We start from the raw sequence: 255,865 nt of genomic DNA, 5'->3' as shown, positions 1-255,865 counted from the left end.
TGCGCACTGGCGGCAGATCGCGCCGGGACACAGGCACTAGGTCCCGGCGAGCCGCGGCTGACAGGACGCTGCGCATGCGCAGTAGGAGCCGCGGGCGCGCCTCAGGCGTCCAATGACAGCCGGGGGCGCGTCCTAGCCGGCCAATTACAGTGCAGGGCGCACTATTTAAAGATGCCCTGCACTGTCACAGATTGCCGCAAGGTCTTTCTGTGATTCTGAGTTCCTGCACCCGTCTAGTGACCCTGATTACGCTGCCTGCCCCTGTGATTGACCCGGATTGCCCTGACTACGCTGCCTGCTCCTGTGATTGACCCGGATTGTCCTGACTACTCTGCCTGCTCCTGTGATTGACCCGGATTGCCCTGACCATTCTACGAACTGACTTACCCTGCTGATCCTGCGTGTGACCCGACTACTCTTTGCCCACCGATTCTGTACCCCGCTTACCCTCACGGGCCCACGATCCGTTACTACCCTGCTGAGGCTGCCATCCTCTTCACATCTGGCTCTCCCGGTACCTGTCCCCGGAGGTCTCCTCAGCCACTGGTGGGCCTGCTCGGAGGTCGTGACCTGGCCCGGGACTGTTTCAAGTCCATCCCCACCATCAGGGGCCCTGGTGAAAGCACAGCCCGGGCTTAGACCCCACGCTCTGAGTAGGTCTGTCAGTTGGCAGCCTGAGGCACCACCTGGCGGATCATAACACTCTCCCTCCCGTAGCTTTCAGCTGCTTCACTGAAATCCATTCATGGAGATCTGTGCTGTCACTCTCCCTCCCCTGCACCGATCACCTCTGACTTTGTTCCTGATACATATCATCCATGGGGGAAGGGTGTGTGCAGGGTGTGTGCGGCGGTGAACACCCCGCACCATGGATGATATGCCTCACACCTTCCCACTGCCCACCGGCTCCATCACCAGCACAGTGTCCGAACCCGGCACCCGACTCAGTCCACCACGTGAAGTGACAGGTGAGCTACTTCTGGGTCGGGATCTGAGACTGCCTCCTCCTCTGCTCCCCACACTTTCACTGGACAGTGATCCTCTCCCGGGTCCCCTACTGACCCCGGGCCCTCAGGCAATGCCCGAATGGTCAGTCTGCCCCTGCCCGAGTAGGAATCTGATGAGAACTTTTCTTTTGAATAAAGGTGGGCAGGAAAAGCTCTGAAATGTACTTCTGGCATGGAGTAAACTCGCAGTTTTGCACTACCAATGAGCTACAAAACTTGTCATAATTGGTGGAAGTCTGATGTAGGCAAAAGATGGCAGCGTTTCAGATCCTTGCATGCCAAAAAACGTTGAGTTACCAGAGATTGTTTGCTCTGCAGTGTGCTGTGGCTGGTGTGCCCCCAATTAAATCTGCATGGAAACATGTATTGTCTTGCAACCCTTAATGAGACAGTAAGAAAATTTTTCCTAAGGAGCAATCTGTGCTGCTGACTTCATACAGCCTATGTTACCTATCAATCATATTGAGGAACTTTTGGCTGAGTTTAAGAATGTTGCTTCATTTAAAGCATGACCCAGAGGCTGCTTGGTTGAATAATTACAGCCTTTCCTGCTAGTAAAGTTCCAAGAAGTATACTGTTTGATGTGCTGAGACCAAGATGACTATGACAAGTACAAAGCAGCAATCCGGTCTAGAGAGAGCTGGGAAAGTTCTGCTGACTCTGTGCGGTCTCCCACTGCAACAATAGAGGAGGTGTCAACTGGGTGGTGGAGCTGCAGTGAAGAGGTGGCTCTTTTTCTACATAAAGAAGGCTGGGATGTCCAAGACCCTGTGACACCTAGAAGGGTGTCTGTGGTTTCACCATGTGGCTGCGTGGGGAAATGCGCCAGGAGAAATGCCAAGTGGAGTGGTAAGACTGCTATGATAAATATGAGAGAGACTGATTGTGAGTCTAATACCAGTGAAGTGGCGGTAAGTTTGGTGAGGAGATCAGCTACCAGTAGAGCCTTGCTGCACTGTATAATATCCTGGGTAGAGGGGAAACACAGGTTAATGCTAAAACCACAGAGAGACTGATGATTGATTTTTTATGCCGTGTACTGTGTATCAGAAAGGCAAGTGGTAAAACTGAATATAATGTTTTGCTTACTAATGAGATTAAAAATGCTGAGGTAAATAATGGGTTAATGTAGCCTGCTAAGGCTTAAACAGAAGGGTCTTACAAGGTTAATGAAGCGCCAGTGCATGGTGATGAAAATGTGGTATTTCAACCAGCTATGTCACTGGTGACCACTGAGAAATGGGTGTCATTTCCCCAAGCAACCAAAAGAGGTGCAACAGAGGTGTCCCTGGAGATCTCCCAAGAGCTCACGGTGTTTGAGCTTGAGGTTTTCAAGGACAACTGTGTAGCCACCCTCATGGGTGAGTGTATTTCACATGAAGTGAAGAGTGATGTACTAAATAGCATACAGTCTCAAACTGCTAATGTGCAAAGACAGCTTATACAAAGCTGGAATGTTGATGATGATGATTTTGAGAAATGTATTACTGACAATGTTGATGAAGGTTTGATATTCCCTATGGCAACTGCAGGTAGTGCTGCAGAGTTGACTCACACAAAGACTCCCAGGGTTGGAGCCAGAGGTTGTCCAGGATAGCTCTGATACTGCTCTTGTGGACCAGAAGGGGAAGTTAGTTCAAATGGTACAACGTGTTATCACAGACTAATGATGTTACAACTGACAAGTGTAATGTGTCTGATACTGTTGAGCCCCTGGGTAGGTCTGTGACTCCTTGGGCGGATGCACTGCTCTGGAGAGCCGGCGAGTGGGGCCCAGACTGGGATAAGTGGCGCAAAGAAGTACTTATGTTGTTGGAAAGAGTGTCCATGGGTAATGTTGCGGTGGATACGATCGCTCCTGTGCCAGGAGGAGGGTCTGCAGAGCAGTCAGGGCGCGTTGGCTAATGGAGAAGTTAAAAAAAGAGCAAACAGGAGGTGCAAACCCCTAGTGCATTATCCAAGGTTTATTAACTACTTGCCAGCCGCAGATAGCCGAATGACGGCTACACTGCGGCCAACCAGTTCTGGGAGGGCATCATATGATGTCCTCCCAGAACGCGCTCTCCTGCGTGCCTCCGGGGGCGCGCTCCCGGCGATCTCTGTGATCTCTGTGTCCCACGGACACAGCTGATCACGTGATGTGGTAAAAGGCCAATCACAGCGGCCTTTTACCACGTGATCAGCCGTGTCCAATGACACGCTGATCACCGGAAAATGCAATTGCCGGTTCTCGGCTGCACTTTCCTCACGCTGTCGGAGCATGAGGAAAGTATTGCCAAGAACCGGCAGTTGTCAAAGCAGGAATCAGCACCAATCATCAGGGCACTGATGATCAATGCCCTGATGATCGGTGCCCAGCAGTGCCACCCATCAGTTCTGCCCACCTGTGCCCAGCAGTGCACCCTCCTGTGTTCAGCAGGGCACCCACCTGTGCCACCCAGCAGTGCCACCTACCTGTGCCCAGCAGTGCCACCCACCTGTGCCCACCAGTGCCACCCACCTGTGACCACTAGTGCTACCCACCTGTGCCCATCAGTGCAGCCCAGCAGTGCTGCCAGTCAGTGCCCAGCGGTTGTGCCAGTCAGTGCCCAGCAGTTGCGCCAGTCAATGCCTAGCAGTGCCGCCAGTCAATGCCCAGCAGAGATGCCAGTCAGTGCCACCTATCAGTGCTGCCTATTCGTGACACCTCATTAGTGCCGCCTATCCGTGCCACCTCATTAGTGCTACCTATCAGTGCCGCCTATCAGTGCCAATCAGTGCTGCCTATCAGTGCCGCCTATTAGTGCCCATCAGTGCTGCCTCATCAATGCACATCAGTGAAGGAAAAAATTTATTTTTTTGCACTTTTTTTTGTAAAGTAAAGTGCCCAGCGGCGATTAAATAACACCAAAAGAAAGCTCTATGTGTGAGAAAAAAATGATAAAAATTTCATATGGGTACAATCTTGCATGACCACGCAATTGTCAATCAAAGTGCAAAAATACTCACAAACATAGCATAAATGTAAGGCTTAGTAGAACGGTAGAGATGGCCATAACAATGGTGGGGTGTCCGACTGTCAGTGTAGCCGGCAAGTTGACGCGTTTCAGGGACGAGTCCCTTTCCTCAGAGCTCTTGATTACGCTAACTTCTGGTTATCTGACCCCAGTTCATCTTATTACACGCTCTGGCATCCAAACCCTGGCTTCGGTTTTTGACTACGTTCCTGAACTGTGGTATTTTTGCTATTTCATTAAAGGTGTGATCTTTAACTGTACTTTCTGTCTCCGTCTGGTTTATGCAAGGGCCATGAATTCAGAAGATGCAGGCACTCCACCTAGTCGTAATATTTTTTCCAGATTGGACAAGTAGGACACCGCTTGGATCAGTTTGCCATAGCATTACAAGCACTCCTGATCCAATCTGCTCATCTGGATCCTCCTACCCCAGCTGCTCCAGTACATCCAGTGTTGCAAGCCATCCCTGCTGTTGCTCCTATCTCAGTTCAGGCAGTCACCTCTAATACTACCACTCTAAGAGGTATGAATGGTTCTGCTCTGCTTCCCCAGAGGTTTGGGGGTGATCCAGCTCACTGCAGAGGGTTTCTCAACCAGGTTGGAATATATTTTGAGATGCTGTCTCAGGCGTTTCCTATGGCCAGAAGCAAAATAGGCTTCATTATTTCTTTGCTTTCTGTCAAAGCCTTGGCTTGGGCAAACCCTCGTATTGTCCAGAATTACACTGAGTTTGTGGCCTCCTTTAAAAGGATATTTGATATTCCCACTCACTCCACCTATGCTGCCAAGAATCTCATGTCCATTATGAGAACTGTTGCTGACTATGCTATTGAATTCTGTACTCTGGCAGCTCATGGGATCTCATGGCTCCTTTTTCCCATGGCCTCTCTGATAACATTAAAGATCAGATTGCAGCTCGAGATATACCTAAGAATCTTGAGGAGTTGATCTTGTTTGCCATTCTTGTTGATACCAGACTCTGAGAGAGACCTTCCTTTAAGTAGTGCTTGAGGAAGCCTCCTGTACATTTGACTCCGAGCTTTGCATTTCCAACCATGCCTCCAACCAGGGCCTTTAGAAGGGAGAGATTGTACCTTTATTGTGGCGAAGTAGGCCACTTATTGAAGTCTTGTCTAACCTGTCCAGGAAATGCCCGCACCTGAGATCCTGTAGGGAACAGACCTTAGGTGGCGTCTTTGCGTCCTCAGCTTTTCCTTAAAGATAAGCCTCTAGTTCCAGTTACCCTTTCCTGGTCTGAGTTTTCCATTGACACCCAGGCACTACAATGCCTTGAAAAAGTATTAATACCCCTTAAAATTTTCCACATTTTGTCATGTTACAACCAAAAATATAAATGTATTTTATTGGGTTTTTATGTGACAGACCAACACAAAGTGGCACATAATTGTAAAGTGGAAGGAAAATGATAAATCATTTTCAAAATGTTTTACAAATAAATATGTGAAAAGTGTGGTGTGCATTTATATTCAGCCCCCCGAGTCAATACTGTTGAACCACCTTTCGCTGCAATTACAGCTGCAAGTCCTTTTGGGGATGTCTCTACCAGCTTTGTACATATAGAGAGTGAAAGTTTTCCGCCCATTCTTCTTTGCAAAATAGCTCAAGCTCTGTCAGGATGGGTAGCGTCTGTGAACAGCAATTTTCAAGTATTGCCACATATTCTCAATTGGATTTAGGTGTGGACTTTGACTGGGCCATTCTAACACATGAATATGCTTTGATCTAAAGCTTTGGCTGTATGCTTAGTGTTGTTGTACTGCTAATTGGTGAACCTTCACCCCAGTTTCAAGTCTTTTGCAGACTCTTAACAAATTTTATTCTAAGATCGCCCTGTATTTGGTTCCATCCACTTGCTCATCAACTCTGACCAGCTTCCCTGTCCCTGCTGAAGAAAAGTATCCCCAAAAACATGATGTTGCCACCACCATGTTTCACGATGGGGATGGTGTGTTCAGGGTGATGTGCAATGTTAATTTTCTGCCACACATAGTGTTTTGCTTTTAGGCCAAAAAGTTAAATTTTGGTCTCTTCTGACCAGAGCACCTTCTTCCACATGTTTGCTGTGTCCCCCACATGGCTTCTTGCAAACTGCAAACAGGACTTCTTATGGCTTTCTTTCAACAATGGCTTTCTTCTTGCCACTCTTGCATAAAGGCCAGATTTGTGGAGTGCACAACTAGTAGTTGTCCTGTGGACAGATTATCCCACCTGAGCTGTGGATCTCTGCAGCACCTTCAGACTTACCATGGGCCTTTTGGCTCCTTCTCTGATTAATGCTCTCCTTGCCTGGCCTATCAGTTTAGGTGGACAGCCATGTCTTGGTATGTTTGCAGTTGTGCCATACTCTTTTTATTTTCGTATGATGGATTGAACAGTGCTCCGTGAGACATTCAAAGTTTAGGATTTTTTTTATAACTTAATCCTGCTTTAAACTTCTTTACAACTTTATCCCTGACCTGCCTGGTGTGTTCCATGGTCTTCATGATGCTGTTTGTTCACTAATGTACGCTAACAAACCTCTGAGGGCTTCACAAAACAGCTGTATTTTTACTGAGATTACGTTACACACAGGTGGACTCTATTTACTAATAAGGTGACTTCTGAAGGCTATTGGTTCCACTAGATTTTAGTTAGGGTTATCAGAGTAAAGGGGGCTGAATAAAAATGCACGCCACACTTTTCAGATATTTGTAAAAAAAAATTTAAAACCAGTTATTTTCCTTCCGCTTCACAATTATGTGCCACTTTGTGTTGGTCTATCACATAAAATTCCAATAATACGTTTTTGGTTATCACATGACAAAAATGTGGAAAATTTCATGGGGTATGAATACTTTTTCAAGGCACTGTAATCGATAAGGGGCTGCAGGCTTGTTCATAGATAGCACGTTCGTATTGAAGCACTCAATACCACTGCAGCCTCATGCATCCCTACTTGCCATTGAGGCTACTGATGGGAGAACTTTACTGGCTGCCCATGTGACCCATGAAACCTCTCCATTTACCATGGCTGTAGGGGTTCTTCACCATGAGATAATCTAATTCCAAGTCATTTCCTCACCTCATTACCCAGTTGTCATTGGTTATTCTTGATTGCAGGAGCACAATCCTTCATTTGATTGGCGTAGAGCCGAGGTTCTGTCATGGTCACAATGCACTAATACTTGTTTCCAGAAAGTGAATAGGGTCATGTGCACGTCTTCAGTCTCTTCTGTACAAGAAGAGTACCGAGAATTCTGTGATGTCTTTGACAAAGGCAGCCACATCTGCGTTATGACTGCAAAATTGATCAACCAAGTGCCATTCCACCTTGTGGCTGGGTTTACCCTCTGTCCGTCTAGGGCAGGGGTCCTCAGACTTTTTAAACAGGGGGCCAGTTCCCTGTCCCTCAGACCGTTGGAGGGCCGGACTATAGTTTAAAAAAAAAAAACTATGAACAAATGCGGACACAGTACAGGAGATGGCCAGATACTGCGGACATACAACGGCGGCGGGAATACTGGGCCGGCCGCTCCATAAGATGCACAGGCATTTCCCCCCAAGTGTGTCTTATGGAGCGAAATAGTGCCCCATCATTGGTGTCAGTGGGAGGAATAGTGCCCCATCATTGGTATCAGTGGGAGGAATAGTGCTCCATCGTTGGTGTCAGTGGGAGGAATAGTGCTCCATCGTTGGTTTCAGTGGGGGGAGGAATAGTGCCCCATCGTTGGTGTCAGTGGGGGGAGGAATAGTGCACCCATCGTTGGTGTCAGTGGGGGGAGGAATAGTGCCCCATCGTTGGTGTCAGTGGGGGGGAGGAATAGTGCCCCATCGTTGGTGTCAGTGGGGGGAAGAATAGTGCCCCGTCATTGGTGTCAGTGGGAGGAATAGGGCCCCATCATTGGTGTCAGTGGGAGGAATAGTGCCCCATCATTGGTGTCAGTGAGAGGAATAGTGCCTGTCAGGGATCCCCTCGATCCCCGCCGCGATGGTCCCGGCGCAGGCGCAGTGTGCCGCCCTGTGCAGGGACTCGAGCACTGGGTCCGGGCCGGCCGCGGCGTTCGAGTTCGCGCATGCGCAGTAGAAGCCGCGGCCGCCCGCTGGGCACCAATGGCAGCGCAGGGCGGGATATTTAAACGACCCTGAGCTGTCATTGAGTGCCTTCTGGTCTTACCTGTATCCTGTATCCGTGAACCTGTGTATTGTAAGTTGCTGACCCGGATTGTACCTGACCTTGCTGTATTTCTCCTGCCCAGACCCTTGCTTTGCCTGACCTCTCTCCTGAATGCCCCCTATTGGATTTGACCTGCTGTTGCTGACCTGGCGTGTGACCCGACTATTCTATGCCCGCTGCCTTGTACCTTGCCGTCCTCTCTGTTACCGACCCGGCCCATCTGACCTTGCTCATCCATCCATCCATCCCGTGCAGTGGGGTCTGCTGACCTCCTCATATCAGACTCTTCCCCGTGGGAGCCCTTGGCGCATACCACTACCACTGACGGACGCACCCAGTAGCCACGACCTGGTCTCAGGGGGCTCCAAGTCCATCCCCACCATCAGGGGCCCTGGTGAACAAGCACCCTGGGACTTAGACTCCGTGCGCTGGGGACGCCTATTCAGTGGAGTGCTAGTGGTACCGCCAGGCGGTCCCTTACAGTACCAGAAGGCCATGACTGAGTCTAGAGGAGGGCCCTCGCCGCTTGAGGAGATCTGCAGGCACCTGTCTAACTTGACGCAGGCCGTATCGGCCCTGCAGGACAGATGTCAGCAGATTGAGAATCACTTCCAGACCTGCACTATATCCGTTTCTGCCCCACAGGCCGCGGTCCCCGCACCTCCGGCCGTAGCAGCCCCTGTACCGGTTTCTGGGGCATCCGCCCCACTCCCGGCGGCCGAACCCCGAGTACCCCTACCGGAACGGTTTCATGGGGACCGCACACGCTTCAGGTCATTCCGTGAGTCCTGTCTCCTCTATTTTGAGTTGCAACCACGAACCTTTGTGACTGAATCCGTGAAGGTGGGGTTCGTCATCTCCCTCCTGCAGGGTGAACCCCAAGACTGGGCCCACCGACTGCGGGGAAAAAATGACCCTCACCTTAGCTCGGTTGACTTTTTTTTTTGACGCAATGGCCATCCTATACGATGACCCACAGCGGGCAGCTTCTGCTGAAGCTACTTTGTACACGCTCTGGCAAGGCCGCCGAGCGGCGGAGGAGTACGCGTCTGAATTTAGGCGCTGGATGGGGGACACACGTTGGAACGAGTTTGCTCTCCTGCATCAGTTCCGTATAGGCCTATCAGAAGGCCTGAAAGATGAGCTCGCCCGGGTGGAGGTGCCTGAGACTTTAGAGGACTTAATTGCACTGACTATTAAGATTGACCGTAGACTGCGGGAACGCAGGTTTGAGAGGTCCGGCCAGGGTCATGGAAATCCCTGGGGGCCATTTCAAGGGCCCAGTCAAGCACCTAGGCCAAACATCCAGAACCGGCCACCTGGAGATATCCCTAAACCTATGCAACTCGGCCTGGTGCGGCCTAAACTATCTCCAGAGGAACATCAGCGCAGACGATCCCAGAACCTGTGCCTCTACTGTGGCGAAGCTGGTCATATGGTACGATCCTGCCCGCAGAAACTGAGTAAGTGCACCTCTTCTTCCTTGTCCATTGGCAATGTTAGTCCATCCCAATACTTAGTGGTGCCCCTTTCCTTTCAGCTTCCGGAAAGGACCGTGGAAGTATCGGCCATAGTTGATTCGGGGGCATGCAGCTGCTTCCTGGACATTAATTTTGCTCACCAGCAGGGTATTCCTCTCCAATTGAAACAGAAGGGGTTCAATATTTATTTGGCTGACGGTTCCCGGATAAAATCAGGGGTGGTGAACCAGGAAACCCCCTCCATCGCCACTGTCATTGCCGGCCAGCACCAGGAACTGCTCCGCCTGGATGCTATAGCTTCACCCCTCTTCCCAGTCATTTTGGGGCTCCCATGGTTACGGGCCCATAACCCCCAAATTGACTGGGAGACCGGAGTAATTTCGTTCCCTTCTCCATACTGTCGGGTATACTGCCGCACTTCGGGCCCGGGGGTCCCCCAAATCCTCCTGTGCTCTGAGGGGGAAGCTGAATTAAAACAGGTAATCCCGGCAGCCTACCATGAGTTTCTAGATGTGTTCAGCAAGCGGGGAGCTGATACTCTACCCCCCCACCGCCCTTATGACTGTCCCGTTGACCTGTTACCCGGTTCAGAAATTCCTTTTGGGCGAATCTTCCCCCTTTCGGAGCTCGAATTGGGAGCCCTGAAGGAATATATCGAGGACAGCCTCCAGAAGGGGTTCATCCGCCCCTCCACTTCACCGGCGGGGGCGGGAATTTTCTTTGTTGAAAAAAAGGACAAAACCTTGAGGCCGTGTATCGATTACAGGGAGTTGAACAGGGTCACGATAAAGAACCGTTACCCACTGCCGTTAGTACCAGAATTATTCCAAAGTTTAAAAACAGCAGTGGTTTTTACAAAGCTGGATTTGAGGGGAGCATACAACTTGGTTCGCATAAGGGAGGGGGACGAGTGGAAGACGGCCTTCCGCACCCGCTTCGGCCATTTTGAATACTTGGTCATGCCGTTCGGGTTGTGTAATGCCCCGGCCACGTTTCAACACTTTGTGAATGATATTTTTAGGGACTTCCTGGACGTCTTTGTTATCGTCTATCTAGACGACATTTTGATTTTCTCCCCTTCCTTGGGGGAACACAGAATACATGTAGCAAGGGTATTGGGGCGATTACGGCAGCATGGGTTGTACGCCAAGGCAGAGAAATGTTGTTTCGAACAATCCAGCATTACTTTCTTGGGCCTGATCATCTCCACCGCGGGGGTCGCGATGGATCCCCAGAAAGTCGCTGCAATACTGGATTGGCCTGAACCCACGGACAGGAAAGGCGTCCAACGATTTATTGGCTTTGCAAATTTTTACCGAAAGTTCATCAAGAACTTCTCGGGTCTGGTCTCCCCCATTACTCAGCTAACCAAGCTGGGAACCCGGTTCAGATGGACACCTGAAGCTCAGGAAGCTTTTGAAGCCTTGAAGAAGTTGTTCACCTCGGCACCCATTTTGGGTCACCCAGACGCCGCCCTGCCCTACATCCTGGAAGTGGATGCATCGGAGAATGCGGTAGGTTCCATTCTCTCCCAGCGGAAGGGCACCAAGGAATTGCTCCATCCTGTAGCTTTCTTCTCACGGAAGCTTACCCCAGCAGAGAAGAATTATGATATCGGTGATCAAGAGCTACTGGCGATCAAAACGGCATTAGAGGAATGGAGGTACCTGCTGGAAGGTGCTGTGCACCCCATCTTAATTTTTACTGATCACAAAAACCTAGAATATCTGAGAACCGCCAAGCGTCTACGCCCGCGACAGGCAAGATGGGCACTATTCTTTTCTAGATTCAACTTCCACATTACGTACCGGCCTGGATCAAAGAACACTAAGCCAGATGCGTTATCACGTATGTACGAGGACGCCAAGGAGACCCCAGTACCCGACACCATCTTGTCCTCGGGAAACTTCTTGGCCCTTCAGTCGGACCTTCGTTCCAAGACAATGGAGGCATCCACAACCGTCTCTACCACAGCCGGAGGGCTCCTCCAGAACAAGGGGGGACTCCTATGGAGGGAAGATCGGATTGTGGTGCCGGAGGAAGCCCGAACCCTGGTCTTGGGCCATTGCCATGACCACCCGATAGCGGGGCACTTTGGCCCAGAAAAGACCCTGGAACTTCTCCGACGCTCCTTCTGGTGGCCGGACATGGCTAAAGATTGTAAGGGCTATGTAAGGTCCTGTATCACCTGCCAAAAGAATAAGCCTTCCAGAAACAAAGTTTGGGGTCTGCTGCGACCCTTACCGATTCCTGAACGGCCTTGGCAAAAGATATCGTTAGACTTTATAGTCGAGCTTCCGCCATCACTAGACCACACGGCAATCCTGGTGGTCGTAGACCGCTTGTCCAAGATGGCCCACTTCATCCCGTTGAAGAAAACCCCCTCGGCAGCCGAGACTGCGCGAGTTTTCATTCGTGAGGTAGTAAGGCTGCATGGGGTCCCCGAAGACATTGTCTCAGACCGAGGGGTCCAGTTCACGTCGAGATTTTGGAGGGCACTGTGCAAGGCCCTGGACATCAAATTGTCCCTTTCCTCTGCGTTCCACCCTCAAACTAACGGTCAAACCGAAAGGACCAATCAGACCCTGGAGCAATACTTGAGATGCTACACTTCATTTACTCAAGATGACTGGATGCCACTTCTCCCCCTAGCGGAATTCGCATACAACAATGCCCGTCACTCAGCGACGGGCCAGTCCCCGTTCTTTGCCAACTATGGTTTTCACCCTGTCTTCCTCCCGGATTTGGCCCCGGAATGCCCAGTACCAGCATCGCAAGACGTAGTAACGTTTTTCTCCACGAACAATAAGAAGCTTCAAGAGGCCATCAGTCGGGCCCAGGAAGACTACAGGAAGGCATTCAACAGGAAACGGAGGGGAGATCTTGTGTTGCGGCCTGGGGAGAAGGTTTGGCTAGCGACGTCCAATTTAAAGATGCTTTGTCCGTCGAAGAAATTGGGACCCAAGTTTATAGGCCCCTTCTGCATTAAACGGATGGTCAACGAAGCGGCCTACGAACTCGTCCTTCCTGACACACTCAAAATCCACCCAGTCTTCCATGTGTCCCTGCTGAAGCCAGTAATCCCAGATGCCTTCCCTGACCGAGAATCTAGACCCCCGGAAGCCATAACGGTCGAGGGTGAAGAGGAATTTGAGGTGGAATCAATCCTGAAGTGCCGAAGGAGGGGGGGCCAGGCCCAATTCCTAATCAAATGGAAGGGCTATGGCCCTGAGGACAATTCCTGGGAACCAGCCCAGAATGTCCATGCACCTAGACTTGTCCGGAGGTTCTTTCGCGATCACCCGTGGTGGAGAGATCGGGTGGGCATCCGGAGGTTGCCCGTAGGGGGGGGGCAATGTCAGGGATCCCCTCGATCCCCACCGCGATGGTCCCGGCGCAGGCGCAGTGTGCCGCCCTGTGCAGGGACTCGAGCACTGGGTCCGGGCCGGCCGCGGCGTTCGAGTTCGCGCATGCGCAGTAGAAGCCGCGGCCGCCCGCTGGGCACCAATGGCAGCGCAGGGCGGGATATTTAAACGACCCTGAGCTGTCATTGAGTGCCTTCTGGTCTTACCTGTATCCTGTATCCGTAAACCTGTGTATTGTAAGTTGCTGACCCGGATTGTACCTGACCTTGCTGTATTTCTCCTGCCCAGACCCTTGCTTTGCCTGACCTCTCTCCTGAATGCCCCCTATTGGATTTGACCTGCTGTTGCTGACCTGGCGTGTGACCCGACTATTCTATGCCCGCTGCCTTGTACCTTGCCGTCCTCTCTGTTACCGACCCGGCCCGTCTGACCTTGCTCATCCATCCATCCATCCCGTGCAGTGGGGTCTGCTGACCTCCTCATATCAGACTCTTCCCCGTGGGAGCCCTTGGCGCATACCACTACCACTGACGGACGCACCCAGTAGCCACGACCTGGTCTCAGGGGGCTCCAAGTCCATCCCCACCATCAGGGGCCCTGGTGAACAAGCACCCTGGGACTTAGACTCCGTGCGCTGGGGACGCCTTTTCAGTGGAGTGCTAGTGGTACCGCCAGGCGGTCCCTTACAGTGCCTCATCATTGGTGTCAGTGGGAGGAATAGTGTCCCATCATTGATGTCAGTGGGAGGAATAATGCCCCATCATTAGTATCAGTGACACCAATGATGGGGCACTATTCCTCCCACTGACACCAATGACACTTAACTTGCTGACCCCTGTTCCAGCATGGTGCTGCTGTAGCCAGCATACCTGGTTGCAGCAGCACCATCAGCACGGCACACTTACCTATCAGCTGTCCTTCTTCACTCCGGCCTCTCCCTCACTCGATGTTTGCAGGGGCGCTCGGCTCCGCCTCCTCGCAGGTGATTGGCCGCCTGTGTGCCTTTCCTGAGCTACAGTTCTGGCGCCCAATCACTGGTGAGGAGGCGGAGCCGAACGGCAGGAGTGAGGGAGTGGCCGGAGTGAATGAAGGCGCAGCGCTTCCTGGACTGGATCGTCGTGGGACTGGGACCGGAGCCAGGTAAGGTACAGCAGCCCCCTGCCCGCCCCTGTGCTTAGTGTCCCTTCCTCGCGGAAAATACGCCCCTGCCGGCTGACCGGATAAATGGCCTCGGCGGGCTGCCTGTGGTCTGCAGGCCGTAGTTTGAGGACCCCTGGTCTAGGGGTATAAGGCTATGGAGGAATATATTGCAGATTCATTATCTCAGGGGTTCATCCACAAAATCCTCTTCTCCTGACGGTGCTGGGTTTTTTTTTTAGAAAAAGAAGAGTGGTGAACTGAGATGCTGTATCGATTATAGGCATCACAATCGCATTACTGTTAAAAATGCTTATCCGATCCCATTGATAACAGATTTATTTGGCCGCCTCAAGGGAGCAAAGTTATTCACTAAACTCGATTTGAGAGGGACATACAATCTTCTGAGGATTAAAGAGGGTCATAAATGGAAAACTGCATTTAATACTAGGAGCTGACACTACAAATAACTTGTAATGCCCTTTGGTCTCTGCAACACTCCTGCAGTTTTCTAGGAATTGATTAACAATGTCCTCAAGATATGCTGCAGCAATGTGTGGTGGTTTACCTCGATGATATTCTCATATATTCTAAACTCCTAGAAAACCACCACACAGACGTCTCCCGTGTGCTACAGAGGTTGAGAGAGAACAACCTGTATTGCAAGTTGGAAGAGTGTGAGTTTCATCGTAAACAGGTTAAATTTTTGTGTTATGTCATATCTGCTGCTGGGTTTTCGATAGACCCTGAGAAATTATCTGTACTCTTACAGGTCTTCGTCCTCTACAATGCTTTCTTGGCTTTGCCAATTCTGATCGGAAATGTATTTGTAATTTTTGCTGCAGCCCCAATGCTGACACATCCTGATCCTATGTTACCCTTCCCTTTTGAGGTTGATACGTCTGAGACTGGAGTAGGTGCTCTCCTGTCTCATTGTCCTACCTCTGTGGGCCCTATGCATCCTTGTGGCTATTTTTCTAAAAAATTGTCTCCAGCAGAATGCAATCATTAAATTGAGGATAGAGAATTATTAGCCATCATTTTAGCTCTTAAAGAATGAAGGCATCTCCTTGAGGGTACTACTGTGCTAATCCTCATTTTGACTGATCATAAGAATCTAACATTTTTGTCTAAGGCTAAACACTCATCTCCTAGAATGGCTCGATGGGCCCTTTTTCTGTCAAGCTTCAATTACATAGTCTCATTCTTATCTGGTACGAAGAATATAAGGGCAGATGCATTATCGTGGCAGTTTTCATCCAAAATGGGGTCTGTTCCTACTCCTGTGATAGCTCCAGACAACATTTTGGCCACTATTCACACTAGTCTCGCTTCACCTTTGATTGAGAGAATTCTGGCTTCTCAGATCCATTCTCCTCCTGGAAAACCTCATGACCGCTGCTTTGTCCCTCTAGAGCAGCGGTTCTCAACCTGGGGGTCGCGACCCCTGTGGGGGTCGAACGACCATTTCACAGGGGTCGCCTAAGACCATCGGAAAACACATATTTCCGATGGTCTTAGGAACCGAGACACCGCTCCTCTGTCTCAGGCGATCTGTGGGCGGGATGATATGCTGCCCCTGTCACCTGGCCACACCTCCGGGAGCTTGGAGAGGAGGAGCCGAGCGGCAGCACGCGTAGATCAAAGAAGATCGAGGGAGCTGCAGGAGCGAGTGAAGAGAGAGGCCAGAGAAGGAAGACAGCTGACAGGTAAGTGCAAATTTTGCTGCTGCAGGCTGTAGATGGGAGAGGGAGAGCGAGCCCAGGCTGGAGCAGGGGTCAGCAAGGTAAGTATCATTGGTGTCAGTGGGAGGAATAGTGCCCCATCATTGCTGTCACTAATACCAACGATGGGGCACTATTCCTCCCCCCACTGACACCAACGATGGGGCACTATTCCTCCCCCCACTGACACCAACGATGGGGCACTATTCCTCCCCCCACTGACACCAACGATAGGGCACTATTCCTCCCCCCACTGACACCAACGATGGGGCACTATTCCTCCCCCCACTGACACCAACGATGGGGCACTATTCCTCCCCCCACTGACACCAACGATGGGGCACTATTCCTCCCCCCACTGACACCAACGATGGGGCACTATTCCTCCCCCCACTGACACCAACGATGGGGCACTATTCCTCCCCCCACTGACACCAACGATGTGGCACTATTCCTCCCCCCACTGACACCAACGATGGGGCACTATTCCTCCCCCCACTGACACCAACGATGGGGCACTATTCCTCCCCCCACTGACACCAACGATGGGGCACTATTCCTCCCCCCACTGACACCAACGATGGGGCACTATTCCTCCCCCCACTGACACCAACGATGGGGCACTATTCCTCCCCCCACTGACACCAACGATGGGGCACTATTCCTCCCCCCACTGACACCAACGATGGGGCACTATTCCTCCCCCCACTGACACCAAGGATGGGGCACTATTCCTCCCCCCACTGACACCAACGATGGGTCACTATTCCCCCCCCCCGACCCCAATGATGGGGCACTATTCCCCCCTCCACCACACTGACATCAATGATGGGGCACTATTCCTCCCACTGACACCAATGATGGGGCACTATTCCTCCCACTGACACCCACGATGGGGCACTATTCCTCCCACTGACACCCACGATGGGGCACTATTCCTCCCACTGACACCCACGATGGGGCACTATTCCTCCCACTGACACCCACGATGGGGCACTATTCCTCCCACTGACACCCACGATGGGGCACTATTCCTCCCACTGACACCCACGATGGGGCACTATTCCTCCCACTGACACCCACGATGGGGCACTATTCCTCCCACTGACACACACGATGGGGCACTATTCCCCCCACTGACACCCACGATGGGGCACTATTCCCCCCACTGACACCCACGATGGGGCACTATTCCCCCCACTGACACCCACGATGGGGCACTATTCCCCCCACTGACACCCACGATGGGGCACTATTCCCCCCACTGACACCCACGATGGGGCACTATTCCCCCCACTGACACCCACGATGGGGCACTATTCCCCCCACTGACACCCACGATGGGGCACTATTCCCCCCACTGACACCCACGATGGGGCACTATTCTCCCCACTGACACCAATGATGGGGCACTATTCCTCCCACTGACACCAATGATGGGGCACTATTCCTCCCACTGACACCAATGATGGGGCACTATTCCCCGCACTGACACCAATGATGGAGCACTATTCCTCCCACTGACACCAATGATATGAGACATGTCTCTGGTAGTGCTCTGTGGGAGCACTAGGCTGTGGTGACAGAAGGAGGTTTCCTTGAATATCTCTGCCTCTCAAGCTTCAGTGAATGAGCCCCTCCACATCGTTGCTGAGGGAAGAGTCCCTAAACTATTTTCTTTAGATGTGGGGTGTATAGAGATAACTGAGACATTACGGTCAGTGCTGGAATTGGTGAAGACACATTCGTTTTGCATCTGGGTGTCTCCACCACGGTCGGATGACCTGGTGCTGTACAGTGCCAGTCGGTGGAGACAGGTGGTTCAGGTGGTGTCAAGCAATGTTGGTCACAATTGGAATTGATTATTTCAGTGTTGGTTAATTGTATGGAAAGTGGTCTCTCTGTGAGAGTGTTTCCAGTCTTGTGCTGAAGGCGCTCAGGAAAACTCCTTGGTTGCTAGAGGTTACTGCACGTCATTACCACTGACTGGTCACTAAAAGTTACTGCACATCATTACTAGTAACTGGTTTCTAGAGGTTACATCAGATTACTACTGTTCACTGATTGGTTGCTAGCAGTTAACATGGCAATCTCTCTATGGAGGGGTCCCTTGACTGAACATGGCAGTCTCCCTATGAAGGGGCCCTGCATTGGAGGTGGCAATCTTTTTATGAAGGGACCTCTGAACTGGAGGTGGCAATCTTTTTATGAAGGGGCCCCTGAACTGGCGGTAACAGTTTCTAGATGGAGGCCCTACATAGAAAAACTACTATCTCCAGTCCAGGTGCCCTTCCATAGAAAGACAACTACCTCCAGTCCAGGGGCCCCTCCTATTGTAGGTTGACAATAGAATGGAAAGCCCTTGGGATAGTAAATCAGTGCAGTGCAGGAACACTGTGCTCCCCCTGGCAGTGTAGGGGTTCAGGTGCCCACCTGGTGTGTGCCCTGTATGTGGTTCCACCTGAGTTGAGTTGAGCCTGGTCCGGCTCTCTCCTCCTTCCTCCACAGTGGGCAGGTTTCCTGTCAGGTCTGTCATTGCAAGCACAGGACGGTATGGGGCACTTGCTGTGTGGTGATGGGATCAGTTGGAGAGGGGGCAAGGAGGCATATGGCCCCAGACTCCCTGCATGCACTGGCACCGCAGCAGCTCCCCCAGTGGAATTGAAGCCATGCGGGGAGAGTAACAGGACAGATTACTCCATCCTGACAGGGCTTCAGCCAGGACTAGAGGAGGTAAATGTGGCTGACTGCTCCATCTGTGGCCGGTGCTGGCAAGCCTGGACAGCACAGGCTCAAGAGGCAGCTGCTTTGGGCCCCACAGCAATAACTGGGCCCAGGCCAGCTGCCCATTTTGCCCTGCCTTAAAGATGGCCTTGCCTCCAACATGACTGACCACTGGACATGATCATAATACAATTCTTTTACACTCCATACATAAAACACTATACCTCCAACACTGATGGTTGGACACTATAATACTACAATTCTATTACACTCTAAAAAGAGAGCACCCCCAGTATGACAGACAACTGGATTATATAAGTATGAAACTTTGCTTGTGTAAAGTGTGCATATACATTTTATTGTTTGAAAAAAAAAACCTTTTTGCACAATCATTAGTAGATTTGTAACGTACCTGGTGGTGGAGCCTGATGTGGAGAGAGGGCGTCCTCTTATCACTCCTGTTCGGGACCCCTGATAGGGTAGACAGGAAGTAACAAGCTGGGAGGGGCACCAGTGCCTGACGGGTTGGCGGTGACAGCTGGCAGGTGAAGACCTGGAATACCAGGATGCAGGTAGCAGGATGCAGGTGAGCAGGTGCAGCAGAGAGGTGTAGCTGAGATGTGGATGACAGTGTCAGCTGGTAGCCAAGGATAGTCACAGGCAGTGTAGAATAGTCAGACAGGCCGGGTCAGGATCGATCGGACGGATCAGGTACAGAGGAGCAGGAAAGCGGATAGTCAAACGGAGAGCCGGGTCAGTGCAGGTGGAGTTCAATTGGTCAGTCAAGCAAGTGGATCACAGGAGTCAGGATACAGGAAACAGGAAGTAGTAGACCAGAAGGCACCGTTCTGTTTGTAGCAGGGGTTTAAATAGCCCGCCTGTGCACGTCAGCACGTGCGCGCAGCTGCGACATTCTTCTTCCCTGACAAGATTATTTCTGAGAAAATAATTATGACGCACGTAGTGATAATGCTCCCTGCCAAAAAAAAATTATGAAAACAGTTTTGAAAAGAAACTGAAAAATGTACAGCCAAACAATTTTTTCTCAAGAGGTCTTGTTAAGAGTCAGACCAAGTGAGGTATGTATGGATTGCTTTAGGATCCACAATTCAAGACAGATAATATTATCAAATGTACTAAAATGTAAGTATACCATATATTCTAGTGAGGTTTATATCCTAGTGAAGTGTAATAACATGCAGAAATCACTTTTGGAATTCTGGGAGAGACATCGTTAGGTATATCGGAAAACAGTGCAGACATATCATCAATCTCCAGGCAGATAAAAAAAGACACAAATCAATGTAGCTCGGTTATTTTGAATACAACCCCAATTCCAAAAAAGTTGGGATGCTGTGTAAAATCTACATAAAAACAGAATGCAATGATTTGCAAATCTCATAAACCCATATTTTATTCCCATGTTTAATAAAAAACATATCAAATGTTTAAACTGAGAAAATGCACAATTTTAAGAAAAAAAATAAGGTAAAATTGAAATTGGTGGCCGCACCACATCTCAAAAAAGTTGGGACAGGGCCATGTTTACCACAGTGTAGCATCTCCTCTTCTTTTAACAACACTCTGTAAATGTTTGGGAACTGAGGAGACCAGTTGCTGGAGTTTTGGAAGAGGAATGTTGTCCCATTCTTGCCTTGTACTGTATAGAATTCTAACTGCTCAGCAGTCCTGGGTCTTTGTCATATTTTTCATTTTAGATGTGCCAAAGATTTTCAATTGGTGACAGATCTGGACTTCAAGCAAACCAGTTAAATTCAGACATTAAATATGAACAAAGCATGTCCCTCTATAGTGTGTAGTTGTCTCAATTAAGAGCACTAACTGTTATTTCTGTCTGTTGTTTCATTCCTCTGCTATCTGCATGGATCACTTCTGCCAACTTTTCCTGGCACCGAGAAATAGTAACGGGATTTCCAGCAGAGTGACAGTCTCTTCCCTCCAATCAGCACTCAGAACTCTCTTCACTAAGGTCTGAAGAGTGTAATTTCAGCTCTCCACACCCATTTTTTTTTCTGAAGTGTCAGTGCTGTTAATTCAGGAATTTGAATGGATGTAGAGAAGATAACATTTCAGATAGACAGGTACAACTAATGTAGGAGGATTTGTTTTAATCTCTGTGTATCACCTGAGTCCAGTCACTTCACTGGGTATGTGTAAGGGTTTACAATCACTTTAAGCACCCAGACTGTTTTACTACGAATCCATGCAGTTGTCATAAGTGTCATATGGTTCAGCATTGCCCTGTTGATATATGCAAGGCCTTCCCTAAAAAAAGACATTGTCTGGATGGGAACATATGCTGCTCTAAAACCTGGATATATCTTTCAGCATTGATGGTGCCTTTCCACATGTGCAAGCTGCCCATTCCATACGCACTAGTGCACCCACATGCCATCACAGATACAGGCTTTTGAACTGAGCACTGATAACAAGCCAGAAGGTTCCTCTACCTTTTAGTCTGAAGGAATCGGCACCCATTGTTGCCAAAAAGAATGTTAAATTTCAACTGACCACAGAACAGTTTTAAATGAGCTTTGGCCTTGAGAAGACGGCAGCATTGTTGGATCATGTTCAGATGTTACTTTGTCTTTGCATGATAAAGCTTTACCTTGCATTTTTGAATGGCACAGCAAACTGTGTTCACAGACAGTGATTTTTGGAATTATGCAGGGATGTCCATCACAAAATCATGCCTGTTTTTAAAGTAGTGTCATCTGAGCATCTAATATTACATTTCAGCTTTGTCCCTTGTGCATATGTGAGATGGGGAAACCGCTCTCATTGTTTGAATACTGATTGTGTGGAGTAAATTAAATGTTTTGACTGACATTCTGCAGTTTAGCCACAAGATGTCACTGTTTTTCTAACACAGCCTCCTCACTGGCTAGGGATGGACATGGTCAGCAGCAATACTCAGGTAGGCCGTGGTGTTTAAAAGATGCTCAATTGGGACCAAGGGGCCCAAAGTGTGCCAAGAAAATATCCCCCACACCATTACATCATCACCACCAGCCTGAAATGTTGATACAAGGCAGGCGGGAACCATGCTTTCGTGGTGTTTATGCCAAATTCTGACCCTACCATCTGAATGTTGCAGCTGAAACTCAGCTGACCAGGCAATGTTTTGCTATAGCCCATCTGCTTTAAAGTTCGACATGTTGTGTGTTCAGAGATGGTATTCTGCATACCTTGGCTGTTACAATGGCCTGTTTCATTTGCATGGACAGCTCCTTTGAACGCGTGATGTGGGTTCACAGCAATAGATTCCAAATGCAAAGACCATGCTTAGAATCAACTCCAGACCTTTTACCTGCTCCATTGATGAAGAAATGACGAAGGAGTAGGCCGCACCTGGCCATAAAACAGCTTTTGATTCAATTGTCCAACTACTTTTGGTCCCTTGAAAAAGGGGGGGTGGCTACTCTTAAGAGCTGTAATTCCTAAAACCTTCCTCCAATTTGGTTGTACATACCCTCAAATTAAACCTGAGAGTGTGCACTTTCAGCCCATATCCATTATATAACTATAGCTTGAATATGTTTTGGTAAATACCTGAAAAAAACCAAAATTGTGCCTGTGTCCAAATATACAGTTGCAAGAAAAAGTATGTGAACCCCTTGGGATTACGTTAAGTTTTGCATGAATTGGGCATAAAATGTGCTCTGAACGTCATCTAAGTCACAACAATAGAAGAACACAGTCTGCTGAACATAATACTACACAAACATTAGATGTTGCCATGGTTTAATTGCATATAACATGTAAACATTCACAGTGCAGGGAGGAAAAAGTATGTGAACCTTTGGACTTAATAACTGGTTGACCCTCTTTTGGCAGCAATAACCAATATGGACCTAACTGTATACACACACATACTGTGCACAATTATTAGGCAAGTGAGTATTTTGAACAAATCGCCATTTTTATGCATATTGTTCAACTCCAAGCTGTATAAACTTGAATGCGTATTTGATTTATGCATATCACGTGATGTGTATTTGTGTAGTGAGGGAGGGTATGACCTAAGGATATCAACACCCTATATAAAGGTGTGCATAAATATTAGGCAGCTTCATTTCCTCAGGCAAAATGGGCCAAAGAGAGATTTAACTGACTCTGAAAAGTCACAAATTGTAAAAAGTCTTTCACAGGGATGCAGCACTTTTGAAATTGAGATAATGAGGTGTGATCACAGAACCATCAAAGGTTTTGTTGCAAACAGTCAACAGGGTCGAGAAAAAAAGATGCAAATTAGCTGCCAAAGATTTGAGAAGAATCAAACGTGAAGCTACCAGGTACCCATTATCCTCCAGTGCTGTCATATTCCAGAACTGCAACCTACATGAAGTGCCCAGAAGTAGAAGGTGTTCATTGTTCAGAGACATAGCCAGGGTAATGAAGGCTGAAACCTGACCATCACTGAAACAAAACACATAAGTTGAAATGTCAAGTCTGGGACAAGAAATATCTGAAGATTTTTCAAAGGTTTTATTGGCTGATGAGATGAGAGTGACTTTTGACAGACCAGATGAATGGGCTAGTGGCTGGATCAGTAAATGACACAGAGCTCCACTTCGGTTCTGGTATGGGCTGGTATTATTACTGTGTGTATATATATATATATATATATATATATATATATATATATATACAGTTATGTTCAAAATAATAGCAGTCAGACATCACTAACCTGATCAATTACTGTTTTTGATAGAAATTATATTTCTACATGGCAAATAATTTACTAGCACGTGTAGCAGAGCAATAGAAATCCAACAGACCCAACAATCATGACATGCATGCTGCTGTGTAATTGAATCACTAATTGAAAGGGGCATGTTCAAAATAATAGCAGTGTGGAGTTCTATTAGTGAGGTCATTCATTCTTTGAAAAACAGGTGGCAATTATTGCCCTTATTTAATGAAGGAAGGTAGCAAATGTTGTACATGCTGGTTACAGTGCATTTCTCTCTGAAATTCTGAGGAAAATGGGTCGTTCCACACATTGTTCAGAAGAACAGCGTACCTTGAATAAAAAAGTTGATTGGAGAGGGGAAAACATATAAAGAAGTGCAGAAAATGATAGGCTGCTCAGCTAAAATGATCGCAAATGCTTTAAAATGGCAACCAAAACCTGAAAGACGTGGAAGAAAGCGAAAAACTACCATTCGAATGGGTAGAAGAATAGCCAAAATGGCAAGGACTCAGCCAACAATCAGCTCCAGGAAGATCAAAGAAGATGTAAAGTTCCCTGTGAGTACTGTTACAATTAGAAGACGCCTATGTGAAGCCAAGCTATCTGCAAGAAGCCCCCGCAAAGTCCCACTGTTGAAAAAAAGACATGTGCTGAAGAGGTTACAACTTGCCAAAGAGCACATTCACTGGCCTAAAGAGAAATGGTGCAACATTTTGTGGACTGATGAAAGTAAGATTGTTCTTTCTGGGTCTAGTGGCCGGAGACAGTTTGTCAGACGACCCCCAAACATTGAATTCAAGCCACAGTACACTGTGAAGACAGTGAAGCATGGTGGTGCAAGCATCATGATATGGGGATGTTTCTCATACTACGGTGTTGGGCCTATTTGTCGCATACCAGGGATCATGGATCAGTTTGAATACATCAGAATACTTGAAGAGGTCATGCTGCCTTATGCTGAAGAGGAAATGCCCTTGAAATGGGTGTTCCAACAAGAAAACGACCCCAAACACACCAGTAAACGTGCAACATCTTGGTTCCAGATCAACAAGATTGACGTTATGGAGTGGCCAGCCCAATCCCCGGATCTTAATCCAATAGAAAACTTGTGGGGTGACATCAAAAATGCAGTTTCTGAGGCAAAACCAAGAAATCGAGAAGAACTGTGGAATGTAGTCCAATCATCCTTGGCTAGAATACCTGTTGACAGGTGCCAGAAGTTGGGTGACTCCATGCAACACAGATGTACGGCAGTTCTCAGAAACAGTGCTTATACAACGAAATATTCATTAAGTGATTCAAAGGAAAGCAAAATCTTCAAACATTTTTCAGTTTATATAGTGAATGTTTGAGTTTGAAGAAGAATACAAACACTGCTATTTTTTTGAACAGTCTAATATTCACTTTTCTTCAATTTATTTAGAGCAGGGGTGGGCAAACTTTTTGACTTGAGGGCCGCAATGGGTTCATATATTGGACCCGGGGGCTGGACCAAGAGTAGATGAATGATGTGTATGTGTCATCCATAGTAAGCATAGTAATTAATCCCCCATATAGTAATTCATCCCCCATAGTAATTTATCCCCCATAGTAATTCATCCCCCACAGTAATTCATCCCCCATAGTAATTAATCCCCCATAGTAATTCATCCCCCATATAGTAATTCATCCCCCATAGTAATTCATCCCCCCTATAGTAATTCATCCCCCATAGTAATTCATCCCCCATAGTAATTAATCCCCCATATAGTAATTCATCCCCCTATAGTAATTCATCCCCCATAGTAATTCCTCCCCCATATAGTAATTCATTCCCCATATTAATTCATCCCCCATATTAAGTCCCCAAGTCCCCCCTGTGTCAATTCACTTACCTTTGCTCCGCGCGTTCCTCTCGCCGTGTTCCCGCGCCGTTCCGGTGTAGCATGAAAATCTGTCTCCTATGAGGATGTGTCCCCCTCGATGTATCTGCGCATGTGCCAGTTTCAGGCATTAGCAGCCGATCGGCGATCTCCGGCACATGCGCAGATACATCGAGGGGGACAGATCCTCATAGGAGACAGATTTTCATGCTATACCGGTCTTCAGGGCGGACTGTGAGAGGAGCCTAGCGGGAGCCTAGCTCCGCGGGCCGAATTAAAAGGTCCGCCAGGCCGTATACGGCCCGCGGGCCGTAGTTTGCCCATTGCCGATTTAGAGGAACAACACAAATTTGATCTATTTTTCTTCATGTTTTGATGTGGAATAGAATGTGTAGTGTTCCCAATGCATTTGTGTGTATGGAAATAAAAGCTATTAGAAGGATTTTGAGCTTTATTCACTCTTTCAACACACTGCTATTATTTTGAACACAACTGTATGAACATATATATATATATATATATATATATATATATATATATACACACATATATACAGTGGGGCAAAAAAGTATTTAGTCAGCCACCAATTGTGCAAGTTCTTCCACTTAAAAAGATGAGAAAGGCTTGTAATTGGCATCATAGGTAGACCTCAACTATGAGAGACAAAATGAGAAAAAAAATCCAGACAATCACATTGGCTGATTTGGAAAAAATGTATTTGCAAATTATGGTGGAAAATAAGTATTTGGTCACCTACAAACAAGCAAGATTTCTGGCTCTCACAGACCTGTACCTTTTCTTTAAGAGGCTCCTCTGTCCTGCACTCATTACCTGTATTAATGACACCTGTTTGAACTTGTTATCAGTATAAAAGACACCTGTCCACAACCTCAAACAGTCACACTCCAAACTGCACAATGGTGAAGACCAAAGAGCTGTCGAAGGACACCAGAAATAAAATTGTAGACCTGCACCAGGCTGGGAAGACTGAATCTGCAATAAGCAAGCAGCTTGGTGTGAACAAATCAACTGTGGGAGCAATAATTGGAAAATGGAAGACATACAAGACCACTGATAATCTCCCTCGATCTGGGGCTCCACGCAAGATCTCACCCCGTGGGGTCAAAATAATCACAAGAATGGTGAGCAAAAATCCCAGGACCACACGGGGGGACCTAGTGAATGACCTGCAGAGAGCTGGGACCAACGTAACAAAGGCTACCATCAGTAACACACTACACCACCCGGGACTCAGATCCTGCAATGCCAGACGTGTCCCGCTGCTTAAGCCAGTACATGTCCGGGCCCGTCTGAAGTTTGCTAGAGAGCATTTGGATGATCCAGAAGAGGATTGGGAGAATGTCATATGGTCAGATGAAACCAAAATAGAACTGTTTGGTAGAAACACAACTCGTCGTTTTTGGAGGAGAGACAATGCTGAGTTGCATCCAAAGAACACCATACCTACTGTGAAGCACGGGGGTGGCAACATCATGCTTTGGGGCTGTTTCTCTGCAAAGGGACCAGGACGACTGATCCATGTACAGGACAGAATGAATGGGGCCATGTATCATGAGATTTTGAGTGCAAACTTCCATCAGCAAGGGCATTGAAGATGAAACGTGGCTGGGTCTTCCAATATGACAATGATCCCAAACATACCACCCAGGCAACGAAGGAGTGGCTTCGTAAGAAGCATTTCAAGGTCCTGGAGTGGCCTAGCCAGTCTCCAGATCTCAACCCCATAGAAAACCTTTGGAGGGAGTTGAAAGTCCGTGTTGCCCAGCGACAGCCCCAAAACATCACTGCTGTAGAGGAGATCTGCATGGAGGAATGGGCCAACATACCAGAAACAGTGTGTGCCAACCTTGTGAAGACTTACAGGAAACGTCTGACCTCTGTCATTGCCAACAAAAGGATATATAACAAAGATGTACTTTGTTCTTTGAGATGAACTTTTGATATTGAGCAAATACTTATTTTCCACCATAATTTGCAAATAAATTCTTTCCAAATCAGCCAATGTGATTGTCTGGATTTTTTTTCTCATTCTGTCTCTCATAGTTGAGGTCTACCTATGATGCCAATTACAGGCCTCTCATTTTTTTAAGTGGGAGAACTTGCACAATTGGTGGCTGACTAAATACTTTTTTGCCCCACTGTACATACAGTATGAAAGTGGTGTTCATGTCAAACCACGACTTTTAATTTTACAGGTATAAAAAAGGGATGCTAGCCTGTAGCCTGGCGGTACTATTAGACTGCACACATGTCACAGGACAGTCTAGAGACTGTTAATCAAGATGGAAGACAAAAGTGCTAGTGCATGCATAGAACAGCGTGTGAATGGTGGAAACATTTTAAAGATGGTTGTACATCCATCAGTGACAATCTCAGCTGTGGTGGTTCTCAGCTGTGGTGGTTCCCAGCCATGGTGCCCTGTGAACATTCAGTGTGTGGAAGGCCTGATCCTGGATAATCAATGCATAACCCATTGTGAAATTGCACAAGAGATGAATCTTTCTGAGGGAAAGGTGATGGCAAAGTGAAGCAGGCTGTCCTAGGATGGTTCAGGCGTACAGACAAATCTTGCTAAGCTTTTCAAGTGTTAGTTAAATGCTGGGATAAATGTATAAATATGGCAGGGGAGTATGTTGAAACATAAATGCAGTAACCAATCCTTGAAATGTGTTCTTTTATTATATAAACTCAAAAGTCCCGGTTTGATTTGAACACCCCTCATATATATACAGCGGGTAATATACTGTAGGCATTGAACACGTCACCATGTTTCTCAGTAAATATATTTCTAAAGGTGCTATTGACATGAAATTTTCACCATGTCACTAACAACCCATGCAATCCATACATACAAAGAAACCAAAACAAATAAGTTCAGAAATTGAGTTATGTGTAATAAGATGAAATGACACATGAAAAAAGGGAGGTGCATAAAGGCATGGAAAGTCAAGACACCAGCTGAAATCTATAAGTAATTAGCAATCCTGCCCCTTGTCAATGCAAACTAATATCAGCTGGTTCAGTCTCAACTGATGGCCTATAAAAAGTGTCTCATTACCAAGGTGTCACACAAGAAACATCTCATGATGGGTAAAAGCAAAGAGCTCTTGCAAGACCTTCGCAACCTTATTGTTGCAAAACATACTGATGGCATTGGTTACAGAACGATTTCTAAACCTCTGAATGTTCCAGTGAGCACTGTTGGGGCCATAATACAGAAGTGGAAAGAACAACATTTCACCATAAACCGGCCATAGCCAACAGAACTGTCAACAGGATAAAAGAAAAACAAGTAATAAACAACCAAAACAAAACATTCAAATAATAGCTTGAATCACCTTTCAGCTAACTTCGCATCAGCCAAGGCCTGCAGATCAACCAGGTAGAACTTGGAAAACATGTGAACAGAGAAAGAAGTGGTGACCTGGCGAATCTAGGAGGCAGATGCTTGATGCTGAAAAGCTCAAGAGACACCAACAACCTTGTGTAATGGGCTTTGATAGGGAAAGGAGGAACTCTCTCCTTAGGGGCAAAGGCCCTGGAGATATGTTGCTTGATCCACTTTACAATGGTGGAGCAGGAAGCAGGATGCCCTTTATGAGGGTCAAAAATCAGAACAAACAGAGACTCAGTCTTGTGAACAAAAGCTATGTCTGCCAGTTAGACCCTGACAGCCCTAACCACATCCAAGCAATGTAGGGAAATGTCCTTGTCATGTTTTGGGGCAGGACAATGAGAAGAAGAAAGACCAATGTTCTTGAGGTAGAAAAAAGAGAACACCTTAGGTAAGAAAAAGGTTTTGGTTTCTAAATCACCTTATCCTTGTGCAAAACAAGAAAGGGTTCTTTACGTGGAGGAGCTGCCAATTCGGAAACACATGTTGTTATGGCCATGAGGAAGGCAACATTACAAGTGAGGTTTCCCAATGTAGTGTCTCTAATCAGTTCAAAGGGGGATTTCTGAAGAGCAGGGAGTACCAAGTTAAAATCCCAAGGTAACACAGGAGGTCAAATTGGAGAAATGTATGAACAAGTCAGTGAAGAAAAGAGTAGACTAGCGATTGCGCAGCAAGCGGTATCTGGAATGCAATGGAACAGAATAGCCATTAAAGTCAGTGACTGAGAAGCAGGATGGAGCAAGGGGCATTGGGCCAGTAAGTCTGGTCTGTTTGAAAGAGACCAAGGCTCATACGCCTTTGTACTACGTTCTTCTGGGCCAATTTGGTGTGTGATGGTCTATCTTCTATAGTTGGTCTTCATTTAAGGGAAGGCATGAACCAGTTTGAATTGAATCCAATGAATCACCAGAACATCTACTGCGAAGGCTAGAGGATCCCTGGTCTTGGCCATAAATTTGTTATGCTTGTTGTTAACCCGGAGGCCAGGATGTTCACATCTGATTTTTTTGACCCTTGACAAAAATTTGGATAGATTTATGGGTGCAGAGATGGCTCAATTGATGGCTTAGGAGGTCGGCCTGCAAATTGTCCACTCCAGAGATCTGGATTGCCAAGAGAGGGAAATTGCATAGGAAATTAACTAATTTGTTATTCTTAGGGCAGCTTGAGTTTTGGTGCCCCCTTGATGGTTTATGCAGACCATTGCTGTACCATTGTTCGACTGTACCTTGAATTTAATCTTTCTGCACATGTGAAGGAAAGTGTTCTAAATTGCAATGGGCAGGGCCAGTCAGACAGAACGTTGGCTGGACAGAAGCATTGCGCTATCCAAGGATTAGATTTGTTCATTTCATATTCCATGGGTGTATTGGATTGAAGAAGTATACCATCCCTTCAGAGCACATGTGCTGTTGACGTCACTGGTGAAATGTTGTGTGAATATCTCCTAAACAGTGCAAGTTTAGGAGATATTCACTGTACCTACAGATAAGCCTTATTATAGGCTTACCTGTAGGTACAAGTTAAAAAGTGGACTTTACTTCCACTTTAACCACAAACTCCTGCACATATACAACAGAGATAAGGGACATTCTAGAGACAAGTTACATCCTCTACAGTGTCAACACAAAAGAAGAATGCTGAGGGCATCATGTGCAATTGTTCTGTAAGTGCAAAGTCCTCAAAGACAAGTTCCTGGTCTCTGTTGATTCATCCTGTCCAGTTAGTAATAGTCTGGCAAATAGACATGGCAGCAATAGCTGGCTGTAAGAGAGGTCCTGCAAGGGAAAACAAAGGCATTTAGGAGGGTTTCCAGATGACAATCAACAGATACTTAAAAGAGGGAACATTCTCAATATGAAATTTAAAATGTAACATACTGAGAACTGAAATGGCAGGATCCACTACTGGAACAGCCCATTTCTTCTTAAATTCCTTTTCCATAGGATACACTTCAGCAAAAAGCTTAGGAGGAGTGAACGCTCTTTTATGATTGCACCACTCCTTGTAAAGTACAGATGAAGGAACATCTTCTATGGTATTTGATACAAATCAGGGCCCTTGGAACTTTCCTTTATAATATCCTCAAGTAAACGAGGTGCCACCACTGAATCCTGACAGGATCAGATGGAATAGAGGACATGTAGCATTTCTGGCCTGTGGAAATTTAAGGTTCTATTTAGGTCAGACTGCATGGTACATGCCTGAGAGGGTGCTAGAGTCAGATAAGAGGAGTAGTGTCATAATAGGACATTGCTCTGGGACAAAGGAACAACTATCACCTTGAGTGGTGGTTTGGGTTTCCTGTAGGATGTCTGCAGAAATCACGCTATTTGACTTTTATTCCACCTCCCTTGTACCTGTGATCTGACATTGCTTGGTGAGGGAATCCCCGGTGGGTTACTCACAGCATGGCATGCAGAATGGATGGGGTTTTGGTAATGGCAGCCAAAAGGGGCAAAGTAAATTTATTTCACTGTTCCTTATCAATAGGTCCCTAGGGGTACTGTTTAAATGTTTACTCAGGTGCTGTAAACGTACATATACACTGCTCAAGAGAATTAAAGGAACACTTTGAAAGCACATCAGATCTGAATGGGGAAAAATATCATGCTGGATATCTATACTGATATGGACTGGGTAATGTGTTAGGAACGTAAGGATGCCCCAACGTTTGATGGAAATGAAAATTATCAAACTACTGAGGACTGTATTCAAAGATACCCTGACAATCAAAGTGAAAAAAAGATGTAGCAGGTTAGTCCATTTTATTGAAATTTAATTGCAGCAATGCAAACTGCTACTCAGTAGTTTGTATGGCCCCCACGTGCTTGTATGCATGCCTGACAATGTTAGTGCATGCTTCTAATGAGACGACAGATGTGTACTGGGGTGTTTCCTCCCATATCTGGACCAGGGCATCACTGAGCTCTTGGACAGTCTAAGGTGCAACCTGGCGTCGTCAGATGGACCGAAACACGATATCCTAGAGGTGTTTTATTGGATTTAGGTCAGGCGAGCGTGGGGGCCTTTCAATGGTACCAATTCCTTCATCCTTCAGGAACTGCCTGCATATTCTCGCAACATGAGGCCGAGCATTGTTGTGCACCAGGAGGAACCCTGGACCCACTGCACCAGCGTAGGGTCTGACAATGGGTCCAAGGATTTCATCCCGATACCTAATGACAGTCAGGGTGCTATTGTCCAGCCTTTAGATGTCTGTGTGTCCCTCCATGGATATGCCTCCCCAGACCACCACTGACCCACCACCAAAACGGTCATGCTGAACGATGTTACAGGCAGCATTGCATTCTCCGTGGCTTTTTCATACCCTTTCACGTCTGTCACATGTGTTCAGGATGAACCTGCTCTCATCTGTGAAAAGCACAGGGTGCCAGTGGCGGACCTGCCAATTCTGGTGTTCAATGGCAGATGCCAATCGAGCTCTATGGTGCTGAGCAGTGAGCGCAGGGTCCACTAGAGAACGTCGAGCCTTCAGGCCACCCTCATGAAGTCTGTTTCTGATTGTTTAGTCAGAGACATTCACACCATTGGCCTGCTGGAGGTCATTTTGTAGAGCTCTGGCAGTGCTCATCCTGTTCCTCCTTGCACAAAGGAGCAGATACCGATTCTGCTGATGGGTTAAGGACTTTCTACAGTCCTGTCCAGCTCTCTTAGAGTAACTGCCTGTCTTCTGGAATCTCCTCCATGCTCTTGAGACTGTGCTGGGAGACACAGCAAACCTTCTGACAATGGCACGTATTGATGTGGCATCCTGGAGGAGTTGGACTGCCTGTGCAACCTCTGTAGTGTCCAGGTATCACCTCATGCTACCAGTAGTGACACTGACCCTAGCCAAATGCAAAACTAGTGAAAGACAGTCAGAAAAGACGAGTAGGGAAAAAAATGTCAGTGGCCTCCACCTGTAAAACCATTCCTGTTTTGGGGGTCATCTCATTATTTCCCATCTAGTGCACCTATTGTTAATTTCATTAATACCAAAGCAGCTGAAACCAATTAACAATCCCCTCTGCTACGTAACTGACCATACCAATATCCCAGGAGTTTAATTGACTTGATGCTATACTTTGATTAAAAAGCGTTCCTTTTAATTTTTTTGAGCAGTGTATTTTACACACAGGATAGCAAAGTAAAGTCTTTTTAGGAGGTATTCACATGTCTCATTTCATGACATACCCAGAAAGTTCATTACATGGGGCAGTGCCATTCAAATCATTCTTTTACACCCCATCAATCAAGTACACATCCAGAATCACTAGTGTATAGTTCAAATATAACCTAGAATTATAGAGCCATTTGTCCAAAACTGCATACAGCTGTTTCAGCTCATCATCTGTACATTATATAGAAGCCATTGCTTCTTTGGAATAGGGCTTGGGACTTAACATGCCAATCTAACCATAGAGGTTATGGTAAGAAGGGACTAAAGGAATCAAAAAGCCCTCCAGCTAAACCAGTGCCTTAGAACAGAACGTATTGACATGTCTCATTCCTTCACATATCCCAAAAATAAGGGATGTATTCCTTTGTGGCCCATCAGCTAGATGCACATCCAGAACTGATGGTGTATAACGCAATTATTGCCTAAGATTATAGAGCCATTTATTCCAAATTGCATTCAGCTGTTTCAGTTTTTTGGCCATATCAAGATGATGTCAACAGTTTGCTTGGAAATACAGTATATTTACAAATGTTGGATACAGCAATCAGCCCATAAGAACAGATCTCCCCCACTGAATACTGAACATTCTATTTATTCACAAATTCTATTTTAATTTGTCACATGTTGCTTATTACAGTAAATGACTGCTACAAGTAGTCTAGGCTGACATGTCAGAATAGAACTAGAGTAGGAGACGCTGTGTGAAATTGTTGTGAGTATGCCAAGTGTTAAATAAAAGGGTGCGCTTTGCATAGCACATTCCCTGGACTAGGGCACTTTGCATACAGCTCAGCAGAACTGATCAAGTTCACCTTCATATCTCTTTATACAGGTAGAGCTCAGAGGACATGTGTACACTGCTGTACATACCCTAGTGTGCCAAGCCTAATAATACCAGCACACTGAGCCGGACTATATGAGGAAGTGAAAGTCTTCTGATAAGCCCCTGCGACTGACATGTTGTTATTACACCTCCATGTTAATCTCAAGTGCCTGGTCTATAAGTGTTCTGTAATAATGTCAAATATCAGCATTCCCTGGGCCAAGGTTGCAACCAATCCAGAAATTTACTGACAGGCCATTACAAAAATCTGACTGCGCTTAACTGTAAAAATATTTAAAGTATATGCCTGGTAAATGCATGCACATCTTCCCAAGTTTTGTGTCTTTGAAAAATGTTGCATGTACAGAAAAATTCCTTGTAGTTCTGCCGGAAATCCAGTGAGCTCTAACTTTCAGTAGTGAGCTGACAATGCTTCCCACCCTTTTCACTAAGATCAAGTGTAGTATCTCTTATTGCCAGTGTCCAGTAGGAGTGCTCCACAGACATTCTAACCTTATGGATGAGATGGTTGTTTGTATAGTGCTCCTTATGGTATGATGGAGGTCCTGAGGGATCTTCCTGATGGACAAGGAACATGAATATGGCGTGCACCACATAATATGTGGGTTGGTAGTAATTCCCTGGCCTGCAGGGTTCCAAGGGGCTCAGTGCCTCCTGATTTGACCAGTGCTACCTTGTCTGGCCAGGGGCTGAGAAGGCAGAGAATCTGCGTTGTCAATTGCCCTCCAGGAGTGTGCTCTGGATTTGGGACCCAACTGTGGGAACTAGCACTAGGCCATGACACCTTGTTTTTTTGTATGTTTGTGTTTCCTTTTCACTCTGGATGTAGGGTGTGGGTTCTTGGGCCTATCCTGAAATCTAGGGGGAGGATGTGTGGCTATTAGGTTCCTTCCTCCCCCACTCTCTTAGGAGAGCCCCTTACCTAGCACTGGTTGGTCAGCTTTGGCTGACTATGGGGAGAGGGGTCTGCCAGGCCTTTTGGCGAGGTGGACCTGAGTGTGCCACACCCTAACACTTATTGGTGTTTAGATTTTGTGCACCCAGTGTGGGTTTGAAAAAGAAAAAAACTGTTCTGTAAGAATGTCAAATATCAGCATTTCCTGGGCCAAGATTGCAACCAACCCAGAATTTTACAGACAGGCAATTACAAAATTCTGAACTTGACTATTACATTTTTCAATTGTATGTCTGATAAGTACATGGACATCTTTCCAAGTTTTGTCTTTTTTGTCTTGTCTTTTGCTGCACGTACAGAAAAAATCCTTGTAGTTTTGGCAGAAATCTAGTGAGCTGTAACTTTCTGTAGTGAGCTGACAATGCTACCTTTGCTGCGCTTAAATCCTATATAGCGTTGTACACCCTGCCAAGTCCTCTCCTGGACTCCAGAAGACCATCTCGTTTCCATAGCCCCTTTTGCTCTCCTCATCTACATAACATAAGGGTGAAGGGTTATGACAATAAGGTGAGGGGTTATGGGGATGAGCTAGAGAAAGTAGTGATGAATAGGAAGCAATCCAGGAAAATATAAAGACACCTTTTGGTCTAGATATTGGTCATGAGAATAATGTTTTTAATGACATGGTGATCTCTAACTTCATATTAGCACCCATAAGCATACAAGAAACCAGTCATTAGATTGAGTGGGATGATTCATGGGGTCATTCTGGCATGTATCATACTTTGGGGGCATAAGGGCTTAAGGGGTTTTTGGGGGGCATAAGGAGAACACTGGGGCTGGAGATGGTGGACCTGACACTCAAAGGTTTGCAGATGCAACTACAAACAGCAAACAGACAGTAATAAAAACTATGGAGTAGCCCTGAATTTTTCCTATTATTATCCAATAGTAAGGAGGTGGTGTTTGTAGAGGACATCTGTACACTGGGCTGGCAGCTTCTACAAAGCAAACAATTCTCACCTTGGTTGGACAGGAATGTGTGAATCTGAAATTGAAGCACACACCATCATATTATAATCCAGATACAAGTCATGAGCTCCACCTCAGTCAATAAGAGGAATCCTTGTTTTCATTGATATAAATGCAAGGCTTCCTGTGACTGGCTCAGCCCTACTCGAGTTTGTTCACAGATTGGAAGCCCCTGTACTATTGTCGGAACACAGCATTACATACAGTTTATGCAGCACTGACAGCAGCTGTATCAATTAGTAAAGGAAACAGTTTGTTTGGGCCAGCTTGCCCCAGATGGACTGTTTAAAGTCAAAGTAAAAGTGGAGTTAGATGTTAAAGTGTATGCACAGCAAATTATTTTTTGGATAGAGTAGATAAGGCTAATATGCCTGGCAGTATATTTTTTGCTGTCTGTGTCCCAGTGGGGAGATTTACTTTAGCTTTCTGTCCTGTAGGTGTGGTGCAACAGAACATGAGAGAAATCTCCCCAAAGTGAGCGTATTCTCCTCTTAGACAGTTATCACTGGAACAGGCATTTGCATAGAAGATTTTTCACTCTGTTCATCAACTGTAAAATTTGGGATTTACCATTACTTTCTGTTTAAGAGACAATGGTTACCAGAACAGATAGAAAAAGCGAATTTCCCCAGTGGGGATGCAGAGAGGAATAAACGCTGGACAGGGTTTCTAAACCTTCCCATACACTTTAACACATCTCAAAGGTTTCACTCTAGTATACTGAAAATACACTCATTTTACATAACAAACCTGTGCTAAATATATAGAAAAGAGGCAGTCAGGAACCACAGCATTGTGTTTTGTGTAAGTGATGCAGAAATAAACAGGACAATCGGTCAGTGGCCACTCACACAAGATAGATTTACTAACACAATGCATAGAAGACCTTTCCAGCATATTTGGATTGTGCAATACTCCTTAGCGGCCCACAAACATGCACATAGCTGTGTTCCTCCACAGTTGACTTTTAAACATATAAATAATTACACGGAGGGGAGCTTAGAACAAGAGATGAGCTCATAAGGGATGAAGTCCAGCATTAGTGAAGAAGCCCTGGCTCTGCCAACTGTCCCAAAGCAGTGAGAATGCTGTAAGACAAAGTGGGTGCTATTTGTACATAGAGCCGGATCTCATCCTCTAAGCTCATGTGAGGCTAGTGCTGGAATGACACTTGGCTAAAATAGGATGGATTCTGTCCTGGTGTGACTGCCTGTTAAATACCAACAGCCTGCTTCTCACAACTGACCCAGTGCAACTTGGCACCCAAACAAATGTTAAGGAGATGACTTCATTCCAGAATTTCTCTATCGGCCAGAGGATTAAACTGTTAACTGTTCTCTTGCTGTAGACCTGTATTGCTTTGTTTGATTGGCTTTTACCAAGCTATGACAGCTGCCTGATGTGGCTAATACGATGTTGAGGAATGACACATTTTATGGAGTTTTTACTGCAATAGAGAATTATTTACATTTTTTTTGCCTTTACATTTTACCTTACTTCATAGGTCCAAAAAATGTGTATGTGGAGGACCCCAGTGTTGCAAACCACTACTGACTAAACCATGGGGCTTCCTGTCTAATTTTGGATCTTTCCTCAATTTGAGCCCCTGTAACATTGGTCACCAGGATGAACAGAGCGGTACATTTCACAATAGTGATACAGGCAGCAATAAAAATGGACAGGGGGTTCTAATTCTCTTCTATTTCATGCAAAGCTAACATGAAAAAAGTTTTTTGGCTTTACAAACACATTCATTCTTAATTGGAATTTAAAGATATTAAATAGAAGTATCTACATTGTTTCAATTAAGGCTGGTTCACACTATATGCAGTGATCTGTGTTTTTCTTCATAAGAACAATGCAGATCACTGCTATCCAACCCAGTGCAGAAAAATGCAGACATGCTGCATTTTTCCACACAGCATGTCAGCGCTTGTCAATGCATCACAGCTCAGCTTTTGTGACACTTCATGAAGTTAAAAGAAACATTTAAACAATGCAATGAGCTGAAAACGCACATAACACCACCACTCACAATTGATACACAAAGCACACCTGTACACACAGTAAAATGCTGTGGTCTAGTATGAATGAGCACTTACACTGTGCAACTTCCAGATAGATCAAAGTTGTCATATATTAAGATGTCTGTTTAAGTAAAGGTACACACAAGCATACATGCTTTGAGCGAGTCTGGGCTGCTGATGTGTTGCTGTACCTTTAGGAAGGACCACACTTTTCTGAAGTGCCTTGACAAGTCAGTGCAGCTTTACATGTATTTGTTATTGTATGCAACAAAAACATCTGTTCTGGCAAATTTTGATTACAAGTTTAAATCAGTATTTTTTGCCAGAAAATTGCATTCGTTGCAATTTTTCTTATGTGACACAGTATTTGCACAGTAGTTTTTCAAAAGCATTGTTTTAAAAAAAAAATACACTTTAATGAATTAAAAAAAAACAAAAAAAACCCAATAATATATACCCCATTTACAGAGGAGGTCTTGTGCTAGAATTATTGCTCTTGCTCTAACATTCACGGTGAAATCTCACGTTTGCTGCAAACACTGTTTACATATGCGTGCGCGACTTACATATGCATTCACTTCTGTGCATCAGCACGGAGGGATAGGGGCGCTTTACTTTTTTTTCTGATTTATTTTATTTATTTTTGTGTAAGCCCGAGAAACACCGGTGAGCGGCAGGAGGCGACATCCCCTGACGCTAATACTAAAAGTGATCCAGTGGCTAATGAGCCGCCCGGACCACTTTCATTAGAAAGCCGGCTGCTGGCAGAAAAAAAAAAAAGATACCAGGGTTATGGCTGATATCTTCAGCCATAACCTCGGTAAACCACTTGAAAACCGCAACGTTTATATACATAATGCGGTCATCAAGTGGTTAACATAAAATGTGCAACTGTTAAATTAGGCATTTTGTGTTGAATAGCTGGACAGAATTCAGAAGACTTTTTGTATAACTACTAGGGGCGGACTGACCATTTGGAAACTCGGGCACTGCCCAAGGGCCCGGGGTCAGTAAGGGGCCCCATGAGATGTCCCTGGTACCTTTTTCATAGGCTTTTTTGAGTTTGGGCAAGGACACAGGAGCCCTATGAGTTGTCAGTCCGCCCCTGATAACTACTCAACTGTTGTACCCCTGACCCCCGGAGACAGGTGGAGCACTCCCAGAGATGGAGAGAGCTGACATTTCACACCCTTGGGTGTAGTCTTCAGGCAATAGTTGAAATGTGTACAGATGGGCATCAGTCAGTCTCAGATGCAAAACAGCAGGAGAAGATTAACTTTCACTAAATCTCCATTACAGAGTGGAGTAGGGATTTCAATACACCCATTACCAACCTGCAGACTTGGACTTCAACAAACGATTTCAGTACAGGAAAAAGCGCCTTTTAGCTGGAACCTGCTGCCTGTACTCTTTTAGAAGTATCTGCAGTCTCTAATAGCAACAGTATTTTCTCTAGCAACAGTCTTAGTGATCCGCCCCATGCTTTCCCAAGCAAGTTCCTCCTCCTTAGGACCTCAAGTCAACTTTGGTTCTCTATCCCAAGCATTACTTCTCCTTCCCTGTCTTGTGTGAGGCTCCCTGAGCCCATTGCCTCAAACAACAGGAACACACTTGACAGGCAAGCTCATTGGTGGGGCCAGTAGGTTGGTACCCAAGTTAACATAGTTACATAGTTAGTCTGGCTGAAAAAAAACAAACGTCCATCCAGTTCAACCATTAAAAAAAAAAAAGTTATAATCCTATACCCACAGTTGATCCAGAGAAAGGCAAACCCCCCCCCCCAGCAAAGCATGATCCAAGTTGCTCCTGCAGGGAAAAAAAATGTCCTTCCTGATCCCCCGAGAGGCAATTGGATATTATTATTATTAATATTATACAGGATTTATATAGCACCACCAGTTTGCTCAGCGTTTTACAATATAACGGGAGACAATACAGCAACAATACAGTTCAATACAAGAGGGATAGGAGGGCCCTGCTCCTTGGAGCTTACAATTTAGGACTTTGGATCAACAGAGACAGTTGGAGTCCAGGACACTGTTAAACAGTTTTGTTTTGTTGAGTTGCAAGTAAAGCAGATAACAGGGTACATGATATATGCAATCATGTAACCACAGTGGCACACTTGAAGTAATCGTTCCAAACACACAGGTACCAGCAAACCGACAAACACTTACAGTTTTGGTGCAACTGCATTTGTAGCTAAAGTCACAATGATGCCGATACTACAACAGTACATCTTCAGCACCCAAATATCACACAGGCTTGACCTACATTACCGGGGTGGCATCTGCAAAGGGTTGGTGGGTTGGTAGAGTGGCAGCACAAGTGGCTCTTGAGGAAGCTGTATTGGACCTAAGCAGTGATTCCAGAGATTGATGTGTAGCAGAGCATACAGCGGTGTCCCTAATCTCTCTCTGCTCGAGCAGAAACCACTCCCTACCGCTATGTCACTGTTCCTAACAATCGGGTTCCTATCCCTACTCTAGCCACTTGCAAAATGCGCACCAAACCCAGCAGTGCACTGCTATTTATTAGCACTGCCCATACTAATGATGGCTGCCAAAAGTGACTCAGAGTTGTAGTATCCAATTGGATCACATCTCCCTTAGAGACACCTACGGAGTCTTCAGAGGAACAAAGGAGGATAAATGACACCTGCTTATAAGCACCTTCTGCTCTCCGGCCCGTTCCAAGCACATGCAAAGACCTCCTAGACTCTGGTCTAGTCACTTAGCTGCTTCTCAGACACCTTCCTCAGGCTGCAGAAGAGAGAGATCATCTGGCCCTCCCCTAATATTTATTCCCCCCCCATCATACACCAGTGGCCATAAACTCTCTGACTGACTACTTGTGCTGTTTCTTCCTCCTACACACCAGCCCTGTTGTACAGGGACTGAAAGTGGCTGATACCAGGTCATATTCAGGTACAAACACTGCTTGAATTTAAAAAAAGTCATTTAATGGTGTATAAATTACTATAGAGGTGCATTATTTGTGTCTTTTATATCTGCCTAGGGTTTAGCTTTGGAGGATACACTTCAGTGGTAGGTAAGCTTTGAGAGGTGGAAATCTACCTGAACAACATGAAAGAGATCAAAGATCACCGGGGTTCAGCACCTTTTTTTTTAAAAGAAATTAACTGGCAAGGCCTAACTAAATATTATGGAAAACTTTTAAAAATATAAGACAACAAATGCTACTGTAAAAATATAAACTTAGTCTACCTACAGCGTCAGTAAGTAGAGCAGTAGACAATATCAGTAGAGCAGTGGACCATGTCAGTAGGGCAGTGGACAGTGCCATTAGAGCAGTGGATGATGTCATTAGGACAGTTGACTGTGTCAGTAAAGCAGCGGATGTGTCAGTAGAGCAGAGGTTGGTGTCAGAAGCGCAGTGAACGACGTCAGTCTATAGAGCAGTGGATGGTGTCAGTCCATAGAGCAGTGGACTTTGTCAGTAGGGCAGAGGACAGGGTCAGTAGAGCAGTGGATGGTGTGTCAGTAAGGGCAGTGGACGGTGTCAGTTGTTTATTTTTTTTTTTATTATTATTTACATTTTTTTTTTAAACAATTTTATTTTATTTTTTTTACACTTTTTTAGCAGCTCTGTTGGGGGATTTGGTGAAATATCAGGGCTCTAAACCAGTGATTTCCAAACTGCAGATCTAGGGTCAGATGTGGCCCTTTGCTCACCTCTATCCAGCCCTTGGGGCACTATTCCATGCACAACTGACACCAATGATGGGGCACCATTCATCCCACTGACACCAGTGGTGGGGCACTATTCTTCCCACAGATTCCAATGATGGAGCACTATTCATCCCACTGATATCAACAATGGGACACTATTATTCCCACTGATACCAATAATAGGGCACCATTCTTCCCACTGATATCATCAAGAGGGCACTATTGCTTCCACTAATACCAATAATGGGGCACTATTCCTCCCACTGATATCAACAATAGGGCACTATTACTCCCACTAAAACCAATGATGGGGCATTTTCTGCTCCCACTGGCCAGTCTGGCCCTCCTAAGGTCTGAAGGACATTAAATTGGCCTTTTGTTTAAAAAGTTTAGAGACCCCTGCTGTAAACATACCCCTGATATCTCTCTTTTGAGACAGAGAAAGGAGATTGTGAACACAATTTCTCAATGAATGAACAGAAAAATCTCTGCACTATCTCCCTGTTCATTGACAAACCCAAGCATAGTAAACACAGTTTACTTTGTTTAGGTTATGAATGACTATACTAATCACTCGCTGTGTGCACTTAGAAAAGGAAGGGCTAGTAAATGACACAGCAGCTGGTGGGAGATGAGCGAAAGGGAAGCCAGCAGCATTGTGAGGAAAGTGGGACCAGGGGAGCATACAGGGAGCCCGGGAAGCAGAAGGAATAGGAACCTGGACAGGAGGGGTGGAATTTACTGGAACCGATCACCTGTATTTTCCTCCTGCAGCCGCTGAATGCAGGCGGGAGGCAAAAGGAGGAGAAGCAGGTTTTTAGCTGCTGTAGCAGGAAAATACAAGGTTCAGATCCAGTAAATGCTGCTGCCACTCCTGTCCAGGATCTGCGGTTCGGCAAGGAAGGGACGCGATCTACCCGTCACCTACCTGCAATCGATGGGTAGATTGCGATTGACGGGATGCCGACCCCAATATTTGTGAAAGAATCTTTCAGCAGCTACTTTGCCTTCATGACCAATGCAATGTCATACTGCAAGAGAGCTTAGATTCAATAAGATATACTACTGTACTGTATATAAAAACATTTTAATGTCAGCATTGTAGATGTAAAAGCCTTAGCCTATCTCTGTGAGTAGTTTTAGCTCTTATTAGGGATGAACATGCTTTATGGCTTCAACAGATACCAGAAACAGCGCTCAAATCTTCATGCTGCACAGAAAACACGGAATCTAGCACTCGCTGAGGTGCTGCCCTTGATAGATCAGGGAATCTTGATACTAGCAAAAAAGAACAAAACAGGGCGCACTCTCCTCGTGCATTACCGTAATAATAGGAAATGTATTCTAAAATTACAAATGCATACTCACAAACAAAAAGGTCAGAGACAGGGAACTAAAGATGTCAATCGCGGACAGTGGAGGTCCTCAGGTGAAAGTTCGAATGCGTTTCGGGAGTCGAACTCCATTCCTCGGAGCAATAGATTGTTTTCACCAGAGGACCTCTGCTGTCTGCGATTGACATCTTTGGCTCCTTGTCTCTTGTCTCTGTTTTTATGACTTTTTTGTTTGTGAGTATGCATTAGTAATTTTATAATAAATTTCCAATTATTACGGTAATGCACAAGGAGAGTGTGCCCTGTTTTGTTGTCTTATGCTTTATGGCTTATAGCAGCAACAACACATTTAGATTTAACCAGTCGCATACTCTGGGCTTTCTACACATGCCCAAAAAGTGTCATCATTGTACACAGGACGTGTATAGAACATACAGTCCTTCTGTCCTGCTGCCGGGAACTCCCCTGTCCCTGTAACAATTCAGCTCTGATTAATGGCAGCTGCATTGCCCAGTACACAGAGAAGGTCTGGCAACTGGAGCTGTCAAAAAAGCAGTTTGACAAGGTTTATCAACAACTTTGCTCAGCTAATACAGATAAAAAGAAACATTGTTTCATTTTGCATCTTTCTGTTTATTCATCTACAGATCAAAGGGATGAACTTCCATCTGTAGATGAAGTCAGTCAGAGCAATCTGACAAGTAAAAAAGGTGTTGTTTTTAATTACATGTTCTTCTGTTTAACCCCTTATTAACCCTTAGTTTATTCTAATCAGCCCTAAATAACTAATTCTCCTTCTCCATTCAATTATAATTTCTCTGCTGATTTTTTTTTTTTTGCTTGTTTCTGTTTTATTAACTAATTTTTTTTTTTTTTTGCATGTATCACATTGAACAAAAAGTGCAAAATTGATAAAAAAAAACACTTCATTTGTAAATAACTTTGCACTGCTTTGTACCAGAATCATAATTTTAGTGTCATTTTAAGCAGTACAAACTACAGAAAAAAATGCAGTAACACTATTTGTTTTTAAACTAACACTGCTAAAAAAAAAAGAAAATGAGTTTTGTTTAGTTTTGTTATGTTTAATTGTTTAAAGATTGCAAAAAAAAAAATAATTGCTGCAAGACAATATTCATAAAAAGAGAGCTTTGTTTGTACTTACTTCAGTAAATACAGAAAATATCTGTTGATCCTCCTGGAAAGGCAGCAACCATGTTAACTCCTGTAAATTAAACTGGAATCTCAAATTAAAAATTTTTCCATTACATTTGCATTCCTTCAAATCCTGATTAGAAATGAAAGTGCCTGTGTAATGCCTCTTGTTACCATAAAAGTACAATTGTAATATTAATGTGATACCTATGTAATCATGTGTATAAAAAAAACTTCAAATGTGCTAAATAAACAGAACAGTTATTTGGAAAGATGCTGAGTGTATCTTTTTGTGTCTGTTCCCTACTGCAGTAGTTATTAATTTGAAACCACTAATCATTATGAGGATAGGAGTTGCCTATCTATAACATTTCAGTATTAATGTCCAGAACAAATGGCGAGCCAACCAGAGGATTTACAGGTGACCCTGAGAATCCGAAACGAGGAGCCTGAGACGATCTGGGAATTTCTGATAATCAGCTGGCAGAGGTAATCCCTTTGCTTATATTTTGAGATATCAGAATTCCTTGATCAGTAAGGCGTTTTGGAGACAAAGGGTAGCTATTTTACTTCCCTTAATCGAACTGTATTGATTGGTGGTTATATGTTATGTTGTCACTGTCTACTGTACATTGGACTGTTATAGATAAGAAAAGGAAGACTAGTGCTGGTTAACAGGTTATATGAAGCACACATATGCTGTAATAGATCTAGAGGCAAGAGGGCATAGGCACATGTAGAGAAGAAAGAAGGCTGGCCAGTCATTATGGGCATTACATTAGGTTTTAAGGGAATGAAAGGTAAGGGGGTACCTTAGAAAATGCCCAGTGCAAGGGGAGCGCTAGAGGACCGAAGGTGTGGTTCCGTCTATACTGAGCCCCTACATAAATGGTTAAAGTGGACAGGGAACCACAATGGGTAACATGGTTACCAAGTCCACAGGGACTAAGAATCATGCAGACTAAACAGCTAGAGGAACAGCTATCAATTTGAGCAGGATGGATGAAGGGTAACAAAGGGAACAAAATAAGGAAAACAAATTTAGGCAGGAAAATTTTGAAGAGAGTAAAAAGAAAGTGAGATAATAATATGCGTGCGTTGTGTAAAATGTAAGCGATTTTAGAGAGATGATCGTGTATGTGTGTGAATGGGTCTGCTGGGGTTTTTAGTCCTGTAGGTCTTTGTAGATTTCCCCCCTCCCTCCTTTCCTCTTTCCCATGAGAAGAATGTGCTGGGATGTTACATCAGTGATAACTGGCAAGGGCCACATATAATATGACTACAAGTTTTCATAACATTATGTGCCAGTTTAATTAATCTGATAAACATTGTGATCACAGTAATCATGGTAAAATGAAGGTACAATGAAGGTTATATTTAAAAGTGCATATAGTATGTATAAAATAACACCAATTAAATATCCTTTTATAGTGGAAATGGTGCATTTATAAAAGGGAAATGAGGTAAAGCGTCCTCCTTAAAGGAGATGTATCTGTGTAATTGAATTTAGGGTGTAATATTGAGATTATCACTCGAGTGTTCATTTCTGATATGATGCTAACAATTTTAATAATGATTTGGATATATTTTTATTGGTTTAGGCAACCGTCAGTTGGAAATGGAATATAGGTTATTAGGAAAATCGTTAATTATTATTATAATTATTATTATACAGGATTTATATAGCGCCAACAATTTGCACAGCGCTTTACAATATAAACGGGGATGGCACCCCCTTTTTACAAAAAAAAACCAAGAGTATTAAGAGGGCCCTCCTCATTGGAGCTTAAAATCTAATAGGGTGGATATGGAGGTTACTTTATATTAACATGAGGTGGTTATATTGCAGCTGCCTTAATACTTAATAGAGCCTAGTTGGACAGGATACATGAGAACTTTTTCTATAAAATTATATATATAGGTGTGATAGTAACTTGATGTGTGGTGCATGATGTGAGACTAATAAATAAAAATTATAACCAAGCCCATGCACACTGTTAGGATAGATGCCACCTGCAGCCGACTGTTTTATAGTGTTTTTGATCTGGCTGATGATTTTCTGTTCTTTCATATACAGATTGTTTCTACTTTTTATTTGTATTCATTTTTAAACCCAAAGCAGAATGTGTGAACTGTGAAATGATGTATCTCTTTTCCTTGTAAGTGCGGTGGTAAGCTCAAGAAAACTTTGGATTTATGGACATCTCTGCATGACCGAACGGTATTGTTACAATATATTATGTTGTGACTTTGAAAAAATATGTAAGATGGAAACTAAGGACTTGTATTATTTAAATAAACCAACAGAGCAAGCAAAGAGAACTTATAATATTGCCAGGAAAAGGTTGTCTTTTTAGAACATAAAACTTACACAAAGAGCATGATAGGAAAAAAACAAGCCACCGAGATATATTTTATGCAAGCTTGACCCAGTAATGACAAGTTCACCCGGCTATATCAGAGCAATAGCTGTATGCAAGGTGCTGCTAGACAAAGGTACAGACATTATTTTGGCCAATTATTCAACTTTAATGGTCCCATACTTTGTACAGCAGTTATTTGTAAACAGCCCAACTAAAAATTAGTTTTTTTACTTTGGCAGGTAAACCAATCAAGAATGCTAAGTTAATTGATTGGCTGTCTTTGGCCTTCTAGCTTCTTGGTGAGGTAACCATACTAACATTAAAACACAAACATGGGAAGCCGACCAGGCGACTAAGAATGCTGCATTACAGCCCCAGACACTTGCTGGGTCTGTGCAACTCACAGATTCCACCCTAGTTCTGACCCAGTAGAGCTGGGATTAATAATTTAACTTTGAGGACCCCAGAACAAGAACAAGTGGTCCACAGTAGGGGCAACTTCTTATGAAACAGAACTTTGGAAAAAAGGTGGTCTGCCAGCCACTCTTTTCCCTTCAGTTGACACATGGACCATGTCATCAGTCAGAAGTAGTTATGGCTGCCTTAGTAAATGAGCCAGGGATAGCGCCAGGGTTCACCACAGTTGCTTTTGAATACACTGCTTCTTGTTTTACCTGTTACCAAAGGTGTTACCAAAAACTGAACATCCCTTCCAGAGATTATAAAAGGATATATCCAGATGCCTAAGTCAGGATCTTACGAGTATGGACATGTTTTCTGAATGGCCAGAAGTTTGGCTAGTGGCAAATGCTACGGCAAAGGACACAGTGAAGAGTGTTATCAGAAGTGGTTTGTAAGTACAGAGTCCCAGAAGCTACAGAGAGTAACAGAGGAACTTGTTTTATAGGAGGGTTCTTACAAGATCTTTGGTTTTTATTTTACACCAAACACCGTCCACAATGTAGTGGAGAAATTAGTGTAACTATTAAGAAATGTCAGAAACTAGAAACTATGGCCTGAATGTCTCCATATTTTTTAATCCCCTAAGGGGATATGTAGACTCTCTACCTATGAGATTTTGTTTGAAAGTGTGTTGCTCACTTGTTTATATCTTTCTCAACAGCTGAAGTCCTCCACTGGGATCTCAGAGAATGTTGCTGATCTCTTAAGGTTTTTGAAAAACTAATTCATGTGCTTTCTCCCCAAATTCCAGATCCTAGCAGTTTGGAAGGATCTCATAAACTAAAGCCAGGTGACTTGTGGACATTTACACTATATATATATAGAAAATGGTTGCACACACAATACAGCTTATATTTCATGTACAGTTTACAAAACTTGAAGGAACAGGATCCACTCCAGACACTGCAAAAATGACTAAATGATAGTATCTTTGTGTTTAATTTGGTTTCCTCTTGGAATCACAGTCTGGGGTACTATTTATTCAAATGCTTTAATAAATATATTAGTAAGGGATATATGTATATTTAATGTGATTTGAAAAGTAGTTCAGCGATGTTGAAGTAATATTGTCTTTTACATGTCTTCCATTTTTTGTAGAATTGTCTATGTTTAACTATGCTGGTAAATTAGCATGTCCACAATTAAGCTACAAGGCCATTCTGGCTACAGGATCTGAGTGTACAGCCAAGTACTCTGTAAATATTTCTTATCAATCATTTGTCTTTTATGTAAATTTTAGTCACAATAAAAGGTCCTTTTGTAATGATATAGCTGCTCTCAGCTATTAGATTCTCCCCAGTGTAATTTGCCACCTAGACCAGGATTAGTTCCCCCTAAATGTAAGGAGGTTCCATGTTAAAGTTGATAGTAGGTGTGATCTGTAATCAAAATGTAAAATATTGATCAAAAGAGGGGAGATTGTAAAGGAAATTTGTAAATTCTGCATAAAATTGTATTCTATTTTGTATGCTTTGCATATGTATTGTACACTGCACTCATTGTGCACAAGGCACTAATAATGTTTCCATTACATTCTCATTCCTTCAAATCCTGATTAGAAATTAGCCTGCCTATGTAACTCCCCTTGTTACCATAAAAGTATAATTGTAATATTAATGTGATACCTACATAATCATAGGTACAAAAACACTTCAAATGTGTCGAATAAACAGAACAGTGATTTGGAAAGATTCTGAGTGTATCTTTTTGTGTCTGTTCCCTACTGCAGTATTTATTAATTTGGAACAACTAATCAATATGAGGATAGGAGTTGCCTATCTATAACATTTCAGTATTAATGTCCAGAACACTTCTAAGTTATCTTTTTTTTTTAAACAACCAATTCCTCCCCCCCAACCATGTAATGGAGATGAAGACAGGAGGACGTGTTTGTGGTCCAAATCAGAAAAGCAGCCTTGGGTGACAATCCTACTACAGTGTAATTAGTGAAAATTACCACCAAGGACAGGAAATATGTATTATCAGGTAAATATAAAGGAAAATGGCATGGAAAAAAACAAGAAAACTAATGCAACCACCTAGGGGCTTATCTGCCATGAGGGAATCAAGACATTTGCCTTGGGCAGAATTTGTCAGGGGGGGGTGTCACAAGCAGAAAGGACCAGTGGCATCTCGGTAGTGCTCGGGCAAGAGCGCAGTCTCAGCAGTGCTCGGGCGGTCTTGGCAGTGCTTCGGTGGGTAGGCGGTCTTGGCAGTGCTCAGGCGGGGGGGTGGTCTCGGCAGTGCTTGGGCAGGGGGGCCAGCTTGGCAAGACTTGGATGGGAGTGGTGGGCTTGGCAGTGCTCGGGCGGTGGGGCAGTATCAGCAGTGTTTGCGTGCAGCGGGCTTGGCAGGGCTCAGCTGACCGTCTCCCGTATCCTGATTTTCTTCTGTATCCTGTCCAGAGTCTCTGACCATATTATCCTGCCCACAGTCTCTGACCATATTATCCTGTCTGCAGTCTCTGACCATATTTTATCTGCAGTCTCCTGTATGCTGCCTGCAGTCTCTGACCGTATCCTGTCCGCAGTCTTTGACTGTCTCCTGTATCCTCTCCGCAGTCTCTGACTGTCTCCTGTATCCTGTCCGCAGTCTCTGACCATCTCCTGTCCGCAGTCTCTGATCGTCTTCTGTCTGCAGTCTCTGAATGTATCCTGTCCGCAGTCTCTGACCATCTCCTGTATCCTCTCTGTAGTTGCTAACCGTCTACTGCATCCTGTCCGCAGTCTCTGACCATATCCTGTCTGCAGTCTCTGACTGTCTCCTGTATCCTGTCTGGAGTCTCCTGTTCGCAGTCTCTGACAGTGTCCTGTCCACAATCTCTGACCATATCCTGCCAGCAGTCTTCTGTATCCTGTCCGCAGTCTCTGACCGTATCCTGTCTACAGTCTCCGACTGTATAATGTATCCTGTCCGCAGTTTCTGACCATATCCTGTAACCTGTCTGCAGTTTCAGACCGTCTCCTGTATTCTGTCCGCAGTCTCTGACCATATCCTATATCCTGTCCACAGTCTCCTGTATCCTGTCCACAGTCTCTGACCATATCTTGCCTGCAGTCTCTGACTATATCTTGTATCCTCTCTGCAGTCTCTGACCGTATCCTGCCCGCAGTCTCTGACCATCTCCTGTCCGCAGTCTCTGACCATCTCCTGTAGTATGTCTGCAGTCTCTGACATTCTACTGTGCTATTTCTGCAGTCTCTGACCTACTCCTGAGGTAAAGCTCTAATAGGAAGAGGTGCAGCCTAAAGAGGAAGGGTAGAGTTTACAGATGAAGAGGTGGATCTTAAACACGAAGGGGTGGGACAAATTTAGATGGGAGAGCGCCTAATTTTAGTCATGCCTAGGGCAGCACAAAACTCAAGATCTGAGTCTGTGTTCTACTCATCATTCAAGCAGCTTCTGTCTTTGGTAACTGTGTCCTTTAGCGACATAGTGTTTGGTGGGAGGGATCATCACAGCAGGAGACCAGGAAATGAAGACTTTCAGAAATGGCAGTTTATAGAGATTTCAATCTGCAATTTTTTTTCGGCCTTAGAGCAGTGGGAGAGGTAAGTATTTTCTTCCTTGCAGGGAGACATTTTAATAGAAAATTTCCCATCAAAGTAATTTTCCTTTCCTGATGGACTCCATGGCAGCATACGTATGGGTTTAGCCCCGCCTTCTCCAATCCTATAGGATCCCACTCCCATAAACTTTTTATCTGAGTCAGAGGCTGCATTATATACAAACTGCTGTAATATCCACATATATAATTATAGTAAATGGTGTGTCTTTGCCAGACAAGGCCGCTGGCTGACTTGTGAAGATGAAATTATTTCTCCATTAGTCATTTCTTGCCATAAATCAGGCTCTTTTTACCCAAAACAGGCTGACACACAAATTCAAGAACTATGAATCAACCGATAAACATAAGTGTACAGCAAAACATAATCACTGCAGTTGGCCATGGAATTTTTTCCATAATAAGTAGTGTGATGTAGACATAGATGTGTACAGTGTGATCAAAATATTTCATTTGTTGAGCCATTCTGTCTAATGAAATCAACAGAGCATCTGTGTAGTTTGTTTATAGCCACAAACTAGGAAAATAAATGATGTATAGTCAGGGACAAAGCCATGCACTGACTGCTGGATTGAGCTCCTCCCGGGGATGGTCATGTAAAAGGCCACCAAGACTGTGGATTACGGGTGATGTCACCCTACATTTCTACTATATGCACATAAAGCTGTTGCAGTGTGTGTCTATATATATGTATATATATATATATACACATACACATACTCTGTATCTATAAAACCCTACACTTTGAATGACAATTACGTGCTCATGCAACACTGTACCCAAACAATTTTTTAGGTATTTTTTGAGACAAATAGAGCTTTCTTTTGGAGGTATTTAAACACCACTGGGTTTTTGGTATTTTTTGCTTTTTTTAATGTTTAAGAACCATTGGGTTTTTATTTTTATCTAAACAAATGAAAAAAGACTGAAAACTTTGAAGCAAGAAAGATTATCCTTAGTCTGTTATACAATTTTGTAAATAAGTGATTTTTCTCGTTCACTGATGGTCATTGATATGCTGCACTGATAGACACTGATAGATGGCACTGATAGGCATCACTTATGAGCACTTACAACCAGCACTGATGGGCACTGATAGCCAGCGCTGATGGGCACTGAAAGGTGGCACTTATGGGGCTACACTGATAAACAGGGCACTGATTATCAGTGTAGATGTCCCGTGTGTAGATTGCCGCTTACCGGCTCTCCTCTCCTCACGTGCTATCAGCGCGAGGAAAGGACTGCCGATAACTGGCATTTCCTGTTTATGCTGTGATCAGCTGTGATTGGATACAGCTGGTCACATGGTAAAGTACTGCTCAGATTGGCCCTTTACCGTAATCTGTGATCAGCTGTGGCCAAAGGACACAGCGATCCCAGATCATGCCCGGATGCATGCCCCAGGGGGCACGCAGGGGGCGTGGTTCTGGGAGGACATCCATGGATGTGCTCCCAGAACTGGCCGACCACACTGTATCTGTCCTTTGGCTATAGCGTGGTTGGCAAGTGGTAATGCATTTTCATTAATACTTTTTGCCAGAAGTTCTCTTTTTCTGCCACAACATGGAGCTTTGTGGACTCTGATTCATCTTTAGTAAAAAGCATTGCACTTTGGGAATTGTGGTCCCAGCTAGAAGGAACTCCATTACTAACCAGACACAGGAAACTTCAAATTCAAGCATGCCTGTGTGCAGGTTCTGTCTGAGAGAGAGACAGGGAGGAAGGAACACTGATAGATGGTGCATTAGGTAAGAGACAGTGCCTGTCAGGCCCATGGAACCGAGAAAGCTGCAGTAATCTGCCAAGTCCAGTATATGTCCATGCTGCTGTCTGCTGGAGCCGGGGATCATCCTGAGGCCTAGTACTGGGGCCACCAGAGACCCAGATCTGCCGATTTCTGATGTGACACCGCCAAGCCTTACTGAAGGGTTGCAGCTGGAATCTTTCTCATCTTAAAGTGGGCCCCAGTTCATCTCTAAATGAGACCATCTACTACAAATATCCTGGAGTTAGTTGGTGGATATTAACCCTTTATAACATACTAATTGACCCTGCAGTGAAATCCATTGGAAAGTCAAATTTCACTATTCCTCTTAAAGGCAACCCCTATCATCCAGTAACTTTCTGCAACTGTCCTGCTGCTTAGTACTGTATCCCTGAACATCTGTGGGATATCTACTATTAAACCTCAACAATTAACCACTTACTGGATAAGTCTCCTCTCAGTGCCCCTAAAAAATTAATGTTCGACAACCAATTTCCTTGTTGCAGAAGCGATTTTCTCTAGCATGCCAATGTCTTCAAGAGCTCCAACATGGCTAGCCGAAGACTTACTTTAAGGACTGTGTTAGAGTTCCTGTTATCCTGCATAGTCAAAAGTTTATTGTTACTTTGCAGTTTTTGCATTATAACCTAGACCTAGCCGTCTCACCATACTGAAAGTGACTCTAGGCGACTTAGCTATTCCTGTCTTGATACCAAGTTCACCATCGCCTTATGTTGCTTATTTTCAGTGGGGAAAGCTACAGTTTAAGCTGACCTTACCAGAACCTAAGGTGGCATTCCTACTACATTGATATTTAAAACTGTATATGTAAAAAAAAGGTGTTCCTCCTTGTAATCTTATGTCATTTTTGAGTACTCATATTCTCAATATATTTTGTCATCATACTCCAAACTCTCAAGTCTCATTTCAAGGTGAACATGAGGCACTAGCCAAAAGTTATCAGTTTGTGTCTGTTGATGTGTATATATCTGAGGGGTCAGAGTTGCAGAGGTCTTTGTATTCGGTCCTCTGTTTTTACCTTAACCTCTACAACCCGCCGCTCCTGAGCTGTGGTGCAACATGTGGGGGCTGGTCTGGGATTCCTTTGTTCTGAGTTTTGAATATCTAGTCAGTGAGCCAAAAAAAGGATCATGGAAACCGCTGCTGCCGCTGATTGGAGAAAGAGGAGCTGTGCGTAGTGTCCATTGTCCCTGGGGAAGATGTGAAGACAAATCCTATCTTCACTCACTCTTATGTCATGACTGAATAGAAGAAAGGAGTGCCTGACGTTTTATAAGGAGACAGCTTCCAACTAACCCCAGAACAGAAAAAACTCTAACCCATAGAGCTCAGGGTGTACCACCCCAGACCCAGAGGCCACTGCGTTAATATCAAATACTTCCCCTGAAAGCTTTTCTTCCTACCTAGTGGCTTAGTTCGGGAAGCTAGTAGAAGGTCAGAAATCCAGTAATGCCAACCAATTATGATTATCACAAGCTATGCTTCTTTTCTGGGAAAGTTCCCACACCCTCAGGGGAAGATGATTTTGAGTCCTGGATCAATCAAGCAATCTAAGCGGTTGAAAAGTGGGAAGTGGCTGATACAACAAAAAGACAGAGGGCGACTAAAAGTCTGTGGGCACCAGCCTCTTACGTAATTCAGAGTCTGAAATGTGATAAGCCCAGCTGCACTGATTCTAAGTGCTTAAAAACACTTTGAGAGATCTATGGAAGAGCTGAAAACTGCACAGAGCTAATCTATCTCTTCCAACAAACTTATCAAAAGGAGAATGAGAAGTTATCAGTTATGTCAAGCGGCTAGATTAAATTCTTCATCAAGTTACAATTAAGAGTGGCATGGAGGCCAAAACTGCGAGTAGAGCTCTACTATCTCAGATACAAAGGGGGGCACAGCCACTGGATCCTATTATGCTGCAGCCTCGAGCCAGGGATTCAAGTGTCCCCCTTACTTACTCCAAGCTAATGAAGACTATTAGGGAGGAGGAGTCCAAAACCTCGAGTCTGTTAAGGCCCCCTAACCTGGTGCTGCAGCCAACTTCATGCAGTCTGGACCTGAACCAGAGGCTAACCCTGGGGAAAAGCCTTTTACCACAGTAGACACTTGGCACAAGCTATAGCCCAGTTGGCATAAACGCAAACTATCTTGCAGCAAAGTTTTTGTGAGGTACCAAAAAGAGAAGTCAAGTGATGGAAGCTCAGGCTAATATGCAAAAATCCCTTTCAGAAGTGAAACAGACTTTATCCACCTTCACAACTTAGAAAAGAGATGCCGTCCCTCCTGCAGCTAAGAGGTTTTATTGCTGTGGAGAAGTAGCATATTTTATAGTAAAATGCCCAGATCTCACAGCAGAGGTTATGAAGGAATAAAGGACGCTTTTCCTTGAGAAACTGGAGGGAAACTTCAAGGGGCCTCAATGAAGGAGCTGAGGACCCACAACCTGAAAGCTCCAAGACTAAAGAAACTCAGATATCAGAGGTAGAGAGAGAGAAGCTAGTCCTCGACTACCCAGTTGAAAGTTCCAGGACTTCAACTCTAATGCAGACATTAGAGTTGAAGATTGAGAAGTCAATCCCCGACTGCCTATCTAAAAAGCAGCCAAATTTGTGCAAACTACCCACTAGCGAACAGGCACAGGAGATCGATATGCACCATTCTGCTGGGCTCTAGAGAAAGCCTCAGCAGAGACAAATACAAGGCCAAAAAAATGTGCAGGTGCAAGCTACAGAGCCATCTCCAACAACCTGTCCAAACGATTAGTGGGCCCTTCACCAGTAATCACTATTCATGTTGAAGAAATATATAAAAAAGCTTTGTTAGACATGGGAGCCAAGTGACACTGCTATATAGAGACTTTTATGATAAACACCTGAAGCACATGACACTCCAGAAGCTAGAAGAACTAGAGATTTGGGGAATTGGGACACAAAAGTTCCCTTATGATGGCCACATCTCAGTGAAGCTAACATTCAGCTCTCCAGTGGTTGAAAAGTCTGGGACCTTCGACACTCTATCAATTGTGTGCCCTCACCCCCCACCCCCGGGTCTCAATGGAGTTCCCTACTGATAGGGACAAATACTGATCTGGTATAGAGACTATTTACTCTTATAGCCAAGAAGAATGATGTGCCAGTCGAAAGTATTCAACCTCAGTTGTGACAAGCCTATCAGTGTGTCCTGCAAGAACAGGAGATTCATGACGGGGAAGATAGGAAATTGTGGAAACTCGACTCCGAAGAGAAAGTATTGAAACCTGGTGAAATCACCTGTTTGAGAGCCAATGTCAAGCTAACCTGGGATCAGCCTGGACTCTTGTCGTTGTCTTTGAAGCCGAATCTCGGGGAGGGGATGCTGGGGTTGAGGTGATCCCAGAAATAATCTTGATCAAGGCTCTGAACCGAAGTCGTGGGAGAGTACCTATCAGTGTGAGAAACATCACTGAATCTCCGATCAGACTGAAACCCCGGATGGTACTCAGGCAGGTGAATGCAGCAACCCCAGTAGGGGCAGCCCTGAAAGTAAGGGTGAAGACAAATTTTACCCTCACGACTCTGCTGTCCACAGAATAGAAGGAGAGGGTCAAGGAGAGACTCTTGCAAAGAAAAGAGATGTTTTCAAAGAACGACTATGATGGGGGCTGTGCTAAGAGCGCAACACATAGAATTTGGCTCAGCAAAGACAAACCCTTCAGACAGAGAGCCCCAGGAATTCCTTTGGGTGACCTGGAGGATCTCCGAGAGCAACTGGTGCAGCTGAACCGAACAGGCAATTAGAGGCAAGTGCCTCGAAACATGTTAGACTTTCAGACTTGTATTGGTCCTCTGTGTAATGTGATGTGTTGTAAAGAGATACAGCAACTTTGGCTGTCTGTACTTGGATTTGTACTGATGAGCTTGTACATATGTTGGTTTGTGAGTATATAATGCATTTTTTTATTTTATCAATAAAGGATATTTAAGGATAATGTGCTAGGCTGGTGTGCCCTCTGTTTGTTTTATGGTTGCAGCTTGTCTAAACTATCAGTCTTAAGAGGGCAGCAAAGCATGGCATTTCTGCGTCTGCCAAGATTGGAACAAGGAATTAAGAGCCTGTATGATCTGAGTACCACTTTCAAGCAAGGAGGTTTTTTTTGTCTGCTTCAAACGATTCCCTTGTGAGGGAGAAAAATGGTACCCTCCGTATATGCATTGACTACTGAACCTTTAATCGGAGGACAATCCCAGACCAATGCACCACTCCCAGAATTGAAGATGCCCTTCAGTGTCTGTCAGAAGCCAAATGGAACAGTGTGCTGGACCTGAAAAGTGGGTATTATCAAATCCCCATGCATCCCGGAGATAGGGAGAAGACCGCATAAATTTGCCCTTTGGGATTTTCGAGTTCAATAGGATGCCACAGGGTCTGTCAGGAGCCCCAGCCATCTTTCAGCATTTGATGGAGCATATGGTGGGAGACATGAATTTGATTGAAGTCTTAGTGTACTTAGGTGATATCATCATGTTCAAACAGAGACTTGAGAATGTATTGCGAAGGTTACATGAGGAAGGGTTGAAATTGTCCCTTGAAAAATGCCAGTTCTACCAAACCTCTGTCACAAATCTGTGACATGTCTCTGCTGAAGGGGTTACCATCGACCCTAAGAAGATTTTAGGCTGTTGCCACTTGGTCCAGACCCAGGAATGTTACCAAACTGAGATCCTTCTTTGGGTTTTGTTCCTACTATTGAAGATTTTCAAACAACGAGGGAGACACAGAAATGCCCAATTCAATTAAATCCAACAAGGGTCCACAGAGGCCTCAGGAAATACCACCAAAATAAAGTTTTATCTGTCTCAAAAAAATGGTAAAAAATTCATATGGGTACAGTGTTGCATGACCACGCAATTGTCAAAGTGTGATAGCGCTAAAAGCTGAAAATTGCCCTGGTCAGGAAGGGGGTAAAAGTGTCCGGACTGGAAGTGGTTAATCAGCTGAAAGAGTGTCTAACTAACGCACCAGTGCTAGCATATGCTGACCCCTCAAAGCTCTATGAAGTACATATGGATGCCAGCAGAGGCAGGCTAGGAGGAGTATTATATCAAGATCTCGGAGGACACTTACGACCTATTGCTACATGAGTAGAAGTCTAACACCATTTGAAAGGAACTATACTACCCACAAATTAGGCTGGATTCACATTTGAGCGTAGAATTTTTGAGCGTTTTTCACACGTTTTTGAGCCCAACTTTTGAGCGTTTTTTGTGCATTTATTTGTGCACTTTTTCATACAGCGTTTTCCAGGCGCTTTTGAGTTTTGGTGGTTTTTTTTATTAGTCAATATATCATTTCTTGCTGTGTTTTTCGGGTTTTTTTTGCTTTTTGCATCAGCTTTTATTTCTATTTTTATAATTATTCATTTATTATATTTTTTTTAGGGTTGGGTAGAGTGGGGTTAATATTTTATGCATTGTCTTCTTGTTATTTCTGCTACTAATAAATGAATAAATAAATGTAAAATAAATACACAAATAAATAAATAAAAATAATAATAAATACTAAATACAATAAATGAATGTAATAATAAATAAACAATAATTAACCCCTATCCTTAACCCCCATCCCTTAAAGATAAATAAATTCTTATTATTAATAATGATAATATACTAATAAACACCCTAACAAGAACACAAACTAAATAAATAAATACATTCATTAATCAATAATAATACTTTTTTTTTTGTTCAGGTTTGGGTGTTTATTAAGATTTTATTATTATAAATAATAATAATTATAATTTAGGGTCATGGGGTTAAGTTTAGGTTATTTATGATGATTTAAATGTATTTGTTTATTTATTTATCTTACATTTATTTATGCATATATTACTATTTTTTAAAAACATTTTTTCAACTGAGTAGAAAATTGTGCACAGACACATGCAAAAATGTACACAAATGCGCAAATCACGCGTTTCCAGTCATTTCTATGGAATTAAAATTGTTCAAAACGTGAAAATCTGCTTGATTAGAGTAACAAAAAAAGCTCCAGAACTTGTTTAAGCTTCAGATGCTTGGCTTCAGCCGACTTGGAGTGGAAATGTGAACCCTTTCCATTGAGAATAATTGATTTTTCTTTTCTCCCCAAGTGTTTGTGTGAATGTAGCCTTAGAGTTGACGTGGGCCATGGTATATAAACTGAAAGACTATCTATACGGAGCAGAATTCGTGGAAGACTGACAACAACCTATTAACCTATGTCCTCACCACTACCAAGTTAGATGCTACTGGACATCACATCAGTGCCTGGCTGAGCTGTCTGGATTTCCATTCAGCTTAAAGTACCATCTAGTGGCTGGCAATAGAGATGCAGATGCTCTCTCCAAGAGACCTTATCATAATGAAGAGGCTGAGCAAGAGTGGACCCATCTCTCTCATGAAGGGGTGTAGGCATTGAGTCAGGACATAGAACAAGCCAAGGGTGCAGTGGGCCAGAAAGTGGTGGGAGTTGCGGTAGCTGGCATTCCTCAGCATTAATTCTACCTGTTCCAGATTGTCAGTGAAGGTCTACCAGAAAATTATCAAAAACTAGTACTGAGATCACTGCATGGTGAGCATGGCCACCTGGGCCCAGAATGAACTCTCAGACTGGTCAGATTTTATTGGCCTACCATGCAAACTGAAGTAGAGTGTTTTTGCCGTTCTTGTCTGGGATGCATCCAATGAAAGTGCTTGCCATAACAAGCTGCCCCATGGGCCATCTGGGCGAGAGTGTTATCTATTCAAGTCAAGGAACTCTTGATAAGCCAGTCCCTGTCACTGCTAATTGTGTGAGGGGCAAAATGACCTCACTCCCAGACACCTCTGGGTTGGTCACCTCTGAATCAACAACCTCTAGCAGGATAACCTCATCCCCTTCAACAATTGGTGGGAGGTTCCTCTTGTAGAGTTTCTGTACCATAATATGAGCGGTTTACTTTTATGCTCTTGTTAAAGAAATGATTCTTGTTCTATAGATGTTAATACTTGCAATTATAATCAGCTTTGCAAACACTGACGGTCTGAAAATATTATAGCTCTTTGGGTACCAAAGAGATTAAGTGGGGGGAGTATGTAACAATGCTTGTAACTGAAATGTATAGGTGTACCAATGCATTTTCATAGCTAATACTTTTTGCAAGACCTTCCCTTTTTCTGCCACAAGATGGGGCTTTGTGCACTCTGATTCATCTTCAGTTAAGAGCATTGCACTTTGGGAATTGTGGTCCCAGCCAGAAGAAACTCCATTACTAAACAGAAACAGGAAACTTCAAAATCCAGCATGCCTGTGTACAGGAGGGGTCATATACCTGTAAATTAGAAAGCCCAGGAAACCAAAGTTCAGTTGAGAGAGGGATGCTGCTCTGGTCCTGTCAGAGAGACACACTGAAAGACTGTTCAATAAGTGAGAGACAGCGACTGTCAGTTCCATGGAACTGAGAAAGCTGCAGCAATCTGCCAAGTCCAATATATGTTCAAGCCGCTGTCTGCTGGAGCTGGGGATCATCTTGAGGACTACTACCAAGGCCGCCAGAGACCCAGACCTGCTGATTTCTGCCAGACGCCGCTAAGTCTAGGTTAAGGATTGCAGCTGCATCGCAGAGTTACCATTGTCTGATCGCTGCAGAAGCTCATCTGGAATTGTTCTCCAGGTGCCCCTGTTCATCACTAAAGGAGACAATCTACTACGAATATCCTAGAGTCGGTGAGTGGATATTAACCCTTTGTGACATATTGACTGACCCTGTAGTGAAATCCATTGGAAAGTCACATTGCACTAAGCCTCTTAAAGTCATCCCCTATCATCCATTAACTTTCTGCAACTGTCCAGCTGCTTAGTACAGTATCCCTGAACATCTGCAGAATATTACTATATCTTCTATTATACCTCTAACAATTAACCCCTTACTGGATAAGTCTCCACACATTAGTGTTCGACAACCAATTTCCTTGTTGCAGAAACTATTTCCTCTAGCGTGCCAACATCTTCAAGAGCTCCAACATGGTGGCCAAAGACTTACTTTAACCACTTGGCAACCGCGTTATAGCTGAAGGACAGCTACAGCGCAGTTGTACAGACCGCCTCCCCCGCCCGCTCCCAGCAGCGTGCACCCAGCGATCTCCGTGATCACAGCAGCCTTTTACCACATGATCAGCTGTGTCCAATGACACAGCAGATCACTGGGTAAATACAATTGCCGGTTATCAGCTGCACTGTCCTCACGCTGTCACAGCTTGAGTAAAGTACTGCCGATAACCGGCAATTTTCAGAGAACAAATCGGCACTGATGACCAGTGCCCAGCAGTGCCACCCACCAGTACCACCCACCTGTACCCTCCATCAGTGATGCCCAGCATTGCCACCCAGGAGTGCTCAACAGTGCCGCCCATTGGTGCCCAGCAGTGCCGTCAATACATGTCGCCCATCAGTGCTGCCCATCAGTGCCGTCTTATCAGGGCCGCCTAATCATTGCACATCAGTGAAGGAGAAAAATTACCTGTTTGCAAAATTTTATAATAGAAGCAAATAAAACCTTTTTTTTTTTTGCTCTTTTTTTGTTTATAGTGCAAAAAATAAAGCACCCAGCGGCAATTAAATACCACCAAAAGAAAGCTCTATTTGTGAGAAAAAAATTATAAACATTTCATATGGGTACAGTGTTGCATGACCGCACAATTGTCATTCAAAGTGCGACAGCGCTGAAAGCTGAAAATTGGCCTGAGCACAAAGGGGGTATAAGTGCCGGTAGACATTTACTGTGAGTACCTGTTATCCTGCAGTCAAGTGTTTATAATTACCTTGCAGTTATTGCATTATAGCCTAGGCCTAGCTCTATAACTTTGAGCATCTATAACTTTGAGTTATAGGAAGCATCTTTTTAATCGAATCATGTATTTATGTCTTGAATAATGTATTTTAACATAAACTATACTATGAAATTACCATAAATCAGCTTGACAGCAATACATCTATTTTGTATGCCATTATTATAATGTTTATCTATCAATACATTTGTATACCTTTTATTTCTAAGCCTTGTGTGCTGCAACTTGTTCAAAGTCCCATGGGCAAACCAATATGTTCGTAGAAATGTTTATTAGGGATGGAGGTGCATCACATATATATTTTCACAGTTTATAGCCTAGGCTTAGCCTCCTCTGTATAAGTGACTATAGGCAACTTAGCTATTCTTCTATTGATACCAAGTTCACAGTCATCTTACGTTGCTCATTTTCAGTGGGGAAAGCTACAGTTTATGCTGACCTTAGCAGAACCTAAGGTGACCCTCCTACTACATTGTTGGATATTTTAACCTGTATGTGTCAAACAATTTGTTACGCATTGTAATCCTCTGTCATTTTTGTGTACTCGTATTCTCAATATATTTTCTCATTATGGTGTAATTTTATGAAACTGAGATCAGTGGCGATCCTAAGGATCGTTGCGGATCTCAGACCATTACTGGTTTAGGAAAGAGAGATGATCAGCAGAGAACATGTTCTCCACTGATCATCTCAACACACAGAATGCCAGTGTATGAAGGAGCGATGTCAGCTCTTCACTGGTGATCTGTGTTCTTCATCCAGATTCTCCTGCCCAGAGCTGGAGAATCGGGGGAACCGCAAACGAAGCAGCAGTAATTTACTGCTGCTTAGTAAACAGTGTTTGACTGATCTCTTACTGTAATCTCGCAAGATTGCAGTAAAAGCAGCCGTTTTCTAGTGTTCAAAGCAGTTGTAGATCGCCTCTCTCTTCGTTCGGAGAAGCGATCTACACTGCTTCATAAAAAGGCATTCAGAGGAGAACTCTTTCCTCTGAGAATGCCAGAGAATTGAGCAGTGGTTATTTACTACTGCATGATAAAAGGACACCTATACTCCAAAGTCATGAGTCTCATTTCAGAGTGACCATGAGGCACTAGCCAAAAGATATCAGTCTGTGTCCATTGACGTGTATACCCGAGATGTCAGAGGTGCAGAGGTCTTTGTAGAGGTCAAGGTAAGAACAGAGGACCCAATACAACCAGAGGCTCCTGCTAGCACTACATATAACTCCACAATGCAATACATGCAAAAACCCATTATTTACAAAATTATCCTTTTAGTAATAAACATGTAGGTAGGTTCATACTAGGGAAGCTTGCTGCTAGTGAGTGAGACTGAGCTGCCCAAGTGATGAAAGGGGACTGTTTTCCCAGGCTTTTTCTGGGCCTACTCTCCTCCCTGTGTGACACCAAAATAGGGGAAGGCTGAGTCCCAAGAGAACCTCAAGTTCCAGAGAGGACCACATAGGAACAAACTAGTGGTCCACGCCAGAAAAATATAACCTTTGCCAACCAGCAAGCACATGCCTGAGGAACCACCAGCATTGGATTCTGCCAAATATGGACTTACATCTATACAAATATGCCTGGGCAGCCACAGCTTAGTGAGGAGATCTGAATCAGCATTTTGATCTATAATGTTTTAGAAGCATACAGTAAAGTGTCCTGAACTGTTCAAAAGAATGATCTGAAGTTACTTAAAGGGGTGCATGAAGGTACATGGCGTATCTAGAAGAACAAGGCCTGTAAAGCACACAAGGGGTAGAAGAGGAAAGCAACCACAAAAGATTAACACTGCAGGAGAGTAGGAGGAGAGAGTAATTGCCACGGGTAATCATGAACTGATGCGAGGGTGTTAGCAGCTGCTCAACAGTAATATCTGGTGCAGGTGACAGGTCCTCTGGTAGTGAGGGGGTCAGGTACCTTGCCGCATGGTACAGAAGAGAGAAGCAGTTCACGGATGAGATACGTGCTAGTGTACAATGGGGCCCCATTTTGTCACTGGGAGTGAGTTAGCAGAGGTATGCTGGAATGGTCGAAAGGGCATAGGTTCAGTGGTGTCCCTCCACATCACGGAGTAAAGGTGTGTAGTAACACGGGACAACACGTTTTACAGAGAAATTTTGTAAGTCATACAGCTGCACACAGTGTACGGCTCATCTCCAAGCCAGGATTCAAAATGTTGCCTGTCTCATGAACGTGGCCCCGCCTGATCCTGGGTATTGATAAGCATGTTCACAAGCAACAGTGCCCCGCCCACAACTATAGCCAAAACCACAGATCAGTTTCCAACTTACCGTATATAAATCACAACAGTCTTCTAAGGCTAGGTTCACACTTGTACTGGTAATGTGGTTCACTTACACAGGTTCATTTGAATAAGTTGCAGGAAATGCAGGAAAAAAGTCCCCGACCCTTTTTAAAAAAAAAACAGCTACACGGTTTCACGCACACAAAGATGCGTGGGGGTGCCATTAAGAATTATTAGCACCCTCATTGGTCTGCTACAGAGCAGAGCATATTGCCTGCGGGTGGGGAACACGTACGTGTTCCCGACCCACCTACAGTTGCAAGAAAAAGTATGTGAACCCCTTGGGATTATGTGGAGTTTTGCATGAATTGGGCATAAAATGTGCTCTGAACATCATCTAAGTCACAACAATAGAAGAACACAGTCTACTGAACATAATACTACACAAACATTAGATGTTGCCATGGTTTAATTGCACATAACATGTAAACATTCACAGTGCAGGGAGGAAAAAGTATGTGAACCTTTGGACTTAATACCTGGTTGACCCCCCTTTGGCAGCAATAACCTCAACCAAACGTTTCCTGTAGTTGCAGATCAGACCTGCACAACGATCTGGAGTAATTTTGGACCACTCCTCTTCACAAAACTGTTTCAGTGTAGCAATATTCTTGGGATGTCTGGTGTGAATCGCTCTCTTAAGGTCATGCCACAGCATTTCAATCGGGTTGAGGTCAGGACTCTGACTGGGACTACTCCAGAAGGCGTATTCTGTGCTGTTGCAGCCATTGTTTTGTTGAATTACTTGTATGCTTTGGGTCATTGTCCTGTTGCATCACCCATCCTCTGCGAAGCTTCAGTTGGCGGACAGATGGTCGTATGTTTTCCTGCAAAATGTCTTGATACACTCTGGAATTCATTTTCCCATCAATGACAACAATCCGTCCAGGCCCTGAGGCAGCAAATCAGCCCCAAACCATGATGCTCCCTCCGCCATGTTTTACAGTGGGGATGAGGTTTTGATGTTGGTGTGCTGTGCCTTTTTTTCTCCACACATAGTGTTGTGTGTTCTTCCCAAACAACTCAATCTTGGCTTCATCTGTCCACAGTATATTTTGCCAGTAGTGCTGTGGAACATCCAGGTGCTCTTTTGCAAACTTCAAACGTGCTGCAATATTCTTTTTGGACAGCAATGGCTTCCTCCGTGGTGTCCTCCCATGTACTCCATTCTTGTTTAATGTTTTCCTTATTGTAGATGTGTCAACAAAAATGTTAGCATGTGCCAGAGATTTCTGTAGGTCTTTAGCTGACACTCTGGGATTCTTCTTTACCTCATGCAGCATTCTGCGCTGTGCTCTTTCAGTCATTTTTACAGGATGACCACGCCTAGGGAGAGTAGCAACAGTGCTAAACTTTCTCCATTTGTAGACAGTCTGTCTTACCGTGGACACATGAACATCAAGGCTTTTGGAGATACTTTTGTAACCTTTTCCAGCTTCATGCAAGTCAACAATTCTTGATCGTAGGTCTTCTGAGAGCTCTTTTCTGCGAGGCATGGTTCACATCAGACAGTGCTTTTTGAAACCAGTAAACCCAAAACAGGTGTGTGTTTTTTAAGGGCAGGACAGCTGTCAGCAACACATCCAATATCATCACACTGATTGGAGTCAAGGTTGGCTCACTCCTGGCTCCAATTAGCTCTGGGAGAAGTCATTAAGCTAGGGCCTCACATACTTTTTCCTCCCTGCACTGTGAATGGTTCATGTTATGTGCAATTAAACCATGGCAACATCTAATGTTTGTGTAGTATTATGTTCAGCAGACTGTGTTCTTCTATTGTTGTGACTTAGATGACGTTCAGAGCACATTTTATGCCCAATTCATGCAAAACTCCACGTAATCCCAAGGGGTTCACATATTTTTTCTTGCAACTGTAAGTGTGAACCTAGCCGTAGAGATTATCCTTCTACACCATCGTGTCCAACCTACTTTAATCAATTTGGGAACCCACAACCTGTGCACACACAGAACTCACCAAAAAGGTATAAACTTTCTGATATTAAAAGGCCTAGAGAGTTTTCTTAAGCTGGTCATATTCGGCTTGAAATTCAGCTGATGAATTGGTTGAATTTTAGGCTGTGGAATGCCCTGTTTTAACCACCTATCTCACCAAACTTCAGTTGAAAAAACATAGAAGTAGGGTGGAAAACGATCATAAAAACAATGACTGCATCTTATTAGATGCAGCCACTCTTTGGGTTTTTAGGCAGCTGGGGGTGCTACAGCTACTTAGATACAATAGCCAGCAGTGTAAATTCCTCCATCTAGCATAATTCTGATATCTTTTGTTAGACTTGTGGAATGAATGAGAAATGTGTGCATTTATAGCTAGTTCTTTTAAAGGATAAGTTCACCTTTTAACAAAAAATAATAAATGCACATTTTTTTGCAGGTATTAAAATGTGCATTTATTTTTTTTTTGTTTTAGTAACCTGGAAAGCATTCCACCAACTATCTGGTCTCCTGCAGACTGTCAGTTGACTCTGTCTGCTTGTACCTCCTACAAGCAGACAGTTTTACAATGACAAAAAGCATCAATTAACTACCACGGCGCTAAACAGCGCCGTGGTAGTTAATTTAAAGCTACAAGCCAGCAGTTGCAAGGGCTCTTGGGACTTGTAGTGTTCCCATTCACAGAACACTGTGCATGGATGATGTGGCTGTGCAGCTGCATTTTGCGTGTTTTAAAAATTATGACAGCTAGTGGGGGAGAAGATCTTCTGCTAGCTGTCACAATGGGGGATTGGGGGGGGCATGCAGGGACCAGTAAGTGCAATTGTAACATGTTACACTCCGAACAGGGATGTAACATTTTACAAAAGGCGAACTTATGCTTTAACTCTCCAGTTTACGAGATCCTCTTACATTCCATATAATGTTTCACTCCTAGCAATGCAACAAATATGAAGGCTCCAATAGTGTCTTAGCTCTGTGGACCAGTGTGTTGTTAAAACATTTAAGAAGACTTTGTCAACAAAGGAAGCCAGAGTGTGCAAGTCTATATGCTCTATCAGTGAGGTCATCAAGAGACTTTTGATTAATCCCTTCATGGCTATACTACCTTTTAAAAGCAGTATATCAAATACAGCATGTTGCCAATCATTGATTATGTATAGTGACCAAATTAAATATTATTAAAAAGTATGTTTCCTATGAAAAATGAGCAAGAGAATTACACAATAAGGGTAAAATTATGTGGGGCAGCACAGTGGCTAAATGATTAGTACTTCCACCTGGCAACTGTCAGTTCAAATCCCAGCCACAGCACCCCCTGCCTAGGGTTTGCATTTTCTCCCTGTGCTTGCGTGGGCCTCCTCTGGGTACTCCAGTTTCCTCCCACACTCCAAAGATATGCTGATAGGTTAATTGGATACTGACTCAATTGGCTCTAGTATGTGCATGTATGAATGTAAGCTAGATTGTACACCCCATGAGGGTTAGTGACTGATGTGAATGTACAGTATATATATATATATATATATATATATACATACACATATATACAGTGGGGCAAAAACGTATTTAGTCAGCCACCAATTGTGCAAGTTCTCCCACTTAAAAAAGATGAGAGAGGCCTGTAATTGGCATCATAGGTAGACCTCAACTATGAGAGACAAAATGAGAAAAAAAATCCACACAATCACATTGGCTGATTTGGAAAGAATTTATTTGCAAATTATGGTGGAAAATAAGTATTTGGTCAATATCAAAAGTTCATCTCAATACTTTGTTATATATCCTTTGTTGGCAATGACAGAGGTCAAACGTTTCCTGTAAGTCTTCACAAGGTTGGCAAACACTGTTGCTGGTATGTTGTCCTATTCCTCCATGCAGATCTCCTCTAGAGCAGTGATGTTTTGGGGTTGTCACTGGGCAACACGGACTTTCAACTCCCTCCAAAGGTTTTCTATGGGGTTGAGATCTGGAGACTGGCTAGGCCACTCCAGGACCTTGAAATGCTTCTTACGACGCCACTCCTTCGTTGCCCGGGCGGTATGTTTGGGATCATTGTCATGTTGGAAGACCCAGCCATGTTTCATCTTCAATGCCCTTGCTGATGGAAGGAGATTTGCACTCAAAATCTCACGATACATGGCCCCATTCATTCTGTCCTGTACATGGATCAGTCGTCCTGGTCCCTTTGCAGAGAAACAGCCCCAAAGCATGATGTTGCCACCCCCATGCTTCACAGTAGGTATGGTGTTCTTTGAATGCAACTCAGCATTCTCTCTCTTCCAAACATGACAAGTTGTGTTTCTACCAAACAGTTCTACTTTGGTTTCATCTGACCATATGACATTCTCCCAATCCTCTTCTGGATCATCCAAATGCTGCTCTCTAGCAAATTTCAGACGGGCCCGGACATGTACTGGCTTAAGCAGGGGGACACGTCTGGCACTGCAGGATCTGAGTTCCTGGCGGCGTAGTGTGTTACTGATGGTAGCCTTTGTTACGTTGGTCCCAGCTCTCTGCAGGTCACTCACTAGGGCCCCCCCCCGTGTTGTCCTGGGATTTTTGCTCACCGTTCTTGTGATCATTTTGACCCCACGGGGTGAGATCTTGCGTGGAGCCCAAGATCAAGGGAGATTATCAGTGGTCTTGTATGTCTTCCATTTTCTAATTATTGCTCCCACAGTTGATTTGTTCACACCAAGCTGCTTGCCTATTGCAGATTCAGTCTTCACAGCCTGGTGCAGGTCTACAATTTTGTTTCTGGTGTCCTTTGACAGCTCTTTTGTCGTCACCATAGTGGAGTTTGGAGTGTGACTGTGTGAGGTTGGGGACAGGTGTCTTTTATACTGATAACAAGTTCAAACAGGTGCCATTGATACAGGTAATAGGTGCAGGACAGAGGAGCCTCTTAAAGAAGAAGGTACAGGTCTGTGAGAGCCAGAAATCTTGCTTGTTTGTAGGTGACCAAATACTTATTTTCCACCATAATTTGGGTGGAATTTGGGCAAAAAAATACTTTTTTGCCCAACTGTCTATATATGTGTAAAGCACTGTGTAAATTGACAGCACTATATAAGTACCTGAAATAAATAATGTGGACCCCACTCCCCTGAAATGATTGATTTCAGGTGTTTTCAGTGAAGGTACTGTTAGTGCTACAGCATTAAAACAAGGCACATGAGCTGTGGTTTTACTGCTTCCCGATACAGCCACTCACAGCTGTACACATGCTGTGGCCACAATGCTGTGCTTCGTGGCTATGGCAAAACTTAAACAGCATAATATTCTTGGCGGGTGGTGCCACAGCTGAATGAGACAAATGCAGTTTTATGGGGCTGCGTCAGAATCGAACCACAACTGTGTGCAATGCATGCGATTGCGGTGTGGTAATACAGAAATTATACAGTTACAGTTTCTGAAAAGTGATCCAAGCTTTAACCACTTGCACTCCTGAGGATTTACCCACCCCCCTTCCTGTCCAGGCCATTTTTTGTGTTACGGCGCTGCATTACTTTAACTGACAATTGCGCGATCATGCAACACTGCACCCATATGAAATTTAAGTCCTTTTTTCCCACGAATTGAGCTTTCTTTCGGTGGTATTTGATCGCCTGTTTGTTTATTTTTTGTGCTATGAAAAAAAAAAATTCAGATTTTGAGAAAAAAACGCAATATTTTTTACATTTGCTATTAAACATGTCCAGTAAAAAAAATTAAAAAATCAAACTTGGTCATGAATTTAGGCCAATATGTATTCTGCTACATGTCTTTGCAAAAAAAAAACCCCAATACGTGTAAATTAAATGGTTTACATGAAAGATTTAGCGTTTACAAATGGAAGTATAGATACTTGAATTGTTTTAATTTTTTACTAGTAATGGCAGCGATCAGCGACTTATAGCGGGACTTCGGTGGACATTCCGACACTGGGGGGAAATGACTTGGTGTAACTGACATCCCCAGTGACACCAATACGGTGATCAGTGCTATAAAAAAAAAAAAAAAGCACTGACACTGTACTAATGGCACTGGGCAGGAAGGGGTTAACATGTGGGGTGATCAAAGGGTTAACTATGTGCTGTTTTACTTGTGTCTGTGTTTCACTGTAATCATATTGCTTTGCATGGCTGTGCTGTGCACAAACTGACAGGGAGGAGAACTGTATTGTTTACATACAGTTCTCCTCCCCGTCGGAGATGCTCGGCAATCACCGGCAATGCCGGCAACTGACATCCGTGGCCACAAATGCCGTGGAAATGCAAAATCACGTATATATATACACATGATTTTGCATACCCGTGCCTCCCTGTAGCAGTATATCTGCTATAGGACAGTCGGGAAGCGGTTAATCACTTTTCAGAGCAGCGGCAGTGGCCAGCACACTTGTGAACAAGACCTTAGATAATTGTGTACTTCCAGTTTTATGGCAACAGTTTGGATAAGGACCTTTTCTGTTCCAGCATGATTTTGTCCCTGTGTACAAAGCAAGCTCCTCAAAGACATGGTTTGACCAGTTTGGTAAGTAGGAACATTCTCACATGACCTTACAAACGGGGACATATTCCCAGAAAAATGCTCCAAAATCTTGTGGAAAGCCTTCCCAGAAGACTGGAAGCTTTTATAGCCACAACGGGTGGTGGAGGACGCCATACTAATGTCCATGGTTTTGGAATGTGATCTATAACAACCTCTTGTAGGCATTGTGGTCAGGAGTCCAAAGACTTGCATGTATACACCCTGGGGCAAAATAACATATTATATTTTGTACTTTGGCAATAGTTCTATTTTATAAAACCACATTCATTCTCTCTCTGAAGCCATTTTCCCCCCTGCTGCACAGTCACACAAAGCAAGAACTTGGCAGGAACTTTGTACTTGTGGTGTAGGATGACAGGCAGAGAAGTCACAGGTATCTAGTATATGCTGCTTAATATAATGTTGATGAAAAATTGATAGTCGAGTCACCTACAGTATTCTGGTACCAAAATGGTACCTAACCTGGTGCAATACCTTTACAGTGATAGTGATATTCTGATAGTATTCCCTTTAATATTTCACATTCCTTTATTTATATTTTTCTCCTCATTAAATTTAAAGCCAAGCCTGGCAAAAATGATCGTTTGGACGAACTGCATAACACTTCTAGCTTTGTTGGCTAATATTTATATGTTTTAAACAATTTTTTCCAAAAGAAAAAAAAACTGTTGCTGTAACTAATCCCTGAATTGGGCTTTAAAGTGTATTTAAACCCAAAACCCAAACCAAAAATGTAATATACTGCAGCTTCCCAGTCCTTAGATGTAGTGGCTACATTATCTTTTTTAGGCTCTATTCCCTTATTTTCACTTGGTGATCCTGCCAGTAAAACACTTTCTGTCATAGAGTATCTACATATAGTCATTCCTCTACAGTATCTATGGAGAAGCAATGTAGCCAAGAGGAATGCTACATACAGTATATATGACATTTAAAACATTGGCAACAAAAGTGGTAGTTTTATTTCTTTTTGTTGCAAAGTTAAAATGAAATAATTTTGGACAGCAGCATTGTCAACAAAGACTGCTATAATAAAAGCAGAACTAAAGTCAGAAGTACATACCTCTACTCCAGCGCCTAAGAGGTCTCCCACTAGCATCTTCTCCCCAGCTTCTTCTGAGTACTAGTCTTCTGCCGCCTTGACTGACTGGTGCAAGATGACATGGGTAAATTAAGTTGGCCAAAGACTGTCACCTGGAAGAAGCCGGGGAGAAGATGCTGTCGACAACAAGAGACATCGTGGACATCAGACCTTTGAAGCTGAGATGCATATTGTGAATTTTAATTCTGCTTTAATGCTGCTGACAAAATGTATCATACAGTATATGCTATTTGTTTGCCTATAGTTACATGTAGTTACATAGTTAGTCTGACTGAAAAAAGACAAATTTCCATTAAGTTCAACCATAAAACAAAAAAAAAAAAATGTATAATCCTACACCCACAGTTGATCCAGAGGAAGGCAAAAAAAACCAGCAAAGCATAATCCAATTTGCTCCTGCAGGGGGAAAAAATCCTCCCCGATCCCCCGAGAGGCAATCGAACATTCCCTGGATCAACTTTACCGCTAAATGTTAGTAACCAGTTATATTCTGTGTATCCAAGAAAGAATTCGGGTCTTTTTTAAAGCAGTCCACTGAGCTGGCCAGAAGTAACTCTTGAGGAAGTCTATTCCACATTTTCACAGCTCTCACTGTGAAGAAACCTTTCCATATTTGGAGATTACATTTCGAGATTACATTTCTTTTCCTCCAGACGCAGAGTGCCCCCTTGTCCTCTGTGATTACCTCAGGGTGAATAACTCTACACCGAGTTCACTATATGAACCACTGATGTATTTATACATGTTGATCATATCCCCCCTTAATTTCCTCTTCTCAAGAGAGAATAAATTCAGTTCCTCTAGTCTTTCCTCATAGCTGTTCTCCTCCATTCCTCTTAATAGTTTGGTTGCCCTTTTCTGTACTTTCTCTAGTTCCCCAATGTTCTTTTAGTGAATTGGTGCCCAAAATTGAACTGCATATTCCAGATGAGGTGTTACTAATGATTTATACAGGGGTAGAATGATATCTCTCTCTGGAGTCTATAACTCTTTTAATACAAAGAGATTTTTCTTGCTTTAGAAACTGCAGTTTAGCATTGCATGCCATTATTAAGCTTGTGATGTACCAGAACTCCCAGGTCCTTCTCCACCATTGATGGTTACACTTTAAAAATACTAAATTTTATATTTGCCATGAAAGTAAGTAAAACTTCTACTTTTGCAGTCAATGTTTTAAATGTCAAATATATGTAGCACTCCTCCTCTTGGGGTGATATGGACCCAAAGAAATATGGCAGGCTGCCATTTCCATCTGAGGGTTTGGTATTTGTCATATGGCAAGGGGGAAAATAATATGGGCACATGTCACTTTAGCCTTTTTACCCTTTATTATTGTTCATTATTATTATTATTTTAAATTCTTTATTTATTTATGGATACCCCTTTACAAAGGCTAATGTAAATATCAGTGTATAATACAGAGGTATAGAGTCTTTTGTTAAACGTGAGTTAACATGAAGGCCGCATCACATTGAGTCATAAAACCGATGTACTTCAATTAGATGTTCCAAGTTGTATGATAAGATAAAACATTCTAACATACTGTTCTACTTATGGCTTAGTCATATAAAGCTGCCTGAATTTGTTGGCAATACAGACACTGCTTAGAGTCATAACACTGGATACCTATTATCACAAGACAGCAAGAATGAAAAAAATAGGAAAATAAGGGTAGCAGGGAGTATGAAAGAAGAAAAGCAGGAGTAGAATGAAAGAAGTGAAAGAAGAAGGGAAGGAAGAGGAGAAAAAAAAGGGGGGGAGGCAAGCCATTCTCCGGGGGATGTCTTTGGATCCCTGTCTCCAAAGGCAAAAGCTCAGGCCCCCACGGGGCATTTTAGGGTAGGTCAGGGTCAGCTTGTAACATGACCTGCAAATAGTTATCGGTACAAGTAAAATGTCTCCAGGGTCTCCACCTTTCTCTGAAGGCTTCCTCAGAGTTATGAAGGGTAGCTGTCAGGTCTTCCATTTGAAGAATATCATTGACTTTGGAATATCACAGTGACCTAGTTGGGGATTATGTCTGCTTCCACATAACGGGAATGCAAGCCTTGGCTGCATTCACCAAATGAATCATGAGGGAAGCCTTATACTTTCAGATAGGCCTCTCCGTCAGGTGGAGGAGGCAGGCTGCCGGGTTTCCACTTAGATCTACAAATGTCAACTGCTTAACTGTAGCCGTCACATCCTTCCAGAAGGGATGTATTCCGGGGCAAAACCAGAAGATGTGAGCTAATGTACCGATGTCTTGGGCACAACACCAGCATGTGTCTGGAACGTTACGGTCAATATAGTGGAGTATATATGGGACTCAGTACCATCTGGCTAGTAGCTTATATCCTGTTTCCTGGTATTTGTTTGCTTTAGAAGATTTATGAGTCAGCAAAAGAATCTTGTCTACCTGTTCGGGTGTGAATGTCATTCCGAGATCTGTTTCCCAATGGGGAACAAATTGTCAGAGCCTGGAATCAAACCTGGGCCTTCTGTGGTGAGAGACAGTGTTTCTTCTCACTGAGCCACCTGGAATGCTGGACAGCTCCCTTGACAATTCTTTGGATGATCCTGCCTTTTCCCTGTTTTGTCTTGAACCTTGAACTCCTTGCTCCTCCCATGAACTTCCTATAAAAGCCTTGTCTCTGCACTTCCTGGTTGCCAGATTATTGTGCCTTACCAGCCAATATCCCGCTTACTGTTCCTGCTGCTGTCTTCATCTACGTTACCGACCTTTGGCTTGCTACTGACTACGATTCTGCCTCATCCTATCTACTACCATTGGTGACCGACCCTTGGCTTGTGACTGACTCCGCTTCTGTTTGATCCCTGAACTGTTTGATCCGCTTTTGGTTTCCAGCCTACTCATTCCCTGGTGGGGTGATCCTGAGATCTGCGACCTGGCATTCACATGCAGCCAAATCCATCTCCACCATTAGGAGCTCTGGGGAAGACCGGTGGATGCTTAGACCCCGCACCTCAGGTGAGCCTGCGTCATTCCCAGGGTGGGCCGCTGGTGTACCAATCCTGCTGGTTTCAGGTAAGCCTTACAACTGCTGTAGCAACTGGTCTCTGAACCTGACCTTATATCGTGACAGAATAATCTGGCCCAAACATGGAGGCCGCTATAGCAAGTGTTGTGAATCCTCTTAGGCAGCAAATTGCTGAGCTGCAGGAATTTGGGGTTACCCATCAGGAAAAAGTTGCCAAACTAGAAAGCATTGTGGATAGGCAACAGGGAGAGATTCAGGCTCTGCAGAGGCAACTGCTGAACCGTGATGATCCTAGCTCACATATGCCCCAGCCCCAACCATCTAAGTTTAATGGAGACCGCCACCAATACAGGGGTTTCCTTAATCAATGTCGCATATATTTTCAAATGTACCCTGCTGCGTTTCCTTCAGAGAAAAAGAAGGTAATGTTTATTATTGGGCTTCTTACTGGGGAAGCTTTAGCTTGGGCCTCCCCTTATATAGAGCAAAACCATGGCATTCTAAATAATTTTGATACCTTTTTGACCGCGATGAATCAGGTTTTTGATGATCCCAACCGTTTGTGCTTCTGCCGAAGCAAAATTACATAGTCTAAGGCAGGGTAGACGCTTGGTCGCTGAATACACAGCCGAGTTCAGAAGTTGGGTTGCAGATACCACTTGGAACCCTGCAGCACAAAAGATCCAGTTCCGCCAAGGGCTTTCTGAACAGGTAAAGGATGAGCTTGCCAGAGGTGATACTCCTAATGATCTTAAGGAATTCATCCAATTGTGTATCCGAATCGATCAAAGACTTACAGAAAGGAGAAGCTGGGAATACTTGGAAGTAATAGGGGCATGCATCTCTCTGCTAGTCCGTTTGTTCAGCAGGATTCAAGAGTCTCTCTGGGTTCTAAAACTCCTGAGCCTATGCAGGTTGATGCAATCAAGAGATCCATCTCCATTCAGGAGAAAGAGAGAAGACGTTCAGAGAATTTATGTCTTTATTGTGGGGATTCTGGTCATTATGCAATTAATTGTCCTAACAAGGTTAAAAGAACTATTGCTGTGACTGATGTGATTGAGCCTGAACACATAAACTCTATAAGCCAGTCTGTCTCCCCACTGATTTCTGAAGAGAATAAAGTGAACTCCCTACTTTCTCACTTTGTTATCCCTATTAAACTTGTATTTGAGGGCCATGAAATCTCCTGCTCAGCTATGCTGGACTCCGGGGCGGGGGGGGGGGACTTTATGGATATAGAGTTTGCCAACAGCAATAATATTGAAGCAAGAGACACATTTACCCCTATTGATATGGAGACAGTTGATGGGTCACCCTTATCTTCAGAACCTGTTACCCATAAAACGGTCCCCCTGAAACTGTTGTTTGAGGCTGACCATTGTGAGACCATCAGCTTTCAGCTCATTACATCACCCAAGTTTCCCATCATCCTGGGCATTCCTTGGTTCTCCACTCACAATCCTTCCATCAACTGGGGAGCACGAACTATAGATTTTACATCCTCCCACTGTGAAAAACATTGCAAAAAACCTTGCCGACCAAGTTCATCACCGACCAAGGAAGCGCAAGGTGATATAGTGGCTACCCAGTCATATGACAACTTGCCCACACATTACCATGAGTTCCGGGACGTCTGTGACAAGAAGAATGCAGATCTATTACCCCCTCATCGCCCATATGATTGCCCCATTGAGCTGCTCCCAGGGGCAGAAATACCTTTTGGCCGCCTCTTCAATCTGTCGGAACCTGAATTAAAAGTACTCAGGGTGTGGATCGATGAGAATTTGGAGAAGGGCTTTATTAGACACTCAACTTCTCCAGCGGGGGCAGCCCTGTTCTTCGTTGAAAAGAAAGACTCCACCTTGCGTCCATGCATTGACTACAGAGACATGAATAAAATTACTATTAAAAACTGCTATCCATTGATCTCTGAAATGTTGGAAAGACTTCGCTCTGCCAAGATCTTTACTAAGCTTGATCTATGAGGGGCATATAACCTTGTCCGCATTCATCAAGGAGACGAATGGAAGACTGCCTTCAGAACTAGGTATGGGCATTTCGAGTCCTTGGTGATGCCGTTTGGACTTTGCAATGCCCCTGCAACATTTCAACATTTTGTCAACGATGTTTTTCGTGATCTGCTGGACCAATTTGTGATTGCCTATCTAGATGATATCCTTATCTTTTCCAGTAATTGGGAGGAGCACACATGTTTGCACAGTCTTTGAAAGATTAAGGAAGAATAGACTCTACATTAAATTGGAAAAATGTGAGTTTGAACAAACCCAGATCCAGTTTTTAGGCTATATCATTTCTCCAGAGGGCGTGAGCATGGATCCTGAGAAAATCAAAGCAGTGGTAGATTGGTCAGCACCTGGAAATGTTAAGGAAATTCAACGTTTCGTTGGGTTTGCCAACTTTTACAGAAAATTTATAAGAAACTTTTCTAAAGTGATAGCTCCAATCACACAGGTTACAAAGAAAGGGGTACCCTTTGTGTGGACCTCTGAGGCACAAGCTGCCTTTGAAAAACTAAAAACTCTTTTCACTTCTGCAGCAATTTTGGTACATCCGGATCCTGAACTACCCTTTACAGTGGAAGTGGATGCCTCCAATTCTGCCGTGGGAGCGATCCTGTCTCAGCGAAGTGGTGAAAAGATGCAGCTTCATCCTTGTGCCTTCTTCTCCCATTTGATGTCCTCAGCCGAAAGAAATTACGACATTGGGAATAAAGAGCTACTGGCAATTAAGGAAGCCTTTTCTGAATGGAGGCATCTGCTAGAAGGAGCTAATCATCCTGTAACTGTTCTCACAGACCATAAAAATCTGGAATTTATTCGTTCGGCCAAGAGATAGTCTTCTAGACAAGCTCGCTGGTCTCTATTCTTTTCCAGATTTAATTTTGTTATATCATATCGACCGGGATCGAGGAATGGGAAGGCCGATGCCTTATCAAGGATGCTGTCCGAGCCTCTCCTGGAGGGCAACTCCGAATATTCCATCCTAACACAAAAGAACTTCCTAGGGGCCACAAGTGCAAAGACATTCTTGAGTCTTCTCAAAGAGGGGTATGAGAATGACCCACTTCTCAATGATCCTCCTAGGGACATGAACCTGGTGTACAAGAATGGCTTTTGGATTCAAGGACATCATCTTTATGTACCTGAATCTGTTCGGGTGGAAGCTCTCAAGTTGGTTCATGATTCCAAACTTGCTGGGCATTTTGGAGTTACTAAGACCGAAGAACTGTTGTCACGTTCCTTTTGGTGGCCGGGGTACAAGAAGGATGTCAAACGCTATGTGGCCTCATACTTGACCTGTGCACGCAATAAAACTCCCCGAGCCTCTCCTTTGGGGTTGCTTCAGCCACTCCCTGTTCCATCGAGACCATGGGGGTCTATTTCTATGGATTTTGTGGTAGATTTACCTCCCTCAAAAGAAATGACCACCATTTTGGTGGTGGTTGACCGTCTCACAAAGATGGCCCATTTTGTTCCAGTGAAGGGGGTGCCCACTGCTGAACAGACTGCAGAACTAATGGTTCGAGAAATATTTAAACTGCATGGACTCCCTGATGATGTGGTGTCTGACAGAGGTGTGCAGTTTACTTCGAAATTTTGGAAAAGCTTTTGCTCAGCCTTGGGTGTTACAATCAGTCTGTCCTCTGCCTTTCATCCCCAGTCTAATGGTCAGACTGAGAGAACTAATCAAACAATGGAGCAGTATCTTCAATGTTTTGTCACTTATCTTCAGGATGACTGGGTGGACTGTCTTCCCACTGCAGAGTTTGCATACAACAATTCTAAACATAGTTCCACCTCTCAAAGTCCCTTTTACTTAAACGGTTATCATCCAGTTTTTATTCCTGATCTCCCTATCACAACTCCAATTCCTGCTGTTACCAACAGACTAACTACATTTTAGGAGATTCAGGAGAAATTGATTGAGACTTTGAGGGAAGCTCAGGAATATTACAAAAAGGCTGCTGACAGACACCGGAGAGCACTTCCTACGTTTCATGTGGGTGACAAAGTTTGGTTATCAACGAAGAATCTGAAGGTGCATGTGCCATCTGCTAAGTTGGGTCAAAAGTTTGTTGGTCCTTTTCAGATTTCTGCTCAGATCAACCCAGTTACCTTTCGCTTAAAACTTCCTGACAGTATGAAGATTCACCCGGTTTTTCATGTATCGCTTTTCAAATCATTTCATGAAAATCCTTTCTCTGGAAGAATCTTCCACCTCTTCCACCTCCTCCAACTGTTGAGGTACAGGGCGAAGAAGAATATGTGGTGGAAAAGATTCTTGATTCTAGGATGTTTAGAGGAAAGTTGCAATATCTGGTCCAATGGGAAGGATATGGGCTAGAGGAAAATTCTTGGGAGCCTGAGGAAAATGTTCATGCTCCTAGACTAACAAGAGAATTCCACCAGAGGTTTCCCCACAAGCCTGGTCCTAAGACGTCTAGGGGATGTCCTGTGAGGAGGGGAGTACTGTCAGAACCTGGAATCGAACCTGGGCCTTCTGCGGTGAGAGACAGTGTTTCTTCTCACTGAGCCACCTGGAATGCTGGACAGCTCCCTTGGCAATTCTTTGGATGATCCTGCCTTTGCCCTGTTTTGTCTTGAACCTTGAACTCCTTGCTCCTCCCATGAACTTCCTATAAAAGCCATGTCTCTGCACTTCCTGGTTGCAGATTATTGTGCCTTACCAGCCAATATCCCGCTTACTGTTCCTGCTGCTGTCTTCATCTACGTTACCGACCTTTGGCTTGCTACTGACTACGATTCTGCCTCATCCTATCTACTACCATTGGTGACCGACCCTTGGCTTGTGACTGACTCCGCTTCTGTTTGATCCCTGAACTGTTTGATCTGCTTTTGGTTTCCAGCCTACTCATTCCCTGGTGGGGTGATCCTGAGATCTGCGACCTGGCATTCACACGCAGCCAAATCCATCTCCACTATTAGGAGCTCTGGGGAAGACCGGTGGATGCTTAGACCCCGCACCTCAGGTGAGCCTGCGTCATTCCCAGGGTGGGCCGCTGGTGTACCAATCCTGCTGATTTCAGGTAAGCCTTACAACTGCTGTAGCAACTGGTCTCTGAACCTGACCTTATATCGTGACACAAATGCTGTTGGGGCGTGCGGTGACGTACTTCCGGTCGGACGCCATCTTTGTGCACCCATTCAGCTACACCCATTGTGAAGGGAAATAACTGTTTCTGCTGTTCACAAGGAGGATTATGTGAGTGCATATCTTACTGTTACCTACATTTATTAGTAAAAGCAGTATTACACTATTTGGAGCTTCTGAATATATTCTATGAGAGTTACTGGCCATACTTACTACACTACAGGAAAGAGGTCTGCCATTACATATACCAGTCTGAAAGAGGGATGTCATCCAGGAGAAAGTGATGCGGTTATGGAGGAGCTTTACACATGAAGGATCCAGTGATAGAGATCCTAATAGCGTTGTGACCCTTTAGGGGTCGACGCGGGGAGGTGAGCGCACATTTTTTCCATTAGTGGATGCCCTCTTGTCACCATCTGCACAGATCCCTCAAGTTCACAAGATTTTATGTGTATTGCACCCATCTTGGACATTTTTTGTTATATTAGGGTGTGCTATATATATATATATATATATACTGTATATGTTCTGCACGGCATGAGATATATTTTTTGCACTGTATGCATCTAGATATATTGACTTGTGTTTTTCATCATTTTATTTTGAGTATTTGCACGAAATGCGATGTGTTTTTTCACATGCATTTAGTGGGTTGGTATATTTTGTATATATGTTACATGTACATGCGTTTTGATACTTTATGTGGGGTATATTTTTTTGAGAAATTTGGAGCACCTATAGTAGTCCTATCATTGGATTACTCGCGATCACGTGAAAATTGGACATTCAGTCCAGATTGGTGTGAGTGTTGTGTGGTTTGTTTTCTATGCACATACACTGCGTTTAGGCATCATTATCAGCTTATGCATGTTCCTTTTTTCACTTATATAGTTGGCATTTATCACATGCACTATAATATCACTTAATTTGTGTATTCATTTTATTTTTTTTATTGTGGATATTTACATGCGTTTATGAGTTTAATTTTTTTACAGGTTTAGGGTTTTTACATAGGTAGCAGCGCCACATCATTTCCTTTTTCCATTATTTGATTTATCATCTGGTATATGATTGGATGTTGGCAGCTTCATTTGATCCTCTTAGTATAGGCTTAGTAGCGCAGGAGGTTTACACTTTTTTTTTTTTTTTTTTTTTTTTTTTTTTTTTTTTTTAAATGCTGTTGGGGCTTCGTCAGAAGATGCGTTCAGGAGACAGTACAGGAGTGAAAGTGTGTGTCTAGATGGTGCTTCCTTTTGGCATGGCATTTCGAATGGCGTGAATGTACGTGGGGAGAAACCTAATTTCACAAATGTCAGAAGATAATGCCCAAACTGTATGACACTCCAACTGTCCAGAGGCAGATCTGAGCAGAGAGATAATTCAGAATGGGTGGGAAAATGTCCATGTGACCAATAGACAACCAGGAGAAGTTTCCTGGTTTGACATAGGTTTCTGAGATTTCTGTGTGAAATAAAGAAAAGTGAGCGCACTCCAATAAGCGGCAAATGCACAAAAAGGAACTACAAGCCCTTCCAACCGAAATAAAACCATATAAGTGCAGCACTACAAACAATGTCCAAGTGACAATTAAAATATATGCGATCGTCAATTATAAGAATGTTAAAGATAATGGACAGTTCAGTGATGAGGAACTCGCAGGGAGTATAGGTGTAATCCAATCCCAGGAATAGATAAATTGCCTGCTTACCAGAAGCGCAATTTCAATGCGCATGTACAGGTTTCATGTAGCCGGGGTCCCATGTAGGCGCTGCTTGATAGTACCCAGATGGTCCGTGCTGGTCGGATCACACTGCTCCTTGGATCCACACAGAGAACCTAAAAATGCTGGGGCTGAGGTATGGGAACTCAGTTCCAGGTGTAAGGAGTAAAAATACTCATAGTGTAGTATGTTTAAAATATTTATTAAATCCAATACGTAAAACCATAAAAGTTACAAAAAACACATGCCTGCAGCCTGTAGCCAGTATAAGCAGTTTGAAAAAAATGTTCTATACACTGACCAGTGAAAACCATGGGTGGGCCGCCGGACCTCCTGACCCGGCGGCGTAACGTCAAGGCATGCAAAGACTCCTCCTAGACGCGTTTCGTGTCAATACACGTCTACTGTAGGGGTGATGCCATGCATGCCTGACGTCTGTTTGCCTCTTTATATGTTTCAAAATTCACGCCAAACCGCGCTAGCGCTGCCTTGCTGATAATCGGCGCTACTGCGCATGCGCGGGCGCCATTTTCCCGGAGTTTGGGAACCATAAAGATGGCCGCCGCGTGTCCCACTGCGCATGCGCGAATAGTCCGGTCGCCATTTTCTCGGTTGGATATGAACATCCAGCCGATCACCAGTGCGCATGCGCGAACCGGGACGGCCACCATTTTCTTGTGGATTGTCAAATGTGGAAGAGGGGACTGGAGCCGAATGGCTAAACAACCACATACAGGGAAACAGTCAGACGACAGTCCCATAGGTGTTCCTCGGCTATATACCCCACAGGAGGAACTTCAATTATACTCTATCGATTCTCAATCAACTATAAAGCATGATGGGATCTGGTCTTCTAATACCTATGTCCCATGATGATACAACGCATGTGCATGAGACACGGGCGCCCATCTGTCAAAAATCCACTATACGTATATATGTATCCCTATCTCAAATATAATAAATTAAATTATATAAAATGTGCAATGCAAAAATAATGAAATAATCAATGTTCCTTAAGGTAAATCATACACATATGACATTCATATACGAAAAATGCATATATCGTAAAGGTAGTAATAGAATGCGTCCTACTGAGAAGACGCGCCAGAATTACCACCCATGGACCCACTAGAATAAATGCGGATCCATAAGGATATAAAGTATCAAAAACTTCAATTACACGGGAAAAAAGACATAAAAAAGGGGGAACTACAAGATGTTGGGATTGATTCAACAGCCCACATAAACGCACGTGAAAACGAGCGAATATTTAGAAGACTCCTTTGTGAAGTAACCTAAAAGAGCGAGGACATGTGCTACAACTGCCCAGGTACAATAAAACGACTAAAGTAGCGCTAAAACCCTCATTACATAAACACATATGATGAACCGTTGTGCAAATACCAGGGACCATGGAAAAAATAGAATAGAAACGACCAACCCATAAACTGTCATATGTGAGGTCAGTCCAAATATAAGCTTCAACTGTTGTCGATGAAGCAGTTTAGGTCCAGTTCTACGTTGTGACCTAACGGTGTCATAGACTTCATCTCAAAGATCCATTTAGTCTCAAGACGTGAGACTTCCCTACTTCTATTAGAACCCCTCCAGTGATGTTGTGCAACGTCAATGCCTGTAAACCTGAGGGTAGAGGGATCTCTATGGTGATGGTCTCTGTAATGCTTAGATAGAGAATGTTCGCGAAAACCCCTTTTGATATTATAGACATGATCGCGAAGGCGATCACGAAGTCTCCTCGTGGTCCTTCCAATGTATTGCTTCTGGCACGGGCACGCCAGAAGATACACTACATAACGTGAGTTACAAGAAATGAACGTAGTTATTTCATAATCTTTCCCAGTTGTGGTGGAAGCAAAAGATTCGACTTTCCTCTTAGGCCTATTACCATACTTGCATATTTGACATTTCTTACAGGGAAAAAAAACCTTCAGATTACCAAAGAGCTTAGGATGTATGGGTGGATCCAGTATATTCGGGGCGATGGTATTACGAAGCGGTGGGGCCCTTTTGAAAATAATTTACGGGTTTGTAGGCAAGCATTTTGAAAGAATAGGATCTGCTCTAAGTACTTCCCAGTTTCTTTTCACAATGTGGCGTATTGTCTTATGCTGAATAGAGTAAGGGGTAATGAATGGACAGAACAGATCTTTCCTTGGATTAGGTGGTCCTGAAAGCATATCATGCCTGTCCAATTTAGCTACCCTATCAATTTCCTGGTCTAAGGTTTCCGCCGTATAGCCTTTATCCAAAAATCTTTGTCTTAGAACTTTTACTTTTTCCTGATAGGCCCCAATTTCCGTACAGTTGCGCCTTATCCTCATGAATTGACTCTTAGGGATGCTGTTTAACCACTGCGGATGGTGGCAACTGTCAATCGGGATGTAACTGTTCCTATCTGATGATTTAAAGTAAGCTTCGGTACTACAATATCCTCCTTTATTGAAGATGGTGATGTCCAGAAAATTCACACAATTAATACTATACTCATATGAGAACCTGATGTTAAGGTTATTGTTGTTAAGTGTGCCGAAGAAGCTAATGAGAGAAGTCTCTTCCCCCTGCCACAGCAGGAGGACATCATCTATGTATCTTTTATAGAATAGCAGTTCTGGCCAATCTCTAGAATAGATGATGTCCTCCTCCCACCTTGCCATAAACAGGTTGGCCAGGCTCGGGGCGAATTTAGCGCCCATTGCTACACCCCTGGTCTGTAGATAGAAATTATTACCAAACCAGAAGTAGTTGCTTCTCATTGCAAAATTCAAAAGGCTCAGAATGAAGTTTTTATGTGTGGCAGAAACATTATTGGCCAGATTGAGATAATAATCTGCAGCTGACATGCCATCATCATGGTTGATGTTACTATACAGCGATGCGACATCAGCTGTTACCAGGAAGGTTGTCAACTCAGGATTCCAATTTAAAGTACTAACTTCATTTAGCACTTGTTTAGTGTCTTTAATATAGGCTGGAGTAGCTAGAACCAGAGGCTGCAAAAAATTTTCAATGTACTGTCCGACTTTAGAACAGAGGGACCCGATGCCACTAATAATAGGTCTACCCAGGGGGTGTGTGGCATTTTTATGTACCTTAGGCAGATAATAGAAAACAGGAAGTTTAGGTGACTTAGGACACAGAAAATCTTTCTCATTATTAATTACAAGGAGTTCATGTCCCTGTTTAATAAGATTCTTTAGGGTGTGCTTGAAAGCGATAACAGGGTCTTTAGGAAGTATGGTATAAGTATTCCTGTCACCCAGGATATTTAGGGCCTCAGCTACATAGTCTTTTTTATTTAGGACGACTATTCCACCTCCCTTATCCGCAGGCCTGATAACAAGATCTTTGTTATTCAGGAGTGATTTAAGACCTATATCAAGATCCTTAGGTTTACAAGGGTGCTTAACCCTGATGTTCTCTAGGTCCTTTATCATTTAATTCCTTAAAGACATTGATATAAGACTGTTTATGTGGTGGGGGGTTAAAAAGAGAAGCGTTACGGAGGTTGGAATAATGAGAGTTGATAGTTAAGTTATTAGAAGCTGTAACTTTACTCAAAAAATGCCTTTAATTGACAGAGTGCCCGTGCCAGAAGCAATACATTGGAAGGACCACGAGGAGACTTCGTGATCGCCTTCGCGATCACGTCTATAATATCAAAAGGGGTTTTCGCGAACATTCTCTATCTAAGCATTACAGAGACCATCACCATAGAGATCCCTCTACCCTCAGGTTTACAGGCATTGACGTTGCACAACATCACTGGAGGGGTTCTAATAGAAGTAGGGAAGTCTCGCGTCTTGAGACTAAATGGATCTTTGAGATGAAGTCTATGACACCATTAGGTCACAACGTAGAACTGGACCTAAACTGCTTCATCGACAACAGTTGAAGCTTATATTTGGACTGACCTCACATATGACAGTTTATGGGTTGGTCGTTTCTATTCTATTTTTTTCCATGGTCCCTGGTATTTGCACAACGGTTCATCATATGTGTTTATGTAATGAGGGTTTTAGCGCTACTTTAGTTGTTTTATTGTACCTGGGCAGTTGTAGCACATGTCCTGGCTCTTTTAGGTTACTTCACAAAGGAGTCTTCTAAATATTCGCTCGTTTTCACGTGCGTTTATGTGGGCTGTTGAATCAATCCCAACATCTTGTAGTTCCCCCTTTTTTATGTCTTTTTTCCCGTGTAATTGAAGTTTTTGATACTTTATATCCTTATGGATCCGCATTTATTCTAGTGGGTCCATGGGTGGTAATTCTGGCGCGTCTTCTCAGTAGGACGCATTACTATTACTTCCTTTACGATATATGCATTTTTCGTATATGAATGTCATATGTGTATGATTTACCTTAAGGAACATTGATTATTTCATTATTTTTGCATTGCACATTTTATATAATTTAATTTATTATATTTGAGATAGGGATACATATATACGTATAGTGGATTTTTGACAGATGGGCGCCCGTGTCTCATGCACATGCGTTGTATCATCATGGGACATAGGTATTAGAAGACCAGATCCCATCATGCTTTATAGTTGATTGAGAATCGATAGAGTATAATTGAAGTTCCTCCTGTGGGGTATATAGCCGAGGACACCTATGGGACTGTGGCCTGACTGTTTCCCTGTATGTGGTTGTTTAGTCATTCGGCTCCAGTCCCCTCTTCCACATTTGACAATCCACAAGAAAATGGCGGCCGTCCCGGTCCGCGCATGCGCACTGGGGATCGGCTGGATGTTCATATCCAACCGAGAAAATGGCGACCGGACTATTCGCGCATGCGCAGTGGGACACGCGGCGGCCATCTTTTGGTTCCCAAACTCCGGGAAAATGGCGCCCGCGCATGAGCAGTAGCGCCGATTATCAGCAAGGCGGCGCTAGCGCGGTTTGGGGTGAATTTTGAAACATATAAAGAGGCAAACAGACGTCAGGCATGCATGGCATCACCCCTACAGTAGACGTGTATTGACACGAAACGCGTCTAGGAGGAGCCTTTGCACGCCTTGACGTTACGCCGCCGGGTCAGGAGGTCCGGTGGCCCACCCATGGTTTTCACTGGTCAGTGTATAGAACATTTTTTTTCAAACTGCTTATACTGGCTACAGGCTGCAGGCATGTTTTTTGTAAATTTTATGGTTTTACGTATTGGATTTAATAAATATTTTAAACATACTACACTATGAGTATTTTTACTCCTTACACCTGGCACTGAGTTCCCATACCTCAGCCCCAGCATTTTTAGGTTCTCTGTGTGGATCCAAGGAGCAGTGTGATCCGACCAGCACGGACCATCTGGGTACTATCAAGCAGCGCCTACATGGGACCCCGGCTACATGAAACCTGTACATGCACATTGAAATTGCGCTTCTGGTAAGCAGGCAATTTATCTATTCCTGGGATTGGATTACACCTATACTCCCTGCGAGTTCCTCATCACTGAACTGTCCAATATCTTTAACATTCTGAGATTTCTATTAATAAAGCCTGGGGGGAAGTCAGGATTTCCTATAACAGGTGTCATAGGAGAGATCAAAGGTGACAGGTCTGTAGAATGGAGGACTGACTGGGCTACTCGGATTGAAGTTCCGATTATTGGGTGGGTCTGTGTCTCTACTGGAATCCGGGAAGTCAACCATGGCTTGCCCTGGAGAGGGATGGCAGTGTCCTCGCTCTCCATGCCCACCCATTGTTTCATATCTCCATTACAGTGCCAGTCTACTATCCTTGTGAGGTGGGCATTCTGGTAATAATGCCTTATATCTGGGAGGCCCAAACCCCATCTAACCTCCGGGCGAGTGAGTAGTTGGAATTTAAGCCGTGACGGCTTGTGGGACCATAGGAATTCCCAAAACAAAGAGCAGATGTGTTTAAAGAAGAGCATGGGAATGGTCACAGGTAAGGCCTAAAGCAGATAGAGAATCCGGGGAAGTATCATCATTTGCGCTGCAGCACCTGAACCATGTCACCGTTTTAGGTTTCAAGTAATGGTTTGAAGTAAGGGAATAAAATTTGCCTGGTATACATCCGCCAGATCATAGGTGATCTTGGTACCCAAGTATGTGATTCCCGGGGTGGAATTGTGACATTGAGAGCAGCTGATTTTGTCAAGTTTATTTTGAAACTCGAAAGCTCTCCATTAATAATCAATTCTCGCAGAATTGAAGGTAACAAAAAAATCAGGTCGTCTGCGAAAGCAGCAAGTTTGTGATGTACCGAGGGGTTGTTGTATCCAGCAATACTGGGGTTTCTTCTGACTGAGCAGAGAAAGGGCTCCAAGGTAAAAATAAAAATTATGGAAGATAGAGGACAGCCCTGTCTCGTATCATTCATAATCTTGAAGTACTCCAACCGAGTCTCATATACCTTTTACTGATGCCTACGGGTGTGAGTACAGAGATAGGATCAACCTCAACATATGGGGTCCCAGGCCTATGTGTTGCAAGGTGGCCTGCATGGAATGCCAGGCCACCTTGTCAAAGGCCTTCTCTGCACCCATGGAGAGTAATAAAAGGGGTTGCTTAGAGGACTGTGTCTCATGAATTAGGTTTAGAACCCTGGTTGTGTTGTCTTTAGCTTCACGAGATGGTACGAAGCCTGCTTGGTTTAAATGAATCAAATTCGAGATGTACGGAATCAATTGGTTTGCTAGAATTTTCAAAGAGTTTCAGGTCCACGTTAAGTAGGGCGATGGATCTGTAGTTCCCACACTGAGAAGGATCCTGGCCCTCTTTAGAAAAAAGTGAAATGTAGGCTCGTAGCGAGTTGACGGACATGGAACCCTCTTTAAGCAGGGAATTGTAAGCTGTCAGAAAATATGGTGTCAGTCTTGCCGAGAAGGTTTGTAAATATGTCAAAGAAAAGCCATCTGGGGTTTACTCTAAGCCATAGCCACACAGTTATTGGGGTCTCCAAGTCTGCTCTAGCTGTATCAGACAGGGTAGGCATGCCTGACGCTTGAATGTATTCAAAAGACACCGTCAACAGATCGTTGAAGGATCAATGCAAAAGGGACTGCTGCAAGTTGTACAGATCATGATAAAAGTCAATAAATTCCACCGTCATCTCCGCAGATGTGGAAACTTTAACCCCGTTTGATCACTATCTGAGGGATGAAGGTAGTTTTCCGAGAACCCTGCAGGGCTTTAGTGAACATGGATGAACATAATTTTATGAGCGAGGGTTTAGGTGTGCACAATACCCAAAGAGAGAATAAAATTAAGACCGGTAATTGGGTAGTAGTAAGACATTTAATAGCAGCCTCTTGGCAATAGTTGACCCTGTGAAAGCAGCCAGTCAGATCTATAAGCTTGTAACAGCAGCCAAAGTCCACCTTAAGTGGGTCTCTCTCTAATCAATCTGGTCTTTGACCCTTTGATAGCTGTCAAAGAAACCTTTTATTCATGTGCGATGAACCCTTCTTGCAATGTCCAGCAGTAGATACTACCCAGCTCTTCTGTGACACTTTTCAGCAAAGAAGATTGCTTACAGATGCTCCTTTCAGTCAGCCATCTTCTTATCTAGCTCCCTCTGGATAACACACTGTAGCAAAGCAATTATAGTCCTTGGCCTTCAGCAAATGCTCCTAAAGAAATCAAGGCCCAAAAGAGAACACTCTATATCAACCATTCTTAACTAGGGTTCCTCCAGATGTTGCTAGTTCCTTGAGCTGTGGTTGATTGACCTCTCACATGATGGTGGTTGCTTAGCTCCAGGTCCAATGCCACCTAGCAGAGCAAGTAACACAACATGATCCAATAAAAAAAATGAAGCAGCACCAAACCCAACCAAATAGTGAACTACAAACATTTAGGAAATATATAAAATTGTTAATTGAATGTATAATTTTGAATAGGTAGCTGCCCCTCTAAGTGAAACAACATTTATCATAAATGTTCAATATATAAACATAGGCATTCACCAAAAATGTGCAATTGTGATAATCATAAACAATATTTATAAATCAACATAACATAATACTGTGTCAAAAACGTGAAGTCCAAAATCACAAAAAACATTCACGTGACACTCCAACTGGTGACTACTTCTTGCAGCTCCAAAATCGTGTTCCACCACTGTGTGTAGCTCAAATGGAACTCACCAAATTTACTCAGCCAACAAAGTAGCCAGCAAGCTTGTAAACACAGATCCTCTATGCCTTAGGTGTGACGTACAACCCTGCAGAATTCTTCAACCTCCTCTACTCAGATTATACTACACCACCTTCTCCATTCTCAGTATCTCAGAAAAATTGCAAGAAAATAATAAATAGTGCAGCAAATTATATTTAAAAATATGTAGATGTAATAAAATCCACTCACATCATAGGTACCACAGGGAGAACCAACCCAAACAGCTCACTAGGGGGATCTCTCCCTCCACACCGCCGCTCATCCTGCAGTCGGCGTGTGCTCCAATGCACAGAAGTGACATCAGAGGAACCAGAAGTGACGTGTGCGGCTTGAGTCTCGATGCATTTTGTGCATAGTGCGTCTTCAGGAAGCAGTAACACGTGTCTAATGATGTAGCTGTCTGTAGGTGGGGTGCATTCCTCCAACTGACCATCAATGTAAATTATACAGTGGATATAAAAAGTCTATACACGCCTGTTAAAATGTCAGGTTTCTGTGATGTAAACAAATGTGACACAGATAAATCATTTCAGAACTTTTTTCACCTTTAATGTGTCCTATAAACTGTACAACTCAATTGAAAAACAATCTGAAATCTTTTTTTTTTTTTTTTTGGGGGGGGGGGGGGGGGGGTAAACATAAAAAGCTAAAACAATGTCGTGCATAAGTGTGCACACCCTTCAACTAATAGTTTGTTGAAGTACCTTTTGATTTTATTACAGCACTCTTTTTGGGTTTGAATCTATCAGCATGGTACATCTTGACTTGGCAATATTTGCCCACTCTTCCTTGCAAAAACACTCCAAATCTGTCAGATTGCGAGGGCATCTCCTGTGCACAGCCCTCTTCACATCACTCTACAAATTTTTGATCGGATTCAGGTCTGGACTCTGGCTGGGCCATTCCAAAACTTTAATCTTCTTCTGGTGAAGCCATTCCTTTGTTGATTTGGATGTATGGTTTGGGTCGTTGTCATGCTAAAAGATCCAGTTCCTCTTCATGTTCAGTTTTCTAGCAAAAGCCTGAAGGTTTTGTGCCAATATTGACTGGTATTAGGAACTGTTCATAATTTCCTATACCTTGAGTAAGGCCCAGTTCCAGCTGAAGAAAAACATCCCGAAAGCTAACAATGATGCTGCCACCACCATGCTTCACTGTGGGTATGGTGTTGTGCAGTGTTTTCGTGCCAAACATATCTTTTGGAATTATGGCCAAAAAGTTCAAACTTGGTTTCATCAGGCCATAACACATTTTCCCACATGCTTTTGGGAGACTTCAGATGTGTTTTTGAAAAATTTAGCCGGGCTTGGATGTTTTTCTTCGTAAGAAAAGGCTTCCGTCTTGCCACTCTACCCCACAGCACAAACATATGAAGAATACGGGAGATTGTTGTCACATGTACCACGCAGCCAGTACTTGCCAAATATTCCTGCAGCTCCTTTAATGTTGCTGTAGGTCGCTTGGCAGCCTCCCAGACCAGTTTTCTTCTTGTCTTTTTATCAAATCTGGAGGGACGCCCAGTTCTTTCTAATGTCACTGTTGCGCCTTATTTTCTCCACTTGATTATAACCTTCTTCACTGTGTTCTATGGTGTATCTAATGCCTTGGAAATTCTTTTGGACCATTCTCCTGACTGATACCTTTTAACAATGAGATCCCTCTGCTGCTTTGGAAGCTCTCTGCGGCCATGGCTTTTGCTGTAGGATGTGACTAAGAAAATGTCAGGAAAGACCTACTAGCTGAACTTTATTTGGGGTTAATCAGAGGCACTTTAAATGATGGCAGGTGTGCACTGACTCCTATTTAACATGATTTTGAATGTGATTGCTTGATTCTGAACACAGCTACATCCCCAGTTATAATGGGCTGTGCACACTTATGAAACCACATTATTTTAGTTTTTTTATGTTTACTCCCCCCCCCCTAAAAGACTTCAGTTTGTTTTTCAATTGAGTTGTACAGTTTATAGGTCACATTAAAGGTGGAAAAAGTTGTGAAATGATTTACCTTTGTCTAATTTTTTTACTTCACAGAAACCTGACATTTTAATAAGGGTGTGTAGACTTTTTATATCCACTGTATTCTTTCCACTGGCTCCAATTAATTAATTGTATCTGGAGTTCTTCAAGACCAGAAAATTATTTCAAGGGTTTCTCTGGGTTAACAAGGTTGAGAGACTTCTCGATACTGACATTCTCTCCAGGCAGAAGTCCAGAAAAAGAACACTTTGAAAAGGCGCTCTAAATATTTATTTTCTCCACAAACTGCAGCACTGAGAAGACCCCAGCGATTGGTTTGGCCAGACAAATATTCATAACTGGGTGATTGTCCTTCTCACACAGACTACTGGAACCTCCTCAGCAGAAGCAGGCAGACGCAATCAACAAAATGAAACTTAGGAGCCAGAGTCCAGAAAATGTAAATAGAGCTCAGGCTGGTTAGGGCCTAAACTTGAAAACACACCCAGAATTCATAAAGAGGGTCTAAGACACCCTTTAGATTTCTGATATGCCTCCACGTGACAAAAGTTGATGCAGGCAACAGATTCATGTACCTGTTGTAGACAGGTACATGAATTTGGGACACACATTGAGTGTGAAGTGTCCATATGGACACTCTGCCCTCATTGCAACTGCCAGACAGCAAAGTGGCGAGGAGTTTTGTACTTGGACGGCAGAGCCAGATGGGGATACACAGACACTAGTTTCCTGTCAGGTCTGCTCCACTTGACTTACAGCAGGCATTGGGTGGATCCTTAGCCAACAGACCGCTTACTATTATTGGTTAAAATCCACCCACTGCCTGCTGTCTTTTACAAGGTGTGAATGGACTTGATGGGGAATTCCTTTCTCAGTTTTTCCATCTCGGTCTGCCACTGCAGTGTCACAGGTTGCCAGGGGGTATTGTCAACAGCAGTGAAAGAGAGGGAGTAGTGGCGGCAAATATGCTACACTGCTATACTGTGTACAGGGACAGGCATTCTGCCTGTCTGTGTACGCCAAGTTAGAGTAGGTCTTAGTTACCTCCAGTTTCATTATCTACAAACTAGAGGTAATTATTTTTTAATTTGGTTATAGGGCCATTTTGTAAAAGTGATAGTATTAAGAACTACCTGAATCTGCCACGTGTGTTACCAAAATTTGTGGTAGGGATTTTTGCATATGGTCATTTTAAAGAGCCAAAGCACCAGACAACTGTCAGTAGTGCTTTAGTGAATTCCCCCCACTAAGTTCAATTAGTGACGCTTCTGTTTAGGGCGGAATCCCTACATATAAAACTCCAATTATCAATCATTTAATCAAACACTGCTTTCCGATGAGAATACTGTAGAAGCATCTCAAACTGATTTCAAAAGCACACTGCCAAAATTGGTTACTAAGGCTTTGCAAATAACAGAAAATTAGCAGCACCATTTAGATTTCCAGCAGGACTGGCAGGTAATGACGAGTACTACAAGAAGAAAGCATTTTGAAGTACAAGAGCCTCCCAGCTCTATAGGACAAATAGCTGTGTACATTACTCTTGTCAGTGAGTCCAAGGCACAATGCTCAAACAGTGACAAGATTTTTACATATTTAAATAACAGAGAATATTTCACACTCCATTTGTTAGATTCGTCTCTGCATTCTCTGCTCTTACTTCCAAGAACAATTTCAACAAGTCCTGACCCCTTGTTTTGTAAAGATAGAGCTCTGGCTTGTCATAATCCACTCTAAATATTTACCAGCTGCTTTTCTAAAAGGTAACAAATGAAGAACCGCTGATAGCTGTTAAAGAACAGAGTCTAGAAAATATATCTTAGGGCTCATTTAAATTGATGTTAGTCATATAAAGAGTGATCCGTTGTTGATCGCTCTTCAGAGGGTTTTTGATAGGCGGTGAAGAGGCATTATGTTGCCTCCTCACCACCAGTTTTAACCTCTAGAAACCCACACCAATGCTCTGAAACTGCATGCACTGTATGCGGTTGCAGGGCAGTCGAAGTGCAGCCATATTCAGTTGAATGGGTCATGTTCAGCTAGTGAATGCAGCAAAGGAATAATTTTTGCCCCACCATGATGTGTTGAACCTCCATCTGCTGCCTTTGGAGCCTCTGGTTCTCACTAGAGCATTTTTTTCATTTTATGCACACATGTTAAAATCTAGATTTCTGGCTATAAAGTTAAAGTGGTTCTAAAGGCAGAAGGTTTTTTACCTTACTGCATTCTATGCAGCGATGTGCATGAGAGCCACGGCTCACCTGGGTCTCTCTCTCCTTATTGGCTCACACAGCAGTGGGAGCCATTGGCTCCTGCTGCTGTCAATTACAGCCAGTGAACCAATGAGGAGAGAATAGGGGGCACGGCTGAGGCACACTCTGTGTGTCAAAGGACAATGTCCATTCACAGGAGCGTGGCGCAGGAGTGAGCCTGCTCGAGTGCTGGGGGGCAAGAGGGGAGGAACCAGGTCTGCCGGTGGGGGGACTCAAAAAGAAGAGGATTGGGGCTGTTCTGTGCAAAACCGTTGCACAGAGCAGGTAAGTATAACATGTTTGTTATTTTTTTTTTTTAATTGCAACCTTTGGGATCACTTTAAAACTCCCAGAACATTTCATATTTGTTGAAAGCAGAGAATCTGGAAAAAAATATATATTAGTTGCAATTTTTATGTTGCATGAAATTTCAGCAACTGTTTATCGAATCTATATTTTCAGAAAAAAAAACACTAAAATTTTTATTGCAAACACACAATTTAATCCCCAATATATATATTTTCTTTTTACAAAATAAAAGATTAGGCAATGTATAATAACATAAATATATACTAAAATGTGTCAAGCCTGTGCTTGAAAAATACATGTGCTCAACAAATGTTGAAAAGTTAAAGGATAAGTTCACCTTTTGGCCAAAAATAATAAATGCACATTTTTTTGCAGGTAAAAAAAATGTGTAGTTATTATTTTTGTCCAAAGAAGCCTGGAAGGCATTGCACCAGCGATCAGTAGATCACTGATGCCATGCAGGTCTCCTGCAGACCTGTAAGAATATCTGTTTACTGTATGGGATGTACGAGCAACCAGGTATACTGTCAGGAAGCTTCAATGAACTACCACAGAGCTCCATAGTGCTATGGCAGTTCATTGAAAACTACAAGCCCACAGCCGCTAAGGTTGTCGGGACTTGTAGGCACATTCACAGAACACCGTGAATGAGTGATGCGGCCGTGTTGTTTTTAAATCTGACAGATAGTACAGGGAGAAGTTTCCCCGTACTATCTGTCAGAGGGAAGGGGGGCAGTAGGCGCGGCTAAGGCTATGGGAACATGTTCCACCCTAAAAATGGATGGAACATGTAACATGTTCCAAAGGTGAACTTATCCTTTAAGGCACCCATAATTATCAATAAGTTACATAGTTTCAGGGCTGGATCTAGCCTGTCTAATGTGGGGGTGCAGTAAAAGGGGTCAGCAGGGCAGGGGATAGGATCAACAGTAAGTTGGATAGTGTACAGAGGCTATTAGTTTTAGGGCAGAGGACAGGGGGTCAGCAGGGCAGAGGACAGGGGGTCAGCAGGGCAGAGGACAGGGGGTCAGCAGGGCAGAGGACAGGGGGTCAGCAGGGCAGAGGACAGGGGGTCAGCAGGGCAGAGGACAGGGGGTCAGCAGGGCAGAGGACAGGGGGTCAGCAGGACAAAGGAAGGAACTTCAGCAAGGAATGAGCTGAGGACAGGTGTAAGCAGAGTGAAGGACAGGGGTCAGTGCTGGCAGGGCAGAGGACAGGGATCACCGCTGACAGGTAAGAGGACAGGGATTACCACTGGAAAGGCAAAGGACAGGGATGACCACTAGAGAGGGAGAGGACAGGGATGACCACTAGAGAGGGAGAGGACAGGGATGACCACTAGAGAGGGAGAGGACAGGGATGACCACTAGAGAGGGAGAGGACAGGGATCACCACTAGAGAGGGAGAGGACAGGGATCACCACTAGAGAGGGAGAGGACAGGGATCACCACTAGAGAGGGAGAGGACAGGGATCACCACTAGACAGGGAGAGGACAGGGATGACCGCTAGAGAAGCAGAGGACAGGGATGACCGCTGGAGAGGAAGAGGACATTGATGACCGCTGGAGAGATAGACACAGGGATCAATGCTGCAGGAGAGGACAAGGATCACCGCTGGAGAGGACAGCCCTTGCATAGTTGGAAAGGTTGAATAAAGACACCAGTCCGTGTGTGTGTGTGTGTGTGTGTGTGTGTGTGTGTGTGTGTGTGTGTTACACTGCCTTTTGCTACCAGAATCAAATTCAGCCCACCAAGTAAAAGGGATCCAAGGATGTGCTACTCCAGTTCATACTCACATAGTCGTAGACTCTCAGAGGAAACATAACATGCTCCACATAGTGTAAATCTTTAAGGCCAACGTTAATAAACTTGTATTGCACTAATATATAGAGGTGTACAACTGCTCATTGTATAAAATAATCCAGCCTGCATACAGGGCTAAAAGTGTACCACAATAATGGTTACGCGATGATGTCAGGGCGAGGCTCCACTGACGCATTTCATCATAACTTACTTCTACCAGGGGCATCCTATATCACCACTCTTATAATTCCCTTCACTGGACCAAGCCTTGCTTTAAGTAGGTTGCTTATTAACTAAGTCTCAATCTGAGCCGCTCCACAGTAACTGCCACAACATTACAAGTCAACTCATGCTCCCCAAGTCTCAACCCAAGTTGTAACAATTCCATTGGCTATATTATATGGGCTCATAAATGCGTGTAACCCCAAGTGGCCACTGAGCTCCATATAGAGGCTTAAAAGGGGAATTGACCTTATAAACGGTCACACATGGAGCAGTCCAGAACAGAAGGCCAAGTACAAAAAACATTATAAAAGTACAACGATAATATAAAAAGTAACAAAAACATAAAGGATACAATAAAAACATTGTATTAAATGTATGGCATTGTAATACATAAATAAAACAATATAAGTGCAGCGCTACAAACAATATTCAAATGACAAAAAATGTAAACGATTGTCAGATATGGGAATGTTGAAGATGATAAACAGTTCAGTGAAGGGGGAATCACAGGGCATATAGGTGTAATCCAATCCCAGGAATAGATAAATTGCCTGCTTACCAGAAGCACAATTTAAATGCGCATGTACAGATTACATGTAGCCGGAATCCCATGTAGGCGCTGCTTTCTAGTACCCAGATGGTCCGTCGGTGGTGGGACGATGCTGGCCTGGTCGGAACACACTGCACCTTGGATCCACACAGAGAGCCTAAAAATTGCTGGGGCTGAGGTATGGGAACTCAGTACCAGGTGCAAGGAGTAAAAATACTCATAGTGTAGTATGTTTTAAAATTATTTATTCAAAACGTAAAGCCATATAAATTTACAAAAACGCATGCCTGTAGCCAGTAAATGCAGCTTCAAAAAAGATGATCCTATACACTGACCAGTAAAAACCATGGGTGGGCCGCCGGACCTCCTGACCCGGCGGCGTAACGTCAAGGCGTGCAAAGGCTCCTCCTAGACGCGTTTCGTGTCAATACACGTCCACTGTAGGGGTGATGCCATGCATGCCTGACGTCTATTTGCCTCTTTATATGTTTAAAAATCGCGCCAAACCGCAATAGCGCCGCCTCGCTGACAATCGGCGCTACTGCGCATGCGCGGGCGCCATTTTCCTGAAGTTTGGGAACCTTAAAGATGTCCGCCGCGTGTCCCACTGCGCATGCGCGAACGGTCCGGTCGCCATTTTCTCGGTTGGATATAAACATCCAGCCGATCACCAGTGCGCCTGCGCGAACCGGGACGGCCGCCATTTTCCTGTGGATATTCAAATGCTAAGGAGGGGACTGGAGCCAGAATGACTGATTCACCGCTGCAAGGAAAACAGTCAGGCGACAGTCCCATAGATATTTAAAAGCTGTATACCTCACAGGAGGGACTGCATAAATATACTCTTGGTTATTGGGGCATAAAAGATGATAAATATATGCCTCACAGGAGGGACTGTATATATATATTCTCCGTTTATTGGGACATAAAAAAAGGGGGAGGGGTCAGGTTTTATAATTCCTTGTAACCCATGGTGATATGACACATGTGCATGAAACACGGGCGCCCATCTAGCAGAGATCCACTATACGTACATATATGTATCCCTAAAACCAATAAGAATAAAGTAAATCATATAAGGTGTAAACCCAAAAAAATGTATATATAAAAATCGAAATAATAAAATATCAAAATAATAAAATATTCCATGGTCCTTAAATTAAAAAAACATATATAACATTCATATAAAATGTATACATCGTAAAGATGATAATTATGATGCGTCTACTGACATGACGCACCAGAATTACCCCCCTGGGCCCACTGGAATAAATGCGGATCCATAAGTACATAAAAATATCAAAACATCAGAAACCTCAATTACAAAGGAAGAAGATATAAAAAGGAGCATCTACAAGATGTTATAATTGATACATCAACACATATAAACGCATGTAGAGGAAGCGAATATTTAGAAAAACTTCCTTAGGAAGTGACCTAAAACAGGATATATGTTACAACTGCCCAGATACAGTAGAGTGACCAGAATTACACTAAAAACACTCATAAAAAACCACATATCGAGAACCGTTGTGTAAATATAGGGGGCTATATGAACTGCCAACCACTAAATTGTCATATGTGAGGTCAGTCCATATACGGGCTTCAGCTGTTATCAATGAAGCAATTTAGGTCCAGTTCTACGTTGTGACCTAACGGTGTCATAGATTTCATCTCAAAGATCCACTTAGTCTCGAGACGCGAGACTTCCCTACTTCTATTTGAACCCCTCCAGTGGTGTTGTACAACATCAATACCTGTAAACCTAAGGGTAGAGGGATCCCTGTGATGATGGTCCCTGTAATGCTTAGATAGGGAGTGCTCACGAAAACCCCTTTTGATATTATAGACGTGATCGCGAAGGCGGTCACGAAGTCGCCTCGTAGTCCTTCCAATGTATTGCTTTTGGCACGGGCACTCCAGAAGATACACTACATAACGTGAATTACAAGAAATGAACGTGTTTATTTCATAATCTTTCCCAGTTGTAGTGGAAGCAAAAGATTCAACTTTCCTCTTAGATCTATTACCATACTTGCATATTTGGCAATTATGGTAATAGTCAGCGAGGCGGCGCTATTGCGGTTTGGCGCGATTTTTAAACATATAAAGAGGCAAATAGACGTCAGGCATGCATGGCATCACCCCTACAGTGGACGTGTATTGACACGAAACGCGTCTAGGAGGAGCCTTTGCACGCCTTGACGTTACGCCGCCGGGTCAGGAGGTCCGGCGGCCCACCCATGGTTTTTACTGGTCAGTGTATAGGATCATCTTTTTTGAAGCTGCATTTACTGGCTGCAGGCATGCATTTTTGTAAATTTATATGGCTTTACGTTTTGAATAAATAATTTTAAAACATACTACACTATGAGTATTTTTACTCCTTGCACCTGGTACTGAGTTCCCATACCTCAGCCCCAGCAATTTTTAGGCTCTGTGTGGATCCAAGGTGCAGTGTGTTCCGACCAGGCCAGCATCGTCCCACCACCGACGGACCATCTGGGTACTAGAAAGCAGCGCCTACATGGGATTCCGGCTACATGTAATCTGTACATGCGCATTTAAATTGTGCTTCTGGTAAGCAGGCAATTTATCTATTCCTGGGATTGGATTACACCTATATGCCCTGTGATTCCCCCTTCACTGAACTGTTTATCATCTTCAACATTCCCATATCTGACAATCGTTTACATTTTTTGTCATTTGAATATTGTTTGTAGCGCTGCACTTATATTGTTTTATTTTGGTTGGAAGGGCTTGTAGTTCCTTTTTGTGCACTTGTCGCTCACTGGAGTGCGCTCACTTTTTTTCCATATTTTATATTGTAATACATAGACGACACCCATGGTAGTACATGTAATGAATGGTTTAATAAAGACATTTTTTAAGGTTGCAGTGGACACTAAAGAATCTACCTATCTTGTTCTACATATGTTAAAAGCACATGCAGAACATCTTACATTATTGATAGTCTGTTAAGTTATGAAAAAAGCTTGACCTACTGGGGGGGGGGGGTCAAAAATATTTGGGGCAATGGCCATATTTATGTGCATTTATAGTTAGGTCTATGTATATTTGGACATAGGCACAATTTTAGTTTGTTTCAGGTATTTACCAAAACATGTTCAAGCTATAGTTATATAATGGATATGGGCTGAAAGTGCACACTCTCAGGTTTAATTTGAGGGTATGTACATCCAAATTGGAGGAAGGGTTTAGGAATTACAGCTCTTAAGAGTAGCCATCCCCCCTTTTTCTAGGGACCAGAAGTAATTGGACAATTGAATCAAAAGCTGTTTCATGGCCAGATGTGGGCTGCTCCTTCGTTATTTCTTCATCAATTAAGCAGGTAAAAGGTCTGGAGTTGATTCTAAGTGTGGTATTTGCATTTGGAATCTATTGCTGTGAACCCACATCATGTGTTCAAAGGAGCTGTCCATGCAAGTGAAACAGGCCATTGTAAGACTTCAAAAATGAAATAAATCCATCAGAGAGATGGCAGCAACACTAGTAGTGGCCAAATCAATAGTTTGGTACATTCTGAGGAAAGAAGAACGCACTGGTGAGCTGAGCAACAAAAAGGCATGGACGTCCACGGAAGACAACAGTGGTGAATGATTGCAGGATCCTCTCTATGGTAACCCATTCACAACATTCAGACAAGTGAAGGACACTCTCTAGGAGGTGGGTGTATACAGAGAGTTCAGCACACGGTTCAAACCATTCATAAGCCTAAAGAATAGAAAATCCAGATTAGACTTTGCCGAAAAACTTCTAAAAAAAACAGACCAGTTCTGGAAAAGCATTCTTTGGACACATGAAACTAAGATTAATCTGTACCAGAATGACGGGAAGAAAAAAGTGTGGAGAAGGCTTGGAACAGCTCATGATCCAAAGCACACAATGTCATCTGCAAAATATGGTGGAGGCAGTGTGATGGCATGGGCATGCATGGCATCCAGTGACACTGGGTCATTGGTGTTTATTGATGATGTGACAGACAGAAGCAGCCGGATGAATTCTGCAGTGCTTAGAGATATACTGTTTGCCCAGATTCAGCCAAATGCAGGAAAGTTGATTGGATGATATTTCACAGTACAAATGGACAATGATCCAAAACACACTGCAAAGGCAACCCAGGAGATTTTGCAGGAAAAGAAGTGGAATATTCTGCAATGGCCGAGTCAATCACCTGATCTCAACCTAATTGAGCATGCATTTCACTTGCTGAAGGCAAAACTAAAGGCAGAAAGACCCACAAACAAAGAACTGAAGACAGCTGCAGTTAGAGCCTGGCAAAGCATCAGAAAGGAGGAAACCCAGTCTTTGGTTATGTCCATGGGTTCCAGACTTCAGGCAGTCATTGCCAGTAAAGGATTCTCAACAAAATATTAAAAATGAACATTTTATTTATGATTATATTCATTTGTCCAATTACATTTGGTTGCAGTGCCTAAAATGTTTAATTGATATGTATGTTCAACCCCTTGAATTAAAGCTGAGAGTCTGCACTTCAAATTCATTTGGATTGTTTTGTTTTAATTAATTCTGGTTGCATACAGAGCCAAAAGTATGAAAAATGTACCTGTGTCCAAATATATATGGACCTAACTGTATGTGTATCAGCTCAAAATACTGAACAGGAATACAGATTTTTCTTTTTTGTTACTCAAGAATACGTAGTGCTTGTTTACGTGTCTGTGTCTACAGACACATTGTAAACAATTGGCTGCATCATCGAACAGTGAAAAAAACAGCTGTACTAGGCTTTTTCAAGCTGCAGTGTGCAAGAGGCCTTGAGTGAATGTGGCGACTCTGTTGAGTTCAGTAGACCAGAGCAAGAAGCACAGAGCAGGCTCATGGCAAGCAATAATAATACATGCTGTGCAGGTTCAAAAATTGCATTTTGACCAGTTTCTGCACTTTGTAGAACCAAGAGATCAGAGCCTGTAGGTGGCTAATCCCAGTGACATTACAGTCACTGTGGGTGTTGTACCTATCCTAGCATTTAGATTAACAAATTTAGATTTTAGGACCACAAATCATAGTTTTTCTATGAACACAAGGCCCCTTCAAACAATGCATCAGCTAAGAAAGAATTAAAGCAGACCTTGCAGTAGATTGCAAGTTTGGCTTATTAGGTTAGGTCCTGGCTCCCTCTCCCAATAAAATCTTACAAGAACACACTCAAGTCCAGTGTAAGAGTGCCTTCTTAGGAGATTTGGGCTGCTCAATATTCCTCCGGATCTAGCCTGAAGCTGTGTTATATTACCACTGCATAGGCACTGTGAGTCAAAAACAATGGTTAGGCAAGTATATAATCCCTTTTCATTGCAGAGACATTTTTTAGTACTATCATGCAGCCAATGTTCCAGTGCAGACCCCTGGATCTAATAAGCAGACCCAAAAATGTGTATATTCCATGTACTATCTCTTTAAAAAACTAACAGTACATCATTGATCTGCCAGAAATCAATAAAATTTCTAACTTCATGTGCATTCTGCATTTCCAGTGAAATCTCAAGCAGTTATGTCAGCCCTGAACAGTTCTCGTCTGCTAGGCTACAGAACATCTTCCGCTTCTGTTATGGAGATGGATAGTAAGGTGTTGTGCTGTAGGCCAAGCACACTACCTGTCCTAGGGTGACAAATCTGGTCCTTCTTAAATAAAGTACAGGAAACTATGGAACTTAAAACAATGTATATAGGGTTTGTGTATGCAGTTGCACCTCCCATGGAAACTAGTTTCACAGTTTCCTGATGAAGCAGGTGAGAACTCATGAAAGACATTGAAGATTTACACACTTTTACACTGAGGATTGAACAGCTAACCATATGATGTAAAGGATTTATCTTCAGATCAATACAGTCATGGCCGAAATTGTTGGCACCCTTGATATTTCTCCAGGAAATCATGTATTTCTCACGAAACGTATTGCATTAACACATGTTTTGCTATACACATGTTTATTCCCTTTGTGTGTATTGGGACAAAACAAAAAAAGGGAGGAAAGAAAGCAAATTCGACATAATGTCACACAAACCTCCAAAAATGGGCTGGACAAAAGTATTGGCACCCTTTCACAACTGCGGATAAATAAGAATGTTACAAGCATGTGATGCTCCTGTAAACTCACCTGGGGCAAGTAACAGGTGTGGGCAATATAGAAATCACACCTGAAAGCAGATAAAAAGGAGAGACGTTCACTTAACCTTTGCATTGTGTGTCTGTCTGTGCCACACTAAGCATGGACAACAGAAAGAGGAGACGAGAACTGTCTGAGGACCTGAGAACCAAAATTGTGGCAAAATATCAACAATCTCAAGGTTACAAGTCCATCTCCAGAGAACTAGATTTGCCTTTGTCCACAGTGCGCAACATTATCAAGAAGTTTGCAACCCATGGCACTGTAGCTAATCTCCCTGGTCGTGGACGGATGAGGAAAATTGATGAAAGATTGCAACGCAGAATAGTCCGGATGGTGGATAAGCAGCCCCAAACATGTTCCAAAGACATTCAAGCTGTCCTGCAGGCTCAGGGAGCATCAGTGTCAGCGCGAACTATCCGTCGACATTTAAATGAAATGAAACGCTATGGCAGGAGACCCAGGAGGACCCCACTGCTGACACAGAGACATAAAAAAGCAAGACTACAGTTTGCCAAAATGTACTTGAGTAAGCCAAAAGCCTTCTGGGAAAACGTCTTGTGGACAGATGAGACCAAGATAGAGCTTTTCGGTAAAGCACATCATTCTACTGTTTACCGAAAACGGAATGAGGCCTACAAAGAACAAAACACAGTACCTACGGTAAAATATGGTGGAGGTTCAATGATGTTTTGGGGTTGTTTTGCTGCCTCTGGCACTGGGTGCCTTGACTGTGTGCAAGGCATCATGAAATCTGAGGATTACCAAAGGATTTTGGGTCGCACTGTAGGGCCCAGTGTCAGAAAGCTGGGTTTGCGTCCAAGATCCTGGGTCTTCCAGCAGGACAATGACCCCAAACATACGTCAAAAAGCACTCAGAAATGGATGGCAAAGAAGCGCTGGAGAGTTCTGAAGTGGCCAGCAATGAGCCCAGATCTAAATCCCATTGAACACCTGTGGAGAGATCTTAAAATTGCTGTTGGGAAAAGGTGTCCTTCCAATAAGAGAGACCTGGAGCTGTTTGCAAAGGAAGAGTGGTCCAAAATTCCGGGTGAGAGGTGTCAGAAGCTTATTGATGGTTATAGGAAGCGACTGATTTCAGTTATGTTTTCCAAAGGGTGTGCAACCAAATATTAAGTTAAGGGTGCCAATACTTTTGTCCAGCCCATTTTTGGGGTTTTGTGTGACATTATGTCATATTTGCTTTTCTGCCTCTGTTTTATATTTGTTCCAATACATACAAAGGGAATAAACATGTGTATAGCAAAACATGTGTTAATGCAATACCTTTTTTGTGTGAAATACTTGATTTTCAGGAAAAATATCAAGGGTGCCAACAATTTCGGCCATGACTGTATATGTTTATTTATTTGAGTTCTGTAAAGTAAAAGTGGACGAGTCGGTTGTATATCATGCAAACATTACAGTTGTGCTCAAACATTTGCATACCCTGGCAGATATAGTGAAATTTTCGTTTTGATATTGAAAATATGACTGATCATGCCAAAACCTGTCTTTTATTTAAGGATAGTGATCATATGGTGCCATTTATTATCATATATTGCAGTTGTTTGGCTCCCAAATGGCCCGGATCAAAAGTTTACATCCTCGGGAATGTTTGGCCTTGGTACAGACACACAAGGTGACACACACAGGTAAAATAGCAATTAGATGTTAATTTCACACATCTGTGGCTTTTTAAATTGCAATTAGTGTCTATGTATAAATAGTCAATGAGTTTGTTAGCTCTCAAGTGCATGCACTGAACAGGCTAGATACTGAGCCATGGGGAGCAGAAAAGAACTGTCAAAAGACCTGCGTAACAAGGCTATAGAACTTTAAAAAGATGGAAAAGGATATAAAAAGATATTCAAAGCCCTGACTATGCCAGTCAGTACTGTTCAATCACTTATTAAGAAGTGGAAAATGTGGGGGACTCTTGATACCAAGGCCAAGGTCAGGTAGAACAAAGACTGCAGCCACAACTCCCAGAAGAATTATTCGAGATGCAAAGAAAAACCCTACAGGTAACCCCAGGAGAAATACAGGCTCTGGAAAAAGACGGTGTGGTTGTTTCAAGTAGCACAATACGACAGTACAAAAATGAGCTAAATGGTAGTGTTGCCACAAAGATGCCTTTACTGTGCTAATGCCACTAAAAGCCTGGTTACAATATGCCCGACAGCACCTTGACATGCCTCACAGCTTCTGGCACACTGTTATTTGGAGTGACAAGACCAAAATAGAGCTTTATGGTCACAACCATAAGTGTTATGTTTGGAGAAGGGCCAACAAGGCCTATAAGGACAAAAATGCCTTAGGCCTAGTTCACACTGGCTTTAAAAGCAGGTGTTTGAGAGGTGTTTTTAACGCTCCTCAAACGCCTATGCAAATGATACTATAGGCAGCACACAGTGCTGTTCACATTATCAAAACATGAAGTGTCATCGTTGCTTTGCTTGAAAAATTGAAGCCTCCTGTCGAGTCAGGAGGAGTTTAAAACCTTTCAATGTCTCCCATTCAAGTCCATGTTGATGCTCCTCAAACGCACTGGCAGACGTTTGCGGAGCATTTGCAGTGAGGTTGCGGAGAGTTAATAACATTACAGTTTATTTAATTTGTGGTATGGTTTTAACACTTGTCAAATGCTTATAAAACACTTCAAAACTGCACATAGGGCATTTGGGGAGCGTTTTTAACACTTGTAAAAAGCCAGTCTAAAGCTCATTAACGCCAATATTAAAGCTCATAATGCCTGTCTAACGCCTATACTAAAGCTATAGGAGTGGTTGGTAAGAGTAAGAAATTTAGTCATTGTGAACAAGTCCTAAATATCATTGAGCCACTCTGGGGAGATCTCAAATGTTCTGTTCATGCAAGACGACCAAAGACTTTGCATGACCTGGAGGCATTTTGCCAAGATGAATGGGCAGCTATACCACCTGCAAGAATTCAGGGCCTCTTAGACAACTATTACAAAAGACTGCACACTGTCACTGATACTAAAGGGGGCAATACACAGTATAAAGAACTAACGGTATGCAGACTTTTGAACAGGGGGTCACTTCATTTGTTTACGTGTCATGTTTTGTGTTATGATTTTGCCATTCTATTATGACCTACAGCTGAATATGACCACCATAAGAAATGAAAGAAATGTGTTTTTCCTGCTAACTTGTGTTTTTCTTTAAAAATAGTGCATACAGTATACAGTTCTCCAAGGCTATGCAAACGTTGAGCATAACTGCATGTTGTTATTCCAGCAGTTGATACTAGTTGTTATTAGCTTGTAAAATTCTTCTTAAGCAGGCTTTTATTATGTATGAAACTTTTTTGGTACAATAAAAATTTAAAATTTATACACATTGTTTTGAGTATATGTACAAGCGGTACCTGAAAGTACCTTTTCTGTTATTTTTTTTTTTTTTGGACATTGGTATTGGGCATATTTTATGGGGATGTGGTATAGGTAAATCTGGTATTGTTTAATAGTAGATTTATGTTGCTATAATGCATCTTGCTGAGAAATATCTAATGTGGCACAAGTCATTTTTAACCACTTGTTGCCCGCTAATAGTACATTTACTGCTAGTAGGTGGCACAGCCAGGCACAGGCACAGCAATGTACATATACGTCACAATCCACTTTCTTGTTTTCGGGGCACACATGTGCGCAACCCCCTGCTGATCTGTGCTGTGATTAGACACAGCACAAGTTTGTCAGCAGGTTACAGCTAATGATTTTGGCTGTATACCTGTTGATCAGCTGTGGCCAATCACAGCACAAGGTTCTGTGTTTACAAACACACTGAACAGTGATCTCACGGTTTCTTCTCCCTGAAATCAATTCTGAGTTCAGGGAGAAAGCACAGCCAGATCCTTTGAGTAAAAGCAGCACACATACACTTGTTAAGCACACAGTTAGCCACTTGATTGCCCTTCTGATCACCCGTCATCCATTAGCACAGTGTACAGTATTAACACTGATCACTGTATTAGTGTCACTAGCGACATCAGTGTCAGTTAGTCTCCCTCCCAGCCAATGTCAGTTAGCGCCAGACTTCCCTCCACACTATCAGTCACACTATAAGCCCTGATTCACACTAGAGTGATTTTCCAGCAACTTATAACATTTTGGCGACATGTAAAATCACAGGTCAAATGAAAACACAGATTTTAATCGGTGCCATCTTAATTGCAACAACTTGAGTCGCTGCGACAAAAATATACATTGTGCACTATTTTGGGCGATTCTTGTGCAGCGCGATTCCCATAGACTTCAATGTAAAATCGCCAGCAATTCATACATTTGTCTTAATTGCAGTGACCTTCCTGGGACTTCTGAGGTAGTGGTGTTTTTTTTTTTTTTTTTTTTTTTTTTTTTTTTTACCTTCGCTTCTTGTCCCTGGTCATCCTTGCTGCCTAAAAACTCCCTAGCACATCCCATTTACACCTGAGCGTAGCAGAAATGCACGGTCCCACTCACATTTTTTTTTGCGTGATTCTGCAAGAAAATGCACACTTTGCCATGTATTTAGAAAACGTGCAGCAATGCACATTGTGCTTTTGTTACCATTCGGTTGCATCTTTGTGTTTCCAAATGCATGGCAACCCACAAGAAAATGCACACTTTGCCATGCATTTTGAAAATGCATGGGAATGTGTGTCACACTTGTGTTACCATGTTAGCTACGTTCTCATCTGCATGTTTCCAAATGAGTGGCAAAACACGTGGCAACGTGTGTTGAACTTGCGTTACCATTCATTCACATCTGCGTGCTTCCAATCGCATGGAAATCCACAAGAAAACACACACTGTGCCACACATTTTGAAAACGTGTGGCAACACGTGCCGTGCTTGTGTTACCATTCGTTCACATCTGTGTATTTCCGAACGCACGGAAACCCACAAAAATACGCAAACTTTGCTGTGCGTTTCACAAGTGCATCACACTTGCATTAGCATTTGTTCACATCTATGTGTTTCCGAGAGCATGTCAACCTACAAGAAGCTGCACACTTTGCCATGAATTACAAAAATGGGCGACAATGTACATCACGCTGCATTTCCATAAGGCTGCATTTGCATCTACCTATTTCTGAATGCACGGCAACCCTCACAGAAAATGTCCGTTTCGCCGCATGTTTCAGGATAGTGTATTGCTCTTGCCTTGCCATTAGGTGACACAAGGGTGATGCGCATTTGCAGCTTATTTCTGAAATGCGCAGCAAAGCATGTGCTATCTCTGTGGGATGCCATGCATTCCAAAACATGCATATATAAATGCAGCCTAATTATTAATGACACCCAAATCACAGTTAACAGGTGCGTGTTTTTGCAGAGCAACAAAACGTGCTACAAACGCGCACTTAAAAAATGTGACACAAGAGGTGAGGGTTAAAAAAAAAAAAAACCACTGATCCATCAAAGTCACACAGGAATGCTTTTTATCAGCAAAGTCACTTTGAAATCACAGCATATTGCTGGGAAGTTGGACAGAAAAATCGCGTGGAAGTCACAGCGACTTTTATGTCGTATTAGTGTGAACCAGGACTAAGTTGCTAATCACTGTCATTATTTGTATAGCGTCTATAGCTGCCTAAATTCCAGTATATATACACCATAGGTTGTAGACGTTATAACTTTCCAACAAACCAATTAATATACACTTATTGGGATTTTTTTATAATCCAAATACATTATATAATAAAAATAAAAACCCAATGGTGATCAAATACCACCAAAAGAAAGCTCTATTTGTGTGAAAAAAAAGATACAAATTTCATTTGCGTACAGTGTTCCACGACCAAGCAATTGCCAGTTAAAGTAGTGAAGTGCTGAATAGCAAAAATGCCCTGGTCAGATAGGGGGTAAAACTTTCTGTGATGTCAACTGGTTAATGAGACTGTAGGGAGGACAAATGTGGAAGCACTGATTTTTAAGAGATTGCAACAGTGATCTCTAGCAGTCTCACGAAACATGTCTCCAGTCTATGACTGTCTCCTCAAACAGTCTCCAATAACTTCTCTAGCATGTTTGCAGTCTCTGAACTTCTTCGGTTGCATATCTATAGTTTTTGACCATCTCTTATAGCATGCCCATAGTCTCTGTTCATCTCTTTTAGCATGTCTGACGTCTTTGACAGCTTTCTGTGGTATTAACATTTACTGAGTATTGTGTTGCGCCCCTTTGGAGGTGTCAGGGGCCGCACTTTGAGACCTATTATATCAAGTAAGTTGACTACCACTGGCCTAGGCTGTTAAGAAACGGTCCCTGTTAATGTGTTATCACAGTACCCTGGACTCAGAATGGGGCTTGTACATCATTGCATTAGTCATTTAGTACAGGAGCAAGGAAGGAAGGATAATAGGAAAAGGACCCTGTACATCACAACTACAAAGACCCCTTGAAACAGGTACATATACTAAAATGTATTTAATAAAAAATTGCTGGTGGAGAGGGGATCCACAATTGTTGCACTCTGTGCCCAGTCTTACATCGGGCTTTGCATGCATATAAAATGAGGATCATTTTCCACTTGTTGGTATGTGTCTGCCTTTTCGACAATTTTTTTTTGTGACTATATATACCAACTAAACGTCTTTCATCAGTGTTCAGTAGGTCTGGGTGCCTTCTTGAGACATGCTGTGATCTTGATTAACCTTCAATCGGTCTACATGCAAACCTCATATTCTCTGCTCTAATTACTAAGGTCAGCAAACCCTTCAAGCCAGCACTACCCTTTTAACACCCACAGTGAAAAACAACTAGACAATACCACTGGATAGTGTTCTACTATGTTGGCTCCATGTATTCCCTTAGTAATAGCACTTTATCAGTTTTGCAACCAAATAATTCAAACTTATGCAATAGCAAAATTCAGTGATAGGAAGTTTACAGTGCAGAGTAAGCACACCACATCCAAAGAATGCGTTTGCAATAGGTTTGTATCAATATTTTGTTAGTAGCAATACAGACAGTATAGAAGCACTACAGTACATCAGGTACAAATTTACTAGCATGACATGTTATATCAGGGGTAGAGAATTTCTGCACATTCACACCTCAGATCACCCAATTCCTGTACCTCCAGACCTCAGATCACCCCAATTCCTGTACCTTCACACCTCAGATCACCTAATTAATGCACTTTCATACCCCAGATCAGCCCTAATTTCTGCTCCTTCCGGCCTCAACCCCAACTACTGTACCTTCTGGCATAAATGGACTAAGCTGTTTCCACATAGATGCTCCAGAAATGGAAACCAGCCAGTTATCCAGTCAAGACAGCACTGCCTGTACCATGCAGTAGAAATGGAGAACAATAGAGTCCCAATTCCTGCAGTTCCCAAATTCCTTTTTCTAAGGTGGTGGTTACCAATATCTGTTCTGAAGTTGTAGTTCCCAATTGAAGTTCTAAAGTAGTAGTTACCAAACCTTGTTTTAAAGTATTAGTTCCTTCTATTTTGACATCACACTGAATGGCAGAGTCTGCTGATTGGGTTTAGGTTTTTTTTATTATATAATGTCTTTGATTAAAAAAAAATCCAAATAAATGTACATTAATTGGTTTATGTGAATGTTATAGCATCTACAAACTATAGTATATATACTGGAATTTAGGCCATTTTGTGTTATACAGCGCTGCGTCTATTTTCCACAAACTACTGGTAAAAAATAAATTCTTCTATTGACTCAACATGCCTCTCCAAAAAGGGGTCATTTGGGGGGGGGGGGTGTTGTTATCTTGGCATTACAGTAGAAGCCTATGCCACACATCACTCACTCTTCTAACCACTTGAACACCAAGCCTTTTCTGACACTTCTTGTTCACATGAAAAAAATCTGTATTTTTTGCTAGAAAATTACTTTGAACCCCCAAACATTTTGTCGCATAGTACTTGCGCAGTGATTTCTCAAATGCGCATTTTGTTTTAAAAATACACTTTTTCAATTTTAATGCACAAAAACACAATATATTGGTCAATTATTTGGTAAAATATAAAAGATGATGGTATGCCGAGTAAATAGATACAAAACATGACATGCTTTAAAACTGCGCAAGCCCCGTGCAATGGAGACGAACTACATACATTTTTAATATCCATAGGCGACGCTTTAAAAGCCTTTACAGGCTACCATTTTAGATTTACAGAGGAGGTCTAGTGCTAGAATTACTGCCCTCGATCTGATATTTGCAGCGATACCTCACATGCATGGTGCAACTGCTGTTTACATACCAACACAAGGCCGACGCTTGCATACGCTGTTGCGTGCACGGGGAGGGGGATGAGGGTGCTTTAATTTTTTTTTTTAGATTTACTTTGATTTTTTTTTTTCAATTTTTATTGTTATCACATGGAATGTAAATATCCCCTGTGATAGCAATAGGCAGTGACAGGTATTCTTTTCTGAGAAATCTGGGGTCTGTTAAGACTCTAGATATCTCCTCTGCCCTTAAATCATCTGATCTCACCAAGATCGGTGTGATTAGATGCTTTCCCAATTTAAAAATGGCGCTGTTTATATCCTGCGAAACTGAAGTGATGCAATGCTTATAGCTTCCAGTTTTTAGATGATAGAGATGATTGGCGCCATTCCGATCTCCAATCAGCTCTATGATCAGCTGACAAACGCTGGCTGCATTCTCAGGTTCCCTGATGGCAAGGGACTGCCCGAGAAAGTTGTGGAAGGCAGGGCGAGGGGGGAGGGGTCATCCCCTCCCGCTGCTTGATTTCTTTTACATGAAAGCCGATCGCCGGATGAAAGAAATGATACCAGGATGAGGCCTGCAGCTGTAGTGATGTCTGCAGTAGTGATTTATTAATTGGGAATTAATAAATGGGTTAGCAGCAGCAGATAATCCATGGTGAGAGCTTTTCACTGACTGTGGGATCAGTTTTCAACTCTTTCACCACCCCCTTATCCCCGTCTATACATCTGATATGCAACCTGCTTCTGTAGGTGACCTGTATAATAATGCCTTCACCCCCTCATCCTCCCACTGGGGTAACCAGTACATTAACCCTTTTTTACCTCCTCTCTCTGTGAATGACTGGCATGTTTCTTCATATGCAGAAATTGTGAGATCAGCTTGGGTTATCTACTCTCCAAAAAGGGGTCATTTGGGGGGGGGGGGTGGGTTGGTTCATATTGTCTTTGCATTTTTATTTTGATGTTTTATGACAAAGGGTTAGGGAAACTTTTTTTTTTTTTTCAATTTTTTTGACTTATTTCCCTTGCTATAGTTAATTTTTTTTTTCAAAATCCAGCATTAAATACCGCTAAAAGTAAACTCTGTCTAAAAAAAATTATTTAAAATTCACTTTTGTACACAGTTGCATGACCCAATAACTGTTAGTCAAACTATCACATGATTGAAAACTGAAAAAATGGACTGATAATGAAGGGACATTAGTGTAGAGTGGTACCCAAGTGGATAAGCAGATTATTTTTTGTGAATATGTAGTAACGTTTCTTACCTGGAGATTCTGCCAGTAACAGCACTTCCTGTTTCAGGCTGACAGCGCTAAACTGCTGCCTCAAATATAGCAGCAAAGTTGTCAGTTTGCCATGTGCACTCCTTCAGTTGTTTGCTGGACTGCAGACCTGATAGGTAAATGACAAGATTGTGAATTATTTAAAATCTCCCTCTCCTCCTCCCTTGTCATCTAAATTACCCTAAAATGAATCCAACCATTTTTTGCCATTCGTGAATTTGTCCTTGACTGAAGTTCCTGACCGGTATCTGCATAATTCTATACATTGAGCTGGTCTCACAATTGGTTGATAGGATAATTGAATCAATAAGCAGGTGTTGGGCAGTGTATAATGTACATACAGAAGGATATACAATGTGAGGTAATGTACATACAGAAGGATATATAATGTGAGGTGGTAATGTACATATAGAGCATATATAATGTGAGGTAATATACAGTCAGGTCCATAAATATTGGGACATCGACACAATTCTAACATTTTTGGCTCTATACACCACCACAATGAATTTGAAATGAAACAAACAAGATGTGCTTTAACTGCAGACTGTCAGCTTTAATTTGAGTATTTACATCCAAATCAGGTGAACGGTGTAGGAATTACAACAGTTTGCATATGTGCCTCCCACTTGTTAAGGGACCAAAAGTAATGGGACAGAATAATAATCATAAATCAAACTTTCACTTTTTAATACTTGGTTGCAAATCCTTTGCAGTCAATTACAGCCTGAAGTCTGGAACGCATAGACATCACCAGACGCTGCGTTTCATCCCTGGTGATGCTCTGCCAGGCCTCTACTGCAACTAACTTTAGTCTTCAGTTCCTGCTTGTTCTTGGGGCATTTTCCCTTCAGTTTTGTCTTCAGCAAGTGAAATGCATGCTCAATCGGATTCAGGTCAGGTGATTGACTTGGCCATTGCATAACATTCCACTTCTTTCCCTTAAAAAATCTTTGGTTGTTTTTGCAGTATGCTATGGGTCATTGTCCATCTGCACTGTGAAGCGGCGTCCAATGAGTTCTGAAGCATTTGGCTGAATATGAGCAGATAATATTGCCCGAAACACTTCTGAATTCATCCTGCTGCTTTTGTCAGCAGTCACATCATCAATAAATACAAGAGAACCAGTTCCATTGGCAGCCATACATGCCCACGCCATGACACTTCCACCACCATGCTTCACTGATGAGGTGGTATGCTTAGGATCATGAGCAGTTCCTTTCCTTCTCCATACTCTTCTCTTCCCATCACTCTGGTAAATTGATCTTGGTCTTATCTGTCCATAGGATGTTGTTCCAGAACTGTGAAGGCTTTTTAGATGACGTTTGGCAAACTCTAATCTGGCCTTCCTGTTTTTGAGGCTCACCAATGGTTTACATCTTGTGGTGAACCAGCTGTATTCACTCTGGTGAAGTCTTCTCTTGATTGTTGACTTTGACACACATACACCTACCTCCTGGAGAGTGTTCTTGATCTGGCCAACTGTTGTGAAGGGTGTTTTCTTCACCAGGGAAAGAATTTTTCGGTTATCCATCACAGTTTTTTTCCATGGTCTTCCGGGTCTTTTGGTGTTGCTGAGCTCACCGGTGCGTTTCTTCTTTTTAAGAATGTTCCAAACAGTTGTTTTGGCCTTGCCTAATGTTTTTGCTATCTCTCTGATGGGTTTGTTTTTTTCAGCCTAATGATGGCTTGCTTCACTGATAGTGACAGCTCTTTGGATCTCATCTTGAGAGTTGACAGCAACAGATTCCAAATGCAAATAGCACACTTGAAATGAACTCTGGACCTTTTATCTGCTCATTGTAATTGGGATAATGAGGGAATAACACACACCTGGCCATGGAGCAGCTGAGAAGCCAATTGTCCCATTACTTTTGGTCCCTTAACAAGTGGGAGGCACATATGCAAACTTTTGTAATTCCTACACCGATCACCTGATTTGGATGTAAATACCCTCAAATTAAAGCTGACAGTCTGCAGTTAAAGCACATCTTGTTTGTTTCATTTCAAATCCATTGTGGTGGTGTATAGAGCCAAAAATGTTAGAATTGTGTCGATGTCCCAATATTTATGGACCTGACTGTACATATAGAGGATATAAAATGTGAGGTAATGTACATATGGATCATATATAATGTGAGGTAATTAACATACAGAGGGATATATAATGGGTAATGTACATATGTAAGGTAATGTGCATATAGAAGATATATAATGTGAGGTATATGAGAGGCATTCCAAGTAAACTGGGACTTTTGAGTTTATATAATAAAACAAATTTCAGGAAGTGGAAACTGCATTTATTTTTCAACATACTCCCCTGCTAATTTATACACTTATCCCAGCGTTTAACTAATGCCTAGAGAGCTTTGGCATAGAAAGATTTGTCAGTACGCCTGAACTATCCTAGGACAGCCTGCTTCACTTCCTCAGCAGTGCTGAAATTCTGACCTCCGAAGAACTCTTTTAGGGGTCCATGTAGTGCGGTGAGCAGTATGAGCTCATGTGTTGTCCTGGAGAAACAGGAAGCCCTTAGTGATCAAACCAGACCATTTTTTCCACAGACACATATGTACAGTACATCACTCAGCACATGATGGTAATATTTACTGTTGATAGTGGCACTACTGGTAGAAAATACACATGAATAACACCACATTTGTCCTGGAAAATACTTCCCATCACTTCACCTGCAGATGCAATTGTTGAATTTTTTTTGGTGGTGATGACTGCTTTGGTGTTCTTCAACTCTTCTGTGCCGGTCAAAAGCGGAAAGCTGTCTTGGTACCTAGCGTGTGCTAACTTTTAAAAAATGCAAATGGTCGTGAATGATTTTGTTCACCATTCACACAGAAAGATTTGCCCCTTGTGCAATTTCAGGTTATGCGTCGATTATCCAGGATCAGGCGTTCCACGCACTGAATGTTCACAGGAATGACTGCTGTGGGCATGGAAGCAGCATGGACAGAATTGTCACTGATGGACATACGGCTGTCTTTGAAATGTTTACACCATTCACATGTCTTACTGCGGCTGAGCGTCTCATCACTATATTGTGCTTGAAGACTTCTGTAGGTATCTGTGGGTTTTCACAAGAAACCTCTTCACCACATGCTGTTCCATGCACGCGCTAACACTGTTGTCTGCCATCTTGAATAACAGTCTGTGGACTGGCCGGCGACATGTGGGCCAGCTATCAGTAATTGAACAAACAAGTTATACTTGTGCTCAAATCTCAATAGCTAGTACATGCATTTATCCATCAGGTGCTAAAGGGGTGTAACCACATGTTAACACTAGAAATTCTGAAGGGCCCTCTGCACACTGGTATATACAATTTCAAGCAGACTCTGCAATAAATATGGATATTTGGTTCACACATATTGCAATACATGTTTAAGCTGGCCAACTACGTCAAAGTAATCCCTCTATGGCCCGTCCTACTCTGCTCTGCCTACACAAATGCTACTGTGGACACAATGCCAATACAGGGGAAAAGACAAAGTGGGGCAGAGTTACCAGGTTTAGGTCTGGCTACTGACCCACAATACAACAAACAAGATATACTGTACCTGTGCTCCAATCCCAATAGCTAGTACATGCATTTATCCACAGTAGCATTTGCGTAGATGATATATAATGTGGTGTAATGTACATATAGAGGATATACTGTACAATGTGAGGTAATGTACATACAGAGGAATATATAATGTGAGGTAATGTACATATAGAGGATATATTGTATAATGTGAGTAATGTACATACAGAGGAACATATAATGTGGGGTAATGTCCTTATAGATAATATACTGTATAATGTAAAGTAATATACACACAGGGGGATATATAATGTGAGGTAATGTACTTAACAGAAGGGTTCCTATGACTTCCTTCAGAGAACAGAAAACTGCACACAGTCACTTAGGTCATTTACTCACAATGCCGCCACAGGATCATCAGCTGCCTCCTTCCGGTATCCATCAGGCACTCTCCAGTGAGGGAGACATAGACCTATGCAAGCCACACATGGGTCGAATTTGAAATCATTTGTCAATCGAAAATTTTGTGTGTTTTGTAATACTATGGTGCCACCATTGATTTTGAAATTCAACCAACCAAGCCTTCAATCTCACTTCATGTTTTTACAGAAAAGAAATTCATGGTCCAGGTCACAGCTCATGCGTATTTCTTTTTCGATTATATTTCTCACACAATTCTCCCATCATTGATTAGAAATTAGTTTGTTTTTCAAAACATTTCCAACATGCCCAATTACTGAAATTACATGGCCACACGAAAATTGACCATTGGTGCGTCCCCACTAATGGTCAAAATTTGAATGATAATTCAAAATGACGATTTTTGAAAGCAAAATCGTTTGGAATTTGACCCATGTATGGCTGTCCTTACACTTCCACAGGAAAGCTGGACACTATTCCCCCAATCTCCACTGGGTACCTTTTCAATGAGCTCTGCAAACAACAGAAAACTCCCAGACCAGACTTTGTGAATAGGCCCCCCAGTATAAGCTCCAGCTGGTACCTTGATGACTCCTTAAAGTGGAATTAAACTGTATCTGAACACCACCAGCCAAAAACGCTATTTAATTTTTTATTATTCTGACCAAACTCACCCATCCATCTATGTCTCCATGCTTTATTTTGCTGAGAAATTACTTTGAAAAACACCTCCTAGCATTTCCGGTCATGGCCATCTTGAATAAGGGTAGATGATTCATGTAGCATTTACTCCCTGGAATCCATCTGCCTTTTGCTCAGGCATGGCGACAGGAGGGTGTGCTTAGTGTTGACAGCCCTTTGTCCTCTCCTGAAGACTCCTGGGATGTATGACATCATTTGCCTAGGCATGGAAACTGCACGGGAACCCTGCAGCATGGGGCAGGGTCACCATTACGACCCCTGACACTACACCAGTGGTTGGGAGTGTGGTATAAACATGTTTTGACTATGGGGTTTTACTGCCCCCAAACTATAAATGCAAATGAGCTCTTACCCCCAAGTCCTGAGCCCCTATAAGGCTGTTTTACACTGATGTGCAGCGCAGTGCACCTACGGCTTTCCTGCAGGTTAGCTGCATTTGCCATAGACTTCTTTTACACTGCTCAAAAACATTAAAGGAACACTTTGAAAACACATCTCAATGGGGAAAAATATCATGCTGGATATCTATACTGACATGAACTGGGTAATGTGTTAGGAACGTAAGGATGCCCCATCGTTTGATGGAAATTAAAATGATCAACCTACAGAGGACTGAATTCAAAGACACCCCGAAAATTTTATTGCAGCAACTCAAAAGTGGTACTCAGTAGTTTGTATGGCCCCCACGTGCTTGTATACATGCCTGACAATGTCCGGCATGCTCCTAATGAGACAACGGATGGTGTCCTGGGGTATTTCCTCCCAGATCTGGACCAGGGCATCACTGAGCTCCTGGTCAGTCTGAGGTGCAACCTGGCAACGTCTGATGGACTGAAACATGATATCCCAGAGGTGTTCCATTGGATTTAGGTCAGGCGAGTGTGGGGCCATTCAATGGTATCAATTCCTTCATCCTCCAGGAACTGCCTGCATAATCTCACCACATGAGGCCGGGCATTGTCATGCACCAGGAGGAACCCAGGACCACTGCACCAGCGTAGGGTCTGACGATGGGTCTAAGGATTTCATCCAGATACCTAATGGCAGTCAGGATGCCATTGTCTACCCTGTAGAGATCTGTGCATCCCTCCATGGATATACCTCCCCAGACCATCACTGACCCACCACCAAAACGGTCATGTTGAACGATGTTACAGGCAGCATAACATTCTCCACAGCTTCTCCAGACCCTTTCACGTCTGTCACATGTGCTCAGGGTGAACCTGCTCTCATCTGTGAAAAGCACTGGGCCCTGGCAGTGCTCATCGTGTTCCTCCTTGCACAAAGGAGCAAATTTCTGGCAATGGCACGTATTGATGTGCCATCTTGGAGGAGTTGGACTGCCTGTGCAACCTCTGTAGGGTCCAGGTATTGCCTCATGCTACCAGTAGTGACACTGACCCTAGTCAAATGCAAAACTAGTGAAAAACAGTCAGAAAAAATGAGTAAAAAGATGAGAAAAAAATGTCAGTGGCCTCCACCTGTAAAACCAATCCTGTTTTGGGGATTGTCTCACTGTTGCCCATCTAGTGCAACTGTTTTTAATTTCATTAACACCAAAACAGCTGAAACTTATTAACAACCCCCTCTGCTACTTAACTGACCAGATCAATATCCCAGGAGTTTAATTGACTTGATGCTATACTCTGATTAAAAAGCATTCCTTTAATTTTTCTGAGCAGTGTATATCTTGCAGATTTAGTGCTCTTTTTGAAAGCACACCAAACTCGCAGGATATAATAGAAGTCTATGGCTCAGTGCAGTTAACCTGCAGGAAAGCCACAGGTGCACTTAGGTGAAATCAGCCTAATAGATGTTAACCCTTTTATAGGTGCTAATATGCCCATTGTAAAAGCACGGTATGTGATGTTTAACACATTGACCTTCTTGTCCTTTTCCAGCTTCTGTTGGCATTGCTCTCCAGGCTGCTAGAAAGATCCTAGGTAAAATGCACTTGGTGTTACTCCGCCTGGTAATAATCATAAAAAAATTACCATACACTGTATATAATGACATAACATAGATTCTCATATAACAAAGAAATAGTAAAATGAAAACAGTCCCCAACACCACTGATTGGTTGCTAGAGGTTAATGAACACCCTTACAGCTCACTGATTGGTTGCTAGTTGTTACTGCACATCCTTTCCACTCACTAATTGGCTGCTAGAGGTTAGTGCACATCCTTGCCGCTCACTGATTTGTTACTAGAGGTTAATGCACATTAATACTGCTCACGGATTGGTTGCTAGAGTGAGTGAGCAGGCACAGGACAGGAGATGTCAGGGAGTTTGCAGTTTGTCTACGTAGTGATCAGTAAACATTTGCCAGTGTCAGGTGTGTGTGCTCCCAGCAGTCTATTCGGAGAAGGACTTACCTGGCCATCTGGGCTCACCATCCGCTCTCAGAGGTCCAGGGCTCTCAACGCTCCAACTCTGAAATCAGCTCCTACTGCAGCCGCTCCCTCCTGAGCATACAGGCTGCATGGGACTGGGTCAGAGCATCAGTGGAGCTCCCGATCCCACCCTGCCCCTCCCTGCTGATTGGGGAATAGGGCCCCAATTTGCAGCAGCACGGGCTCAAGGGGCAGATGCTTTAGGCCCCACAACAATGGCTGCCCCTTTTTCCTTGTATTAAAGATGGCCCTGTATATAGTGTGAAGTAATATGAATATAGAGGATATATAACATAAGGTAATGTGCATCTATGGATTTATAAATATAAATGTGAGGTAGTGTGCATACACACAGATAATTGTACCAATAAGCAGCAGTGTTCCTAAAAAGTGCTCAGGGGATGTAAACTGTACATAAAGAGATATATACTGTAAATTGTGAGGTAATGCACAAGAATGCAGGGGTTCCTGCACTTTATCCTGGGCTGCAAATTGCCAGAGAACACACAAAAAGTACTTTTGAAAAACATGCTGCATCAAAACACGATACTGCGGTACAATGCGATCTGGTGCCTGCAAATGCACTGTGTTTGTGATTTGAGTTTGGGGTACCGACAACAATGTATTGGCACCTGAAACAGATCACAAAGGCAGTGCATTTTGAACAACGTACAGGAAAAGCACGCAGAACGCACCTGTCCAGCACTGCATTCTGGTGTGAACCATTCAGACTGGAGAGTGGGAAAAGGTTAACCCTGACTTACAATATGTAGATTTGTAGCCTGGAAAGGAGTGAACCCCTCAAGGCTGGGCTAATTAAAGACTTTGAAAGGGACAACAGAAGAGGGGACTAACAATGGATAGGAAGTAGAGAGATGGCTGGAATTTCAAATGCAATAGACTGCAGCTTACCAATCATTAGATGTGGTGGCTGCATCACTGTTCTTTTCATTGGATTTTTTTCCCCTCTGGTTTCAACTGGTGATCCTACCAGTAACACACTTCCTGTATTAGTGGGATACCACTCTGGATGAATGAGCAGAGGATGCACAGCAGACAGCAGTATTGTCAGTCTTGGTGGGGGGGGGGGGTTATGTTAAATGTATTAGCAGATTTAAATACACTAACAAATTGAAGCCCAATTCCAGCTCACACTTTATCAGCAGTAACAGCAGTTTTTTTCCTTTCGGGATAAAGGTTTTACATGAATAAACAAAAACTGATCATTTGCCAGGGTTAAATGGTTTGTATGATCTGTGTAAACTGATACATTCTGCTGGAAAGATTTTACTTTTGAAAAACAACAGACTTGCCTGCTGGATCACCAGATGAAAACAAGAAAGAAAGCCTAAAAAGAGAAAATGAATGCAGTCATCACATCTAAAAATTGGTAAGCTGCAATACAATAAATGTTTACTTTGAGGTTTAATACTGCTTTAAGATGACTGGCACTGAATTGCACTGTTCTGAAGGCCTGAAATGTGACCTGAAAGAAGTGGCTGTACAGAATTGTAAACTCATTATCTCACAGTAAGGTCCCATTCATACTTGTGCGGAAAATGCACTTTTCCAGCATCATATGGGAATGTGCTGCCATCTGCAGACGCGCATGGTGCCATTTATAGTTAATGAAACCCACACGCATCTAGCAGATGTGCACATTTTGTGGCCACTAAAACACAGGTACTGCAGTGCCATGTGGTTTGGTGCAGCATGGTTTAAAAAAAGTCATGCCTGCTGTGCTTTTTGCTTCTTCCCACGCATTTGGCAGCCCACTGAAATGACTAGGCTAGTGGGAATGTGCAAAAACATATACTTTTTGGTGTGAATTGCCCCTCAAAGTGCTGAAAGGCTATTTGTGTGCACATTCCTTATTATAGAAGGTTGGTCTCAGGCCATTTAAATGCGAGTATTTCAATGAAGGTGGGCTTCAGGCCATTTAAATGTGAGTACTACAATGAAAATAGGCATTCGTTCTTCTATTTTGACCCAGTGATCCAGCCAGTAAGGGCTCCTTTACACTAGTTTCAAAACATGGCTTCGGACACTCCATTTAAAGCACTCTGAACACTGATAAAAGCACTTGGCACTAAATAAAATGGTTACCTTACAGTCCTGTTTATACATTGCGTTTGCTTTGCTTCAAAACCTATACCCCATGTCGCTTTAGTGGTGCTCCAATACATCTTCAAAGCCTCCATAGAAGTCTATGACAAAGCACCTGGACCTTTTGAGAGGCTTCGATTCTTCTTTAGCTTCACTGTATTTTGGAGGCATTGCAGATATGAGATACACACATACACACAGTGCATCTGCCAAGCTTAATTAACCTGCTTTCCGTCCGCCCTATAGCAGAAATACTGCTACAGGGCGACACGGGTGTGCAAAATTATGTATACAGTGGGGCAAAAAAGTATTTAGTCAGCCACCAATTGTGCAAGTTCTCCCACTTAAAAAGATGAGAGCGGCCTGTAATTGGCATCATAGGTAGACCTCAACTATGAGAGACAAAATGAGAAAAAAAATCCAGACAATCACATTGACTGATTTGGAAAGAATTTATTTGCAAATTATGGTGGAAAATAAGTATTTGGTCAATATCAAAAGTTCATCTCAATACTTTGTTATATATCCTTTGTTGCCAATGACAGAGGTCAAACATTTCCTGTAAGTCTTCACAAGGTTGGCACACACTGTTGCTGGTATGTTGGCCCATTCCTCCATGCAGATCTCCTCTAAAGCAGTAATGTTTTGGGGCTGTCGCTGGGCAACACGGACTTTCAACTCCCTCCAAAGGTTTTCTATGGGGTTGAGATCTGGAGACTGGCTAGGCCACTCCAGGACCTTGAAATGCTTCTTACGAAGCCACTCCTTTGTTGCCCGGGCGGTATGTTTGGGATCATTGTCATGTTGGAAGACCCAGCCACGTTTCATCTTCAATGCCCTTGCTGATGGAAGGAGGTTTGCACTCAAAATCTCACGATACATGGCCCCATTCATTCTGTCCTGTACATGGATCAGTCATCCTGGTCCCTTTGTGGAGAAACAGCCCCAAAGCATGATGTTGCCACCCCCATGCTTCACAGTAGGTATGGTGTTCTTTGGATGCAACTCAGCATTCTCTCTCCTCCAAACACGACGAGTTGTGTTTCTACCAAACAGTTCTATTTTGGTTTCATCTGACCATATGACATTCTCCCAATCCTCTTCTGGATCATCCAAATGCTCTCTAGCAAACTTCAGACGGGCCCAGACATGTACTGGCTTAAGCAGGGGGACACGTCTGGCACTGCAGGATCTGAGTCCCTGATGGTGTAGTGTGTTACGTTGGTCCCAACTCTCTGCAGGTCATTCACTAGGTCCTGGGATTTTTGCTCACCTTTCTTGACCCCACGGGGTGAGATCTTGCGTGGTGCCCCAGATCGAGGGAGATTATCAGTGGTCTTGTATGTCTTCCATTTTCTAATTATTGCTCCCACAGTTGATTTGTTCACACCAAGCTGCTTGCCTATTGCAGATTCAGTCTTCCCAGCCTGGTGCAGGTCTACAATTTTGTTTCTGGTGTCCTTCGACAGCTCTTTGGTCTTCACCATAGTGGAGTTTGGAGTGTGACTGTTTGAGGTCGTGGACAGGTGTCTTTTATACTGATAACAAGTTCAAACAGGTTCCATTGATACAGGTAATGAGTGCAGGACAGAGGAGCCTCTTAAAGAAGAAGGTACAGGTCTGTGAGAGCCAGAAATTTTGCTTGTTTGTAGGTGACCAAATACTTATTTTCCACCATAATTTGCAAATAAATTCTTTCCAAATCAGCCAATGTGATTGTCTGGATTTTGTTTCTCATTTTGTCTCTCATAGTTGAGGTCTACCTATGATGCCAATTACAGGCCTCTCTCATCTTTTTAAGTGGGAGAACTTGCACAATTGGTGGCTGACTAAATACTTTTTTGCCCCACTGTATATACACATGTGATTTTGCATTCCCAGGTAGGGGGCGCACACGTCCTGCCTGTGCCACCGTTCATGGCCGTCATTCACCAGGTCCCGCCCGGTGATTTTTGACAAGGAGGAGAACTGTTTCATTTACTAACAGTTCTCCTCCATGTTAGCTCGGGCACACAGTTAATCCTTTGATCACCCCTTATGTTATCCCCTTCCTGCCCAGTCAGTGCCATTAGTACAGTGTCAGTGCTTTTTTTTTTAGTACTGATCGCTGCATTTGTGTGACTGGGGATGTCAGTGACACCAAGTCAGTTCCCCCAGTGTCAGAATTCCCTTAGCAGTCCTGCTATAAGTCGCTGATCGGCGCCATTACTAGTAAAAAATTTTTAAAATTCCAGCATATATACTGCCATTTGTAAATGCTAAAACTTGCACATAAACCAATTAATTTACACGTATTGGGATTTTTATTAGTAAAGACATGTAGCAGAATACATTTTTAATAGCATGTCCAATAGCAAAAAGTCAAAAATATTGTTTTATTCTCAAAATTGTCAGTAATTTTTTTATAGCACAAAAAATTAAAAAAACACACAGGTATCAAATACCACCAAAAGGAAGCTCATTTGTGGGGAAAAAAATTATGTAAATTTCCTTTGGGCACAGCGTTGCATGACCGCGCCATTGTCAGTTAAAGTAACACAGCGCCATAACGCAAAAAATGGCCTGGTCAGGAAGGGGGGTAAATCCTCAGGAGAGCAAGTGGTTAAATCTTCAAAAAAGCATCACCAAAGCATTGCATAAGTACCAAAAAACACATCAAAAAAGCATGTTGAAGCGGTAGGTGCTTGAAGTCAAGTGTAAACAAGCCCTAAGTCTGTTGTTTTTCAAAAAAACTAGTTCTCTTCCAGATGTATCAGTTTACAGGGATGAGACAAACCATTCAATACTTGCTTACAATGATCAGCTTTTATTTATTCATGTAAAACCTTTATCGTAAAAAGAAAAAAAACTGTTTGCTGTAACTATAAGTGTTTATCAGGAGTTTGGCTTTGTTAGTGTATCTAAATCTGCTAGTACATATACAGTGGGGCAAAAAAGTATTTAGTCAACCACCAACTGTGCAAGTTCTCCCACTTAAAAAGATGAGAGAGGCCTGTAATTGGCATCATAGGTAGACCTCAACTATGAGAGACAAAATGAGAAAAAAAAATCCAGACAATCACATTGGCTAAGTATTTGGTCAATATCAAAAGTTCATCTCAATACTGTTATATATCCTCTGTTGGCAATGACAGAGGTCAAACGTTTCCTGTAAGTCTTCACAAGGTTGGCACACACTGTTGCTGGTATGTTGGCCCATTCCTCCATGCAGATCTCCTCTAGAGCAGTGATGTTTTGGGGCTGTCGTTGGGCAACACGGACTTTCAACTCCCTCCAAAGGTTTTCTATGGGGTTGAGATCTGGAGACTGGCTAGGCTACTGCAGGACCTTGAAATGCTTCTTACGAAGCCACTCCTTTGTTGCCCAGGCGGTATGTTTGGGATCATTGTCATGTTGGAAGACCCAGCCATGTTTCATCTTCAATGCCCTTGAAGCACAGCGCTACTCGCGCATGCACAGTGGGTACCCGGCTGTGAAGCCGGGTGCCCACACTGAGGATGCCGGCCTCCTAGAATATAGGATGGCTGGTGAATTGCGCTGAGGGACACACACCACGGGACAGGTAAGTGGCTGTTTTTTTAAAAGTCAGTGGCTACAATTTTTGTAGCCGCTGACTTTTATTTTTTGACAGGGTGAGTGGAACTCCGCTTTAACGTTTGGTGACTGACATTTGGCAACTCAAACTTTCAGCTCCCTCCACAAATTTTCAATCGGATTAAGGTCTGGAGACTGGCTAGGCCACTCCAGGACCTTAATGTGTTCTTCTTGAGCCACTCCTTTGTTGCCTTGGTCGTGTGTTTTGGGTCATTGTCATGCTGGAACACCCATCCACGACCCATTTTCAATGCTCTGGCTGAGGGAAGAAGGTTCTCACCCAAGATTTGATGGTACATTGCCCCGTCCATCGTCCCTTTGATGCAGTGCAGTTTTCCTGTCCCCTTAGCAGAAAAACACCCCCAAAGCAGAATGTTTCCACCACCGTGTTTGACAGTTGGGATGGTGTTCTTGGAGTCATTATTATTATTATACAGGATTTATATAGCGCTAACAGTTTGTTCAGCGCTTTACAATATAACGGGAGACAATACAGCAACAATACAGTTCAATACAAGAGGGATAGGAGGGCCTGATCCTGGAAGCTTACAATCTAGTCATAGGCAGCATTCCTCCTTCTCCAAACACGGCGAGTTGAGTTGATGCCAAAGAGCTCAATTTTGGTCTCATCTGACTACAACACTTTCATCCAATCCTCCTCTGCACCATTCAGATGTTCAGTGGCAAACTTCAGACGGGCCTGGACATGTGCTTTCTTGAGCAGAGGGACCTTACGGGCACTGCAGGATTTCAATCCTTGTCGGCGTAGTGTGTTACCAATTGTTTTCTTGGTGACTGTGGTCCCAGATGCCTGGAGATCATTGACAAGATCCTCACGTGTAGTTCTGGGATGATTCCTCACTGTTCTCATGATCATTGACACTCCACGAGGCGAGATCTTGCATGGTGCACCAGACCTAGGGGGACTGACAGTTGTTTTTCTTCCATTTGCGAATGATTGCACCAACTGTTGTCACCTTCTCACCAAGCTGCTTGGCAATAGTTTGGTAACCCAGTCCAGCCTTGTGTAGGTCTACAACCATGTCCCTGACATCCTTGGACAGCTCTTTGGTCTTTGCCATGGTGGAGAGTTTGGAATCTGATTGTTGGATTGCTCCTGTGGACAGGTGTCTTTTATACACGCAACAACATGAGATTAGCAGCACTCCCTTTAAGAGACTGCTTCTAATCTCAGCTTGTTAACTGTATGAAAGACACCTGGTAGCCAGAAATCCTGCTGAATGATAGGGAATCAAATACTTATTTCCCTCATGAACATGCAAATCAGTGCATAATTTGTTAGACATGCGTTTCTTTTGAATTTTTTGTTGCTATTCTGTCTCTCAGTGTTACAATACACCTACCATTCGATTTTTAGACTGATTATTTTTTTGTGAGTGGGCAAACATTCAAAATCAACAGGGGATCAAATACTTATTTCCTTCACTGTATATAAGGTGCGGGCATTGTACACATAGAGGATATATAAGGTGAGGTAATGTACACATGGAGGATATATAAGGTGAGGTAATGTACACATGGAGGATATATAAGGTGAGGTAATGTACATATATATAATATATAAGGTGAGGTAATGTACATATATATAAGGTGAGGTAATGTACATATATATAAGGTGAGGTAATGTACATATATATAAGGTGAGGTAATGTACACATGGAGGATATAGAAGGTGAGGTAATGTACACATGGAGGATATAGAAGGTGAGGTAATGTACACATGGAGGATATAGAAGGTGAGGTAATGTACACATGGACAATATAGAAGGTGAGGTAATGTACAAATATATAATATAGGTGAGGTAATGTACACATGGAGGATATATAAGGTGAGGTAATGTACATATATATAATATATAAGGTGAGGTAATGTACATATATATAAGGTGAGGTAATGTACACATGGAGGATATAGAAGGTGAGGTAATGTACACATGGAGGATATACAAGGTGAGGTAATGTACACATGGAGGATATATAAGGTGATGATATATAATATGGCACGATGTACTCCTAGAATATTACATAATCATTACATATAGACGAGGAATATATATCAGTGAGATGGAATACATAATTTTTTTCTCACGTACAGGGTCTCAGTCAGTGACCAATGGCGATTGGTGGGAGCAGGGAAACTCTATGTGGTGATTGGTGGGAGCAGTGTCTTTCTATGCGGTGACTGGTGCAAACAGTGGAGACTCAGTTAACGGGCTTCCTGTTGCTAAGAGTTACAGCTCCTAACACCCCGGGTAGTACAGGAGGATGTACCGTTGCATACAGAGCAGTAGAGGCGGAGCTTTACCTCAGTACATGGTGCCGAGACTACCATTGGTCAGTATTGGCGGGAAGTCCAACCCCGAACAGACTTCCACTAGTAGACGTGAGGGCGGAGCAGAAAGGCGACACTGGCGTGTATATGTCTCAGAGTAGGCGGGGTCTCTCAGGCGGGAGGACGTCCGGGCTAGGCAGGCAGGGGACTGTCCCAGTCTGAGGGGCGGGTCGCTCCTTCGCCATGTTGCGAGTATCCAGGTAACCGGCTGTAGCAGACGGTCTCCGCCCAAGGCAGTACGTCACCGGCTGTGGCCCCTCCTCTGGTGTCCGGGGCGCGGTGCATTGTGGGACACAAACAATCGGCGGCAGCCCTCCTCCTCCCGCCAGTGTAGCGAGGTAGTGGGGGGAGCCGGGCCCGGTGAGAAGGCCGCCCCGGGAGAGCGGAGTGACGGGAGGAGTCCGGGGAGGGGACAAACGGCCGGCCGCTCCTGTAGGCCGCACGGAGCCTCTACTGGCAGGTGAGCGGCGTACCCGGGTGGGGGAGGGGTCATTCCTCCCGCCCCTCCCCCAGTACACAGGTATTTACCCCACCAGCAGGGGGCAGAACCCCTTCCTGGGCCTCCTCAGTACTCACACCTAGAGCAGCCGTACACCGTGTGTATACACGTCCATAGGGCCTACCACCGTGTGTACACCTAGGGGGGGGCTGTGTTTATATATTATACACAGGGCCTACCCACCGTGTGTACATTCATGGGGGTGGGCTGTATACAGTGTTCCTATGGTGTGTGCATAACTATAGTATGTTTGTGTATACACACAGGGCCCACCCACCTTGTGTACCCCTGGGGGGGGGAGGCTGTGTATATACAGTCTACCCACCTATGGGATGTATATGTACACAGGGCCTACCACTGTTTATTCATGGGGGGCGGTCTATATACAGTGTTCCTCTGGTGTATGTGCATACCTATAGGATGTATACACACAGGGCCCACACACCTGTGGAATGTAAACATACACAGCCTCACTGTGTGTTCATGTCTGTAGGATGTGTATACATGTGGCATACTATCCGTGTGTACACCTATAGGAGTACTCTGTATATACAGTGTTCATATGGTGTGTGTTTATAGGATGTCCACAGGGCCTACACACCTGTGGAATGTACATGTGTATACAGGGCCCACACCACGTGTACATGTCTATAGGATGTGTATATACATACAGGGCCCACACACTGATTGGATTAATGTGTATGTACAGAGACCACACACTGTGTACACCTATAGGACAGATACATAGGAGGCATATATGCTGGATGTACTTGAAGGAGCTCATACTTCTAGAATGAATTCAAATATATGGGGTCCATGCATTGTGTGTTTACACTTATAGGATATAAACATACAGGGCTTACAGCACACATGTACATAGCTATAGAATAATATATATACATACATGACCCATATGCTGAATGCCTATACAGAAGGCCCACACACCTATGGGATGAATGTACAAGGACAACACACTGCGGGTACACATATAGGACAAATACATACAGGGCCCACATGTTTATAGGAGGTATGTATACAGGGCACATGTGCTGGATGTACATAAAAAAGCTCACACCTACAGGATGAATGTGTATATATAGGGCCCATGCATTGTGTGTTTACATTTATAGGATGTAAACAGTCAGGGCACACATTGCATGTGCACAAAACTATTGACTGTGTGTGTGTATGTGTATATATATATATATATATATACACACACACGGCCTATATGATGTATGTACACTCCTGTAGGATGAATGTATATACAGGGCCCATAAATTGTGTGCATACTCTTAAAAGTTGAGTATGTATATAAAAGGCCCATGTATTGAAAAATTCACACACCTATAGGATGAATATGTATATATGGGGCTCTTGTATAGCATACACACCCCTGTAGTGTAAATGCGTATATACTGTGCCTGTATACAGTATATATGGCCAACACACTGCTATTTAAGAATATATCGTGTACACATGTATAGGTGGTCTGCGTGTCCTTCCATGGATATGCCTCCCCAGACCATCACTGACCCAACACCAAAATGGTCATGCTCAGCGATGTTACAGGCAGCATAACGTTCTCCACGGCTTCTCCAGACCCTCAGGGCACCAGTGGTGGACCTGCCAATTCTGGTGTTCAATGGCAAATGCCAATCGAGGTCTATAGTGCCGGGCAGTGAGCACAGGGCCCACTAGAGGATGTCGGGCCCTCAGGCCACCCTCATGAAGTCTGTTTTTGATTGTTTGGTCAGAGACATTCACACCATTGCCCTGCTGGAGGTCATTTTGTAGGGCTCTGGCAGTGCTCATCCTGTTCCTCCTTGCACAAAGGAGCAGATACCGGTCCTGCTGATGGGGTGAGGACCTTCTGCGGTCCTGTCCAGCTCTCCCAGAGTAACTGTCTGTCTCCTGGAATCTCCTCCATGCTCTTTAGACTGTGCTGGGAGACACAGCAAACCTTCTTGCAATGGCACATATTGATGTGCCATCCTGGAGGAGTTGGACTTCCTGTGCAACCTCTGTAGGGTCCAGGTATCGCCTCATGCTACTAGTAGTGACACTGGCCCTAACCAAATGCAAACCTAGTGAAAAACAGTCAGAAAAAATGAGTAGGGGAAAAAATGTCAGTGGCCTCCACCTGTGAAACCATTCATGTTTTGGGGGTCGTCTCATTGTTGCCCATCTAGTGTACCTGTTGCTAATTTCATTAACACCAAAGCAGCTGAAACTGATTAACAACCCCCTCTGCTACTTAACTGACCAGATCAATATCCCAGGAGTTTAATTGACTTCATCCCATACTCTGATTAAAAAGCATTCCTTTAATTTTTTTGAGCAGTGTACTCTATATTGCCAAATGTATTGGTCGGCCTGCCTTTACACACACATGAACTTTAATGGCATCCCAGTCTTAGTCCGTAGGGTTCAATATTGAGTTGGCCCCGCCCTTTGCAGCTACAACAGCTTCAACTCTTCTGGGAAGGCTGTCCACAAGGTTTAGGAGTGTGTCTATGGGAATGTTTGACCATTCGTCCAGAAGCACATTTGTGAGGTCAGGCACTGATGTCGGACGAGAAGGCCTGGCTCACAGTCTCCACTCTAATTCATCTCAAAGGTGTTCTATCGGGTTGAGGTCAGGACTCTGCAGACCAGTCAAGTTCCTCCACCCCAAACTTGCTCATCCATGTCTTTATGGGTCTTGCTTTGTGCACTGGTGCGCAGTCATGTTGGAACAGAAAGGGGCCATCCCCAAACTCTTCTCACAAAGTTGGGAGCATTAAATTATCCAAAATGTCTTGGTATGCTGATGCCTTAAGAGTTCCCTTCACTGGAACTAAGGGGCCAAGCCCAACCCCGACCCCTGAAAAACAACCCCACACCATAATCCCCCCTCCACCAAACTTTACACTTGGCACAATGCAGTCAGGCAAGTACCGTTATCCTGCAACCGCCAAACCCAGACACGTCCATCGGATAGCCAGACAATCTCTGGTGTGATGCGTCACTCCAGAGAACACGTCTCCACTGCTCTAGAATCCAGCGGCGGCGTGCTTTACACCACTGCATCCAACACTTTGGTGATGTAAGGCTTTAATGCAGCTGCTCAGCCATGGAAACCCATTCCATGAAGCTCTCTACACACTTGTTGTGCTAATCTGAAGGCCACATGAAGTTTGGAGGTCTTTAGCTATTGACTCTGCTGTTGGTGAATTCTGCGCACTGTGAGCTTCAGCATGCGCTGACCCCGCTCTGTCATTTTAAGTGGCCTACCACTTAATGGCTGAGTTGCTGTTGTTCCCAGTTGCTTCCACTTTGTTAGAATACCACTAACAGCTGACCGTGGAATATTTAGTAGCAAGAAAATTTCATAGATGGACTTTTTGCACAGGTGGCAACCTATCACGGTACCACGCTTGAATTCACTGAGCTCCTGAGAGCGACTCATTCTTTCTCAAATGTTCGTAGAAGCAGTCTGCATGCCTAGGTGCTTGATTTTATACACCTGTGACCATGGAGGTGATTGGAACAGAGAGAGGGAGAGATATGTCCTATTTCTGCTATAGGCTTAAAGTGATTCTAAAAGTAGAAGGGTTTTTTTTTTTTACCTTAGTACATTCTCAGCATTGAGGTAGAAAATGTTCTGAATGCAGCTCCCCCAGTGTCTTATCGACACACAGAGCCGGCTTGGGAGTGAGCACACATGAGTGTCCCCATAGCAAGCTGCTTGCTGTGGGAGGGAGGGCCAGGAATGCTGGCGGGGAACTTGAGAAGAGGAGGATTGGGGCTGCTCTGTGCAAAACAGAGCAGGTAAGTATAGTGTTTTTTTTATCCTTTATAATCACTTTAATGTTGAAAAATATTTTGCTTTTAACAGAAAGTTATTTTGTTTTTTAAAGTGGACCTGTCTTCAGATATATTACTTTATTGTTAAGTGCAACATGCTCAGTAATGTCTCGGTGTAAAGACTCGGCTGACTATGCCTTCAGCTGCTTTTCTCCACAGAAAGACAGCTAATGTGTTCAGGCATCATCAAAGGTAATCATTTAGTCTAGCATGTACATCCTAGTGTGTCCTTGCAGTTTTTGGCTGGGTGTACAAATGCCAGACACCGAGTAACCCCTGCTACAACCTCTCACCTTGTGACTAAGCCACGTAGTTAGTAAAAATTATTACCAGTTTAAATTAGAACCCCAGGCATTTTATTAGTTTAGGATGGAGCTTGTAAGGGATTTTGTTACCGATTGCATCCCCCTTGAGAGATGGTTTTTAAATTCATGTCCTATGCATCCCCCTTGAGAGATGGTTTTTAAATTCATGTCCTATTGATAAGACAGGAAACCAAATGACATTACATCTTCTCTGAGGCTACCTTCTGTACATGTGAGGAACTTGTGCAGAATTACATGCTTTACCTTTTAGCAGATGTGCAGTTCTTAATGAACCTGCACGTTGGCATGTGCGGAAAAATTGCACCATGCTGTAACGTGTGTGTTGCAGTTTTGCAAAATGGTCAGGGCTGCCCTACACAAGACACACAGGAACACATGCATGCCCTGTCGCATATGCATGATGTGAACGGAGCCTGAGGTGCCCATTAGAAATACTTCCCCTACACCTGTTGCAGCAGCAACTGTAAGGTTTTCTTTCCTTTTCTGACCCATGACAAATTGTGTCGGTTATACCTCATTTACATAGTATTGTAATGTCAACTGCAGCAAGAATCCAGTAAATTCAGGAGAGGGCAGATAGTTGCAGCTGCTCTGCCTGTATAGAGCAAAGACAGGCTGACAGCGGTTTGGGTTGACCGTAGGTGGTCGGATGTAATCACACATTGAGTGATTACCTGTGATTTGGAACATATGATCCCCCCTGGTGCAAAGATCTTGCTCATATTCCTAGATTGTAAGCTCGAAAGAGCAGGGCCCTCGAACCCCTCGTGTATTGTACTGTATTGTCTCATGTTCTGTCCCCCACTATAATGTACAGCGCTGAGCAAACCCTTTGGCGCTATATAAACACTGTATAATAATAATGTGCAAATACAATATTACATACGAACACCAGCGGGCACTATCCGCTTGTCATTGCTTGATTTTTAGCCACAGCTAGCTCTAAAATAAGGTGTGAATGAGGCCTAATTCACACTGGCACTCCTGTGTTTTTTTTTATTTTTCTAAATGAAAGCAGGACAAGTTATACATTTCAAGTTGAACTCCAGGATAAGCAAAACTTGTCTAAATGCAATGGCATGTGTATTCCTGGTGTGCTTTGTGTATTTATTCCAGATCTGTGCAGTAATCCAGTGTGAAAGTTTTCTTCTGCAGGAGCTTCTTGTAATAACAGTGGTCACTGCTGCTCTTTCCCCTTGTGCTGGGTGACTGGTTTTGTCTACGCCCCTCTTGTAGTTTTCTGCAGGCAGCCTGTAGTGAGCGGAGCTGCTAGGTCTCTCTCATGGCTCTGCTGTCTGCACAGGCTGTGTACAACCCACTGATGATGTTACTTCTGCTTTTACAAGGTAATATCTTGGTTTGCAAAGGCTTTTGGTGCACAAAAAATGGATTTATATCCCTTGCAGCTGTTAAGGAATAGATTTATATAAACGTTTGTGTGCCCAGAACTTTTTAAAGTGAATTGGCATGTACAGCTGAAGGTGAAATTTGGAAGAAAACTTTGTCGTGTCTCAGGAAGTCTGCCTGGTTCAGTTCAAACGTCTCCTGTTGACACAGTGGGGGAGATTTACTAAAACTGTAGAGTGCAAAATCTGGTGCAGCTGTTCATGGTAGCCAGTCAGCTTCTAACTTCAGCTTGTTCAATTAAGCTTTGACTTTAAAACTTGAATGCTGATTGGTTTCTGTGCAGAGCTGCACCAGATTTTGCACTTTCCAGTTTTAGTAAATCCCCTCATATCTCTTTGCAGAAGTGAATCACCAGGTAGCATTGTGTAGACTGGATGACTGTCATATATGTGTGGGGATAAAGCTGTCACATTTAGCACTCTGTTAGCTTTCATCATATTGACATCTGTTGGGGGGTGTGAAAGCTAGTTACTGAACTGCTGGAGTAAGGTCCTGTGTGTTCTGTGGGCTGAAAATGAAGTGTTAGGTCACACAACATGCAGCAGCATGAGCACCATCTTCAAGAGTCTTTTACTTGGTGCACTGTCGCCATGATCAGATCACATGACCTAGAAACTGCATCCCAACTTGTCTTTTCCAGCTTTTGGATACATTCTGCCTGTTTGCATACCCTACGTTCCCTTGCTAATGACCATGTATGAGGGCTTTTCACACCACGTAGTGCATAACACATAGCACATAACGTGTGTGCTCCACAATTCTCTAATACTAATGCATTGCATTTTTTTTTTTGCTCACTTTTTTTTTTCTTTCTAAATTCCTATGTTAATTCTTTACACTGAAGAGCCTACCCGTGTTTCACAGCGCATTGAAATGCACTGCGCTGTAATAGAACCTGTTTCTTTCTACTTCAAAATTGAAGCCACAGAACACAAGAAAAACTGCCCTGCGCTTGCCTTGGGACTATATTAGGTAATGCTGCCCAATGCAGCTCACCAGGGCTGGTGTAAATGATCCCTAAAGTCCATCTCCAGCCAAACCTGTTTAGTTTTTGGGAATAGTAAACATTTTATGTGTTTCACCACATATTTAACCTGACAACGGGGCAATAAAATAGGTGAGTGATTGTCACAGTTTTGGGTCCTCTTTTAGAATGACTTTTTTCACCTTGCTGTATTGCCACACATTTATTTTTTGATTGATTTCCTCAGTCATTACACATTAGCATGCTTTGGTCATTTATCTAAAAATGGTATTCTGCCTCAACCAGATAATCATATAGGGAAGGATTAGAATCCCTGTTAGGTTTCTATTGCTGTCTGTGTCTGCTGTGGGTAGATTCACCCTCTCTATTTCTCCTGGAGAGGGAGAAACCGAAAGTGAGGGGAAATCTAAAACTTTGCAGTTGTCACTAAACAAGAGTTGAGGGTAAAGCTGGCCATATAGTAGCAGAATTTAATTCAAAAATTTTCGTTTGCAAACGTTCGTTTGATTTTCTGTTTGCTAGTGGGGTCAAATCCACGTTTGTTTTCAACAGTGACAAGAAAAAGAGCATGATGGAATTTTTTTTAAAACAAATTTCTAATAGTGAGAGGTTTCCTCGCTCATAAAAGTTCATTCATTCCAAAATCAATTATTAAAAGCAAACTGAATTTTAAAGTACTATCCTTGTACAATCATTTTTATTGAAGATCTTTAACAAGAATACATCACCCACGCAGGTGGGTATAAGCAATTGTAAAATAGGCTGCTAATAAGAGTAATGGCTGAGTAGGAAACATTGTTCTGGAAATTGGAATTTTGTAGTGTTTTTGAATGACATTCGTAAAATCGCTGAATGTACTGAGAATTTTCCTAGGAATGTCTGTACGAATGTTTTTTTGAGCACATTGTTCTGCCAATGACAAGTTACACTGCAGCTCTAGCTCTATCATGCTCAAAATTGTGGCCCAGGTCTCTGCATCAGCCTTCAGTGGCCTATCCAGCACCCTTCAGTTGTGGGACACTGCACCCCTAGTGCTCAGCACCAATAGGTTGTGATTTACTCTCAGGGGATCTCCTCATCCTCATAGTGCATATGTCAGGAACAAGGGAAATGGGATGAGGCGGCAGGCCAGCACAAATTGTGCAGAGGGCCATGATGAGATCATTCAGGGTTCCTCTGAAGGACCTGATTTTTGTGCTTTGGACCTCAGTCTCCACACCTTGGAGTCTCTTCCCTGATCTACTCAGGCAACCCCCATTCCTCCTTTTTACTTGAAAAATTTTCTACCTCTATGCCAGACCTGGTGGGAAAAGTCCTAATAAAGACTGTGGGACAGACAAGGCGTAAGGTCACCAGTTGATGTCCCCTGCTGAGTTATAGTCCAATTCCTCTATAGTGGCAGTGTTGCTTCCCAATAACGATATCAAGTGGAAGATGAATCCTTGGAGTCTGAGAACTCTTCAGAGGAGGATGGATAGTCACCTTCAATCTCTCCCAAGCTGAAAGAAGTTCTTAAGGTTTTCATGGACGACCTGGGCTCCTGTTTATGGCTAGAGCTGTGGTGTCTATGGCTTCTTTGTCAGACCCTGGTAGACTGGTCCAAGCACATGGCATGCAACCTGAGATGCATTCTGATGGATCCCTTGGTACTCTAACAATTGAAGCGCCTACCAATAGACTTTTGCTACCACATCGACAGTTTGATGTATACCCCTGTCAGAATTCTTGATTCAGGATTTTATGTCAGTTCAGATGTGCAGGATTCTCTGTCCCAGCACTCCAGTTTTTCCTTTTGAACCAGATTGCTTCTTTGGAAAATCTGTATACAAACTCAAACCTTCATTTCTTTGGAATGTGGTTTCATGGCTGTTCAGACTTAGAATTGGGGCCATGTGATTTCATGGCCCCATCTTAGACCCAAATGGTCCCCAGAGCCTTCTTGCAGGTCCAGAAGTTTGATAGAATTGGCCTGGTTTGTAATTGCATTGCTGCACACAGGGAAACTTGCAATGGATGAATAGCACTTCCAGTTTGTGGCCTTTTCATGGCCCTTGGGATCTTCATCAAAATGATTGTCCTGATCCTTTTGCTGCTGTAATTTTAGGGATTCCACCATTGTCTGATATCTGGATGATCTCCTTATGAAGGAGCATTCTGCCCAGGCCCTGGCGGTCCGTGAACAGCGGATCATATAGGCACTCCAGAGTTTTGAGTGGATCCTCAGCCTCCACAAATCTGCATTAGATCCAAATCACTGTTTGGAGTACTCTGGCCTAGTGTTCAACACAACTGTCTCAAGTGTATTTTCCCAGGCAACAGGTATTGACCCTTTATGTTCACGCTTGGACAGTGCGCTCCAAGAAGCTTCCATCAGTCCAGGTTTGCATTAGGGTACTGGGACTCATGGTGGCCACCTTCACGGCAGTGATGTTTGACCGGTTTCACCCAGGCTTCTGCAGCTCCCAGGGACAAGCTTTCTTAATCTCTGGACCAGCCCATGCTCCTGTGTCCCAAGGCCAGGATATCTCTGCCTGGGTGGCTACCAGTCCTTATTTGGAATCGGGGATGTCCTTTCTCTCACTGACCTGTACTTTTCTCAAGACGGATGCCAGCCTTTTGGCCTCGGTGGTGTCTTAGAGCTGAAAGCAGTCCACAAAATGTGGTTGTTGAGAAAGATCAGACTTCCCATCAACATTCCTAAGCTAAAGGCCATTCACCTATCTCTTCTGCGCTGTACTGACCAGCTTCAGGGATGACGGACAAGGGCTCAGCTTAACAACAACTTAGCCTACATCAGGGTGGCACCCAAAACTGCAGTTCTAGCAGTGAGCCTATACATAGCTTGGGCTGAGAGACACGTTTCAGCCTTGTCCACAATCCACATTCCTGGAGCAGACAATTGGTAGCAGACTTCCTCCGTTTTCAGTGCCTGAGTGTGGGGTAATGGTTTCTTCACCCTGAGGTGTTCTGGGACATCTGTCACCACTGTTGAAAGCTAGATGTGGGTCAGTTGGCTTCCCACCTCATGAGCAAGGTGAACAGGTTCATGGCCAGGATCCAAAGACCTTCACATTGGATGCACTTTTGACCCTGTGGGATCAGTTTCTGCTGATAAAAGCCTTTCTTCTGCTACTGATTCTACCTTGGCTGGTTTACAGATAGGTAATTCTGGTAATCTTTCAGGCACCACATTGGCCCAGAAGAACTTGGTACTTAGACATCCTCCAAATTCTAGGAGACACTCTTTAGACACCTCCAGACCTACTTGACCTGCTTTCTCAATGGCTAGTTTACCTTACTCTTACTTCTGAGCAGTTTAAAGCTAAAAAAAACGAGCTCTTGGATGCTCTGTCATCACACTTAGAAGGCTTACTTTGGATGGTGCAAAACCCAGACTCATCTTTGGCCATTCTCTTCCAGAGATCTCTGACCTTTGGTAAAGGCATTTGTTTAAGGGGCGACTTACATCATGCCTCCCCCTGAATGCACCAGCCTTGCCTTGGGATATTAATTTGTCTTGTTGACTCTACAGATGCCCCCCTTTGAGACCATTTGGAATATTCTCTTGGTTGACATTTTTCAGAAAGTTTTACTCCTAGCAGACACATGTCAGAATAAAACCTGTTCCTGCTGGCTATTTTAATAAAGGAAGATTATTTTGCATCTTAGTATGCACATTCCTGTTGCTGATATAACTGATTGCTTTGGTGGAGTTGAGCTGATCCAGCACCTGAGATGTGATTGTGGACTGTGGAGCCTGATCTTGTCTGGAGTGCCATCTAACATATTTTACTCGTAAGGTAGTTTTTCTTGTGATCACATTAGTGAGATGGGTTTTGGAAAACTACCAGCCTTTTCCTGTAAAGAACCCTTCCTAATTGCTCTTAAGCCTTGGTGTTCCTTTCACCCTTAGATTGTTTCTCCTTTCCACCTTAATCAGGATGATGTCCTGTCATCGTTTTTTTTTATCCCCAAGTTCTAAAACATGCCACATTGTTTTATATGTAGTATGTGCCATGCAAGTTTAACTTTCATCCATTGCTTCGATCTGAACCTCAGATTTTCTAATTGTCTGGACTGTGGCAAGGGGGTGGCCAGTGTCTCATTTCAGTGGCAGGTTATCACTAAGGCTTATGCCCTTTAGTGGAACTGCACTACATCTGAACACCACAAACCAAAAATGCCTTTTTATTCATTTTTAATATTCAAAGCAAACTCATCCATCCATTTCCCCATGCTTTCATTTGCTGAGAATTCATTTTGAAAAACATCCCCTAGCAGTTCTGGCCGTGGCCATCTTGAGTAAGGGCACATAATTCACATATTTACTTCCTGGAATCAGTTTGCCTTCCACTCAGGCATAGGCTAAGCTGAGAACCCTTCCTCCCACCCCCTAGTCATGAATACCAGGAAGTAACAGAAGGTATGTAAAAAAAAAAGTTTAAACCAAGTAAATGCTTTTTATCTATTTACTAATACTAGCAGCATAAGGATGAAAAATAGTCCATGTTGATTAAGAGAGTGTAGTTCTGCTTTAAAGTGATTGTAAAGGATGGATTTTTCTTTCAAATAACAAACATGTTTTATCTACCTCCTTGTGCAATAGTTTTGTACAGAGCAGTCCTGATCCTCCTCTTCTCAGGTCCCCCGCTGAAGGTCCTGGCTCATTCCCCCCCAACCAGCACTCATGCTCGCTCGCTCGCTCCTGAACCACCTCTGTGTTTAGTTCGGCCCCATCTCTGCTCCCTCCCCACTGGCTGTTGTTGACAACAGTTCGGAGTCAATGGCTCCCACTGCTGTCTCAGAGTCAGTGAGGAGGGAGAGAGAAGAGAGAGCCTATGTTCTCTTACAAATCGCTGCTGAATTCAGGGCGGGATCGGGGGGAGCTGCATGCAGAAGGTTTTTTACCTTCATGCAGAGAATGGTTTTTTACCTTCAGCCTTTATAACCAATTTAAAGGATAGAATTCCTCACTTCCTTACTTCACCAGCCTTGATCTCAGATACAGTGGTTTTACTGGAGGCATCACTGTTCACACCTTTTTGTTGCATTTCTTGGTTGTTGGACCTTCACAGGCCTCTATATAATCATAGGCAGCCCTTCTAACCCAGGAAACTTCTTCCTGCAGCAGTCAATCAGAAGGGGTAAAGTATAAGGGCACACGATTGTACATTAAAACCCTCTGGACGTAGACACAGGCTTCCAAATTGTGTTGTGTGCCTGATAGAAGAATGGAAAAGGGAAGTGTGGCTTTGGTTAGGTAGGCAGGTTAGAAGCATTTATAGCGTTGCCTAGTCTGCTGCTCTACAGTGTCTGCTAACGTTGCTTATTGTCATTTCTATTTTTAAAGTTGCATTCTGCAAAAATGGCAAGTTGCAATGTGTGTTAAGATCTCTGAGTTAGACTGCTGACCCAGTGCCTGTATAATGGCTTTAACATGAGACTGCCAGCTGTGTAATTTTGCACCTTTTTACCATTTTAAGCTGATAAAAATGACACTATTGTTGCGGACAGATATAACAGGCCTCTTGTTCTAAAAGATAACCATTTTTTTGGGGATTGTGTTTTTTAAAAGATTGTACTAAGTCAGGGGCGCTCAACCTGTGGCTTGTGGCCCTTGGAGCCCTCTAATGTGGCCCTTGACTTCAAACTGAATGCAGGAGTTTTGGTCTGCTTTCAAAAACTGCTTCACTGCTGCAAGATATAATAGAAGTCTATGGCAAAGTGCAGCTAAGCCACAGGCGCACTGCGGTAAAACTCCACGCATCATTGTGAAAGCAGCCTTATAGGGGGCTCAGGACAGTAAGGACTTGTTTACATTTGTTGCTTGGGAGGGTGGTAAAATTCCCATAGTTGAGGTGTTTTTACCCCCCAACCTCTGATGTAGCATTAGGGGTTGCAGTAGCGACCCTGTCCCATACTCCATGGGGTTCATGCTACCTCCCTGTAACATTCTGTTTTACACTAGGACAGGAGGGGCAGATACAGTATACAGAAACCAATCCTTTCCATGCAGCTTATTAGTGTCCATCAGTTGCCTCCTGTAACTGCTGAAAACCGGCTTCTCCTCCTCTCCCTCCTGCCGACATTCAGCAGCTGCTGGAGGAACATGTTCATTATGCCATTCAAACTAAAAAAAAAAAATCGACATTCTGAACCATTTCATTTCTTTGTGGCCCATGACCTGTTACCAAATCACTTTTAAGTGGTCCTTGCTCTCCAAAAGGTTGAGCACCCCTGTACTAAGTGTTAAGGGTTTGCTGTACCGAAAGCTGCGGGCAAATACATGCTTGTGCACCAAGCATTTATTTAACACTCTACATGTACACTTTCCAAATGTATTCCAAAATACCAAGCCCCATGCAGAGGAAAGAAAGGTACCATCCTTTATGGGGTACAGTACCTACATACTTACAAGTTGTTTTTTCCTCTGATTACCAAAATCAATTTCCTACACCATTTGCAGCACACCTAGATGTACCTGAAAAGCTTATTAACATACATATATTTTACATATCTATCTGTTTACATAGCAAAATAGAGTATTTGAATGAAAACAAATTTGGCATTTGCAGTACTTGCTTTGTCTTTTTAGCAGGTCTGTTGCATCCCACAGCTGTTTTAGAAAGTGCACTTTGAAGGTATTTTGCCTATAGTTTTACCAGTTTCTTGTGCCTGTTGCAGTCTTGCGTTTTATCAACAAAGAGGAGCCTGTGCCTGTATTGTTCAAGTAAAAAAAATGTTTTATCTACCAGTGAAACCTTTTTTCTGGAGTACAGTGCAGAAAGCAAGACCCTCTCCTCTGATTTTATGATCTCCCTATTGCCTGCTCAGGCTAGCTGGGTGTAGGAGTTGTTATTTAGAGGACATTCCGATAGTCTTCTGTTTTTTTCCCAGTGTCCAATCACCTGAAGATAGCTGCACATTACCATAATGATTAAAGAACCTGTTTTCTGTACTGTAGTACAGATTTTACTGGTAAGTCGTTTTTTTTTTTTTTTAATTTCCTATTTTTGCTTTTTCTCCAATTTTTATTTTGTTAAATATCTATATTTACACATGTTGCAGAGGAACCCTCTATTTCTGACACTGCCATAGATTCAAGGCCCTGCTCAGTCTTCCTCCTCGTGTCATTCATCTATTCTTCTCTGTCATAGTTTACTCTCTATTTTATGATTGACTGTCCATCCCTGTGCTTGGAATGAACATTTGTTCCCCTATGGAAAAGAAGACCCTGAAGCATGTTGATATCCTTGTTGGTGGATTCACATGAGGAATGTTAAAACAGACCTACAGTATAATATGAGTACTTTTTTCCACATTGGGAAGCAGCCAATTTAGTCTTTAATCAGTCTTTCAGTTAGCATATCAAAATAAAATCTTACCAATGTCCCATTAGCAAAATCACTTTCCCTTTCTTATTTTATTGCCTTTAACCTTTTGTGGGCACCCTTTCAGGTGCAGTAAGGTTACATAGTTTTGGGAAAAGTAACAGGAGGCTTTGGCAGCAATTCCATGCACACGCATCACTTAAATGCCATGATAACTAATTTTGCTGATTTGCCAATGTTTAACCATTTTTGTCAGTATTCAGGCTAGATGAATTTATCTTTGGGACAATGACTTCTTTTGTCTGTATTTCTAATACCTATTCTGTAATCCCATCTGACATATATGTTTTACTGCTATCCTCACCGTTTTCACACAGGTTCTTCTGGACACACTCATCAGTGTCCCAGGAAAGCTGTGTACTTGTAGACACTATGCTGAAATCCATCAGTACAGGTGATATTTTTATGGGGAGGGCTGTGAAGGTGTGGGACCTTTTTGTTGTATTGGTGGTTATTATTTATGAAGTATGTTGGAGAAGTAAACATTTTGGTGTTTTCATCTTTTGGAATCATCATGTCTTGCTTACAGGAAATGAAAACCAGTTGATTTGCTTTTATGTTCTCTAAATTAATACACAGCTGAAACCAAACTCAGTCTAAACTGTTTAAATAAAGCAGGAAAGGGTTAGTCTGTCAGGTTTTTACTGCTAGCAGTGACCCTGGTGGGATACAAAATGGGGGATACAGTGATAGGAGCACAAAACAAACTCTTCTAGAGCATCTACCCCTCCCCCAAATACCTATGATTGCAGCAGTGAGTATTTGGATATTTACAAATTGAGCTATAACCTTAGGCAATTTAGAAACTCCTGTCTAGGTCTTCAACAGTACAAAGAACCTTATCCTTTAAGCCTGTGCCCATAGTCCTGGAAAAAAATGTTTATTTTGAAGTAGAACTATAGGCAAAACAGTTTTTTTCCATTTTGAATAAGTAAGGGAGGATTATAACCCGTCAGTTTATTTTTTGCCTTGTGTCCCATTGTGGAGATGTACCTTAACTTCCTGTCCCATAGCCAAAACAGGAAGTGAGAGGAAATCCCTGAAAATTAAGGGAAATTTCTTGGGGAACCCCAGATCACTAGAACTAGTGTCCCCATTGAAAAATTTCGTTTTCTGGGGACAAATCAAAATGTGGGGTTTTCTTTTACTTTAATTTTCAATGATAATGGTAAACAGGACATATAGAGAGGGTGAATCTCCATAACAGAGGCACAAATGGCAATAAAAACCTAAGCAGTGTTCTAATCCATCTCCACTCTATCCAAAACTAAAAAATGTTTTGCTGTTAGTTATGCTTTAATGCTTTAGGTATTTTGCTTTTAAAGCACAGCTAGTTTGGTCTTAAATATTTTAGGATAATAGGAGGTATGTATTGCTGTGCTCATGATAGTGGAATGAAGAAATTTGGAATGCAGCTAGTGGTAGGTGGGTTTTCATGGTGGTATTCCTCCAGGGAATGACGGCCCTTATGTAGTGCTGCTTATCAGGCTGGAAGTACACAAGCAGTTTGCCAGATACTATCCAAGTCCTGGTACTACTGACATTTTGTACCACATCCTCAAACCACTAACAAGTAAGGTCTTTCCACGTCAGAGTGGAGGATTGCAGAGTGTCGCACTGTGAAATTTGGTTTTTTTTTCTCTACTGTTTATACAATAAAGTAACACTTTGTGTAAAAATAAATAAATAGTTGTAAATGGATGATGCGAGAAGTACTCATGCATATCCAAGTCTGATTTATAAAGCTTTTAAAGTGTGTGTGTTCCGGCACAGGCCCATTTACTCAGGTGTCTGAAAAGGGCTTCAGTGTTTTGATCAAAAGGGCTTGTTTGGTGCTTTTATTTGTGCACTAGTTTTCCATAGATTTAAATGAACAAACACCACACCGCAAGGAGTATGTCAGTCATATATGGGAGTTGAAGAAATGTGCAGAAAGGTTTGCCATTCCCTGCAGGCCCAGTTCTACATGCCCAGGGGCAATTGTCAGGTGGAGGTGTTTGCAACACTGACAGAGAAGCACAGGGAGCAATATGATTCTTCAAGCTGTGCAAGAGCAATAATAATTGCCATCTTCGGATTCTGGTAGAGCTCATGGCTGGAAATTGAGGCTACTTGCACCTTGCTTCTGGAAATAGGAGTGTATCCAAGTTTACTGAAAATTATTTGACACCATGCAAGATACTTGCAGGTACCTCACCTCACCAATGGCCATCTTTTTCCTTCTGCCGTCCTGACATCGACGTCATGTGCCCCATCTTTTGCATGTGTTGTACCAGATTTTTGTTTTTAAAATGGCTGCATGAGTTAGTGGCCAGCAGGAAATACCAGCATTCAGGCTCAGGAATCCATGAGAGGAGAAGGCAGCAGGTAGGAATTTTAAACCATGTGCAAGTATATAGACATGCTCTCTGTTAACTGATCGGAAAATAAAGCAGAAGTAAACTGCCCATGGGAACTTTCCCCTTATAAAATTGCAGCATGCATACATTGCATCGATTTTAGTAAAATCCTCCAAAGCTTTTTACTTTAATGAGTTATCTCTGTTATTTAAAGTGTTACTAAACCTAGGACTCTGCATTCACTATATCTGATCTCCCACAGTACACAGAACATGGCAGTGTAATTATTTTAGCAAATATAAACTGCTAAATACCTTTTCTCATCTGCAGTTAGAGCAGTCTTGTGACTTCTATCAGTGTTCAGCAGAGCATTGGTTAAAGCTTGTAGGAGGAGTTTTCTTTCTGCTCTAGGAGGATGCAAAACCTCCTGACCTTTTTCTGGACAGTGTTGCTTGGCCCTGTGCTGATCACATGCACTATCCCAAAAAAAAAAAAAAAAAAACCCCTCTCAAGCAACACCCACTAAACTGAGCATGTGCAGAATCAAGAGATAAGACATGGACATTTGAACAGGAGGAGCAGAGAAGTCAGGATCAAACGGCATTTTTATACAATGAAGAGGATTAACCCCTTAGGTTCCACAGTGAGGATAACAAGCATGCTTTACTGCATATACAGACTGATTTTACTGTTGTGGGTTTAGTAACACAAACGCTTCCTGACCACCCTATAGCAGAAATACTGCTACAGGGCGGCACGGGTGCACATTTCCAGGTTGGAAGCACGCGGGTATGGCATGCCCTACCTGCGCCATTATTTGCAGCTGTGGCTGTCAATCACCGGTGATTACTCGCTGGTGCCCGGTGATTGCCAAGCATCTCTGGCATGGAAGAGAACTGTTTGTAAACAAAACAGTTCTCCCAGTCAGCTCATGCACACTGCTTTGGATGGCTGTGCATAGCACAGCCATGCAAAGCAGTGTGCTTACAATGAAGCACACAGCACATAGTAAAACAGAACACAGTTAACCCTTTGCTCGCCCCTCATATTAACCCCTTCCTGCCCAGTGCCATTAGTACAGTGTCAGTGTTTTTTTTTTTTTGTTTTTTTTTTAGCACTGATCACTGTATTGGTGTCACTGGGGATGTCAGTGACACCAAGTCAGTTCCCCCCAGTGTCAAAATGCCTGCTGCAGTCCCGGTATAAGTCGCTGATCACCGCCATTACTGGTAAAAATTAAAACCCCAGGATATATATCGCCATTTGTAAATGCTATAACTTTCACATAAACTAATTAAATTACACGTATTGGGATTTTTTTTTTTTTAGCAAAGACGTGTAGCAGAATATATTAAGCCTAAAATTTATGACGAAATTTGACTTTTAAACATTTTTTTACTGGAAATGTTTAATAGCCAAAAGTGAAAAAAAAATTTTTTTTTCTCAAAATTGTCAGACTTTTTTTTTCTTATAGCGCAAAAATAAAAACTGCATAGTCAATCAAATACCACCGAGAGAAAGCTCAATTCGTGGGGAAAAAAAAGGATGAAAATATAATTTGGGTGCAGCGTTGCATGACTGCGCAGTTGTCAGTTAAAGTGACGCAGAGCCGTAATGCAAAAAATGGCCTGGTCAGGAAGGGGGATAAATCCTCTGGAGGACAAGTGGTTAAGCAGGTAACATGTACCTGCACATGCTCAGTGTGAGCATCAATTCTGGCATCCTTCCCATGCCTAGGTATTCAGAGAGCCTTTGCTTGACTTCAGTTTCGCTCTGACATTGATGGTCTCTGTATTCTGTCCCCTTTCAGTAACTTCCTATGACTACTGACTGCACATGCACAGGATTGTTGCTAATGTGCATTGTTGGTGGAATAGGAGATGGAGGAAATAGGCAGTTGAACACATCAAAGATGGCGCTGGCTTCGTATGAAGGGCAGTACAGCCTTAATTACAGTACACACTGAGCATGCCAATATTGGTGTATTCACCTGCTACCAGAAATTTGATATACATTTGCAAAGGGGTTTGGAGATATTTGCAGGTGGACAGAATTTACTTGTGCTTTAATAGAGGCCAACATCCAGCTGAGCAGTTTTCTATTAACAGCAGTATAAAATGAGGCCCTGGCCGTAATGTTTGTAAGCACAGTGGTCTCTGAGGGTCATCCAGTCCTGTTTCTAGCCTTTTACATGGCATCTCCTGTTGTGGCATATGCTGCAAGTAGTCAGACGCTTGCTCTGTGAGTTTGTCTTTCCTCAAGTGAGCACAAGATATGCTGGTTACTTTCAGGAGAATTGTATTCCTAAATCTCTTTCTTGCTGTTTGTTGGCCGTCATCCTTTATAAGAGGGAATACAAGCCCCACCATGCCTGGCTGTGGATGACTCTTAGGAATTGTAGTCCAGTAGCAGCTGCAAGGTTGACCAGCTGTGACTGATGGAGCCAGGCCCTTTTAATAGAAACAGCAGGGTGACAGTGATGTGTGTGATTTACCTGCACATTCCACAGGCAGCGGTCTTGTTATAGATGGTTAGTACAAGTCCCCTGAAGAATTTAGTCACCATAGAAACCAAACTAGGCCAAGCTAGGTGGGAAACATAGATGTGCGTAAACCACAAGTCACAGTGGAGATCTTCAAACAGCCGCTGCCAGGCCTCAGCGTTTCATCTTGTACTCTCGATTCAGGAGTGTGCTTTCCTTTAGAGTTTAATTTCAAGAACGAGTCTTTGAAAATGTGGCAGACTGCTGGGAAATGGTAGCTGCACCTTATACGTTCAATAGTTCCTCTTGCTCTACCAGCAGGATGAAGGAAGAGGACTATCTTTATTGTCCCGTAACAGCCAATGAGATTTGAATTTTCATTCTCCAAATTTCATCTTCCAGGCAAGTTTGAATCTGGTAGAATTTTTTAACTTGACAATAATAAGGCCCACAAATAGTTCTTGCAATCTGTTTTATCTGGAGTAATGATTGGTGGACTTCAGATCTGCCCAGCATGGACATTTTACAATCATCCCTGTGGGTGGGCACACACTGCACTTACTATGGTCACAGGATGTGTTAGCACATGGAATTCTTCGTGAGGAGGGGGAGCTGGCTCCTCTGTGTGCCTTTCACATGACTTGATCACATGGAGTGAGCCGACAAGCAGCTTCATAGAATGTATTCCATGTACATTTCTGTCCAGCTTTATCAGACTGGAAGGCCTTACTGAATTCCGTTCTCACTTCTATTGATTACACATTTGTTATTTTGAAGTCCTCTGCTTAAAAGTGCAGCTGCTGGCATCTTTGAAAGGCTATTCAGGGAACAATGCAAGTTTGTAATATAGTTTACTTGATGTATCTACATTTTTTATACATTATAATGCCAAGCAACCATAATAATTAGGCTATGATCTACAGCTTAGTGAGATTTGGATCTGACGTGCACTTTCCATCTCCACCTCTGTTTCATAGCTGTGCGGTTGAGGTTAAAATGGGCTCAAGGAGAGGACAGAGCTTGACCCAGAGAACATAAAGACCTGTGTTTTCTCAGGCTCCAATTCAGGCCCATGTTGGGGGTGAGGACACTGGCATTTATAGAAATTAGCTAACAAAGCTATCCACTGCACAAGAGAATCACCAGGATGAAAATAAGAGTCATTCAACACATAGCTTATGTCCTCTCATTCATATTTCACTAGTGCATTTATGTAGCGGCAAAGTCTAAGCAGGAGGGGAAGATGCTGTCCACTACTTCAGCTTGTACTTTGTCATTAGTACAGTGGGGCAAAAAAGTATTTAGTCAGCCACCAATTGTGCAAGTTCTCCCACTTAAAAAGATGAGAGAGGCCTGTAATTGGCATCATAGGTAGACCTCAACAATGAGAGACAAAATGAGAAAAAAATCCAGACAATCACATTGGCTGATTTGGAAAGAATTTATTTGCAAATTATGGTGGAAAATAAGTATTTGGTCACCTACAAACAAGCAAGATTTCTGGCTCTCACAGACCTGTACCTTCTTCTTTAAGAGGCTCCTCTCTCCTGCACTCATTACCTGTATTAATGGCACCTGTTTGAACTTATCAGTATAAAAGACACCTGTCCACAACCTCAAACAGTCACACTCCAAACTCCACTATGGTGAAGACTAAAGAGCTGTCGAAGGACACCAGAAACAAAATTGTAGACCTGCACCAGGCTGGGAGGACTGAATCTGCAATAGGCAAGCAGCTTGGTGTGAACAAATCAACTGTGGGGGCAATAATTAGAAAATGGAAGACATACAAGACCACTGATAATCTCCCTCGATCTGGGGCTCCATGCAAGATCTCATCCCGTGGGGTCAAAATGATCACAAGAACGGTGAGCAAAAATCCCAGGACCACACGGGGGAACCTAGTAAATAACCTGCAGAGAGCTGGGACCAACGTAACAAAGGCTACCATCAGTAACACACTACGCCGCCACGGACTCAGATCCTGCGGTGCCAGACGTGTCCCCCTGCTTAAGCCAGTACATGTCCGGGCCCCTCTGAAGTTTGCTAGAGAGCATTTGGATGATCCAGAAGAGGATTGGGAGAATGTCATATGGTCAGACGAAACCAAAATAGAACTGTTTGGTAGAAACACAACTCGTCATGTTTGGAGGAGAGAGAATGCTGAGTTGCATCCAAAGAACACCATACCTACTGTGAAGCCTGGGGGTGGCAAACATCTTTTTTTGGGGCTGTTTCTCCGCAAAGGGACCAGGACGACTGATCCATGTACAGGACAGAATGAATGGGGCCATGTATCGTGAGATTTTGAGTGCAAACCTCCTTCCATCAGCAAGGGCATTGAAGATGAAACGTGGCTGGGTCTTCCAACATGTCAATGATCCCAAACATACCGCCCGGGCAACGAAGGAGTGGCTTCGTAAGAAGCATTTCAAGGTCCTGGAGTGGCCTAGCCAGTCTCCAGATCTCAACCCTATAGAAAACCTTTGGAGGGAGTTGAAAGTCCGTGTTGCCCAGCGACAGCCCCAAAACATCACTGCTTTAGAGGAGATCTGCATGGAGGAATGGGCCAACATACCAGCAACAGTGTGTGCCAACCTTGTGAAGACTTACAGGAAACGTTTGACCTCTGTCATTGCCAACAAAGGATATATAACAAAGTATTGAGATGAACTTTTGATATTGACCAAATACTTATTTTCCACCATAATTTGCAAATAAAGTCTTTCCAAATCAGCCAATGTGATTGTCTGGATTTGTTTTCTCATTTTGTCTCTCATAGTTGAGGTCTACCTATGATGCCAATTACAGGCCTCTCTTATCTTTTTAAGTGGGAGAACTTGCACAATTGGTGGCTGACTAAATACTTTTTTGCCCCACTGTATATGTGTGCCGTTGGCCATTATTTGGAACATAAGGTAGATCAGCTATAGAATAACTTTCCATGACTTTTGTGAGTCCCTGATATTTGGCATTGATTAGGGGTGGATGATTCTCAGAGTTTGCTGGTATTCCATCCATCGGTTTTTGAATGATTCCATCACAATGAAAGGCCTTGGTGTTTATAAATATATAAACCTTTGAGTCTGTCTGCCTTTTATTACACTGATTAAAGCAATACTAAAGCCTTAAGTTTTTTTTCTTCTTCTAAAAATAACAAACATATCTATACTTACCTGCTGTGTGCGGTGCTTTTGCACAGAGCAGCCCAGATCCTCCTCTTCTCGAGTCCCCCGCAGGCTCTCCTGGCCCCTCCCTCCTGTCAGGTGCCCCCACAGCAAGCAAGTTGCTGTAGGGGCACCTGCAGCTTCGTGTGTCCATTCACACATAGAGCTGTGGCTCTGCCCCGCCTCCTCTCTCTTCTCATTGGCTGTCTGGTTGTGATTAACAGCAGCGGGAGCTAATGAGAAGATGGGAGTCCCGGGATAGCAGCGACTCCAGTGTACATTGCTGCATGAAGGTAAAAAAAACCTTGAGCCTTTACAAACACTTTTTAAATGTAGAGCACATTGCTCCAGTGCAGCTCTGCATTTTAACATTCTTCATTGTGTCCTTCTGTTATTCCACATTTTGTCTTTTGCTGGCTCCATGAAGCAGAATTGAATACATGTGTGTACCCTATGCCAACAGAGGTGGCTGTATTGTGTTTGAATAAAAAACAAGGATGGTTATTGATGTGCTAATATTTGTAAAGCATAAAGCAATTACAATAAAATGTCACATTAGGACATGCAGCCTTGCAAAATGCAACAGATTTTGACTAAAGTAAAATAAAATTCTGTAGTTTAGAAGGCATGATGTATGTGTTTCTGTTGACACGAGTTGCAGAATTTCTAGACCTGGGGCTTTGGGATTAATTTTACAAGCCTTGGCCAGATGGCTCCTGGGACTTGTCCAGACCTGAAAGAATACATAAGGGAATCAGTTGGGCAGGTCACAGAACTCTTTTTTTGGTTAGAATTTTAACACATGGGTGTTTTCTTCCCACATATTTGCCAAATGCCTAGATCATTCAGCAAGCATTTCCAAAGTGTTCTCGGAGTGCCAGAACCTCTGATCTTTGAACCTTTCTATGGAGAAAACCTGAAAAGAAGCTTTTACCACATTGCAGTGGGTCCAGGTGGTGTATTAGTACTTTCCTATCTATGCTGTTTACATACAGAACACAATTTTAAATATAATAAAAACTTTAAACAAAGCGTGTGCAAAAAATATATGCTGAATAAATTGTAGCTAAAACAAGGGAATTTATTTATTTATTTCAGGTACTTGTATAGCGCCGTCAATTTACGCAGCGCTTTACATATATATTATACATTCACATCAGTCCCTAACCCTCAAGGGGTGTACAATCTAAGGTAATAATTAAATCCCCATGGTAGACTTTTGTTTTTGAAAAAGAAAATGATGTGGCGCTGCTACCTATGAATAAACCCTAAACCTATAAAAAATACACTTATAAACGCATGTAAATATCCACAATAAAACAAATAAAATGAATACGCACATAAAGTGATATTTTAGTGCATGTGATAAATGCACTAAAAAAGGAACATGCATAAGCTGATAATGATGCCTCAACGCAGTGTATGTGCATAGAAAACAAACCATACAACACTCACACCAATCTGGACTGAATGTCCAATTTTCACGTGATCGTGAGTAATCCAATGATAGGACTACTATAGGTGCTCCAAATTTCTAAAAAAAATATATACCCCACATAAAGTATCAAAACGCATGTACATGTAACAGATATACAAAATTAATCAACCCACTAAATCAATATGTGAAAAAACACATCACATTTTGTGCAAATACTCAATAAAACAATGAAAAACACAAATCAATATATCTACATGCATACAGTGCAAAAAATATATCTCATGCCGTACAGAACATACATATATATAGCACACCCTAATATAACAAAAAATGTCCAAGATGGGTGCAATACACATAAAATATGAAATCTTGTGAACTTGAGTGATCTGTGCAGATGGTGACAAGAGGGCATCCACTAATGGAAAAAACCTCCCCGCGTCGACCCGTAAAGGGTCACAACGCTATTAGGATCTCTATCACTGGATCCTTCATGTGTAAAGCTCCTCCATACCCGCGTCACCTTCTCCTGGATGACATTCCTCTTTCAGACTGGTATATGTAATGGCAGACCTCTTTCCCGTAGTGTAATAAGTATGGCCAGTAACTCTCATAGAATATAAGCAGAAGCTCCAAATAGTGTAATACTGCTTTTATTAATAAATGTAGGTAACAGTAAGATATGCACTCACATAATCATCCTTCTTGTGAACAGCATAAACAGATATTTCCCGTCACAATGGGTGTAGCTGAATGGGTGCACAAAGATGGCGTCCGACCGGAAATACGTCGCTGCTTGCCTATGCGTTACGTCACGTGTGTCTCGTGACTTCCACTGGGCTGAGCCACACGTATATATGTTACATGTACATGCGTTTTGATACTCTATAGTCCTATCATTGGATTACTCACGATCACGTGAAAATTGGATATTCAGTCCAGATTGGTGTGATTGTTGTGTGGTTTGTTTTCTATGCACATACACTGCGTTTAGGCATCATTATCAGCTTATGCATGTTCCTTTTTTCACTTATATAGTTGGCATTTATCACATGCACTATAATATCACTTTATTTGCGTATTCATTTTATTTGTTTTATTGTGGATATTTACATGCGTTTATGAGTGTATTTTTTACATGTTTAGGGTTTATTCATAGGTAGCAGTGCCACATCATTTCCTTTTTCATGATTTGACTTATCATCTGGTATATGATTGGATGTTGGCAGCTTCATTTGATATTCTTAGTATAGGCTTAGTAGCGCAGGAGGTTTACACTTTTTATAGACTTTTTTTTTTCCATCTGTGTCCTATTTGGTAGATTTTCATTTGCTTCCTGCCTTGTACAGTAAACAGGAAGTCAGAGGGAATCTCTCCAAAGTTAGGGAAATAGCATTGCAGTTGTCTCCTGAACAGGTGTCCTTACCAACAGGTATCTCTGTATTCCTGTTCTGGTGACAACTGTAAACTTTTTGAATTTTCCATTCTTTCTGTCCCAGTGATAATGTTGACCAGGACAAATAGGGTGATTCTCCTCAGCTGGAATTGGCAGTAAAAACCTGACAAGGGGTTATAACTCTTCCATGCAAAATCTTAAAAAATATTTTGTCTTAGGCTGATGACACACAAGCGATTTTCTGGCAGCGATTTTGTTTCAGGGATTTGCCGCTAAGAAAATCATAATTTTTTTATGCATTCTCTAAGGGCAACATTTTTAAAGGGATTTATCAGCGTTTTCAGCTTGGCTGCAAAATTGTGGGTGAAAATTGCTCTTAATGCTTTACTGTGATTTGTTGCAGTAGTCACTATGCTTAACTACAAATCACTGAAGAATAGTTTTGTAGCAGAGCAAAACCCAGTTCTGCAGAAAATCTCCATTGACTCTAGCAATTAAAATGCTAGCTCCAATTCGCTAATAGCTGGCATTAGTGGTATATAGCAGCGATCCAATCTCTGCAGAGAAATGAAAAAACAACTGACCCTTGTATCATTAGCCTTGGATATGATGTAGTTTTTGTAGAAGTCTTGGTGATGTAAATATTCAATTCTAGACAGTCACATTTCTTTTAAAAGCAAATTGATTTCCTTTTCACTGGATGTTTTTCTGTTTTCTTATCTCTGTAACATCTCAATAATCTTTCTAACTACTGAAAATAAATGAATTGTAAGGAAAATCTGTATAGGTCCAGTATGCCAGACATGATGTGAAATTGATCGATTCTGTTAAAGGTGACTTTCAGGTAGGAAGGCACAATTTGGTGTGTGAAGAAAATTACTGATTGAGGATCAAGAATGTGCCTAAATCCCTGTCCTCAGCATACCTTTGAAGGGGCAGTTTTACATGAGTAACACCGAGGGCGATGTGAAATACAGTGTAATTTCTGGCCCCCTGTTAATGGTCTGGTAGTGCTGGGAACCTCACTGTTCTCCAGGCCAAAGCAGCATCGTCTTGTTTCGTCACGCACCTGTTTTTATTTAACTTGGCATACATATGGATGAATAGCGTGTTTTTGCAGCGTATGTTGCTTCTGGCTATGTTGGAGCGTCTGTGTTGGTTATCCTCCCCCTTTGCACCTCTCACTTGTGGAACACGATAAGAAAAAAAGCAAACTCTCTACTATTTTTAGACTTTGCCTTTTTAATGTTTCACTTTATTTCAGCTAGACAAAACTAGGAAAAGTGAATTTCTGGTATGCTCGACTGGTGTATAAAAACTTTTTTTAGACAATTTTTTCCCTAAGGTTTCATTTTGTGCATGCAGGCGTATGACGTTTTCATGTGCCCCATGAAAGCAAGTAGACCAGAATTGTGCAACCTAAAGTATGTGTAGTAAAGTCTGTTAATTATTAACCAGTCTATATTGTAGTGATTTTACCGGACAAATTATTATGTTTGAAAATGGTAGCCTTTCCATTAATCTCTGCATTTGCATCCTCATATAGGTGTGAACAAACTTTTTACACACCTGAAGACAGTTGTAAATTAATTTTGAAACCGACTTACGTCAGTTGCCTGCCGTGACACACTACACTGTATTGCAACTCACTGTTGTGCAGAAAGATTAATGAGATTTAACTAAGCAGTACAGCCCCAAAACTCTATCTGATTCATTCTAAATATTCAAATACCACTCACGCATTCTCCTTGTCTCCATGCTTTATTTTGTTGAGAAATCACTTTGACTACACCCCCCACCCCCCCACATTTGTTGCTTAATTTATCTTGAGTAAAGGCAGATGATTCCTATAGCATTTACTTTCTGGTATCCATCTGACCTGAGCTCAGGCATGCAGGCAGTAGGGTGAAGGCTATAGCTTGACGTGATTTTTTTTAAAAAATCATGTCAGCGGAGAAAGATAAAATGTAAATCTGGGAGTAAATATAATAAAAATACGCCACCTTGGGGTTGATTCCAGTAAGAATAAATTATAATAGTATTACATATTGGTAGAACAATTGCCAATTTATAAACTTTATGGGCTGTTCTACCTTACAGTCCTCACAGGTGGAGTTTCCATTTTAGAAAGAAGGCGATACATGACGGTACATTTATAAAACTCAGGCTAAAATTTGGCAATTTTAGCATGTTACGTCTTTTCAGGTTATTTTTTCATTGTATTTTTTACTTTTATTTATAATAATTACATCATTTTCTAGTGAAGAACAAGACAGTCATATCCAGCCTGTGTTTTATACAGTGTATGCTTGTTGTGGTTAATATAGGAATGAGGACCTGTATTTACTTTTTGCTATTTATCAGGTAACTGATAATAATTCTTATTGCTCTATTGTATTTAGTACATCTGTCTGTTACCATTCCCTGAGCTCATTGTGCACCTGTCTAATGCCAGCCATAGCCTCTCTTTCCGTTCATTGTATCCTGATAAAACCATGGCCATACTGTAAAAGGCTTGTTATTAGGATGGCATTCCAAGCTGATGACATCCACGCAAGGTAGTTGGCATGGAAAATAGCTGCAAAGTGCTCTGAGATCTTCCAGAAATGAGAGGCTTTGCTTGGCAGTGTTGGTATAAGAAGATGGTTTTGGCTTGTAGGTTATAGACCTAAGCTTTCAGTTGTGCCAACTGTGTATCTTTCACAGTTTGAAAAGATTTTTTTCTCCATAACGTGCCCTGTGAAAGTACATGCTGGCTCGCAGCACAACTACCAAATGCATTATAAGAACCAAGTTCTATTTTAGTCTGGACAGCTCATACTGGCATCCTTAAATCTCCAGTCCATCTCGCACTATGCTTTTTAGTGGCAGTTCTGAACTGATAGCCCTGCACAGACTTTTAAAAATACACATGCATGTTGCATTTTATGTTTTTTTTTTTTTTCAGTACTGTCTTTATCTTTGAACTACATCAGTTTCTCTACTAAAGGAGCTAAAATTTTCTAATTTCCCCTGTTTATGAAAAGATCTTAAAGCAAAACTATAATAAAAAGGTTCAGGAGTACATTGCAACAAGCAGCTGTTGAGGCAATAAGTACTTTGGACAGGTATTTGTTAGGGCTAATTCCCACTATTTGCAGTGACAGACGGTTTACTGCAGTGTTACACAGTGTTAGCTCTCTGTCTATATGTCATTTGTATAAAAGCATATGAGGATACTCATTTTCTGCCTTTCTTCATCCTGAGGTTTATTCGTGTCTCTAAGATTGTTACCTGCAGTACAGTAGGATAATTTATTTTGGGTTCTTTCGTTGTAGGCTATGGTAGTTGTCACGTTTCACATGACTGTCATATTGACTGTCATATGCCTTTAAGTGTTTCTATATTTTGTTTCTGCTCCCCCCTTTCCTTTGGTTTAGTTAATGCTGTATAGATAGCCCTCCCCCTTTCACAGAAATGCATTGCAGCTCTAGACTCATGTCATGGAGCAGGAAACATTATGATCTTTTGACCTATCGAATGTTCATTGTTGTAAGATTCTCTCAGTTTATGGAATAAACTTCACAAGGTCTACAAGATGTCTTAACGATTGAGTCACTGACTGTGGTATCCAACTGAGGTTGAAGCTATCACTATCTCATCATAACTGTAAGTTACAGAGATCACATTATCTATGCTTAGATTGGAGAGACAGAACAGTAGTAGCAAGCAAAATACAGCTACATTTTAAAATGTTTTTTTATTCTAATTATTTTGGGCCAGTTTTCCTTTGTTAATTAAAAAACAAATTAGTACATATCCATTACCATTTACCACCAAATAAAAGCCCAAATTGACCTGAAAAAAAAAAACAAGGTATAATCTACCTGGACACAAAGTAGTGTGATGAAATGTACAGTTTTACTAACACATGCCAAAGGTGCAAAATTGTGTTCAGGTGTTAGGATTTGTTTTACCTTTATTATGAAGGGATTAATAAGCTGGCAGACAGGAAGGCCTTGAAAAGGGGAACCTGCGCTTTCTCTACTTGCCTGGTATCTGGTCCAAAAGGCTCATCCACACAAGCTTTGGTCTCTGAAGAGCAGTATGTGTGTGGATTGCCCTTCAGAGAAAGGCGGTGAGGAGGCATGTTTCACCTCCTCATCGTCTGCTTTACCCCCTTGTAGCCCCCACTAGCATTGTTGTGGGGCACTTGCAAAACAGCCCCATTCACTTGAATGGATCATGTTTGGTGGCCGCTACACTTGCAACAGTGCCATAGGGTATTCATTTCTGCTGTGGCATATGTACATTGTGCACATGCGTGGAGTGCTAGCAGAGCAGCCCCATTCATTTCAATAGTTTGCATTCAGCTGCAGCATTTATACATCCCCAGCTGCTGCAGCACATTGCCCTCTTCAGGTTGGCGAATAAGCTGCAGCATTGTAGGTAGCAGCTACCTCCACATTCTTTGCACAGCTTCTGCTTGTGCTGTGTCTCGCTTGTTCCTGGACAAGATCTTCCGCTCAGCTGTACACTTTCCTTGGATTCTGCTATAGAATTCCCCATCCCCAAACATTACCCTCTAGTGACACCCAGGCGCAGTTTTTTTACAACAAAGATACTGTAGATGTCAACCCAGAGCCAAACCGATTCTTCTGAAAACCATTCTGACAATGGAGTGGTCACTGAAATGTCTGCCCGCAGTTTGCTGAAAGGATTTGGAGCGACTCTGTGCTATTAGGGAAAGAACCAGTGCTGCTGGAACAGCTGTAGGACCAGTTGAAACTATCCACTGTGGCTGGTGGATGAAGTTGAACTTGGCCTGTTTGGGGAGCAGGCTTTGCAATGCTTGTAGTTAAGACTTCTTTCCATTTTCTTTCTTAATACTCAAAAGCACATACTGTATATTTGGAATAAACTATGTCCACCTTTCTCCTCTCTACTGCTAAGTTGAGTGGGCGTGGCTTAAAGTATACATCAGCCCAACATTTTATATTTCTGATAAGTGCCTGCTGAATGTATCCTGTTTTCTTCGTATTTTTTTTTTTTTTGTATGAAATACCTGATATTCCTGCCAGCAACTCTTGCTTTCCTATTAACCACTTGCCCTCCAGAGGATTTATCCCCCCTCCCCTTCCTGACCGTGCCATTTTTTGTGTTACTGCGCTGTTATTTTAACTGACAATTACGCGGTCATGCAACACTGCACCTAAACTAAATTTATGTTCTTTTTTTCCCACAAATAGAGCTTTCTTTTGGTGGTATTTGATCACCTCTGTGTTTTTTTTTATTTTTGCACTATAAACAAAAAAAGACCGACAATTTTGAGAAAAAAAACCAATATTGTTTACTTTTTGCTATCAAACATGTCCAATAAAAAAAAATTTAAAAAATCAAATTTCATCATAAATTTAGGCCAAAATGTATTCTGCTACATGTCTTTGCTAAAAAAAAAAAACCCAATACGTGAAAGTTATAGCGTTTACAAATGGCGGTATATATACTGGAATTTTTTTTTTTCCACTAGTAATGGTGGCGGTCAGCGACTTATAGCGGGACTGTGGCAGGCATTCTGACACGAGGGGGGGGGGAACAGACTTGGTGTCGCTGACATCCCCAGTGACAGCAATACAGTGATCAGTGCTAATAAAAGCACTGACACTGTACTAATGGCACTGGGCAGGAAGGGGTAAACATGAGGGGGGATCAAGTTAACTGTGTGCTGTTTCACATTATGTGTTGTGTGTGTGCTTTCAACAGTAAGCACACTACTTTGTATGGCTGTGCTATGCAGATCCATACAAAGCAGTGTTCAGAAGCTTACAGGGGAGAGAACTGTATTGTTAAAATACAGTTCTCTCCCCAGTTTGTAATACTCGGCAATCACCGGGTACCAGCGAGTAATCTCCGGCCGGGACCCGGTGATTGACATCCCCAGTAGCCAATAGCGGTGCAGGTAGGTGTCAGTTTTCTAGCTGTGCTAAGAACTTTGCTTGCTCTTCTTCAATAATCAGATTTGTGCTGACACGCGGTCTTTCCCCCCTGCACAGCCATTCACTGGGAAGATCAGTGTTCTATTTCTCCTGCCCCAGCTCTCTAAGCTCCTTGTGCAGCTGAGAACAGAGAAATGTGATCACTTTTAAAAAAGGAAGAAAAAAAAGGTATTTTATATGTATACAAATATGTTTTGCCTTTCATTTCTTTTTTAAGCTGAATGGGTTGTTTTACAAGGTGAGGGTTCACATATATTTTAATAACAAGGTGTTTCTCATCAAAATGTATTTCATTTGCTACTTTGGGTACTATGACAAATGAATAGTGATCAGGGTTACATCTTGACCATCAATACACTTGACCTTAAATCAGAATAGGGCATTTTTAAATATAAAATGATAAACAATGGGCATATTTTTGTGACACAGGAACATATTCTAATTCTACAGTTTTGTTTTTTTTTTCTTTCTTTTTTTCAGACTGCAGGCTGCTGCAAGGGTTTCTGTATAGGAGAAAGAGCCACCTCCTGGAGCACATGAAGATGGGGGTGAAGACATTTACTCACAGTTCCCCGGCACATAGCCAAGAAATGCTGGGAAAATTGAATATGTTACGTAATGATGGACACTTCTGTGACATTACCATACGGGTCCAGGATAAGATCTTTCGAGCACACAAAGTGGTGCTGGCGGCCTGCAGCGAATTCTTCCGTACTAAGTTGGTGGGTCAGGCGGAAGAAAGCACCCAATGTGTACTCGACCTGCACCACGTAACGGTGACAGGATTCATCCCCCTGCTGGAGTACGCTTACACAGCTACCCTGTCTATCAATACAGAAAATATTATTGATGTGTTAGCTGCAGCTAGCTACATGCAGATGTTCAGTGTAGCCAGCACATGCTCAGAATTCATGAAGTCCAGCATCTTGTGGAACACTCAACAAGAGAAGGTTCTCGATACTGGACAGGAGAACACAGCAAATTGTAACAACTTCCGAGATGGTAGTCTTTCCCCAGTGTCCTCGGAGTGCAGCGTTGTTGAGAGGACAATTCCTATCTGCCGTGAGTCCCGGCGCAAAAGAAAAAGCTATATTGTCATGTCCCCGGAGAGCCCCTTAAAGTGCGGCACTCAGACTAGTTCTCCACAAGTCCTAAACCCCACTCCTTCTTACACTGAGGCGCGAAGTCAACCTGTGGACTCCTCACACGCTTTCCCCTGGACTTTCCCTTTTGGCATTGATCGACGGTTACAGTCTGAGAAAGTGAAGCAGATTGAGTCCAGAACATTAGAACTTCCTGGACCCTCTGAAGTAACCAGGAGAGTGACAGATTATGTGCCGTGCGAAAGCACTAAAGTCAGTTCTCCACTTGTAATGGAGGAAGATGTGCGGGTCAAGGTGGAGAGGTTGAGTGATGAAGAGGTACACGAAGAGGTGTCTCAGCCTGTTAGTGCATCTCAGAGTTCAGTGAGTGACCAGCAAACTGTCCCTGGCAGTGAGCAAGTGCAGGAAGACCTACTGATCAGCCCTCAGTCGTCTTCCATAGGTGAGTGCTATATGAATCCTCTGCTTTCCCTATGGCTGCATGCTGCAGAACACCCGTAACAGATGTATAGGTAGAAATCGACTTCTTGAAAGAAGCTCTAGAGCTCTGACTATGTGATTGCTGTACAAGTAGGAAATCTTGACCACTTGCCCTCCAGAGGATTTACCCTCTTCCTGACCAGGCCATTTTTTGTGATACTGCACTGCGTTGCTTTAACTGACAATTGTGCGGTCATGCAATGCTGTACATAACTTAAATTTGTCATTTTTTTCCCACAAATAGAGATTTATTTTGGTGGTATTTGATCACCTCTGCATTTTTTCTTTTATGCGCTATAAGCAAAATAGACCGACAATTTTGAAAATAAAACAATATTTTTGAGTTAGCTATAAAACATATCCAATAAAAAAATTTGAAAAATCTAATTTCTTCATAAATGTTAGCCAAAATGTATTCTAGTACATGTCTTTGCTAAAAATAAAATCCTAATAAGTGTGTATTAATTGGTTTATGTGAAAGTTCTAGGGTCTACAAATGGCGGTATATATACTGTGGGCATTCTGACACTGGGTGGAAACTAACGGTCACTGACATCCCCAGTGACACTAATACAATGATCAGTGCTGATAAAAAGCACTGATACTGTACTAATGACACTGGGCAGGATGGGGTTAACATCTGGGGCGATCAAAGGGTTAACTGTGTGCTGTGTGTGTTTTTACATTGTGTGTTTTTTTACTTAGGAGACATGCTGGTTTGTATCTCTCTGTTGATGCAAAGCAGCATGTCCTTGCTGACAGGAGAGAGATCTGTATTGTTTTTTTATGCACATCTCTCCCCTCAGCCCTGCTGATGATCACCGAGTCCCTGCTGGGACCTGGTGACTGACATCCCTTACAGCCAATAGCGGTGCGGGTAGGGCATGCACCCCCTACCCGGAAATACAAATCACGTATATATACATGATTTTGAGCTGCCATGCCGCCCTGTAGTAGTACTTCTGTTGTAGGGCAGAGGGCAGGTGGTTAATTTACAATGCATGAGGCATTCCAGATATAGGAGGATCCCCATAAACTGGAGTACTCTGTGCCAAAAACATCCCTATCATTGTTGTGTGCTCTGATCCAGGCAGCAATTATTGTAGCAACCTATGCTAATCCGCAAACCTTGTGATATCATGATCTGATAATATTACAGTACTGATCATATAGTTTCTGACAGTTTTTGGTCTGAATAGTGACTGAAAAATCACCAAAATGTATGGCTTCCAATCATGTGTCTACATGGTGATCACATGTGATTTGTTAGTAAACAAACCTCTCCTGGCTCTAGGTGTCACAATGTGTCCACTGGCTTGTTTTTATAGTAAGTCTGCTAGGTTAAGAATATTAAGAACAAAGACTTCCAAAGGTTTATTCTTGCTTGTCCATTCGATCTTTCTTCTATTCCAGAGTACAGCTGCCTAAAGATTCTCTTTACATTCAGCACTTTAGGAAAACTCAATCTTCTGATCTCCCGTTATATTCCTTCTGTCAGTACAGGACACAGTAGAGACAGAAGGGGTAGCAGGAGGAACCACAGCATGTGGCGGAGGACACATGAATCCGACACTTCCAGAGTGTCAGTCTATTCAGGCGGCTGCAGTTCTGGAACAGAATAAAGATCAGAAGAATGGGTGGTGAGACAAGGGAGTATAAACATTCTACTTTGCAGGTCCTGTTTTTTGATTATTTTTTTTTGACTACTTGCCCTCCAGAGGATTTTATTCCCCTCCTGACCAGACTTTTATTTTGCTATTCAGTGCTGCGCTATTTCAACTGGTAATTGCGGTGCTGTACCTAAACAAAATTTATGTCCTTTTTTCTCCACAAATAGAGCTTTCTTTCGGTTGTATTTAAGCACCTGTGCGCTTTCATTTTTTGCGCTATAAACAAAAAAAGACCGAACATTTTGGGGAAAAAAAAAATATTTTAATAGCTGAAAGTAAAAAATATATATTTCGTCATACATTTAGGCCAAAATGTATTCTATTACATGTCTTTGGTAAAAAAAAAAATCCCAATAAGTGTATATTAATTGCTTTGTGTGAAAGTTATAGCGTCTACAAACTATGGTATAGATACTGCAATTTACACCTTTTTTTGCTATACAGCGCTGCGCTAGTTTAACTGACAATTGTGCGGTCATGCAATACGGTACATAAATGAAATTTATGTCCTATTTTTCCCACAATAAATAGAGCTTTCTTTTGGTGGTATTTGATCACCTCTGGGTTTTTTTTTTTTTGCACTATAAACAAAAAAAGACCGAAAATGTTGAAAAAAAAACTATATTTTCTTATTTCTGTCATAAAAAATATCCAATAAACACAAATTTTGTCATAAATTTAGGCCAAAATGTATTTTTTGCTGTATGTCTTTGGTAAAAATAAAAAATGCAAATAGGTGTATATTAATTGGTTTGTGTGAAAGTTATAGCGTCTATGGTGGTATAGATATTGGAATTGACGTCATTTTTTGCTCTACGGTGCTGTGCTAGTTTGACTGACAATTGTGGTCATGCAATACTGTACATAAATGAAATTTATGTGCTTTTTTTCTCAAAAATAGAGCTTTCTTTTGGTGGTATTTGATCACGCTGGGTTTTTTTTTTTGTCCTCTATAAACAAAAAAATACCGAAAATATTTGAAAAACAAAAGCTATTTTCTCATTTCTGTCATAAAAAATCCAAATAAGTCATAAATTTAGGCCAAAATGTATTTTGCTACATGTCTTTCGTAAAAAAAAAGAAAATTCCTAATAACTTCATATTTGACTGCCTATCACATTTCTTGAAGTGCTAAAATACCAGGGCAGTACAAACACCCCCAAATAACCCCTTTTCGGAAAGTAATCACACTAAGCTATCTGCTGTGAGGCATGTTAAGTCCATGGAAGATTTATTTTTTTCTTCACAAATTTTTGGAAAATGACAAACCTTTTTTTTTTTTTTTTTTTTACTGCACAAAGTTGTCACTTAAATGATATATTGCTTACACATGCCATTATGGAATTACACTCCACCAGCATTCTGCTACTTCTACTGAGTATGGGGATGCCACTTGTTTGAGACTTTTTGGGAGCCTAGCCACATACAGGAGCCAAAATCCAATGACCACTTTGAAAGCCTGAAGGTGCGTAACTTCCTCACTACCTATCACAGTTTTGGAGGCCCTGAAATGCCAGGAGAGCACCAAATCCCCCCCAAATGACCTCTTTTTGGAAAGTAGATACCCTAAGGAATTTAATAAGAGGCATGGCGAGTATTTTGCAGATCTGATTTTTTTTATCACAAGGTTTTGAATAAGAAAAAAAAAAGTAAAAATGTTTTTCTTTTCTTTCTTCGTTTTCCAAAAACTTGTGGCAACAAATGAGATTTGCAAAATACTCACCATGGCTCATTTGGGGGAGTGGGGGCATTTGATGCCCAGCATTAGAAGTTTAAGCCACACATCACTCACTCTTCTAACCACCTGTAGACCAAGCCTTTTCTGACACTTTTTGTTCATATGGAAAAAGCAGTATTTTTTACTAGGAAATTACTTTGAACCCCCATACATTATATATTGTTTTTAAAGCAGACACCCTAGTGAATAGAATGGTGGGTGCTGCAATTTTTTATGTCACATAGTACTCGGTACAGCTTTTTGTTTTATTTTTTTTTTTTTTTTTCAGGCTCAAATTTAAAAAAAAAAATACACTTTTTTTTACTTTTAATGCACAATATTTTGGCCACCTATTTGGTAAAATGTAAAATGATTGTATGCCGAGTAAATAGATAACAAACATGCCATGCTTTAAAACCGCACACGCCCCGTGCAATGGAGACAAACTGCATACATTTTTAATATCCATAGGTGACGCTTTAAAAGTCTTTACAGGCTACCATTTTAGATTTACAGAGGAGGTCTAGTGCTAGAATTACTGCCCTCAATCTAACGTTCATGGCGATACCTCACATGCATGGTGCGGCTGCTGTTTACATACCGGCACGGGGTCAGCTGGGGGGGTGTGAGAGTGTTTTTTTTTTTTTTTCCTCTCTCATAGATTTTTTGATTTACTTTATTATTTTTACACTGTCCCCTCTTCTTTTTTTTTTTATCACTTTTATTGCTATCACAGGGATTGTAAATATCCCGTGACTGCAATAGGCATTGTCATGTATTCTTTTTTGAGAAATCTAGGGTCTGCAGCTGCGGCCATCATCCTGGTATAACCACACAAAGTTCAGTGATGTACCAGTACGTCACTGGTCCTTGTTGTGTATATATGCTATGTTTTTTTTTTTTTTTATCCAACCTGTGGGCTGAATGAAAAAAAGAGAAGAAATCTCTGCCAGAAAAAGTGTGTGGTATGCCCACTATTAGAATATATCGCCCTGCATCCACCCACTTCTAATGGTGGGCACACATGAAATGTTCTTTCGGGCTGAACGAAAAAAAACAAAAAAAAACAGATTCCTCTGTTCACATCGATCGATGTAGATGAAGGAATCTCTGCCAAAAAAAAAAAAAAAGGTTAAAATTTATGCCGAAGCATAGGGGCTATCCACCCACTGGCCACCTCATGCCCCCATGCTTGGGCATATATGCTCTTTTTTAACTGTGGATAAAAAATCTCATCCAACAGCGCTGCGCACACTTACGTATGTATATTCTGAGAGCAAGACCCTGTTTCTTTCAGAATAAACAGATTGGTGCTGCAGCTGAATGGCATTCTTGCAAAGAAAACAGCAATGGTTAACAATAAAATTGTAACATAACTCGATAACTATTTTTGGTTTGGTTTTTAACTTTTTTTTTTTTTTACTTTTTTATGCTTGTTATATGTTTTTATTTTTTAAACTATAACAGGCAGATGGTAGGGTCTCTCAAAATGTGATAACCAGTTTCCTTACTACCTAACCCTGTGCATATATATATATATATATATATATATATATATATGCCCTGAACGGTGCCGTGCTGTACCCTATACGAATACTCCACTAGTGTGTGGTAGCAATGGAAGCAGTCCTTGAGGCAGAGACCAGGTTGGCCAGTGCAGGAGGGACAAAAAAGGCGGGTGTCACACCTAATTCCATGTCTGCTACAGACATTTTTTTTTGGGGTGTCCTTTGGGTTGGGGTACCAGCAATGGCATGGGGAAAATGGCTCTCATGCAGCAGGGTAATTGCATCTGGGTTGGGGGTTTGGGCCATAGCACCTTCTGGATACAAAAGGGCCATGATGATAACTTCCTGGAATTTTTAGAAGGATCCACTACATCCAGTTTCTTTGTAATGCACAAGAGCGTTATATAGAGCCAATTGAAATAAATAAACAGACACTTTTCTTGTACCAGCGTCTGGCTTTTTGGGCGACATAAGTACGGCTTCATCATCTGGTTGTTGTAGTCTCGTGTTAAGGTTATAGTCGTGGACACAGAGGGGCTTCTCAACAACACCAGCTGCTGTGGCAATTTGGATGGTCGTGTCTGTGTGAATGAAAACAGGACAAAAACATCCTGTTTGTCCTTCCGCTTCACTACAAGCAATTCCCCCCTTCTGGGACGTATATTTCCAAGCCGTTGCGGGAATGCCTGGCGATTAGGTCGCACGGTGCCACATGCGCCAATTCCAAGATTGTGCAAATGTCTAAATAGTGGCACGCTTTTATAAAAATTGTCCACGTATAAGTGGTACCCCATGTGGAAAAAAGATGACACCCAAGTCCCAAACTATCTTCCCAGTGCTCTCCATGTAGTCTGGGCATCCGCGGGGCTCCTCGTGACTATCTTTTCCCTCGTAAATTCAAAACTCTTAGGTATAGCCTGTTGCCCTTTCACAGGTCTTAGCACAAAGCTAGAGTCTAACATAATAGACTTAGGTGGCACACAAAATAAGCCAATAAAAATAAAATCAGTATAATTCTCTAAGTATACCATCAAAAAATTGAACTGAAACATCGGAGGAGAGAGAAACAAAATTACACACCATACAAAGCATGGAAAAAAAGAAAACAACCCTAAGTATAGCAACCTTGGGAGATGCAAAGTCCCTAATAACACATTAGCCCTGGAGAAGCCTGTCCATTACCAACTGATGCGGTGCTAGGCCAGGAATGTCCATCCATGGTTACCACATAGAGCAAAATTTGCAAGGAACGTTTCTATGCTGATGTATAAATTTTTCTCGTATAAGCATATTATTTACCTGTATCACCCATTGATTTTTGTTTGGAATGTGAGAGGTAATCCAATAGCTGGAAGTGAGTGTGCGGGCAGTATGTAACAATCGTATAACCGCTGTGGGTGAGAGATTCCTCCTCCAATGCACCTAATAAACAGACGATGGTGTCTTGTGGAAGTTGAAACACATAAACTTGTGAAATAGTATCTATGACATCTGTCCAATAGCGGAAAAGCTTGGGGCATCACCGAAGCATGTGGAGAAGATCTCCATGGTCTTGTATACATTTCGGACATATTGGGGTTTGCCTACAAACCCATTGAAATAGTTGGGCTGGTGTTCTAAGTGCCCTATGCAATAAGAATACAGTAGGTGGGAAAGCTTTTGAGAAACCTATACAGAAACTAATGGAGCTAAGGTAAAACAAAGCTCCCAAATGTCCCCATTAATAACACCTAGATCCTTCTCCCAGCCTTGCCTACAGGGTGTCTCAGAGATATTCTGGAGTGAGTTGAGAAGAATGGACACAACATGCTCTTCTTATCCTTCTCAGTGGGAGCATTACTTCTAATAGGGTGATCTGTTAAAAGTAATCTGGAAAATCGGGACTGTGAGTGAAGTGCATGTCTCCGCTGTAGATATCAGTAAAAATTACCCCTGGTAAGGCCAAATTCCTCTTGTAATTTTAAAAATTATTTGAGAATGGTGCCATTATATAATTGAGACATACACTGTATTGCCAGAAGTATTGGGGGCGCCTGCCTTTACACGCTCATGAACTTTAATGGCGTCCCAGTTTTAGTCCATAGGGTTCAATATTGAGCTGGCCCACCCTTTGCAGCTATAACAGCTTCACCTCTTCTGGGAAGGCTGTCCATAGGAGTGTGTCTATGGGAATGTTTGACCGTTCTTCCAGAAGCACATTTGTGAGATCAAGAAGGCCTGGCTTGCAGTCTCTGCTCTAATTGCAGGCTAGTCAAGTTCCTCCACCCCAAATTTGCTCACTCATGTCTTTATGGACCTTGCTTTGTGCACTGTCAACATGTTGGAACAGGAAGGGGCCATCCCCAGACTGTTACCACAATTTTGGGAGCGTGAAAATGTCTTGGTATGCTGATGCCTTAAGACTTCCCTTCACTGGAACTAGGGGGCCAAGCCCAACCCTTGAAAAACAATCCCACACCATAACCCCTCCTCCAACAAACTCTTGACACGTCCATCGGTTTGCCAGACAGAAACGTGATTCGTCACTCCAGAGAACACGGAATAGGAATTTTGTCCTCCAGGTTTGCTATAAATAAGTTAGCATATTATAGTGCCATTTTCATTTCCAAAGCACCCATACACTGAAAATGTCATTTTAAAAAGTAAATAGTTCTGTGTTAGATTAAATTCACTCCCTGAAAGCATGTCCTGAAAATTTAACAATGCAAATAAAAAAAAAAAAAACCATCACTGGCAATACTCAACTGTATTGTAAACTCTGTTTTGCAAGTTCTTGCAATGAGAGTTCACTGTGGAATTCTGTGTGAAGCTGTGACAAAGGTCACATTTAAAATTCTGTATACCTGTGTATGACACTTTCTGTGCTGAAAACGTTCTGGCAACCGCCAAACCCAGACATGTCCTTCTGGTTGCCAGACAGAAATGTGATTCGTCACTCCAAAGAACACGTCTCCACTGCTCTAGAGTCCAGTGGCGGCGTGCTTTACACCACTGCATCCGACGCTTTGCATTGCACTTGGTGATGTAAAGCTTAGATGTAGCTGCTCGGCCATGGAAACCCATTCCATGAAGCTCTCTACACACTGTTGCTGTGCTAATTTGAAGGCCACATGAAGTTAGGAAGTCTTTAGTTAATAACTCTGCAGACAGTTGTTGACTTCTGCGCACTGTGCACTTCAGCATGCGCTGAGCCCGCTCTGTCATTTTACGTGGCCTACCACTTTGGGGCTGAAATGCTGTTGTTCCCAGTTGCTTCCACTTTGTTATAATACCACTAACAGTTGACCGTGGAATATTTAGTAGCAAGGAAATGTCACGGATAGACTTATTGCACAGGTGGCAACCTATCATGGTACCACGCTTTAATTCACTGAGCTCCTGAGAGCGACCCATTCTTTCACAAATGTTTGTAGAAGCAGTCTGCATGCCTAGGAGCTTGATTTTATACACCTGTGGCTATGGAGGTGATTGTAACCCAATGATTTGGAGGGGTCCCACATGGAAGAAAAATATATTTTAAATATATTCATCCTAAATATATTGACATATATTTGAAATACTACAATTTTGGCCGTATTCAATATATTTCAAAATATATTTGAATAAATATATATATTGTATGTTGAAATGCGTTTTTATTACACAATCTATGAAATATTTTTAAGAATACATTTTCAAATATACTGTGTCTTTAACCACTTGTCCTCCAGAGGATTTACCCCCCTTAATGACCAGGCCTCTTTTTGCTACTCGGTGCTGCACTAATTCAACTGATAATTACGCGGTCATGCAATGCTGCACCCAAACAAAATTTACGTCCTTTTTTTCACACAAATAGAGCTTTCTTTCAGTGGTATTTTATCACCTGTGCGCTTTTTATTTTTCACGCTATAAACAAAAAAAGGCCAAAAATTTTGAAGAAAAAATATTTTTTACTTTCAGCTATAAAAAATATATAGTAAACTCAAAGTTAGTTATAAATTTAGGCCAAAATGTATTCTGCTCCATGTTTTTGGTAAAAAAATCCCAATAAGTGTATATTGATTGCTTTGTGTGAAAGTTATAGCGTCTACAAATTATGGTATAGATACTGTAATTTACGCCATTTTTTTGCTATACAGCGCTGTGCTAGTTTAACGGACAATTGCGCGGTCATGCAAAACGGTACATAAATGAAATTTACATCCTTTTTTTCCCACAAATTGAGCTTTCTTTCGGTGGTATTTGATCGCCTGTGCAGTTTTTATTTTTTGCGCTATTAAAAAAAAGGCTGACAATTTTGAGGAAAAAAAACAATATTTTGGACTTTGCTATAAAACATGTTCAGTAAAAAAAAATGTAAAAATCAAATTTAGTCATAAATTTCTGCCAAAATGCATTCTGCGACATGTCTTTGCTAAAAAAAAAAAAAACCCAATATGTGTAAATTAATTGGTTTACGTGAAAGTTATAGTGTTTACAAATGGCGGGAAAGATACTGTGATTTTTAGTTTTTTTTTTATAATAATGGCGGCGATCAGCGACTTATGGCGGGACTGCGGCGGACATTCTGACATTGGGGGTCACTGACATTCCCAGTAACACCAATACAGTGATCAGTGCAAAAAGAAAACCCACTGACACTACTAATGGCACTGGGGTGGAAGGGGTTAAGTTTATTGTTCAGGGAAAGGGTTAACTGTGTGAGAGGAGTGTTTTACTAGGGGGCGGGGGTGTGTACTGCAGGGAACACCGCTGATCGGGAGAGAGAAACTCTTCTGTCCCGATCAACGTGTCCTGGAGCTGTCAGGGAACTGACAGAAAGCACAGCTACTGCAGCTGTGCCCTCTGTCAGCGATTGCCGCCGATCGCAGGGACATAGCCGGTAACGACCGGCTGTGACCCGGCGACTGACATCCGCGGCTGTGATCGGCGGGACAGGCAGGGCGGCGGCGCGCCTCGCGCGCGCTCCCTACCTGTTTTAAAAACACATTTTAAAACGTGGTTTTGCCCAGCCCTGCCACCCTGCGCCGTATTTCTACAGTGGCTGGGCGGCATGTGGTTAAAAATACATTTAATCTATATTTTTGGAATGCATTTACAGATATATGTAAAAATATTTTAAAATGTCTTTTTTATATGTTAAAAAAATCTGAAAATATATTGAAAAAATATATATATATTTAAAAATATTTTTCATATATTTTGTAATCTATAAAAAACGCATTTCAACATGCAGTGTGTATGTATATGTATTGAAATATATTGAATGCGGCCAAGATTGTAGTATTTCAAATATATGTCAATATATTTGGGAAGAATATATTGCAAATATATTTTTCTTCCATGTGGGGTGTCTCAAAACTTTTGGCAATATAGTGTATATCTAATCCCCATCGACTCCCAATCCTGGAAGCTTTTCAATTTCAACAGCTCCTTATAGTTGGAATTAAGCTAAATTGGAGTGGAAGACAAGTATCCCTTTGTCCCAAGAGATGTTTTAGCAAAATTCCACAATGTGTTCAGTAGGGTAATGGTAGGGGTGGCGGGTGCCAGATGGGTAAATCCCACTTCTAAATGGGTGAGGGCTGCACAACTAGAATTCCAGGGTATGAGTAGGGTCCAGATAGAAGCCAGTGGGTCAATATGTCCCCCACCCCCTTCCTGCTGTAATTGAGAAGCGATATAATATGCCCTAGAATGAGGTATAGCCAGGCTCTCCCTTTACCTTACCTAGTTGCAAGGTGAGTAAACCAATCCTGGCTGATTTTTTTTTTTTATGCAATATCAAGTCCCTAAACTGGGAATCTATGCGAAGGAACCACTTATGGGGTATCCATATTGGGGAATTATGAAATCTGTACAACAGCTGGGGGGCCCATACCATTTTTATAAGATTAACCCTTCCTACCACTGACAGTGGAAGTTTTCAGGAGGCTCTGTATTTCTCATGGAACTTGCACACCAATGGAAGCAGATTTAACTCTGTATATTGATGGGGATCAGAGGTAACCTGAATACCAAGATATCGACAGGAGGAAACTATTTACACTGATCTGGCACACTCGGGCTGGAGCAGTTGCAAGGGGTCCAGGGCGATAATGATTGACCTATCCCAGTTAATGGAGAAACCAGGAAGGGCACCAAAATTGTCAAGAAGAGCCATACTGTCTGCAGAGTTCCCTGAGTATCCCCCAAATCCAATAGGGTGTCATCACCATATAGCAAAATTACATCAGTCTGAGGGCCTCTGAGGAATCCTACGACATCAGCTGAGTCACGAATAGTGCAGCTAAATGCTCCAGGGCAAGGGTAAACAGCAGGGGTGACAATGGGCAACCCTGCCGAGAGCCTCTATGTAAAATAAAAGATTCAGAGAAGTCTCTGTTCACCCTGATTATGGCAGTGGGGGCCGCATATAGAATACGAACCCATTTAATAAAGGTGGTGCCCAGGACAAATCGCTCCAATACCTTCCAACAATATGGCCATTTGACACTGTTGAAGGCCTTGGCAGCGTCTAAAGAAAAAATTGCCATATTCCCAGGGTCAACCAGTAACTGCATATTCAAAAATAGGCATTTAACATTCTGAGCAGTAGAACAAGAGGGCATGAACCCAGACTGGTCCATATGAATCAGTTTATGTACCCCTTTTGCTAATCTAGTCATCAATACCCTGGCCAAAATTTTAACATCAGTTGTAAGGAGTGAGGTAGGCTGATATGGATCAGGCAATAAGGCATCCTTCCCAGGCTTCAGTAAGAGAACAATAATCGGCTCATTCATAGATGGGGGCAAAATCCCTGATTGATTAGTAGAATTATAAACAATTAACAATACAGGAAGCAAATGTTCAGCATAGCTCTTGCAGACCTCAGAGGGCAGGCCATCAGCTCCACCTGGCTTCCCACTAGTGGATTGCTGCAAAGCCGAAAGGAGTTCATCCTCAGTTAAAGGAGCGCTAAGCTTCCACATATCTGAGGCCGACAGGTGCCTAAAAAAATCACTAATTTCCATCTTAGTAGGCTGTACCTTAGTAGAATACAAATCTGTGTAGAAAGTACAAAACACCTGAAGAATATTTTGAGTGGAATAATGCATAAAGCCCTCAGTATCTCATACAGCAGAGACAAAAGAGGAGGCCTATTGGGTACGTATCAACATTGCTAGCATATGCCCAGTAGTTTCTCCTCAAAATGTCTGCTATAGGAAAGAACGCTTATTCTCAGCAAATTGCAATACCAATAGTTTGGACATAGATTGAGCTGCAAACCAGGATCTTTTAGCATCGTCCGAAGGTTGGGCAACACATTCCTCCTCCGCCGTCCAAGCCTCCTCAAGAACAAAATGTTTCCCAGGCCTTGATTTCTGATTTAGTTTGAGAAATAAGTTTATTAAACTGACCCCGCAGGAATGCTTTAGTCGCATCCTAGACAATATCCAGCTCTGCAGTGTATAAATTTTGACGGAGAAAGATAGGCAACAATTTCATTAATGGGTCTGGATCAGGAAATAAAGATAGCCAAAAGGAGTTCAGCTTCCATCTAGTATGTCTAGATGAAGATGGTATAGACAACTCCACCCAAAATGGAGAGTGATCAGAAATATGTCTTGCTTCGTAGTACAAGGAGGCCAAAAATGGAAGAAGCTCATCATTGGCCAAACCTCAATCAAGTCTAGATAATCCCCCACGTGTAGCAGAATAACAAGAAAACATTCTAGTTTTTGGGTGTCGCATCCTCCACACATCTATCAGTCGTAGTTCCGTCAAAAGACAAGCAAATGGGGTAGGACCTCCAGTCGAGGAAATTTGGGGTTGATGTAATTTATCCCATGCAGGATCAAGGTAATTATTGAAGTCACCAACTGCTATCAATGGTAGGCCAGGAAAGCGGGCTACAAAACCCGTGAGTGTTTTGAGTATTTCAGCTGAGAAGTTAGGAGGACTGTACACCCCAATAACTATGCAGGTCAACCTAGAGATAGAGATGTACATAAGCGAAAAATGTAACCACTATCAGGATCAATACTCGATAAAGTACAGGAGAATCTAGTCCCTTGACATATAAAGATGCTCACACCCCTTGAGTAAGAGGAGTAGGAGGAGTGGTATTGAAAAATAAACTTGCAAGAGGAGAAGTTAGATAGTGGGTTAGGAGGTAAGTGAGTCTCCTTAAGGCAGGTAATAGCAATATTCAGCTGTTTTAACAGTCCTGAGAACCGTCAAGCACTTCACCAGATTGTTAAGCCCTTTAATGTTCCAGGACAGCACTTTTATAGATGCAGTCATTGGTAGAATAACAGAAATTAACTATAGCAGGTAGGCATAGAATCAATCCACAAAGCCCCGAAGAGCTGGCACAGGAACATCAATAGGAATGGACCAGAAGACTTCCATTGAAGGAGAGGTCAGAACAGGGCATCCACTCCAATAGATACATCCAGGAACTTCATGTTGCAATGCTGCGAGCTTGAGGTGTGGTCATCATGAGGTAGATCCAGAAAACAGTGAAAGGAAAAAATATAAATAGGACTAACAGGGTCTCCAAACATGTAAACTCGGCACCAGAAAGTCCACATAGATCTTCCAGGGGGGAAACAGTGGAAGCTGGGAGAGATCGAGCTTCATAGCAGCAGAATGTTCGTAGCCGTCAGGTGGTGAGGACAAGAATGCCTTTCAACAAATACCATTGAAGTTCCACCTGAGTCCAGAAGTAAAGTGGGCATAGAAGCAGTCCAAAAAGACAAGCAGAAGATGTTAACTATCAGGTAGCCAATTCAGGGAAGCCTACCCAACCCTCACCCAACAGCCGATCTCCTCCACTCCTCCTAACACTCCATCCCCCACAGCCACTTTCTCCTGTACCACTATCCCCTCCCTTCTAGATTGTAAGCTCGAAAGAGCAGGGCCCTCGAACCTCTCGTATATTGTTTTGTTACTGTATTGTCTCATGTACTGTCCCCCACTATATTGTACAGCGCTGAGCAAACTTTTTGGCGTTATATAAATACTGTATAATAATAATAAATGGTGGACCTAAGTGATCGTTCTTCTTTGTCCAACCATTGCATTGCAGAAGACGGCTTGTCAAAAAAGTGGACCTCTCCTTTAGCGACCACCCAAAGCTGGGCAGTAGCATAGCATATTGCAAATTTAGGACCCGCAGGCGTATCTTGACATCTGTGAATTTTGCACGTTGTTCTGTAGTTCAGAGAAATCTGGGAACAGCGAGACTTTAGAGTTGTCAATAAGCATTGGGCCATTTACATTTCTTGCTTTGGTTAAAGCGATACAAAAGGCTTACTTTTTTTTTTTCTAAAAGTAACAAACATGTCTATACTTACCTGCTGTGTGCAGTGGTTTTGCACAGAGCAGCCCGGATCTTCCTCTTCTTGGGTCCCCCGCAGGCTCTCCTGGTCCCTCCCTCCTGTAGGGTGCCCCCACAGAAAGCAGCTTGCAATGGGGGCACTCGCAGCTCTGTGTAGCCATTCACACACGGAGCCATGGCTCGGCCCCATCCCCCTCTCTCTTCTCATTGGCTCACTGGCTGTGATTGACTGTCTCAGCCAATGAGGAGAGGGAGTCGCGGGATAGCTGAGACTCCAGTGCACATCACTGGATCGGGTAGGGGCTTAGATGAGTATGGGGGCTGGTTGCACATAGAATGCAAGGTGAAAAACCTTGAGCCTTAACAGCGACCAGATTTTTACCCTCAGCATGTTTGGGTATACCTATGGCTCGAATATTGTTGCACCTCAGCCTGTTTTAGAGGTCATCTAGGCTAGCAGCGTGCTGGGCAGTAAGATGCATGGTGTACTTAACATCTCTCTGTATTGGCGCCATGTCGTCTTCAATAATTCTCACCCGCCTTTCCAAGGCCGAAGTTCTCTCCCTCAACTTCTGCAAGTCTTGCTGAATAAAAGTGATTTCAGCCTTTACACCCTTAATTTCAGTAGTGAGAGCTGTGATGGAAGAGTTGCAGGATGTAACTGTAGAAAGGATATCTCGGAGGATAGGCTCTGGTTCCTCCAGGTCATTGGGTTGGGAGGGTACGGCAAAGATGCCCTCTGATTGAGCGGCGGAGGAATCCTCTGGTGTTACGAGAGGAGCTGGAGGATCCTTAGCTGGGGTACGTGTGAAAATTTTCTGAGCAGCCTCCTTGTACTTCTCCTTGGAAGAGCGGTGGGGTAAGGCGCTATCTTTGCCTGTTGGGTCAGGAAGAAGTCAAGTGTCTTTAAGTCTCTTAGCCTTGGCGAATTAAGGATTGGAGCTCCATAAAGATGTCCCCGTCAGTGGTGCAGCCTCCAAAACAGGATAAACGATGATCGGGCCTGGTAAGTCGATGCCCGCAGGTTTAGTGCATGGATCTTCGATGGAGAGGACAGAGGAAGCGCCAGCCTACACCCACTATTCTGCTATGCCCCCCCCCCCCAACAATACATATTTGAATAGAGTTTTTTTTTTTTAGTTTAGTGTCATTTGAATGATGAAAATGCAGACTGCTTTCTGCAGGGGGCCTGAGAACTACACCGTAAGTGACTAAGGGCCACATGCTGGACACCAAGGCTGTAGACCACTGGTGGTGAACGTTCTTGATATGTGAGCCTTAAATGCGGACCCCAACATCACCAAAGGGCTGCAGATAAAATATAGTGAATATTCTATATCGCAGACACACAACAGGATATAGTCAAAGACTATGGGCATGGTACAAGAGATTGAAAGAGACTGTGGACACAATACAGGAGATGGCCAGAGATTCTGGACACAATAAAAGGGATTGTCAGAGACTGTACACATAATACAAGAGATGGTCATAGACTGCAGACTTGGTAGCAAAGATGGTCAGAGACTGTGAACATGCTGCAGGAGACTTCCAGAGACCATAAGCATGCTATAGGAATTGTTGGAGACAGGGACTTGCTTCAAGAGACAGCCATAGACTAGAGACCTATTACACAAGACTGCTAGAGGTGATTATATTCATATTCGTGCATTTGCAACAAGTATGATTGAATACTGTCCGTAATGCTTTTTATTTGCTCTAACATCCAAATTTTCAGTACAAGTACCGCTTGAAGAAGGGAGCACCCCCTGAAAGCTTGTCCTGAAAATTTGGATGTTGATGCAAGTAAATAAAGCATCATGAACAGTACTCAATTGTTCTTGACACAAGACTGCTAGAAATCATTGCTATAACAGGGCAATAGTTAAATACAGATTAAGAAGATTCGGTCATACATGGATTGATATTTGGCTGGTTCAGCAGGGACCGAATTTTAATCCATGCATGGGCTAGCTGGTTGTATGCAAGTTGATCTATCAATCGACTTTTGTACAAATCCGCCTGTCGGTTTTTCCCAAACAATCAGGGCTGCCAACTATAGAACACAATAGCTCAACAGGAAGGATTCCCCAATCCACATTGAAAATGTGGTTGGGATAATCGGCTCACTTTTTTTTCAACCAGCGGGCCACACAAAAGCAGGCTGCGCAACAGGACTGTAGACAATACAGTGTTAAAAAAAAGTTTTATATATATATATATATAAAAATCTCAACATTTAGGCAAGCAAATTAATCAGAAATGTATTGCCAAATTAACCGGCAGGTACTGACGCTGCTAATGCTTGGTCTGGGCATCTACGTATCAGTGATCTCTGGTCATGAAAAGGGTTATAAAACAGTTGTAGGTTTATTTTGTAGTAATGTGAAATTCCTCTCAGTTTTCACATCTGATGTCCCTATTACTAATCCGACCTGTGTGTGTGTCAGCCTACGATAATACCATTGTTATGGAATGTTTCACAATACAAGACTTGTTATGCCTAGCAATGAAAAAAATGTTCTATTTATTTTATTTCTGGAAGACCTTTGTGCTTTTCAGTGAAGTCATTGCATACTTTTCACTTGGCTCATCTGATCATATGTCCTGTCAGTTCTAAATTACTAGCAGAGGACAGAAGGTCAGACATTGCAAGATTGCTTATTGCATTGTCTGTGCTGCTGTGCAACAGGTGTGCACATCATTATTGCTGGTTGAAAGAAGCTGGATTGTGTTCAGAGGAGGGTTGAGTTTAGCTGTGTCTCTTGTTTTGCCTATAACCATACCTAAAGGATCAGATAATGAGTTTATATAGATGCCAGGTTCTCATGTGTTATGCGCTGTTGGGGTCAGAGGGGAAGCAGGCATCCACAACACTGTTTATAAACTTAAGTCCGCTCTGTTGGTCAGCAGATCAAAAAATACAGGTGTTTCCTTTAATGCAAAACAAGATCTGTAACAGCTTCTTGTCAGCGCATAACAGTCTTTGAACAGAGCCAGATATGCGCTTAGGCTCAGCACAAATTCAGAGCACAACAGACCAGGTTCACCAACCCCCGGTTCAAGTACAAGACATTCTAGTGTGTCAGCTTTCACTAGGATCTAGGCTACAAAAAGCTCTCTCCCCTTTACATACCACCAGCACACTCTCTCTGAGCCACCAGGGCAGGGCTGTAGAAATGTATCTGCCCTCGCAAATGTACCCCCTATTAGTCCTTGCCCCAGGCTGTCAGGGATCCCGGCCACTCGGAGGTGCACGCATGCGCAGCTCGCCGACTCATACTATCCGGCGAGCGCTGAGACTTGGGCGGTCATGGCGGCGGCCGCGCATGTGTGATCGTGGTCACACGCCTGTCACCCAATGAGAACACAGGGCAGCCTTTTTAAACCAGCCCTGTGCATCTCAATATCGCCTTATGGTCTTACTTCCTTGTTCCTGTGTTCCTGTATTCCCTGTGGGCCTGATTGTCTTGTTGCCGACCCAGCCTGATCCTGATACCGTTGCTCTCTCCAGTCCTGACCCTTGGCTCATCCTGACCATTCTCTGCCTGCTCTCCTGTTGCTGAACCCAGCTTGTGACCTGACTATTCTTTGCCTACCGATCTGTACCGTCTGCTCCGCTGTTACCAACCCGGCCTGTCTGACCTCGCTATACCTCTTCACATCTGGCTCCTACCTGCTCTACGCATTGGCGATTGCCTTTACCACAGCTGGTGTTACTCGGGGGTCGCGACCTGGTCTCAGGCTGCTTCAAATCCATCCCCATCATCAGGGGCTCTGGTGAACCAGCAGACCGAGGCTTAGACTCCGCGCCCTGAGGGACTCCGGCCACTGGGCCACTAGAGGCTACCATCAGTTGGCGCGTGACAGAACCATAAGGCCATGACTGAGCCAGGAAGAGGCCCCTCACCTATGGACGAAATATGCCAGCACCTGGCGGCACTTACCCAGGCGGTGAAAACGCTGCAAGAAGGGTACACGCATTTGGAAGGGCATATCCAGACGCTAACCGGGCCCGCAGCCACGGCAGGTCCATCTTCGGCCCAGGATTCCACAGAACCCTCCGCCAGGACTGTGCTCACCATTCCCCCACCAGAACCACGGGTACCTACGCCCAAGCGTTTTAATGCGGACCGGAAGAAGTTCAGGGCCTTCCAGAACTCCTGCTTGCTATACTTTTGATCTCCAACCCCGAACCTTTTCCTCGGAATCCGTAAGAGTGGGGTTCATTATATCGTTACTGCAGGGAGAACCCCAAGGCTGGGCTTATCGGTTGATGGAGGATCATCATTCCATTTTAGACTGTGTCATCTTTCTCTAAGGCAATGGCGCTACTCTATGATGACCCACAGCGAGCCGCTTTGGCCGAAGTGACTATGCATTCCCTGCAACAAGGCCGCCGGGCGGCAGAAGATTATGCGGCCAAATTCAGGTGCTGGAGTGGGGACACACAGTGGAATGACGCAGCACTGCGTCACCAATTTAGTTTGGGCCTGTCCGAACCACTGGAGGATGAGCCTGCCAGAGTAGGCATTCCGGACACTCTGGAAGAATTGATTCACGTGGCCATTCAAATTGACCGCAGGCTTCGGGAACTCCGACAAGAAAGGGCCAATCTGAGTTCTAGGCCAACATGGGTGTTGCCCCGAGTTCCGCTCCAATCTTCTCCCCCAATGGGGAATCAAGGTCAGGAAGTGACTGAGGGACCTGAACCAATGCAGATTGGTTTGATACGGCCTTCCCTGTCGTTTGAGGAACGTCAGAGGCGCCGGCTGAACAATTTGTTCCTGTATTGTGGAGAAGCTGGCCATATAGTTCGTACGTGCCCCACGAAGATGAGTAAGTGTGCATCTGTTCGTCTGCTGTATCTCCTACCTGCCTAAACAACGTAACTCATCTAGCTGTGCCTGTTTCGTTCCAGCTCCCCGGAAGAGTCGTACCAGTGATGGCCATTATTGATTTGGGAGCCTGTAGCTGCTTCATCGACCTTGACTTTGCAGCGCAGCAGCAGATTTCCATTGCAGACCAAAGAGCGGGGCCTGAACATATTTTTGGCGGATGGGTCTCGGATAAAGTCTGTTTTGGTGAATCAAGAGACCCCTCCAATCCACACTACGATAGCCGGGCACCATCAGGAGTTCCTCCGCTTGGACGCCATCACGTCTCCCCTGTTGCCAGTAATCCTGGGACTCCCTTGGCTATGAGCCCATGACCCTCACATCGACTGGAAGACAGGCGCAGTTTAGTTCAGGTCTCCTTACTGTCAAAAACACTGTTGCCTCAAGACACCCAGAGTCACTCAGTCCCTAAGCTGTGTATCCACGGATGAAGAATTAATTCAAGCTATTCCACAGGCCTACCACTCTTATCTTGACGTCTTCAGCCCACGAGGAGCGGACATCCTTCCCCCACATCTGGCATACGATTGCCCAGTAGACCTCCTGCCGGGATCAGAGATTCCGTTTGGCCGGATTTTTCCCCTATCAGAGTGGGAGTTGGGGGCCTTGAAAGAATACATTGAGGAGAGTCTCAAGAAAGGATTTATCCGCCCTTCCACATCACCAGCAGGAATCTTCTTTGTGGAGAAAAAAGATCAGTCGCTGAGGCCCTGTGTGGACTACCGGGAATTGAACAAGGTTACAGTGAAGAATCGCTACCCTCTCCTTTTGGTCCCCGAATTATTCCAGAGATTAAAGGCGGCCTCTATTTTTACAAAGCTGGATCTTCGTGGCGCCTATAACTTGGTCCGTATCTGTGAAGGGGATGAGTAGAAGACAGCCTTTCGCACCCGATTTGGGCACTTTGAGTACCTGGTTATGCCATTCGGGTTGTGCAATGCCCCAGCGACTTTCCAACACTTGGTAAATGATATCTTCAAGGACTATCTGGATATCTTTGTGATTGTCTATCTTGATGACATCTTAATCTTCTCCCGTCCTTAGAAACACATCGAGGTCATGTCAAGAGCGTGCTGGAGTTGTTCCGCCAGCACGGACTGTATGCCAAGGCGGTGAAATGCTGCTTCGAGCAAGATAGTATCCAGTTTTTGGGATTGATCATCTCCACCTCGGGGATTGCCATGGATCCCCAGAAGATCTCCGCAATCCTGGAGTGGCCAGTCCCCGCAGACAAAAAGGGGGTTCAGCGGTTCATCGGATTTGCAAATTTTTACAGAAAATTCATCAAGAATTTCTTGGGCCTGGTCTCTCCCATCACTCAGCTTACCAGATCGGGGATACGCTTTCATTGGACACCAGAAGCGCAGACGGCCTTTGAGACCCTGAAAAAGTTATTTACGGCAGCTCCTATCTTGAGTCACCTGGATGCATCCCTGCCATACATCCTGGAGGTAGACGCATCCGAAAATGCAGTGGGTGCTATCCTGTCACAAAGAAGTGGCATAAAAGAACTCGTGCATCCAGTAGCCTTTTTCTCCAGGAAGCTCACCCCTGCGGAGAGAAACTATGATATTGGGGATCGAGAACTCCTGGCAATCAAGGCTGCATTATAAGAATGGAGATACCTGCTGGAAGGAGCCCTGCACCCAGTCTTGATTTACACTGACCACAAGAACTTGGAGTACTTAAGGGCGGCCAAGTGCTCAGACCACGACAAGCCAGATGGGCGCTGGTTTTCTCGAGGCTCTCTTTCCACATAACTTACCGGCCTGGCTCCAAAAACACTAAACTCGACGCTTTGTCACGTATGTTCAAAGATCCCAAGGAAACTCTGAAACCTGATACCATCTTACCAGCGGGTAACTTCCTGCTACTGCAATCAGAGCTCCTGTCCAAGCTACAAGCAGCATCTGTGGGGGCTCCCAAGCCATCCGGAATCCCAGTACAAAACTGAGAAGGATTATTATGGAAAGGGGAACAGATTGTAGTTCCTGAGGGAGCCCGAACTCTGGTCTTGGGCTACTGTCACGACCACCCACTGGCAGGGCACTTTGGAATCCGCAAGACACTGGAACTGACCCAGCGCACATTTTGGTGGCCAAGGACTGTGAAACTTATGCCATAACCTGTGCCATCTGTAACAGGAGTAAGCCTCCATGGAGTAAAGCCTGGGGGCTACTCAGACCCTTACCGGTGCCCGACAGACTGTAGCGTATGGTGTCTGTGGATTTCATTGTAGAACTGCCACCTTCTCAAAACCACACAGCAATATTCGTGGTGGTTGACCGCTTATCCAAGATGGCTAATTTTTTAACGCTCAGGAATACCCCATCGGCTCCCGAGACCGCGCAACTCTTCGTCAAGGAAGTAGTAAGGCTGCACGGAGTGCCTAGAAACATAGTATCAGATTGGGGAGTCCAGTTCACGTCGAAATTCTGGAGATCCTTGTGCAAAATGCTGGAAATCAAGCTGTCATTCTCCTTGGCATATCACCCACAGACGAATGGGCAGACGGAGCGGACCAACCAGACATTGGAGCAGTACCTCAGGTGCTATACCTCTTTCCTTCAAGTCGATTGGTTGGCACTCCTACCTCTAGCTGAGTTCGCCTATAATAATGCAACTCATTCCGCCACAAAACAATCACCATTTTACGCCAACTATGGGATCCATCCCACTTTCCTTCCGGATCTAATTCCAGAAAACTCTGTACCGGCAGCTCAAGATACCGTAAATTTGTTTTCTTCCAACAATAAATTGCTACAGGAAGCAGTAACGAAAGCCCAGGAGGATAACAAGAAAGCTTTTGATAAGAGGAGGAAGGGGGAATTTATTATACGCCCAGGAGACTCAGGTTTGGTTAGCAACAACCAACCCGATGATGGCTTGCCCATCAAAGAAGCTTGGCTCCTAAGTTCATAGGCCCTTTTCCGGTAAAGCAACAGATCAACGAGGTAACTTTTGAATTGGCTCTTCCTGAGTCTTTCCGGATACATCCAGTATTCCACGTATCCCTGTTGAAACCTGCAACCCCAGATCCCTTCCCAGATCGCAGATCAAGACCCCCGGTAGCCTTGGACAGTAGCGGAGAAGAAGAGTTCGAGGTGGAGGCAATTTTGGGTTGCAGAAGGAGGGGAGGCCAGTTACAATATCTGATTAAATGGAAAGGCTATGGCTTGGAGGAAAATTCATGGGAACCAGTCCAGAACGTCCATGCTCCCAGGTTAATTCGAAAATTTCATCACAACCATCCTCAAAGGAGAGGTCAGTTGGGCATCCGGAGGCTGCCCATAGGGGGGGGCAATGTCAGGGATCCCGGCCGCTCGGAGGTGCGCGCATGCGCAGATCGCCCACTCATACTAGCCGGCGAGCGCTGGGACTTGGGTGATCGCGGCGGCCGCGCATGCGCGATCGCGGGCGCGAGCCTGTCACCCAATGAGAGCACAGGGCGGCCTATTTAAACCAGCCCTGTGCATCTCAAAATCGCCTTATGGTCTTAATTCCTTGTTCCTGTGTTCCTATATGCCCTGTGTGCCTGATTGTCTTGTTGCCGACCCAGCCTGATCCTAATACCGTTGCTTTCTCCAGTCCTGACCCTTGGCTCATCCTGACCATTCTCTGCCTGCTCCCAGTGCCTGACCTCCTGTTGCTGAACCCGGCTTGTGACTTGACTATTCGATCTGTACCGTCTGCTCCGCTGTTACCAACCCGGCCTGTCTGACCTCGCTATACCTCTTCACATCTGGCTCCTACCTGCTCTACGCCATTGGCGGTTGCCTTTACCACAGCTGGTGTTACTCAGGGGGGCACGACCTGGTCTCAGGCTGCTTCAAGTCCATCCCCATCATCAGGGGCTCTGGTGAACCAGCCGACCGAGGCTTAGACTCCGCGCCCTGAGGGACTCCGGCCAGTGGGCCACTAGAGGCTACCGTCAGTCGGCGCGTGACACAGGCCAACTCTCCACAGTGCTACATAAACCATATGCTTTTAAAGTATAATTTATTAAAAAATCTGCAGAAGATTTAGATAAGATAGCATGCCTAAGCAAAATAATTTTTTTTCGTATTCTAATATATTGTACATTGTAGTCATTTTCAGCTTTTGCTAGTAAAAGATGGTATTCGGTTTGTAAATAAGATTTCCCAGAGTTCTCATTCCTTTTTCTTTTTTGATTTGGCATGCAGCTTTTAACAGCAATGTTCATAGAACTTGAGATCAGATGAGAAATTCCCTGCAGTAGGGATTTAAACATTCAGTATTTCACTGTTTAGATATGATGATGTGTGTCTATATGAATGCCAGGGAAATGTAGTGTTTGTTACAACCCTGGGACTCGTGTGATTATATTAGGCAGACCCTCCAATTTGGCACTCTCTTGTAGCAGGTATGATTGTATTAATTGCTATCAATGTAAACATTCATTGAGCAAGTATCTGCAGAATAGTCCACTAAAATGAATTCTTTGTCAACAAAGCTTGAGGTTAACCCTTTTGCTGCCACCAATATACAGTGGGGCAAAAAAGTATTTAGTCAGCCACCAATTGTGCAAGTTCTCCCACTTAAAAAGATGAGAGAGGCCTGTAATTGGCATCATAGGTAGACCTCAACTATGAGAGACAAAATGAGAAAAAAAATCCAGACAATCACATTGGCTGATTTGGAAAGAATTTATTTGCAAATTATGGTGGAAAATAAGTATTTAGTCAATATCAAAAGTTCATCTCAATACTTTGTTATATATCCTTTGTTGGCAATGACAGAGGTCAAACGTTTCCTGTAAGTCTTCACAAGGTTGGCACACACTGTTGCTGGTATGTTGGCCCATTCCTCCATGCAGATCTCCTCTATAGCAGTGATGGTTTGGGGCTGTCGCTGGGCAACACAGACTTTCAATTCCCTCCAAAGGTTTTCTATGGGGTTGAGATCTGGAGACTGGCTAGGCCACCCCAGGACCTTGAAATGCTTCTTACGAAGCCACTCCTTAGTTGCCCGGGCGGTATGTTTGGGATCATTGTCATGTTGGAAGACTCAGCCACGTTTCATCTTCAATGCCCTTGCTGATGGAAGGAGGTTTGCACTCAAAATCTCACGATACATGGCCCCATTCATTCTGTCCTGTACATGGATCAGTCGTCCTGGTTCCTTTGCGGAGAAACAGCCCCAAAGCATGATGTTGCCACCCCCAGGCTTCACAGTAGGTATGGTGTTCTTTGGATGCAACTCAGCATTCTCTCTCCTCCAAACACGACGAGTTGTGTTTCTACCAAACAGTTCTATTTTGGTTTCATCTGACCATATGACATTCTCCCAATCCTCTTCTGGATCATCCAAATGCTCTCTAGCAAACTTCAGAAGGGCCCGGACATGTACTGGCTTAAGCAGGGGGACACGTCTGGCACTGCAGGATCTGAGTCCGTGGCGGCGTAGTGTGTTACTGATGGTAGCCTTTGTTACGTTGGTCCCAGCTCTCTGCAGGTCATTCACTAGGTCCCCCCGTGTTGTCCTGGGATTTTTGCTCACCGTTCTTGTGATCATTTTGACCCCACGGGGTGAGATCTTGCATGGAGCCCCAGATCGAGGGAGATTATCAGTGGTCTTGTATGTCTTCCATTTTCTAATTATTGCTCCCACAGTTGATTTGTTCACACCAAGCTGCTTACCTATTGCAAATTCAGTCTTCCCAGCCTGGTGCAGGTCTACAATTTTGTTTCTGGTGTCCTTTGACAGCTCTTTTGTCTTCACCATAGTGGAATTTGGAGTGTGACTGTTTGAGGTTGTGGACAGGTGTCTTTTATACTGATAACAAGTTCAAACAGGTGCCATTGATACAGGTAATGAGTGCAGGACAGAGGAGTCTCTTAAAGAAGAAGGTACAGGTCTGTGAGAGACAGAAATCTTGCTTGTTTGTAGGTGACCAAGTACTTATTTTCCACCATAATTTGCAAATAAATTCTTTCCAAATCAGCCAATGTGATTTGTCTGGATTTTTTTTCTCATTTTGTCTCTCATAGTTGAGGTCTACCTATGATGCCAATTACAGGCCTCTCTCATTTTTTCAAGTGGGAGAACTTGCACAATTGGTGGCTGACTGAATACTTTTTTGCCCCACTGTATGATACACGTTGGCAGCAGCATGGTGTTTTACACAAACTCTGATGTAGTACCTAGGAATGTGTTTAAATCTGACCAGTTGACTATTCGCTGTCATGTGAAAGCAGTGTGGATTTGAAGTTGATTTAAGCACAATTTAAATCATGATTTAAATCACTAGTGAAAAGGCTTGATTTAAATCATAAGTTTTAACCACTTCCAGACTGAACACTTTTACCCCCTTCCTGACCAGGGCAATTTTCAGCTTTCAGCGCTACACACTTTGAATGACAATTGCGCAGTCATGCCACACTGTACCCAAATGATTTTTTTACCATTTTTTTGAGACACATAAAGCTTTATTTTGGTGGTATTTTTATTTTTTTTGCTATGTAAATGATAAAGTCCAAAAATTTTGAAAAAAAGTGTTTTTTTTTTAAATTTTGCAAATAAATAATATTTCATCATAAATCTTGGCCAAAATGTATTCCGTTATCTTTTTAGTAAAAAAAAAAAAAAATCCAAATTAGTTTTTATTTATTTTTTTTTTCTACATACTGTCACCCTAGCAGTACAGTGTCACCATGGTGACACTGTACTACTTGTGGGGGGTGATGAAGATTTTTTTCTTTTTTCTTTTTTTTTTTTTTACACCGATTGCTTTTACACCCATATAGGATGTAAAAGCAATCATTTCTCTTTCTCTCTGTCTGCATTCTTGCAGTCATTGAGAAATACAGAGTGAGCTGTGATTGGTCACAGCTTGTCACATGGTACAAGGCTGTTGTGAATAGCCTTGTACCATGTGACCTCTGTGATCATTCAAAGATTTCACACGTAGTAAGCAATGATGTCACAAGTGACATCTTGCTTGCTACTTTGCATGTGATCACTGATTGGCCAATCGGTGATCACATGATCGGGACCTCGTACAGAGGTCCTGTCCGACGATCGGTGTTTCACTGTGTCCGGAGGACACAGCGGGCACCGGATCGCGGTGCTGTGCGCTCCCAGGGAGCGCGCGCAAGCAGGGTGCGGGGAGGCCATTTATAAACGGCCACCCGACCCTGCACTGCCACCGTCCGGCCGTTTATATACAACGGCCGGTCGGGAAGTGGTTAAAGAGCAATTGTCATCTCTGTCCCGCAGAGGCTCCTCCTCTGACCTGCTGTTGACTCACCGCCAGTCTCATTCACTTTAATGGGATGGCTGGTGATTCTGCTGTTGCACAAGGTGAGGGACGTGGCGGCAGCAGGTGAGTAGATGCCCGCTAACAGGCGCTGCCATGATGGATCTAAAATGATAGGTACTCTTTAAATGTAAGGAATCCAAATCTTTTAATATTTGCACACCAAATGAAGGTTTCCTTTTTAAAATAATAAGCTGTCAGGTTAGTAAAACCCATATTGGGGTCCATTCGCTCAGGGGTGGCCTCTTTACCAGAGGCATGTTCTAGGTCTTGTAGACATCAAGTACACCTCCCTGCACATTCTCATCTGTGAGGGACATCAGCGTTTCCTATGCTTTGCTATCGGGGATGTGCATTACCAATTTGTAGTGCTGCCCTTCAATCTGGTCTATGCTCCCTGGTTATTTATCTAGGTCATGGTCCCAGTCCTGGCCTTGCTGAGACAACGAGGGATTGCTGTGATCAGTTTCCTAGTTGCCTTGCTCCTGCTTGCGGAGACCCATTCGTCCCTGCTGGCCGGCGTGGAGACCACTCGGCATTCTCTACAGGACTTCAGGTGGATCCTAAACCTCAAGAAGTTTGTGTTGGCCCTGACCAAGAACTTGGAGTTTCTGGGGCTTACTCTTGGTTTGGAGCAAGTCAGGGTGTTCCTCTCGTCAGATGAACTACATAAACTTTGGTCAGCAGTGCGGCAGCTCTTGGCATGCAAGCGGCCCTCCTGGCATTTTTGCATTCAGGTTTTGGGCTTGATGGTGGCTACCTTTTTGAAGCTATTCCATATGCCCAGTTCCATATGAGAACACTGCAGAAGGAAATCCTATCCAAAAGAAACGGGTCTTCTGCTTCCTTGGACAGTCAGATTCAAATGGAGCAGGTGATGAGGGCTTTTCTTCTCTGACGGCTGTGGTCTCTGTCTCTAGGGAACAGAAAGTCCTTCCCTTTTGATAGACTGTGGTCATGATAGATGCCAGCGCATCGGGCTGGGGAAGAGTCTTGGGTTCGGAATTGGCTCAGGGTCGCTAGACTCCAGAGGAGGGTCGACTGACTATCATTGTCCTGGAGCTTCGGGGCGATCTGACTGTCACTGACATTTTGGAAAGATCGCCTACAGGGTCTGTTGATCAGGATCCAGTCAGATAACACCACTGTGGTAACGTATGTCAATCTTCAAGGAGTCAAGAGAGGCGCAGCAGCGGCGCTGGAGGCATCTCAAACCCTGAGATGGGTGGGTAGGTTAGTTTCAGCTCTCTCCGCCGTACATATTATGGGGGTCAAAAACTGGCAAGCAGATTATCTCAGCTGTAAGACGCTGGATCAAGACGAATGATCTCTGCAACAAAAGGTGTTCCATCAGCTCTGCCTTTGCTGGGGGATGCCAGAGGTGAATCTTCTTTTCTGTTTCTACTAGTAGATTCCTTATCTACTGTGCATAATAGAGGCCGATAGGATCCTGGGTATCTTGGTGGCTCCGGACTGGCCTCTGTACGCCAACATGGTGCGATGGGAGCAGGCGCTTCATGGCGGCTGCTTTTTCAGGAGGACCTTCTATCTAAGGACGGTGTTCCACCCTGCTTTCCCTTTGCTGGCTTTGACTGCCTGGATATTGACAGCTAGGTTTCTGAACCACAGGGAGTAGTATGTAAACCACCTGCGCTACTCAGAATAAAGATAAATATAAAGATCAGGAAGCTGCTATCACCTGGCTATATACCTGAATACGTTGCAAACATAAAAAAGAAAATGGTGTTGCTCTTCCGTACACAGTACCTAAATACACGTAAATGGCACATTTAGTGCATACATATAAATCTCAATTAAATTCTAACAAAAATAAAATATATACGCATCAAGAAAGGACAATAGCGTATGATAATGTGCAAAAAATATATAGATGTGTAAACAAGAAATAAACATCACACACTGAAGAAAATGGTGAGACAATGTACATGCATACCTTAAACTTACGGAAACATGGTGACGTCACTTCCGGCGTAGGCGCCATTTTGGTACACCCAGAGAGTATACCCAGCATTTCACACATGAGGCTCTATAAGCTTGTTTTTATCAATGGAAATGTGATTGAGCAATTTGTTGGTTTATGACATTTAAAATAAACATACAGTATTACACTATGGGTGGATTTCTCTTCTTCTTTCCAGTATATATGTGAGTTGGTGAGTTTATCATCCTCAACCAATCTAAAAAATCCCAGCGCCAATCAAAGAAAGTATACAATTATGCAGCTGTGCACCAGTGAAAACCACCAATAATGAATAACACAAAAAAACAGCGCAAAAATTAAATAAATAAAAATAATCACAAATAAATAAATGTCCGTGCAAAAAAAAAAAAAAAAAAATATATATATATATATATATATATATATAATATAATATTTCAAACATAAGTCCTTATTTTCCCAAAAGGATTTTCAAGACAATGTTCCAAAATGTGCTTCCACCTAATCACCACGTGAAAAATAATATTGACCGCACTCACCAGATGGAGGTGAGTAATAAGCCTCATAGGATATAAGGGATCCTATAGCCCCTCAGGAGGAACTCAAATCGCCTTCTTCACCCGGCGTAGATACAGCAATCGACTCCACTCTACTTCTCCATGGAATCCTCAATAATGTGCAAGGAAAGAAAGGCTACATAGTGTAATACTGCCACTCAATACCATATAAATCGATAGAATAAGGACACTCACATGTTTCAATAAAATAACAGGCCTTGTTTAATAGCCTCAAAGGCTTCAAAGGAACAAGTTTCCAAATTGTAAATATAGGGATCTCAGGCTTTAAGAATCACTGTAGAAGATGACCAGCTTTCCACCTCTAAAATGACCGCTTGAACCGCAAAAGTTGGCGTGCGTTCCAAATACCGGAAGTGACGTAGGCCAAGATGACGGCAGACCGGAAGTGCGTCAACCCGTTTCGCCCCATCCACAGGGCGTTCTCAAGGTCTTGCACGGACATTTATTTATTTGTGATTATTTTTATTTATTTAATTTTTGCGTAGTTTATCATCCTGCCTAAAAGAAGTTTGGATATCAGGATTGGTCATACCTATTGTTCCAGAAGGGGGATAGCACCACTACTGCTAAACCGGATTCGTATATGCTGATTGACTGGAGTATTGGCTCTACACTCATGGCTTGGTTCACATGATCATGTGTACTTCTATGATGGCCACTGTCTGAAGGTCCGATTCTCTATTGTGGTCATGGTCGGTCTGAGGACTGGCATGGAGGCTTCCTCTGCCACTTTTTTTCCATTGGATTTGCTGACGCTTGTGCAGGCACACACTATTAAGGGGAAGGATCCTTCCTTTCCCATGATGGCGTACTCCCCCACGGTGGTTAGCGCCTGGGCATTCTGAAATCCAACATCTGTCTCAGGTTTGCACGGTGGCCACCTGGTCTTCTGTGCTCTCGTTTCCGACAATTTTTATACAGTTTGTCTGTTGGGCATCCTCTGATGCTAGTTTTGGCCTGTAAATTTTGCAGGTGGCTGTTTAGGACTCTTGGGTGCCCCTTCAAGGTGGTCCAGAATGTTGGCAGGTTGCTGTGGGGTTTTTCTTGATTCGTTGGTTTACCCGCTCCTCTGCTTTGGGACATCCCTGTTTGGTTATGGAAGCAGCAGCTGTGTCCGTCATTGAACGTAAGAGAAAACAGCATTTATTGTTACTTACTGTAAAATTCCATTCTCTGAGTTCATTGATGGACACAGTCCCCGCTCCTCTATGGAGTTTGCTGCTTTGACGCTGCTTGTAACTGACTGGAGGCCTATAGCAGAGAGGGGGTTTTATGCCCATAGGATTTCTAGTGTTGAATATGTGGCTACGCCGCTTTAGCACCTGATAAATGCATGTACAAGCTATTGGGATTTGAGCACAGGTATATCTTGTTTCAGTTGCATAGTAGGCCAGTAACCAGACTTAAACCTAGTAGCCAGGGATGTGCGATTTGTATCACCCCATGCCCGGGACACGCATTTTCGGGCGTCTGGGCAGGTAGTTTTTTTCCCATACTTGTTAGGTGGAAGCATGTGGGCAACTACGGTGCCGGACAAATGCTTCCACGCACCCTGCTAAGTTGGCAACCCCTGGACTTTACTAATTGTAGAAAAGTTACACCCAAGCACATAACCCCCCCCCCCCAAAAAAAAAAAAAAACTATTTTGAGCCCCACATATACACATGTACAAATGTAAACACACACATTGGGGTGCCTACACGTGAAAACATCCATTTCAACATACATGTTGCATATCGGCACGCATGCCGGAATGAGAGCAATAATTCTAGTACCAGACAAACGGATGATTATAGGAGGCTTTAAAAGTATCCCCTATATAAAATATAGCGGTCACATGATTGGAAAGGTCCCGATCACAAGTAGCAATCAAGACCTTTCCATGAGGTGCTGATAAATACGCCGGGAGCGCGCAGGGCACGTGCTCTTGCCATGTGTGGGTTGACGGTATGGTCGGCACCAACAGGTTAACTGAAGTGTATTTTTTGCTGAATATTTGCTTTTCCTAGACCTTTGTGGTAATATTGTGTGACATACAAAATTGGAACTACTATTTTATTCTCTAGGGTCTCTGCTTTCAGAAAATATATAATGTTTGGGGGTTTTGTGTAATCTTCAGGAATATTTTTTTTTTTTTTTAAATGTGCAAAAATGGCTCTGGCAACGAAAGGGATAGGGGATAAGCCTGACACTCCCCTTTCCTGATGAGCACCCAATCAATGCTCATTACAGTACAAGGTCTCTCCCCACCCTGCTAGTCCCCGGGTGCGATGCTGGCGAGAGTCAGAGGGGTGAGGAGGAGACAAACAGCACAATGTTAAAAATCCTAAACATTTAAGTTGCCATAAAGCCCAGTTTGTTTTTAAAAGCCCAACACATTCCTAAAAGCACCTCAAATTAAAATATGGTTTTGGTTAAAAAAATTTTTTTTTTTTTATCTGGACAAGTAGATTGTCATGAGAGACAAGTAGATTGGTACACTGATTTAGACCCTGGACAAGTAGTTTTTTCAAAAATTTCTACACCCGTGGTAGGTCTCCCCCAATTTTTGTCTGGTTGTTCCAGGTTGGCATTGTGTCCACAGTCGCATTTGCGGTGGCAGAGCAGGACGGACCATAGAAGGGTTACTTTGATGCAGTTGGGCAGCTTAAACATGTACTGCAATATGTGTGAACTACTATCTCATATTTTAGTGTGAAATAAAATGATCTCAAGTGCTTTAAAATGGCAACCAAAACCAGGAAAAAAATGGAAAGCTGCCATTCAAATGGATCGAAGGATAGCCAAAATGGCAAAGACTTAGCCAATGATCAACTCCAGGGTGATGGAAGGTGGTCTAAAGTTACCTGTGAGTACTGTAATAATTAGAATACGTCTATATTATTATTATTATTTTACAGGATTTATATAGCGCTAACAGTTTGTGCAGCGCTTTATAAAATGAAGGTAGACATAACAGTTATAATACAATTTGGTACAAGAGGAAACAGAGGGCCCTGCTCGTTAGAGCTTACAATCTAGGAGATACATGAAGCCAAGCTATTGGGAAGACGCCCCCTCAAAGTCCCACTGTTAAAATAACGACGTGCTGAAGAGGTTACAATTTGCCAAAGAGCACACTGACTGGCCTAAAGAGAAACGACGCAACATTTTGTGTACTGATGAAAGCAAGATGGTTCTTTTTGGGTCTAGGGGCTGCGAACAGTTTGTCAGGTGACCCCTAAACACTGAATTCAAGCCCCAGTACACTGTGAGGACAGTAAAGCAGGGTGGAGCAAGCATCATGATATGGGGTGTTGGGTCTATTTATCGCATACCAGGGATCGTGGATCAGTTTGAATACATCAAAATACTTTAAAGAGGTCAATGTTGCCTTATGCTGAGGAGGAAATGCCCTAGAAATGGGCAAGACAATGACCCCAAACACACCAATAATAGAGCAGCATCTTGATTCCAGGACAAAAAGATAAGTGTTGGATTGGCATGTCCACCACATGTGTAGAACGTTGCCCGGTGCATTACAGCCACGAAAACAAGTGTTGGAGGAAGATAAGTGGAGTAAAGCTTGGCAGGATGGGACAAGATACCATCTTGTCACTGTTTTTAAAGGCTGATTCCATGGTGAGGACATTGATGGAGCATGAGGTCATGGTTGACCATAGTTGACCATGGTTGACCATATCTGTGACCAACATGCATGATCTTTTGTGCCTTTTGAGGTCCCTTTCCCATCTGGAGACGTAAGCATGGCTATTGGGGATCCGCAGGTTAGTTAATTGCAAGTACAGAATTGAGATAAGTTTAGGGGAGAGAGGCGTCCGGGGCAAATTTGTTCAAACACAGATAGTTGTTTGGTTGGATCTTTATTAGTAAGGATTGAAGTTACCCAAGGTTTGAGCTATAGATAGCAGAAAAGTTCCATAGAGGGGGCCTTGTGTTTGTCCCTTATTTCCACCCAGGTGTAAACTGAGCGGCCCGTAAGAAATGAGTGAATACAATGGAAGTTGTGAGAGGTCTTGCAGCTCTCAAGAAGCTGAACAAATGTTGGCTTGCGTGGAAATTCATGTCACTGACCTATCTACCTTGCACATCCCAGGCATTAATAATTAGGAAGGGGAATTCCCCAGTAATTACAGGGTAAGTTCACCTTTGGTAACATGTTACATGTTCCATCCATTTTTAAGGAGGAACATGTAACACATTCCCGATCCTGCTGCCGCCCCCGCCCCGGGCTTGAAATGCCATCAAGGGTCAATTCTTAGCCTTAGCAGTTATTTTCAGAGACCTCTTGCCTGGTCAGGGTTTTCATAGAAGATATTGCCAATAATATTCCTCCTGTATGTTTCCCAGTTACTCCATGGGATATCATCCAAGTTCTGTTGACTCTTCCAAAACCCCCCTTTGAACCTATCAGGGATGTTCTTCTGATTTGTCATTCCCAAAGGTCACGTTAGAGGATGACTTGCTTCCCCTTTGCTAAGTTTTTCCAAGCGGATGTTCAGGTCCCAGCTGATACTGGCTTCACTTGTAAGGTTCTTCAGATGGCTCTTAGTCCCTGTTGTAGCACCTGTGTCAACCTGCTGGGTTAAGTGGGCCTTTTACCTTTTTATTTGCTGTGTAGTCCATTGCTCAGTTAGACTGTTTTTTTGATGTCCTAATGTGCCTGAATGCTTTATCCATTGTTCCTTATTGTACAAATAAAAATATAGGATTTTGAATTACTGTAAAATCCATTTGTTGGATTACATTAAGGTAGACGAGTCCCTCCTCTCTGTTTTTAAACACTTCTACTATTGCTTGCTTTAAATCTACGGCAGGCTTGGGTGGGAAGGGGTTATACTGGGCTCTCTGTTTGTTTGCTGGTGTCTATTGTCCTAAAGGCAGTGGCATAACCAAATGTATCCTGCATTCCTTAACCCTTTGTGTAACAAAGTACATTTATAAACATTCTGGTATTGAAGAGATTAAAGCAAGCTCACAGCTGCTGCAGGTATTAGTGGCAGGGGTGGCTCACTTTTACAGCGCGCAGTAGTTCCATGGCTGTCCAGTTCCTATGAAAAACCCAGGGCTGTATAAAATGGCTGTAGTATTGAGAGCAAGAACATCCATTCTTCTTTGCCCCCTGTTACTAATGAACCCAGAAGTGTATTACCTCACACCCATGTTCACTGCTGTCTTTCCGTGGTTGATTTGTTGCAGTTGTAGTCTAAAAGACTCCTGATATCTCAGGAGACACACACCCCACCCCTTAGCCCCTTTATTAAAGCAGCTAATTTTTTTTTTTTTTTAAAGAATAATTGTTTAAAAAAAATATTTAAAAAATTGGAAGCACCCCATCATTTTTGTACACAAGCTTGTGCAAACTCACAGTATGGAGTGAGGTTGTGTATGTAAACACAGCTGTGCTACATGTTTGAGGTATCAGCCATTCACAGGTAAATCTAAATTATTAACATGTAAAGCAGGGTGGATTTGATTTAAATCAAACTGATTTAAATCACTAGTCAGTAAGGCTTGATTTAAATCATAGTTTTCTACATAAAGACTAATTCTTGCTGGTATAACTTTAATATACGAGTAGATGAAGATTTTTAGAATAACAACTTTTCATATTAGTTTTTTTTATCCCCAGTTTAATAGGTTAATCATTCATATTTGGACAACTTTTCTGTTGTACTTAGGAAGGAGAAAAATAATTATTACCTTAATAATAACAATTTAAATAGATTTATTCAACTGAAACAATAACATTACAGCATGTTATTTGCTTAAACAAACATCCATGTTTGTTAACTAATTTGGCTAAACAAAATATATATATATTAAGAAACTTAGACTGTCAGCCCCTTCCTCCTCACACTTAGTTTCACTTTCTTCTTGTGCAGATCTATTCCACTCCAAACAATCAGAAAAATATTGTTTCTATTCTATTCACTGAACTTCTTGAAACTTGGCACTGAAGGGGTTGATTCTGTATTCATAGGTTTGTAGAAGTTAGGATTAAGGTCTTTTTCTTAACTCTGTTCATGTTACAACATTTTTGCTGTGAAGAAGAGGCATGTGATCTCCGCTGAGTCAAATTCAGTTTTGAGAACTGCAAACGTAAACCAAGCATCTGTGATAATATCTTGTAGGCAGAGAAACTGCCCAGTAATCTTACAAAAACCTCTGGAAGAGCATGACATTGTGAATGGATTAATGGAATTTATTTACCAAAAAAATTAAACATATACAGCCTTATTCTACATAATTAAAAAACTAATCTTTATTTCATGATGGAATAACCTTTGGATGGTAATATATTTTCCTCAAAAAGCATTTTATTTAAAAAAATCCGATTTAAATAAAAAAAATCTGATTTTTTTAATGTTTTTTAAAAAAAATCATTGATTTTTATCCACCCTGATGTAAAGGCTTTCAAATTGTTGCCTAGGGAGAATTTTGGGTATCAGATTTTTTTCTTTGTGATTTCATGAATGCAAGCAATTTTAAGGCTTGACATGTTTGGTTTCTGTTAACTTGATGCAACCCCATCTTTTATGTTTTTCCAAAAAAGTTGAATATAACGTTGTGTTTGTTTGCACTACAATTCATTTTAGTGTATTTTTTACCTGAAATGATGAATTCATTTATTGATAAATAGCTGGGCAAATATCGTGAAACATAGAAATTGCAACTGGCACCATTTTGTTCTTCAGGGTATCTGCTTTCAGAAAATATTTTGTAGTTTGGGGGTTTAAAGTAATTTCTAGCAAAAAAAAGCAGATTTTAACGCGTGTAAAAAATGAAAACTTTGCCCCCGCAGACAAGTGGCTAATGTATTTTTTTTAATGAATTGTAACTTAAAACAATTTCATGCAAATCAATGTATTATTTATCTTTGGTAACCCTTTAATCCTGTATCTGATAATAAATAATTTGGCCTACAAATGCAAGAATGGTATATCAGACCTGAACTTCAGCTTATGCTTTTGTTCTTGTGTGTTAGGCTCCATTGATGAGGGTGTTGGAGAAGGACTGCCTGCACTCCAAGGACCAGCAAGCACCAATGTTCATGCAGATGATGATGACAGGTAGGTATCTGCAGTATGGAAGTATTCTTTGATATGTTCTGTCATATCATTATGGAGCAACTAAGATTGTCCTGGTCTAAATGTAATTCTGATCCCATGCAAAATTATACAGTGGGGAAAATAATTATTTGATCCCCTTCAGATTTTGTAAGTTTGCCCGTTTGCAAAGAAATGAAGGGTCTATAATTGTTGTCATAGTGTATTTTTAAATGATAGTAACAAAATATCAATGAAAAATCCAGAAAAAGCACGATACAGATGTTATACATTGAGTTGTAATTCAGTGAGTAAAATAAGTATTTGATCCCCAAGCAAAACATGACTTCGTACTTGGTGAAGAAACCCTTGTTGGCAAGCACAGAGGTAAGACGTTTCTTGTAGTTGGTTACCAGGTTTGCACCGATCACAGGAGGGATTTTGGTCAACTATTCTTCACAGATCTTCTCTAAATCCTTAAAGTTTCTTGGATGTCGCTTGGCAACTTGAAGTTTCAGCTCCCTCCATAAATTTTCTATAGGACTAAGGTCTGGAGACTGGCTAGGCCACTCCATGGCCTTATTGTGATTTTTCTTGAGCCACTCCTCTGTTGCTTTAGCTGTCTGTTTTGGGCCATTGTCATGCTGGAAGACCCATCTTCAGTATTCTGGCTGAGGGAAGAAAGTTCTACAATACATGGCCCTGTCCATTGGCCCCTCAATGTGGCAACGTCGGCCTGTACCTTTAGCAGAACAACAGCCCCAAACCATTTCAACCTCCGTGCTTGACTGCAGGGATGGTGTTCTTAGAGTCATAGTCAGCATTTTTCTTCCTCCAAACACAGCGAGTCGAGTTAATGTCAAAGAGCTCAATTTTGGTCTCATCTGACCACAGCACTTTCTCCTAATCCTTCTCTAAACCATTTAGATGTTCATTGGCAAACTTCATACGGGTCTGTACATGTGTCTTCTTAAGGAGGGAGGACATTGCAGGCACTGCAGGATTTCAATTTATGATGGCGTATGGTGTTACCAATGGTTTGTTTGGTTTCTGTGGCCACCAACTGCCTTGTGATCATTCACAAGATCCTCCTGTGTTGTTCTGGGCTGAACCCTCACTTTTCTCATGATCATCCTTACCCCATGAGGCGAAATATTGCATGGAGCTCCAGACCGAGAGTGATTGATGGTTATTTTGTATTTCTTCCATTTGCGAATAAACGCTCCAACCGTTGTCTCCTTCTCACCAAACTTCTTGCTGATGGTCTTGTAGCCCATTCCAGCCTTGTGCAGGTCAACAATCCTGTCCCTGATGTACTTTGATGGCTCTTTGGTCATTTGCCCATGGTGATGATGTTTGAATGAAAGAGAGGTTCTGTGGACAGATGTCTTTTATACACTTAACGAGTTGTCATTAGGAGCACCTTCTTCAATTGACAGGACTAATCTGTGTACCTCATGTCTGTGGAAGCCAGAATTATTGTTGGTTGGTAGGGGATCAAATACTTATTTTACTCACTGAACTGCAACTCAATTTATAACATTTTGTGTCATGTGTTTTTTCTGTATTTTTGGTTGATATTCTGTCTCTATCATTTAAAATACACCTACGATACAAATTTATAGACCATTAATTTCTTTGTAAGTGGGCAAACTTACAAAATCTGCAAGGGATCAAATAACTATTTTCCCCACTGTACACTTAATTTTTATTGCTGGTGAGTGCTTTGTTAAAGTGAAGCTGTCACCTCGTTACTACTAACACTACACCCTGTTCCAAATTATTATGCAAATGATATTTTTCTCATTTACTTAAATAATTGATGTAAATAACAGTCAGCATAATTCTCATGTTATCAACTATTAAGAGTACAATTCAAATTTTATTGAACAAACCTCCTAATGATAACAGTATTTTTTTTTAAACATAAAAAACTTACAATGCACTGTTCCAAATTATTACGCACAGTAAGTTTCAAAACACTTTATAGGTTGTAAAGAACTGAAAATTGTCATTTGTTGTGTTTGCAGAATATTTACTGAAATCAAAAGCTATTTCAATCAAACTTTTAACAACATTTTAACCTTTTAAACATTTTAACAGGTCACGTTACATTTTAACATAGGACCCCTTATTTGATAGCAGCTTCACAAGTCTTGCATCCATTTAACTGTTTTTGGACAGTTTCTGCTTGAATTTGTTTGGAAGATGTCAGAATAGCCTCCCAGAGCTACTGTTTGGATGTAAACTGCCTCCCACCCTCATAGATCTTTTGCTTGAGGATGCTCCAAAGGTTCTCAATAGGATTGAGGTCAGGGGAGGATGGAGGCCACACCATGACTTTCTCTCCTTTTATCCCCATAGCAGCCATTGATGCAGAGGTATTCTTTGCAGCATGAGATGGTGCATTGTCATGCATGAAGATGATTTTATTACGGAAAGCATAGTTCTTCCTTCTGTACCAGGAAAGAAAGTGGTCAGTCATAAACTCCACATACTTTGCAGATGTCATCTTTACACCTTCGGAGATGCTAAAGGGGCCAACCAACTCTGTTCCCATGATTCCGGACCAAAACATGACTCCACCACCGTCTTGCTTATGTTGCAGCCTTGTTGGAACAGGCTGGCCGTCCACCAACCATCCACTACTCCATCCATCTGGACCATCCAGGGTTGCACGGCACTCATCAGTTAACAGGACTGGTTGAAAATTAGTCTTCATGTATTTTTCTGCCCAATGCAGCCGTTTCTGCTTGTGAGCATTGGTTAGTGGTGGCCGAATAGAAGGTTTATGCACAGCTGCAAGACTCTGGAGGACTCTACACCTTGATGTCCGTGGGACTCCAGAGGCACCAGCAGCTTCAAATATCTGTTTGCTGCTATGTAATGGTATTTTAGCAGCTGCTCTTTTGATCCGATGCATGGATCTGGCAGAAATCTTCCTCAATGTGCCTTTATCTGCACAAACCCGTTTGTGCTCTGAATCAGCCACAAATCTCTTAATAGTGCGATGATCACGCTTAAGTTTTCGTGAAATATCGAATGTTTTCATACCTCGTCCAAGGCATTGAACTATTTCACTCTTTTCGGCAGCAGAGAGATCCTTTTTCTTCCCCATATTGCTTGAAAATGGTGCTCTGCTGAATAATGTGGAACACCCTCCTTTAGTAGTTTTTCCTTAAATTGGGCTCACCTGCCAATCTAATTATCACACGTGTCCGAGATTGTTTTCAGTGATCAAAAGAGCCCTGACACACAATGCCATCCATGAGTTAAACTGAAAAACGAATATTTAATCTTTGTGACACTTAAATAGAATTTGCATAATAATTTGGAACAGGGTATATTCTAAATAATGCATCAGTAACACACTTCCAGGCAGTTTTTTTCCTCTCAGAGAGATCATATTTCTCCCCATGACAATACCTTCCAACAACTTTTCCCACTAGAAGTACAGAGTCCTCTTTTTTTTCATCCATTATTCATGGTCACCATCTATCATCATCATGGTCTAGCTCAGGGGTGGGCAAACATTTTGACTTGAGGGCCGCAATGGGTTCATATATTGGACCCGGGGGCCAGACCAAGAGTAGATGAATGATGTGTATGTGTCATCCATAGTAAGTATAGTAATATTCCCCCATAGTAAGCATAGTAATTAATCCCCCATATAGTAATTAATCCCCCATAGTAATTCATCCCCCATATAGTAATTCATCCCCCATAGTAATTCATCCCCCATAGTAATTCATCCCCCATATAGTAATTCATCCCCCATATTAAGTCCCCAAGTCCCCCCTGTGTCAATTCACTTACCTTTGCTCCGCGCGTTCCTCTCGCCGTGTTCCCGCGCCGTTCCGGTGTAGCATGAAAATCTGTCTCCTATGAGGATCTGTCCCCCTTGACGTATCTGCGAATGTGCCAGTTTCAGGCATTAGCAGCCGATCAGCGATCTCCGGCACATGCGCAGATACGTCGAGGGGGACAGATCCTCATAGGAGACAGATTTTCATGCTACACCGGTCTTCAGGGCGGTCTGTGAGAGGAGCCTAGCGGGAGCCTAGCTCCGCGGGCCGGATTAAAAGGTCCGCCGGGCCGTAGTTTGCCCATTGCTGGTCTAGCTGGACTGAGATAACACAGTTACGTAAGTCCTGGTGCCTGCGCAGTTGTTGGCTGTGTTCACAAATGTCTGACACAGACCAGTCCCTGCTGCAGTCTCCCACCTTGGGATTTACTACAAATTTGTAATGTTGCAGTATGATCCCTGGGTGAGAGGAAAGTAAGGCTACTTTCACACTGCTCCATTGAAAAAACGCATATGCATTTTTTTGTGTTTTTGCCACGTTTCCAGTGCATTTTGCAACTGTGAAAAAAGGACATGTGACTCACAATGAACCGAAAACAGCTGCAGTTGTGTTTTTGTTGCTTTTTTTTTTTTTACACCTTTTCCATTCATTTCAATGAGGAGGTGCATTTTTTGTGTGGCTTTTTTATGTACCAGAAATGCAGCTTGCAGGTCTTTGGTCAGTTGCTGGTCCATTGCATTTTTCAATGTAAAGAGTTGCATTGGATTTAATGGTCATGATCTTTTTCTACCACGTTAATGCAAGAAAACAAAAGAAAAACTGATCCAGTGTGAAAGCAGCCTAAGGAAATAATCCTCCTGTCTGCAGCAGATTGATGGCATCATCTCAGCCTAGGCAAATTCATTAACTAGAGCTCAAGGACAGCTTGTTAATGAAAAGAGGTGGAGCTTTTCTGAAAAAAACATTAATGTGACATTTCAGGAATCGTTTCACACAAAGTTATAAAGTTACTGCAAGATCCACTGTTAGTAATGTGTTCAATGCACACAGGGAGGAATGACTCACTACGGCTTCTATTTGCCATGCAAACTTTCTCACCACTAATTGCTGGCAGCATTATAAGAAAAACAATTTATCTTAATGGTACAGTACAGTATCTATAGATTATGGGTTGTATGCTGCTACCTTCAGGTGTTTGGGCACTGGCAAAAACTTTTGCTAAGGCTGCCCCTAGAACGTACCCATATAACTCCACCCATTCTGTGAGGCTCCAGTTCTTTTGCTACTGTCCTTAGGTGATGGATTTGTTTTGCTCTGGAATAATATTTTTATTTTCTTTTATTAAACCACTGAAATGTTTTCCGTCTAAAACTTCTGTCGGGATCTGACTACTTATTGCCTTGCGTTATCTAGCAGTTTCTGTATCTGTTACTTTTGGTGTGTACTTCGGGAACCATACCTGGACCCCACTCTGTCAGGCTGCCTGTTTGTTGTGGGCACTGGAACCTGTGTTAGGCACTCATCTTGGCACAAAGTGAACCATGTAAAGTCAGCTGCAGGGTGCTATACAGGTCCAGGTTGGTGGCCCGTTTCTATGGTACTCAGCCCCTGAAGACCCCGTTTGGTTTATTCCCACCATGACGGGCAAAGTCTGTACCTTAAAGTGATATTAAAGGCAATTAAAAAAAAGAAAAAAAAAAAAAAGTAATGTGTTCTACTTACCTGCTCTGTACAGTGGTTTTGCACAGAGCAGCCCCAACCCCCCCTCCCCTCTCCCGCCGGTGCTCCATCTCAGAAGAAGTCGTAAGTACGAAACATTTGGGATGTGGCTAAACAGCGTGAAGGAAATAACGTCCGTACATGGATCGACAGGGTGGTGAGATACTGCATGCATTACTGTGATGGTGGAGGTCTGACGTATAATGAATTGAGATTGTGATAAGGGATCATTCTTTTTATGTTTGTGAGTGAGTTTTTAATGGGAATGAACAAGCAATAAATTTGTTAAACGGATTATGCTATGTGTGTTGCTTTGTTCCCTTATCTTGAGTTTTAAAGTGCTGCTGTGGAGAAGGAAGACTTTGGATGAATCCACCTTAATGGATGATCGAATAAAAGTGCTGTTTGCCTATCAGTAATATGACAGGCATTTGCTTGCGGTGAGTGTTGTATCCTGAGGGGATGTAGTTTGCTGAGCACAAAGGTTGATTGATCTGCTACTCTGAATAAAGGTGGAGGAGTGAAGCTGTGAGCTATTTGACATCTCACTGACTGTTTGGGATTTGTTGCACATTTCGTCACCAATTGGTGGAAGACTATGAACTTTTAAAAGTGGGGAGCACTGCTCTGATGTTATATTGATTGCTATTCATGATGTCAAAAAGGATAACAGATTCCATAAGTGGAAAATAATACAGAACTACAAAGTCTAATGCACTTAAGATACATAGATGAATAATGGAGCTCCATAATATGTTAGAGATATAAATAACTTCTGTAGGTATCCAGGAAACATCGGACATCTGTGAAAGGCAGGAAGTCTGATATTAGCTCTGAATACATATCGGAGTGTGTCACAGAAGGTTTTTACCTTCAGGCATCGAATGAAGGTAAAAATCCTTGAGCCTTTACAACCACTTTAATATACCCAGCATCCTGGATGAGGTAATACAGCTACCCTTTAAGCACACACTATGCAGCATGTTTGACAAAAGCAGATTTCTCTGTCACTAGGTCTGAATTCTTTGGAAAACTTTCGACATTTCAAGAACCTTTTGGTTTCCAGAGGCCAAAAATGCTACATATTCCCTTTTCCCTGCTCACCTTCTTCAAGAATCAGAAGCAAAAGCTCTGTTACTTGAAGATATGGAGGAAAGTAATGTGGACATTGATTTTTTTTTTTTTTTTTTTAAGTGGAGGCAGCAGAGGATTTTCCTTCCCCTGAAACTTATGAGGTACAAGCTATGGCCAGATGCTTTCCACTGTGGAAACACTAATTGATGCAGTGTGCACTAGTCTTTGTCTAACAGCACCTGATTCTCCACAACCTAAATAGACCCTTCTATAGGTACTAAAAAACTGGCTATGTCTATAGAGTTTTCTAGTACACACACTGATTGTGCACTTGGTCTTGAAAATGTTTACAATTTTCCCAAACTTTTCAAGGAATTGTCTCTTCCGTAAAGGACCCTTCCATTTCAGTTCTCAATAAACACCTTACAGTTCTTATTGAGGATTATGCCTACTTTAAGAATTTTGTGGAAAGGTGCTTTGAAGCCATTTTAAAGGCCCTATTTGCTCTTGCAGGTCCAGGCCTGCAGCTGGAAATTGTTTCCATTTGCCAGACTATCGCCAACTGGTCGATACAGATGAACAAAGACAAAGAGCCTGACTTTGAAGACCCTGCTCTCTTAGAACAATTACAACTGATCCCTTCAGCTCTATATTGTGTTGATGCCTTTGGGAATGTGTTGGCAGTTGCACCACTGTGGATCCAAAACATCTTGCACCACTGGACCCAATTTGTCATTTCTAAGGGGTACAAAATACCCCCCCGCTTTTTACCTTCCAATCTGCCAGCATCAAAGGAAAGGCAGATTCAATGACCGCCTTGCACCAACTTCAGACACAATAAGGGGTAGCTGTACCAGTTGTGAATTTAAAGTTTGTATTCAAACATATATACAGTCCCAAAACTCAATGGTGGCTTCTACCCAGTTCTGGACTTTAAACTCCAAAACAGATTTTTGTGTACAGCCCTGGCTAACAGTTTTGAGAATGACACAAATATTAATTTTCACAAATTCTGCTGCTTTAGTTTTTAGATCTTTTTGTCAGATGTTACTATGGTATACTGAAGTATAATTACAAGCATTTCATAAGTGTAAAAGGCTTTTATTTATTTTTTAATACAAACGACTTTTATTGCCAAGATAATAAAAATAAATGGAACAGTACTTACAGAATCTACAATGACATTACTGCATCAACAGGAATATACGTAAATAGAACAATGTGGATACGCAGTTCCCATAATGGTTTGAATAGCAGAAATAGTAAGCAATCAAAACGGAGACCACAAGGATCCAAGGCCATATAAACAATACCTTACTTTTTCCTTTTTACCTTTTATTCCTTCACGTCCTGATGTAAACATAAATGGGGGAAAGGAACAAAGCCAAAAACAATAAAAAAAAACATCTGGTTCACCCGAGACATCTCATCAGAGAAAATGGGGGATGCACATGATCTGCCCTAATGGGAGAAATTGAGCCACACACCTGATATAAAATGTCACACCTGCAAAAGTCGGTCCGCTATCAATTGAGGAGCGGCAAGCCCAGGTGTATCCAGCCAACCCTGCCATACCTGCTGGAACTTACGATAAGCATTGCAATGTTGGTACGTGAGTTTTTCCTGCGGGAGTAATGAATTAACATAGTCTTTCCATTGCTTACTAGTCGGCAGAGCCAACGATAACCAGTACCTTGCTATCAACTTCCTAGCCAGATATAATAGTCTAGATACCATAATATACACTCCGGGTTGGAACAGTTCTTGGTCCAGTGCCCCCAGCAGACATTGCAAGGGATCATGGGGAACAGTATATTGCGATACTAGAAAAATAAATTGGAGAACCTCACTCCAATATCTATGTAACTTTGGGCAGCGCCAGAGCATGTGAATGAAATCGCCCTGTTGGACCCTACACCTCGGGCAATCGGGTGAATCACGCCTGCCCTACAGTTGCACAGGGGTCCTATACGCTCGATAGAGAATAAAGAATTGAGACAATTTATGAGAGGGAGAAAGGGAAATCACCAGAACAGATTCCAGGGCAGCATCCCAGACTTCTCTAGCAAACTCTCCAATATCCCGGGACCACTACGCCCTATCCTGGAGACTAGCTTGATCCTGTACTGTGGACAACAGCTGGGAGTATACACAAGAAATCATGCCCTTCTTGTGGGTTGCCTGAGTTACATCCTCTGAGTCTGTTAATATGAGATTGGAGAGTGAAGACTGAGCCTGTACTGCATGGCGTAGCTGAAGATATCGATAAAAATGCTTATGTGTAAATGTAAATTCCATTTGCAGTTGTAAAAAGGACTTAAGGATTATCCCCGAATACAGCTGAGATATAAATTTCAGGCCTCGATCACTCCAGTCGTGAAAACCCTCCAGTTTAGCCAGTTCTATATATTGCGCATTGTTCCACAAGGGAGTACAGGAAAGAAACCCGGTAATATGAAAGGAAGCTTTTAATGCACTCCAGACGCACTTCAAGAGGTCTGCGGTTGGAGCCGTGGATGGAAGGACCGGTAAAGCCATCTCAAGATGAGAAAGAGCCGAAATGGTTGAATCAGGAAGGGAAGTCAAACTTATAATGGGATCAGTACTATCACATGAATCCCAGCCAAGCACTTGCTGCACTTGGGCCACCAGGAAATAAAGTCTAGGCTCAGGAACTGCCAGCCCCCCGACTCCTTGCCATATTGCAACGTGGACAATTTTATCCTAGCCGTTTGTTTTTTCCAAATGAGACTCCTAAACTGTGTCTCTATGTGATTAAAACCATTTCTTAGGAATCAATATGGGAGAATTATGAAAGATATAAAGAAGTTGAGGGGCCCAAATCATTTTAATTAAATTGACCCTACCCACCACCGACAGAGGGAGTTTGCACTAACTGTTACACTTCAATTTCTGCTGATGGATTAGAGGTAAAAGATTGAGAGAAATATACTGTTTACGATCAGGAGAGACTACCACCCCCAAATACTTAAATGTAGACACTACTTGGATGTGTTGTGCACAGGCTGGGAGGGGGAGATCTACAGGATCCACGGGCATCAGCACCGATTTATGGCAATTAATTTTAAAGCCGGAAAATATACCAAAACCTTCAATAAGGGGCATAACAGCATCTAAGGATGTGGAAGTATCGACCAAATATAACAGTGTCATCCGCATAAAGGGATTTTTTTTCCGAGAGAACACCCCTTGTAAAACCGACGATGTCCAGAGATTGTCGCACCAAAATCGCCAAGGGTTCTAACTCCGAAGCGAACAAAAGGGGCAAGAGAGGGCAACCCTGCCTTTTCCCCCTCTGCAACCTGGATTTGGGCACTAGAGGCCGCATAGAGAAGCCGCACCCAATTAATGAACTTGGAGCCAATGCCGAATCTAGACAATACTTCCCATAAATAAGGCCATTCCACACTATCAAATGCCTTAGCCGCATCCAAAGATAAAATTGCCCTCCCCCAGGATTGTCCACTGGAATTTGCAAATTCAAAAAAAGTCTGAGAATATTATTAGCTGCTGCTCTAGAAGGAACAAACCCCGACTGATCTTTATGTATGATATTACCAATAATCCATGCTAGTGTAGTAGCTAGGACCCAGGCCAACAATTTAGCGTCCGTATTTAGAAGGGAAATAGGTCGGTAGGAGTAAGGTTTTAACTGATCTTTTCCAGTCTTCAATAGTACTATAATAACCGCATCATTCATGGAGGGGGGCAAACCATTTCCATCCATGGCGGCATTCAGGACATTGCGTAATGCCGGGAGGAGTTATACACCGTATCTATTATAAATTTCGAATGGCAATCCATCTGAGCCAGGAGATTTATTACTGGGGGTGCCTGCTAAAGCTTCGGATAGCTCCTCAACAGTAATTGGCTTATCTAGTTCTCTTTGGTCAGTCTTTAATAAGACAGGAAAATGGCAGGTACTGTATCTAGAAACTGAAAAAGCTCAGAATGGGTGGCTACAATTTTAAAAGCATACAGATCGTCGTAAAAGTGATGAAAAACTTTCAGGATTTCCGCATGACTTGTGCACATCACTCCATCGGCATCCTCAATCTTGTCTATAATGGACATCCCTTGTTGTGACTTCGCAACGAGAGTAAGGAGGTACCCTGTACTTTCCCTCTCTTTTTGTTGCAAAAAATATCGCCACTTGAGTAAGCAATGATTCATAAAGGGTCTGGGCCTCTTTCCAGGAGGTGCAGTTACGGGGGCTTGGGTCTTGGATTATCTGAACTTCCCGCTGTTGAACATCTAACAGTACCTTCTCCCACTCCCTGGATCTACGCTTAAACGCTGAAATCTCCAGGATAATCAAGCCCCTCAGGAAGGCCTTCATTGCATCCCAAACCATTCCTGGCGGATTTTTACCCTCGGCACGCTCTGGGATACCCACTGTGCGCACATTGTTGCGGCTTAACCGATTTTCCAAATCTTCCAATCTAGATGCACTAGTAGAAGCGATCGATTACACATATCACACGTCCCTATGTAATGGTTTCCAATCATCTTCCACGGTACTCACTTTCCCCTCCAAGGCTGCAGTGCGATCCCGCAATTTCTGAATATCTGGATGCACCAGGGTCAATGCCATCCTCATCCTTTTCACCTCCCCGGCAAGAACCGCTACAGATAAGGTGCATGTAGTGACTGCGGAGAGAATCTCTCTAAGGGTGGGTTCAAGATGATCTTCAATGGAAACAGCAGCCTTTGTTCCATGAGGCTGGGATGGTGGGATACCCACTGTGGGACTGCAGGATGGGATCTCGCGTTCTGCCAGTGCAAGAGGCATCTGAGTACAGCCTGCACAGTCTAGGTCCGGATCAATGGTGGAGTCCAAAAGTTGTTTCTGGGAAGTTTCCCTAGTGAGCGGCCTAGCAAAAAACATTTGAGCAGCCTCCCTCTGCTTCTCCTTGGATGCACGGATCAGTGTACTGCCATCTTGCCCAGCCGACTCATGCAAGGCCCGAGTTTCTTTCCCCCTTTTTACCCATCTCAGATCAGGATAAACGGGGCACCAAGTGATAGCAGGGGGGCCGGAGCAAACCCTAGGGGCCCAAGATGCCGTTTTAGCAAGAGAATGAGGTGCCAATCAGGATAAATTACAGGATGCAGAGTGGAGCTCACCAAGCACACGTCCTACTGTATGCGAAGCCAAAACTTTCTGTGTTTTGCTTTGGGAGATCAGCATTTCCAGTTTGTGGTGCTGCTGTTCTCTGCACCCTGAATATTCACAAAAGTGCTTGTCTCTCTTCTGGCACTTCTATGAACCCAGGGCATTTATGTCACAGGTTACCTGGACAACCTCCTGTTGAGGGACTGCTCAGCCAGGGCCTTGTCTGCCAAGGTCCAAAGGATCACCCAGTTCCCTCAATCCTTCAGCTGGATAGTCAGCTTTCCAAAATTCGCTCTCCAGCCCACACTGTCTTGAGTACCTGCATCTAATTTTGAACACAGCTCAACCCAGAGTCTTCCTCCCTTAGGAGAAGATTGCCTCCCTATGGTGCAGCTCTATCACTCTCGGTTCAAAACACCATGCTTCAGTTTGCATCTGCATGAGGGTTCCCTTTGCCCAGTTTTACCTTAGACGTATTCAATCCAACATCTTCAGGATGTAAAACAAGCAGATCCAATCCCTGGATCACCCAGTGCTTATACCCAGCCTAACAAGGATCTCCCTAGCACGGTGGATCTCCAATTCTGCCCTGAAACCGGGACTTTTTTTCCTTTACTTGAATGTTGTAATGACAGATGTCAGTTTACAACTCTTGACTGTCCAGGGGATATGGTCCCTGCAGGAGCTTAAACTCCCCAAAAACATTCTGCAAACGAGAGCTTTCAGATTGTCTGTACAACATTGAACCTCCCTGGTACAAGGTCACCCAGTCCGAGTACCGTTGGATAATGCCACATAAACCATGAAAGGGCTACTAGAAGCTTAGCAGCCCTAAAAGATACAGGACTAATGCTCTCATGGGCAGAAACTTGCTTTCCAGCTCTCTCAGCCATCCACATTTCAGGTGTGAACAATTGTCAGGCAGGTTTTCTAAGCCATTAATGCCTAGACCTGGGAGAGCGGTCTCTGCATCCTGAGATTTCTGTCTAAAGTGGGGAAATGCAGATTTGGACATTCTGGCCTCCAGATTCAACACCAGACTGAACAATTTGATGGCCAAGATCATGTAGCTTTTGCAGTAAATGCACTAGTGATTCCTTGTTCTCTGTTCCATCTGTTTTATGTCTCTTCTCCAATGAAGATCCTCCCTTGACTGCTGTGCAAGATAAAGGAGAAAAGTGTCCTGGTGATTCGCATTGCACCAAATTGGCACAGACGAATATATACACAGAGATCTACTTAGACTTCCGACAAGCAAGCCATCTCCTTTCCAAATAGACTTGGTGGCCCAAGGTCCCCTGTCCATCCTGCTTTCAGTTTCTGTTTTTAACGTAGTATGGCTGTTGAAACCTACGTCCTTAAGGATAGGGGTATCTTTGTTTTGGTTATTCCCATCCTACTCAGAGCAAGGAAATTCAACTCTCTAGGATCTAATATCATATATGGGATGCTATATCTTTTATGGTGGAAGGACAGAAGGCTTAATCCTATTAAATACTTTCACTCAAATTTTGGCCTCTGGTCTTGACCAATGTCTGGCTGTGATTAATTTCAAGAAACAGGTCTCCTTTAGAAACCTTTTGCCTCACAATCCTTTATCAAGACTTTCCTACAAGGAGTTGCTCATATTATTCCTCCTATTCCATCTCCTTTGTCACCTTTGGATTTCAGCCTGGCACTTCAGAGAGCTCCCTTTGAACCGATTACAGACATTCTGCTGGAAGACCTCAACTTTAGAGTTGCCTTCTTGGCTGCCAGCACCTCTGTTAGGCGTGTTTTTGAGTCAGCAGCGCTCGTGTTTTGCGAAAGAACTAGGTGGTTTTGAGACCAAAACCTTACTTTCTCTTACGTTCATTAACTGACACAGCGGCTTCTTTAACGTTAACAAAGCAGGGTTTTATAGCCCCATCTACAGGAGTAGGACACTAGGCAGAAAAAAAGACTTGGCACCTCCTATGTGCAGTCCTCTCTGGGTATAAAACCCCCTCTCTGCTATAGGTCTCCAGTCTTTTCTGCTTAGTATCTCAGGAGTATGGACCTAAAGCTTCGCTGGGACTTGTGGTCCCACAACTTTTCCTTTTTTTCCCCTGAACTTTTGTGTTCCTGCAGATATCTTCTATCAACAGTTGGGCTGGTGATGAGCTGGATAATCTAGATCCAGTGGTCACCCCAGTCTGACCAGCAAGAGCGCAGACCGCCAGCTCCGCATTTGGTCGGCCGCAACTATGCCCCACAGACCGGGTGGCCAGCGAGTTAAACGTCTCTCGGGGAGAGGAGGATCTGTCATAGAAGCTTCACCCGCACGCTCCGCTGGATTGGTTAGTAGGGACACGCCTGTTACCTCATTCCTGGCTTGACCCTGGTAGTGCAGGCTTTCTTTCCTTCTTTCTGCAGTCTGGGGCTGGTGGGGGTCTTGTCCTGCTGTGGGGGGAGGTGTCCATTATGGTTTGCATGCATGCCTGCCTGGATCTGGGGTGTGGGATGGCCAGCAGCCTTGTTATTATAGCCACAGTGGCCATTTTCTTGGAAGTTTTAGGCCTAAAGCCACTAGTGCCAGACACGTCAGCCGGCGGTCATTTTTTGGGGGTCTGAGTGGCTTTCAAGTGATGCAGGCCAGCTGGGGGAGGTCCTTGGTGGCCAATTTCCCATAGCCAGCGGCAGGAATTCCTTCAGGCACCTCGGGCTTGTCCTCAGACACTTCTGAGATCGAACCAGATCCTGCTGCCGATGGGTCCTCTGCCTCTGTTGCCACACAGAAGAAAGCATTGATAGCGGCACTTATTGATTCGGTGCATGAAACGCTAAAGATTGACGACCCTGCGGGGTCAGCTGATGTGGTACCTGTTCGGGACCGCAGGGCAGAGGCGGTGGCCCGTTCAGTGTTCACTGTCACCAGATTGGAACTTAGGAACTGTTGGCTACAGCTTTGGTCTCCCAGACACTGACGGAATAGGCCAAGGCTCTATGAGAAGGCTGGACTTCTAGTCAGTTACCCCAAGCGTATGTGGAGCTGGCGGACCAGTTGGTCCAGAGCTTAAAGTACAAAGCCCTTGATGTAGCTCTTCTTCTTTCCAAACTGTCCGTCTCGGCCATTGTGCTCCGGTAGGTCCTTTGGCTCAATTGCTGGTCAGTGGACCAGACCTCCAAGAAGGCTCTGGTGGACCTGCCCTTTCTGGGCGACCGACTTTGTTTTTCTTATCTCAGCCGTCAGATGCTGGATCAGGGCGAGTGGTCCCTACATCTGGAAGTGTTGCATCGACTCTGCATTTGCTGGGGGGACTCTGGACGTGGATCTTCTGGCTTCCCGTCTCAGTCAAAGGTTCTGCGGTTTTTGGCACAATCGTTGAATCCCTCGGCAGATACTGCGAATGCGCTGGTAACACCATGGGATCAGTACACTCTCATCTACACCTTCCCACCCCTTTGACGTATTCCTCATCTACTACGCAGGATAGAGACTGAAGGGATCCCAGTCATCCTCATTACTCCGGACTGGCCTTGTCGTTCATGATACGCTGACGTGGTGCGATTTGGTGGTAGATTCTCCCTGGAGGCTGCCTCTTCGGAAAGACCTTCTGTCTCAAGGGCCGGTCTTCCACCCTACTTTACCGTTGTTGGCTTTGACGGCGTGGCTATAGAGAGTCAGGTTCTGAAGGATGGGGTTGTCTGTCTCGTTGATTCCAACTGTGTTGAAGGCCATAAGTCTGCCTCCCGGAATATTTATCATCACACCTGGAGAGCCTATATTGGTTGGTGTGAAGCCTTGGGGTTCCATCTGCGTTCCTTCGTTGTGGCTTGGGTGTTGGCCTTCCTCCAACGGGGTTTGGATGAAAGGCTTGCGTTGAGTACAATCATGGGTCAAGTCTGTGCTGTAGCTATTTTTCTTTCAGCGGCCCTTAGCTACGCACACTTTCATTCAGGGGTTCGTCATGTAGTCCTCCTGTGCGCTCCCCTTTGTCACTGCATGATTTTAATTTGGTGCTGTCTATTTTTCAAAGGCCTCCATTTGAGGCCATTCAGGAAATCCCCTTGCTTACACTTTCGTAAAAGGTTGTCTTCCTTGTCACTATCACTTCGGCTCGGAGGGTGTTGGAGTTGGCAGCTTTGTCCTACATGTCGCCTTATATGGTTTTACACAAGGACAGGGTGGTGCTACAGCCTTCTCCTTCCTTTATCCCAAAGGTGGTGTCAGATTTCACTGTGTCCTCAACCAACCCTAAAGAGGTGGCTCTGCATTCCCTGGATGTGGTCCGCACGGTTCACGTGTTTTTGTAACTGCTGCCTTTTGGAGGTCAGACTCTCTTCATCCTCATGGATGGTCCGAAGAAGGGCCTGGCAGCATATTCTGCCACTATTTCTCGATGGATTCGGCAGACGATTGTTCAAATGTATGTTGTTAAGCACCTTCCTGGTTACGGCGCACTCCACTAGGGCGGTTAGCACTTCCTGGGCGTCTGTTCCTCAGGTTTGCAAGGCGACGACCTGGTCGTCTGTGCACATGTTTACAAAGTTTTATAAAATTGATGTGTTGGCATCCTCTGATGCTAGTTTTGGCTGCAAAGTGTTGCAGATGGCTGTTTAGGGCTCCTGGGCCTCTACTTTTGGGGTCGTTTTGCTCCGGGGGTTCTTTCTTTTTACATTTTATGGTTTCCCTCCCCTCATTCAGGCACTGCTTGGGGACATTCCTGCTTCGTTAAGGTTAAAGAAGAAGCCGCTCTGTCCATCAATGAATGTTGGAGAAATGGGTTTTTTTTGTACTCACTGTAAAATCCCTTTCTCTGAGTTCATTGACGGACACAGCACCCAACCCTCTAGGACAGTGATGACGAACCTTTTAGATACAGAGTGCCCAAACTGCAACCCAAAACCCACTTATTTATCACAAAGTACCAACACTGCAATTAAACCTGAATACTGAGGGATTAGTTTAGAAAAAACAACTCCTATATTAACATCTTTTGTCTTAAAAGAAAAACACAATAACAGAGCTTCCACTGACCACCAGCACAAGGGGACAAAGTTCCACTGACCACCAGCACAAGCTAAAATCTTGTGTTCATAAAAACGTATGTATTAAAGCTCACGAGTTGCAGCTAATGAGGCTCAGCTCATGACGTCATCGCCTGGCGCCGCTACTACTTTCCGAGCAACTGCATGGCCCCTATGTGCGCTGTTATCCGATGCTCGGCTGCTAGGGCGACTTGACTCACGTGCTGACAGAGGGCTCTGTGTGCCCGCTGTGGCACGCGTGCCTATGTTTGCCACCACTGCTCTAGGAAGATCTCTCCTTTGACACTGCTTGTGACGGACTGGAGACCAATAGCAGAGAGGGGGTTTTGTACCCAGAGAGGACTGCCCATATGATGTGCCAAGTGTTTTTTGTTTTTGTGGGTTTTTTTTGCCTATTGTCCTCCTGTAGGTGGGGCTATAAAACCCTGCTTCGTTAAGGTTAAAGAAGAAGCTGCTGTGTCCATCAGTGAACTCAGAAAAAGGGATTTTACGGTGAGTACAAAAAAAAAAATCCAGTTTATCATCTAAGGTGCCCTTCTCTTTCCACCTCAGTGAGGACATTGTCCTTCCTTCCCTCTTTCTTGCCCCAGGGCCATGACAAGGAAACAGCCCTACATTGTTTTGATATGGTCAGGACTGTCTACATGGCAGTCATGACCTCTTTTCCCAAAGCAGAGTCCCTTTCTTTTTCTGCCTTGAGGATCTTGCCTAACTACCTCACCAACCTGATTCCCAGGTACCACCCTACCAGTACCCTTCGCTCTTCACAGGACCTCCTTCTATCTTGCTCCCTGGTCTCCTCCTCCCACGCACGACTGCAAGACTTCTCCAGGTCCTCCCCCATCCTCTGGAACTCACTACCCCAATCCATCAGACTGTCACCTTCCCTCCTCACCTTCAGGCGCTCCCTGAAAACCCACCTCTTCAGGGAAGTCTACCCCACTCTCACCTAACAGACGTTCTCCTTCATTCCTCCTACCACTCCATCCCCCACAGCCATTTCCTCCTGTACCACTACCCCCTCCCTTCTAGATTGTAAGCTCGAAAGAGTAGGGCCCTCTAACCCCTCGTGTGCTGTTTGTAGTTGCTGTACTGTTTCATGCATTGTCCCCCCCTCTATTGTACAGCATTGAGCAAACCCTTTGGCGCTATATAAACTTGATGTAATAATAATCTTGCAGAGGATTCCCTGTTCCCCGATCCACCATTTCTAGGTTGATTAGACCACTAATTTTTCCATGGAACCCTGGGGTTCCTCCAGAGGTTTTCAGGGGTTCCTTGAGCAATGGACAGTTTCTGCCTCTCACATATGTTCCCACTAACACCATTGATCTTTTTAACTATCTGTAAGTAGGTAATTCTTCCCAGTGACCATAAGTGTAAGGCATATTTTTCCCACTTACCATCACACTAATGCATCATGAGATGTAGATATACTAATTTTTAGCAGGGGTTCCCTGAGACCAGAAAGTTATTTCAAGGGTTCCTCTGTTTTGAAAAGGGTACGAAAGGCTGATCTACACCCTTAAGAAAAATGTTCCTACCTTTCCCATCAGAGTCAACCTCACCAGCCATATTGGTGTCTTTTGGGTTTTTCATCATCCGTCATATGTATCCTGGAATTAAAAGGCTGCCACCTGGCCCTCTGATCATACGTTTTCCACTTTCTCCAAGGTGTACATTCAGGCTTCATCTGATGCGAGCTTCGTTCACAAGGGTGCTTCAAGCTGTTCTCCGATGATTTTTGGGTCACTAAACCCTTCATTTCTTGTGGGCCTGTTGGCAGTTGTATATTGCTGTTTTGTTACTCACCCCTTTAGGTTTATTGTTTGTGTATGTCTCATGGTCTATGAATACAGCTCCTGTACTGTACGATTATGATAATAGAAATTTTGGTTTACTGTTCTGTATCTTAGAGGAATGTACAAGATGCAGGTCCCTCCCCTTTGTGTTTTGATCACTGCATATTTTTTGCTGAAAAACTGGAGCCTTATGGAATGGGTGAGGTTGTATGGGTACACTGTAGGGGCAGCTGTAGCAAGTTTCAATCACATTTGCCAACTTACAATCACATGACGGTAGCAGCATATAACCAATGGTTTTATGAATACATGTCCAATATTTTATTCCAGTATAAGGAATTTACAGGTAAGTCAAAATTTCTTATTTTCACTTTTTATCTCTTATTTTATCTCAGTGCTGCTGGTCTCTTGCAGCCTTTTTGCAGCCACTTTCTGTATTCATACACTCCAGTGGTGGCTGCATGGCATTTTTGGGGGTGGGTTTCCTGATGATGACAGCAGTGTACCATAATGTGTGTTTTAAAGGGCTACTTGTAATCTTCTCCAGAAGCCTGTGGGACAGGGTGTCAATGCAGGAACACTATTGAGCGAAAGAGTGTTGCCATCCCATGACATGAAGTACCTGAACAAGAACCCATATAGCAGGATCATTAAATGTTTTTCAATTTATAACTTACTTTATTATAAATTAGCAACATGTTAAATATTACAGAAGGTTTTAGTGCTTGGCTTTACATTTACTTTGGGGACATATGCTACAGTCCTGTCAGAACTCAAAAGTGCTCAGTAAGGATCACTGACTTTTACGGGTTGTGTGTCAAATTTCTCATCTACATTGAAAATACAGTCCCTGATGACACTGTGTTATTCTGCACAGTAGAAACTTCATGCAGTAGGTTTCAGAATGGGAACATAACCGGAATGTGATTCATGGGGAAACATTTAGCAAATCTTGTGTAGATCTGCACAGTCCTGGCAGTGTTTAACCATGTAAAGACAATGCAGTGATTGCAATGGATGGTTACATGCAGTAGTGAGAAAGTAGAAAGTCAGCAGCACTCCAAAATATGAGAATGTCACATAAAGTCCAAGTAACAGTGTTTCAGGGCCTTGCAGGGTCCCCTTCATCAGGCTAATTCAGAGACAATGAACATATAAGTTAACACATCATATATAGAGCTCAGTAACCTATAGCAATCTTAATCCCCCCACCCTTGATTATGTCAGGCTGTATGTAACGTGTTTGTAATGAATTTTGAAAACTCGTTTCTAGAGTGCTGGTCACTTTCTACCTTTACTTAACTGGAAAACACAACATATTAATTTTATATTCCAATAAATAGAAGTTGTAGTGTTGAGAAGATGCTAAAGAAGGAAGCCCCACCCTGGTTATAGATTGATCTGTGTTTTCTCAGCAGTTCATGTGATGGGTCTTCTGCAGGAGCCTCTCTTGTACAGCTAATGTGACAGGTGCTCTTGAGGAGCCTCTATTGAAAAGCTCATGTGACAGGTGCTCTGGACAAGCTCCGGGTGTAAAGCCCATGTGACAGGTGCTCTGGAGGAGCCTCTAGTGAAATGCTCATGTGACATTTGCACTGGACGAGTCTCTGGTGTAAAGCTCACATGCCAGGTCCTCTGAAGGAGACACTGATGTAAAGTTTATGCTTCTGTTGTCTTTTCTTAGACTGGAAAATGTTCAGTATCCCTACCAGCTTTACCTGACTCCCTCCACAAGCAGTACAGAGCGGCCTAGTCCCAACGGCCCTGATAGACCTTTCCAGTGCCCCACCTGCGGAGTGCGCTTCACTCGGATCCAGAACCTAAAGCAGCACATGCTGATACATTCTGGTAAGTACTGGAGGTGTTGCGGGTGGGGGATATAAATGTCCATAGTGTATGTTTGTGGTGTCATCTGTCCACTTCTCTCTCAGCTTTTATCTCTAGAGCACTTTGATGGCTTCTAACTCCGACCCAGGTTTGCTTCCATTTTCTTCATGCATTCCTGTGAGCTCATCTTGTTCTGCTGTTACTAGACCTTCCAAAGCTTCCAGTTTTGTCTAAATCTCATGAAGTAAATGGTTTCTTTATAAAGAAAATCTTCAGCAACTAAGTTTACAGTAGATAAATGTATGTGTGAGTGATTTTATCTGCTAAAATGTTTGTAATTCTGCTAATTGATTTTACACCACTTGGGTACACCGTGCTTTTACTCTTGCTGTCAGCCTTATTTCTGATGCACAGGGAATCATGGGAGTTTAATAGAAATATTTAGACATTTATTATAACTGTAGTTAAAGTGGAACTTTACCCTTTCAGTCAACATTGACTATTTTTAATTCTTATGCTGCTAGCATTTGTAAATAGATGGGAAAGTATATATTTGCTTGTTTTAATCTTTTTTTGTTTTTTTGTTTTATTTCTTCAGTTACTTCCTGGTTTCCATGCCTAGGCAATTGAAGTCAGCGAAATTCCACTTAAAATGTCTTTAGGGCTTGTATAGATGGATGTTTTCCTCAATATGATGCGTGTGCACTTAAAATGCAGGTCAAGAGTTTCCGATTTACTTTAATGGTGCAGTATGGATGATTGTTCTAAAGCAACATCATGCCTATTCCTGTAAACACAGTGGTCCTATTCAGATTTGTTTGCATTAGCCAAACAAAGCATTTCTGCCTGTCTACACAAGCTCTAAATGTTTTATTTTCATTCAGTCCTAGCTGGATTGCATGGTGTGTCTTAGTCTTTCCTGGAGTTCTGGTTTAATTAGTTCATGGTTCTGTTAGGCTGAGTCTACATAGGCATTAATAGGGGTACACAGCATGTACATTCACTGACCACTTTATTAGTTACACCTGTTCAATTGCATTTAGGCATCTGGACCAGGTGAAGATGACTTGCTGAAGTTCAAGCCCAACATCAGAATGACATGGTTGTTGGTGCCAGATGGGCTGGTTTGAGTATTTCAAAAACTGCTGATCTACTGGAATTTTCATGCACAACCATCTCTAGGGTTTACAAAGAATGGTCCACAAAAGAGAAAATATTTCCAGCGTGTGGCAGTTGTGTGGACGAAAATGCCTTGTTGATGTCAGAGGAGAATGGGCAGACTAGTTGCTGTGACAATCAGATGGTAGGGTCAGAATTTGGTGTAAACAACATGAAAGCATGGATCCACCCTGCCTTGTATCAACGGTTTAGGCTGGTGAAGGTGTTGTAATGCTGTGGGGTATATTTTCTTGGCATTAGCAAGGAGTACCTAATAAAGTGGCCAGCGAGTGTATATACACAATCCAAGAAGATTGTACAGTGTAATGTATAACCAGCTTTAGTGTTATATACATTTTAGGTCTCTGTACATTACAAATATCAGTGATTTGTGTTATGCCTCTCTCTTCTTCAGGAATTAAACCGTTTCAGTGCGATCGCTGTGGGAAAAAATTCACTCGGGCATACTCCTTAAAGATGCATCGGCTGAAACACGAAGGTAAACGCTGTTTCCGGTGCCAGATATGTAGTGCCACATTCACTTCCTTCGGGGAATACAAACACCACATGCGGGTTTCCCGGCACATTATCCGCAAGCCTCGGATATATGAGTGTAAAACATGCGGTGCCATGTTCACCAACTCTGGAAATTTAATCGTGCACCTGAGGAGCCTGAACCACGAAGCGTCAGAGCTAGCAAACTACTTCCAGAGCAGGTGAGGTACCCAGCAAGAAGATGGCAGAGGGTCGACAGGCCTTAAATAACCAAATCTTCCTTCACACAGCGCAAGGGACTTCCTGCTCTCTACAAGTAATTCACTGATCAGTCATACACCCTAGCTTTATGTCAATGAATGGTTTGCGGTATTAGACCAAAATATTTACAATGCTAGATTTATGATAGACGTACATGCATAAGGGATGATAGATCTCCTATTATAAATGTCCAATGATGTGAATGACAGTCCTGTTAATTAAACTGACACACTTTGGTGAGGTCACTTCCATGTACCAAAGCACATCTGTGAGTATGATTATCCAATAAAAAACACACTCTGGACTCTATTACCATTCTACCATTCAGTAGAAAAAGTAGAATAAGAAACCCAACATGTTTTGGGGTTCAGACACTCCTTCATCAAAGTTCACATGTTATGTAACTTTAGAAATGTCTGGACTCGAAAGAGATTTGAAACATTTACTTCTTGCTGCATTAGTTGCTGATGCTATCATTTTATGTGATACTTATAAACATTTTCAAATCTCTCTGAGTCTAGGCATTTTTGAAGTTATATGACATCCTGTATGATCCCTGATGGAGGGGGAGTTTATGAACCTCGGAAATGTGTTGTCTTTTGTCTGTTGATTATCCAATTGCAAAAAACACTTTAATCTCTATTACCATTGGTGTGGTGAAGTTACCACTTTCTCCATATCTGGATTTATGACAGACATTTATGAGTAAGAGGATTTCAGTTTTCCAATAAACAAAAACTGAAGTACTGCCAATTGGCAAAATATTTGGAGCTGTAATTAAATAACTATTGGGCATTTTCATTGAGGACATATTTTTGTATTTTAAATTTCACGTGGAAATGACATTTGATATTGCGCTGCCAGAATTTCATGTTTAAAGTGTATTCCACCTTTTGTAGTCAAACGAGGAAAACAACTACATGTTCCCATTCACATTGTATAACTTTGTATAACTTTAAAAAAATATTTAAAAATTGTTGTTTATCTTTTTATGTGCTTTTTTTCTGAAAACTCCAAAGCGTAATTAAGAAAAAAAAGGTAAAAACCCTTCCTAGCTTTCCTTTCCATGTAACGTTAGGGGGGGTGCTGGGCTGTTGATGTTTACCATAATTAATCATGTCTGTACTGTGCTGGCAGATCTCATTGTCAGTTGTGAACTAGTTGTGGACACTGTCTGCCCTAACAAGAGGGTTAAAGATATCAAGACTCAGGTTATGTATTGTTTGTTAATGAACTTTTAAACCAAGCTGTCCCTATAGTGTTTCAAATAAGCACATTGCAAGTTATTCTGAGCAATACAAACTGCCTACATAAGTGTACAATCCTGCTCCAAAGAAACAACCAGAAAGGCAAGACATATTTTTGTAATATTAAATTATTTTTAGGTATGCTCTGTAAATGGGAATACATAACAAATATATGGTGGAGGTTTCCTAAATGTGTCTTCAAATGTTGGAAATACCATTTATATTTAATCTAGAGACGTAAAGATTCTCCTGCTAGTGACTATCTCTATATCTGGAAGTAAGTCAAAATCCCTTGTAAACAGCTGCTTTGAAAAAGAAAACAAACCTTAAAAACTGATGAACTTACCTTGACATAACAGAACCATAGAAAGCAAAGCCCTGTATATGTAATGAAGAAGTATGACTGCCCTGTGTACCAAGGTTTACAAACTATAGAATTAATGTAAATAGAGAATTAGTAACTTAATTGTTTTTAAGATTTTGGATTCCTTTTCATTACCTCAGGGTTGCTTTTTTGGATTTACCTCTTTCTCACAAGATCATTTTATTATTATTATTATTATTATTATTATAATAATACAGGATTTATATAGCGCCAACAGTTTGCTCAGCGCTTTACAATATAAATAAAACTGCAAAAAAGTTAACTTTTCACAAGCAAAGGAAGCCACTTACCATCTAAAGTCTTCAGTCCAATTTATTCAAACTCTCCATTGTACAGACAATTCCACCTGGCATGTGTGAGTTCTTTGTCTCTCTGCAAAGAAAGTTAAGTGCATAAAAAAGTGCAGTAAATCAAAGCAATCATGAAGTTAAGTGTTGAGTAGAGAGCCATGCTTTCTGATTGGTTTAAACATATTGCTCTTTATCTTAATGAAGGAGAGAGAGAATCCTAACTAATTCATAATGAAAGCCAAGCAGACTATGCTAGCCCTAAGGACTAACTCACTCTGTTGTACCAGCATTGCACTTTCCCATTGCCCTCTTCTGCCAGTGAGCTTTCTCAGCCAGAAAGCTGTAAGGAGTGAGGGGTAGAGTGTATGTTTTTTTTAAAGGCTTAGGTCTTTTTTTTTGTCATTTAGAGCTTAACCTCTTTACAAACGTGCTATAGCTGAAAGACGGCTACAGCATGGTTGTCCAGTTCTGGGAGGGCGTCATATGAAGTCCTCCCAGAGCGCGCCCCCAGCGCTGTCAGTGATCTCTGTGTCCTATGGACAAAGCTGATCACATGACTAGGTATAAGGCCAATCACAGCAGTCTTTTACCACATGATCAGCTGTGTCCAATAACACAGCAGATAACAAAGTAAATACAGTTGCCAGTTATCAGCAGCACTTTCCTCACGCTGTCACAGCCTGAGGAATGTACTGCCGATAGCCAGCAAATGTCCCAGAGCAGATCAGCACTAATCATCAGGGCACGGATGAGCAGTGCCACCTATCAGTACCCATCATTGCTGCATATCAGTGCCTTCTCATCAATGCCCACCAGTTCCGCCTCATCAGTGCAGCCTATCAGTGCTACCTATTCGTGCCACCTCATCAGTGCTGTCTATCAGTGCCTATCAGTGCAGCCTCATCAACACACATCAGTGAAGGAGAAAAAATACCTGTTTGCTAAATGTTATAATAGAAACAAAGAAAAACCTTTTCCTTTTTTTCAAATGTTTTGCTCTTTTTTTTGTTTATAGTGTAAGCTGCCCAGTGGCAATTAAATACCACCAAAAGAAAGCTCTATTTTTGTGAAAAAAAGCGGAAAACATTTTCATATGAGTAAAATGTTGCATGACCGCGCAATTGTCATTCAAAGTCCAACAGCACAGAAAGCTGGAAATCTGCATGGGCAGGAAGGGGGTAAAAGTGCCCACTAGGCAAATGTTTAAATATGTGCAAATATAATGCATTATTTTCAAGATTGGCAACTCAATAGCTAAGTGCAGTACCAGGCCCATCTTTAGTTGCCTTGAGGCAAAAACTACATAGCGGAATCTAGTCAGGTATTCTGTGCACAGTGGATTAAGGCCTGAGGCACTGTAAGGCCGCCTTGCACACTGCAGCTTGAAAAGGCTCAGTACAGTTTGTTTTCACTGAGATAAAATGTATTCCATTATTTACAATGTGCCTTTGCACACAGGCTTGTAAACAAGCGCCACATATTCCTCAGTAAAAAAAAAAAAAGTGAATATCTGCATTTTTGGTCAGTGTACGAATATGCACATATGAGCATAAATGGTGATTTTATTTTTCCTAAGAATATATTGTATGTGCAAAACAAACGCCTGAAAATACATCCAAAAAAGCAAATGCTCAAATATCAGTAATGAGCACAAGAGGCCTGAAGGAGAACAGTATAATTTTCATCATCACATCTGTGTTGCATTAAAGACTCATATATAATATACATACCTATATCTCTGCACACCTATCACTTTATGACAGCTCTGGAGGCAGATTAGGAGCTGAATTTCTCCAGTCAGTGTTCCCAGACCACCAAAGCAGCAATATTTGTAATGATAGAATAAATTACAAATTGACTGCACCTTTGGTATAGGTATTATCTATTTTAACACTCTATATACCTCGGCTGTAATCATTTCTGTACAGCTCAGACTTCAGTAAAACGTATGTACAGAAGAACTGTGGGGGAAGGAGGGGAGAGTACCATGGGTTCTAGTGCTTTAAAAAAAGAAAGTTCCCCTGCTATCCCTTTATATGTTTGTGCACCTTGATTAAAGTCCAGGGTAACATGAGTCATTTATGTAGGTGGATTCATACCTGAAAGTGTAATAAGCCTTTTTTTCACTGCCATTCCTATTTCTGAAGCTTAATGCTGGGCAGGCTTAGACAGCACTAGGATGTCTTTCCATTCTGCTGGCAGAGATGGGCAACATTTATTGATTGAAAAAGCGTAGAGCACTGACTTTTGTAGTAAAGTTTTGCCCAAAGTGATGTCACTTTGTTGTGCTATTGTTCTGGTTAATGCTGCCAACCCAAAGAGTTTCTACAGGGATGTTTTTCTGACTGAGCTGCAGCCTTGTCACTTGATTATAGCAAAATGAAGCTAGGGAATAGCCAATGCACCCGTGAAAACAAATATTTTTAAAATGAACAGCACTTTGTTTCTGAACCTATCTTGCTGCATTATATATGTATGTTTACTTTAGTCCATAGTTCTACTTTTACTGTAGCCAATGAAGCTTGCAATTTTAAATGGATACTTTGGATGCTGTCTTTCTATTTAGCTATGTTCAAGTAACAAAATATGTGAAAAGGAGATCAAGGCAGTAAAAATTCAAAATCAACCACAGGTTGCAAAAGAGAGTAAGTCGACCCCTTCCCCCTCTTAACATCGTTAAATAATATATTAATGATAAAAAGGTCAGATCTGAGCATGCCCTTTGTAAGATAACTCAATGTTGGTGACTGGGGACAAAGAGAAGTAAATGTATTAAATATTTTCTTCAGCTCTGTGATTACAATGGAAAATGGCGGCAATGGCTTACGTCAATGTGGATAATATTATATAGCCCCAAAATGGCTTAAAGCTGACATGGTCCAGAAACTTGTAGACAAAATACAGGTGGACCAAATGGATTACACCCACATGTTCTCAATGAGTTAAGATCTGTTAGTTTGAAGCTATTGTTTCTAATTTTTTTTAGAGACTTTTTAATTATTATTATTATACAGGACTTGTATAGCGCCAACAGTTTGCTCAGCACTTCACATTATGGAGGGAGACAGTACAGTAACAATACAGTTCAATACAAGAGGGATTAGAGGGCCCTGCTCCTTGGAGCTTACAATCTAGGAGATGACTCATCACAAGATTTTCACAAGGCTAATGTGATGCCTATATTTAAAAACAGATCAAAGTCTTCACCAAGTAACTACATACCTGTTAGTTTAATTTTTGCACTACTTTGAGAATTTGATAAAGAAAAAAACACTTTTTTTTTCAGCTAGAAGAAAATAGTTTAAGGAATAGTCAGCATGGATTCACAAAAGACTGAAGCTGTCAAACAGATTTGCTTTCTGTGTGTCCATGCACCCTAGGCTTAAAAAAACTCCAGTTCCCTTGGCAGAAAAAAGGCTCATATAACGCTTTTTTCTACAGGTGTTAAGAAGCATTTAGCATTTTTTTCTGACAGAAAACTACTCTCAAAAACACAAGCCAGAATGGTTTTAAGGTCTCAATATTGAGCTTAAATTAGGTCACTAAATGTCCTAATATGCATGGGCACATAGGATAACACTGAGCTGCTTCTACAGGCAAAATGCCAAACTTCTGTAGAAGCAGCATTTTTTAAGCCCGGTGTGCATGGACCCTTAAGAAGTAAGAAGAAAAGAAACTTAGACAAAGGAGCTGCTGTGAATAAAGTATACTGTGCATAAGTGTTTGTTCCCACGTTATCTATTCCCTGGATTTCTGCTGTACCCACTCCCACCAGTGTATAACATGTTAGAAGTTGCCTTAAGCCGTATTGTGCTTGACTGGGTTCTTCTTTTGCAATTATTGCAATTATTTTCCACAGTGCATTCCAAAATGCCCTATCTGCCATGATGGCATACGCCACTAATACTTTTTTTCAGCAATTCTTTTCTCTCTGCTCTGGAATACTTTTACATGCCTCCAGTACCAGGGCAATCAACCTAAAATATAATATATCCACATATTTATAAACATGTTACACATTACCATAATTCTGATATTAATTGCAGTAGTACTACTAATAATGATATTCTATATCGGCCCAAAATGTTTGTATGGCGGTGATGGCTCTACCACAGAGTCTACGCAAAACAAAATTAAATTAAAAGGTCCAGAGAAAGATGCATTCCTATGTGCAACACTCCAGTGGGGGTGACCACCAAATGCATTTTAGTTGAGCCTCTGATAAAATATGGAAAGCAAACTGTGGACATTGATATTTTGAACAGAGAGCCTTAGATGACATTTGAGCTCCCTGTCCATTATTTTCAGGGCATCGAAAAACCACAAACAGTCCCTGTGTTTTTCTACATGGCCTTCAGATATATGGTGGCATATTCCTTAGTGGCATCAAACAAGGAGTAAGAGAATATGTAGAGGCTCTTCTGGTACTCATGACTTCATTGTGATGGAATGAGCCCGTCCTCCACATTCCTCTCATGCTGTCCACACCATCTTTTTACTAGTAAAAATTCTGATTTCTTACGCTGTGCGTCACACTTCCAAACATGCATTCTCCAGGCCAAGTTATGTGCTGGCAGAATAGATGGGATTTGTAACTGTTTTTTTTCCTCTTCAGCCTCTGCGATTGTGTAAATAAGCTTGTCAGAATAGGGAGAGGTTTAACTAGATCATTGCCCCGCTTTACTCCCATCAAGTCAGTGTGTACAAAATGAAGAATATGCACCTGACTTTGAGTTAGCGATAGAAATTATGACTGCCGAACACCATTTATTAGAAGAAACGTAAAAATATTTTAGTAACATTTTGTTTCTTGTTAAAAGTATCAAAATGCCTTTATGGGTGGATGTCAGTTCAGAGGCGTGGGTGTTCCTTGACAAGTTACTTTTTTATTCAGATTCTCCTAGATCATGCCCACATTTGATGCTCAGCCTCCATAATTGAAAGTTGAAATTCAATGAATGAATGAAGCAGGCCTGGGACATTAAGACTGATCATGGAGGAAAGGGCTAGGTGATGCTGGATGTCCTCCAGCAAAGAAATTTTGTTGACTCTGACTTTCTGCAGCTTCTAAAGAACATTGTGAGAAGCTCACATTGTGCAGTGAAATCAGAGGAAGAATTTCAGGTACAAGAGTAGTCTGTACAACTGCAAGCTGAGCGGAAGGCTGAAGTTCAGCTTTAAAGGCTTAGTCTTAATGCCCATGTCCAGCATTGATAAGAGCTAAGGAGTCTGGTACAGTAATATATAAACTGAGTAAATGATACTACACTGTATAGTAGAGTATGTTTACTATCATGTAACACACCTTTGTGTACAGTAGGCCACAAGGACACAGTTTGCCTGTCTCCATCTGCTGTTGTAACGTCATGAATAAACCCTTTGATATACTACTAGAAGGTTTTTGTTTTTTAAAAGTTTTGTTCAAATAGCCAGACTTACTAATCCAACCCCCTGCCCATACCAAATATTCTCCTCTACCACCTTCCAGCTGTCTGATTGCAGCTGTTTGGATGGTATTTACGTCCTAATGAGGTGGGCAAAATCTGAGTGCACCAGGATTCCACAAAATCTAGAGGAGGAAATGACTCTCCATGTCAGGGGCAGCAGCCATTTTTACATTAAAGTGGTAGTGAAGGCAAAATCAAAAATTACATATATGATGCAATCATAAAAAAAGTGTTAGCTGGAGTTAGGCTTTAATTTGTTAGTCACTTATGTGAAGTCCATCTAAATGTACTAGTCCATTGCCAATTACCTTCTCCAGACAGTGCTGTTGTCCAAAGGTGTCTCCATTGCTCCTCCATAGTGGAGCCACCTTATGACAGGAAGTGTGCTACTGGCCAGATAATCAAACAACTAAAAACAGAAACCTAATGCAGTCATGACATTAAAAGATGTGAAAAATGCAATATATTTAAAAAAAATGTTTTTTTTTTTAGTTTAGATAAACTTTTAAGTGTCATGTTTGCAGGTATTAGACAACTAAGGTGCCAGTGTATAGTCTTAGTTTGTTTTTCATTTATTCAGTGATAGTTGTACTGCCAATGGCACTTTATATTTCTAAGGTATTCCCATTCCCATTGGCTCCTACTGCTTTCAATCAAATCCATTGAGGAGAGGGCGGGGCTGAGCCGCACTGTGTGTGTCTATATACACACATATAGCCTAGTTTAAGCGTGAGCCCGCAGTGTCTGCCCCCATAGCAAGTGCTTTCTATGGGGCAGACACTAAAGAGGAGTGGACAACTCTGGCAGGGAACCCTAGAAAAGGAGGTTTGGGGCCGCTCTGTGCAAATACCCTGTTACCATAATTTAAAAAAATTGCTTTTGTAATGTTTTAATTAGTGTAATAATTGAGTTTAAGTTGCCAATAGCAGTATAACTATGAGTACAAAAATTAACTGGTACACACGGAAAACATGATTGGACTCAATGCATGCACTTTAGTCTTCAGATCAGTCTGGATGCATAAACTTCAGTTCCCAGATCAAGCCCAGTGCATGCATTTCAAAGTTCAGATCAGCCACAATGTATACACAGCCACTAATAGGCTTTTAGTGTTGTCTGGGAGGTTGGTGTGCCAGACTTCTTAATTGAAAGCTATTACAGCCAATGGCTGCAGGGACCATTGAAAATAGCATTGAGTGAGTATGCGTGCCGGAGTTTGCTGACACCTGCTCTATACAGAAGAAAATAAACATTAATTGTTCTGTTATAGCACTGAACAAGTCATTAAAGTGTTACTAAACACACAACAGTAAAATCAGTCTATATGCAGTAAAGCATGCTTATTGTACTCACTGTGGAACCTAAGAGGTTAATCCTCCGCATTGTGTAAAAAGGCCGTTTGATCCTGACTTCTCTGATCCTCACCTTCTTCCAGTGTCCCTCTCTTATCTCCTGTTAAGACATATTGTGTGGAGTCACTCTGTACATATTCACTTTGGTGTGTATTGCTAAAGGTTTTTTTTTTCTTGGGAGAGAGCATGTGATCAGCACAGGGTCAATCAGCACTGTCCATACAGAGGTTAGGGGTTCTGCATCCTCCTATAGCAAAATCAAAACTCCTCCTACAAGCTTTAACCAGTGCTCTACTGGACACTGATAGAAGTCTCACAAGACTGCTCTAACTGCTGAGAAAAGGTATTTAGCAGTTTATATTTACTAAAATAATTGCATTTCCATGTTTTGTGTACTGAGGGAGACCAGATATAGTGAATGCAGGGTCCTGGGTTTAGCAACACTTTAAAATAACTCTGTTACCAGATAAAGATCTTTAAAGCTGAACTCCAGCTTTGGTACACTTTACATGCCAAGCTAGCCCAAACGAACTGTCACTCACAAACATGTGAGGCCGCTGGATGTTCATGTTTGAACTGTATGTAGCTGAGGCTTCATACAGCACTGTGTACTGGTGCTAGCCGAGACTTTCCTGTCTCTGACCCAAAGCACAATAGAGTCTGTCTGAGCAGTGCTCAGCCACTCATAGAAATCAATGTATTCTATCAATGAATACAAAGCTTCCTCTGATTGGCTGAGTCCGGTGTTGTGACACCATCAACCCACGTCTCGGACTAAATAAAAAAGGCAAAAGAAGAGTTCTAATTGAAGCTCATTTGGCAGTGACTCCAATTTTTAATCTCTTGCAGAGCTACTGCGGTCAAAGAATCTCTTCAGATATCATTTATTCAGTGTCATTTATTTGTGTTTTCACATGCTAGCTGCTACATCACTGTTGTCTCTTTACACAGCCATACTAATGTAGTGGGGGACTGGTGGAACCACAGTGTGCAGTGAGAGATGCAGGCATCAGACAAACCTGGGAACGTGTCATATGCTGAAGAGTCTTAAAGTGGTTCTATAGGCGTTCTATGCATAAAGGTAGAAAACCTTCAGTCTGCAGCTCCCTCCCATGGCCCACCTTATACTCACCTGTGCCCGATCCAACGATGTGCAGAAGAGCAGAAGCTTTCCCTGGTTTCTGCCTCCTCATTGTGACAACGCTCCCACATTGCACTGTATCAGAGTAGCAGTGTTGTCACCTTAGGACAGTATGTCAGCACCTCACCTCAGAACACATATGCGGAAAGTCTTTTGTACCAAAGTGTCAGTACAAGTCTTCCAATCAAAAAGCCCCCCAAATGAATCAGTGGCCACACAATAAAGACTACTCTCGGGCTCATGCACCCAGGATATATTTTGCGTAGTTCAGATCCGATTTTTGCTTGAATCAAAACTAGAAAATTCTTTATTTACGGTTCGGCATGTGAATAGTATTTAATTCTGTACCCATGTAAACATTTATGCTAATATTTACTCGCATGCATGGAACATATTGGCCGCTGTTCAAGGATGGCATGTAAATAACAACAGCTGTAGCTAGTGGTGATGCTTCTGATTACACACTATTGAAGTAACCATCAGTCATTCAGAATCAGCTGAGGTCTTCCATGGATTGCCACCACATGAATGACTGTAAACAGTGGTGTAACATATTGTTGATATTTCCACCGTAAATGGACCCCAGAAGGGTTCATTTACGGTGTATAAAGTTTAAGGAGAACGTTATATGCAGATTTTTGCAACCAGCAAGATCTTGCATGAATAGTATATGCTCATGTGCATGAGCCAGTAGAAGAGGGGATATTCACATCTCATTCCATCACATATCCCAAAAATAAGAGAATTATTTCCCATTTCAGGACAATGGGTTGAGCCATGCAAATCATTCCTTTATGTCCCATGAGCCAGATGCTCACCCAGTACCGCTGGAATATATTGCCTGGTGGTCAGATTAGCACCAATTGCACAGCTCCCAATATACACAGGACGATGTATTTTGGCACACTGGCTTTTGGAGGTCCATGCTCCCTGTGACTGTGCGTACAGCCTTGTGCTGCCATCTGTTGGCGTGTTACAAAACTAGTCTCAAAACGTTTTGATACCACCTCATATAACCTAGTATTCTAGGTTAATATATTACAAACTATATACACCTATTTTAGACTTTTGGCCATCATCAGTGCAGTGTATGGAAACCATGTCTTCAATGTAGTAGGGCATTTTTTTTTTATTGCGGTCAGTCTGAAATTGCAAGACACAATGCACGATCTTGTATTTTTATGACCTTGATCTCTGTTTGTTGCAAAGCTTAAAGATCATAGGATTTTCACACATCATTGCACATTACAGTGTGTCCCCTCCTAGTTCTGCCCGTTGTTTTCCTTATTTGATTAAAGCCTGCCACGGATGGTTCGAATCTTAGTCAGTTCAGCAGGGACCGGCCGAGATTCGAACCATCTTTGGCCAGGCTGATTGTACCCAAGTCGATCCATCAATCATCTTGGGCAAATCCAGCATGTAGGATTTTTACATGTGATTATTTCAGTGGCTATAGGCGGCAGGGATGACTCCTCGCACCCCCTTGCCGGGAGAACACAATAGCTCAGCTGGAAGCAGCCTGTTATTTATATATGAAAGTAGTTCAGTTCATGTTAGCGATGCCTTCATCATATTCCACTAATGCTGAGGAAGTAAGTTGAAAAATAGACTTTGCAAGATGGCATGTAGATAATAAAAAAAAAAATCTGGGTAAAGCAGAATGCAACACACATTTGCTGGTGTGCATGCTTGTACTATTTACAACTTCACAGTGTTTGCATTAAAAAATACTTTGTTTAAATGTAAATTTTGCTGTGTTTACATTGGATGTTGAAGGTATTGTTCAGTGTTATCACTAATTTGAAACACAGAACAATGCCCACTGTGCCCGCAATGCAGGGTATACTGCACCCACAATAAGGGGCATTTCCATAGAATTGATAGAAAGTGGGGAACTTCAAACAGTTTTTTAGTAGTGGGTAGAAAAAGAAGAGTTTTTATTTCGGTCTGCAACCCAGTAGGGAGATTTTCCCTCACTCCTTGTCTATTTGATACACAAGAAATAAGGAGTGTGATTGTCAGACTCAGCAATAACATCAAAAGGTCTTACCTATTCAAAGTGTATTTTCATTTAAGCCCCTGTTGGAGAGTAATCGAATAATTTTCTATCCTGAAAGGAAATGCAGGGAAATATCCCCATTAGAGTCACAGAGGGCAAAAAACCTGAAAGAGGCTGCAGCCCAAAAAAGATTAGGCTGGAGTTGGCTTTCATTATAGCCTGTTGTCACTCTGCCATCGCTTGGTGTACTCTAGGGTCAGACTTGTTAGCAGTGCAAACTCAGCGTGCTGTTGCATGTTTTCACTGAAAAAAATGGGTTGTGTAAGATATATTCATGTTACTTTCATATTGTTTTGTACCCAAAAAAAAATTTAGCAAAAGCAATAGTTAAAGTAGAATTCCAGCTTAAGTCTTAACTATCCCTTAAAAATGTTCCCTCCCCCCCCCAACACGTGTGCTCAGTAGCCTGTGTAAACAAAGTATATACTTACCTATTTTCGTGTTTGGACACGTGTTCCCTTGTGTCAGCCATCAGTGGCCTGGAGCGGTGACATTACCCATAGGCTCCCATGGCCCATCTTTTGTTGGTGCTTCATCCTCTCCCCTGCAGCCGCTGCTGGCTGACAAAGGAGACCTGAATCACATGACCAGACTAGAGCAGGCTGAAAATAGGTAAGTGCATCTTTTTAACACAAGTTAGTCAACAAAAATGTTGATGGGGAGGGGACATTTTAGGTTTAGGCTGGAATTCTACTTTACAGCTGATTTCCAGGAATGGATTTTCTGCATAGTTACATTGGTTCAGCTTGGACCAATGTTATTTTACATAAACTATACCTAAGGGATCTCTGTGGAAGCAGGGAATCACTATAGAAGTCATTGCTACTACAGAGATTGCTGCTCTCTTCTCTGTCCTGTGCTGAACATCTGCCCTACTGCTTAGTGAGCACATGCAGTGGCTCGCTTGGCACAGGTGCCATTTACAGAATGCTTTGCACAAAATCTATTGAGAATAAATGGGACTTTCAAGGTATAGAAGATGTCTGTATCATTAGAAAAATTTAAAAAAACACAATCGATTTTACTTATTTAAAAGAGAAGTAGGGCAGGGTTTCCCCCCCACATTTATACTCACCTAGGTGGCTGTAGCATTGGTCCTATGCTACATCTGTCCCCTGCCATCTCTAAATGTGAGAACTCAGCGATCACATGACCGCTGATTGCGGAGTTCTCACAGCCTCTCTGAGCAGAGAGCGCTGACTGTTGGTCACCGCTCTCTGCTCTGCCCCAACAACACTCACTGGAGCGCTTGGCTGTGCAGGGGGAGGGAGCAGCTGGCTCAGACACTCAGCGCTTCGCTGAGAGGCTGAGCCAGGTGCCGCTCCAGACTGTGCGGTGGATCCTGACTTTAAAGATCTTTCTCCAGCCTGGACCAGCTGAGTGACATTAGCCGACGGCGGACTGCAGTCCGCTGTCAGCTGAAAATGTGTCACAGGAGTGCAGAAGGAACTACACTCCTGCGATCCACAGGAGAAGTACAGATAAAAGAGCTTTGGCTGTACTTTTCCTTTAAAAAGGTGACACTAAAAAAAGCACTATTTGTAAAACATACTCCAAGAGCCCAATATAAGGCTCACAACAACATCTCCTATAGTAACAAGGCCATTGTTTTGCTTGTAAAATAAATACACATTTTCAGATGTGTATCAAATATATTAGAATTGAGATCCCTTCATTTGTTTCCGGCACAGTTTAACCTCTTCAGGAGGAATAATGAAGAGTATTAATTTCTCTTATATATAGTGGATATAAAAAGTCTACACCCCCTGTTAAAATGTCAGGTTTCTGTGATGTAAAAAAAAAATTAGACAAAGGTAAATCATTTCAGAACTTTTTCCACCTTTAATGTAACCTGTAATATAAACTGTACAACTCAGTTGAACAACAAACTGAAATCTTTTAGGTGAAGTAAAAATAAAAAACAAAAATGATATGGTTGCATAAGTGTGCACACCCTTAAACTAATACTTTGTTGAAGCACCTTTTGATTTTATTCCAGCACTCAGTCTTTTTGGGTATGAGTCTATCAGCATGGCACATCTTGACTTGGCAATATTTGCCCACTCTTCCTTGCAAAAACACTCCAGATTTGTCAGATTGTGAGCTCATCTCCTGTGCACAGCCCTCTTCAGATCACCCCACAGATCTTCGATCGGATTCAGGTCTGGGCTCTGGCTGGGCCATTCCTTTGTTGATTTGGATGTATGTTTTGGGTCGTTGTCATGCTGAAAGATGCAGTTACTCTTCATGTTCAGCTTTCTAGCAATATTGACTGGTATTTGGAACTGTTCATAATTCCCTCTACCTTGACTAAGGCCCCAGTACCAGCTGAAGAAAAACAGCCCCAAAGCATGATGCTGACACCACCATGCTTCACTGTGGGTATGGTGTTCTTTTTGGTGATGTGCAGTGTTGTTTTTGCGCCACACATATCTTTCGGAATTATAGCCAAAAAGTTCAACCTTGGTTTCATCAGACCATAACACATTTTCCCACATGCTTTTGGGAGACTTCAGATGTGGTTTTGAAAAATTTAGCCGGGCTTGGATGTTTTTCTTCGTCAGAAAAGGCTTCTGTCTTGCCACTCTACCCCATAGCCCAGATATATGAAGAATACGAGAGATTGTTGTCACAAATACCACACAGCGAGTACTTGCAAAATATTCCTGCAGCTCCTTTAACCATTTGCCCTCCAGAGGATTTAACCCCCTTCCTGAACGGGCCATTGTTTGCATTACAGCGCTGTGTTGCTTTAACTGATAATTGCGTGGTCATGCAACGCTGCACCCAAATGAAATTTACGTCCTTTTTTCCCCATGAATAGAGCTTTCTTTCGGTGGTATTTGATCGCCTGTGTGTTTTGTTTTTTTGGGGTTTTTTTTGCACTATATAAAAAAAAGACCAACAATTTTGAGAAAATTTTTTCAACATTAACATGTTTAACATGTCCAGGTAAAAAAGTTTTTAAAACGAATTTCCTCATAAATTTAGGCCAAAATGTATTCTGCTACATCTTCTTAAAAAAAATTCCCAATACGTGTAAATTACTTGGTTTCTGTGAAAGTTATAGTGTTTACAAATAGCAATATATATATACTGGAGGTTTCTTTTTATTTATTTTTTTTTTATTTTTTTTTCCATTTTTACTAGTAGTGGCGGCAATCAGCGACTTATAGTGGGACTGCAGCGGGCATTTTGACACTATGGGGAACAGACTTGGTGTCACTGGGGACACCAATACAGTGATCAGTGCTAATGGAAAGCACTGACACTGTACTGATGGCACTGGGCATGAAGTGGTTAACGTGGGTGATCAAAGGGTTAACTGTGTGCTGTTCGTGCTTCACTGTAAGCACACGGCTTTACATGGCTTTGCACAGCGCAGCCATGCGAAGCAGTGTGCAGGAGCTGACAGGGAGGAGAACGGTTTTGTTTACTTACTGTTCTCCCCATTCCCCCCATCCTGTTGGAGATCCTCAGCAATTACCAGGACCGGGTGATTGATGGCAGCACGGGTAGGGTGCGCACTCACCCCCTACCCATAAATGCTAAATCACGTATATATACGTGATTTTGTTCACAGCTGTCGTCCTGTAGCAGTATTTCTGCTATGGGGCGAAGCTGAAGCAGTTAATGTTGTGGGCCTCTTGGCAGCCTCCCAGACCAGTTTTCTTCTTGTCTTTTCATCAATTTTGGAGGGACGTCCAGTTTTTGGTAATGTCAGTGTTGCGCCATATTTTCTCCACTTTATGACGACTGTCTTCACTGTGTTCCATGGTATATCTAATGCCTTGGAAATTTTTTTGTATCCTTCTCCTGACTGATACCTTTTAAAAATGAGATCTCTCTGATGCTTTGGAAGCTCTCTGCTTACCACTGCTTTTTCTATAGGATGCGACTAAGAAAATGTCAGGAAAGACCTACTAGAACAGCTGAACTATATTTGGGGTTAATCAGAGGCACTTTAATTGATGGCAGGTGTGTACTGACTCCTATTTAACATGATTTTGAATGTGATTGCTTAAATCTGAACACAGCTACATCCCCAGTTATAAGAGGGTGTGCACACTTATGCAAACACATTATTTATTTATTTTTTTATGTTTACTCCCCCCCCCCCTAAAAGATTTCAGTTTGTTTTTCACTTGAGATGTACAGTTTATACAGTAGGTCACATTAAAGGTGGAAAAAGTTCTGATATGATTTATCTTTGTCTCATTTTTTTACATCACAGAAACCTAACAGGAGTGTGTAGACTTTTTATATCCACTGTATGAAGAAGTTTTTAATCAAAAGCTGTGAGCCGTGCCTCTGAACTCTTAGGTAAATGAAGTGGAAGGGGGACCCCAGGAACTACCAGGGTGCATATCTAACAACACACAGCTTAGCTGTTCTGATAGCCAGTAGAAAAGCTGGTGACAAAGGTTTATCAACCGTGGATTCACATCAGAATCACATAATATATAAAAGATGGGAAACCTCAAATTAACAATTGCTACAGTGCTGGTTAAGGCCATACTTATAGTAATTAAGATTCCCCAAAAAATGAATATAGCTGTTGTAAGACCTCACATGAATACTGAATAGAAATATCCGTTTTGATTTTTTCAATGTTAAAAAGTAAAGATGCAATCAGATTTCACATACCGCTTGGCTTTGGACCTGGCTATCCATAGTGATACTCTGCTTCCACAGGGATTCCATGGAAATGGCATATAAAGTACATACTTACATTGGTCCAAGCTAGACCAGTGTAACCATGCAAAAAATTCCATGGATCCATCCAAAAAGCTGGATTTCAGCTGTAACATAAGTGTACAGTATACTGTGTTTCCCAATATGGTTCAAATCCTTCAAAATGCCTTAGACACTGTGTAAACTAGTGTTATGGAAAGCTCAGGAGAACAGAAATATAACAAAAGAGGGAAATTAATTGATTGCTTGTTGAGTTTGCTATAATACTTAGAGCATGTACAGGATTAATAAAGTATATCACAAAGACCTACCACTACGAGCTGCAGACATGAAGAATGTAGTCATAAAACAATAGTCAAAAATAAATAGAAGGTACAAACCTCAAACATGAGTTCTATTTATGTAAATAACCACTGACATTGTTAAGATTGTTCATGATTATTTTATAACATAAAGAACATGCCTGTCAAAAAAAAAAACCCCTAACATATTTTAAAAATTTTTTTTAAAAAAACCTACGGTGATCATGTTTGCCTCCCCACCCCCTCTGCAGCTCTGTTAAAGCATTGTTACTTCCAGGTATGGGGGCACTTGTGCAGTCCCCCCGCTCCTCCACAATGCAGTGCTTATTAAAAGAGTGGCCAGGCCAAGGTGGTGTTTAGGGGGAGGAAGACATTCCTAACAGCATGCAAGAATGGACTTTGTGGAAAGACTGTAACAGTAAGACAAGGCTCCAGACAGTGTGGTTGTTTTTTTTTTCCTTTACAGATTGATCATGTTTGCTTACATGAAATGTCTTTGACGCATGGCTGGCTACAGTGTCTGTAATGTCACTGTTAGTACATGGAATTACTGATTATACATGTACATTGTGTTAAATTCATATGTTAAAAAATGCTTTTAAAGTGCTCAAACCAACCAAACCAGGTGGCGTTATACCAGTTTAGATTTGTCATGTGCATGTTAGTTTGATGTCATAATTCATGCTCACTGTCTTTTATTGGTAATGTGATTCTCCTCTCTCTTTCCATTAGCGATTTCCTAGTCCCAGATTACTTGAGCCAGGAGCAGGAAGAGGCACTTGGGCAGTACGAACTGGCAGAACACGGCTTTGAAAACAACTCTTCTGTCCAAATGCCGGTCATCTCCCAGGTTTCCTCCACACAGAACTGCGAGAGTACTTTCCCCCTGGGCTCCCTGGGCAGCCTGGCTGAAAAAGAGGGGGAAGAGGAGGAAATGACCGAGTCTGTCAAGGCCAGCCCTATGGATGAGAGCAGCAGAGATGACACCCCCAAAGCAGAGGTATCTTCCATTGCTGTGGAATAGTCTGGATATACGTGTCCCACACCCCGTGAAAATCTGCTTCATCTTTATTCTTTTCCCCTTTTTTGGGAAACACCTGTGATTGGTCAATTCTAGTTTACCTTCTGTTTTCTAAGGAAAGTAAATCAAGCTCCTGAGGACGTCACTTGTCTATCTCCAGTCCCAATCTGTCAGGAACCTTGGCTTCCTTTTGTTTTGTGTGCTGTGCTGGATATAACCATCGCACATTTGGAGGTCCTTTCTATATCATTTTGTTCTATATAACCTTTTCTGCAGGAGGATGGCTGTGTATATGAAGAGGATGTGACTCGCGTCTGACTGCTCCCTGGTGTGGTGTGATAGTTTGCGTGCGGGGACAGTTGCTCGAGAGGTCCGCATAGGCTCTGACCCGTGTTTACTGCGGTGGGAATGCTTTTTTTCCTCATCATGCTGCTCAGAACTCGACAACTTTCTGCTCATCATAGGAAGCTTGAAACTTTCAGTGTAACTGTATTACATGATTGGAGTGTTGTTTTTTTTTTTTCTTTTTAATTTGAGAAGTGACCTGTATTGTCTCACTGGGACTGCTCTGGTACTGAGATTTTATCTCAACTCATATATGCTTTTCTGTGTGGTATTTTATTTTTTTTTAATTTTCAGAAATGATTTGACCAAATGTATTCACCAGCAAACAGAAGTGTACAGATCATCTCTGAACAGAATGAGTATAATATGACATAATGTCAGCCCGAGAGATATATAAACATCCTAGTCTATCATTCTGTAGCTAATCTAGTGTAACCTCTTCTGTCAGCAAGCACAAAATGTTTGTCCTCGGGTGAAAGCCGCACTAAGCTAAATTTTAATATTTTATGGTTAATATTTTACTGATAGTTCAGCTGCTGTTGCTATATATTGATATTATTACCTGTGTTTTTCTTTTTATTTACTAACCTTTTTATAATATATAAAACTAATTCTCCTACTTTATAGGAGTTTATTATTCTCCTTTAGTTTATTTTTGTAAGCCTTACCTGTAGGCCAGGTTTGAGGATTTTCTGATCCAGAGGGAGATAGGAAGGGGCGTAGTGCCAGATTTTACAAGCACTGTTTCGTCTGATGGTGGCTTCAGGCCTTAATTTTATGACATATAGAAAAGATTTCAACTTCAGTTAAGGAGAGAAGGAACTGTGTCAGCTTGGGTAGAGGATGATGGAGTAAGGAAAGAACGAATCGAATATCTTTAGACTGAACAATAATTATGTGGTATGAAAGACTACCTGACTTGAAATTGAGTAGCTTGTCTAGGTGGGTCTAAAGGTGATTGACTAGGGATTGCAAATTCAGCTCAAAAGCTGTATGGCCAGCTTTAGAGCCTAACAGATCAGCAGGGGAGAAATGTTTGTCAGCTAAGTGTTCACAACTCTGGATTTTCCCTGTTTAATTGTATTTGTCAGCCAAGAGTCTGAAGTGCTGTGGAAGCAGTCAACCTTTCCTTCCCTGCCTAGTCTTTCAGTTGTAAGTTTTGATTAGAAAAAATGTGATTTCTGAAAAGCGACCGAATCAGGCTTAATTAATAAGCCAAAGAGCATAGGTCATCAGCCCAGTCCCCTGAATCCCCCAATCATTATTACTGCTCCATGCATGATATCCATGTTTCACTGCCTTATTCACTAATCTCAACATGGGCATGTTAAAGAGCTGGACCCAAAACAGGAGAGATAGGACTTTGAATACAGATTTTAGAAGCTGTTCTCTGTCAGCTAGTGTATCCTCATGTGTTCCTGGAGTTATCTGAAGTATTTAAGAAGGATGAGAGTGCCAAGGATATAGTGTGATTCCTTTTATTCTACCTGACAGAAGGTCACAAAAGCTAACCCATTTCGGGGGTTCAGCCGACTTGATTTATCCTTTGGCACTCTCATTCTTCTCACATTTTTTTTCAAATAAGCCTGCATCTCTGTGCGACCAACTAAGAAGCAGTAAATGGAGGTGATGCAAGTCAGATTTCAGAAAAATAATTTGGTTCTATTGAAGGTTAATTGTCAGAGCTGGGTAACTGCCAAGAGCTGGATAGCCAGAGTGCCTAAATAGCTGGTATTTACCATTTTGGTTCTTTCTGTTAGTGATTGATATGGCTTTCCTCCTGTGACTCCAGTGTGTAGAGGTCGGCAAGAGAGCAAATTTGCCACTAGCTAGATACATCTGCCCTATGTTCCTAGCCATGATTGGTTGTCTAGAGTGGACATGACATTTTTATTTGGTCTGTCCATGCCTTCTTCACTGAGTTGTGCAGTATGCGAGGAGGCCTGGTCACCCATTAGATAGAATGGATTAGGACTATGGTAATTTTATGTCTCTTATGTTCTGTTTTCCTGATTTGTGGCTGTTTAGAGAGAGGGAGAAGTGTTCATGAGCTCAGCAGCTAATAAAATTAACACACCAGAGGGTGGAGAAGGAAGTGAGAGGATTTGGCAGTCAGGTGCACCCTGGGGATTCAGCAACACCTGGTTTTAATTCTAATAAGCATCGTGTGGGGTTTGCTCTGATTTGGCCAGGATTACTTGGATGGGTGCGGCAGTTCTACTCTTCTGTGGGTTGGCAGGAACTGTTACTTTCATGTGGTCATCTTGTTCTGCCACCCAGCAGGCTCATTCATACTATCACAATATTACACTACATGATTAGAGTATTATTACACCTCAGTGTAAGCAAGTGGCAAACACTAGACATCTGTGATTCTATAACCCCTTTATATGGCGGAACCAACTGTCACCATGTCTAGAATTGTTCATCCCTGTATCCTTCTGGCTGTTTACAGTTATTTCTATAGTGACATCTGTGCTGGGATTGTGGTACAAAACTGACCCCCTACCAATCTGCTTGAAAGGGTGCTCATAGTTGGCACCGTATTTGTAAAGATTTGATGAACATTTGACAAATAGTCTTTGAACACTGAACCAGTGATCTTTATGGAAATTATCACGATTCAAAAATAGGATCACGTGTTGGAAATGTTATGATTTTAGGGTTGCTGATTTAAATAATAATTTGATCTTCCATTTTACATTTTCCGTGAACAATTCCCCCCTTGAATGTAGTGATGTTTGTGTTCATGAATATTTATCAATTCTGCAGAGAATCGTCCTGTCTACAGCCAGCCTAATGCTCTGTATACCCAATCAGATATTTTCAGCAAACATTTGTCTCTGACTTTTTGTTTAATACATTGGCATAAATTGTTTTTTTTTTTGGCACATAATCTATTTGGTGTGAAAACGATATTGGTGCTACGGACGTTATGGGATTAAGTGCAAGGGATTCAGGTATATTGCTCCAAAGCACCAGATCAGCTATAAGCTTTGGTGACATCACAATTTGATGAGGATTCACTTTTGTATTGCAGCCAACACTTTACAGAAACCATTTTATCAGTGTTTCTAGACCAGAAACTACAGAGCCATTTTCAGAAATAACACACACACAGATACACACACGTGTCAAGATGGCACACTTGTATATTTCTATCCCTTGGTGAGCACTTCTCAATCTGCAGGACTACACACAACTGCTAAGTGAACTGTTTCCTTTAATTAGTACTGTAGCAATTCATAGTAATGTAAGGCAGACATATCCATACAGTGCTCCCTGTATCCCCTGAGTCGGTTGATACGGAAATGGCTATTTATCTTTATGGCTACAGCTATGAAGACACAAATCTGAGAATTTTGTGCATGAGTAAATGATACTTGTTTTGTTTCTATGTGTAGGCCTTGTCATTACTTTACCCATGACTACCATATTGCAGTTACACTGATCCAATATATATATATATATATATATATATATATATATATATAAATCTTGGTTATTGTGTTATTGACAGAACATATATTATTAGCGGCTGTTGTTTCAGCTGGATGTTTATATGCTGTTAGGACACACAAGATTCGATCCTGCCTCAATTATAGGTTCTCTGGTTAATTTTTTTCTAGAATATGTCAACAACTGTAGTTCAAGCCCTGAAGAAGGGGGAGTTTTTACTGTATCTGTAGTTCCTAACAAATAAAGATTTAAAGTGAGATGAAAGTTTGTACTAGGCATTCCACACACCTAGAAGTGTGTTCCTGTTGGTTTATTCTCTATAATGAGCGCCCCCTGTCTTCTCGTGCATTATGGGGCAGCGAAATAGAAAACACAGACCAAGTCAATTCTACTCTCAGATGCACACAGAGGCAGAATAGAAATCTCTAGTGAGGTTTGACAGTCTGTGCTTTTCTGAAAATTAGGTCTAAGTTGTTCTGCAGTTATTGTAATCACATGACCAAGCCCTTTTTTTTGCAGTCTACACACAGCACCTTAGGCAAATATTTCACCAAAGATATAACGGTAAAAGTTAGGAGGAATGCCTGTCATTTGTCCTTGTGCTTCATGCCGGCTTTTGGGAAAAGCAGTGAGACAGTTACTGTTTACAGTATGAATGCTGTTTCCATAATTTCAAGTAAGAAAACTTTGACATTTTCAGTCTGTTTTAAGGAATCATCGCTGACTGCAGATTGAGATGAAAATTCAGTGTTTAATGATTTGAATTGATACGTCTTTCTCTGATTTGTTTTGTGTTTGTCCACCCTAGCTTTTAGTATTTATACGGAAAGAATGTTCAGTTTTAACTTGCAGAAAAAAAGAAGATATTTCACTGATCTGTACAGTGTCCTCGCCTTTATTGTTTAGGAAAAATGAAATGAGCACACATCTCCTAATCATGAGGAAATGCCAAACATAACAGCACAATGTTACCTGTCACCCATACAGGAAAGTTAACAGAAAACAGCACAAACCACATCTACTGCCCAATCCTGCTGTGCAATCCTGTCCTTTGTGTCACAGTGCACCTTGAGAATTTTTGGTAGGGGTGGGGGGTGATTGCTGTTTTTTGTGTATTTTGTTAATATTGCCAGTAGATGAAGGCTTGTGATCAGTGTACTCGGGCTACTCTTACTCAATGAGGGCATCCCCCCCACACACACACAATGGGTATCACAAAAATAGAAAAGTTTGAATGCTTAGTACTTGCTGATTTTTATTATGAAAAGTCAATATTTGAGACTTGTGTCTTAACTCTTATTTTTGCATACTGGAGGAGGGCAGGTGTGGACAAAGCTCAGACCCCAGATAGGGCCACCTACCTGAATAGAAGGTTGATTTTAAAACTTTTTTAAACTTTTCATTTTTAGTAGAAATATTATTAACATATTCCGTGGCTTCTGAAAATTGCCTGCTGGTTCATGTCTAGGAATGACTTTTTTTATGAATTCTGCAGATTATTTTCCATCACTAATTTGGTTATGCCTTGCAGCATCATGATGACTTTGCTGTGGTGGGTTCTTGGGTGGACTGTGCTGTTGGATTGTATCACAGAGAAGTCAGCTGTCCACCAAATCCCTTTATATAACAAACTGCTGATGATTGGTACTGCAGTCTCCAATTAAATTATCCTCCCTTTTCACAATGGCAGAGCATTTTTTATATTTTAATAAAAGAAAAATTACTGGAGTCTCATTAATGCAGTATGGCACTGCATATTTTACTTGCAATATAGACATGCTCTGATTGATTTCTATTATCTATCCTTTTATTTATTCTCAGGCCATGGTCCAGACAACACATGAGAACACATACCCATGTCAGTGCTTACCCACCTGTGATGTCTGGTCTGACAGCACTGTACTGTCAGATGATGATTCTTTTACTTTGTAGAGTGAATGGGCAGATTGGTTTAAAAAAGGAGAAATCCTAAAGCGCACATGTAACTTGTTCTATCTGCCAAAATATTTGTGATTCACACATTGATTCACACTGCATTTTATAGCTAAGAAAGTGACACCAGCTTTCAGAACCTGCAGCTTCCTGCATCACCTCCCCACCTCCAGGCATCTAACTAGATTATGAATGAACATATCCTCACTGGTGAGGAAATCCCTGTGCTCTCCCCTTACTGTAAGCTACCTAAACACCTCCCCTCCAGCCCCCAGTGCCTGAAATGTGTTATTATGGCTGAATAGCACAGTGCAATAGAGCCTAAATGGTTCTGTCTGGTTAAGATAGGTTTACTGGACGCTAATGTAAAGGCCGATTTTGTTTATAGTTATGCTAGCAATATATAAAAGTACATTCAATTATTTTTTTGTAATTTTGTAAATCTTAACCAACCCAAGGGGTGATTATTATATTTTCTTAACCATTAAATTAGGGGCACAGGATATTTGGTTAAATTGCTGTCTACAGGAGAATTGGACACTGGTAATCAAAAAAGTGTCAGTAAAGAAAGATCTCCTACTTCCAGCATGCCCCATTTTGTTTTTAGCTAATGATCTGAGAAAATGGAAATCTCTTCCCCTCTGGGGGAAAAGCTTTATCATTTCACCTTTTTATCAAGATATTTTTTCTGCTAACAATCTTCTTGCAAAGTGCTGCTGCATGCAGTTTTCTGGTTCGGCTATCCTCACTCTGAAGAAGTCATGGGGCCCGCCTGTAATGTGAGTCTTTCGGCCTTGAACTCTGCTTATGGCGCTGCTCAGATCACCTTGTGCACTGTCAGGAAGTTGCATGTCTCTTTAGAGGTCCAGGGTTGTGCTGCACTCTCTGGAGGAATCCTGTCCCTTAACATTCCCTAGGGGTCATGCGTGGAGGGAACAAGACTGTCCAGAGTTCACCTCCTGGATCACAGCGGCTGCCTGTCCCTTGTCTCAACACCTCTCTGCCAACACCACTGCCATTGCATACATCAACTATCAGAAATATACCAGAAGTCTCACGACATAAAGAGGAGATCAGATTCTGGCTTGGGTGGAACCCCATATTCCCACCCTGACAGCCATACACATCTCCAGCATGAAAGATTAGTAGGCTGACTTCAACAGCCAAACTGGGTGCTAGAGAATGGTCTCTTCATCCAGATGTATTTTAGTACCTCTGTTGTAGGAGGGAAACACCAGATGTGGATCTCTTGGTGTCCAGGTTTAATGTGAAACTTAGTCATTTTGTCTCCAGAGGCAGAGATCCTCCTGGCAGTGAAGGCTTTGAGTGCTTAGTGAGATCAGTTCAGCCTGATTTACACTTTCTCTCTTTTTCTTCTCCACAGGATTGAGATGGAGGACATTACTGTAATTCTAGTTGTACAAAATTAGGTTTCAGCCCTTTTGATCTTTCAAAGGCCGCTAACCTCTCATGCCTTGATTAAGGCCTTTGTGTAGGGTGTTGCTCACATAGCTCCACTGTGCGCTCATGGCTGTGACTTCCTGAGATCTCATCCTGGTTTTATCGACCTTGCAAAGCCCTTATATGTGTAAATGGGACACCCCCCTATCCACTCTCACCTACAATGTGTTTTTTCTTGTTGTCATTGTCTCTGGGTTGGTAGCCTTATCTTGTAAGGAACCTTTTCTTATTCTACATAAATGTTAAGGTTGTCCTGAGGCCTTGGGGCTCTTTTCTCCCCAAGATGGTTTCTTCCTTCTACCTCAATCAGGACATTGCTCTTCCATCCCATTGTGTTGCTTATTGACATACTAAGGAGATTTCCCTCCATTGTCTGGATGTGGTTAGAGCTGTTTGTGTCTCTTAGCTACCCCTGCTTTAAGGCTTGTTCACACCAGATGCTTTCAGGGGCATTTTGCAAACACATCCTGAATGCATGTATAGTACAATCAATGTTTTCCAGTCACCTAGTTCACAGTACTGTGTTCAGTTCTAGTGCTTTAGAAGAAAAAAAAAAAGACAGCAGCATGCACGTTTTTACCCCGGAATGCATACATTGAAGTGGCCAGCACCATGATTATGCCTGTAAGCGTACACATCCTTAGCACTGATTCTGTGCTGTAATGCACACACCAAACTATGGAGAAGCCCAAGGAAGAAGCAGAAAGTAACCTCAAATGAAATGTTAGCATATTCCTTTAAAAAAAAGAAGATTTTACAAGTTGATTGAAGAAAAGAAAAAAAAATCCACTGCAAGGCATTACAAATACATTTAGAAATGTGCATGATTGTGGTGTGAACTAACCTTTAGTCAGACTGATACTTTCTTCATCATCCTTGAGGATCCTCAAACGGGTACTACTTGCTTTTTTTCCCCCCACCATCTCTAGGAGTGCATAGACAGGTTATCATTTAAAGCAGGGGTGTCCAAACTTTTTTCAAAGAGGGCCAGATTGGATGAAGTGAACATGGTGGAGGGCTGAACATTTTTCCGAACATTCTTTGAACCATTACAATTAAATGCAAATAAATTATTTTATGCCAAGTTAATTGCAAACAACATACTTTTCATTTCATAACATTAAGATCAACTGACAGCTGAGTTTTCACAATGTATTGAAAATAAATTTAAAAAAAACTTACCTGCACTAATGTGAAGGGTGAAAAAGGTAGCTGGAGCTGAAGTCTCTGCTCGGCAGCCGGGAGGGGAAGAGAAACACACTTCACGCTGGAAGCCCGGCCCTGACGTCACCGCCCTCTGTCGCTCCCAGCGCGGCGCAGTCACGCATGCGCACTGCTCTCAAGCAGAAGACTGTGCCATAGAAGGGAGGGCCGTGGGAGGGCCACATTACACAGAGCAGGGAGGGCTGTTGGAGGGCCGTATTAAACCGACCCCCGAGCTGTAAATGGCCCGCGGGCCGGACTTTGGACATGCCTGATTTAAAGCCTTCGGATTAGTGTTCTCCACCTTTCCTGTTCGGGTGCACTCTACTAGATCAGTAAGTGCCTCTTGCGCTCTTCAGCATTAAGCATCTGTTTTCCAGATTTGCCAGACTGCCACCTGCTTTTCTGTTCACCCCTTCACTAAGTTTTTCCAAGTGTATGTTCAGGCCTAAGCAGATGCATGTTTGGGATGTAAGGTCCTTCAGGCAGCTCTCTGATCTATTTGAAGCAGCCTTCCAGTTCTGTTTCACTGTTCTTTGTGGGCTTGTTGGGATGTAGTTTGCTGTGTTGCCCACCCCGCAGTTTGACTGTTTTTGAATGTCCCACTCGTCTCTGAATATCCCGTGTCCCTTAATGAATGGTTAAGAAAATAGGATTTTGACTTGCCTGTAAAATCCATTTTTGGGCGTTAAGGAACACTCCCCTCCCCTCTGTCCTGCGATTCACTGTTTTGTGGATTTGCCACAGAACTGAGGCATGGTGGAAGTGGTTATCTTGCACGTCAGACCCTTTTGGATGTCAGTGTTCATTTCTACTGAATATCTTGTGCCCCAATGAACTCCAAGAAAAGGAATCTACAGGTGACTATAAAATTCCTGTATTTTTGGAGTTCCACTCCAAAATTTTTTCTTATCCTTGGTAGGTTTGTGTTTTTTCTTGAGTATAAACACGGGCACTTTGGTGTTTTTGTCCAGATGTTCCTGCATGTGTGGAAGTGGTGTGCAATTTGTGGCAGTGCAGCAAACCAAACTCTGCTGTTCATGAGGTGCAGGACTTGTTTACAGGTAGATGTCTGAGCTCCAGCAAGTTAAAGGGAACCTGTCATAAGGAAATATAGTTATAGCCTTGCTTCACTGGAAGATAGAAGGTACCAGGAATTGCCAGAACACATTTGTGTCTTTGTATCATTCCTATTCTGGCTACCATCAAAACCAAGTAGACAAATCAGAGCATAGGTGAAACCGCACAAAAACTCTTCCCTTCCTCACTGCCATGTTGGCGCCACAATAGACAAATCATGACTTTGGTCCTAGTCAGAGAGCACAAGTGTAACCTTTCCTTCACTCTCCCTTTATTTGTTGCCATGCCAGTGCCTACTAACAGATGTCTGGGGGCACATCCATTGCTTTCTGGGATGTGAGGACTTTTCTGTGCTCTGTAAAGTCATATTTTGCTTACTGTGGACTCACTGGGGTTTATTTACTAAAGCTGGAGAGTCCAAAATCAGACTCCCTTCTGCATAGAAACCAATCAGCTTCCAGGTTTCATTGCCAAAGCTTCATTGAACAAGCTGAGGTTAGAAGCTGATTGGTTTTTATGCAGAAGGGAGTCTGATTTTGGACTCTCCAGCTTTAGTAAATAAACCCCACTGGGTCTAAGGAGCTTTGGAAAGGAATTGTAACAAAATCAACTTGTACACAGCATATTGTGTTTGTCATCATCCACATATGTCAGCTTATATTGGATTTTCTAATGACACTTTCCCCCTGATAGACCCAGCACAGGTTCTGCACCTCTCTAAAAATAAAATCTAAGTCACCTTGCGCATCAGATTCTTGCTAAGATGCTGATATGTGTTTTATCTTGTAGCTGTTTGCACGCAGCACCCTGAACTATAACAGTGGGGTGCTAGGACCTAGTATTGGGAAGCCTCTATCCTGTCTCATCAAACATCCTTCCCATCCTTTAACTTTCGCTGAACTAATAACACTTATACGGTTCCTATGGCATTAGCCTCTGAACTCCTTTTAGACACGGAGCATGTACATTAATTTGTTGGCAAAAATAGCTTTCTTTTGTTTAAATGTATACAATGTTTAAAAAAATACACATTTTATATACTTGTATCTGGCTTTTAACATTTTTATAGTACCCCATTGTTCTTGGTGGCAACAATATCTATTTTTGTGCCCATTTTTGGAAAACAAGTGCCGTTTTGGAAACGTTACGATTATTTCTACAGTTCTTGTAATCCGTGTGAGAGTCACAGTTGCTAATTTTGTTGTCCTTTTATTTCTGATCTGTTTTTTGAGCCTGTAGCTGTAAGCTTTTGATGTTTTTAAAATGTCTGAGAGGGGTAGAGCCGAACTTCACATCCTGTGACGGAGAGAGAATTCTGGAGATTGAAGATTAAAACCTTAGAATTTGTCTCAGTTATTCTGGTTATGTGTTTCTGTCATTGTAAGATGTAACCTTGCAAACACATATGCCTATCCTTTGTATTGTGGGCAGACATACGCTAACAGGTTTTTGCTCACCTACGTCTATTTCAAGCATCTATAGGGAATATATAGTGACTTAGGGTTTAAGTAACAAGTGCAAGCTTCGGAGCAGCAATCACAGGGAACCCCACTTTAATCATTGTCTATGGCCAGCAATCGCTGCACTACCAGGAATATTCATCTGTTGTAAATTTCATGTAGTGTATGTACAGAGAAATGATTAGAGCTGTGACATATTATGGTTCTATGATTTTCATAGTAAGATTAGCATGTTTGTAATAATGTCCTGGCCAAAGTTCTTTTATTTTCCCCTCCCTCTCTCTACACGAATAGCTATGATGCACTGCTCATGTTTTTCTTGTGTGAAATCATATAGACACCTCTGTCACACACCAAATTGGTATACACTCAACTATATGCCATACATCCCAAGCATGGAGTGCTGAAAAATAACAGGTTCTACCATACACCAAATTATTGAGTGCTGAAGTAACAGGTGGTGCCATACACCCAATTATAGTGTGCTGAAGTAATTGGTTGTGCCATACACCCAAGTTTAGGGTGCTGAATCAAGTGGTGCATGGCGCCACAGTAGTCAGAGGAAAATATGTTGCCAGGAGACCTCAATTGGAACTACCTTTTTTGATATCCCTTCCTTAATGTCCTACTAGAATGTGCAATAGGAAGGGATATCAATAAAGGTGAATTTATTGAAGGTTGAGGTGTGCTAGCCACATGTTTTCTTCTCTTGTGAAAGAGACGTCCAGATTTCTACAGACCTCCGATTGAGCTATGGTAGCAAAATAAAATCAGCAAGAACCACACACACACATATACATATATAGTCTGTCCTGGTCACCAGGATTTGTCAAGTACTGCAGAGAACTCTGTGAGGTAATAGCAACGTTCATAAAATGGGGCAACCTGAACTTGTGAGTTTTCATATATGCAGATTGGCGAGCTTGGCTTTGATATACAAGGAAATAGTGATTCACCTGCACGAATAGTACCTTCATTCTACAAAGTCTTCAATTTGCTTATCTCTGTTCTGGATGGCTGCTTTTTGCACCTGGCCTGCTTTCAATTTGCACACTAATGTTGTAAATTTAGAAATGTTAAGACTTGTCAGCTATAGCCTTGACACAGTCCAGTCGTTCCACCAAACCTTAATTTATCACTCTTAAACCAAAGCTGCTGCTCTTGGTGACGCAGATTCACATGTAAAATTAGGATGACAGTTTAGTACAAGAAACAGACCTTATAAAAACAACAGTTACTTGTTATTGGCCAGTCTGCCTGATTATATAGCATCCTGCACGCATTTACTGGTACTCATCTCCTTTTTTCCAACATCTTCCATCCAGGACCAGGTCCGGCTCTACCCCTGTTGTGTATTGTATATACTCTGTATAGCTACATTGTACGGAATACCTAGCTTGTTTGATATTTGATATAAGAGAAGTATGTATTGGGTACATTTTGCTAGCCTGGTTGTTTAATCTTGGAAATAAAAACAAAAAACAAAAAAAAAAACAAAACAAAAAACCTGTTTGGAAATGCAGAAAAGACATGAGTTCTCACTGGTTCTGTCATAGGTCAAAATAAGGATTTAAAAATTAGTTTTGAGTGTCTTTGGATAGAAACATAATGATGCTAAGATTTTTTCCTTAAAATATATTATTATTAATGTCCTCTGGTGTTTGCGTTTCCTTTGTTATTTTTAATTTTAGGTCTTTGTTTTGCTTTGTGTTTTTCTCAGATGACCTTTGATTCACCACTAACATTTTTTTTTTATTCATTAAGGGAGACAGAACAATGTCTTAGATGTATGGGTTGTGTTGCACCACCTTCATTAGATAGGACACTTGCAAACATAACCCCTCCTACTACCATCATGCTTAAAGCATATCTATGGTCAAATGTAAAATCATATATTCATTTACACAACAAATGTAGACTATTTCTAGCCTATTACTTTTAATCTGAATAATCTTGGAAGTATATGAGCTTGCTTTGTGGTTACCCCAAACATTTACTTCCTTGAATTCTGTGACGTATTCACTATGCCCTGTGAGAAGGATAAAAGCAAAGGACACAGCGCCTCTAAGTGTAGACTGTATAATAATTTTAATAAAAGGTAATTATAACAATTCACATCTTAGTGTAATAAAACAGGCTCATAGGGATGAAAGCGGTACATCTGTTGCCAGATGTAAAGACTGCTCTGGAGAAGAGGAACCCGGTCAGTCAGCAGGAGGCGCTGCAACAAGTAAGGCATAGATGGTAAGGCGTGGGGGGGGGGGGTCTTCCAATATGTCCAGTGCTAGTGGCTTGGGCATCTGACATCATCAGGATACAACGCGTTTCTGAGCATGCCCGGGAACCAGCATGGACCAGCACACTCTTTCATCAGGCATAGGTGAAGCATAGGACTATGCTCCACCTATGCCTGATGAAAGAGTGCGCCGGTCCACGCTGGTTCCCGCGCATGCTCAGAAACCCGTAGCAACCCAATGATGTTAGATGTTGTCTTTACATCTGGCGTGGTCTTTACATCTGGCAACAGACGTACCACTTTCATCCCTATGAGCCTGTTTTGTTACACTAAGATGCGAGTTGTTATACTTACCTTTTAATTAAAATTATTATACAGTCTACAATTAGAGGCGCTGTGTCCTTTGCTTTTATTCTTCTACTCCAAAGTCTGCTTCACTCCATCACAGCCTGCCCGAGTGCTTACCGGATTGCCCTTGTCTCATCTGGATTTTTATCCATTTAATTATCACCACATGGACTGCACCACTATGCACCTGCTAATTTCTTTTGTGCCCTATGAGAAGGCACTGCTGTCACACATTTCATTGAAACTGTCATCTGAACTACAGAGGTGCTGAGTGGATGACTTTCAGGAGATGCAGACAGTACAGGAATGACTGCTTGCAGGCAGCAAGGTACCATGGGATATTTAGTTCAGAACATTTAAAACTAAATGGCAGAGGAAAATCTGAGAAGATACAAGAAATCCAGGAAGTTGTGCAAAGAGATGACCAACAGAAGGGCAGCTCTCGGGGCATGCAAGGAGAATTATCAAGTAAGCTTTTATTGGGTTTCCAATGATAACTATCATTTTGTATTACTTTGTATTATTTGCATCATTGTTTTATAAGAATGGACCTCTTCTTTCTGGTCCAATCCAGTCCATCTTTCAGTTTTTTAGGTGGACCTGATTGTTCTATTCACCCCTATGGACTGGCGGGTGTATACAAACTTGTGTCCACCTACATCTGATCTGGTCTGCTAAAAAATTTGGAAAGGGATCTGTCGTCCTCCATATAGGGTGATCGGAAGACAGCAGAGTCTGTTTACACACAGCTGCCCACTCTGCAAGAACTGAGTGGATGCTAACCTGTCATTCACCCGGTCTGCTCTGATTCAACAGATACTCTGGTGGTCCAAACGAAATCTGCCTTATGTGAAAGAGTCCTTAGAGAAACATTTTTTCTGTTTTTATCAATATATTTTTCTTCAATCAAGATTTTTCACTATAGTACAATGCAGAGCCAAGAATTCTTCCTTTGTAATTTTCCAGCTCAGTTGATCCTCGGTTCTGCTTTGGAGGATGTACCTAGACCACACCATAAGAAAGGTATGGAATCAGCCTGTAAGTTATCTCATCAGGAACTGGTTGCTGCTTAAATTGCTCTCTGTGTCACATAGTGTACCATGTGATTTAGATGAAGGATGCTTTACTGGTCAAGGACCATGATACACCTGACCGGTAGTATCCTGTTCCTGAGGTCTCTCCTAGAGTATTCCCATCAAAAGGGTAAAGGCTGTCTGGATGGGGTGTGCCACTTTAGAAGCTTCTGCATGGTGCTTTCTGGTACCTAGCTGCTGGGACTGTTAGCCATAGGATACCCCCAGACCACTGCTGTGCTCAGTATGGGGGACTTGCCCTTTTTTTTCTTTCAAGGAGCCTGGCGTATGTACTCCTTCCCCTTTACAGCTTTGTACTTTTTTATAGGCTGGTGCTGTGACAGTCTTCCTCCACCGCCTTTGGGAATGCCTTGGGATTCTTGGTATTTCTTGCTATTTATGAAGATGTACAGCTCATACTGCAACATGTTGATGGTCACTTTGGTTGCAACATTTTAGTACAAGGTCACGGGCAGGAGTATATGGGTGACACTTTGTTTAACCAGTTGTCCACTGGGACAATTTGACATTTTTCACACACGTTTTGGGCACCAATTCACAAAAAGAACATTGGGGAACTGGAGAAAGTACAGAGAAGGGGAACCAAACTGATAAGAGGCATGGAGGAGCTCAGCTATGAGGAAAGATTAGAGGAACTGAATTTATTCTCTCTTGAGAAGAGGAGATTAAGGGGGATATGATCTCCATGTTTAATACATAAGGGGGGATATGATCAACATGTATACATTAAATACATCAGTGGTTCATATAGTGAACTTGGTGTACAGCTATTTACCCTGAGGTCATCACAGAGGACAAGGGGGCACTCTACGTCTGGAGGAAAAGAAATTTAATCTCCAAACACGGAAAGGTTTCTTCACAGTGAAAGCTGTGAGAATGTGAAATAGACTCCCTCAAGAGTTGGTTCTGGCCAGCTCAGTGGATTGCTTTAAAAAGGCCTGGATTCTTTCCTAGATACACAGAATAAAACTGGATACTAACATTTATAGGTAAAGTTGATCCAAGGAATATCCGATTGCCTCTCTGGGGATCAGGAGGAATTATTTTTCCCTGCAGGAGCAAATTAAATCCTGTTTTGCTGGGTTTTTTGCCTTCCTCTGGATCAACTGTGGGTATAGGATTATAACTTTTTTTTTTTTTTTTTTTTTTTTTTTTTTTTAAATGGTTGAACTGGATGGACTTTTGTCGTTTTTTCAGCAAGACTAACTATGTAAAAATCAGCACTGAAAATTATTGAGAACTCCCAAACATTATATCTTTTCTGAAAGAATAGGCCTTGCAGAATAAAATGGGTCACTGTTGCAATTTTTTATGTTGCACAATATTCGTGCAGCCTTTTTTCAAATGCAAATTTACAGGAAAAGATACACCTAAATGGATTTCAGTGCCCACAAACACAATATAATACCCAATTTTTTATTAAATTATGAAAGTAGAAAGATACCAAACTGGTCAAGATTTAAAATTGGTCACGCCTGTGAAATGGTAACAACTACAGTACCTAAAATTATCCATAGGCAATGGTTTAAAATCCTTTACAGGTTTACAATTTGGAATTAAACATGAGCTCTGTAACTATTATTATTGAGCTCACTTTGACATTTGCAGCAATACCAGTGGTGCAGACACTGTTTTACATATGCGTGCCAAACCTACATATGCGTTTGCATTTTGCATGCGCACAGGGGGACGGGTGCTTTTAAATGTTTTTTATTTGAATTTATTTTTTGGCACTTTTTTCATTCAATTTTGTTGCTATCACAAGGGATGAACATCCCCCCACCCCCCAGGGTTACTAGTGCAGGCCCCTGCTACAGTCTATAACCATCAAAAAATGTTCCAGTACAAATGCTTCTACAGCTGGTTTTGTATGGTGATAGTTATCTACGGACAAGCTATTTTCCCCTTCCAAGGGCTTTGCTGGCCAATATGTCATTAAGGAGGCATTTGCTAAGAAGTGGTCCCCCCATGGCTGGATCTAGGGGTAGGTGTTGGGGAGGGCTGTGTATCTCCACCCCCCCCCCCCCCCCCCGACCTGATTTCAATTGTTCCTCCCCATCTATGGATGTTGTACTCATTGAGTTCCTCCTCAAATCCCCACACTGCAGCACAGCTCCTTTCACACAGCTTAGATTGGATTCTCTTATAGACAACCTCTGTCTGCACACTGTGTAGCTGCCTGCTGTGCTGCAGTTCTGACTTGTCAAGTTCCAGATAAGAATGGCTGTGCAGCTTAATCATCCAGCTACAGTGTGCCAATAAAGGCTGTCTGTAAGAGAACCCCATCTGGGCTGTGTGAGGGGGAGAGCTGTGCTGTGTGAATCCGTGGGAGCACACAGACAGCCCAGAGCTGATTTCAGAGCTGATTTCAATCAAACAGCAGAAAGAAACGGGAGTAGATCCCAACAAGTCTGTCAGCATGAGAATCCAAGGGAGACTGTAGCCCCTCCAATAGGTAATTACCTTTATTTTAACAGGGTGCACTTCTCAGAGAGCTTGCAAGATTTTCATGTAGTAGCAGTTCAGAAGCAATAGGACAAAGCTAAAAAAAAGTAAACCCATACTCCTCTTTTAACCGCTTCAATACCGGGCACTTTTACCTCCTTCCTGCAAAGGCCATTTTTCAGGTTTCAGCGCTCTCACAATTTGAATGACAATTGCGTGGTCATACAATATTGTACCCAAACTAAAATGTTATCATTTTCTTCACACAACTAGAGCTTTCTTTTGGTGGTATTTAATTTTTTGCTAAATTAACAAAAAAATACCGAACATTTTGAGAAAAAAAACACGTTTTTCTTTGTTTCTGTTATAAAAGTTTGCAAATAAATAATTGTTCTTCGTAAATTTAGACCAAAATGTATTCTACTACATGTCTTTGAAAATAACCCAAATTAGGATGTATTTTTTAGTTTGTAGGAAAGTTATAGAGTTCACAAACTATGGTATAGATCTGAATATTGATCAATCTTGATGTACTGACAGCCAATCTAATTTCTTGAGGTTTCTTGACCCCTTTTTGCAAAGTAGACAGTCCGACGTACTTCATAAGAGGCAATGGCGAGTTTTTTGAAGTTGTATTTTTTTTGTCATAATTTTTCAGAAAATGAAAAAAAATAAAACAATTATTTTCACAATTTTTTTTTCACATACTGTCAACAGTGCAGTACAGCGTCATCATTTAACTGGCATGGCGGTGATCAGGTACACTGACTGGTGACAGTATGAAAAAATATATTTTTTATTTTTTATTAAATTTTTTTTTTTTTCATATTTCACTTTGACCAAAGTAGTACAATGTTACCATAGCAATATTGTACTATTTTTTGGGGAAGTGATCAGTATTTTTTTTTTTTTTTTACACAATTTGCTTATATCAAAGAATTGTGTTACTATAAGCAAGCATTTGCCTGAATGACATCGATTCATTCAGGGTTTTTTTTTTTTTTTTTGTACTTAGCTGTGATTTGGCCACGGCTAATCACATGACACAGCTGGGCTGTGATTGGCCAAGCTTGTGCATGTGATCGCTGTGACCATTCACAGCTAGACACACTAGTATACAATGGATGGCATGAATGAAGCCATCCATTGTATACAACTGTCATGTGACCTGCTGTGATTGGTCACAGCAGGTCACATGGAACCGGCAACGGGGGCCGATACTCAGATCTGTCATCGGCTGTGTCCGAGGTACACGGCCGGTGACAGATCGCACCGCTGCGCGGCTCTGCAGGCGCGCAAACTGCGCATGCCTGAAAGGACGCCATATGGCGTCCACCCGGAAAGGTGAGTGTTTTTGCCGACCGCCATTTGGCCATAGGCCGGGCGGGAACCGGTTAAATGAGCTGTTAGTTTTGTATCACTTAGAACTTTTGCCCTGCCTATTGTGTGACTGGGATTGTGGATATTGTCTACCCAATATCCAGAATGAGTCTCCTTTCATTACAGATTTGGGCTACCCTCTGGCTAAAATGCTGGTTTGCCGAACAGCGTTGCAAAAATGCCTACTTATACCCATTGAAGGGGTACACCTCTTTGAAACTTCCCTGGACAGCTTCATTAGGAATGTCACGGGGTGAGTGAAAATGTTTCCTCTTACCTCAACAAAAGAGAGCTAAAGCTCAGGTTGTAAAGACTCAAGAAAGAATCAAGAAAAGTTTAAGCTGAACTCTGGGCACAAACATTTTTATTTACAGTATATATTTTTCTCAATGGACACAAAGAATTTAAACCCACTATGTGTGCCTCAAATGGTTTGTGTAAACGCAGATATTACCTTGTAGAAGTAGCTGTAAGATCATCACTGTGCTGTGCGTAGCTTGTGCAGAGGGCAGAGCTGTGAGAGGGACCCAACAGACTCCACCCACTACAGGCTGCCTGCTGAAAAGTATAGGATGGGGCGGACACAAGACCCATCACCCTGCACAAGGAGAGAAAGCAGCAGTAATCAGTCTTTGTTACAAGAAGCTACCACAGAGGCAGTTTCACACTGTATTACTGCACAGATCTGGAAGAAATACACAAAGCACACCAAGCAAGATTTAATGAAGAATACACATGGCTTTTGTACAATGTTTGCTGACTCCGGAGTTTAGCTTTAATTTAGTTTTCCTAAGACTTGCAAGGCTGGTATCCAGTTACCTCAAACAATTTGCATGCCCAAAACTTGCAAGCAAGTCCTCACATTTTCAAGGTGGGGATATGTCTGTTATATATAGGCACCTCCTGCAACAGGAACAGGAAACGCATCACCAAATACAATTTAATAGGAAGTCCTTCTGCTAAACTGGTCAGTTTTAAAACAAGAACTTAAGGACGAAACCTGAACAAAACAGAAAAAGAACATAACACAAGGTCGGGAATCCGGCTTTCCTGGAAGACTCCTGGAAAAAGAGTTACTGATAGGTCAAACGGCTGGTTCACACCATGCCTGCACAGGACCGTGCAGTGCATTCCTGTGCGATTCACATGCTGTTCTTTGTGGTGTGATTTCATCCTATTCATTTTGATTGGGCTAAAATCGCACCACACCAAAAATAGTGCATGGACTACTTTTTAAAATGCGCTGCAATCGGATTGCATGGTACACTTCTCAGAGGACAAAAGTACTATGTAATCCAGTGTGGGCAAAAGCATTGTGACCAGCGTTTGGGTTGTTAGCTTTCTATTGCTACCCGCTGTAGATCGCAAATGGAGTGCATTTTGCTTGTGGTCTGAATTTCACAGGAATGCTCAGTGCAATTCATGTTCGAGCATGTTTTGAACTAGCCCCCTCTCCAAGTTTCCCAAATCATGTTCCAGAACAGTCCAGTTCAGCAGAAGGAAAGTATATTTGGTGATGTGTTTTCTATTCCTGTTGGAGTTGGTCCTTATATAAAGAGGCAAGCACTGGAAAAGGCTGTAGCTTGCCTCACGACAGACCACCAGCTCAATCCCAAGATCCAACTATGAGATTTTTAACTGCAGCAACTTTAATATACATTATTGGCGCTGGGATTACCATGGCTGCTGGCACCAGACTTGCCCTCCAATAGATCCTCGGTAAGGGATTTAAAGTGTTGTCATTCTAATTACAGGGTCTATCGGAAGAGTCCTGAGTTGTTATTTTTCATAACTACCCCTCCGAGTCAGGAATGGGAGAGAGAGCCCTAAAAAGGAC

The 255,865-nt window shown here is 42.7% G+C and overlaps 1 protein-coding gene across 1 annotated transcript; it reads left to right on the top strand.

Moving 5' to 3' along the window:
- Nucleotides 1-126,697: 126,697 nt before the first annotated feature.
- Nucleotides 126,698-248,177, top strand: ZBTB44 (zinc finger and BTB domain containing 44). Its single transcript, XM_089660088.1, has 6 exons — nucleotides 126,698-127,017; nucleotides 158,289-159,353; nucleotides 195,297-195,381; nucleotides 215,590-215,753; nucleotides 217,306-217,606; nucleotides 235,297-248,177. Exons 2-6 carry the CDS (start codon nucleotides 158,345-158,347, stop codon nucleotides 235,586-235,588), a joined length of 1,851 nt encoding a protein of 616 aa, XP_089516214.1. The 5' UTR covers nucleotides 126,698-127,017; nucleotides 158,289-158,344; the 3' UTR covers nucleotides 235,589-248,177.
- The last annotated feature ends 7,688 nt before the right edge of the window (nucleotides 248,178-255,865 follow it).

The sequence above is a fragment of the Staurois parvus genome, unplaced genomic scaffold (assembly GCF_062004578.1).
Source record: "Staurois parvus isolate SC_StPar_1 unplaced genomic scaffold, SC_StPar_1.0 ptg001200l, whole genome shotgun sequence".
NCBI classification, from domain to species: domain Eukaryota; kingdom Metazoa; phylum Chordata; class Amphibia; order Anura; family Ranidae; genus Staurois; species Staurois parvus.
This window is presented reverse-complemented; position numbering and strand designations above follow the sequence as displayed.

Coding starts and splice junctions, on each gene's coding strand:
- ZBTB44 (XM_089660088.1), top strand. CDS start 158,345: ATGAAGATGGGGGTGAAGACATTTACTCACAGTTCCCCGGCACATAGC. Junction 159,354..195,296: donor CCCTCAGTCGTCTTCCATAG/GTGAGTGCTATA, acceptor CTTGTGTGTTAG/GCTCCATTGATGAGGGTGTT. Junction 215,754..217,305: donor GCACATGCTGATACATTCTG/GTAAGTACTGGA, acceptor TCTCTTCTTCAG/GAATTAAACCGTTTCAGTGC.